Source organism: Mastigoproctus giganteus, chromosome 6 (genome assembly GCF_048544385.1).
Source record: "Mastigoproctus giganteus isolate SK-2022 chromosome 6, ASM4854438v1, whole genome shotgun sequence".
Classification (NCBI taxonomy): Eukaryota; Metazoa; Arthropoda; class Arachnida; order Uropygi; family Thelyphonidae; genus Mastigoproctus; species Mastigoproctus giganteus.
Window position 1 is genome coordinate 105,690,132 of NC_143580.1, and position 263,156 is coordinate 105,953,287.

At 37.8% G+C, this 263,156-nt stretch overlaps 1 protein-coding gene across 2 annotated transcripts; it reads right to left on the reverse strand.

Moving 5' to 3' along the window:
- Positions 1-92,238: 92,238 nt before the first annotated feature.
- LOC150084488 (RNA-binding protein 28) lies at positions 92,239-233,721 on the reverse strand. 2 transcript variants are annotated; one of them, XM_090375240.1, is made up of 14 exons: positions 233,475-233,721; positions 208,081-208,129; positions 200,331-200,437; positions 187,831-187,910; positions 179,259-179,334; positions 171,394-171,486; positions 165,027-165,305; positions 152,730-152,995; positions 142,329-142,529; positions 133,730-133,885; positions 126,813-126,962; positions 105,296-105,382; positions 99,193-99,282; positions 92,239-92,371 (listed from the first exon to the last, which is right to left on the reverse strand). In XM_090375240.1, exons 1-14 carry the CDS (start codon positions 233,593-233,595, stop codon positions 92,243-92,245), a joined length of 1,884 nt encoding a protein of 627 aa, XP_090231366.1. In that variant the 5' UTR covers positions 233,596-233,721; the 3' UTR covers positions 92,239-92,242. The 2 variants fall into 2 exon arrangements, with proteins under 2 accessions (XP_090231366.1, XP_090231367.1); XM_090375241.1 differs by lacking the exon at positions 208,081-208,129.
- Between the last annotated feature and the right edge of the window lie 29,435 nt (positions 233,722-263,156).

Here is a 263,156-nt window from a genome sequence, read left to right on the forward strand (position 1 = left end):
GAAAGAGGAAGAAAGCCGAGAGTGCAAGGTAGGGAGAATAAGCAGAATGCGTTCCTTTATAGCAGCACGTAGCTTTATGAGAAGGTTAAAATAATACTTCGCCGTCACAGTAAAGCCCTCTTGAAGATAATCTTATTAGAATTACACCAGGCTGATCCCAAAAAACTGACAGAATCACCTTGCCAGCATTTGGTTGCACCTTTGCCTTTTTGGAGGGTGGTGATTCTGAATGCTTCCATTGTTTTGACATTTGTTTAGTTTCAGGATCATAGTGATGGATCCAAGTTTCATCCATGATGACTAGCCGTGAAAAAAATTCCTCTTATTTTTCCTGGAACATCGACAACATTTCACGTGCACATTTTGTCCTTTCCTTCTTCTGGTAAGGGGTCAGAGGTCTAGGAACCCATCTAGCAGACACCTTACTCATATGCAACTGCTGACGAATGATGTTCTCCACAGGTGCCGCCCAAAATCCCGACAAACCGATTGTATTTAAAAAAAAAAACAAAAGTTAGTCTATATCTCAGAAACTATTTTTGCAATAAAAAATGTTTTTCATGTAATCAAAACATTAAATTAAAATTCTAATTTTAATTAAATCAGTTCACAAAACCCACATTACTGACAATAATCGCAGTTTAATGATATCAAAAACGCAGATTAAAATTTGCAAAAAATCATACAAATTATAATCAAACGTTTAAGTATTATAATAACCTTAATATACTTCAATAATACTTAAATAATCTTAAATACTATAATAATAAGAAGAAAATGGGATATTTTTTCCTGTTACCCCTTTAAAAATATCCTGCCGGCGCCCATGATCATGCCTTTTTTTTTTTTTCTTTTTTTTTTTTTATGTAAACCCCAAACACGAGAGGTATTATAACCTATAGTACTTAGTACCGTGCTTCGGTTGGAGGTTGAGAAGACGAAAGAAGATATTTGTTGACATTGGACTTGAACTTCTGTAGACTGTAATTTTCAGGATATACGTATGAAGGAAGGTTGTTACAGAAAACGGCAGTTGAATGAATAAACGAGGAAGATGAAAAGTTGGTTCTGTGAGTTTGAAATTGGACAGTAAATGGATGTTGGCTGGTGGCGGCACGTGTTCGGACTGTTTTGAAAGAGAGCGGGAATTATAGAAGCCAATTCAGAAGAACAGTGCCCATCTGTAGCAAAGGCATGCAGCAGAAACAGTACGTCTATGAGACAGACAGTGGAGGGACTCTGTTAGAGATGAGTCAATAATTAATCTAACTGTCCTCTTCTGAATAGAATCTAGAAGCCTTAGAGAGGTTTTGGGGGCACCACCCCAGATGTGGGAACAATATTCCATGGTAGGGCGGATTTGCGATTTGTACAGGGTGAGCAGCTGTTTGGAAGAAAAGTAATGCCGAGAACGAAAGAGAAAACCAAGTTTTTTAGATGCAGAGGAAGCAATATTTGTAATGTGCTTGTGCCAAGAGAGATTAGAAGTCAGGGTAATCGCCAAAAGAGATATATCATTTTGCCTAAAAATCGAAGTGTCACCATGATAAGCATAGGAGCAGAAGAATCCTTTTTGCGAGATATAAGACAAGACTGAGTTTTAGAAGGATTAAAATCAACTAAGTTGTCTTTGCCCCACTGGAGAATTACCTGAAGATCGGCATTTAAGGAATTGGTAGCAGATTTTCGAGAAGTTGAAGCTGATTGAGCAAGACAAGGTTTCTCAAAATGGAAAGTTGAATGCAATGTGCTATCATCGGCAAAACTATGGATAGGATTTCCAGTCAATGGAAGAAGGTCATTGATATACAAGAGGAAAAGAGTGGGGGAAAGAACAGAACCTTGGGGGCCATCGGCATTAGTGGAGAAGTTAGAAGACAGAGAGCTATCTACCATCACCCTCAGTGAGCGATCAGAGAGAAAATTGGATAAAAAATTACAAAAAACATTTGGCAAACCATAATATGGAAGCTTTTTTAGAAGACCTTTATGCCAAACACGATCGAAAGCATTTGAGATGTCAAGAACAACTACTTGTGTTTCACCGAACCTTTCCATTGAATTAGTCCATAAATGGGTAACATAAGCCAGAATATGGATCGACGCTGACGGAATCCATACTGGCGATCGTTGATCAGACGGAAGGTTTTTAGGTAGTTTAAGAGTTGGTGGTTAATTGATTTCTCCATTACTTTAGAAAGAGTAGAAGTAATTGCAATGGGACGATAATTGGATGGGAGGGATTTGTCAACCTTTTTAGGAACTGGCTAGATATGAGCAAATTTCCAAGCAAAAGGAAAAACACCTTTGGAATAAGAAAGTGAAAAAAGGCGGCAAAGAACAGGAGTAAGTTGAGGAGCACAGGTTTTGAGAACAATTGGAGAATTGTTCGCCTAATGTATTTGTCAAAGAAATTCGTGAAAGTATAGCTAATAACAAACAAATAAATAAATAAATACCTGTATAATTACAGTTGTAGTTATGCTAATGATATTTATGACAAATGTTATGTAGCTGACAAAACATATTACTCTAAATGTTCATATTCTGAAAGTATTCTTATTTCAAGTTTTTTATCGTTGGCATTTCAATGCTATACCTATAATTATTGCTCAAACGCCCTATAGAAATATCAAATTTCGACTTGGAAAAATTACCAGTTAAATGCAATATAATAAAGTGAAATTAAATAAGTCGTTTTTATTTGCTGATCGTATTTTAAAACTGTTTGTTTTTGTAACAGAAAACATGATCTTCAAATTGAATGAGGTATTTGTCGCTAACATTTTTATTTTTTTATATTCTTTCTATACAAAATTAATCTAATATGATAAATTTTTCCTTACTAAAAAACTAATAAATATACAGAATTATATTTAATATATTTTTACAATATAGTAGATACTGTCGGGATTTTGGGGCAGACCCGTTCTTCACAGACCTTACACTAATTTAGAGTTCAGAAGCTAGTTTTTTGACGCTGATACGGCGATCTTCCAGGACAAATGCCTCAAATTTTGCAACACTCTTCTATTACAGCAGCTGCTGGGCGTTCTGAGATTTCTTCATCATGCACTGAGATTCTTCCACATTTGAGTTGTTTATACCAATGTGCAACAACATTGTAACCTGGGCAGTCTTCTCCCTAAACTGCGACCATTTCTTCGTGTGTTTTTCCTTGCAGAAAGGGGAACGGAATCGCTGACCTGTATTCTACTTTATCCGTTGTGACACCTCACTCTATTCAGAGATGCAAAGAAAAAAAAGAAAAGTTAGCAGATCGAAACCAAAATTTCTGTGGTTGCTATAGAGCAGTGGTTTTCAACCGGGGTGCCGCAACAACATTCCAGGGATGCCACGTAATTTGGGTTTAAGTTACTTAAACTTATTACTATTTTTTAATTTATATGTTTATTTCATTATAACAAGGTGTACAATATCTTTTTAATTTTGTGGTGATCTATAATTGATGTTTACTTAGTACCTCTATATAAAGAATAAAATTATATACTGTATATATATATATATAATTTGTATTATGAAATGTAATTTTTGTAATTATATTATTGTAATAAATATCATATAACATATATATATATATTTAATATTATAGAGAGTGAGAGAGAGAATCGGATCTAACAGGCAGAAAATTGAGTAGGGGTGCCGCAAAATAAAATAAATTACTTAGGGGTGCCGTTATTTAAAAAAGGTTGAAAATCACTGCTATAGAGATTTCAAGGTATCAAACAAAAAAAAAATTATCATTCTATCACATCCACTTCTGGGCGAATACAATTTTTTTAAATCCTCTTCGTGCAAACGTTACGACGAAAATTAATACATTATAAATATATAATGTACATTTTTAATGTGTATATACAGGGTGTTTCAAAAGTGATGGTCAATAATTTAAAGGTGAACTGTTCAGACTACAATATACAAAAAAAGCTGACAAGGTGAACTGTACAGAGTTGGGATCCACCACTGACTTGTTTGTTTACGTTAGGTTATGCTCATTCTATCCATTTCCCCTCTCTCAATGCTCTGAGACGTAGCAGGCATACTAGTACTTGTCAAAGAATAGTCAACATGGAAAAATGTAACAGCAACGAAGAGTATGCGGACATGCGCTTCATGTATGGTAAAGCCAACTGCAGTGCACTCGAGGCTGCACGTTTATACCAAGAAGCATTTCCCCGCCGAAGGCAGCCCAACAGGCGCACATTCATCAAGGTACATCAACGCCTTAGAGAACATGGGCGCTCCTCACTGCAGACCGAACATAACCCTGTGGTGTCGAAACCAAAAATTAAAAATGTATTATCTTATGTTTAATAAAACCACCCTTAGCAACGGATTCACAGCTTTTTGCTAAACTAGTGCTCCCATAGTCAGTGGCGGATTTTTACAGAAAATGTGCATTATCTGGAAAACGGTTCATTTGCGGCCCGATGATCACTGGGACTTTTTCTGCTGGCTAACTTGGGTAAATTGCTAGAGCGACTAATGGCCATTAGATTGAATACCCTACTGGTAGAACAGGATCTGCTTTCAAGAAGTCAATATGGGTTCTGTCCCGGACGTTCCTGCGAGGATGCTCTTGTGGACTTTGTCTCTTCAGTTCAAAACTCGGTACATAAATATACCCTGGCCGTTTTCATCGACTTCGAGGGTGCCTTCGACTCCCTTTGGTGGGAGAGCGTCCTGGAGCGTCTGCGATCGGCTAGGTGCTCCAACCACCTTTACCTTTTAATCCGCAATTATTTTGCCAATAGAACCATAATAGTCAAGGCTAAACATAGCCAAGTATCAAGATCAGTATCTAGAGGGTGCCCACAAGGTTCTATATTGGGTCCTTTTACATGGAACATGGTGCTGCAGCAGTGGCTCTCCCGATCTTTCGGTAACGTAAAAATAATAGCGTATGCAGACGATCTCACCATCTTGGTAAATGGTAACTCTAGGGCCGATCTGGAAAATACCGCAAATTTTGTTCTCCGGGATCTCTACGATTGGACTGTGGCCAATAAGCTTAAAATCAGCTTGTCAAAAACAAAGATGATGATTCTTGGATCAAAGTTGGATATCACTCGTCCTCCGTTGGTCAAGATCAACAACATTCGTCTCCCCATAGTTAAAGAGTACAAGGTTCTAGGAGTGGTAATTGATTCCAGTCTCAATTTTATTCCTCATTTGACAAACTTATCATCTAAAATACGTAGATTTACTGGTGCAATTGTTAGGGTGTCCCGTGTAGAATGGGGGCACTCCAGAAAAACTTTAAGGATTTATTACAATGCAGTTTTCCTCCCTCTAATCACGTATGCTGCCGGTGCATGGTTTCACAGGGCACGGCTCAAACACTTCATTACAAAACTCGCCTCATTGCAGAGAACCATTTTGCGGTGTTTAGTTAAGGCATGCAGGACAGTCTCGACGCAAGCTCTGCAAGTACTAGCCGGAACATTACCTTTAGACTTGCAAGTTACTTATAGAGGCTTTTTATACAGACTGAAAAGGCAGATTGAGACCGAATTTCTTGGAATAACCATCAACCTTCAAGAAGATGCTAAAAGAGAAAGAAGGAGACTGTGGAACGAGTTAGTAAACATTTGGCAGTCTCGATGGGACACAGCTCCCGTTGGTGCAACAACGAGAAAATTTATACCGCAAGTTTCATTTCTCCTTGATAAACGTGTTCGATTGTGGTTCTGTATGGACATATTCACGTCATACCTGTTGACAGGACATGGATCGATGAACCAGAGTCTTCTTAGGTTCAATTTATCACAAACAGACCTCTGTTCGTGTGGATCACCAGAGAGTTGGGATCACATCTTGTTTCATTGCTCCCTGTATGACGATCTCAGACTTCCTCTTCAAGCACTTACTAATTTTCAATCAGGACAGGAGTCGTCTCTGCTTCAAAGCTCGGAGTCATTTCAGATTCTTCAAGCTTTCGCTCAAGGCGTATTTCTTCGAAGGCGTTCAGTGTCGACAGATCTCAACAGGATGCAGCACAACGGTCCTGCTGATGCATAGCTGGTTAGATCTCGTTTAATAATACATAAACTCAAATCCTCAAGAAATGAAATTTTCCTCGGCCTGCAGACAAAATTAAGTGCTTTCTTCCTTTTTTTTTAATTTTATTTATTTATTTATTTTTATTTTCTTTAATTTTATTTATTTTATTATTTAGTTACATAAATGTTTTATTTTAATAATTTTGGTTCCAAATCCAGCACCACGGGTGATCCTTTTTTTTTTTTTTTTTTTTTCTTCCCCTCTGGAATGGGCCCCCAGAGGATCCTGGCCTACCTTCTGACAACATTAGGTGGGTCAGAGTCTCTCTTGAGACAGTACGTGCTTTACATGGACTGGCCCACCTTCCCGTGGTGTGGACGAGTACCCAGAATCATCTGTCCAGGTGACTGATGCTTCTGGGTAGCCAAGCGGCCAGAACAGAACAACAAAACACACACATAATACACACAAACCGACGTCACACACATATCTGGCCCATTTGTAGTGCTACTGTTCTTCACAGAGATACGAGGCGGAGTTGAACAAACGTTCTAGGAGCCGCCCTTTACATATACACATGTCCACATGTACTTTTCACCTTTAAATTATTTACCATCATTTTTGAAACCCTGCATAATGTATATACACATATATAGAATATTATATAATTAAAACAAATGTTGAACCAAGAGTTCAAGATATAAAGTAAAGGCATATAAATGAAGAATGATAATATTTAAAGTAAATTTAACAGAACTGATTGATGTTTATCGAATAAACATCAATCAGTTCTGTTAATCAAACATTACATCACACTCTGATATTAGAGAATAAGAAAATAAAAACAACTATACTGATTAGAAAAAAAAGTGGAAACCGGGTAGTTAATAATGAAAGAAAAGATATGTGTAACCTAAGCTATAACAAAAAAGAAGCCCAAAAGCCCCTCTTGCTGTTTGTTTTTGTTCTTCTTTTTGAGGCTTCTTCCATAAACACTTACACAGTCCCAGTATTAACATACTCTCTTGGGGTTAAAGATTGTACCACCACTGAGCTGGTGGAGAATATGCGATCGACCAAGATAATGATGACAAAAGCCGCAAACGGTCATCCATAAAGCCCAAGTCGGTCATCCATAAACTGTCCATAGCCCGCAAAGAAGGAAGGAAGGAGGGAGGGGTTTGACAGACCTCACTGAATAACAGAAGAAAGCGATTAAGAACATGAGAGATACTTCCAAGAAGAAAACACAGCGCCAATCCACCAAGCCATAAGTAAGATACACAAACTGTTCACAACTTTAACAAAGAAATCCTACTCGCACAGACAGAAGAAACAAAATCAGAAAGATAGGCGACGAAGGCACTTCAATCAATAGTACATAGATAACATGGCTTCCGACGCATGGCCCACGAGCGGGAGGTTCTTCCCCAAGATCGAAGGATTCGCGTATATCTATTTTGAAAGGTGGTGCAAAAAAAAAAAAAAAAAGAAAAGAAACACTACAGTAGACCGTCGATTATCCGAACGTTGATTATCTGAACAACAGAAGCCCCCCCCCTCTCAAATTACAGTCTCTGCTTTTAGTGCACTGGTTGTTATGCTGAAATATTACTTCTACCGCTTGATGCATTCGTTTCCGGTTATCTTTTTCGAAGATATGTGCAGAATAGCATAGATATAGTCTTGATTTGTCATTACAAGAGTTAAAAATCAAATGTTGGCTTTAACTACAGTGTGAACCCAGGACAGTCTTCCGTGACCTTGTTGCGTCATTGCCTGTTGTCAGCGCGGAAGTATGGTGGGGATTTTCGCTTTCACTCAGTCTGCTGCGAGCCAATGCAGTGTGAGGTTATTTCATGCGTTTTCTTTCTAATTGCTCAATGTTCGAGTTTTTGTTCGTGGCTATTTCAAAGTGAAATATTATGTCATTTTGCTTTTTAATTTTAATACTGCCGCCCCGTTGTGTTAATAACGGAGTCTACAGGCAAAAGAAACCGTAATGTGTTGTCAACAGAAGACAAGATAACAATTATTGATAGCCTGCAAAAAGGGAAAAACCAGTATATCTCTTGCTAAGATTTTTAATGTTGGTACAGCAACCATATCTGACAAAGAGCAGAAAAAAATGAAATTTTGAAGTTTACTTAAAAGTTAGACAATGAACATGGCTCTAAAAACAGAAAAACTATCAAAAAAGCTAGTGATGAGAAATTGGACACTATTCATTTACGGTTTCTACAAAAGAGAAGTGAAGGCGAACCTAAATCTGGATCTCTATTATGCGAAAAAGCGTTACAATTGAATCAATTTTAAAAGCCCATCTGAATTTAAAGCTAGTACAGGATGGCTGAAAGTTTTCAAATCTCGCCACGATATAAGGGAGCTTTATCAGGTAATGTCCTGGAAGCAGAAGCTTTTCGGAAAAGGGCGAAAGAAGAAGGTTTTTCAAGGATGACGTTTACAATGCAGATAAAACTGGTCTTAATTGGAAGTCACTCCCCCGTAAATCACTTGCATCACGACGCAAAATGGCTGCTCCTCGTTTCAAAGCTAACAAACAGCGTGTTACAGTTAAGGCGTGTGCAAATGCAAGTGGACAGCATGTTTTACCATTGTTGATGATTGGGTAATCCAATATGCATTAAAGATGTAAAGTGCCTAGCAGTACGATATAAAGGATAGAAAACTGCTTGGATGAATTCCAACGTTTTTTTTTTTTTTTGGATTGATTTAGCCAAGATTTTATTCCAAGTGCGAAGAAGCATCGATAAAATGAGGGTAAAGCTTGTAAAGTTTTGTTTATTATCGATAATGCACCATCCCTCCCCCCTCTTGAAAATATGAATTCAATTGACGAGAACTTCATTGTCGGGTTTTTATCGCCAAATGTTACAGCCCTGTTGCAGCCAATGTGTTATAAAAAATCAAGGTGTTATAAAAAAAAAGTAAAAAAAGATGTTCAAAAAAACAAGTCTCGCGTCGCTTGCTGCTATCAGAGGGAGATGAAGAGAGCGTGGTTCAGTTTTCAAAGAAGCTCAACATTAAGGATTGTCGCTACATTTCTCTCCGACAACACGTTCCAGGCATCTGGAACGTGTTGTCGGAGAGAAATCTGAAAATGGCATGAAATAAACTTTGGGGTGCTGCAGAAGAGTCGGTCACACATGTGCAAGATTTGAATGAAGAAAGTGAGATTGTAATTTTATTTTAATGGATTCCCGGGTTTTCCGAGTGTGGGCAAGATGATGCAGGGACACGGTTAAACAACGATGCTGATGAACCTGGTTATCCATATTTTAACCGAAGAAAAAATTGTTGCATTAGTCCAGAATGAAGAACGTGCGGACTTTAATTGAAATATACTGCACTTCCCTCAGCCTAGGCACTCAGATGTAGGCATATGCTAAAGGTACTTGTGTATTATTTAGGACTGTGTCTTATTTACTATATTAAAGATGCATAATAAAAACAAGATTCATCATACAGATCTTAATATTTGTGCTCTAAACTTATAAAACAACTTGTGGCTTCAGTACCGTATTGGACTTCTCTAGATCATTGAGAATCCTTGGTATGAGCACATTTTTACCTCTAAATAATTTTATTCGTTATAAATATTATTGGCTAAAATGAAATGTAACACATCAGTTGATTCCCGGTGTCGACAGGTAATAATTCAATAGGTGGACATCTTTCCCATTCAGATGCTAAGTTTAGATAGTTTCTGGTATTGTTCTTATTAGATGGAAAGTTTCAGGAAAAAATCGTACAAGCATATCTAAGAAGAGTAATGGTTTGATTTAAACTGCATGTGTCAATTTCTTACATCCGAAATATTCCACGCTCAGTACCAGTTTGAGATAAACAACCCGTCGTTAAGTACTGCATTCCGCGACATATTCCAGACGGTGGAGCAAATTTAGTAACACAGCAGCCTTCTTAGGATATTAGCAACAAAGTGCCTACGAAAGAGACGAGATCTAAATCTCTTCCCTTTTCTCTCTTTTCATACGTTTCTGCGTATTTGATCTTTTCCACTCTAACTGCTACATTTCGTATAGTGAAATCGGCCCCATCTTTTCTCTTAAAGGTCAGATGGTTTATTCAACGCTGTTATCGCTAACAGCGCACAAAAAGCAAACTGCTATTCTGACTGTCTCCAGACTGTTGTCTTTTATCCAGCGCGCCGTTAGGTCCAGTGCTTGGCTTGTGGGTACCGTTAAGTACCCGAAAGTTGTGTAAGGCTCGTGATTCAGCACAAGCTAGCGAACTGTGTGTTATTTTGGGTGTGCAAAAGAAGAACCAGTGCGAGTCGTGCCTAAAGTGTACGTCACTGGTCCCCGAGAGAACATATCATACCCTCGAGCCTTCTACGCATTAGTTTGCCTTCCTAACAGTGGTGTAGAAGTTGATACCAAGTTGGAAATATTGTTTTTTTCGGTAATGGCCAATATCTTGAAAGGAATTTAGAAACACGTTATAATTTAGCATATTGTAAAGAATAATACGTAAGTATATTCAGTAAGTCACATGTCTTTCTTCTTGTATGTGTAGCCACCGCAGTTGCAGTAATCGAATATGATATAGTGATCTCATTATTGTATTTTATTGATAATTTCAGGTTTGCAGTCGATGCAACAATTGTGGATATACTTCGGTCATAATTCGCAGCATTATTTTATTTTAAAACTTTTCGTCATTATCCATTGTAATTGAAAAATCGAAATATTTAGCTGCCAAACTGGGCATTTACATTATAACAGGACATTTAATTCTTTCTACGGAGCATAATTTTAATTAATGAAGAACAATGAAGATACTTATTGCTACCATAAATGTCGTACTGATAATGCATTACAGAGAGCGAAGGTTTATAAATATTAATTGTGCCCATACTGGCAGTTTCGGAATTGCATAATTTTATATTGATGAACCTTGTAAAGGAAACAATTTAATTGATGTTAAACATATACCACGATTCAGAGATTTTTTACTGAGGATATTTTTTTCTGCTATTTTCTTTTCTACCTTTGTAGTAAATTGTGAAGTGCAATTAACTCATTTAAATGACAGATCTGCAAAAACGGACAGATAAAAACTATATATATATATATTGTAATGCGTTTATTTTTATTATTATTTTATTTTATTATTTATATAAATATATATATATATATATATATTTTTTTTTTTTTTTTTTGCCCCAGTGCACCTGAGGCAATAGTATATTCATGATCGGTTAGTCTATTATTCTGGAAGAAAAATCCGAGTGTTTTCATTTTTTGCAACCCTTGACCGGCATTATTGATTAACCTCGTCTGAGTGAAGAAAAAAAGAGAGAGAGAGAGCATGACAGACAGAAAGATCACAACTACTATTATATGAACAAGGGAGATAGTTTTATACGTGTACGTGTACCTTAACAAAATCTAAATTAACAAATTTAAAAATTTGTTAATTTAGATTTTGTTAAGGCTTTAACCAACTAGGACTTAATATTACTTTTTTCTTTCACAGTTAGCATAAATGTATCCCCTCGCCCTCCTTATATTAATTTTGAAAGAGCTCCTAAGGCTCGAAATGGATGGAACGCCGTTCTTGTTCCTCACACGCATCGGTAACGTCATATACGTACTTGATTAAAATAAAGTATTATTAGTATTATTTTAGATTAAAAATAAAGTATTTTTATTAACGACCGTTCCATTTCGAAAAGTTTTCCATTTCGACCCCAGTTACTTGCGTTTTTCATGTGACGTACTTAGACTTTCAATGAAACCATTGAAACAGTTTCTGATTTCTGTTTCTTGCGTTATGGCGTTGGCATAAAATCCAAACAACAACATAATTAATGAAATGTCTCAGATAATGCTAGTTCATATTAATAACTACATTTCTATTAATACCTTGTTGTGTCACTTCCATGGAATACGTACTTGAAACATTGACCACTGACAAAATATTATAAATAAATAAATAAACATTAAGTGAAATTAACAAAATTAAAATCAAATAAGTTGTCCTGAAGAAATTTCAATGCAAACACACATGCACACTTGTTCTTGTTTCATAAATTTGCCCGTAGCTGTCATGAGACAACACAAATTGCTTATTGCCGACGCAACTGCCATTGGCAATAACTAATTCAATATTTTTATTTGTATACTTCTCTAAACGTTTATAGAAAATACGTTTAAGATGCCATCTCAATAAAATGAGCGTATTGATGAGTCACCATGTCACAGATGTTTTCATTTCAATTAATTTAATAAATAAGCAGTTGTTAATTCACTTATTAGACAGTTTCCTCTGAAGCGTAAAGTCTCAGCTAATAGTATACAGTACATAATTGTAAACATTCATTACTAGGCACAAGATCCCCGCCAATGGCCTTGATACAAGTGACACTCCAGACAGCCATCTCGTGTGACGCTATAGTTACGATCACTGATTTCCCGTGTGGAAAAGGCCTAAATTTGAATAACCTCAAAACGAAACACCATGACTGAGTTAGTCGGGCTCGGGCGAGAATAGCACTCTTCCTAACCCCCTCCAAATAAAACATTGGGTTTTCATCCAGCAAAACAGGCAAATCTACCACACAACACAAATAACTTATAGAAAAATGCGCTAATTCATTCGTAGTCTTAGTTACGTTGACACAAAATCGAACAACAAAGACGATATCAACGTTAAATTTTAAATTAAAAATGTATAAAAAAGCTGCCGACGGCTTTTTTCACTCCGTGGCTGAGTTAGTCAGTCTCAGGCGTAGATATGTTTATCAAGGTTTGTTATCCCTGAAAGTCATCACGGTTCACAGGAGAAATGGTACAACGTTTTGTACCAGCACAGCGTACCGATAAACATATTGCAGCTTATATTTCCTATAAAATTATCAGCTTAATACACAACTTTTTAAAGAATATTTTTAAAATTATTAATATTGTTATTATTATGATTAATATGGAACATTGAGTTGTTTTCTCTTATTTATAATGGCATATGAAAATTAATAATGTCCCCTGCTATTGCGACAATATTAATATGCGCACGAAAAAGAATGAAATTCTGTGTTCAACACTGGTGTGTACAAAGCTGGCACATAAAATCACAGATAACGGAAGGCGAGTCGAAATATGACGGACTTTCAACGAGGAATGATTGCTAGCGTAAAGAGGGGAGATTGTCCGTCTTCAAAACTACTGGGCGCTCCTCGTAACCAAAACAAAAGCCACGATACAAAATCCTAAATTAAAAACGTTCTTATATATAATATACTAGCAGAGAATCTAATACTAATATCAATAACTGTAACAAGGTATTAATAAAAGTAAAAGTATAGCAACCGTTTAATCTTTTAAAAAATTTAAAGGTCAGAAAGAAGGCAAGGGCCGAAAATAATTTAGAACAAAAAGAGATAATTTTTAAGCTAATTAAACGTACGGTATGCAAACGTAGTTTCACAATGTATGATCACAAGTACCTTGGTAACAGATGAATAATGAACCCTTCCCTGGAGCTCCTTAGTCGCCAGCTATGGGGAAGACAGGTTATCTTTCCGATTTTCAGAAAAGTATTGAGAAAATGAAGGAAATCATCTCAAAAGTATACAATGAGTGGAAGATGGGAGCAGAATGCAGTTCTAAAAGGAAGAAATGAGGCACAAGTCGACATACCAAAAATGAGTCCGCAGGAATTTAAAACGAATATGCCTCAGAAAAGAAGGTCCAGTGTGCAGCACATGATTGAAAAATTTAATTTAAACAAAGAGAGAAAGACCCATTTTCAACCGAATTATGCGGTGGGAGTTGAAGAATCTGGTATTGGGTAGTCGTGTTAATACGAAATCCATTTCTTTCTGTAAAAAATCGAAATATTCGACTGGAGTGGTGCCACCAACGCTAAAACTGTGTAAAAACACCATGCGGTCTTGATTTGTACTTTTTCCCCCCACACCAATGGTAAGGTGAACGTGTGGCGTGAACTTCATGAAGTCATGCATCCAGACTATTTCATGACCACCACTGAAGCCTAGCTGTAGCGTTATGGTATGGGGTTCGAAGATCATAGCGTTCGAAGATTGTGTGTGTGTGTGTGTGTGTGTGGTATCGCTGGTGGCTCCTAGGCATTTACCCATCTCCACCTTGTTCATCTGTGTTGGTGCAGAACCACTGCAGAGCGGGCCCGAAAAAGTGGCGCTCGTGTGTCAGCCTACTAATGTGCTGGTTTTGGTCCATTATCACCTGTAGCGCTGAAACACACAAAATCTCGCACCCACCGGAGATAGTGCAATATCGGTGGACGCCAGCAATCCTGCTCCTAGGTCGCCCAAACCAGGGATCCAGCAAAAGGAAAAAAAAAAAACTGTGTAAATTAACCTATTAATTATTTTACTCAGAAATATTTTGATTTTTACCTTACTTAAATTTAACTTTAAGATATTGCAAGGAAATTTAAATGTTAAAACTTTAACTATATACAAAAGCATTTAAAAGGATAGCTGGTGGCAAGTAGTCATAATGAGACTACTGCCACAGGAAGCATGTTGATATTCGTCTCTTCTGCTCCAAGATACACAGCAATAAAATACACGAGTCTTCCACGAGAAGAGGCGTACTAGAAGTAGATGATAAAGCCAGTAGCATCAACAGGGAAACAACAGCCGCAATGAGACTGTTTTTCTATAAAGCACTGATTGCTATGCAGTCAAATTCAGGAAATTTTGATCAGAATTTAATGGTGATAATGTTTTTTATAAACAGGCATAATGAGACTGTCAAAGCCCATTAATATTAGCTGGTCCAAAGAGACGTTGCTCAACTTGAAATATCAACCTTACAAAAGACCACTGCCACGGAAGAGCATAAATGATGTCAATAAATCCTTGTCAAAGGTACTCAACAATTATAAATCTTGCTTTTCAATCTTCCACAGTAGATATATACTGGATAAAGATGACAAAAACCTCAAGCGTCAGGAATGAGATCAACAGCCACAATGAAACTGTGCCTCTATAATACATAGTTCTGCAATTCATCGTTTCCCACGCAGTCTAGGAAATCTTTTATTCAGAAAATTAGGAGTAATGAAAGTTGCTGTGAACTGTGAAACTTGCTGTCTCGCAATGAGGCTGTCACGGTACGATTTATATAATCTAATCCAAAAGTGCCGTTTTTGAGCATGTAATTTGAATTTTATATTGGGCTATGTGGTTTTGGATCAGTATGATATCTATTTCCAGAGTCCAGCAAGCAAGAGGTTACAAGATTTTTCCCCCAAGTAGTCCAAGAAGGTCTTCCCTCCTAGTTTGATATTTTTATTATTTACATTGTTTACTTGATATCTGCCTTATTTATAACAAGTGGTATTCCAACGAAACACAGTATGCTGTTTTGTTCATTAAAATGCAGCTCATGCAGTTTGTACACCAATTTGATTTCAATTTAATTAAACAAGCTGATTCCTAAGTTCAGTTCAGTTCTCTTCTGAAAAACTGACACTGAGAAGATTTGTTGGGCGGTAAAATTTTGTTCATTTTCTAGAAGGATATGAACATTACCCATCGATAGGTTAGGGACCCTATTTATAAGACGTCGTCTCTGTTCCGAGTACAGTGGACACATTAACAGGACATGTTCCCAATCCTCGTTCTGACCACAAGTGCAGAACGGATCTGGCTCAAGCCCCATCTCATGGAGCTTAGCCCTGAGAGAACCGTGACCTGCGATCCATGAACAGATTCCCGGAGAATTCACAAAAGCCACTTGTCGAATTAACTTTTTTGTTGCCAGTCCAGACACAGATTCGTCCCATCTAGACTGCCAAATAGCTGTTATCTCAGTCCAGATTATTTTCTTTTCTACTTTAATGTCATTTGCTGGGCCTGATGTTATGCCCAAAAATGTTGTAGATATCCCTTTCTTTAACTTGTAGATTGTGCCTCTGAATAAAATATATAAATCTACGGGCATTTCACCACCAAGAATTTGGAGTGCATTATTTGAAACCGTGTGAGGGATGTAGTGAACAGTGAAAAGAACAGATCTTTGAATTGATGTTAACTTTCTCTAAACCTTCTGATGCCAAACGCTTGCAGCGTACGAGACAATAGGTAAGAATATCGTCTTGTAATACAGTCTCAATGTTTTCTTATTCATACCCATTCTTTCTTAGAAATTCTTGTTACAGCAGCTGTAAAATTTCGGATTTTATGTACCAAATTAGTTGCATGTGGCAAAAAGGTCAGTTTGTCATCCAATAATAAGTCGAGATATTTGGTCTGAGACGTACGGTAGTTGTAAATCGTTCAGATGAATCTTAGGGGGTCTCGCATAATTGAAGTGATTTTTAAAAGTCATGAAGTTGGATTTACTCGTAGCTTGTTCATACTCCCCATGCTTCAAGATCGTCTGTCGTATCGGACCAACTTCCCCTGAAATTCTTCATTTTAACTAGGATTGCGGTGGATTCTTACAAGACAACGCAACTATCGTGCCAAAACTGTATCTGAATAACTCAATGAACATTCCCAAGATGTTCAATATTTACCCTTATCGCCTAATTCTCCATATCTGAATCCAACTGAGAATCACTGGGATATACTTGAAAGGACGTTTCGGCTTCACAATTTTCTACCGAACATACAGCAACTGACAAATATCCTAATGAAAGAACGGTGCAAAACTGGAGCTAGAATCTCTTGGACGGCTAGTAGAATCCATGCCACGAAGCATGCAAGCAAAAGGTGGCCCTAGTAAATAGTGAATAAAGGTTTCTAAATTTTTGGCCAGTGAGTATACACTCGGCCAAAGAATTAGAAACCTTTGTTCTATATCTAGCAAGATGTGTATGCATGTGCGCACACACACACACACACACACTAAAAGGATACTGAAATACGAACACCACTACCCTGATGGCAATAGCCCACTAGACACTGGAGGGCATGCCTAGTGGGACGTTCCCTACAGTTCTGCGGGTCTATGGGGAGTGGCATTCAGGAGGCAAAAAAAAAAAAAAAATATATATATATATATATATATATATATATATATATATATATCATATTAAGGCCATCATCAAGGCCGAATTTCGTGTATTAACTGGTACAGTTGCCTCTTTTGGTGGATTAAAAAAAAAAAAAAAAATCAATTTCCGGCGACAAAAACGTTGCTATCCACATCTCAGACCGACTCACTCAGCCACGGGGTGCAAAAAAGCCCATAAAAGTTCCCCGTGCCATTAACGAGATTCAAACCCGGCCGTTTTCCACGCATTGTGGGAAGGACGGTGATTTTAACCACTGTGCACTCGCGCGATAGTGCAAGAGTCAAAACAAACAGCACAGAATCTGTAGTGCGAAACTGGAGGAAGAACAGAATGAAACATGATGATTCCAAAGAATACACTATAACGGCGTCGTCAAAGATCATGAGCTCCAGGTTATGACACTTTTTTCACCTATTTGGCCGTATTCCGTATGCCTATAGATTTGATAAGACTTTACGACTTACTGCATACATGTCTACACATGTTTACGACTTACTGCAATACTCTAAAACAATTCAACACTGTCGTTGAAATCAAATAAAATTCGCATACTTTACTGTGTTAGTAAAAATCTCCATTAACGGGGATTATTCTGTTCCCACTACTCTACCAAAAGTTTGTGTAATCCCTCTCATTTTAGTGAACGACCGTAAACGAGGTGTATGAAAAGTTAGAACAACTTTAAAAGTGTGCAGGCAATATCAATGATATCAGAAGCAAGCAGAATGAGTGGCAGCAAGATCCACCAGTAATATCAAAGAGGATTAATTTCAGGTGCCATATTATTAGCAATTTGTTATAATGTGTAATAGCCAAACTATTCAACCTCGCAGTATGCGCGGATAGCACAGTGGTATCGTCACAGTCCTCCCTACAACGAGTGGAAAAGGCCCGGGTTCGAATCCCGTCGATGACGCGAGGAACTTTAATAGGCTATTTTCACTCCGTGGTTGAGTTGGTCTCAAGCGTAAACAGGAAGGTATTTTCCCCCCAGAAACTGGATATTTCCGTCCAGCAAAACAGGTAAATCGATCAGAGAACAAACGCAATTTACAGACACAAACACAGGTAGATGTATTAAATTACGGGTGACCCTAATATAATAATTTGGTTCAACCTCGCAGTCTGCGCGTGTAGTAGCACAGTGATATCGTCACCGTCCTCCCCACACCAGGTGGAAAAGGCCCGGGTTCGAATCCCGTCGATGACAAGAGGAACTTTAATAGGCTCATTTCACTCTGTGGCTGAGTTAGTCGGTCTCAGCTGTAGATAGCAAGGCTTTTCACCCCCAGAAACTGGGGTTTTTCTGTCCAGCAAAACAGGCATATCGACCAGAGAACACACACAATTTACAGGCATAATACATATTATTATTATTATCCATATGGCAAGGAAGCCTGAGGCTTATGCTGCACCGACCAAAAAAATTTGAGAGAGAGAGAGGAATCACCAAGAAAGAGAAGAATGATGATATCCAGCTCAGGACCCTGGATGTGCCAAGCCCATACTCACCCGATGTGAGCCCCTATATATGGGTATATGTGAGAAATTACAGATGGCCCTAAATTAATAGTCTGGTTCAACCTCGCAAAGTCAACCATAGTGAAATCATGGTAGAATGAGGACGATGTGTGCAAACAATCAGAAAAGCCGATCACTGAAGAATGCAGCGAAAGTGAACCGAGCGACATCCTTGGAAAACAATACGTTCGACTTCAGAGCTTCACAGACCGGACAACATGTCAACGAACGCCGGACTTCGTTCAGTGGCCCCTGCTCATCGTTCATGGCCCATGGGACATTGGAAAGTGGTCCTATGGAGCGACGAGTAACGTTACCCAGTCTTCAGATCAGACGGTAAAGTGTGATTGCGAAAATGTCCAAGTCATCTACCGCAATGTATTTTGCCTACAATGAAATTCAGAAGAAGAGGGGTAATGGCGTGGGCTACTTTTCGTGGTTCGGACTCTGACTATTGGTTGTTATGAAAAAACCATCAACGCCGAATCATACATCTTGGAAAATTCTGTGGTGGCATTCTGGCAGTTCTGTGGAAGTCGGCCCTTCATGTTCCAACGATAATGCTCCATCCCATACAACGGGAAGTATAAAAACCTGGTTTGAAGAACGAAAAAGTCTAACAGCTCGCCTGAGCGACCCAGAGACCAGACCTGGGCCTCATCGAACATATTTCAGATGAACTGTAACACTTAGCCCAAAGAGGAGACCGCTTGATCTAGAGCTGACAATAATCTGACCTTTTATATGAAAAGATGGGGACACACATAAATCCAAATGCAACTAACAATTTCATTTTCGATCGACTTTCGATGGGTCTGGAAAGAACGGAGAATACACTATGCCCATCATCGTCGAACGATTAGACTACCTATTGTCTATTGCTTCCCATGATGACCATTTCCTTAAGCCTCTTCCGCGGTTAGCGGAAGAGGCTTAAGGAAGCCTCTTCCGCTAACCTCGGTTACCTCGCGCCACCATAAGCAATATGATTTCCATTTCGAGTCCATATGGTACCACGAAAATTACACGGCCCATTGTCAACTGTTGCGGTAGAAATATTCTGACTTCCGTTAATTCAGTTCAATACAGTACAATTCAATATATTTACTGAATTTCAATGAGCTATTTTTAACTATTCAAACATTGTAACCACCTTGAGATATATCGAAAGTTTGCTAAATTTTAAATCGCCCCAGTTAAAGGCGTTTTACTTTCATAAGACTTATCGTATCAGAGAGGGGGGACAAAAACAATAAATAAAATAAAACAAGTAAAGAAATTCAGTTAGTTGATGCTGTAAGAAAACCATACGAAAGTTGGCTGGGAGGGGAGAATTGCTATCGTGCAGCAGGACAGTCAGAATTATAAATCCGCTCTTGGTAATATTGTTTAAACACATTCACCGAAAATATGAACAGATACAAACGTTTGTGCGTAAACAGAGATATTTTTAAACTATATCGTGTAATGTGACTTAATTAAAAGTCCTTATGCTGACAAAATATTTTTTAAGAAATTAACTTTTTCATTTATAACTGAAAAATGTATCCATTGAGATTTCTCCATTGGTATTACGTTTGAGTAAATTCAGTTGCAAAACGCATTTAGCGTAGTTCGTTCAAGCAAGGAATTATATCTGCAACAGATTGGGTCTAAAAATGACTGCCTCTCTTTCTATTCTAGACTTGCGGGTTTAACGACCTGGCTGATATTTTTCCCACCACTCTCTTTTCCATGTGTGTTTTCCTGTATGTGTTTGTAGACACTGGGTACCAGTTATGCAAGAGGTGATAAAAGCCAAAAAAATACGAACTGACATCGCTGTCGCAACCATTTTAGATTTGCATTATTTGTCTGTTCGATAATGAACCTCTCGTAATATTCCAGATAAATCTTACCAAAATTAATCGGTTTATATAACTCAACAAATCGTAAGGAGACATGTCGAAGGAACTGACAAGGTTTAGAAAAAAAAAGAAAAAAAGTTGCTTCATGCAGTACCTTTTTTTTTATTACTGCGCATGTCGTCTACAGAATGATGTTATTTATAGACTTTTTTTAAGCTACTGCCATTTGTGTGATAAAAGTACCGCTGTGTACATCCGTTTCATTCATTGCGAGTGATTGAATAGTATACAGTGGAGGACAAAAAAACTGCATCACTTATGAAATTTGTAAATAGTGTGTTTTGCGCTGCATTGTGATTGCAGAAATGTTCGAAACGCATTTGTTAGATGGAATATATATCTCTGTGAATGAAATCCAAGAAAAAGACTCCGCGTGATATACCTAATTGCCATAAATATCTTCCCAAAGGGTAAAATGCGTAATTAATGGAAATATGAGAAATCATGCAAATGGCAATCTGTATCGTGATCCCTAATAATGGCTTTCAGGCACTCCTCCAAGGTAGCAGTGTAGGTTGTTCATTCACCGTTCCGTTAATAAACTTCATTCGCCCCGCCCCGCCCCTTTGCTTGTTATGCATCCCCAGACCATCTGACCGGCGGAGAACTTTACAGCCGGTGTTATGCAGTCAGGATGGTATGCCTTCGATTTTCGTCTTCTAACATATCGCTTCCCATTCGAGCCATGCAGGTTGAATTTCGATTCGTCAGAAAAAATGACGGGTGTTCCATTGCTCTTTTGTCCATGAAACGTGTTTTAGCCCAAGCAAGTCGCTTCTTCCTCATTTGTTGGGTTAACAAAGGCATGCCTCGGCCCTCTTCGGCTGATAGGCATGCAGACCACATTCCGAAAGCCGTCTTTGGATAGTTCGCGTACTTCAAATATCGATCTTGGCAAGGCGTAGTCACTCTCTTACGGCCTGATCCAGGTCTTCCCTTCACATCACCGGGTTCACGCTTTAATTTCAGCACCCGGGATACCCTTGACTGGTGGCAGCCTATTTTATCAGCGATAGCACGCGTAGAAAGCCCTTCCTGGGGCAGAGCAACAGCTACGCTTTTTTTTCTTGGTGCCAAATGAACACCTCCGCAAAACAGTATACCTTTCCAACGCTGTATTTATAGAAAAGGTTGATGCAATACCTTGCAATTACTGTCTAATGCAATAGAAGCGTTATTTGATACGTTTGCTTTGCAACAAACAAAATAACTGTAATCAAACAATATCTTATACGTTTCACTACAAATGTTACTTTTTTTAATGTGATGCAGTTTTTTTGTCCGCCACTGTACATGTAACGTTTTAAGAAACAAATAGCATTTCACTTGCTCTCAAAATACCTTCAGAATAATCCTTTGTTCTCTATTTCTTTCAGCTCTTACATAGTTAATTATTCGTTAAAAATATCACCTTTTATACAGACCTACATTTTTTCTCATTTGGTAACTCTCCATTTTTGCATATCAAATATTTGCATTTGGGGAAAAAAATAATTCACCGCGAATTAATCGGGGCTGGTGGAGAATATCGAAGCCAGGACCATTTAGCCCTGCTGTACGTTTACGAGAATATCATAGGCACCAAAGCCACTGCAGAATACTTTTATACGTTTTATTAGTGCACATCCAGTGGCATTCACGTAACTTTTTAGGTACCTTCCTTCAATGAGTTTAGCAATGCATAAAAAAATACACATAGTGGTCTTTTAGGTTCGCAAAATCCCTCCATGAATAACGGGACGTTTACGCTTGTAAGCACAATGCAGACTAATTTTTTCCCGGTTAATTTGCAAAATGAAACAGAAGTTTCAAATTATAACGATTTAAGAAAATCGTAAGTACTTCAATATGTCTATCCTTACCGAATTATTTCCACATGGGCCTTCTTTCACTGGAACAGTTTGAAAACTGCTGCTCTAACCGAAAGCCAATTGAACTTCTTGCCATCATTCGAAACAAGGCCTTACTCCGCTAAACCAATTTAACTTGGCGTTATCTACCAGATGTTATGCAGCACAGACCATGTCCGCGAGGTTGCGACGGTACTTTGGTACAAAAAAACTAGATGTGCTTTAAAAATAAAAGAAAGAAAATATTTTGTAAATTTTATAAAATATTTTGTAAATTATACATAGCGGAGGGTTACTTACCAACGATCTTTAGAGCGTCAAAAATTTATTCTGAGGCAGTGAATGGTCCGCGCAAGTTTCCATCGTAGTCGTTTTTCTCTCTGAAGCCTATCGTAGTCGTGGGCTTTAGCGAGAAAAACCATCATTGTAGATTTTGCTGGGTTTGCCGTCATGCCGAACAACCTCCCAAAAAGTCTGCAAGAATTTGAAGCTAGTTATTATGTCGAAGGCATGCAGCAAAATAGTGTTTGATGCATTAAAGTAAAGGGAACCTCTCCAATTTTTTTCCCTATTTTTCAATAGGCATTGGTTTCTTATGTATCCATAAATGGTGCTGTTGTATGATATCAGTCAACTGAGGTAATAATGGTTGTGTATTCTTGTTCGATTAAACTCAAGTTAGTCATTAGTGATTCATTGATTGTACGAAGTGCAGTCAAGAAGGATCGGTCATCTCATCCTACTACTTGCTCGTAGCGTGAGAAGTTTAAAATGAAGATACTATATTTATACAAAGGAAGCAATCACTATGGACTGTCAATGAACAATGGAGGATGTTCGCGCGAGTTTCCATCGTAGTCGTGGGCTGCACCGAGAAAAACCATCATTGTTCGTTTTTCTGGGTTGACTGTCATGCAGAACAGTCTCAAAAAGCCTGCAAGAATTTGAAGCTTATTACTGATGATAACCTTGTTATTATATCTAAGGTTACTGTGTGGGGTTGTCACATGATAAAACTGATGTAAGAAGGTTTATTGTTGTCTGCATAGCATATATTTCTATCGATAGCTATAAGGATAATCACGGCTGTTGTTGTTGTTGGTTGCTGTTTTGCGGCCAGAGTTCTGTGCCTAATTTATTCTGTCTGTAAATTGCATGTTTACTATGGTTGGGTTTCCTGTTTGGCTATATGATAAACTCGAGTTTACTTTCCTGGTAAGAAAACCGCGCAAACCTTGTCCAAGACAGAGCGACTATGTCAGGGTGTGAAAAAAAAAAAATAATAAAGCCGGAAAAAGTCTATGAAATCTCAATAGTTAGTCACTGTAACTGAGTGATCAAACATGAGGGTGCAGTTGTAAATACATTTGAGTTGATTTTGGCTCAAGCCCACGTGGCTGACAAATTCGGTGCTGTTCTCGAATTCTCTCTCTCTCTCTTGTGAAATGACCCTATTGGGTCTTCCTGGAGTATAAACAGAACATTTATTTCATTTCATATTCTGTCTGTAAATTGCATTTATACTATGGTCATGTTTCCTGTTTGGGTAAACTCGAGATAGTTCCTGGTAAGAAAACCGCGAAAACCTCGTTCATGACAAAGCGACTATGTCAGGGTGTGAAAAAAAAAAAAAAAAGCAGCCGATAAAAATTCCTCCTACATTGACAGGATTCGAAACAAGTCCTTTTCTGCATGATGTGGAAGGACAGCAGCCACAGTTTAAACAAAAATCCAAAGAGGGGCCCAAAAGGAACACCAACTATTACATGAGGTGCCTCTGATTTTCTTAAGTTCCTGAGGAGAGTGAGGAACCAAAAAATATCGTCATTGATATGGGGGGATTCTCGCGCTGCCAAATACTATCTTAAGATCGATATAAGTAATAGTGAGTTCAGCCTTCGATTCTTGAACCGAGATCATCGCAATAATTGCAGGTTTATGACCAGTTGAAAAGTGGTAGAGAGCTGGTTACCTTAGCCAGGAGGGTCAGGGTGCCTTTTCTAACGATTTCAAGAGGCTGGACTGGCTATTAGTTCTTTTAGAATTAGTGCTAAAGTAAATATACCCATGACGCGTCAGTGTGTAATGTCCATGTAATCTAAAGCCAGTTTGCCTGTTTTTCTGTATGAAAAACCTAAGTTTCCGAGAGGGAGAATCATGCAGCGCTCGGTCGAGATGGTACAACTCGGCCATGACATTAAAAAAAAAAATTGTATAAATACAGCTGTGTACTTCAGTGCTAGCCAAGAGGACTAGGAGACTGGATGTACGGATGTACAGACGGTGGATCTGTAATGTTGCACATGAATAGTGATTCGGATCTTTGCGGGTGACTTGATTTATCGTCTAAAGAGGAGAAAAAATAATGTTCTATTAGAATGTTAAAAATAAAGTAAATTTGACTTTTCATCATAAATTGTACTACCCACAATTGTGGCAAATCTCAGAGAGAGATATTGATTGTGGCCATGAAATATTGTGTAATGATTTTAATATTTGATAGATTTGCGTTTGTTATACCATTGTTACCAGCATTTGTTACATCACGTGATTCAAATGGTTCAGAGAAATCCAGCCACTGATATGGCGGATCTCTTCAGTGATAAGCCTCAACTCAGATCGTAGAAGGCAATATAAAGTTTCCCTTGTCCAAGAGTTCATTTGAGATATTTCTGGACAGCTTAAGTCTTTAAGCGCAGACGAAGGATTAACAGGCCCCCAGTGGCAAACATCGATGACCCAGCAGTGAATTGAAACCGATCATGTATCTCCCTTCCCCCCTCGTCCTGCTACACGGGCTGTGGAGCTTGTTTCTGCGGCCTGTGTGCAGGACGGAAAACACCATCTCTCTCTCTCCTCTTTTTTTTTTTCTTTCTTTTTTTTTTTCTTCCCATCTCTTCGCATTCTACAATCAATCACATGTTTTTTTTGTTTTTTTTATTATTATTATTTTTTTTTCTTTGCACCACAGGAAAATCTAAACACGTACTGTCTCGTATTGAGACAGTACGTGTTTAGCTGGGACTGGCCCACCTTTCCATGGTGTGGACGAGTACCCAGAATCATCTGTCCAGGTGACTGATGCTTCTGGGTAGCCAAGTGGCCAGAACATAACAACAGAACACACACATAATACACACAAACCGACGTCACACACATCTGGCCCATTTGTAGTGATACTGTACTTCACAGAGATACGAGGCGGAGTTGAACTAACGTTCTAGGAGCCGCCCCTTACAAAAATACATGTCCATGGACAGCTTGACAATCTGTGCGGTAGCACAGTGGTATCGTCACCGTCCTACCCACACCGAGTGGAAAAGACCCGGGTTCGAATCCCGTCGATGACGCGAGGAACTTTAGTGGGCTTTTTTCACTCCGTGGCTGAGTTAGTTGGTCTCAGCAAGGTTATTTTTTCCCCAGAAACTGAGATTTTTCGTCCACAAAACAGGTAAATCAACCAGGGAACACATGCAATTTACAGACACAATACATATGAATGTATGTAATAACTTACCGGGTGAACCTAATATAATAGTTTGGTTTTTTTGGACAGCTTGACATTTCTGTCAGTGGATTAGACGATGCAATTTGATAACGTTAAGGTCGGGTCAACGAGAGAGAGAAGTTGATTATACTGATATTGATAAGTGACCTGCTAAATTTCACGTGGCAATGTTTGCATCTATATTTTCATCTTTGCATCTATATTTTCATCTTTGCATCTATTTGCATCTATTTCATCAATGTTTGCATCTATTTACATCTATTTTGACGTGGCAATGTTTACAATGTTTCTCAGTCAGTGAGAAAACGGCTGTCTTCAAGAAGACAGCTACGATTTAATTTTCAGGTCGGCACCATATTAAATCCGGCTATAGCAGCACATTTTAGTGAATTTTGGTAGTGCAGGAACCAGATTTCAGAGAGCGAGGTTTTCGCTATTGTCTCTACAAACTCCTGACGTTTTGATATTCCATTCTGAGAGTGATGAAATGGGTAAATTAATCAGAGCACATTATTGGCTTGGAGAGCTACGAATTACAATGAATCGCCCATGCATGGGACACGATATGCGATAATCATGGCCTCATTAAGGTTTGTGGTCCAAAATGACTGAGCCAGTGGACTATTGCAATTCTCAGGAGGGTGGGCAACCAGGAATCATGGGCCACCTGGGATCTCCCCTAGTTCGCATAGTATACTCTGTGTTGCAGTACGAACTCTATAAAGGCCAGAGAGTGTATGCTTTTGTGTAGTCTACGTAGTGTAGTATTTGTCTTTTGTTCCTCTGGGCACTTGCCACGGAATCCTTGGATTACCACGGTCCCTATGTAGGTTACCCCCACTTCAGTCAAATTTTGGTGGGGTGTGCCTGCTAGAAGCCTTCGTGGGTAGTACAGTTGGTGGGATCATCGTCCTCCCCACACTGGGTGGAAAAGACCTGAGTTCGAATCCCGTCGATGACGTGAGGAATTTTTATGGGTCTTTTTCACAACGTAGCTGAGTTAGTCGGTCTCAGGCGACGGTAGCATGGTTTTTTCTCCCTGAAACTCAGGTTTTTCGTCCAAAAAACGACCTCACAGCACACAATTTACCGACAATATACATGGAGCAACATGGCCTTAGTGGCCGACGCTCCTAAAACCCAACACCAACAAGCCTGCTAGAACCACACACATACACGCTTTACATGTATACCAACCACTTATCTGTCATGTTTACATGTACATAAATTTTTTTTTTTAATTATATACCTATATTTGAGAGGCGTAACAACTATTGCACGTTAGATGATGATTTTCAATCACACATTTTCCTTTTTTCATTCTTCGTCTTACACTCAGAGACAGTTTCCCTCAAATATGAACTACATAGGGAGACACACACGTTTCTTTTAATAAAAAATCACAATTCATTCGGTCACCGAATAGCTTATACGTATGACCTGCCATTTGTACTACTTATAGACATCTTAACGTGAAAGGAATATTTTTTTTATATAAACACACAATTAAAACACCTAATTGACATTCACACTCACTCGATCAGTTACACACATTTATTCCATCCACTTCAGCATTCTGAATAAAATAGGACACTGTTTTTTGCAGGATAAGTGAACACAGTTCCCACCCAAAGCACATCTGCTGACGCATCATATACTCACACACTTACAAAGAATACACTAACAATTCACATACACTTATGCCCATATATTTGCGTAGACTTTTAAACATACACATACACCTTATACTGTTACACACTCATAGTTACTTATACACATAGATATGAATATACTCCTACACATACATTCATGCACAGTTAGACACTCTCGTGCACTTACACATAGACGTACACTCAAGGACACTTACATCTTCCATGTTCACACTGGACAGGAATGCATTTTGGCAGTCGAGATGATTTCTTCGCCTGAACTAAAAGACTTTTTGGGCAAAGAAGCTTGAGAAGGCCATGTTGTTCTTGGTTTTGGGCTTAACGACACAAGATCTACTGAGCCCAAATTGTGTCTGCTCACAGTTGACTTATTGGCAACATATTGATAAAGATGTTAATTTATATATTCCTGTATACAGGCTAATAAGGCCATGTAGTAGATTTTTTTTGGCAATGAGCACCTCCTCAGAGATGATGAGGTGCTCATTGCCACGTGTGAGTGGTCCTATTTTAGCCATTAACACACTTCTGTGGCTATGGTATTGGGGCAGTCATAAAATACTTACACCCAATACTTATCGGATCCACAGGTACATTTAGAGTTTTGGTTTTGGCCAGGCTGGCATAGTTTCGCATTGGAAGATCCATGCCCTGTAAGTATGAAGGTTGTGTAGAGACTAGCTACATTACCGGGGTTTACTCTCTTTCCTTTTTGTTTTACGTCTGTCTCAAGATTGAGAGTAATTCCCCAGATGTTGGTTGGGATTTGCCTCTTTAGTCTATAATTGAGGCCTCTTCTTATTACTTCCAGATCAATGGGTAGTCTAACATAACGAAACAGGCCTACGCGCTCTGGATTCATTGAGGAATTTTATTGTAGCTTAAACACAGAGCGTACAGATAAAGCAGAAATATATGAGCTTTCGGCTATATGGTAGCCTTCGTCAGAATTAAAATACATGAATGGCAGTTGGAATGAAGATGTGCACTGCCAGGTGCGTGAGACGCGAGGTTTAATTGTTTGTTGACGTCTGTGGCTGTGACGCATGATGACGTGCCCAGCGCTTGTCCAATGACAGAACTACTGACTCTGTGATCGGGTTGACTTGGTAACCACTGTTCCTGTTTAAGGATTTATCCGAAGATTTTATATTTAATGATTCCAACCAGGTACGCTTTAGGTAATGGTGGGATCTGTCTACCACCACGACATCGCGGTGTGGGTCGATGTCGTGGTGGGTTGTCCAGACATGTTCGGCGATAGCTGAGTGTTCTATATCCGCTAAACGGATCGCTCTTTTGTGCTCCGAGAGACGTTTCTCGAGTCGACGTCCAGTCTCTCCGAAGTAGCAGCTAGTGCAGTCACGGCAAGAGATGCGGTAGACTAAACCGCTCTGCAGAAGGGTGGGGACAGGTGTTTTCACGTTGGAAATGAAAGAACGCAGTTTCCTGCCTGGGAGCTGGATGCACTTTATTCCGTGCGTTCTCAGGATTCTGCCGATCTGTTGTGACAGGTTGGGGTAGTATGGGATGAATGCCCTTGTGGATGGCTCGTCACTGTTGGTGTTGTAGCTGGTCGTCACGATGTCACGTGTCTGTAGATCACACCTGTCGAGGACGTCAATGGGGTAGCCACACCTCGTAAGGTCTACTTTGACCCTAGTGACCTCTTTGCGTCTTTCATCAGCGGAGCTGGAGTGTGTCCAGGCGCGAGTAAGCAAGGTTCGGGCCGTGGAGAGGAGGTGGCCACGCGCGTGTGCTGACCGGAAGTTGGTAAACTGGCCAGCACACATGGGCTTACGATAAACTGTAGTCCTCAGGTATGTGCCTTCACGTCGGACAAGTGTGTCTAAGTATGGTAAAGAGTTGTTCGACTCCAGCTCAATCGTGAATTTTATGAAGGGCGATAGTGAGTTGAGGTATGATAGAAGTCGCTGACCTGAGTCTCTAGGGATGACCACGAACACATCGTCAACATAGCGACACCAAAAGGCGATGTGATCAGGTGCGTGTGCAAACGCACGTCCCTCTAACTCCTCCATCACGATGTTTGCTGTGACTGAGCTGACCGGGGAACCCATGGCCGTGCCATGTATCTGCTGGTAGACTGAGTCATTAAATATGATCGCACCCCCTGTTAAGCACAGTCTGAGGGCGGTGGAAATGTCATCGGGTGTGAGACCAGTTCTTTCGTTGAGGGTTCTATCATTGTCCAAGAGTTGTTTTGCACAAGAAATGGCAAGTTCCACAGGGATGGAGGTAAAGAGCGATATGACGTCGAACGATGCCATAACTTGATTCTGCGAGATGGATACAGTGCGAATCCTCTTTATGAATTCAACACTGTTGGAAACGGTGTGGGTGGTCTTGCCAACCAGAGGAGAAAGAAGTCTCGAGACAAATTTAGACAGCTCGTAAGTCGGTGATCCACAGCAGGATACGATTGGTCTCAGTGGTGTGTCTTCTTTGTGCACTTTCGGTAGGCCGTAAAACCGTGGGATCTGACATCCGGAAGCACGGAGGTGATTACGGGTTGACTGTGTGATCTTCCCTTGTTTCAGCCAACTGTTGACGAGGATATTCACCTCTGATTCCCATCGTTCTAAAACTCTGTTGGGGTTGATGGTCAGGGGTTTGTATACAGTAGTATCCCGTAAAAGTAGTAGCGCTTTCGCCATGTAATCAGTGTGATCCATTACAACCGTACGGCGGCCTTTGTCTGCCGGTAGAATGACGATGGACGAATCCTGTTTCAATGCCTTGAGGGCAGAGAACTGTGTACGGTTGAGGTTAGAAGAGACGGGGCGAGCACGGTGTAGAACTGCTGCAGTCTTCAAGCGGATTGTGTTGGCTACATCTTCTGGGAGGCGTGATAAGCTGGCTTCCACACTTAAGGCGATGTCGGTGATCGGCGGGTGCTTAGGAAGAACGGCAAACGTCATGCCAAGAGTCAATAAGTTTACTTGGTCCGCAGATAACTGTTTGCTGCTTAGGTTCAATACGAAGTCCGTGGAATTAGTGAGAGGGGTATTACATTGGCTGCGCAATTGACGGGATTCATTAATCAAATTACAAAACTTACGTTTCTGTCGTGTCAGCACACGCGCGTGGCCACCTCCTCTCCACGGCCCGAACCTTGCTTACTCGCGCCTGGACACACTCCAGCTCCGCTGATGAAAGACGCAAAGAGGTCACTAGGGTCAAAGTAGACCTTACGAGGTGTGGCTACCCCATTGACGTCCTCGACAGGTGTGATCTACAGACACGTGACATCGTGACGACCAGCTACAACACCAACAGTGACGAGCCATCCACAAGGGCATTCATCCCATACTACCCCAACCTGTCACAACAGATCGGCAGAATCCTGAGAACGCACGGAATAAAGTGCATCCAGCTCCCAGGCAGGAAACTGCGTTCTTTCATTTCCAACGTGAAAACACCTGTCCCCACCCTTCTGCAGAGCGGTTTAGTCTACCGCATCTCTTGCCGTGACTGCACTAGCTGCTACTTCGGAGAGACTGGACGTCGACTCGAGAAACGTCTCTCGGAGCACAAAAGAGCGATCCGTTTAGCGGATATAGAACACTCAGCTATCGCCGAACATGTCTGGACAACCCACCACGACATCGACCCACACCGCGATGTCGTGGTGGTAGACAGATCCCACCATTACCTAAAGCGTACCTGGTTGGAATCATTAAATATAAAATCTTCGGATAAATCCTTAAACAGGAACAGTGGTTACCAAGTCAACCCGATCACAGAGTCAGTAGTTCTGTCATTGGACAAGCGCTGGGCACGTCATCATGCGTCACAGCCACAGACGTCAACAAACAATTAAACCTCGCGTCTCACGCACCTGGCAGTGCACATCTTCATTCCAACTGCCATTCATGTATTTTAATTCTGACGAAGGCTACCATATAGCCGAAAGCTCATATATTTCTGCTTTATCTGTACGCTCTGTGTTTAAGCTACAATAAAATTCCTCAATGGGTAGTCTGCCTGCCAGAACCTGAAGGGCAGGTGTGCTGACAATGCGGCACTCCATTCAGCATATTATACTGTTGACTGTAACAAGCCCTTGTTACAGTCAACAGTATAATATGCTGGATGGAGTATAGCTTTGCTTTGTGTCTAACTACGATTGCTCTAGAGAACCAAGTGTCGGCTCCATAGGTGATGATGAATGAGAGGAAAGTTGCCTTGTAGATAAGTGCAACATATTGATAAAGATGTTAATGCCCGGTCAGCACGATTGATTCTACCAATCATGCCAGTGTAATTCCTTACTTTTTTTAATACATATATAAGGTGTGGGAAAATAAAAGATGAGTTTGGTGCAAAATATTACACCTAAATACTTTAGTTCGGTGACCAGGGCTATTGTATTGCCTGTTATTTTGTTCTGTGGTGGTCTTCTGATGTTTAAATTTTGTTTTAGAAGCATTGGTTTAGTTTTGGTATTGGATATTACTAATATGTGAGTAGCCCAGTCCTGCAGGATGTTTTAAGGAATAATTTGCTGGTTCTTCTAGGATTGCTCTAGCGTTGGCTTTCACAAGTAAGACAAGGTCGTCTGCAAAGGCGACCCTATCAATTTTGCCAATATCCATCCCAAGGAACTCGTCCAGAACCAGGTTTCAGAAGCAGGCCCTAGAACTGAGCATTGGGAGCATCCGCGGGTACCTGTACATGAGATACTTTGATGACGAGGTTTCATTGTTAATTGGCTGTTGCTAAGGTAACTCTGATGCAGTTATATAGATTTTGTGGTATTCCAGCCTGGACCGTGAACAACATAGAAAGTTAGTCACTGACTGTGATCCAGATGGCATTTCTAGTCAACTCTGCAGAAGGCATATTTGTATCCATATTTGTCTGCGCGGGCAACAATGGTTATAACCACCTTCCTCCCAAAACTGGGTGGAAATAGCCTGGGTTCGAACCCTGCCAATGAAGCAAGGAACTTTCATAGGCTTTTTCACTCCGTGTTTGAGTAAGTCGATCTCAAGCGTGGACAGCAATGTTTTGCCCCAAAGAACTCAAGGTTTGGTGCAGAAAAATAAGCAAATTGACCGGAGAACACCCACAACTAATGGACAAAATATACATGAGCTTATATGTTCATCTTGAATGGTCCTAATGTGACATTTATAACAGTATCCAAAGTATATAAACGGAGCTTTTGAGTAGTCAAAGAAAGTATCGATAAAGGTTTAAATAGGTTAGGTGGAAATTTGACTAATAATGCTATAGTGGTAACTATAGCATTATTCAATTCTAAACATCTGTGTTTTCTGTTTTTTTTTTTTTTAATATGCATTCTTCCTGCAGAAGACTAATAACACGTTCTGGGTTGATTGGACATTGATCCTCATAAAAAAAAAAAAAAAAAAAAAAAACAGTGCCTCGCGTGCAGTTCATAAAATATGATTGAATCGAGAGGAGAGGGGCACACTTCTGAATAGCTTCCCCGGCTCTGCACTAGAAGAAAGTGATATCACTCTAATACACGCCAGTGTGTAATTATTTGTATCTTGTTCGTAGTTCGGTTACAAGTTTTGCGTGATAGGAAAAATCTCAGAAAATCCCATGGGAGGAAAAATACTACATCTCCACGGGCGAACTGCAACTTGCAGTGAAAACGCTGTTAGGAAATTTCTCGTTTTTTCTGCAGTGAAATTTGTACTGAGACCTTTCAAAAGGTGACCGGCGAAACACCGTACAGTTTAATTTCGAATGTTTGTTGTTTTCAAGACAAAAACTGGTTGTTGTTGTTGTTGTTATTGTTGTTATAGAGTTTTTAGGCTCATCAGCGACTCAGACCATATTGCGCCGTGTATACATATAGATAGATCTATCTATAGATAGATAGATAGATAGATAAATAAATAACACTGGTGGACAAAAAAAAAACATTTTTTTCGCTCCCTGTAGATGATAGGTTCATAAAATATGATTGATTGAAGAGGAGAGGGGCACACGTCTGAATAGCTTTCCCCGCACTGCACTAAAAGAAAGTGATATCATTGTAGATTTTACGTTGCTGAATTCAAATATGGCAACCATTTTGCTGTAACTGCCATGAATATTAAGGAAGAAGGGATTAAAGTCAAAAACTAAGTTTCTAGTAAAAAAAAACATTTCATATATTTTAAGAAAATGTTACATACAGTACTAAATATTGAACACTGGGTCAACTATTAACCTTATACTATTAACAAAAAGGTTTATTTGATAACAAAACACTTATTTTGTCTTTTTTTTTTTTTTTTTTTTGTCTTTTATAATCGTCCATTGGTGTCTCCCGTATGGCGCCGACCGGGCTAGCCGAGTGGGTAAAGTACCTGCCGGGCAACCCAAAGGTCGCGGGTTCGATTCCCGCCTCGGGCTTGGATCAAAGTACTGCAAAAACCTTGGGAGGTGCAATATGGCCACAGAAGCCGATGCGCCAACAACTATCAAATCAAAAAAAAATCTCCCGTATGGATTCCAACAGTGGCATAGCTACCATGTAGGCAAGCAAGGCAATTGCCTCCGGACCGTTTAGGTGCCCGGCGTCTTTGGCTGTCTCTTGTTTTTCCAATTTTCATTAAATTAAGTAGGGCCTCGAACATGTTATTTGCCTCCGGGCCCGAAAAAGGGTAGCTACGCAAGTGGATTCCAACAGTAGTCTGCCAACATATTTGGGCTCCATTTATCCTGGTATCTTTTTTCCATTTGAGAAATATCTTGGTGAAACCTTTCACTGTGTTCATCGAAGACTAGTCTCAAGTGTTCAAGAAAAAAGTCTAAATTGGAATGTAGGAAATGAAGCTTTAACGAAATGTTGAATCTTAACTCTCTGTACGCTTAAAATTAGCTTATCCACAATTTCACTCTAATTTTGTGATTTCTCTTTGCCTAAAAAGTTCCGGCAGACGTTTTCGAATGCCTTCCAGGCTCTTATTTCTGTAGCATTTAATTTTTTAATCAATTCCCCATCTTGGAACGGCAGTTTGATTTAAGAACCCAGAAAAATTCCCTCTTTTATCTTGGCATCACTAATTGGAGAAAACTTTTGCCTCAAACAGGGAAATGCATCTTTTTTTTTTTTTTGCCCATCGCTTTCTTAAATATTTTTATCAAACCTAGCTTGATGTGCAATGAAGGCAAATAGATTTTTGACTTATCCACCAAAGGAGGGTGTGCTAATTTTCTGGCCTGGTGTAGTTTATGGCAATTTTTTTACCCTGTAGTGGTAATCCTTCGATCGATTGTCCCACTCACATAAAAAAAACAGCAGTATTTAGTGTATCCACTTTGCAACCCAGTCAGAAAACCTACCACTTTCAGGTCTGCACAGATATTCCATTTGTACTCGTGGTAGCATATTTTTTGCAAAACAACCGGCAGGTACTCTTACGTTTCCTTCATGTGAACTGCATGGGCCAATGGTATAGACAGATACTTATATCCATTATGGAGTAAAACTGCTTTCAAACTGACCGTGGATTGATCAATGAAACGCCTCCACTGCTCGGAGACTTGCTCCGGATGTAACTCTTTCATTTTTTTTTTTTTTTTGTATGATGCGAGCAATACACGAAGGAACCAGTTTTTTTCTGCTTCCTTCGTGAATCTGACCGTGCGGTCCAACCGGAGAGTACGGCACCATCGTAATATCCAAGCCCGAGGTAGGATTCGAACCCGCGACCTTTCGGTTGCCAGGCAGGCACTTTACCCACCCGGCTAGCTCGGTCGGCAATCTTTCATTAATTTCTGGACATTGTTACAATTAACCAAAACACCACCCATGAAGTAATAGGTCATTATGTTAGATTTTCTCTTCTTGTAAAATACACTGTGACATCCTTTTCAAGAAGATTCCACTGCTGAAGACGTGATCCTTGGTTTTGGATGGGTCCAAATCTCTAAACAAATCGTTCAATTCTACGTGAGTGATTATATTCCGCTTTGTAGAATCAAGAGTACTTACAGAAAGAGTACTGGATCAGTAATCTTTCTGGGTTCTGCGTCTTCTGGAGACTTCTTTTCCGATCCTGTAGCAAAAGGCATCGATTCATGACTATCTCTAAGCCTGCCTGTTAATGTGTTGTGTCCATAAATGTAAGTTAGTTATGTCCATAAGTGTAAGTGTGTCCATATTCGAGGGAACGTGAGTTACACGAAATCTTTGAAGTCCATACTTTATGTTGACCTCCGACCTTACACCCAAAATAGAGTTCATAAGCTGTTCTCACAAATTGCGACAGTGGCTTACGCTGTGATTTTAATACCAATTCTCCGCAAAGGTAGCAAAAGCTATCAAGGCTTATTTCGGCAAGAAAGTGACATATTTCATTTTCGGTTGAAATACGCGCACTACACTGTTCTGTCACTTCATTAGGTACATGCCTGCTGTGCACACAAATGATTTGTCCCACATCGTTGCAAGTCACATGACCACAGTTGTGGATAGCACAACAACCTTATTAGTATCAGTGAAGCGTACAAACCGTAGCAAGAATGGGGAAAATTAGTGTTCTAACGGACTTCGAAAGTGGCATGGTAGTAGGTGCAAGACGTGCTGGACAAAGCATCTCTGAAACGGCAGTTCTCCTGAACTTTTCACGGGCCACAATTTCAAGGGTGTATCGAGAATGGTGCAACGAACAGAAAACATCCTCTAAACGGCACTCATGTGGAAGAAATTCGCTTGTTGATAACAGAGGTCAGAGGAGGATGGCTAGAATTGTGCAAGCAACCAGACGGGCCACAATGTCGAACATCACGTCAGTATAAAACCTTGGTGAGCAGAACAAAATATCGGAAAAGACCAGTAGTCGCACTTTGTCGCGAATGGGCTACAACAGCCGACGGCCACATCGCATACCTTTGTTATGAATGAAGAACAAGAGAGCACGCCTCCTGTGGGCAGAGCAACATCAGCACTGGACTATCGAGGATTGGAAAACAGTTGCATGGTCTGACGAGTCGAAGTTCCTGGCGCATCATGTTGATGGAAGGCTCAGAATTTGGCGAAAACAACATGAATCCATGGACCCATCATGTCTGACGACTACTCTGCAAGGTCGTGGGGGAAGTGTTATGGTGTGGGCAATGTTTTCTTGGTACACATTGGGTCCATTGATACCCACAGATTCACGTCTCAATGCCACATCTTAACTAAACATCGTTGCTGACCAAGTTCATCAGTTAACGTTGACAGTTTATCCTCAGTCAGATGTTTACTTCCAGCAAGATAATGCCCGCCGGTGCACAAAACCCGAATCACTATGGAATGGGTCCAGGAACATGACAATGACTTTTCTTTATTGCACTGGCCCGCTCAGTCCACAGATCTCAATCCTATTAAACATCTTTAGGATGAAATGGAAAGGGCTTTTCGCTGCAAGCCTACACCTCCGTCGAATCTCAAGGAACTGCGTGACACACTCATGTCTGCATGTTTTTTTTTTTTTATGTAAACCCCAAACTCAAGAGGTATTAGAACCTATAGTACTTAGTACCATCGTTGGGTTGGAGGTTGAGAAGACGAAATAAGATATTTGTTGAAATTTGGACTTGAACTTCTGTAGACTGTAATTTTCGGGAAATACGTATGAAGGAAGGTGGTTCCAGAAAACGGAAGTTGAATGAATAAACGAGGAAGATGAAAAGTTGATTCTGTGAGTTTGAAGTTGGACAGTAAATGGATGTTAGCTGGTGGCTGCACGTTTTATGACTGTTTTGACAGAAGAATAGTTCCCATGGAAATATCTGTAGAAGAGCCATGCAGCAGAAACAGTACGTCTATGAGACAGCGAGTGGAGAGACGCTGTTAGAGACGAATCATTAATTAACCTGACTGCCCTCTTCTGAACGGAATCAGAAGCTTAAGAGAGGTTTTGAGGGCACCATCCCAGTTGTGGGAACAATATTCCGTGGTAGGGCGGATTTGCGATTTCTAAAAAGTGAACAGCTGTTTGGAAGAAAAGTAACGCCGAGCTCGAAAAAGAAAACCAAGTTTTTTAGATGCAGAGAAAGCAATATTTGTAATGTGCTTGTGCCAAGAGAGATTACAAGTCAGGGTAATCCCCAAAAGAGATATATCATCTTGCCTAGAAATCGGAGTGTCACCAAAGATAAGCATAGGAACAGAACAATCCTTTTTGCGAGATATAAGACAAGACTGAGTTTTAGGATTGAAATCAACTAAGTTGTCTTTGCCCCACTGGAGATTTACCTGGATATCGGCACTTAAGGAATTGGTAGCAGATTTTCTAGACGTTGAATCTGATTGAGCAGGGCAAGGTTTTTCAAAATGGTAAGCGGAATGCAAGGTGCTATCATCGGCAAAACTATGGATAGGATTTCCAGTCAATGGAAGAAGGTCATTAATATACGAGAGGAAAATAGTGGAGGAAAGAACTGAACCTTGGGGGGAAACCAGCATTAGTGGAGAAGTTAGAAGGCAAAGCCCTCTACCGTCACCCTCAGAGAGCGATCAGAGAGAAAACTGGATAACCAATTACAAAAAAACAGTTGGCAAATCATAATGGAAGTTTGTTTAGAAGACCTTTATGCCAAACACGATCGAAAGCCTTTGAGATGTCAAGAGCAACTACTTGTGTTTCACCGAATCTTTCGATTGAGTTAGTCCATAAATGGGTAACATAAGCCGGAATATCACCAGTGGATCGACACTGACTGAATCCATACTGCCGATTGTTGATCAGACGGAAGGTTTCTAGGTAGTTTAAGAGTAGGGGGTTAATTGATTTCTCCATTACTATAGAAAGAGTAGAAGTAATTGCAATGGGACGATAATTGGATGGGAGGGATTTGTCACCATTTTTAGGAACTGTCTGGATATGAGCAAATTTCAAAGCAGAAGGAAAAACACCTTTGGAATAAGAAAGTGAAAAAAGGCGGCAAAGAATAGGAGTAAGCTCAGGAGCACAGGTTTTGAGAACAAGTGGAGAAATACTTGGGACCTGGAGCTTTCTTAGCTCCAAGATTCGTCAAAATCCTTCTGACATCCTTTTGACGGAAGACCACAGGAGGCATTGAATGGAGCGTGTTGGTAATGGTAGGAGGTGTTTTACCGAGATCATTAATACATGAGTTGGAAGAAAAATGGGATGCTAGCAGATCAGCTTTATCCTTGGCTGAAGTGACAACAGAACCACATGGTTTGGACAGAGGTGGGAGCAGAGATGAGCAAAAGTTGCGGTCAATAGCTTTGGCAAGAGACCAGAATGCTCGGCTACCATTAGGGCAAGAAACAAATTTTCTACTCTTAGCCTGTAAAACTCTAATTTGGACTGATAAAAAACTGCTTTACAATTGTTGCAAGATTTGGTGTAGGCAGAAAATGAAACTGAAGAATTAGAAACATTCCAATTACGATATGCAAAATTCTTCTCTTGAACAGCCTTAGCACATTTATGGAAAACCAAGGTTTACATAAAGGACGAGATTTTAGAGAGGAATGTGGGATAAAGGATTCCATTCCTGCAAGAATAATTTCACTGACACGATATGAGCAAACGCTGACATCAGAAGTTTTGAAACAGTAATCCCAACAAAGAAAAGAAGAAAAGAAATCTCGCAGGTCATCCCATTTTGCATTCTTGTAATGCCAAACAACACGTGGTTGGGAATAGCCATGAGTTAAAGGGTCCATTGGACAAGAGATAATCATCAAGTTATGATCTGAAGTGCCTAAAGGACCTCTCCCTTTGACCGTGCACTTAGGAGGGTTGTTTTTGAGAAAAAGATCAAGCGTGTTGGCTGTATGATTAGGATTGTCCGGTATTCTTGTAGGTAAATGAACAGTCTGTGCAAGGTCATTGGTAATTGAAAAAACCTCAGCATATCGACCAGCTGGGTCGGTGTGACAAGAAAACGGAAGCCAGCTGGAGTTGCGAACATTAAAATCAGCAAGGACAATTACTTAACTGTTAGGAAAGTTGGACTGGAGAAAGTCAAGTTGCAAAGAGAGGACGTCAAAGAGCTCCAAGTGATTAGTGGAGTTGGGAGAACTCTAGAGACAATAGATGAATTTGACACAATCAGGTAGAGAGATTTTAAGCCAGAGAAGATCGAAGAGAGACGATTCCAGATTACCAAGTCTCTGACAGGGAATATCAGAACGGACATATGCACAAGAGTTGATCGGAACGGACATATACCACCTTTGAGGCGAAAGAAATCATACAGCGAATAATTTGGGCATCTGAGATGAGCAGCAATTGAATCAACCGATAACTGAGATTCTGTCAGAAGAAGTACATGGGGTTTGGCAGACTGCAAGTGGAAATGGACATCGTTGAGATTAGAATTGAGACCACGTATATTTGTGAAATGAATTAGTAAGTGTTTGGGAGGTTTAGATCTTTTCGCAGATAAGCTTTCTGTATTAGTTTGACAATTTATGGTGTATTCAATATTAAGAAGGAGTGGAGGGGGACATGCTGTATGAAGTAGTGAAATTTTTGGATATGGCGTGCACATGGTAAGAATATACCCAGATCTTTGACATAACGTGGCCTCGACAATGCCCTCCGCACAAACACTACTCGAAATCCCTCCAGTCACTATCTGGCAGAGTAGAGGTAGCAAGATTATACACACTAGCTGATCCGGAAGCCGCATGGAGATTAACCAATAGGTTCGGTCCTGTGTACTAACCATCGGCCAGCCTGCGAAAACCGTTTTAGAGCTATACCCTCGAAATGTAAGGAATAATGGATCTTGCCACGATGTTCATCAAAACCTCAAAAGTCATCAATCATACTACATGATGGAAGAGATGTGGAAGGGTTGACCGGAACTTAGCTCTAGAGATTAAACATGGGTTCCACTACTTCAAGCCTCCAATAAGAAAAGTAGTGGTATTGCACTGGTTGACGAGAGTCATCTACCACCTAGTACTACCTGGTAACATAGAGTGAATGTTGTATGGGCGCCACACCTCGACCCCTGCTTACGTTGGTTCACACCTGGGTTGTCACCCACCACGTACTTGTGCATGGAAGTTATACCCAGGATTACTAACAGTCCCACCATCGTGAAGGTGCAAGCAGAGGATTTGGCTGTCACAGACCGTCCGGACTTCGCTGAAATTGGGTCCACTTGACTTGAGTGTCACCCGAATATCAGTTCCATCAGCGTTTTAGACTCTCAGGTAGCGAGTACAGCTTGTCTGGCATATCTGAGAGAATGTCTGTGACAACCTCAAGGACCATGAGGTACTCCACCATGGTACTCCATTCCTACACAACGTTTTCAGCATCTTGTTCAATCCATGCCTAGACGAATTCAGGCTGTTTTGATGGCTAAAGGAGGCTGAACACGCTACTAGATAGGTGTATCTAATAAAGTGCCAACAGGAGTATAAGAATACATTTAAGAAATTGTAGATTTTTATTTCTAATTCACACAGTTCACGATTTACACTTATGGACAACACTTGTTTACAAACCCTCAATCCACAAAAACACTATTTTACAAATCCCCAATCCACTAAAACACTAGTTTAAAAATACCAATTCACTAAAGCACTTGTTCACCACTGGCTCTCTGAAACATATACACTTTAAAACACGAAAATGTTTGTTTAGTGCTGAATCCACTCGTATACAGGATGATTCACTACTAGTGCGACAAACTTGCAGGAGGTGTAGGGGGCACAAAGACGAATCGGAATCACATAGCATTGCAGGGTCCGAAATGCCTTCGTCATGCGGTAGAAGACGTTGAACGGGAGGTCACGTGAACAGCGATCCCGCTGGAAGTCAGCATTTGCGAACCGGTTCCCGAGGCAGTAGGATGGACGAATATTCAAAAGTTGAACTGGCCGACATGCACCTCGCGTATGGAGCTGCGGACTGTAACGGGCGCGCCGCTCTGCGCTTGTACCAGGAACGTTTCCCGCACAGGCGCGCTCTTCATCATACGATTTTCGCACGTGTGCACAGAAGATTATGTGAGACTGGTTGTTTCACGAGAGGTACTATGAATCGAGAGCGAACGACGAGGGCGCCAGCCAATGAGAAGAATGTCCTACGTCTTGCAGAAGGTAATCCGAGTACGAGTACTCGAGCGATAGGCCAACGATTGAGTATTTCCCAATCCACTCTATGGAGGATACTGTCAACAAACGAAATGAGTTCATACCATCTGCAACGCGTCCAATCATTGCAGCCTGCGGATTATCCACCGCGGAGGACTTTTGCTACTTGGTTTCTTCAACAGAAACGGTTCGCAAATGCTGACTTCCAGCGGGATCGCTGTTCACGCGACCTCCCGTTCAACGTCCTCTACCGCATGACGAAGGCATTTCGGACCCTGCAATACTATGAGATTCCGATTCGTCTTTGTTCCCCCTACACCTCCTGCAAGTTTGTCGCACTGGTAGTGAATCACCCTGTATATACCGGTAAAAAAGTTTCTAGAAAGCTCACAATTTTTCTAGGAACTCTGTCGAAAATTCTACAACCTTCCAGAAACATACCGAGTTCTCGTCTGCGCTTAACAATATTCTAGAATCTTCCAGAACATTTTGGAATGTGAAAAAAAAAACTCCCAAATGCTTTAGAAATCTCCCGAAAGTTCTAGGAAAAAAATAATAAAATAAAGTAAATAGACAAAATACACTGTACTGCCACTTTATTAGGTACACCTACCTAGCAGCGTGTTGAGCCTCCTTTACCTTCAAAACAGCCTGAATTCGTCTAGGCATGGATCGAACAAAATGCTGAAACGTTGGGCAAGAATGGAGTACCATGCAGACATGAGTGTGTCACGCAGTTCCTTGAGATTCGATGGAGGTGTAGGCCTGCAGCAAACAGCCCTTTCCAGCTCAATCCTAAAGATTGTTCAATAGGATTGAGATCTGTGGACTGAGCGGGCCACAGCAGCAAAGAAAAGTCATTGTCATGTTCCTGGAACCGTTCCATAGTGATTCGGGCTTAATGACCAGCGCATTATCCTGCTGAAAGTAACCATCTGACTGAGGATATACTGTCAACATGAACGGATGCACTTGGTGAGCAACGATGTTTAGGTACGATGTGGCATTCAGTCGTGAATCTATGGGTATCAATGGACCCAACGTGTGCCAAGAAAACATTCCCCACACCATAAAACTGCCCCCAACCACCTTGCACAGTAGTCGTCAGACATGACGGGTCTATGGATTCATGTTGTTTTCGCCAAATTCTGAGCCTTCCATCAACATGATGCACCAGGAACTTCGACTCATAGACCAAGCAACTCCTTTCCAATCTTCGATAGTCTAGTGCTGGTGTTGCTGTGACCACAGGAAACGTGCACTCTTGTTCTTCATTCATAACAAAGGTACGCGATGTGGCCCATTCGCGACAAAATTGCGACTAGTGGTTCGTTGCGATATTTTGTTCTACGCACCAAGGTTGTATTTAGACGTGATGTGCGACATTGTGGCACGTCTGTTTGCTTGCACAATTCTAGCCATCCTCCTCTGACCTCTCTCATCAACAAGCGATTTTCTTCCACAGGAGTGCCGTTGAGAGAATGTTTTCTGTTCGTTGCGCCATTCTCGATACACCCTTGAAACTGTGGAGTGTGAAAAGTTCAGGAGAATTGCTATTTCAGAGATGCTTTGTCCAACACGTCTTGCAACTACTACCATGCCACGTTCAAAGTCCGTTAGATCACTCCTTTTTCCCATCCTTGCTACGGTTTGTACGCTTAACTGATATTAGAAAGGTTGTTCTGCTGCATTTATATCCACAACTGTGGTCATGTGACTTACAACGTTGTGGGCCAAACCATTTGTGTGCACAGCAGGGGTGGCTTTCGATCATTAACCTACGATATTTGAAAACTGAGGGTGATGAGAACTTTTTAAGCAAACATCCAAGTTTTTGAACATATTTCCTACTAGAATATGTTGGAATTTTTCAGAGGGGAAATTAATGCCGACTAGCGTAATAACTGATGAGATAAAAAAAAAAAAAAAAAGAAAAGGGGGAAGATAAAAAGGAAAGATGAAAGTACGTAGTATTAGGTATTAAAATTTTTCCCTATTTTCTGCCTCTTTCTTCCCTTTACTTTTCATATAATTTTTATAGTGATATATATATAGTCTGTGAATTGCATGTGTTCTGTGGTCGATTTGCTTGTTTGCTGGACGAAAATCTGAGTGTTTCCGGGAGGGAAAAAACCCTGATAGCCTCTCCTGAATCCAGCTAATCCCAGCCATTGTAAAAAAAGTCCCATAAAAAACTGGTATCCCTTTCTGAAACCTCCCTGTACCTATGATGAGGAAGCCAGCAGAAAACAAGTGCTAATGACGCCTTTTTTTTACATGTCACCACGAATCATAATTGTGCTTATCCTAGAGAAACAACAAAGGTGAAATTGGTCAAAAACCATCTGGCAATTATTTGTTTCTCTGCTCGGTTACGCAGAATTTACGAAGAAGCGTCTTAACATAATGGATGGAACTAGATGATAAATAATGGCTTGTTTGTTCATGAGCAAGAAGAGTCAGTCGTTTGCCAGATATTCTTACTTTAGGCAAGAATATCCCAAACGTCGTGGAGCATACCTCAGTACGATGATGTCACAGTCCTGCTGCTTAAGTTTCACATGTTAGGTGCATTTCCGTGCATTTCATGAATCACCATCACGTGAAGTAGCCAACATACGCAGCAACAGTCAACAGCCTTGTCATTATGTAGCGCTAGCAACACTCGATTTACTATCGCTACGCAGTAACGCTGTGAGATTTGGCTTTATTCCGTTCATTCACAGGAGCCGTTGACATAAGTACAGAATACTGTAATGAGAACGCCTTGAGTTGATTACGCGAACAGATTCCACACAGTCAGAACCAGGATTTGTTATTTTTCCGGGTTTTTTTTCTAAAATTTCGGTACACCAGGATTCGAGTAATCCTAAAATATGAAACAGGATCAAAATTAACATTTTTAAGGGAATGTAATTAAAATGTGCTTACAACAATTATTTTTAAATGTAGTTTGTACATGACCAGCACTTATACAATAAAATTATAAAACATGAGTTGATGAAATTCTGTATCAGGAGAAAGAAAGAAAAGTAGTTTAATGAAAAGGAAAACATCTGAGCTGAGCTAGTTGTTTTAGCTTATAAGATTAATTCACTGACTTCTTGTTTTAGAAGTTTTAGTGTATGGGCTAAGGAACTAAGTAATTTAATTTACAATAATATTCTTGTCGGGTTTTAATGTGCAGTATATACATAGTGCCCTACGGGATAGACTTAATTAGCTGCAATTACTTTAATTTTCTATTATACATTTTCGCGTTACCTTCTTGGTATGTAAGTTGTTGTTATGGGAGTTTCTCGCGCAAGGGTCACTTAGGCCATATTGTGCCCCTTCTTGGTAAGTAACTATCATTTTTAGTATACGTTTTGCCGTCAAACACAAACCTGCAGAAGGGGTAGAATGTGTGGTCTACTCTTTTTTTAAATAAATTAATTCATTATGACTTAAATGATTCAGAAAATTGTCTTTATCCGTAACATACAACTACATTATCTGCTCAGCTTAAACGAAATCATTGTAAAGGAATGAATTTAAAAAAATAATAAAATGGTAAGACATCGCCTATTGAGAATCGCACGGATTGTCGACTTTTTATTTGACAATTATTGCAAGGCTTCTTAAAAGGTTCGGATTCCAATCCAAAATAAAAAATGGGAGGAATTTTCACGCAGTAGCCGAGGACTTTTTCGCACAGTAGCTGAGCTAGTAGATAACGGACGAGAGTCGCATGGTTTCACCCCCTCCGAAAATATATGCAATTTTTCGGACACAACACACTGATGCTTCAATGACGAAGTTCTTTTGCTCAAAAAAGAACAAACAACACGTACTCAAAAGCTAAGGAACAAACATAACTCCGAGAATATATCTTTAAAAAAAAGTAAATCCAATTTTTTTTCGTTATTTATGAAATAAAATAACCTTCTCGTCTCTATTCCTATAAACAAAGTCGTGCATGACCTGTTACAACACACAAATCTGGAACCGGATAAAAACAGCTGTTTTCGGAAGCTCTATAATTCGCATTTATCCCTCGTGCAGTTTGACTGTGATAGCTAATTAGCTATCACTGTGAAATATCAAGAACACACTGTATAACAATTTGATTCAGCCCTAGCTGGATCTACAAGAGGGACCTACATTTCAGTCATACCTTCTATAGAAAGCCTCATGAGAGGGATCTGTGCGCGACTTCCCTTAACCCGTATATACGAATGAGCTTCTTTAAACTGGCAATAACAGTAATTCGATTGGACCTAGGCGTTCCTGTTGCCTTCATTGGCAAGTTGCGATAAACTTTTCAATCAGATTCTTGGTTCACTTTCATCTGAAAGGAAAATGAACGGAATTCTGAGCTGAATTCACTGTCAACGGCAGTACAGATCCCCACATTCTTTTAATGGGCAATAATGCATTTGCTCACGGAGATTTCGTAATGAATCAATACTTCAGAGAGAGAGTGTCACCAGTATAGCATGTCAGCCAAGTTCCCAGACCACGATCCAATAGAACATGCCTAGAATGTTCTAAGCAGGAGGTTTGCAATCACAGTTCACCCTCCCAGAAACCTCGCTCAGTTTGCATCAGCCTTTATGCAAGAATGCTTTCTTTTCAAGAATTATTTTCATTTCAGTTACATTTTAAGTTTATTTTATGCTCTTCATTACATTGATGCCACTAATGCTAATTAACAGCCGCATTCTCATGGTAAGAAATCGATGTCACACCGAATACGCCCTATTCGGGTATATTTCAATAGATTTCTTTCGCGGAGTTCCAATTTTGACAGATAATGAAGTCATTTGTAATTTCAAATCGAAACTTGTCCAGTCTTTTTTGCCTTATTAAAACAAATATCTTATTTATTGAAAGAAAGTTTCCACTTTCTTTTCAGGAATTATTTTCATTTCAGTTACAGTTTAAGTTTATTTTATACTCTTCATTACATTGGTTTAAACCAGCTTCATGGTTTAAGGAGCGAGTTACGTATAATTAAATAGCTCCTTTATTAACTTTTAATACATTTTTCCGTAACTTGAAACAATTATTAAAATTGTATTAGTTTTTAATTATTTTAACTGATCAATCTGTAGTAGAACCTGTAAATCCGCACATACACGGTTTTACAGTACAGCGATCTACCGCACACGGGGAAATAGGCTGGCCAGAAAAAAGGGGCCCAATATTGCATTGTGTTCAATTAATAATTTTCAAACTATAGTAGTAATATAATATAACAACAACTAGAAGCCACTGAGATAAAATTTTTCATATACAGGGTGTATCACAAAATGTGGGACCCCTTTAGGACCTAAAAATAATAAAAAAAAAAAGTTCAGGTAAACATAGGTCTGATTTCGCATTGTTTTCCAGTTACAACCAGTTTTGTGTTCTAACAACTATCTGCTTACGTTTAGAGGAATTGTTCAAAATGACCACCGTGCGCCTGCAAACGTCTCATCATAGAACTCCTCACCCACTCAAACGTTTAGGCGTCTTTCGGATTTGGTTTACTCGTTTTCTAAATGAACCAGTTTCCGCAAGGCATTTTCTGTATGTACAGTATTCTCTGAAATTTGACACATGACGATTAGGGAAGTTTTCTGCATACAGATATCTTACCTCGGCTGCATTGCATCTAGCCACATGAGATGCATATCTGCCATTCCTCGATTTGAATAAGCCTCCATTATCACAGCAAATGCACAGTATGAAAATGTTAATAACAAGATTCAAATGCAGTTCCTTTGTCAGAATAATTAACTGAAATCACTCAAAGAATAGAAGCCTGACAATAAGTGATCAGGCTTCTATTATATAGACTAGGAGATCTCATTTACATAACTATCAGCAAGGCCCTCTATGAGATATCGAGCAGTGTTTGTAAACAGTTGAATAGAGCCAACTATGCTAACTCAGTTTGTAGAAGGAATTGCTGGAACACAAAAATGTCTGTAACTAGGAAACAAGAAGAAATCAGACCTATGTTTACGTGAACAATTTTTTTTATTGTTTTTAGGTACTAAATCCATCCTTGAAGTGGGTCACGCATGTTATGGTACACCCTGTATATAATTTGCGATTGTAACCTTGCTGATACACTGTCAAAAAAACACCAAAAGACTAAACTGACAGCTGACTTTTTGTGACGGTGTAACAGTAAGATTACAATCACTGAAGAGGAAGAGAAAACATTTGAAAGTCATGTACGATTTTTAGACTTTATTACCAATAGATAAAGATTCTAATCTACATAGACGAAGTTCTTTCGTTTCCAGTATTTTTATCAAAGTCATCTGGACAGCGTGCAATCAAACATATCACAAGGTGTTGCAGGATGTCCTCTTGTAGAGCTAGACATGGGTTGCAGAATGTATCCAGTAATGCCCACTTATTGTCAGGCATTACTGACACATTCTGCAACGTCGATCGTAGCATCAAATGTCCTTTTCGAGTAGGTCCCAAACATGCTCAATTGGGTTGAAATCGGATGAGCCGGGAGGGCCATGGGAGAACGGAGAATTCATTTTCATGTTTCTGAAACCAGTTATCAACCTATTAGCTTTGTGGCATGACGCCTTGTCTTGTTTATGGACGCCGGAGTTGTCTGGATACACTATCATCATGAACGGATGTACTTTGGTCAGGGTATGATTAATGATCAGGAAACCAGGGCATGTCACAAAAACAGTCGTCAAAATCATAAATGTTCTTGTTTATACTCCGGCACGACCAGTAGCATTTACAATAAATCATCAATACAAACTTTAATCGTATTTAGCAGTCACGGGCTTGAACCTAGGTCCACACAAAGAGCGCGTGCTACTGCACCTTGCTATTGACCACTCGGTTATGTCAGGCCTAACATCACTCCTGACGAACACCAACAATTCATCCATGCCATGTCAGAGACCACCCGTCCGCATCAAAGTACCTAGAGTACCTGCCTGCACCATCTTTTATCAGAATGTGCGTAGTCTTAGGAACAAGCTTGACACCATGGCACAAATTCTGCTCCCGGAATATTTTGACCTGCTCGCCATCACCGAAACTTGGCTCATTGATGATCAAGATTTCCTAGCGGCAGCTGTCCCAGCTGATTATGGGGTCGTATTCACATCTCAGATTGCACGCAAGGGTGGAGGCATCGCAATATTTTATAAGGAATCTGCTTTCAAACTATTGGATAATAAATCCAGCAACTAGCCCAATTATGACGCAATCCTCGTTACGTTACGACACAACTTCATGAAGTTTAACGTCGTCTGTGTGGTGTGGATACCCCCAACGCCTTCCCAGCAAATCATCCTTGAAGTATCCAACTGGTTAATCAATCAGCTACATCCCACAGCTTCTCACTTAATTTGTGGTGACTTCAATTTGCCTCCTCAGTTATCTAATCTGTAAAAGGATCTTCTTGCACACTTGAGATGTGCTGACCTACAACTTATTAATGAAGCACCAACCAGGGGAAATAACCTCTTACATCTCGTTCTAGCCTCTATCTCTTTCACCCTTGATTACATTGTAGAAACGTCATTTGACTCTGATCATGTCCCAATACAGCCACTCCCCGATTAACATAAGGGTTGCGTTCCGCGGAACTCTGCGTAAGTCGGAATTTCCCCCATGCTTGTGCAGCACTCGAAACTGTGCTCGCTGAATTGATTGAATCAAAAAAGAAATGTTCGACGAACATGTGAATAGAATTATTTATTGTATTTATTCAATTTTTTATCTCATGCGCAGGAAAAATTACAAAAGCGTGAAATTTAAAAAATTTCAAAAGTATAAAATTACAAAAAAAAAGAGAGGAGACAGGCATAATTGTCAGTAAGTTTTACCTCTTGAGCATCCTTGCCAGAATCGACGTCTTCAGCTGATAAGCACGCCACTGCGGAGGTTGAGGGCTGTGGAGATTTAGAAGGTGTCGGCCGCTCAACCTTACGAAAGAACATATTAATGGATGACTGGACGGTGCTTTTTTTCTTTTCATCGTAGATTTCTTTGTAGCAAGCAAGCATATCATTCACCCATCTATTAACTTTTAAGAATCGTTCGCTGTCAGGGTCCATCATCTGAAACCTCGCCATTGCCAATGCAATTTCAAAAAATGCTATTGCCATCTTTCTGGTGATGAGCAGTCTCGGCTCCTCATTTGGTTCATCTTGAGCTTCGTCAGCATTTTCTTCTTTCGCTATCGCTGCCTGCAAGTCAATAAGTTCTTCGTTAGATAATTCCTTCTCTTCTTCCTCTATTAACTCCTCCACATCTTTGGTAACCACCTCCAACTGAAATAGCTCTGCAACCTTTACAATCTTATCTGTAACCTCTTCATATGATTCGTCTTTTTCAAACCAATCGAAGCCTTTTACGCCGTGGGCATATTTTCTTCCATGCGCCATTTAAACAACTTTTAGTAATTTCCGCCCAGGCCTTATTAATCTTTAATATGGCATGGTAATTATTCTAAGATTTCCAAAAGTCTCTTAACGTAAAATTTTTCTCACCGTCTACTGCAAACAATGCCTGAGCAAATGTTGTGCGTAAATAGTATGCTTTTAAATTCGAAATAAGACTCTGATCCATAGGTTGGATGAGTGAAGTCGTGTTTGGCTGTACAAATATGACTCTCACGTTCGAATTGAAATCATCTAGATGTGTAGGATGTTCAGGAGCTTTATATAATAGAAGTAAAATCTTGAAAGAAACGTCGTTGTCTTTACAATATTTTTCAACCTCGGGAATGAAGCAGTATTTAAACTAATCCTAAAAGAGAGATATTGTCATCCATGCAAGGGGAGGGTGGCTTTATTGATTCCCTTAAATGCACGAGGATTTCCAGAATGGTACACAAGCAGTAGTATTAATCTGTAATCTCCCGCTGCATTAGCCCCAAGCAAGGCGCGGCCCTATCTTTTGAAGCCTTAAAACCTGGCATTGTCTTTTCCTCTTTGGCAATGTATGTTCGATCCGGCATTTTTTTCCAATACAGAGCATTCTCGTCAACATTAAAAATTTGCTGCGTTTAATAGCCGGCTTCATCAATAATTTTTTCCAACACATCACAAAATTTCTCTGCAGCTGCAGAATCGGCACTGGCGACTTAACCGCATACTTTAATGTTTTGGAAACCAGCGCGATGCTTGAACCTATTAAACCACTCGTTGCTTTCCCCGTGGCTTGCGGTTCGCCGTACTTATCCTTAATATCTTCATAAATACTTTTTGCTTTTGCTTGAATGGCCATTGAACTCAGGGGCACTTGCTTCTGAATCTGATTTTCCATCAATATTATTAATAACGGTTCCATCTTCAATATAGCACCTGAACACTGTTTTGTGATCACTGTTGATCTTAAGTGCGTTGATCCTTTGAGATGTTCTTTTATACGCGCACTGTCCTTTAAAATAGTGTTCACTGTTGAAGCAGCGAGACCTAATTCCCTTGCAATTAGATGACAAACTTTGTCCTGCTTCGTACTTAATCATTTTCATCTTCATTTCTAAATCAATTTTGTTTCGTTTCCTAGCACTGCCAGCACTTTCACTTTCGTTTGGTCCCTTTCCCTTCATCATTGTAATTTGTAAATAGGAATGAAGAGAAGTTTCTGAAAATTTGTTTTTTATATGATTGAAGATTTCAGTGAAGGGGAACACATTTCACCATAATAGCGTAAAAACCCACACAAACGTGATCTTATTGCAAATGCAATAAGATGACGTTTACTATCCTTTTATAATTAGATGTACTAACAGAAAAGCCCAATAAACCGGAAAGTGCAAATTGTTTATATTGTTTTTTGGTCGTGACCTCCAGAAACGTGCTTTAGAAAAATATCACAAAGGCGTTCAAAATTGATTCTTATAATGGATCATATGATAACGATGAAAGTGTAATGCAATTTCCATTATAAAAATGACCTTTTAGAGAGATAAACAGCTTAGTTATATAACGAAAATTTCAACTTCCGAGATCTTGAACCGAATTACCAAAAAAACAATGTGCTATTGGGTTCACATTACGATATTTTCCCAATACCTCCATTTATCCCTACAGATGCAAAATACGTTTTCATATTTTTTTCAGTTTGCACTGGCCGGCAAAAACTTACGTAAAGTCGAAATTGCGTAAGCCGAGTATTATGTAAGACGGAGAGTTCCCGTACATGTGACTGCATATCTACCAGCCCCCAAGTTAGAAGCCAGAGGGGCAATAAAAAAGGTTCAGATCACTAGCCTCAACTAACTTGAGGTAGACAAGTGCATCAGAGCCAACTCTCTCATTCCCTGTGAGGCCTTAGAGACTTGTGACCCAGAACGAGCTGTGAACAGTCTCACAAACTGGATCAACATGGTTGCCAAATATCCTGCCTCTAAAAAAATTGCAATCATTCCATATTGTATTTATATATATTTTTTTTTTTATGTGAACTCCAAACACGAGAGGTATTAGAATCTATAGTACTTAGTACCGTGCTTCGGTTGGAGGTTGAGAAGACGAAAGAAGATATTTGTTGAAATTGGACTTGAACTTCTGTAGATTGTAATTTTCAGGAAATACGTATGAAGGAAGGTTGTTCCAGAAAACGGCAGTTGAATGAATAAATGAGGAAGATGAAAAGTTGGTTGTGTGAGTTTAACGTTGGACAGTAAATGGATGTTGGCTGGTGACGGCACGTGTTCGGACTGTTTTGAAAGAGAGAGCGGGAATTATAGAAGCCAATTCAGAAGAACAGTGCCCATGGAAGTATCTGTAGAAGAGGCATGCAGCAGAACAGTACGCGTATGAGACAGTGAGTGGAGAGACTCTGTTAGAGATGAATCATTAATTAACCTAACTGCCTTCTTCTGAATGGAATCAAGAAGCCTGAGAGAGGTTTTGGGGGCACCACCCCAGATGTGGGAACAGTACTCCATGGCAGGGCGGATTTGCAATTTATACAGAGTGAGCAGCTGTTTGGAAGAAAAGTAACGCCGAGAGCGAAAGAGAAAACCAAGTTTTTTAGATGCAGAGGAAGCAATATTTGCAAGGTGCTTGTGCCAAGAGCGATTAGAAGTCAGGGTAATCCCCAAAAGAGATATATCATTTTGCCTAGCAATCGGAGTGTCACTAAAGATAAGCATAGGAGCAGAAGAATCCTTTTTGCGAGATATAAGACAAGACTGAGTTTTAGAAGGATTGAAATCAACTAAGTTGTCTTTGCCCCACTGGAGAAATACCTGAAGATCGGCATTTAAGGAATTGGTAGCAGATTTTCGAGAAGTTGAAGCTGATTGAGCAGGACAAGGTTTCTCAAAATGGAAAGTGGAATGCAATGTGCTATCATCGGCAAAACTATGGATAGGATTTCCAGTCAATGGAAGAAGGTCATTAATATACAAGAGGAAAAGAGTGGGGGAAAGAACTGAACCTTGGGGGACATCGGCATTAGTGGAGAAGTTAGAAGACAGAGCGCCATCTACCATCACCCTCAGTGAGCGATCAGAGAGAAAACTGGATAACCAATTACTAAAAACAGTTGGCAAACCATAAGATGGAAGCTTGTTCAGAAGTCCTTTATGCCAAACACGATCGAAAGCCTTTGAGACGTCAAGAGGAACTACTTGTGTTTCATCGAACCTTTCCATTGAATTAGTCCATAAATGGGTAACGTAAGCCAGAATATCACCAGTGGATCGACACTGACGGAATCCATACTTGCGATCGTTGATCAGACGGAAGGTTTCTAGGTAGTTTAAGAGTTGGTGGTTAATTGATTTCTCCATTACTTTAGAAAGAGTAGAAGTAATTGTAATGGGACGATAATTGGATGGGAGGGATTTGTCACCCTTTTTAGGAACTGGCTGGATATGAGCAAATTTCCAAGCAGAAGGAAAAACACCTTTGCAATAAGAAAGTGAGAAAAGACGGCAAAGAATAGGAGTAAGGTCAGGAGCACAGGTTTTGAGAATAAGTGAAGAAATACCATCGGGACCTGGAGCTTTCTTAGCATCAAGATTCGTCAAAATCCTTTTGACGGTAGACCACAGGAGGCATTGAATGGAGCGTGTTGGGAATGGTGGCAGGTGTTTTACCAAGATCATTAATACATGAGCTGAAAGAAAAATGGGATGCTAGCAGATCAGCTTTATCCTTGGCTGAAGTGACAACAGAGCCATCTGGTTTGACAGAGGTGGGAGCAGAGATGGCCGAAAGTTGCGGCCAATAGCCTTGGCAAGAGACCAGAATGCTCGGTTACCATTAGGGCAAGAAGCAAGTTTTCTACTCTTAGCCTGTTCAAACTCTAGTTTGGACTGATTAATAACTGCTTTACAGTTGGTGCGAGCTTTGGTGTAGGCAGAAAATGAAACTGAAGAATTAGAAACAAGCCAATTACGATATGTAACATTCTTCTCTTGAACAGCCTTAGCACATTTATTGAAAAACCAAGGTTTAGATAAAGGACGAGATTTTAAAGTGGAGTGTGGGATAAAGGATTCCATTCCTACAAGAATAATTTCACTGACACAATCTGAGCAAACGTCGACATCAGAAGTTTTGAAACAGTAATCTGACCAAGGAAAAGAAGAAAAGAAGTCTCGCAGGTCGTCCCATTTAGCATTCTTGTAATGCCAAACAACACGAGGTTGGGAATAGCCATGAGATAAAGGTTCCATTGGAGAAGAGACTCACCAAGTTGTGATCTGAAGTGCCTAAAGGACCTCTCACTTCGACCGTGTACTTAGAAGGGTTCTTTGTGAGAAAAAGATCAAGCGTATTGGCTGTATGATTAGGATTGTCCGGTATTCTTGTAGGTAAATGAACAATCTGTGCTTGGTCATTAGTAATTGCAAAAGCCTCAGCATCTCGACCTGCTGGGTCGGTGTGACTAGAAAACGGAAGCCAGCTGGAGTTGTGGCCATTAAAATCACCAAGGAAAATTACCTCACTGTTAGGAAAGTTGGACTGGAGAAAGTCAATTTGCCAAGAAAGGAAGTCAAAGAGCTCCAAGTGATTAGTGGAGTTGGGAGAACGGTAGAGACAACAGATGAAATTGACACAATGAGGTAGAGAGATTTTAAGCCAGAGAAGATCAAAGAGAGGAGATTCCAAATTGCCAAGTCTCAGACAGGGAATATCAGAACGGACATATGCACAAGTACCACCTTTGAGGCGAAAGGAATCATACAGCCAATAATTTGGGCATCTGAGATGAGCAGTAGTTGAATGAACCGATAACTGAGATTCTGTCAGAAAAAGAACATGAGGTTTGGCAGACTACAAGTGGAAATGGACATCGTTGAGATTAGAATTGAGACTAGGTATATTTGTGAAATGAATTAGGAAGTACTTGGTAGGTGTAGATCTTTTCGCAGATAAGCTTGCTCTATTAGTTTGACAAGTCATGGTGTATTCAATAGTAAGAAAAAGTGAGTGGGACATGCTGTATGAAGTAATGAAATTTTTGGATATGGCGTACACGTGGTTAGAATAGACCCATATCCTTGACATAACGTGGCCTCGACAATACTCGGACTCCCTCCAGTCACTATCTGGCAGAGTAGAGGTAGCAAGATTATACACTAGCTGATCCGGAAGCCTCCTACAGAGTTACCAATAGGTTCGGTCCGGTGTACTAACTAGCAACCGGCCTGCGAACACCGTTTTAGAGCTGTACCCTCGAAATGTAAGGAATATTGGATTTCGCCACGACGTTCATCATAACCTCAAAAGTCATCAATCATACTGCATGATGGAAGAGATAGGGAAGGGTTGATCGGAACTTAGCTCTAGAGACTAAACATGGGGTCCACTACTTCGTAGCCTCCAATAAGCAAAGTGGTGGTATTTCACCGGTTGATGAGAGTCATCTACTGCCTGGTAGTAGATGACTCATAGTACTGCCTGGTAACATAGAGGGGCGGCGTTCCTCCATGTGGTATGGGCACCACACCTCGATCCCTGCTTACGTTGGTTCACACCTGGGTGGTCACCCACCATGTACTTGTGCATGGAAGTTATACCCAGGATTACTAAAAGTCCCACCATCGTGAAGGTGCAAGCTGAGGATTTGGCTGTCACAGACCGTCCGGACTTCGCCGAAATTGGGTCCACTTGACTTGAGTGTCACCCGAATATCAGTTCCATCAGCGTTTTAGACTCCCAGGTAGCGAGTACAGCTTGTCTGGCATATCTGAGAGAATGTCTGTGACAACCTCAAGGACCAAAGGCTTTGTTGGAATTCAGAACTCAAAATGAGTTTCCAGCTGAAGCAACGGTTCCATTGCACGTGGAATGTCAATGACCGCATCCTTTATTCAAGGGCACGGGCTCAATTCAACCGCTTGAAATCTCGGGCAATCAAATTGTACGTTAACCGTAATCTGGCTAAAGGAAAAATTCCATACAAGAAAGTAAACCTTCACTTTCCTCTGCAACTTGATCCTGAATTCGTCTCAAGGTTTCATCACAAGATTTAATTGTAATTCTGTGCCAAACTCAGATTTGGCTGTACTAACAGAGCTCACCCAGCACGAAGAGTTGAATATCATTAAGATCACAAAACAACAGCTGATCGTAGCCAATAATTCTCTACCTGTCTCTTTAACCACCGGTGATGATAGAGTTCCCCAATTCATGCATGCCTAAGTCCGTACATTATTCAGCCACTTTTAGTTATCTTCAACCAGTTACTTTCGAACCAGATTTTCCCACAGCAGTGGAAAAATTATCTCATCAAACCTTTAGCTAAAGTTCAGTCCCCATCGCAACCTAAATACTACCGATCCCTCTCCTACTTCTCCAGCCTGCTGAAGCTCCTGGATGTCTTACCCCTCATCCTCACTAAGCAGATCTTGCACAGTAATCCAGCCCAAATTCACTACTCCCTTCCATACAGATCAACGATCACCAATCTGCTAGCGACCACGAGTACTATCTTGTCAGCATTTGAGGAAAGACAAGAACTAACTGTTAGTTACTTAGACATTGAGGCCGCATTTGATGTCATCCAAGTAAACCAACTTCTCACTCTCCTGGAATGCCACTTTCAGATCACAGGGAACATACTATGCTTTCTCTCCTCTCTTCTGCATGACAGAGTTATAAAGCGTCATACAGGAGATCGCACCCTTACAAGATCTGTCACTGCAGTCCCACAAGGAAGGGTCCTTTCGGGCCATCTGTTTTCATCTATTATCTCCCACTGGTTGCACATTTTCGGTGTCTACTGAGAAATGCGGATGACATCGAGATACTCCCATCATCCACAGTCAAGACCTAGATCTAGTGAAAGCGGAAATTAACAACACTCTCACCACAGTCACATCGTATCTCTGCCAGTTTGTGTTCAAGATCAATCCTGCTAAGTCCGAATTCATGGTGCATTCACTAAAGCAAACTCCATCTCTCCAGCCTTCTGTCGGCAACACCCTCTTCCTAATTGTGTCCAGCCATCGTGAACTAGACATTGTGTTCGACTCCAAACTTCGATATAATGCCCACTTAGACATGCTCCTCACACGTGCTTCAAGACTCCGATAGATAGCAAAACAACATCTCCTACATAACACCGATAAAAAGACAACCGTGAAGTACATAAGAACAGTTATCTTTCCACCTTTACTCTATACTGTAGAAATTTGGGCCTCAGCCGCACCGTCAATAAAGAGACCACTCTTTGCAGCAGAATTCTGGCTCCTAAAGTGGGCCAATAGGAAGCAAAACAACCTTCCAGCTCTAATTCGCACCACGCAGCTTGCCGACTCTATCGGGATTCCACGGCTTCCCACCTTAATAACAGGCATTATTGCAACACCTTCATTCTGGGATACCTGTGGGTGGAGGATTCCCCCTGCTACCCTTGGGGCTAATCCCGAGTTCTACCTCTGTTCAGCACGACCTACGGGTTCCTCCCTCAGCAGCAGATGCTCAAGCAACCCCAGGCACTTGACGCCGACCTGAACAAATTCGCCATTGACCGGACATACCAGAAAAAAATTAAGACTAGCAGGACTAATCAGCAATGACTGATCTGTACCTTGCATCTGCTTCTGTCTGATTGAGCTTGTGCTCTTATTTCGAAGTTAAGCCAGCTAGATCAGATCTAACTCTTGGGAGGAGTTCTCTCCTTTGTATTGAAATATGTTTTCTTTTGTCTACTGAGCTATGCGGATGGTAGATATGCGGTGTTGCTATATATGCAGTCACATGTATTGAGACATGATCAGAGTCAAATGACGTTTCCACAATGTAATCAAGGGTGCAAGGGATAGAGGCTAGAGTGAGATCTAAGAGGTTATTCCCCCTGGTTGGTGCTTCATTAATAAATTGTAGGTCAGCACATCTCATTTTTTTCATTTTGTAAATAATTGTTCGATTATCCCAGAAATATCGGGAGGCTGTAAACCCCTGGCTTTACGGCCGTGAAAGGCAATAAAGATTATCTCCATCCAGGTGCCATGGCCCTATGTTGCTTTCTCCAAATGCGAATAAACCCATCCACATTATACAGTCGGAAACAGATTTCCACATGTCGGTGGTCCACTGTTGATGCTGACATGCTCATGCAAGGCGCAGTTTATTGTGTTTCCCAATGAGCACAGAGACCCATGACGGCCGTCCACTGCCATACGAGCTATGTCTGGCGCATAGTCTATGTGACGTGACACAATGCACAATTGTCCATGTGGAACGATGCACTTGGTGCTTAGCTATGCCACCGTGCTGCGTCGCCCGTGCTACGAGACGAAGCATACGAGGGTCACTAACGGCATCGACCACACGTGGCTGTCTCATGTGTGACCTTCGGCCGGTTGTTCGACGCTGTTCAGGCAGTCACTGTAGACTCGTGACACAGAACGGGAAAACTTGACCACGTTGGCTAATGTCGAGATACTGGCAGCTGCAGACAATTCCCCAAAATCATTCCACGTTCGAAGTCGAAAATATCTCGACGCTGACTTTTCTTCTCTGAAAAAATTATCGCTACGTGTGCGAACTACAATTTTACATCAGCTGTTTCCGACTTTGAACCTTCACCAGTGCCACGGACCAGTCCATTCTTACACAAGGGGACGTTGTCGATGCAATTCGAACTCAGTATATAAAGCTCAGAAAATAAAAGAGCTACAATGTGGTACGAATTAAAAATATATAATCGTTAAAATGAAAATTTTTTTTGCATTTTTTGGTGCTCAGAAATTCACGTTGTTTTTATGAATAAAGAAGCTGTGGAAGAAATTCATACTTAGAGTGATAGTGTATTTTGAAGAAAATATAATAATAATACCGATTCGATTTTTGCAAAAAAAAAGAAAAAGCAAATGAGCAAAATAATAACAACTAATGGCATATTTTACAAAAGGTTTTATTACTCACCTGGAATCAAATCAATAATATAGCAGACTTATTATCCGTGATTTATCCAACAGTTCATCCAGATGACATGGCACCTGGATGAATTGTTGGCGCCTTGCACCTCAAATTATCCGTGAATTTAAGGCGAGTACCGATAAATTAAGCCTTTGTTATATTGATTTGAGAATTAATACGGTACTTGAAGACTTACTATAAAGGTTTTTCATTGTCACCGTGGAATCATTATTAATATTTAGTCAGATATCCAAGAGAATGCATAACAGCATTGCAAAACTTGGTGACATTAAGCACATGAGATTCTTTTAATGTTACATAGTGTACTTCATGTCAACATACTTAACGGTTAGTGTACAGTAAGGATAAATTGATCTGCAATCAAGTCAATAAGGGGAGCAAGGCATATGCTAAGACAGATTACGAGGTCTTTGGCTACAGAAAAGTAGGAAAGAATTCTTTGCTTGTTTTAATCCTAGAAGTAATGAAAGAAGTAGAAGAAAGTGAAGAAGTAATGCTAGAAGTAGAAGAAATGGCATAACTATCGATGATTATTTACAAGTTTGAAGTCAAAATTAAGAAATATTCCTATATTCACATGTGAAGAAGTTTTCAAGGATGGAAATAGGAATATAACTAATTCTAATTGGGAGTTAAATGATTTCACGATGATCGAAAGGAAGCTAAAAGTGTAAATCAGCTAAGGTTGATCTACCTAATTATTTTAATATAATTGGATAGATGTAATTTATCCAATGATTTTAATTGTATGAAATAAGCTGCAAAAGAAGTAAGCAAGGCTTTAGACATAATTATGACAGCATGTTGGATTCAGGGGCCCCTAAAAACGTTCAAATATTCCACAAGGGGATCAAAGGATGAAGTGAATAATTACAGGCCTGTAAGCCTGACTTCTCAGCCAGAGAAAATAATGGAATCAGTAGTTAAAGAAGTAAAGTGTAAAGTGTGTTAGTTGTCTGACGGCACCGGGAGTTTCCCTCATCTCCGCGTTGTACTCTGTAAAACTCTGTGGAGACCAGAGATTTAAAAAATGCATCGGGAGTGGTTTGTTGTATAGTGTTATGTTCGGTTGTTTCTCTGACCATTTAGCCATTGGGCTCCTATTGGGACCCATCATTCCCCACACTTTGCCACGAGGAGGCAAGTCAGGCACCCAGTAGATTATTTAAGTACTCCGGCAGGCCCCGGCCACCTATTTTCCAAGGATTTCAGTGGCAAGACCTATATATAAAAAAAAAAAAAAAAAAAAAAAAAAGAGGTGAACACTAGAAAAGGCCGAAAGAGGTTTATGAGAAAGCAGATGAATTTTTAGATGTTGATTAGAATTTGGTAGCATTGTGAGGGGCGTACTCGGTCGGATTAGTTAGAGTGGATGGGAGACTGGGGGGGAAACAGGTAGAAGGATGAGGACGATAGAGTAGGCATCTCCAAAGAGATCAGTGGGGCCAAGCCCCACCAGGTGAAGTATGGGGGAGGCAGGGAGGAGACAGAGACCCATCTCTTCCCTTCCCTGCCTGGGGATGGGATTTTAAAGGGAACCGAGTTTGAGTACCCAGTTCATATCGCCAAATGGCGTGTTGGCAGAAAGCTGCTGTATGTCTTCGTTGGTGATGGCTGTCAAATCCATGTATGTCGAATCGTGTAGGAAGGTCAAATTGCCCATTCTGCTCAGGGGTGGGATATGTTAGTTGACAGGCGACGGGGAGTTAGAGAGACACACATTTACTTCATTCATAATCCGCATTCTTCACTCTACTTGCATTATATTTTTATATCTTTTTCTTATAGGCTACGACGGCATTTCCAGCATATGCTTAGATTTCAGAAAAGCTTCCAATATTGTTCCACATGGACGATTGCTGTACAAACTAGAGAAGTGTAACAGCAGGAGTAGAAATTACTACTGCCAAGAAAGAGATGGATTAATAGCTGGAGGTGGAGAATGGGTATTAATGGTCACTGTTTCTCATAGACTTAGGTTAGGTTTGAAGCAGTATTAAGTGCCAAAGCAACTAAGGCCGTGAAGTGTCAATATATTGTGTTCTGTAATAGGTGTATTTTCCAGTTGGGTTGCTTTTTGCTGGACGAAAAACACCAGTTTATGGAGAGGAGGAGAAACAGTGCAACTTTCGTGTGAGTCAAAGTTTTTGTAACTTAGCCGCATAGAAACATACATAAAACTTCCTCGTGTCATTCACGGGATTAGTACTGAGGACTTTTCCATCTGTATACATCTTGACTATTGCTGATCTGTTGAAATGCTTGTAGAAAAGAGCAAAAATATTATTCAGGGAAACAAAAGAGTACTCTTATCAAGAAACACTTGAGTTATTTAAATTCTTCAATGAGATTTAAATTTTAAATTCGATTGAAGAGCTTGAAGCTTTAAATTAAATGGGTTGAGTAGTCTAAATGCTGATAGCATCCTTATTCTTTTTTCGGACGACACACAAGAAAGGACGTACACCGATTAGGCAAAACATTATGACCAGCGAGTCGTTATGCAGATCAAAGCAACTGCAGGTGAACTACGGCGAGGACGCTGGACACGGTATAAAAACACCTGATACTAAGCTCTGTTAATCAGTGTTACTCTTGTTCTTCAGATGGGAAAGGCAGCGGACTTAAGCGAGTTTGACAAAGGCCAAATTGTAATGGCTAGACAACTGAGTCAGAGCATATCCGAAACGGCACAGCTGGTGGAATGCTCACGTAGTCGTGGTTATTATCTACCGAAAGTGGTCCGAGGAGGGTAAACCCACAAACTGCCGGCGAGGTGTTGGACGACCACGGCTCACTAATGCTCGAGGTGAGCGAAGGCTCTCCCGGATGGTACGTGACAACAGAAGGGGGACTGTGGTGCAACTCACCGGTAATTGGAAAGCTGGTGACGGGAGTAATGTGTCACAACACACAGTATATCGAACCCTGCTGAAAATGGGGCTGCGTAGCCGCAGGCCGCTCCAATTGCCCATGCTAACCACGGTTCACTGGCAACAGCGCCTACGATGGGCATACGAACATCAAAACTGGGCCTTGAGTGATTGGAACAAGGTCGTCTGGTCCAATGAATCACGTTTCCTGTTTCACCATCTGGACGGCCGGGTATGTGTGTGTCGTTTACCTAGGGAAGTGATGGTGCTTGAATGCACCGTGGGACGAAAACAAGCCGGTGGTGGCGGTGTCATGCTTTGGGCGATGTTTTGCTGGGATACCCTGTGTCCAATCATCCATGTGCCGGGCATTCTGACGTCTACCACCTAACTAAACATCCTGAGCAACTTCACTTCTGTGAAGAAAATGTCTCTTACAGCCCAGCGCATTGGGGAGATCCATTCACGCTGGAGGATCTCCATCTGGCATCCACAAAAAGAAGAAATAAGAGAACACCTGGCGAAGACTACCTGCAGCCAGAAATTATTAAAAAAGCCATGGAATATATCCCTGCCACCATCCTGAACCTGTACAACCATTGTCTATCTGCAGGATACTTCCCCTATGATTAGAGATCTGCACGGATCATGCTTATACTGAAGGATCCGACAAAAACACAGAAACTCCTGGAGTCATACAGACCCATAGCCCTACAAACGGTTCTAAGCAAATTGTAGGAACGCCTTCTGCACAATAGAACTCAAGCCCATTACTCACAAGCAGGCCTCCCATCTCCCAAAAAATTTGGTTTCCGACGAGGATGCTCTACTGTGGACACCTGGAGCATATAATAAATGCAGCCACTAGCAACAATAGCAAATACTTCCTGATTATTTCCATCGACTTCGCTGGGGCATTTGACACGCTCTGGTGGCCAAATGTCCTCGCCAGACTCCGGGTGGTAAACATTCCCAGAAACTTGTACCATTGCATCCAAACCTATCTCTCGGACCGAAGGATATCGGTATATACATCCTACAGCAGACTCACGCGATCAGTCTTCTAGGGATGCCCACAGGGATCAGTCCTAGGGCCTCTCCTCTGGAACTGGTGTTGGATGACTTTCTCAGCTAGGATCTAAATGGAGCCGTCACAGATAACCTGGTCCTGAGGGGGAAAAGCCATGCACAACTTGAAGCCACTGCTAACCGTGCCATTGGCACCGTGAAAGAGTGAGCAATGAATAACCACTTAAGGATATCACCAACTAAAACATCGTTAATACTTTTAAAAGATTTCCTTGATATCAAGCGGCCTCCTCAGATCAAAATAGAACGAACCACAATAAAATTAACCACGGAGCTAAAATACCTAGGGATCATCCTCGACAGAAATCTTTTACCCCACATCTGGCTTACCTACAAAAACAGATTAAGAACTACTCAGCCCTTACTGCAAGAGTCACGCGAAATTACTGGGGCCTAAGGAACCTTGTTCCTCTTCTATAAAGCGTTCTTCATCCCAGCCATCTCTTGCGCAGCAGGTATCTGGTATAAAAAAAAAGCAACCACCGCTGTCAATAAAAGAAAATTGGAAACAATACAGCGCAGTATTCTGCTCACCTTCTCCAGAGCATGCTGCATGGTCAGCTCCCACACATTGCAGGCCCTTTTGAGATTTTTGCTACCCTTGGATCCGGAAATATGTACGACAGTAGTTCTTAACATTCTTTGCTCAGTGAAAGGATGACGGACAGTGGTGTATATTATCATGAGTTTAGGCACTGGTGCAACGCAATTTCTAGTTTTTTTATATAACTTTTTCATTTTTGTTGGAGTTTCAGCTCAGAGCCCTGGAGCAGTTCCACAACCTACAACATACTGTAGATAACATGCGTCTGGCTCAGAGTCATTGTTGTTTTTCTTGTTCTTGGGTTTTAGGAGCATTAGCGACTAAGGCCATATTGCTCCGTGTACATTGTAAATTGCGTGTGTTCTGAGGTTGATTTTCTGTTTGCTGGACGATAAACTGAGTTGCCAGGAGGAAAAAACCATGCTACCCTCACCTGAGACTGACTACCTCAGCCATGTTGTGAAAAAGGCCTATAAAAATTCCTCTCGTCATCGACGGGATTCGAACTCAGGTGTTTTCCAACCGGTGTGGGGAAGGAAGGTGATCCTACCAACTGAGCTACCCACGAACACCTCAGAGTCGTTGTTGTTGTTGTTATTTGGTTTTTAGGAGCATTAGCAACTAAGGCCATATTGCTCCGGGATATACGGTGGTCATTCCCTGACCTTTCCGCATCCTCGTATTTGGTGGTGACGGGCTCGAACCCTGGTCTAATCAAGAAGCGTGTGCTACCCACTGCTGCTCCTTCCCACCTGGCTACGGAGGCGCCACCTCAGAGTCATCTTGAAAAAAAAACAAAGAACTGTCCGTTTCTGAACTGCTCTTGCAAAAGGGTATCATTTTAAAAGAAATAACGTCCCTATATATTATGCCATTCATACAGCTGTCAACGAACTTTCATCTTTCCATATCATTGGCTGAAAAACTTCCTCAGATCTTCATACTGCTGGGAAAGTTCACGATCTTCATCGTGCCACAGTAGCCCAGTGGGCAGGGGCGAGGGTACGTAAGTACATGTGCTTTGAGTGACCGGCATTGAAGCCTGTGACTGCTAAATACGGTGCTGTTTCTTATATTCTTTCGATCTTGTGAAACCCTCTAACCGTATGGCGTCCCGGAGTATAAAGAAAAATTTATTTTTATATGAAGCATGCAGCAAAGATTCGTCGTAACTGCGAAAAATTCTACAGGAGTATGTTTCACATACTCCTGTAGAATTTTTAGTTTGTGAAACAAAAACAAGTTTTTGTTTCACAACTAAACAAACTTTCTGCCATTGTTCAGACCAATATGGGTGGTGTTTAGCTCATTTAAAGCATGCTTGTCGCTGTTACTTATTGAGTGGAATGGAATTTTTCTTAAAAGCAAAATCAACTAACGCTACTTGACGTCAGTATACTGCGCCTGTAAATTGCATCTATTGTCTCGGGCGTAGATAGCAAGGTTTTTCCACAGAAACTGGGGGTTATTCGTTCAGCAAAACTGGCAAATCGACCAGAGAACACACGCAATTTACAGACAAAATACATATACGGGTATGTATAATCAATTATGGGTGACCCTAATATAATATATTTTTTTTTAATAGAACGACATAATTTCACATTCATTTCCTTCAGGCTTCTCCTTACATTTCTGCCATTTGTTATATTGAAGTTATTTCTTTTCAGTATTAGGCAAAAATTTCAGAACAAGCAAATTCACAAGCTGACACGCATTTTTCTACTTTTCCACTGAGAGCTTCTTCCAATTCTGCCATTTTCTTTAATTGTTGTCTTGTGTTGCCCAACTTTTGCTTTCGATTCACCAACAATTTAAAGGATGATTTCAGTGTTGGCTTTCCACATTCGTTAAGAGTCTTAATGTTAATAGTAATATCAATTTTTCAAGGAGTAATGTCAATTTTCTCCCCGTCTTCACCACTTCCCAAGAGGTTCACCATTAACCCACAATAGCAAAACTACAGGACCACTTTTGAAAATAAAACCGTGGTAGCGTAATGTGAATTACACACAGTTCATCGTGGGCTACCACGAGTGCAGAGAATTAAATTGTCAAATGTGACTAATATTAAATAACTATCCCTAGCCCTCCCCCAGAAATGTGTCTTAAGACACATTTCATGGGGAGGGCTAGGGATAGTTATTTACAAGTAGTCAATATCAAAGTTTACTATTACTTTATCCATTGAGGAATATATATATATATATATATTGTAGCAGCTGAAGTGCAACATTGACAAATGCAAAGTGCCGCATATGGGTAGCAATAACCCCAAAGAAACGTACCAACTAGGGCTTACAATAGCGGTCAAAATCTTAATACTGGTATTTCGGTATTTTTAATTTATGAAACCGGGATACCGGTATTAATATCAGTATTCCAAAAACAAACGTTTTTCTCAATAAATTTTGATGACAGTTAGGCGCAATAAAGTAAGGGAAAAACAAGTACTGTAATTACTTGAATTCAAGTTTTAAATAAACATTTATTGCAATAATAAATATGTGTATTCTGAAAAAAATCATTAAAAATACAGTTATTCTAAAAACAAAAAAAAAAAAATGCATATTGTTACTGGAAAGTTTAGTTATGTTTAAGAATCCACACTACCTGTCCGAATAAAGTGAGCTCTTAAGAAACATAAGCAATCAATAGCATGATCGTTTAAAATGGATCTAATTTTGGTACATATTTGATTAGCGGCAGAAAACGCCCTTTAGGATTCTATTCTGGTACTATTGTACTGAGATAATCGTAGACGATCTCAGTCCATATTTTCTAGGCTTTGAACTTTTTTAGCAAAAATAGTAAAAAGTATTTCATTAATTTCCGACTGAAGTTCATCTTTTAAAATCTCATTGTAGTCAGGCAATTTCTTAATTTGGAAAGAATTTGCGGAACGTTGATATTCTGTCTTATGTTGGTCTTCCATGGTTGAATTATGTTCATCATTTTCTGATGGAGAAAGACGTTTTATTCAGCGAAGTATAATTTTCACTATAGTATCTTTACTGAGTATGGGAGAGAGAGCAAAGAGTGGGGATAAGGAATAAAGAGAGCAAAGAGTGCAGTTAAGGAATTCTTTACATATATAAATGCAAAGAGGACAAATCAGATCGGACGCATATTTAATTGCGTGGGATAGTATTAGATACCCCAACTGATGTTGCAGATGAACTCGACAGTTACTTTGCATCGATATTTACAGAAGAAAAACCCTTCACGTCAATGAGAAATTATGGGAGCGAAGTTGAAAAAAATTTAATTAATGTTGAAATTTCACGTTGAATTAATGAGAAAACATTCGCGCCCACAGGCGAGTAAGGCTCCTGTGGTTGATGGCATATACCCTATAATCTTAAAGGCGGCGGCATTGAACCATTAAGGCTAGTTATGAGAGCATCACTGGACTCAGGAGAGATTCCGTTGGATTGGTGTAAATTGGAACATAGAAGCGGTTCTAGGAGTATAACGGGAAATTACCGACCGGCCAGTCTAAATAGTAGGGAAAATCATGGAGGCAATGATCAAGGGTGGAATCCAGGATCATTTAGATGGAAACGGAATTCTGGAGGATACACAGCATGGTTTTGTAAAGGGAAAATAATGTTTAACAAATCTGGTTAGCCATTCTGACAGGTCACTCGTGAGCTGGATTTAGAGAATAATTTTGACATTGTTTATTTAGATATCAGCAAAGCATTTGACTCAGTCCCATATGAGCGGTTACTTTATAAGTTGGAGCAGTTTGGAATCATAGGGAAAATCCTTCGATGGATAGCAGGATGGCACCAGGTAGGGGGTTGTGATAAATGATTATTCCTCAGATTTGGTTAATGTATGAAGCGCGGTTCCCCAAGGATCAGTATTGGGACCACTGTTGTTTTTGATTACCTTAAATGACATCTATGAAGGGATATAAGGTGTGATGTCTAAACTTGCAGATGATGTAAAGATCAGTAGAGTAGTTAATGATTGCCGCCAAGCAGAGCTTCTTCAGAGTGACCTAGATAGACTTCTGGAATGGTCAGAAAAGTGGCAACTATATGCTTTAATTCAGCAAAATGCAAGATCTTACACCTGGGGAAACAGCAACCCCAAAATAACTTATACACTTGGTGGAGTTGAACTAAAGTCAGTAGTGGAGGAACGGGACGTGGGAGTTACGATACGGTCAGACATGAAGTTGTCCGAGAATTGTGGACAGGTTGCAATGTTGCATATCGATGGGAGCGCCTCCGTAGCCAGGTGGGCAAGAGCAGCAGTGTGTAGCACACATTTCTTGATTAGACCAGGGTTCGAGCCCGTGACCACCAAATACGGAGGATGCGGAAAGGTCAGGGAATGGCCACCGCATATATATCCCTGGAGCAATATGGGCTTAGTTGCTAATGCTCCTAAAAAAAAAAAAAAAAAAACACCAAACCAAACATATCTATGATTTATCGAACATTTGCTAGTAGAGATAAGGACGTCATAATCACATAAAGGTGATTTTATAACCTTTATGTGATTAAATTATAAACATTTTTTTTTAAACTAGTACCGAAAAACCGGTATTTTGGTATCAATACCAGTATTTGAATACCGGAAAAAAATGACCGGGATCCCGGGATTGTAAGCCCTAGTACCAACTTTGTGGTACGACACTCAGGGTGGTAGAGAATGAAAGAGACCTGGGGGTATTTGTGCAGTCAGCTATGAAGTTTTCTGAGCAGTGCAGATAGGCTGCCCGAGCAGATCGTGGGGTCTTGTCAATGATATACAGGAATTTTGCTAATAGGGAAAAGGAGGTGATTATCCCTTTGTATAAGGCAATGGGCAAGCCATGCCTTGAACTGCATACAGGTCTGGATGCTTCATTTTAGGAAGGTTGTAGAGTTGCCAGGGTGAGTACAGAGATCGGCAACAAGACTGATTAGGGGAACAAAGGGGGTTCTCTTACCAAGATAGGCTTAAGTTCTGCAACTTGCAGTGCCTGGAGACTAGGCACCTGCACAGTGATCTGATTGAGGTGTATAACGCCTCGATTGGTTTGAGCAGGCTCAATACTGATGGGATTCTTTCGCTTGCTCAGATTATGAATCTGAGAGGGCATAAATTCAAATTGAAGAAAGACAATTGTAGAATGGATGTGTGGAAATTTGCCTTTAGCGAGTGGGTAGTTGATTGCTGGAACAAACTTGCATCTGTCGTTGTGGAAGTTGATAGCTTAAATAAATTCAAAGAAGAACTGGACAAACTTTTGGAGAGAATGGATGGGTGAAATAGGAAGTTCTTTTGATTTATTTATTTATTCTTTTTTTTTTTCTGCTGATGCTGTATAAACTTGCATTCTTGCATCATATGCCTCTACTAATGCTAATATTTATATGCCTGAATTATTATTATTTTTTTGGCTGAAATTGATATCTTCAATCAATATCACCCTAAGAACTAAATTCTTAGAGTGACGTGAATTTGTAGAGTCGGTAATTTTTTTGTTCACAAAAAATGAATTTATGAAGCCACTGGAATCAAAGAAATGGAAAGTTAACAGACAGCATCACAACTGGCATCATTAAATTTAAAATAAAAAAAGAAATATGTATGTACTACTAGAGATACGTAATACAGCGTTAAACCAAGAAACATTTCTGCACAGTACAGAGATTTAATTCCAATATAAAACAGAGAAAATAAAACTATAGAAGTAGTCCCTGATTTAAATGCCATTAAAATTTTAAAATATTATTAAATCATATATAACTATATAAAACTCCTCCTTTTCATATATAAAATTGGTTTCTTGAAAATCGAAGTACTGATGAAGAGAGTCATTGTACATGTAACAGACAAAAATTTCCCATAACTTTACTGATTTTTCAAAAGTTTTTGATTAACTAAATAGACAAAACTATTGGAAATATTAAAAAAAATACTTACTATTTTAAATTATACTTTTATATTAATTAAATATTTTAATTAGAAATATTTAAAACATACAATGCACTTATAAAAAATAATAAATGCAATAGCAGTAGAGATCTAGATTTTCAGGCAAAGGTTCTTATAATATGGCGAAAAAGATGAGTTTTTATTAATACCGGCATTCTTGAGATGTAGTTATCCAACTAATTCTGTCTTAACAGTTGGATATCACATTAAAGTTAATGAAAGTAAATTAAGTCCAATGTAACAGAATCACAATCTGGTCAGCCTGTATAAGGGGGTAAATAAATGCACAAAGTGACTTAATAACTTAAGCTTTCAAAAAACTATAAAGTGAACGTGATCTTTACAGGTACTACATACATCATCATAGTCAATAACAGATTGGCAGCAGGTACAAAAAAAAAAAAAAAAAAAAATGGGCAAGGTTGTTTCTATGGGGGTAGAAACTGGGGTAGTTGATTATTACCTACTGGAACATGAAAAATACTCTGACTCACTGGAGGCATTAGTAGAGCCCACAGCAGCATCTTGATTTTTTTGTGTTGTTTTTTTTCAACCTCCAAACACTAAAGATATCAGAACCTATTATACGACTCTACTTCCACGTACTACTTCGTTGAATGTTTGTGGACGGTTTACCCCAAAGACTCAAAGGAAAAATATCTATGACATTACAAAACTTTCGTATTCTTTTTATTTCAGATGTAAAATTGGTAACCAAGACAAACCTTGAGCGCCTCACAAGTGTTGTATTACCTGTACGACAAACCTTAGGAAGTGGTTACGTGGCAAACGCAAAGGGCTACCTTTTGCAGTCCCTATGGTTTGGTGAGAACCATCTACTCACATTAATGTTTGACAAATATATCTGATATGTCTAAAAAAAGCAATCACGCTTTAATATATCCAAATATCCCCTCAGCTATTTCCATTCCGCACAGTGACGATTTGCCAGTACCAGTGCCCACCAAAACTTGGGATAACAGTAGAGGGGAAGATAATAGTGATCAAGTTCAAGTTGAGGACAGGGCCAGACTGGCCATAAGACTTACTGGGGAAACCCCGGTGAACCGGAGGCTGGTGTGATTTTGGCCATAAACACAAGTATGAGGTCTAGAATTTTTGACCCATTCGGCCTTTGGTTGAGGATTCCCAGGAAGCCTCCACTTCTCAAGATGAAGCCTCTACTATCAGCCAGTAAATTCAGGTAGTACATTTAATCAAACAAGATGAGTTGGATGATTTAGTTCGAGAATTAAATTTGGAAAAATAACAAGTTGAACTGTTAGGTTACAGCAGTGGAATGTACTCGCAGCAGGAACAAAGATTTCAGTGTTTCGAAAAAGACACGACACGTTTTCGAAATATTTTGGTACGGAGGATAGTGTGTTTTTGCAAAGACATTGGACTTCTGAAAGAACTAGGTGTCATGCATAAGTCAGATGAATGGCGTTTATTTGCAGACACATCTTCATAATGGCAACGAATTTCCATCAGTTCGTGTGTTTTATTCAGTGGGACTTGAAGTGATGAAAGCATGCTAACGTTCTACATGCTATAAAATACCAGGATTATGGTAGGAACATATGCAGTGATCTTAAGGTTATTGGTTTGCAGGGGAGGGTTTCACAAAATGTTTTTTGTGTTTGTGGGACAGCCATGCGACAGAAGAACATTATGTTGTGCCACATTCGGACAAGCGGAACGAGTTCATATCAGAATAATGTAATGTAAAATATATTCTTTTGTGTAATCAGTCAAGGTTCTTCTTCCATCCCTGCACATCAAAATTGGATTGGTGAAAATTTTCGTAAAGGGACTAGATAAAGAAGGAACGAATTTGCATACTTGAGAAGTGTTTCCTAATTTAACATATGCCAAACTTAAGCAATTTTCGTAGGACCCCAAATCAGGAAACTCCTGAAAGACGATGTGTTTGAAACGAGTTAAAGGTAAAATTGGCAGCTTGGCGATCGTTTAAGGTGGCAGTACATGGATTTTTTGGGTAATAGGAAAGAACAAAACTATGAAATGTTGATGTCTAATTTACTGGAGTGCTACAAAAACATGGACTGTCGAATGTCGTTGAAAATTCATTTTCTTCATTCGCATCTCGAAATTTCTCCTTAAAATCTGGGAGATATAACTCTGGATATTTCCACGATGGAAAAGTGGTACCAAGATCCCTGGGATCCTGTAATGATGGGGGATTTCTACTGGTTCTTTATGAAGGAGAGTAAGCAGGAACAATATCTCTTTTTTAGAGATACTGAGTGTCTCAAAAAGTACACACATTTTCATCGTAAATATTTAATCACGTATTTATAGCGGTACTTCTTTCGTCTTTGATCCGTATGTTTTACTGATAAAAGATGGAGTTTTCTGTTTAAAAAAAACCGAAATGATCCCCATAATGCATCGTGGCGACTGGACGAGTAACGTTCGAAAAACGCAAGGCAATTTTAAAGTGGTACTGAAAATTCGAGAATGAGTGTGAAGTTCAAAAACAGTCCTGCATGAATTTTTCACAAAAGCTCCAACACAAAGAACAATTTCAAGAATTGGAGACCCAGTACTGTGCAAAATTTGTAAAAGCAAAGTTCTGGAAGTTTCCCCTCATCAAAGGGAGAGGAAAATTCTGATATATTGTTGAAGTGATTTGCACAATATTATCACGAAAATCTATAAGGCAACTATTTGTGAGATTGGAATCAGTAGAAAGAGTGCATTACAATCTCAAATGAGCTAAGTGCAAATTTATATACTAGGATTGCTACTTGCTATGAATGAAAATATTCAAGATCACCAACTTGAGTTTTGTGAATGGTTAAATGCAAATATGAACAAAGATAAATATTTTCTTTGAGGAAAAGATTTTTTGGTCGGGTAAGGAAATGTCTAAGATCAGCAGAACAGTGAAGCGATATAATTGTTTTGGTGCATTGATAATCCAACATTCATGCAGAGAAGGAAGGTTTACCAGGAGTTAGCCTTGTCTGATGTCTCATCTAGGGTAGTGCTCCACAACCTTTTTCTCTTCTCGGTTCACAAAAATGTTAATCCCCAAAAAGCATAGTTTATGGCAATGTTAATATAAATATGCTATACACTGATGAGCCAAAACATTATGACCAGCGAACAGTTATGCAAATCTAAGCAACTGCAGGTGAACTACAGCGCATGCCTGGGACACGGTATAAAAAACACCTCATATTGAGCTCCGTTAATCAGTGTTACTCTTGTTCTTCAGATGGGAAAGGATTGGGGCCTGCGGAGGAGAGCCCTCAAGCTATTCTATAAAACCGTGTTCCTACCTGCCATAATGTATGCCGCTGGTGTGGTACTGAAAGGCCACCACAGCCATCAACAGAAGAAAACTAGACACGACACAGCAGTATATATTACTTACAATAACAAGAGCTTGCAATACTGTAAGCGCGCGCGCGCGCGCACGCACGCACGCACGCACGCACGCACACACACACACACACACACACGCGCACACACACGCGCGCGCGCTCTCCAGGCCCTGACGGGGACTCTTACCCTAGACCTGGAAAGTCTTCCGCGGCCTAACATATCAATTCTCCAAGGGACTGGAGGCTAACCACCTGAACTTCTCCATGGACCCTGAAACCGCCCACAAAGTGGAACCCATCTCCTCGCACACCTCAACCAGGGCTGGCAAACATCAACCAAAGGTGAAATCACCAAAAAACTTACCCAACTGTACCCAAACTATCCACCTTGGCTTTTTCCTGGACTTCTTGCCACCTACCTGTTGACCGGCCATGGCGCCATAAGAGAAAAAAACTCCATGGATTCAGATTGACACCCCTCTATGCAAGACATGGGGGCACTTCATGTATGGCTGCCCACTGTATGAGGATTTCTGCTGCCGATTTAACCACCCAAACAATGCTGAGACCAGGAATTTCTGATATTACTGAGAGATACCTATAGTGCCTTCACTCAATATGCACAAGACCTCTTCACAAGAAGACGGACTCTCCTGCATCCACCACCATTAAATAACCTGACAGCAAACAATACAAACCAACAATTAACTGCCTCACAGAAAACAAAAAACCAACACTATAAGAGGATCACGCGAACCACACCTGACCCACGAAAAGTGCACACTCGATGTGGACCTCCCTTGGACGGGACGCAACCTCACGAGTGACTTTCTACTCAGCTGAATTCCAACCAACCCAATGAGAACGCAGAGCTTTCTGTACATGCTAGCAATAATGGCAATCGGTGCCAGCACTCTTGCTGGGCCCACCTTTCTTTTCCCCCTCCTCACATCTCCTCTATTGACCCCATTTTTTCTGTCTTTCTCCCCCCAATCTTCTCTCCCTATCTGCATGCCAATGTATATCCCACAGATCAAAATTTAATATCATCCAAATTAAGTTCGCCTACATTTCGGTCTTTCAATCTAGTGTTCAACCCACCCAAACGTTTTTTTTTTTTTTGTTATAGCCACTGAAATCTCCAGAAGGTAGGTGGCAGGACCTGCCAGAGTAAACTACAACTACTGGGTACCTGGTCTGCCTCCACAAGCTGAAGTGTAGGCAATTGGGCCCCAGCAGGGGCATGGCGGCTAAATGGCCAGAGGAATGATACACATCACACACCCCAAGATCCATATATTTTTAAATCTCTGGCCTTTACAGTGAACTGTATCACACCAAATTGTAAACTATGTGGATATGGGGGAGGGGGGAAACCCCTGGTGCCATTTGACCCTAAACACTTTATCTAAACATTGCTGACCAGGTACACCTGTTCATGGCAAGTCTTCCTCTCTGGCGGTGCAGTCTTTAATTGCCATCACATTAATCTCGGAGCTAGCCGAGTTTTTTCTATATATATCTTAAGGAAAATACCTGGCAGAGAACTTTTACCTTTACAATAGATAAAAGTTCTCAGTTTCAATTTCTAATCATACGTATAGTATTATTTACAGGTATCAGCTTCAGCAAAGTTTGCGACACTTGTCATCTTGTAGCGGCGCATTGGTTGCGGAACACTGATCTAGGGCAGATCAGTAATTTCCAGTGTCACATTTAGTGGGGCATCTCCAGCATTACCATTGTGATATCAGAATCTATCTCAATAATAAGTTTGCATTGCGGAGATGGGGAAAACCCCAGGTGCCATTTCACACAAAATACACATTTTGCAGACCGGTGGTCGACGAGTAACGTCGAAGTAGCCCCCTGCCCCACATTCATCTGATTTAATCCCACTGGACTGCTGCTTGTGGGGCTATCTGAAGGGTAGCCCCACAAGCAGTAGTGTGATGTATGGTGAAAGCCAGGCACAATGCAGCAATTAAAAGATGAAAACAAAAAAAAAAAAAAAAACATGCAATTATCTCACCAATTACATTGTTAACATTTGTTATTCAGCTGTTAGCTCTTGTGAAGTGTCTATAAGCAAATAGTGGAAAATTCGAACATCAGTGCTAACTACTCATGTGCCACAAATTATTGCTTCTGCCTATACCCAATAATATTGGTCTCTAAGGTTCACAATTAATTTTATTTTCCTAAATATGTATTTATCTTTTTTGACACACAAACTATAATTTTGTAGGTTCCATAAGCCACAGGTGTCTTTCCACCACTTTAGTCTTTATTATATTAATTAATCTCACTTTAATCCTTGACAAGTTATTATCACCCCCAGGGGCTCACATCTAGTGAGTATGGGCTTGGCACACCCAGGGTCCTGAGCTGGATATCATCATTCTTCTCTTTCTTGGTGATTCCCTTCTACTTCTCTCTCTCTCTCTCACTCAGGGTAACTCGGGAATTTTTTTTTTTTTTTTTTGGCTGGTGCAGCATAAGCCTCAGGCTTCCTTGCACTATATGGCTAGTAGTAATAATAATAATCCAGCATCAACGTACCATGAACACTGTTACTGGTGGTTTCTTTATTGATGATTCTTAATATGCATGTGAGTCACTGCTGACAATCAGATCAAGAACATTGCTCTTCTTATCTAACATCCCATAGTGGTCATGAATATGCAGAATGCCCTCATAAGGATGAGCCTGCCTGCTGCATAAATTGCAAGACATAAACGAGACTTCGGCATTCCATCCGTGATTCTAATTGCTATGAATATAACAGCTATAGAGATTGTACGATTAAGGACTGCTGATGGTAATATGTGACTCCAAATGCCCAAAGTTTTCGCGTGCCATGGAACTCACAAGGCAACGGACAAACTATGGATAAATTGTCTTTTACCTGTTCACCTGCAGAAGAATCAATCTCTGAACTTAGCTTTCTTCAACTGAACAGTTAGTGATCACGATTGGTATCCGATAAAGTCTGAAAGTTAACCAACGAAATCAGATGACATAATAGCTTTACAAGGACCCTACCATTTATGGCCTTCATCATAGTCAATCCTGAATTGTGCAGTCAAGATAATGTCTTACTAATCAACGCACTGTTTGCATAAGTGTCTACTCATTATGGCTCCTACTTGTTACTTTCACTGTACTGCCCTGCCCACCAACTTCCGATGTCACACTCCATCTTTGATATTTTGATGTTATTTCTCTTCCAAACTTATGTCAGATGTTAATGCCAAATCCAATCTGACACTCCAACCATACTGATCACAAGGGTTCTCAGATTTTCTCCTTTTACCTAAGCTAACTGTTCTAAATAAGCTGGACTTTTATTACTCAGTGGATCAGCGTTGATGAAAGTGAGACCACTGAAATTCTCAGCACGTTAAGTGCACAATATCAGGAAGAGACCCTATGATGTGCAAGATAATCATGCACTTACAAGAGATAAGATTTATTACATTCATGCAGAATAACTTTTCCGAATGTCTTGAAAAGGTTTCTTAACCTAGCGCATGCTCATATGTAGGACAGCTCTCAACAGTAGATCTGAACATTTCTAACACTGAGGAACTGATTATAATCAGTTAGTGATACCTCATCCAAAGTGCTGGAAATTATTCATGGGCACTTCTTCAAGAGCATCTGAATCAGTTTAAACTGGAAACGTCTTTCCGTAACAAATAGGGAATTGTGATGAGATCCATAACTTCACTCCAGTTCTGAACGGCGCCACAACGTATTGCCCAAAAAGATCATGGTGTCTTTTGCGATTCAGGATTGTTTCTTGTCGAACTTGCTTCTCTACGATGTGTATACAGCAGTTCTCAAGAAAAGGCCATTCTGTTGCATGACAATGCACATCCACACATGGTGAAATTGACTACTGCGCTACAAACCTTGGGCTGAAAATTATCCACCGTCCTTAGATGATTCAACCAGATTTAACCCTCAACGATTGTCACCCATTTGGGCCACCTGGCCCAATGACAAAAATGTGCCAGTATAGAAAAAATAGAGGCGTGACGTAGCTGAGTGGTCAGGAGTGCAGAGTGCATAGCATGCATTCCTTGAGTGGACTGGGGTTCAAGCCCACGACTTTTTTTTTTTTTTTTATGTAAACCCCAAACACGAGAGGTTTTAGAACCTATAGTACTTAGTACCGTGCTCGGGCTGGAGGTTGAGAAGACGAAAGAAGATATTTGTTGACATTGGACTTGAACTTCTGTAGACTGTAATTTTCAGGAAATAGGTATGAAGGAAGGTTGTTCAGAAAACGCCCGTTGAATGAATAAACGAGGAAGATGAAAAGTTGGTTCTGTGAGTTTGAAGTTGGACAGTAAATGGATGTTGGCTGGTGGCGGCACGTGTTCGGGCTGTTTTGAAAGAGAGCAGGAATTATAGAAGCTAATTCAGAACAGTGCCCATGGAAGTATCTGTAGAAGAGGCATGCAGCAGAAACAGTACGTCTATGAGAAAGCGAGTGCAGAGACTCTGTTAGAGATGAGTCATTAATTAACCTAACTGCCCTCTTCTGAATGGAATCAAGAAGCCTGAGAGAGGTTTTGGGGGCACCACCCCAGATGTGGGAACAATATTCCATGGCAGGGCGAATTTGCGATTTATACAGAGTGCTAAATACTAAATACCATAAATATTTGTATTGACGATTTATTGAAAACTCTATTGACTTGGTTGTTGTGCCGGAGTATAAACAGAAAATTCAATTTAAATTTAATATCATAAAAAAAAAAGGTAACAACTTTGGTGTTTCTGTCATGCACGTATTTTTTGTAAATAAACAAGTTAGTTAATGTATACAGTGGAACGTGCCTTTCAGGCACGTTCCATTTTTTTTTTTTTTTTCTGAATTGAAAAGTAAATATACATAGTTATCTCCTTATCGATTAATTACTAAGATTTTAATTTTATAGAACACTTAATACAACTGTATATTTATTATGTACTCTTCTCCTGCTTTTTTTTTTTTTTCGTCTCTTTACTCTCTGTCTCTTCACAAGTAACACCACGTTTAAGAGCTTACATACATGAAACGTGCAGACTCACTCTTAAAGCTACAATTCCTCATTAAAACTACATTTAATCTAAGAATTTTTTTTCTATAGAATTGTATGGAAAAAAAAAATAATTAACAGATTTTTATTTCTCCGATTTTTAATGAAATTTGGGACTGTTCAAAATATTTTTGTAAAAGAACTAAATATAAAATTTCATGAAAATCCGTCCACTGGGAGTCGAGTTGTTACACATGGATGGACATGGTGAAGACAATAGGCACTGATATTATGTGAACCCACCTAAAAACCAAGTCGACATTGGGCCATCCTACTATTACATGTTTTGTTCCTTATAGTGTTTTTTCTTCTTTAAGATCAGATATATATAAAAATGATATATAAAAATTTGAAATAAAAAAAAATTTGTCTGAATTCGAAGCATTTATGTGTTTTTTTTTAATATTTTGCTCTTTGAAAGATGATTATCATAACAGAGATTCCCAAAGTGTGTGGATGCCTTGGTTTTTTTTTTAGAAGGGGGGGGAGCACGTTTTTATGAATCACTATTTTAATGATATATGGACTAAACCATCCCAGTAATCCAGGTACTAAGCATATTTTATTTCAATCTTTGAGATTAAATGTATTGAAGTATATATTAATTTATAACAGTATGTATACTCATTGCTAAATTTTATGTCAAATCTGTTAATCTGAATTTTTTAGAGAGGGGATGTGAAATTTATGAAACATTTTAAGGTAGGAGAAATTATCCATGCAGCTTAAAAAAATTCCAGTGTATTTCGGCTAATACTACAGTTACAATTGAAGTTCTGATCAGTCTATTTCTATGTTTACAGTCTAGATCAGTGGTTTCCAAAGTGGGCTATACGATCCCCTGGGGCAGTGGGATTACCTAGGGAGTTGGCATTAAGAGGAAGAAGGGCAGCAGGGAGCTGGAGGTGGGCTTCTCCAAGTGCATTCATTGCTTGTTGAATAGTTTCACATAGGGTTCTTCATCTCCATTAAGAGCCCTGGGCGAAACATCACTTTTTTCTTCGTATTTAAAGTATATTTGGTCACGTTTGCATTTACAATAGAAATGAGAGCTCTTTGTTGCATTTCCAGCGTCATATTTGGTGGAACTTAATTTTATTGTGGTCATCCAACTTCTCTACGAGCAAAGAAATTGACTCCAGATCACTAAACATGGTGTATGCCTGCTAAGTGACTCTAAATCGCATATTGGGAAACTGGTATCACTTTATCAAGCCTGTCCATCATCAAGAATTCATTGAACAGTGAAGTACTTATTAAATGTGGTATCTAAGACTCTTACTAAATGATTATCAGACTTTGTAAAGCTGCTATTACTGGATAAAGTTTATCAATTTTTTTGAATTAATTAAACTAAAAAGTTTTAACTGGATTTTGAATAAATGTGCGATTGTTACTATTTTGAATTTTATTGTGTTATATTTTTTAGTTGTGCAAATTACTAGTCTCTTTTTGTAGGGTAGGGGCAATGGGAATGAGTATGAAACCAAGGGGGCTTGGCAAAAAAAAGTTTGGGAACTGCTACAATAGATGTTAAAAAAATCAAATTTAATTTTACTTGCAATATAATTCAACTTGTTAATGTTTTTTTTCTTTTTTTTTGTCATTTCAGAGAGAAGCTGGAAAAGGATTTGACAAACTGTACTATGGTGCCCATAGGAATAAACTATTATTAGTCATGCTCTTTTGGGATACATTTTTCAATTGAGTGGCAAATCCCTCTGATTGTTATAGTTATTAATCAATTTTTAATCTATCCTGGAAAGTAAAAAAATGTTTTGAGTCACTTATGTCCAGCTCAACTTCAGCCAGAGCAGAGATTAACTCTGTACGGTCAGATATGGATATCTCATATCCAGAAACTCTTTCCAAACAGCTCCATCGTCTACCTTATGCAGCTGAGTTCCCAAAACCTTTACATCGAACTCACAGGAAAAATGCTTCTAACAGAAGAGGGCATAGATATCGTACACAACCAGTAACTTTTGATGAAATTAAAGAAGTGGATGAGGAAAACTATGAGAATGAAAATGAAACCTGTGATGTTACCACGAGTGTATCACAAACAGAACTTTGCCATGGCTTCTTCCAGTTCTCTAAATCCATGGAAAAACCTGTTAATAACATATTTGATAAAAAAGAACAAAACCCAGTAGCACAAACAAGCAGCCAACTGCAGTCAGGTACTCAAAAGCCTTTTGTGCCTTGGATAAGTAAAGCAAGACAAGGATCAATCTAATAATTTCAAGCAACTAAACAGTATAGAAATGTTTCATCAGCTGCGTCGTGATAACTTTTCTTTATCCATACATTTTTCGATTTTTAACTGTCTGAATATGAACATGTAGTATTACAGAATAATGTGCATTGTTGATTACATAGCCCACTTTTAACATTCTTTGGATGTTCAAAAGAGAGATTCAGAATGTATCTGAATTAAATATTAATTACATAGCATTTCAATTAAATTTGTTTATAACAAAGTTACTTTCTGCTCTTGTAAAATTTTTCAAAAATTTTATAATTAAAGTTAAACACCCTTGTATGTATATATGCATTTCAAGTTCAGCCTCTAATTATTTCCAACTGTTGATTTGAACATTAATACTGATAGGATTGTTCACTAATAATTGCATTTGGCTATTTTATCAATCAAAATTGTAGTTAATATAACTGCTTAGAGAATTCAGACCTTATGTTCAACCTTACATTTAAAAGAAAGAACTAAATCACACCTTACTATTCGAATAATTGAAGCTAAATTAGTTGTAAGCTTATTTATTTGACAATAAAACTATTAATTAAATATGCGGATGCACTGCAAAGCAAAAACCTTTATTATACTATACCTGTCAGAATGTCATTGCAACAAATTTAAAACTAATTCATGTAAAGATTATAATTAAATTTCATTTATTTTATTTCAATCAAAATGCTGTTTTGTTTGCCAACTAAAACTTTTGATTAATTACCATCCTACTGGAAAATAAAACAGATGTATGTAACCATGTGGAATAGCATGAGTTCTTTATAATAAAATTCTTGGTACCACGTACCTCAACTGAATCTTGTCTTATAATGAAAACTTGAGAAAATCTAATGGTATATATTACTACTGGTCATGTTACTAACTTGTTAGTAACGTGAATAAATTCCAATGCACATTATCTCTTATATATTCATTTTTATACAAGGTTAAGCAAAAGCTGGATATGTAGTCAAGAGAAAACTAAATTTGCAACAAAATGCATCGATCCCATATTGCAAAGCAAGTCTCCATGAGTTGACTCAGTAAAGCACCTGCACTGCTCCTGAAGAAGTATGCTGCTGTTTATTTTAAATGATTATTATTTTTTAATTTTATTATTATTATTATTTTAATTTTAAATCCATAACAATGACTGTACCATCATATACCGTCCAGATATCCATCATGAATGTCTGGATGGTATTGCCGCCTTACATAAGATACTATACATGTCTATATGTATGGTGTCTCATGTAAGGCAGATCCCAAATGCTAGTTCAACTCCAGTGATGATACAAAAACTCTGAAGAAAGGTCAGAAATGTGTGTAGTGCTATGTTTGTGCTGTGCATATGTTGTTTCTGGCCACTTTGCTACCAGGAAGCAACAAGCACCAGGACAATGCTTCCTGATACCTGTCTACCTGTCAGGAGGTGGGCCACAACTGAGCATGAACTGCAGTAAGCCTTGAGTGTCACGTACTGAATGTCTAAACCAGTGGTTTTCAACCGGGTTGCCGCAACAACATTCCAGGGGTGCCATGTAAATTATTTGGGTTTAAATTATTTATACTTTTTTTTTTTTGAAATTTATATATTTATTTCATTATAAAAAGGTGTAGTATCCATCGTGCCGTATCCTTTTAATTTTGTGGTGATCTATAATTTATGTTTATTTAGTACCTCTACATAAAGAATAAAATTATATAAGTATATATAATTTGCATTGTGAATTGCAATTTTGTTTATAACTATATTATTATAATAACCATCGTATAACATATATTTTTTAATATTATATATATACACAGATATAATTGGATTATCAAAGGTCGAAAACCACTGTGTTATGTATTTCTTTTGGCCTAGGGGTGCCACGAAAAAATTACTGGGACACTGAGGGTGTCGTGAACTGAGAAAGTTTGGGAACCTCTGGTCTAAACCATTCAAAAAATGAGCAAATAAAATGAAATGAAATAATAAGATATTAAAAATAAAACAAATTAAACAATTAAAAATAAATAAATGAAAAAAATTAGACAAAAATAAATTAATTAAATAAAATTAAGAAAAATAAAATAAGGAATTCATGCCAAACTATAAAAAAAATCAGAAAAAAAAAGATAAAATAAATAAATAAAAAATCCTGCAGCAGTGCAAGGCTGTCAGCAATGAGAAACACAATAGATGAAAGAATAACATTAAAAGGAGGAAGTATAAAAAGTCAAAAATTACACTTAAACAGATGGACAAAAGGAAAAGAGGAGTTAAAAGGGGACACAGATAAAGATTCCACACAGGATAACCTGTGTCCGCAGATGATCCCACCTCAGGACCAGCCTGAGGCTACCAGGAGATTGAAGACATGAAAACAGTGATTGTTCAGCATTGTTTTTTTTTTTTTTTCCCGGTAGTTGTTGGCACTTCGGCTTCTGTGGCCATAATGCACCTCCCAAGGTTTTTTGTAGTACTTTGATCCAAGCCCGAGGCGGGATTCGAACCCGCGACCTTTGGGTTGCCAGGCAGGCACTTTACCCACCCGGCTAGCCCGGTCAGCATTGTACAAGTAACATTAGGAACTGTCAAAGTCAAAGGTGGTACTTGACCTAAAGATGGTGGTAGTGATGACATCACGAAATAGCAATGATGGAGGTCATGGCTTGGACTGGAGACAGAGCCAGAACAGTAGTTCCCAGAATTGAAGCACTACTAATGAGTTGTCCATGTTTGGTGAAGGCTTTATGTGCAAAGCCTTGTAGAAGATTAAATTTTTCTCTGGAGTCCAAGAGAGATGATTCATTTGCCTGGAGAAAATGGTTGACACACAGAAGACAGAGGCTGATGAAGATCCAAGTAGGGGCAACCTAACTGGAAATGCTGACCTATCAGCGCACTGTGATCATTGCCACTTAGTGGTTCTTTTATCTGCAGATACTTAATGCATGAAGTATCACTGCTGATAATCAGATCAAGAGTATTACTTCTTCTGGTTGCCTCTCGAACCTGCTTGCTGTAGAAAACAATCATCGAATAAATCCACAAAAGCCTCGCTAGTGTGCGTGTGATCAACCCACAAATTCCAGTTAATATCTGGGAAGTTAAAATCCCCCATTATAATACGATCTGATTTACTGGCCTATAACACACTTCTACTCTCAATTTTGCTTTCCTAGTGCTTATGTTACACCAAACTGGCCGAGCATTGCACTGTCCATCCATGTCAACTGAATGCACTTCCTTAGATTTTGTGTTTCTTAACTAGCATTAGTAGAGGCATTTGATGCAAGAAAGCAAGCTTATGCAGCATCAGCCAAAAAAAAAAAAAAAAAAAAAACCCACTTCCACTTCACCCCTCTGTTCGTTCCAAATACCTGTCCAGCTGAGCCTTAAACTTATTTAGGCTAACAACCTCCACCACAAGGGATGGAAGTCTGTTCCACCAACCAACCACCCGCTGGCTAAAGGCAAATTTCCTCACGTCTATCCTACATCTGTCTTTCCTCAATTTGAATTTATGCCCTCTCAGGTGATTTTTCTGAGCTAGAGGAAGAATCCCATCAGCATTGAGCATGCTTAAACCATTCAAGGCTTTATACACCTCTATCAGATCACCTCGCTGGTGCCTAGTCTCCAGACACTGTAATTTGCAAAACTTAAGCCTTTCTTCGTAAGAGCACCCCTTTGTTCCATTCACTAATCTTGTTGCCCTTCTCTGTACTCGTTCCAGCAGCTCTACATCCTTCTTGAAATGAGGCCTCCAGACCTGTATACAGTACTCTAGGTGTGGCCTGACCATTGCCTTATACAATGGAATAATCACCTCCTTATCCCTGCTGGAAAAATTCCTGTATATCATTGACAATACTCCATGAGCTACTCTTGCAGCCCGTCTGCACTGCTCAGAGAACTTCATATCTGCCTGCACAACCACCCCCAAGTCCTTTTCATTCTCTACCACTGACAGTGTAGTACCACAGAGTTGATACGTTGCTCTGGGGTTACTGTTTCCCATATGTAGTACTTTACATTTGTCAATGTTAAACTTCATTTGCCACCTCTCAGCCCATCTGCTCAACCTTTCCAGATCCTGTTGCAGCAGCATAGTGTCAGTAGTGTCCTTGACAACCCTGCCAACCTTTGTATCATCTGCAAACTTGGACATTAAGCTTGATATACCATCATCAATATCATTTATATATACAGAAAACAATAATGGACCCAACACTGAGCCCTGAGGGACTCCACTAATAACATTAGTCCAAGATGAACAGTGTCCATTGATTACCACTCTCTGTCTTCTCCCCCTCAACCACCCCTTTATCCATAGCAGCAATTTGCCTCCAATGTCACACTGCTCCAATTTGTGTAGCAGTCTTCCATGTGCAACAGTATCAAAAGCCTTTCTAAGATCCAAGTATATAATATCAAAGTTATTCCCTGCATCCAGTTCTTTTGTGACTGCATCATAATATCCAATCAAGTTGGTCAGGCAAGACTTCCCCTTAACAAAACCATGCTGTGTCTGAGCTATAACTGAAGTCTTGTCTAAATGATCCTGCAGTGCTTCTTTAACCAGTGCCTCCATTAATTTTCCTGGAACAGAAGTTAAGCTCACAGGTCTATAATTACTTGTGTCAGCCTTTGATCCTCCTTTGTGAATTGGGGTCACATTTGCACATTTCCAGTCTATGGGTACCTCCCCTGAGTCCAAGGAAGCTCTCATAATTATGGCTAAGGGTTTGCTTACTTCCTTTGCTGCCTCCTTTAATATAACTGGATAGATCCCATCCACCCCGGGTGCCTTTCTTGTGTTTATCTTCAACAGTTTCTCCTCCACTTTACTCCCAGTTATTTCAAGATTCTGTAGCTTACTGCTAGAGTTGAATACACCTCTGGCATTCCCCTTGCTGAATAACTCCTCATGTGTGAATGTCGATGCAAAATATTCATTTAGTTTGTTAGCTACCTGAGCAGGATCATCAACAGTTGACCCATCAATATCAAGTGGACCAATCTGATTCATCCCCTTCCTTCTAGAGTTAACATAAGTAAAGAACTCTTTGCTGTTTTTCTTTGCATCCCTTGCCACGGATTTCTCGTAATCTGCCTTTGCCTGCCTAACCTCCTTTGTAACTTGGTTGCATATCAACTTGTATCTATCATAGGCTTCTGTGTCATGTGTTAATTTGTAAGTATCCCATGCATTTTTCTTCCCTGCCATATGCCTCATTAGTTCATCTGACATCCATTTTGGCCTAAACCTTGAACAATATTTCTTAGTTGGTATGTAAAGCCTAGTAGCTTCCAAGATAAGTTCTTTGAATGCTTCCATTTTGAATTTGCTGTTGGTAACATCATCAGTTGGTCCCACTGTATAGAATTTAAATACTGTCTCAGTCCATCGTAGTCGCCTTTACGGAAGCAATAACCCTTCCCTTTACCCCTAATGGTAGTTACCTCTTTGAGTAAATCCCACTTCAGCACACTGTGATCACTGCCACCTAGTGGTTTGTTTATCTGCAGATTCTTAATGCATGAAGAATCACTGCTGATAATCAAATCAAGAGTATTACTCCCTCTAGTTGCCTCCCGAACATGCTGATGTAGAAAACAATCATCCAATAAATCCACAAAAGCCCTGCTAGTGTGTGAGTAACCAGCCCCCAAATTCCAGTCAATATCTGGGAAATTAAAATCTCCCATTATAAGACTCTCTGATTTACTGGCCCACTCTATTTCCCTGTACAGTTCCTTATTATACTCATCAGAGTCATTAGGCCTATAGCACACTCCTACTCTCAATTTTGATCTCCCAATGTTTATGTCACACCAAACTGACTCTACACTGCAGTGTCCAGCGATGTCGACTGGTTTCACTTCCTTGGTTTTTATGTGTTTCTTAACTAATAGCATAACCCCTCCCCCCTTCCTATCCTGTCTATCCTTTCTGTAGATGTTGTACTCCCCAAATTGCAGTTCTGCATCCCTTATATCTGTGTGACACCACGTCTCTGATATCCCAACAATATCTGCCTTTGATGTTTTGAGCAATACCTCAAATTCATCAAATTTATTTACTAAACTCCTAGCATTGGTGTACACGCAAGTATACCTGCACCTGTTTCTATTCTTAGCTACCCTAACACAACCCATGTGTTTACTTGTACCGCAATGGCTCCCAGCAGTCTCTGAAATACCATGCATCTTGTTTTCCAGGCTTCTGCTCATTCTAATAGAAGCAGTGCAAGAATCTCCTTCACCTCTGCCAGTGGCTACTGTCAATCTATTGGTCTTTGTCTCCCCCCAAGCTAGCAGTTTTCCGACCCACCTAACACTGCCTCGATAGCATCAGCAAATATTCTTGCACCCTTTCTATTTAAGTGTATCCCATCCCTGTAGAAGCAATCTCTCCTGTTAACAAGTACAGTCCAGGCTGAAAAAAAATTCTACCCCTTGAGCCTTGCACAATCTTTCCAGGGCCGAATTGATCGACAAGGCTCTCATCATATACTCCCTCCTATCGTGTCTGGGCAGAATTGCAGACACTTTCAAATTCAACCCTAATTCTCGGCTTTTGTTCAACATTGACCTGTACTTGTTAAGTAATTCTGCCGGTCTCCTACTCTTAATATTATTAGTGCCAACGTGTACAACTATATCACCTTTTGTGCCCTTAAAAGATGATATTCGCTCTACAACGTCATCAACCTTTGCCCCTGGCAGACATACCCTGGTCCTGTTCCACCTATCTTTTTTACAAAGCATGTTCCCCGTTTCCCTGACAATAGAGTCACCAACACTACTAGTTCCTTCGGGACCAGCGCATTCTGCCTTGGGGGTTGTCTCTGTATCACGCGATGCCCAAGTGCAAGCTCTGGCGTTGATGTGGGCAGCTGAGAGCTTGATGGGCCCCTCAATTTAGTTTCTTCGAGGGCATCCACCCTGTCCTTCAAGCTCTCATATAGGCCCACAAGAACGCCGAGTTGTTGCTTGATATCAATACACTCTTTGCATCGCGCACACACAAAGACATCCCCCTTGGCAGTATCATGTCCCGTACCCGATTGCTCTGCAAACATCAAGCAAACAGTGCATTTTATAAGGCTGTAAGTCAGAGGACAACTGCCCCCCTCAGTTCTGCTCTGAGCCACAGCACTTCCATTAGCTTGAGCCTTTTGCTTTGCCGCTCTGGTCTGAGTCATGATTCTATTAATTAATTAATTAATTATAATTAATTATGTTATGTTAAATATAATTAATTATATTACGTTTGTAATCTAAGTCGTTATATGTATTTATTTAAACGTACAATTTAACTGCTAACGAAGTTCAACTAACGCTATTCTAGTACGGTATATAACTATCGTATCGCAAAGGCGGGAAAATTACGAACGGTACCAGAGTTGAAATACGTGGAAACCTTTACCGATACTTTTATGCAATTACAAGGCCGAGTAAAGAATAAATACACCAAATTAATCAGAAAATCACAAAATAATGTTATGCTACTAAATTTAAATCCTAACAGCATAAACTCTCCTAACTTCCAACCTGTCTATCCTTTCTGTACACATTGTACTCCTCAAATTCCAATTCTGCATTTCTTATATCTGTGAGACACTGCATCTCTGATTTCCCAACAATATCCACCTTTGATGTCTTGACCAGCACTTAAAATTCATCAAATTTATATGGCCTCCGTAGCCGAGTGGTCAGGAGCGGGAGTGCAGTAGCACACGCTCTTTGAGTAGACCGGGGTTCAAAGCCCCTTACTGCTGAATATGGTCAATCTGCCAACCCGCACTGGACCAGCGTGGCAGATTATGGTCCATTTCCCTCAGCATGAATTGTTGAGGAGGCTTCCATCCTGCAGTGGGTTGATAATGGCTGCACTTTACTTTTACTTATTTCCTTTACCGTACTCCTAGCATTGATGTACATGCAAGTATACACGCACCTGTTCTTACTCTTAGTTACCCTAACAAAGCCCATGTATTTACTTATTCCATGATGACTCCCAGAAGTTCTTGAAAACCCTAGCAACTTGCTTTCCAGGCTGTTGCTCATTCCAATAGAAGTGGCGCAAGAATCACATCCACCTCTGCCTGCAGCTACTGTTAACCTATTAGTCTGAGTTCCCCCAAGCTAGCAGTTTTCCAATCCACCTAATATTGCCTCGATAGCATCTGCAAATATTCTTGCACCCTTTTTATTTAAGAAGCAACCTGTAGAAGCAATCTCTCATGTTTACAAGCAAGATGACACTGAGAAAAATTCTACCAATCTCTCTTTTGGACATTTACGTTTAACGTTATATTAAATCGATGGAACTAGTCTTTAATAGAAAAGGGTATTACGTAGAACACAATATGACTAATCTTAAAAGAGGGTGCTAATACAGTCAGTCCTTGTATAACATGGTAGTTGTGTTCCTAGAAGCGCTCGTGCAATGCAAAATCATGCAATATAAATACCAGGCATTATGGGAAAAATAGGGTTAAGTGCTGACCACTCAAGGCTGAACACACATTTATAACCAAAACATTATCAAACATAATTAATAATCATTATAAAATATTACTAATGCTATTATCATATGCAAACTATTCCCGATCTCTTCTTTGTTTGATCTTCTATCCAAACTTATAGACATCCCATCTCTTCCAATTCTTTATGTCTTGATCCAATGGATTTGTTACACTTTGAGTAGTTCCTGCTATAAAAGTTGCTTTTATTTTCTCTGCATTCTTTCTAATTGTTTTCGGCATTGCCTCATTTAGGCCTGTAGCACACACAATATCACATGTTTTTTCATTCCGCTCAAAGCGTTTCACAATTTTGTATTTTTTTAAAATACAAAATTGTGAAACGTTTCTTTTTCTCTCTGAACTTGCAGTATCTTCACCAGCAAAACTTCCTTTACACACTTTTTTCCAAGTATTTGCTAATTTTTAGGGAATAAACCACAATTACAGTATAAAAAGAACAAAAATGAGGACGCATGCTTCATACACACAAACAAAGCAGCAAGAATGTAGCAACTGAGTAAACAACACAGTAAGTGTTACATTCAGTTGGGATAATGTCACCACATTCAACTGCCATTCCTTGTAAACGCAAAGCCGAATCGTGCATAAGCGATTTTGGTTCGTGTTATTCATGACATCTTACCCCTATTTATAAATCGTGTATGATCAAATTCGTGTATGTAAACACATGTTATATGATGACTGACTGTACTTGACGATTTGGCTCCTTTATGATGATTTGACTGCTCCATTAATAAAAAAAAATACTGTAGCATTTCCATAACAATTCAAAAAAAAGCTTCAAATAAACCAATGTTACATTTAACTATAGTCTGGCTTAGAGGATTATGATTTGTGAAATTATTTCTCCACTTAAAAGGAACTATCCATCCTAAAAAATAAGAACTATAAAAAAGGACCTATCCATTTAACAACAAAAATTTTTCCCACATTTATTATACAATATAGCTTTGTGTTTTCAACTGAAACTGAAAAATTTAAAACTGTTTGGTTTTTTAAACCAAATCAAACCTTGTAACAAAGCAAAACTTTTGCTTTGTTACAAGAAATAAGACTGATGAGTGAACAAAAAGAAAAGCAAATTAATTCTAAACTTGAAGCCATAACCACATCACTGCCAAAGGGCACCAAAAGACTAGAACTAAAAGGTTCAGCAGTTCAACAAAAAATGTGTAAAATTATGTTATGAATATATTTCATTACATTATTTTTCTGCTTATATTTTTTTTTTTTCATTTTGTGTACAATAAAAATATTAATATTGTTGACTGACTGATTTATTCATCAATATATGTATAATATAATACATGTGTTATAATATGTTATACGATATGATATGCATAATATTTAAGACAAATTTTCTTAATATGTCAATTTGTTTAAATTTTTTTTTTTCGTGGGCTGGGGTATGAAGGATGTGGGATGAGTGCAGTTTTCAATAATTGTGGGTCTAATATAACAGATCCATGCAGGACTAGGAGTCAAAAATTTTTGTATTGAGTCCTCAAACTTTTAACTGACTAAAAATGCAAATTGAAACACATTCAATGAAATATATTTGGCATTTTGGCAGATCTAAAATGGAATTTTATGGTAAGATTAATAATGAAAATGAATAATATATGGATCCACTAAATGGTGGGGGGGGGGGTTAGGGAATGGAAGTATGCTTCATTTGCAGCGCAAAAGACAGCCAAGTCTGCACTTACATTTGGTAAATGTGATGGTATCACACTTTGGGATTCTTGAGTTTGATGCTAATGCACCAGTACAGGGGAATACTGCTGTCCACTTTTCCACAATGTAAGTCAAATATTAAGACAGAGTGGAAAACTCACACAGGTGTCATTTTTCACCAAAGAAATGCAGTGGCACACCAATAAGTAGTTGCAATGGAGAAAATTCATGATTTGTAGGTCTGACCTTATTGAAAATCAATCTTATTCATCTGATTTAGCACCAGTCTTAAACTTTTTCCCTAACTTTAAAAACCATTTGGCTGGAATTCACTTTTACAGATTCAGGTGTTATGGCTACTGCTGGTGACTGTTTGGAGGACTTGGATAAAACAACCTTCTTTGAGGATGGAATTAAAGCTTTGCAGAAGTGGGGTCACAGAAATATATCAATAAGGAGGAATATTATGGGAAAATAGGTATCTGTTTTTTTACTTGCTTAACTTTTCAATCACCCCTGGTAATTTTTCTTTGACTTTTCAATGAATGAACTCCCTTTTGGGACAAGATCCTAATGTTACATTACTTCAATCATCTTTTTATTGTGTATTATGTTTATAAGTACGCATTTGTTGACTGAAAACCTGGAGAATAACTAACAAAGAAAATTCCCAATCCATCTGTGATTGACTAACTACAGCCCTAAGTTATTTTATTTTTTTTTTTGTAGTTGTTGGCGCATCGGCTTCTGTGGCCATAGTGCACCTCCCAAGGTTTTTGCAGTACTTTGATCCAAGCCCAAGGTGGGATTCAAACCCGCGACCTTTGGGTTGCCAGACAGGCACTTTATCCACCTGGCTAGCCCGGTCAGCACAGCCCTAAATGAAGAGGACTTCAAAAATCCTTTCAATTTTAAATTGAAAGGATTTTTGAAGTCCCCAATCCGAATTGCAGTTGTTTAAATGTGAATTATAGCTGAAATGCATAAAGTTGTTGAATTTCAACAGTACTGATTTAAGAACTTCTTTAAAAACAACTCACCTCTTTATTCCCCATATTGAAATTTAAATTTTCATGTGACAAATGGCTAAATTAAAACAAACAAAATAGCATTTTAATGGCTTTTAGCCATTAAAATGCTATCTCCACACACTTCACTGATTGCATTAAAACTTGCCAACTGGCAACAAAACATTCGGTAAAATCATATTCTTAGCTTATTACAGTTCACTGGTTAAAAAAATTTTATAGATACAGTATATTTAAGCATATACGTGTAAAATTAGTCTTTTCATCATACAGAACAACTGGTTTCATGTTCTGTAACATAAACAAATTCTCTTATAAAATCAGTGATTTAAATCATATAGTATATTTAATTAGCTCTCAACAAGGTTAAGCCAAATATACTGGGTTAACTTCTGTGTCAGGTATAGATATTCCAATACATTAAACATGCATGCTTACTTCCACAAATACAGTGTTGCCAGTCAGCAAGTTTCAACACAATTAATGAAGTACAGTTCAAGGAGATAGCATTTTAATAGTTTTTGACTTAGTCTTCTTTTAATTTAACTATTTACCACATGAAATTTTAAATATGCAGAATAAAGAGGTAAGTTGTTTATATAGGTGGTAGATGACTTTCATCAACCAGTGAAATACCACCTTTGCTTATTGGAGGCTTGAAGTGGTGGAACCCATGTTTAGTCTCTAGAGCAAAGTTTCCGGCATCCCCCCCCCCCATACTTCTCCTTCAACCCATGCATGGTACTAAGTACTATAGGTTTTGATACCTTTCGTGTTTGGGGTTTTCATAAAAAAAAAATAATAAAAAATAAAAAAAAATGTTTAAATTAATTTTATATACCTTATTATGGGCACCGAATTTTTTATTATTTAAAACTTTCAAAAGAAAGCAAGTTTTTCTTATATTCGTTAACCAGTTTTGTAAACTTGTTATCATTTGTAGTAGCCATCTTGTCTTGCTTCTGCAATTTTGATTTTCTAAGTTTCTGATCTTCCTGCAAAAGAAATCAAAGAGAACTTTTATGATACGTTACAATTCTGAACTTGTCTGATAAATTCTCTTCTAATTAATCTAACATCAATGTACTATTAAGTAATTTATATATATATCCTTAATTAAGGAATATTTATTTTAAAAAAGAATTTAAAAAAAAAAAGCCCAGCTGAATAAGCAAATAATGAAGGTTCCCGCACAGTTTTCAAATAAATCCCCACCCCCCAAACATAGTGGAACATCTCTTTGGTAACAGACTGTTCCAAACTGTTCTAAATGGAAAGCAATCGTTTAGAAGTCAAAACAAACCAGAATAAGATATATACACAGGTCATACACATTTACTTTAAAAAGAAACTAGTAATGTGCATGCCACACAGCAACTGGCAAATTCCAAAAGTTACCAGTTAATGTTAACTTCGATAAATGATAAAACATTCTATTTAACAGAGGACTAAAGAAGGCTGCAAAAACATTATCATATTTGCTAACTGATTACACATGTAGATTCATGTTAGGTTGCAAGCTACCTAGTAGAGTTGCACAAACTGTCAAACATTTTCCAGGAATTTTTGGGACCTGCACCAGTTATCAAAAACATTTAAAATGACTTTTTTTTTTTTTGGATCCACACTGGCTGTCACAAGCATTTTTAAAATATTTTTGCACCTGCATTACTGTCTGAGACATTTCAAATAATTATTAATAATAATTATTAGACCTGAAAAATTTACCTGAAAAATTTTTGAATTATTTAGAATATACACCAAGTATAGTTTTAAATTAGAAACTTTTACAAAAAACTTAATTTTGCTTTAAAATTACCAGATGCCTGTGTCACTGTAAGGAATCACAGGCCAGTCACAATTTTTTTTTTTTTTTTTTTTTTTTTGCAAATTTCTCACCAAGTATATTCCCCAGAATTTCTTAAACTGGTACCGAAGAAGGGAATGCAATAACAATAAATTCAGTGTAGTACTGCCACAAGATAGTAGCAACTACAAGAGCATGTGTTCAAATGCTGCCTAGTTGTGCAATGTTCAATTCTTCTTTAGAATTAATCATATTCTCTTCTTGCTTGAAAACACTGCTTCTACAGTCCTACCTACAAATAAACTTACTTCTCCAAGCATTTGTATAAGGTACATTTCTATACAAATTTTAGGTACTTTTAATTTAAAGATATTGAGTTTTTCAACAGCTGTGGATATAAAGTTTGTCAGGTCCACTTCTGCATTTTATGCTGCTTATTTAGGCTTTGGTTTATTGCACTAAATGAGACAATGTCATCTTGAGGGGAGGTTGGCCCACATCCTCTCAAAATTTAAAAGGAGAAACAAATCAAACATCAAACTCACAAGTCTTGAAAATACTTAGTGAATTATCTTTCCCAATTTCAGGGAAAGATTCAGTTTCACAGAAAAACTTTTGATTCCATTTAATCTCATTACAGAAAACATTTAAACATTTTGCATTTTAATTTTTCCCCTATTTCTTTTTATATCCCCTAATGTGATTTTCAAAGACATCAGCTAGGCAGTAACTATTGTAACACTTTTTACAATCAGTGCCAAAATTTGATGAATAAGGTGTTGTGCAGTGCAGTGTGTCACTATTTTGCTATTTCTCAACATTTTGCATCTGGTGGCTCCTTTATAAATAAAACCAAATCAGCAATTATTCCATAACTCTCCATTCCATTAGTCAAAATCCAAATACTGGGAAGGGGGAGAGTGTCTTCAATGTCAACTTTTTTATAAAAATAAATACAAGGTTTGATCAAAAACATCAGTGAATAATCTTGAAAACATGGTGGAAACTAAAAGACTGTGAACAGAACTTATGATGACATCTTTTGACCATGTGTTCTAGCGGCAAGGTACTTTTTGAGTGAATGCTTTTCATTTGACACGTACTGAAAATGATGAAATCTGAATGATGTGTGAACATTAAATTTTGTTGTAAACTTAGAAAGTCAGCCATAGAAACACAAGACATATCTGTTAAGTTTGCAGATGCTATGATGGGAAGGGGGGGGGTTGTTTTCAAGTGACTTCAAAGGTTTCATGAGGGAAATTTTTGGCTTGGAAAATTAAGAGGTGGTCACCTGCCAACATCCGAAAACAATCAAAATATCAATGAAGTTCACACCGCTTTTCAACTGGACTGATGCCTGACCATTTGAAAAACTACTGAGGAGACATCTCTTGGTTTGTTATTTGGTTTTTAGGAGCATTAGCAACTAGGGCCATATTGCTCCGGGATATGCGGTGGTCATTCCCTGACCTTTCTGCATCCTCCGTATTTGGTGGCGACGGGCTTGAACCCCGGTCTAATCAAGAAGCGTGTGCTACGCACTGCTGCTCCTTCCCACCTGGCTACGGAGGCGCCTACAACATCTCTTGGTTCGGTTCATTATGATTTGGGTATGAGGTGAAGTGAACACCAAGTATATTCCACACATTCTCACTTGAGATCAAAGATAGCATTCAGTCCTCATTTCATCAGAGTTGTTTGAGCAAGCTGTGACAGATCCTTTTTAACTAAAGTTATAACACATCATGAATCTTGGGTGTGTGGATATAAACCAGACACAAGATTCAAAGCTCCCGATGGAAATCAATATCATCAGCAAGGTCAAACTAGGCATAGGACTAATGTTGTATGCATTTTTGACACGGAGGAGATGGTGTTATCAGTATTTTTTTCTGTCAGGTCTCACTATTAATATAGCCTATTACCAAAAGATTTTAAATAGCTAAAGGATGTAATCTGCTATAAGTGATCTGAAAAATGGAGAAATGGTTAGCTCCTTCACCACGACAATGCACCATGTCACATGCTGCTAGCCGCCCAGAAATTTTTTACTGAAACATTGTGCTGCAGCCACCTAATTTTGCTGATTTGGCACATGCATTTTTTTTGGCTATCCCTAAAATTAAAATTAGACATGAAAGGAAAACAATTTGAGCCAATTTAAGAAATCTAATCAAATACAGCAGACCACCTAAAAGAATTCCCTAAAGAAGAAAGCTTCCAAAAATGTTTTGTTCAGCAGCAAACATAATGGAACAAGAGTAGACAAGAACATAAACATGTAAACATTTATCATTGAATAAAATTATTTTTTTATAAAATTTGGAAAACTTTTTGATTAAACCTTATATGTAACTTCAGTATTTCATTACATTCATATTGAGAGAGGGTTAAGAGGATGTTACGTGGGAGAGAATGTTCAAGAAGTTAACAGCCTTATGTATTTTATGAATAGCCAATTCCCACTATGTTTTTGTTATTTTATTATGCCATATTGTGATTCCCTCCAGGACATTCTTTGAAACCTGCTAGGGGAGGACTAGAAGGCTGAGCAACATTGCTCTAAGAGAGTGCAAAAGAAGTTACTATCCATGGGATGCTGACACGAGTTTTTTTCAGTTGTAAGTATTTTTTGTTTCCTTTTAATAAAATTCCAGCGTGTGAGATCTGGTTACAATTATTTATAGTACAGTCGATTCCGTTTATTTAGGACACATCAGGACTAGTGCATTTTGGCCAGATTAAGTGGCTGCCCCAATTATCCGAAGTTTCACGTAAATAGTTAAAAATAGTTCACTGTACAATCAAATCACGTTATGATGGACTCACCATAGTAAAGTATCGTTCACTATATGATGTGTAGTAAGCACAGGTCATTGTGGTCATGTTTCTGAATTGAATTTTAATTCTATTACACAGCGATTCTAATTAGTAAAAATAGGAAGAATATTATCCACAGACTATAAAAGTAAAGATATATTAAGCACAAATTTACCCTTTATTACCTTACCAATTAAAAAATTAAATGATACGTGAAAATTGGAAGAATATACGTGATAATTGGAATAATTAATACGTACTATAATATGTATATACTAACTAGTTGACATTTCTGTTCAATGACATTTGTGGGTGGGGGTTAAAATTTAAAACAGTAAAAAGATAAGCAATCAATAACAAAGAACTCGGCACATACAAATTGCAAGTAACACGATACATGCAAGTGAGAACAGAGTAACAAGTCTCGAAGCTTTGAAAATAGGAATGAAGAGAAGATTCTGAAAATTAATTTTTATATGATTGAAGATTTCATGGAAGTGTAAACACATTTCACCATAATAACCCACAGAATTCCAGCTGTCGGTATTATCGCAAATTCAATAAGATCTAGTTTACTATCCATTTATGATAGATTCACTAACAGAAAAGCCCAATAAACAGGTGATTGCTAATTGTTTTTATTGTTTTATGGTTGTGACCACCAGAAATCCGACCGAATCACGTGCTACGAAGGCGCCTCCGTAGCCAGGTGGGAAGGAGCAGCAGTGCATAGCACACGCTTCTTGGTTAGACCGGGGTTTGAGCCTGTCAGCACCAAATACAGAAGATGCGGAAAGGTCAGAGAATGACCACCGCATAATCCTGGAGCAATATGGCCTTAATTGCTAATGCTCCTAAAAACCAAACAACAAACGTGGTACGATCGCAGAATCATATGGTAATCTCCAGTAATGTGGTCTCCTGCCCCGATTAAATGGCATGTTGTCCCAATTAAGCGAAGTAAACCCTGGCTATTTTTTTGATTGAGTTCTGTTTCTTAAGATTTGCCCCAAATAAACGGCAGCCCCGATTAACTGGTGGCCCAAATAACCGGAATCCACTGTATATACTGAAGCATAGCTCTTAATCATATTCAAAGGCTAAGTGATCATAGGAAAGGAAAGCACAGTGAAGAATGCCAAAGATGTGAAAATGATGATGAAAATTTAGTACAAAACTGGAATGAGGAACTCATTTCAAACCATACAAAGAGACTGAAGCAGCACGTCATACTTGATAAAGATTCTAATACATCTCAACTGCCAGTGAGCATATAAGAGATTAAGCAACTTGCAGCAAACACGGTTGGTGAATGAATTATTTACTTCTTTTTGAGAGAGGTCTAGGATTGTAAATAGGCCATATCTTTTTTTTTTTTTTTGGAAGAGGGGGGGGAAGAAAACAAGCCTTAGCCTATTTTATATCAGGTACACATCCACTGGATAGAAAAACAACTTGCTTGTTTACTCTCCAAGTGCCTGAGTGAGAGATGTCCAATTTGAATGCCAAGTTTCTTGGCCATACGGTTTGGATGAAAACAGACCTCTGCACTCCTTGGCCTTAAGTCTCAGGATACCAACAGTACTACTGTGAGGATCGTTATAGCTACAATGAGGAAATTACAAGAAGAACAACCAGTGCTGAAATTTAAGTGAGTATAATTATTATTATTTTTTTTTTTGACTGGGGTTGAGCAGCTAACCTACACTTTGATAACTGATAACATGGTCAAAGTGTAGCTCTCCAATGTTAACTAAAAACCTTATGTAAAGAATGTAAAACCTTATGTAACCTTATGTGAAAACCTTATGGTGACCTTATGTAAAAGAATATGGAAATAATGGAGGAGAATTTTGATGAGATGCATATGGCAAGGAATGAAGGACTTTTTGAGGACAACAACATTACTAAAAAATTCTGAATGAAGCACTTTCTGGTATTAACATCATAACAGCAGTTGACAATACAATTTTTTTTGGTGTGGCAATAGGTAGATAACTAATGTGTATTCTATGCTTTTACCCCAAGGCTTGTTTTCTGTTTGTGGGATGAATAAGAATGGAGAAAATCCTAGTGGGAAGGGTTTTCAACTGTCTGAAACTAGTGAATTCAGCTCCTTGCAAAGGCCTCAATTTCTTTACAATAGAGGTAGAATTCAGTATTAGCCAAGCCATTATCTGCATTATATGGTAGAAAGTGTAATAATCATGGGTCAATGCCAAATTTATTCAACAGATTTTGAAACAGGTATGATTACACAGTTGGACTGGATTACTTATATTAATTCCAAAGCAATTCAAGCAGTGAAGAGGCAGTGTACCATGTCTGTAAATTTCATCCTAAGGGTGGTCTGTCTATTGGTAGAATGATGATATCTGTGGAAAATCCTATAAAAGATCTGTGCAGCTCTATCTTCAACAAGCTAAAACACTCTCACATGAGAAGGTGTTGTGTCACCAACAGGATTCAAACTCTCTTGACCTTTTCAAAAGAGTGGCTGAGAAAACCACCATCCTGCAATGGGCTAGCTCAGGGGTAGGAAATCTGTGGCCTTCTCATATTGCCTCAATATACTGAAACTTTGATGATTTGATAATATATTTCATAAAGGCTTACAATTGAGTAGAATGGTTCTGACTTTCTGGGCTTTTATGTAACACTTGAATTTCTTTACCATGACTTCAGTCAAGAAATATATAAATAAAGGTAAAGAAATATATAGGTATTGCTGATCATTACAATTACAGTTTTAAAGATTTTGAAAAACATGATGTAACACTGCCATTGGCTTTTAGCCACATCTAAGTGATGTCTCAAATGCACCTGAAGATTTGTAGGTGGAGTTGCTTGAGCTCTCAAAAGGCAACATTCTGAAGTCTATTTGACAGCAATTCTCTATAATATGAGAGAATTGCTGTCAAATAGACTTCAGATATAATATGAGAGAATATTATTTTATTTGAGGATAAAATATTATTTTATCCTCAAATAAAATAATTATTATTTAAGAATAAAATATTATTTTATTCTTAATGTTACAAAATAAAATTCTGTAACATTAAGAAGTTTTGTGACATATTATCTGGACTCTAGGAAGTCCAACAAGTTATCATTTAGGCAATTGTATTCTGGTAACAGGCAAGCCAATAATTAAAAGGATGGATTGCAATTAACTTCCATACTTACTGTTTTTCTCATGGGAATGAACACTGAACTACCCTTTGCTTTATGGCTCTTACGACTGTCAACATATGCTGCTTCCTGTGATAAGTAGTTCTGAAAAGTTGCAATAGGTTATTTTACATTTATTATTAACACTTAAATTCCATCTAGTATGAATAAAATGTCAAGAGTAACAAAAAGTTATAGTCATGTTATTTATGAGCGAAAAGAACATTTAGAGAAAGAACTACTTCTATTTCCAACATCTGATAACTATATCAGTCGGATAAGACAATTTCATTTACAGATAACTGACTGTTACTCACCTATGTATTATAATTATTTTCTGTTTTTTTAATAAATAATTAACTTTTATTAACAGATTTGTCTTATAATCCATCCATTAAAATTAAAATGCACATATTTTTTGGATGAGGATTTGATGAGGGAAAAATGCATTTAAGGGGAGGAGCAGGTAAAAATGGCTGCATTAGAAGAACCACATAGTAAAGGTCTTGGTTAAGTTGGTAATAGTTACATGGGATTGTGGTTACACAGGACCAGGAGAAGGTTAAGGAAAGGTGGAATGACTATTTTAAGAAGTTATTAAACGAGGAAAACCCAAGAGCATTATGTGAGAATGGAGAGATGAATGAAAGAGTAGTGGAAGGCATAAGCAGGAAAGAAGTGGAAAGCACACTCAGAAAAATGAAGAGGGGGAAAGCAGTAGGTGTTGATCAGATACCAGTAGAGGTATGGAGAAGTCTGGGAGAAGAAGGGATCGATATCCTATGGGACTTTATGGAAAAACTGTGGCAGCAGGAGAGGATACCCTATGAGTGGAGGGAAAGTATACTTGTGCCAATCTATAAAGGAAAGGGTGATGTGCAAGAATGTGGGAACTACAGGGGAATAAAGTTAATGTCTCATTTGATGAAGATCTGAGAAAGAATTGTGGAAGGAAGGATAAGGCAGGAGACGGAAATAGGAGAGGAACAGTTTGGTTTCATGCTGGGAAGAGGAACAACAGATGCGGTCTTTGTTTTAAGGCAGGTGATGGAAAGATACAGGGAGATGCAAGTAGAGTTGCACATGGTGTTCATAGACCTGGAAAAAGCATATGATAGAGTGCCCAGACAAGAGGTATGGAGATGCACGAGGGAGAAGGGTGCATCAGAAAAGTACGTAAGGCTTGTGAAGGAAATGTACAAAGGAGCGGTGACTCAGGTTAAGAATAGTGTAGGTATGACTGAGGGGTTATCTGTAGAAGTTGGACTGCATCAGGGATCAGCTCTTAGCCCATATCTGTTTTATCTGGTAATGGATGTGTTGGTTAGAGAAGTGACGAGTAAAGCACCATGGAGTATGCTGTTCGCGGATGATGTCGTACTGTGCGAACCATCTGAAGGAAAGGTAATGGGAGGAAAGCTTTGGAAGAGAGAGGCATGAGGATAAGTAGAACAAAGACAGAATATATGGTATTGAATGGAGAAGATGAGAGTTCAATAAAACTGCTGGAGGAAAAGCTACCATCAGTTTCGAAATTTAAGTATCTGGGATCAAACGTTGAGAGGGATGGAGGATTGAGTGCAGTGTGGATGGTTGAACTGGAGAAAGATGAGTGGGGTGCTGTGTGATAAGAAAGTAAATTGCAGAATGAAGGGAAGAGTGTATAAAACTGTGGTTAGACCCGCATTGATGTACGGTGCTGAGACATGGGCAATTACAAGGGCCCAGGAGAAGAAGATGGAAGTGGCAGAGATGAGGATGCTAAGATGGATGTGTGGTGTGAGGAAGGACAGGATAAGAAAGGACTACATCAGAAGTACGGTTAAGGTGGGCCTCTGAGTAAAAAATGCAAGAATCTAGGTTGAGGTGGCTTGGACATGTGGAACGAAGTAGTGAGGAGTATGTGGGGAAGAGGTGTGAAAAGTTGGAGGTGATAATGAAGAGGAGGAGACCTAAGCTGAGATGTTGAAAAAGTGTAATACGTGATGTTCTTTTCTCACAACTACTTCTAGGTGAATACAAATCTTTTTTTGAACCCCTACTGATGTATATAATTAAGACCCTCTTAACAGACTTTCATTAATGTAAACAAAGAATTAAAAAACTTCTGCATCAATGTACTATAAAGACATTTTATAGAAGGTTCTGAAGCTTCTTAACAAACCATGTTCAAGGCTAATTTACCTTTCAGGAGGACTCTAAATTTTCACTAATTGGGCTTAGGTGCAGATCACTTAAGCACACCGCAGATATCAAAGAAGGAATATATGTTGAGAATCTTGTCAACAATTCGGCCATGGAGAGAATGTGTAAGGCTCATGAGGTAGAATTTTTCTCGGTATAGTCTGTGATCATTAACAGGAGAGAGTGTTTTTTTTACCAGAATGGGACAGACTTGAATAGATGGAGTGCAAGAATATTTGCTGATGCTAATGAGGCAGTAATAGGTGGGTCAGAAAACTGATAGTTTGGAAGGATATGCAGAATAATAGTTTAACTAGGGCCACAGGCAGAGGTGAAAGTGATTCTTGCATTGCTACTACTGGTATATGCAGCAGCCTGGAAAGCCAGGTGTCTAGGATTTCAGGCCCTGCTGTGGAACACTATGGAACAAATGAATATATGGGTTGTGTTAGGGTAACTAAGAGTAAGAATGTGAGCATGTATACTCACATGTACATTAATGCAAGGAGCATTGTTAATAAATTTGATGAATTTGAAGTATTGATTAAGGCATCAAATGCAGATATTGTAGGAACAGCGGAGAAGTGGTGTCACTCAGACATAAGTAATGCTGAATTTGAATATGGGGAGTACAATGTATACAGGAAGGACAGGAGAGGGGTTAAGTTCTTAGTTAAGAAGAATATTAAATCTAAGGCAGTGCATCCAGTTGACTTGGGTGAGGAGTGCAATGTTGAGTCAGTCAACATTTCACTGGAGTGATATAAGCACTGGGAAAACAAAATTGAGAGTAGGGGTGTGTTATAGGCCTAATGACTTGGACTGTATACCAAACAGGTATACAGGGAAAGAGAGTGGGCCAGCAAATCAGAATGTCTCATAGTGGGGGATTTTAATTATTTACCAGATGTTGACTGGAATTTGTGGATTGGTCATTCACACACTAACAAGACTTTCGTGGATTTCTTGGATGACTGTTTTCTAAAGCAGCATGTTAGAGAGGAATCAATACTCATGATCTGGTTATCAGAAGTTATTCTTCATGCATTAAGAATCTGCAGGTAAAAGGCCCCCTGGATGTTAGTGATCATAGTGTACTAATGTGGAATTTAATTAAAGACATAACTACTGTCAAGGGTAAAGGAAAGGCTTTTGCTTTCATAAAGGTGACTACAGAGGCCTCAGACAATTTTAAATTCTGTGCAGTGGGACAAACTGATGATGTTGCTAACAGGAAATTCTAAATGGGAAGTATTCATGGAAGTAATCAAAGAAGCTACTAGGCTTTTCATACCAACAAAGAAATACTGTTCAACGCTTAGACCTAAATGGATGCCAGATGAACTGAGAGATGAATTGAACTCTACTGAGACATGTGGCAGAGAAGAAAATTGTATATGACGCATATAAATTATCAGGTGATACAGAAGCCTATGGTAGATGTAAATTAGTCTGTAATCAAGTCATGCAGGAGGTTAGGCAAGCTAAGGCAGATTATGAGAAGTCTCTGGCAAAGAAAGGAAAGAAAAATACCAAGGACTTCTATGCTTATATTAACAGTAGAAGGAAGAGGTTGAATCACAATGGGCCACTTGATGTTTATGGTTAAACTGTTGATGACCCTGCTCAGGTTGCAGATAAATTGAATAGGTATTTTGCATCTAGATTCTCACATATTCTTTAGGATAGGGGATGCCAAAAGGTTATCAAACTCTAATGAGGAGCTAAATGACTTTGTAATAACCAAAAGTGAAGGAGAAATTGTTGAGGATGGACATAAAAAAGGCATCTGGGGCATATGGCATCTATCCATTATATTAAGGGAGGCAGCAAAGGAGGTAAGAAAACCCTTGATCATAATTATGAGAGCATTCCTGGATTAAGGGGAGGTCCCTGTGGACTGGAGAAGTGCGAATATATCCCCAATTCCTAATGATGATGACAAGGGCAATTACAGACCTGTTTAGCTTAACGTCTGTTCCAGGGAAAATAATGGAATCACTGCAGGACCATTTGGACAGGCATGCAGTTATACTGCAATCACAGCATGAATTGTATAACTTGACTAACCAATCTGATTGATTACTATGGTACTGGTGTTTAAGGCCACAAGGGCAGCTAAGGCCAAAATAGGTTACTATGCAGTCAGTGACCAAGGAACTGGATGCAAAAAATAATTTTGACATCATTATATTTCAGGAAGGCTTTTGATACTGCTACACATAAAATACTGCTGTACAAACTGGAGTAATGTGGCATTAAGGGCAAGTTACTGGTATGGATAAAGGGATGGCTAAGTGAAAAAAAACAGAGAGTGGTTATCAATGGAGTTCCCCAGGATTCAGTGCAGGGTGCATTGTTTTTTTTCAATATTTATCAATGATACTGATGAAGGTATATCAAGCTTAATGTCTAAGTTTGTAGATGATACAAAGGTTGGAAAGTGGGTTAACAACAGTTGCCAAGGTGAGCTACTGCAAACAAGATTTAAGAAAATTGGGTTAATGGGCTGAGAAATGGCAGTTGAAGTTTAAAATTAACAAATGCAAGGTACTGCACATGGGTAGGAGTAACCCCAGAGTAACGTACCAACTGCAAGGTACAATGCTCAGGGTAGTGGAGAATGAAAAAGACATGGGGCGATGGGAATTTGTGCATTCAGACATGAAGCTCTGAGCAGTGCAGACATGCTGCCAGGACAGCTCATGGGGTTTTGTCAATGATATACAGAAACTTTGCTAGAAGGGATAAGGAGGTGATTATCCCTTTGTATAAGACCATGATTAGGCCACATCTTGAGTACTGTATACAGATCTGGAGGTCTCACTTTAGCAAGGATGTAGAGCTGCTGGAATGGGTGTAGAGAAGAGCAACCAGATTGCTGAAGGGAACAAAAAGGTTCCAGTTCTACAAATTGCAGTGTTTTGAGACTGGGCACTGGGGGAAAGGGGAGATTTGATTGAGGTGTTTAGAGCTTTAACTGGATTGAGTAAGCTGAATGTTAATGGTATTCTTCCATTGCTGAGACTACACACAAGAGGGGGCATAAATTCAAGTTGAGGAAGGATGGGTGCAGGACAGATGTGCAGAAGTTTGCCTCCAGCCAGAAGGTGATTGATTGTTGGAACAGGCTTCCATCTGTTGTTGTAGAAGTGAATGGGTTGAATAAATTCAAGGGAGAACTAAATCAATAACTCCTGAAACAGTATTTAAAGATGATTTAAATGAATTTTTTAAATTTTCTAATTGGTTAATATGACTAAAACAGTATTAGTATTAATAAAAATAGTTTTCAATGCAGAATGCAATTATTCTATGTGCTGTATAAACAGATGAGATTGTTTCAGATTAATATAGGGATTATTATTATTAAAGCAAAAGAGTATAAGAAAAGCACATTATTAGCAATATTTTTAATGAAACATAGTAATCAGAAGGTGCACCCTCATTTAATAAATCAGTGTTAGGAGTTTTCAGTCTTTAAATCACATGGTTTGACTGAAAATTATATGTGATTATATTTAATTTAAATATAATCTAATTTAAATTTAATCGCTTATATTCTCCCACAGGTAAAATATTGGGAGAATATCTGATTTTTGCAACTAAATGAGAGGAATCTATATTAGTGGAAATATATATATCAACATTCATGGGCTTATGATGAACTTTGATGTTTATATTAAGAAATTTTTTAAAGTATTGATATGTGTACTTTGTACAAAGTAATACACATATAATTGCAAAGTACATATTACTTTGTAAAAAGTAGTATGCACTTTGCAATTATGTTCAGAGATAAATTTTTTTCTTTCCTTTATTCAATATTATTTGCTAGTTTCTACCAGTGCTTTTGTTATGGTCAACAAAATCTTAATATTGTGAAATAATTATTCAGTGATACTGTGAGAGGGAGGGATGGAGGAGCACAAACCTTGCTTTTTTCTTTACTCTTTTGAATCCGTCTTTCCCTTACTCTCAATGCAGATCTATTTTCTACAGAGAATTCCACAATTGGCCGCTAAAAAAAAGAAAATTTATATATAAATAAATTTATATATAAACACATAAATAAAATGCTACAAGGTAGCTATCTCACTTTTAAAAATTTACTCGGAAACTACAGGTCGTGTTAAAATTGTTTTTATAGTGTAAGCAATATAAATTGTATTTGTTTAAACAATAAAAAATCAGTTTGAAATCTGACCATCGGGAGCTAAATGATTTGAATAAAAAAATTTTAAAAAAAATCAACTTTTGTGTTCATTATAAAAAATAAATGACTATAGGATTAGAGAATGAGTATTTGCTTGTTATGGTTTTATTGTTCTTCCCGACAAAGAGCTCGAAGTTATAGCCCTGAGCTTCGAGCTTAGGGCTACAGCTAACCAATAACAGTTATGTTTTGTTTTAAAACACTGCCTAAAGATAATAAAGCACTTTTAATTAAACTATAGCACAAGAATATTGATATTGTTATTACAGCACTTAGAGCATATCAGAGATAGAAAAATGTCTTGAAGCCTCCTTATACTTGAAGTACCATATCATTAGGACTGTTCAATAAAGAATGATCATAATTTTTCATTAACAACTGTACTGCTTGCTATTTCTAGCTGAGATGAGGAACTTTAGACCAAACCAAGCTGCATCAAAGCAAAGCCAGCTGACTCATGTAAACAGTGTGTGTGTGCAATCTTGCCTGCAGATCAATTTTACACCTATTCAGTTTCGCCTACATAACAATGAACATGACATGCGAGTAACAGAATGCTGCTCTCAAATTTTGATTCCATCTCAAGAAAACATCAGTGCAGTGTATGAAATTTTCAAATTTGCTTATGGTGAATCTTCACTTTCATATAGCACAGCTTGAAGGTGGTTTAGAAGGTTTAAAGATGGATGTGATTCAATCACAAAAATTGGTGGTCCTAGAGCTCCAACCACTGCTGTCAACACAGAAACCATAAACGATGCTGTCACCAGAGGTGGCAGTCCTAAGCCATAAATGCATGCTTGTGCAGGCTGGGTTCCAAGACTACTCATACCTGAGCAACAGTAAGTTTGTAGATTTCTCAGGAGCTGCAACAGATGGTTACTGAAGATGGCAAATTTTTTCAAAAGGTGATAACATTGGATTAAACATGGTACCATCATTTCGCCCCAGAGAGTAAGCAAGAAAGCTATGTTTGGAAGTCTACGTCATTGGCAACACCAAAAAAAAGCAGGAGTTTTGGCTTTTGTAGGAAAGGTTATGGTCATTTTTTTTGACATTCAAGGAATGGTTCACCAGCACCAGCATGTTGTGCAATGTCATACAGCTACATCACAACAATCTGAGACCTCACATTGCTTATGCTGTCACTGAGTACTTTGCCAGCATTAATTTCAAATGTGTTCCTCGTCCGCCCTACAGCCCTGACCTTACACCCTGGGATTTATTTTTTATTTCTAAAGTTAAAGAAGGAGCTGCGAGGAAAATATTTCCAGTTGTCAGAAGTAGTAAAGACATTGGAGACAATTCTCAAATGCATGTCAAAAAATGGCTTCTCCCATGTTTTTTTAAGAATGGCAGAAATGTTGAAGTAAGTGCATCAAATGGGGACTACTTTGAAAAGGACCATCCATCAAAATATGGATGATTAATAAAGGTAGTGAAAAAAAAATTATGATCACTCTTTACTGAACAGCCCTCATAAATATGGATTTCCATTCTTCCTAACCTCTTCTTTAAACAGAATTTCCAAAAGTCGGCAATTTTCTATCAGACTAGCTACGCATTTAACCAAAGACAGCCAACACGCAAGACATCTTCAAAATCTGTTTTAATTCAGTGGAATGCATCAGTTGAAATTTTTTAAATTTATCTTTCTTTTAGCACTTCTTTTTATATAGGATGTATTTTAGTCAATTTCCACAAAGTAGTCACTACTAAAAGTCTCTTTTATAATCTTGCAGGGTATTAAAAGTTTCTTCTTTTAATACCCTGCTATTGTTTTCGGGACATAATAGGCACATTATCAGAGCTAAGTCCCAGACAGTTTTTCCTGAAGGTATTCCAAAGGTTTTCAGCTTGTTCAGGTGCCCAATGTTATACCCAGTAGAGTCACCTTCCAATGTTGGCACTGAGAGCAAGTTGCTTTCAATTTGGCAATTTTTTTTTTTTTTTTAAATTATAAAAAGCCACTAATTTGGGATGGAGCCTAGAATCACTGACTACTGCCATCTGTACACTCATAAACACAATTGCTACAGATAGCCCATTTTTCAGAGCCATCACCACCTATTCTTTTTTCATGTTTAGTCTACAGAGCTAAGTTCCGGTCAACCCTTCCCCATCTCTTCCATCATGCAGTATGAGTGATGATTTTTGAGGTTATGATGAACATCATGGCAAGATCCAATCTTCCTTACATTTTGAGGGTACAGCTCTAAAATGGTGCTCGCAGGCTGGCCGCTAGTTAGTACACTGGACAGAACCAATTGGTAACTCTTTAGGAGGCTTCCGGTTTAGCTAGTGTATAATCTTGCTACCTCTACTCTGCCAGATAGTGACTGTAGGGAGTCTGAGTAGTGTGTATGCTGTGGGCATTGTCGAGGCCACGTTATGTCAAGGATCTGGGCATATTCTTACTATGTGTACGCCATATCCAAAAATTTCATTACTTCATACAGCATGTTCCCCCCCCCCCACTTTTTCTTACTATTGAATACACCACGAATTGTCAAACTAATACAGTAAAGCTTATCTACGAAAAGATCTAAATCTCCCAAACACTTCCTAGTTCGTGTCACAAATATACGTGGTCTCAGTTCTAATCTCAACGATGTCCATTTCCACTTGCAGCCTGCCAAACCCCATGTACTTTTTCTGACAGAATCTCGGTTATCAGTTGATTCAACTACTGCGCATCTCAGTTGCCCAAATTATTTGCTGTATGATTCCTTTCGCCTCAAAGGTGGTACTTGTACATACGTCCGTTCTGATATTCCCTGTGAGAGACTTGGTAATTTGGAATCTCCTCTTTTCGATCTTCTGTGGCTTAAAATCTCTCTACCTCATTGTGTCAAATTCATCTGTTGTCTCTACCGTTCTCCCAACTCCACTAATCACTTGGAGCTCTTTGAATTTCTCTCTTTGCAACTTGACTTTCTCCAGTCCAACTTTCCTAACAGTGAGGTAATTTTCCTTGGTGATTTTAATGTTCACAACTTCAGCTGGCTTCCGTTTTCTTGTCACACTGACCGAGGTGGTTGAGATGCTGAGGCTTTTGCAGTTTCTAATGATATTGCACAGATTGTTCATTTACCTACAACAATACTGGATTGTTCATTTACCTACAAGAACAATCCCAACCATACAGCCAACATGATTGATCTTTTTCTCACAAAAAAACCCTTCTAAGTTCACAGACGAAGTGAGTGGTCCTTTAGGTACCTCAGATCACAACTTGGTGATTGTCTCTTCTCCAAAGGAGCCTTTATCTCATGGCTATTCCCAACCTCGTATTGTTTGGCATTACAAGAATGCAAAATGGGATGACTTGCGAGATTTCTTTTCTTCTTTTCCTTGGTTGGATTACTGTTTCAAAACTTCTGATGTCAATGTTTGCTCAGATCGTGTCAGTGAAATTATTCATGCAGGAATGGAATCCTTTATACCATACTCCACTTTAAAATCTCGTCCTTTATCTAAACCTTGGTTTTCCAATAAACGTGTTAAGACTGTTCAAGAGAAGAAGGTTGCATATCATAAGAGGCTTGTTTCCAATTCTTCAGTTTCATTTTCTGAATACACCAAAGCTCGCAACAATTGTAAAGCGGTCATTAATCAGTCCAAAATGGATTTTGAACAGGCTAAGTGTAGAAAACTTACTTCTTGCCCTAATGGTAGCTAAGCATTCTGAATTAGACCGGGGTTCGAGCCCGTCACGACAAAATACGGAGAATGCAGAAAGGTCAGGGAATGACCACCGCATATCCTGGAGCAATATGGCCTTAGTTGCTAAAAACCAAACAACAACAACAAGCATTCTGTGCTCTTACCAAAGCTATTGGCTGCAACTTTTGCCCATCTCTGCTCCCACCTCTGTCAAAACCAGATGGTTCTGTTGTCACTTCAGCCAAGAATAAAGCAGACCAGCTAGCATCCCATTTTTCTACCAACTCATGTATTAATGATCTTGGTAAAACACCTCCCACCATTCCCAACATGCTCCATTCAATGCATCCTGTGGTCTTCTGTCAAAAGGATGTCAGATGGATTTTGACGAATCTCGATGTAAAGAAAGCTCTAGGTCTTGATGGTATTTCTCCACTTGTTCTCAAAACCTGTACTCTTGAACTTACTCCTATTCTTTGCTGCCTTTTTTCACTTTCTTATTCCAAAGGTGTTTTTCCTTCTGCTTGGAAATTTCCTCATATCCAGCCAGTTCCTAAAAAGGGTGACAAGTCCCTCCGATCCAATTATCGTCCCATTGCAATTACTTCTACTCTTTCTAAAGTAATGGAGAAATCAATTAACCACCAACTCTTAAACAACCTTGAAACCTTCTGTCTGATCAACAATCGCCAGTATGGATTCTGTCAGTGTCAATCCACTGTGATATTCTGGCTTATGTTACCCATTTATGGGCAAATTCAATGGAAAAGTTCGGTGAAACAACCAGTTGCTCTTGACATCTCACTTTCCATTTGGTTTGTGTTTGGCATTAAGGTCTTCTAAACAAGCTTCCATCTTATGGTGTGGCACCAATTATTTTTTGTAATTATTTATCCAGTTTTCTCTCTGATTGCTCACTGAGGGTGATGGTAGATGGCTCTCTGTCTTCTAACTTCTCACTAATGCTGGCATCCCCCAAGGTTCAGTTCATTCGCCTACTCTTTTCCTCTTGTATATTAATGACCTTCTTCCATTGACTGGAAATCCTATCCATAGTTTTTCCGATGATAGCACACTACATTCCACTTTACATTTTGAGAAACTTGCCCTGCTCAATTAGCTTCAACTTCTCAAATGTCCGCTACCAATTCCTTAAATGCCGATCTCCAGGTAATTCTTCATTGAGGCAAAGACAACTTAGTTGATTTCAATCCTTCTAAAATTCGATATTGTCTTATATCTCGCAAAAAGGATTCTTCTGCTCCTATGCTTATCTTTGGTGACACTCCGATTTCTAGGCAAGATGATATATCTCTTTTGGGGATTACCCTGACTTCTAATCTCTCTTGGCAAAACATTACAAATATTGCTTCTCTGCATCTAACGCCAAGAGCGAAAATGTTTTCGCTCTCGACATTAGTAACTGAAAATGTAACTGAAGAATTGGAAACAAGCCAATTATGTTATGAAACATTTTTCTCTTGAACAGCCTTAGCACATTTATTGGAAAACCACAGTTTAGATAAATGTTGAGATTTTAAAGTGGAGTGTGGTATAAAGGATTCCATTCCTAGAAGAATAATTTCACTGACAAGATCTGAGCAAACATTGACATCAGAAGTTTTGAAACAGTAATCCGACCAAGGAAAAGAAATCTCACAGGTCATCCCATTTCATAGAAAAGTAATGCCGTACCACGGAATATTGTTCTTACATCTGGGGTGGTGCCCCTAAAACCTCTCTCAGGCTTCTAGATTCCATTCAGAAGAGGGCAGTTACGTTAATTAATGACTCATCTCTAACGTTGTCTCATAGACGCACTGCATGCCTTTTCTAAAGATACTTCCATGTTCTGCTGAATTGGCTTCTATAATTCCCGTTCTCTCTTTCAAAACAGTCTGAACACATGCCGCCACCAGTCAACATCCATTTACAGTCCAACTTCAAACTGACAGAACGAACTATTCGTCTTCCTCGTTTATTCATTCAACTGCCATTTTCTGGAACAGCCTTTCTTCATACTTATTTCCTGAAAATTACAGTCTACAGAAGTTCAAGTCTAATGTCAACAAATATTTTTTGTTTTCTCAATCTCCAACCTAAGCACGGCACTAAGTACTATAGGTTCTAATACCTATTGTGTTTGCAGTTTTCATAAAAAAAAAAGTAAGATTAATATGCCTCATAATTGTGTGAATAGTCCGGATGACTTCTGTTATGTACGTGGAGAATTCACGTTAGCTTCAAGAAAGCATCCCTTAACTTGAGCCATAAAAAAGGCCTACTTCTAGTACTTTGGCTGTAAAATAGGCGATCAGGACAAGAACTGGGCTCCACACATATGCTGCACTCCCTGTTCATCAAAACTCAACATATGTGTTAATCAAAAGGGATATTTCATGACTTGTTCAGTGCCCATGATATGGAGGCAGCCAACAAATCACGGCACAGACTGCTACTTCTGTATGGTGCCTCCTATTAGAAAAGGAATGACGATGAAAAAAAAAGTGGAGAGGGATGTACCCAAATATACCATCTTCAATTCACCCTGTGCCTCACGGCAAGTACTACCTATTCCTGAACCACTCGACCATTTTTCTGTACACTCTGATGAAGATAGTGATGAACATCAACTTTATATACAGAAAAACGTACAGCAGCAGTCTATGTCAAGGGATCCACCATTTTGTCCAAACCTTTATCCTTCTAAACCACATAAGATCACAGAAAGTGAGCCTAATGAATTCATCAGGGAGTTCATATCTCGAACTGCCAAAGCGAAGAATAAGGCAGAGCTTTTGGCCTCACGGCTACAATAGTGGAATCTTCTAGATAATTCTACAAAAGTGCCAACATTTCATACTCAAAATAAAGACTATGATAAATTCTATCAAACAGAAGGTTAACTCACTGTTTGTAAGGATGTTGATGGTCTAATGGCAGCAATGAACATGAGGTATGTTCCGGAAGAATGGCAATTATTTATAGAAGCTTCTAAGTTTTGCCTTAAGGATGCATTATTACACGATGGAAATATGCTGCCTTCAATACCTCTTGCATATGCCATCCACAAAAGAGAAACATACACGAACATGGAGAGCATCCTCTTGAGTGTGCACTATCAGAAGTATGAGTGCCAGATATGTGGCAATTTAAAGATAATCAGCATTTTATTAGGACTACAAAAGGGTTACACTAAGTTTTGTTGCTCTCTCTGTGAGTGGGATAGTATTGCCAAGGATATGCACTATGGGAAGACGAGTTGGCCTCAATTAGAATCATTTACACCTGGAATGAAGAACACAGCATTTGAACCTCTGGTAGATCCAAATAAAGTTTTGTTTCCACCACTTCACATCAAACTGGGACTCATGAAAAATTTCGTGAAGGCTTTGGAAGTGAACAGTCCTGCATTCACATACTTGCAAGAGAAATTCCCAACACTTAGCACAGAGAAGATTAAGGCAGGTGTTTACATTGGTCCACAAATAAGGCAACTTTTCAAAGATGAAGAGTTCAAATGAGCCCTTAGTGATAGTGAGAAATCAGCGTGGAAAGCCTTTCGAAATGTTTTGACTGCTTTTCTAGGAAATATTAAAGCTGGCAATTACAGGCAGCTTATGGAAGATCTTATTACTTCTTACAAAAAACTGGGCGGCAACTTGTCACTGAAGATGCATTTCTTGCACTCACACCTGGATTTCTTCCCATGCTGCCATCAGCAACAACCATGGTGAGTGCTTCCATCAAAGTATTATAGCAATGGAACAAAGATACAAAAGCAAATGGAGTGATGCCACGTTAGCCAATTATTGTTGGATGGTGAAAAGGGATGCTCCCGAAGCTGAATACAAGCGAAAGACGAAAAGGTCCTGTGTTTGATACAGGATGTTTGTAGCTGCATCTTGCTGTCATATAAATAATAAAATACCTTGTATAAATATAAAAAACTTATTTTTTTGAAAACAAGAGCCACTCTATCATTTTAAGCATAATTCCGTGTTTAGCACTCTAAAATCTATAAAGTAAACTTACTTTCATGCCCATAACAGGATAGGACACAAAATTTGTTGTTCGGTGCTATTAGTTGCTGGAATTTTGATCTCTGTGTGTGCTGTTTATTTCCCTCCACTGATTTCTGAGGATTGTGTCCTCAATCTGATGGCATGGCTGTCAGATTGAGGACACAATCCTCAATCTTGCAATCCTTGCGCATAGGCCCGATCATACCCACTATGCCATGCCAAATAGATCTCTTATTACCTATCTACAGTTCTTGTCACAGAAAATAATTCATACCACAATCAATCATCGTGAAAAGCTCATCATCCTCAGAGACTTTCCACTGCCAGCCACTAAGAAGCCTCTAGGTACATTGTCATTTAACATGTCAGAAATGGGCACTGGTCTTATTGATGTTCCTCCCTCACATGCCGATGCCACCCTACAGCACATCTTCTCAAACTGTTCCGTAAAAGAAACCCTGATCATAACCGATAACTTCCTTCTGTCTGATCACTGCAGGCACCGAAGCAGGAACATTCGTTATTACAAGTTACAAACACCATCAGGAGAGTGTACAATCCTAAATACATCACCATTGAAAAAGATACAACCCGTTTCCAATTTTACCCTTGGAACACACTGACTGAGCTTAAAATCAATGAGGCTGCCTACTGGTTCTCAACGTGGATGGAATTCATTATAAGGTTTGCAATGTCCAAAATGTGCATCCTTAGTCCCCACTCGAAGCCATGGTGGAATGACTTTCTGACTAAGGCCTTCAAGGAAAAACGGGCAGCCGATGCCTCTTACAAGAAGATTCATATGCCAAATTCTTCAAAGCAAGGATGGATTTTCGGAATAGTAAACAATCAGCTATTGACAATTTCATGAATGGCTGGCTGTCCAGAGGAAAATGTGTACGGTCCACATGTCATACTTGCACCCCATGACTTTTGATGTCCAGGAATGTTTTAAGAGATCACAGCATGTCTGAAGTATATTTCCTCAACTACCAGTAATATCAAAATTTCTGAAGAACAGCTAATAAAAATAAACTCACTATCTGACAAGTCCTCAATAGGAACTAACACAATACATCTTTTTAGATTTAAAATTGTTTCCTATTTCATCAGCAGAGAGCTCACCCACCTCCACAACAAAGTACTCAAACAGGCACAGGTGCCTGCCAGCTGGCTGACTGACTTAGAGCCGTGGCAGTTCCAAAAAAGCCTCATGCGAAAACACCAGCAGACTACAGGCCAATTTCAATCACCTCTCCCTTCCTGAAATGCCTTGAGAAGTGCATCTATAACGATGTTGCGCTTGCAATTTTTGTGCATAGGCCCGATCATATCCGTTATGCCATGCCAAATAAATCTACTATTACCCATCTACAGTCCTTATTGCAGAAAATAATTCGTGCCTGGAATAACAATGAAGATTTCCACACCATATTTCTCATATTTCTGGACATGAAATCTGCATTCGACTCAGTCCAAATCACACCCCTCCTTGCTTTACTTAATAGATTCTACAGGATATCGGGCAACATACTCTGATTCCTCAAAAGTCTGCTATCTAGGAGAATGCTTCACTTTACATGTAATAACAGTACAGTATGTAAAAGCACAGATGTAGGTATGCCACAAGGTGGTTCCCTCTCTGCCCTGCTATTCACTACAATATTCATGCCACTTATGGATCAAGTTCCAGCGTTCTTGTCATATGCTGATGATATTGTGCGTTCCTTGCCATGCCAATGCTAGATAAATATATTTATCTAGATAAATATATCTAGAGTTGGCATACTCTAGATATTTATCTAGAGTATGCCAACACTAGAGAAGATAAATATTTTCTCCAAGTCAGATGATTTCGCTGATACCTTACTTCTGGAATTAGAAGGAAAGGTTCTGGCTCCCACTCGAAGTGTCAAATTCCTAGGAATAATTCTTGATGTGAACCTAACCTATAAACAACAAATCCAAGCTCAGTATTCCAAAGCCTTGTAAGCCTTCTGGGGAATGAAAATAGATCTCCTATGCAGTGGAAATTTGGTCTGCCGCACCAGCCTCAAGAAACTATGGGGTCTAGAATTCGGGATGCTGAAGTGGGCCAACTTGTGGTCTCATTAGAACAAGTAGAGCATACAATATAATCTTGATATATAGAAATGCTGAGAGCAGTTTTATGAATCAGGATTAAAATTTTAATCCTAATTGAACTGACTTTTTTTTGGACTCAATGAACTGACTCTTTTTGGTCAAAATAATAATAATAATAAAAAAACACCTCCTCTATGAAGAAAATACGTGTAAATACTGGTTTGCAGCTATGACCTATGCATAACGAAGAATTTTTAGCTCCTGGGAACAATTCGTTTTTTTAAGAAAATTTGGATCTCCTTTTGACTTAAAAACATTAAATCGTCTTCAATAAATACAAAGGGTACTAGGAAAGTTTTGCAATACAGCTTTGTTTATTTAATTTTTTCAAAGTAATTTCCTCTACATTCAATACACCTCTCCATCCTCCGAAACCAATCTTTAAACCAGTTCTGCCAAGTTTCACTAGGGAGTAAAGCACACTCGTTGTCCCAAGCCCGTAGAAGGTCCTCATCACTAGAAAACCGCCTCCCTTTTAGCTTCATTTTCACATGCGGGAACAGTGCAAAGTCGCAGGGAGCAAGGTCTGGACTGTAGGGAGGGTGCTCGAGAAGTTTCAGTCCTGTCGTGGTCAAATATTCGGTGCAGGCTTTGGCGTGGTGAGCTGGAGCATTTTCGTGATGGAGGTACCAGGTGTCCATTCTTGACTTTGGCCGCAGGTTCTTCATAGATCCAATGACTTTAGGCAGGCATTGTTCAGTATACCACTTAGCTGTGACTGTCTTCTGCGTGTCCAAAACGACACGTTCCACAATTCCACTCGATTTGAAAAATACAGCTATCATTTTCTTCTTTACAGATCGGGATTTTCTGACAATTACGGGTGTGTCGTCATCATCAAAGACCCAAACTTTGTTTTGAGCCTTGGTCGGCAGATCGTAATAGTACAGCCAAGTCTCGTCACCTGTCACGACGTTGTTCACATACCGAGATTGTCCCTTATCAAACTTTTTTAACATCTCCCGGCACCAAGTCACACGTCGTGTCATCTGCTCTTCAGTCAGTTGATGCGGCACCCAGAGAGAACAAAGTTTCTTCACGTGCAAATGATCTTGCAGAATCGAACGAATTGCTGGTGCATTTAGGCCCAAAGTATCCTCTATCTGTTGGTAGGTCACTCGCCTGTTTTCGTCAAGCATTTTCCTCACAGCAGTAACGTTTTCCTCCGTAACTGACGTTCGTGGACTTCCCGGCCTCTCAGAATCCTCCAGAGTGAAATTTCCCCTTTGGAATTCTCTATACCACCTGAATATCGTTGTACGATGTGGACAATCATCATCTAGTGCAAGAGTCATTTCTTCTAAGCACTGGTCTATGGTTAAACTACGCACGAAATTATACCGCAAAACTGTCCTTATCTCATTTCGTGACCACGATGCCATCGCAAGCACTTTACACTCTCACTACTAATGAATAACTGAGCCCATCGACTTGGCGCGGCGGCTACTATGCACGTATGAACATGTCTCAACATGCAGCAACAAGCAGCTTCCTGTGATTCATTGTTGCGTCATATTGCAAAACTTTCCTAGTACCCTTTGTAGTTTAATAGTCTTAGTCACTTTTGTTAGCTTATTTTTAAATTTAACTAGAGATTTGTAAGTTGCAACTTAATATACGTGGAACCTATGTATCTGTGATTTGGCATGAATATCGTATGTCATAACTAATATCATAGTGAATGGTTGGAGAATTCTAGTCTTTTAATTATGGTAAACAGGTATCTCAACAGTCTGAATCACGTTGGCATTAGATAACGGAGCTAGATAATTAGTTAGATAAAAATGGATTTATTTAAAATGCAATAAATGCACTCAAGAGAAAAAATGTGCTTATATAAATTATATTGTGTTTGTTTTCTTACTTTTCAGTGATGCTTTAAAAAACATTCTGCAAAAAAATAAGTGAATAGAATCCCTTATTTTGAACAATGATGTTCAACAAAGAATGAAAAAAAAAACAAAAAGAAAAAAAAAGGGGGGGGTTACCAAATATATTCTACTATCTTTTCTTTGCTGTTTTGCCTTTCACTTTCCTTTAATTTAGATTACTCTATTTATTTATTAGATTTTTAATGTTGGGTTTATCCTCTTGGATTGTTGCTCAAATTTTGAGAATGCAGCCATATCAGAAACAGGAAAGTGAACTTGAGATTTTAGATGAAAATCTCCTCCAGCTAGAACGTCAGGCTCATGTACTACATAAAAATTTTTCCCAATGGGATATTCCACATAAAGGAATGAAAGTTAAAAGCTAGGTTTCCTCTTCTCTCATTAGTAGAAATTTGACATTGTTAACTGTAATCATTTTTCCATTGTTGACAAGTGCATTAGAAGATAAATTTTCTGTGAAACATAGTCATAATATGTGCAGAAGAACCAGCTCCAACGGCAGGAAATGAAGCACACCTACACGCTAACCCCTTCCCGGAACATTTTTTTTCCTGAAAATGTGCCATAACTGATTGACTTTTTTTATTTTATAGATTAAAAGTATGCATCATGCAAATAATCATTGTATAGTTTTTTGTTTTTTATCAATTTTTTAGTAGAAAATACATGGGAGTAATTAACCCATTTGGGCTATCCCGAGTTATCTCGTATATGCCAAAAAGTGTGCAAATTATGCAGATTTTTTTTTAATAAATTACCATTTGAGCTAAAAGAAGGAACAGAAAAACACAAAAAAATACAAACTTACTTTATTCCCTGAAAGACAAATTGAATTCCATAAAAAAAAAAAAAAACAGCATTTCATGAAAAACAAACAGTAATTTTACTTGGTGTGATAAGTCTTGAAGCAAAGGAGTGTGGTGCAAAGCCCAATTTTACGTTTTACAGATGTAGCGTGTCTCCTTTCAAATTTTCTTGTCATCTCTGTTCCACATACCCGACAAGTTCTAGTTGGAAAGTTCTTCTCAGTTGGTGGAACGTCAATGGGGTAATGGCCTGGTGAATAGCGAGTTGGGCGGGATGTTGAGGGCTAGGGCTTGCAAACCAGTTTTATAAAACCAGTTAAATTGGTCTTCATATTGAGTTGTTGAAACCGACCTTCTAAAACCGGATTCGAATATTTTCTTAGTTAGCCCTCCAATATAATTTTTTGTTACGCACATTTTCTTTAGTTTGTTCGTTTTGTCTGGACCGTTCAACTGCTTTATGTTTTAAACATGTTTTTTATTTTATTTTATTTTATGTTTAGGTACGAATCTCATGGGCAAGTGGCTCAAATCTAGGAGGGGTACCTTTTATCTTCCCACCTGTATCATGGCACGATGCAGGTCTACTCATTTACGACTGAGTGAGTCGGAGCGATAGCGTAAAAGAAAATGCTAAACATTTCTCCATTCCATCTATCCTATTCGCCAGGCAAATTATGGAACACGCCTTATTGATGGTTACCCACTAGAACAGATTCGCTGAATATTGCATCAAATTTCAATCGTAGAAAGTTTCTTGCTTCTTTATTCCTATTAAATTTGCGATCAAATGTTCTCCAAAAAGCAGCTTCACCAAATTTAGCTTTTACATAATTTTTGAAAATACAATAGATTTAATTGAGGAAAAAAAAATTTGCAAGTAAATAAATAAAAAATTTCTTTCGTGAAAATTTTGAAACTTGCCTCGTTTAAACTCTTCATTCAGTGCTTGCGGGAGTGACGCATAGTATTTGCCTTTGTTGTCTTCAATATATATTTTTTTAATTGTCGGTGATATAAATTCCTACTAATTAATATTTATTACTCTTAATATGTCTAAGATGAAATCAAATGTATGGAATTATTTTGCTTGAAAAAGCAAAGATGAAGCACAATGTTCGAAATTTCAGAGGATAATGAAGTCGTCTGGAGGATCTACATCATCTTTGATGTTGCATTTAAAGAAAATGCATCAGATTAACATTAAACAAGATAACAGTGAACTTCCCCGTAAAAATGGTAAGAACATTAGAAAACTTATCGTTAAAAAATCTATGGAAGAAGAGATTTCAAAATTAGCTGCTTTAGATGGATTTTCTTTTAATTCAATTGCCAAGAGTGAGTTTATACAATCAAGCCTTCACCTTCAGAGAAATAAATACGATAAATTACCACCAGCCTCAGTGAACGGAATTAAAAATATGGTTCTGAATTATTATAAAACTAAGAAAGAAGAACTCATTCAGCATTTCAAAAATTCATTGGTTTTGGGTGCACGGTATTCATTGACTCTAGACGAATATACGTCTATACAAAATAAAAGGTATATGAATATAAATGTGCATCATTCAAAAGACAATCATTGGTCGTTAGATCTTATTGAGATTAATGGTTCACTTGATGGCAGAAGAACTGAGCAAATTGTGAAGGGACACTTAAAGGAATTTGGTTTGAACTTGGATGAGGATATTGTTGCCTGCACCACCAATGGAGCAGCAATGATGATTAAGTTTGGCAAGCAAATTATGCCCAATCATCAACAATGTATAGCCCATTGTATACATCTGTCAGTTATAGATGTACTTTATGAAAAAGCAATCAATTATGGTGCCACAGTCTCTGAGTCTCCCAAAGACAATGAAGAAAGTAGTGATGATGAAGAAGTTGAAGAAAGACAGAAAGGCATGCTTTATCAAACTGACTTTACCGATGAACTCATTTATTTCTTCAATCCAATGGCCAATATTGCACAAACTATTAACAAAGTCAGAAAAATTTGCAAGCTTTTTCGAAAATTGCCTACAAAATATGACATATTACAAAATTTTGTTAAAGCAAAATTTAATGGAAAAGAATATAAACTTATATTAGATTTCAAGACTAGATGGGATAGCACATTCTATATGATTGAGAGATTTTTGAAATTGAAAAATTGCATTCCAAATGCTCTATGTGCAGTACTGTCAACTGTTGTTTGTTATTTTGTTATTTAGGAGCATTAGCAACTAAGGCCATATTGCTCCGGGAATATGCGGTGGTCATTCCCTGATCTTTACGCGTCCTCCGTATTTGATGGTGACGGGCTCGAACTCCGGTCTAATCAAGAAGCGTGTGCTATGCACTGCTGCTCCTTCCCACCTGGCTACGGAGGCACCCACTGTCAACTGAAGCTGTGTCTGACGATCACTGGAAAACACTTGAATTGCTATGTGAAACTTTGCGACCAGTTCAAATGATTCTGAAGGTTATAACCTCAGAAGATACAGACTTACTTAAACCAGTCTTCAATAGAATTTTTGCTTGCTAAGCTTGATACAGCAGAAAACCAATTTGCTTTAAAGTTTCACCAAAGCCTTTTGCAGCGTTACAAAGCAAGATGAAATTGCCAAACTATGGCTTTGCTGAGCTATCTACACAACCCCAAAAAGTTTAGGAAAGAAGATTCAGGTTCAAGAACTTTTGATTTTCCAAGTAAGCAAGTTTTGAAAAAGCATGCTGAAGAGATTTATCAGAGATTATTTGCAAAACATTCCGAAGGAGTCTTAGCATTGAATGAATAAACTGAAAATAAACGAACTGTTCTTTTAGAAGAAAACAAAGACTCATCTAGTTCCGATGTTGGAGATACACTCATGCGGGAGTATGATAGTGTAATAAAGATATTAACTGAAGAGCCTTCAAAATATCTGAGTGAATTGGAAATCAGCAAAGAATTTAAAATTTTGGAGGCAACTAGCAGTAGAAGTGAAAAGCTGGAGAAAGTTTATAGGGCACTGCTGACCATTAAACCAAGAAGTGTCCAATCTGAGAGAGTGTTTTCGATCACTAGTCTCTTTAACACAAAAATAAGGTCAAGTCTATCAGGAAAAATGCTTAATATACTGTGTTTTTTAAAGGATCATTTTCAGAAAAAAGCTGAGCAATAAACAGTAAAGTAATTTCCCCAAGCTGTTTTTTTTCACATTATTTTTATTTATTATTATAGGGCTTATTATTTTTTTTGTTTACTATACGAGAAGATAGTTTTTATTCAAAGGATTTGTAATTTTGTATAATCTCAAGCTGGTTAATTTTTTGGAGCACTTTAATTTTTTTTATTTTTTTTACTATAAGAGGTGATAGATTTTGTTTAAAACATTTGATTACGATTTGTACAATCTACCCAAGATAAATAAATACCTGTGTTATAAGCTTTTAATTATTTTCCCTAAGTCTGAGAAAATCGGTTTTAAAACCGGTTTTAAGAGTAAACTTTGGTTAAACTCTGTTTTGAAATTTCTCGGTTTTATGCAAGCCCTATTGAGGGCGGTCTTCCCTTTCTAACTGGTGGAATATGCGGGTGATATTTCTTGAAAAGTTCATCAATCAGGTCAATCTGAAATTCAAGGGTGAAAGAGCTTTTTGTCCATCTGAAATACAGTAGAAATGAATTCCACACAGCTAGGTCCATTAGGTGAAAGAAAACCTTCCTGTAGTATTTTTTTAATCCATTTCCTGGGCAGAGGATAGTTCGCCAAATGCTGGTCAACTTTATCTACACCTTCCATGGAAAAGTTATAGTCACAAACTACTTTGGGTCTCTTCACTACTCCTGTTCGAGTTTCTATTTCTTCCTGAAAAGGATTATGGACCGTAGATAACAGCACTACATCTTTTTTATCTTTCCAATGTAAGGCCATGACATTCCCTCTTTGAAAAGCAGCAACCTCTTGCCTTTTCAGCTTTTCCTTTCTGTTTAGTCTCACTGTACCATAAACACCAGTTTTCTTTGTGATGAGAATATCAGCTAAATGGGGACTAGTATAATAATTGTCGACTGTGAGGCAATATCCTTTTCCAAACAGGCTTCGTGAGAGTCAAAGCCACTTGCATAGACATTGGAAGACCAATAAAGTCAGGATCCATTTCTGTACCTTTTCCTACATCTATTATGAAAGTCCAAACATAGCCACTTTCGGATTCACACAGCATATAATACTTTATGCCAGTGGTCTCAAACTCAAATTGCATGCGGGCTAAATGCACGATCTGAAAGCAGCTGATGGAAATTTTACTTTTAAAATTTAATTTGCCTCGAACATGGTTTAATTGAAAATTTATTTCAATAATGTTCAATTGTATTTTCTACAATGTTTTTCTCTACACTTACTTTTTATTTCTAAAACTTATATTTTTATCCTTCTCTCCATATGTTTGTATGAAAAAATACATATGTTTTGTATGTAAATTATGAGACTCTTTTGGTTAAATTTTCTTTTCTATTTTCTTTAGATGCCCAATCACTTACTAAATATTTATCAAAACATACATAAACAATAATAATAATCATAATAATAATAATGCAAAGGAAAAAAATTCAAATTTATATTTATTTTCTATCTGAAATCTAAAGGTTGGTACCTGCAAGAAATTTCTGTTGGTTACACTTTGTAATTCAAACATATTGACAGCTAAATATTAAATTTTCAGACTGACATTTATTTCAAATAATTCTAATATGTTAAATTAACCACTAAATAACTTACTTCTAACTTAAACTAAAAATAAACAAATTATGAAAACTTTCCAAATAGGACAAAACTTGAGAATAAATAATGACAACCTATTCTCTTTCTTTTATTTATTAAATTTTTCTTCAACACATACAGAAAAAAATACATGTTTGTATGTAAATAATTATAAACTTCTTTATTTCTTACTACAACTTGACACTTGATGGCATTTCAATTCTGATAAAGTTTGTAGCCTTGGAGAAAAATTACTATAAACTATCTTTATCAAGGATTGTAGATGCTCATCAGTCAATCGGGTTCTTTTCTTAGGCTCATTAATTTTCAACTGCGAAAAAAACTGTTCACATATAAATGTACTCCCAAACAAAGCGATTATTCTTATTGCAAAAATTCGTAACTGAGGGTATTTATCTTTTGACAAGTATGAATAAAAATTAATCAAATCTGTATCTTCAAATCTCTGAATAAGATTTATATCACACTGTAAATTAATTAGCTCCATTTGTAGATTTTCTGGTGCGTTATTCACGTTCATTTTTAATGGTAATGAAAATAATGTAAAATCAGGACTCCAAATCATTGAAATCTTTAAATCTTTCTTCAAATTCTTGCCGTAATAATGCTATTTTTCTTGCGTATTCTTGAGATTTTTCATTTGAAATAATAGGGCAGGATTTAAGATGTAGGAAATGTACGAAATTTTTTGATTCCAGTTGTGTTTCCCATAATTGCAATTTAACTTTAAAAGCTTTAATACAGGCATACATGTCAGTGATAAGTTTATTCTTTCCTTACAGCTCTTTATTGAGAATATTTAAATGGCCGGTTAAGTCAACAAGAAATGCTAAATCTGTTATCCATGTATCATTATGTAGCTCGTCGATGGTTTTATTTTTTTGTGTCATGAAAATTTTGATTTCATTTATTAAATCAAAAAACCGTTTTAATACAGCTCCTCGACTTAACCACCTCACCTCATTATAATAAATAATTTCTCCGTACTCACTTTCAATTTCTTCAAGCAATGCAACAAATTCTCGATGATTCAGAGCTCGTCCACGGATAAAGTTTACTGTTTTAGTTACTGTTTCCATAACATTATCCATCTGCAAACTTTTGGCACAAAGTGCTTCTCGATGAATAATGCAACGTATAGTGCAAAAATTATTCTGAAATTTTTCTTCTTTCACTATATTTCTTAATTTTACCACTACTCCATTTGTTTTTTACCAACCATAGCAGCTGCACCATCACTTGCAAATCCAACCATTTTATCCCAACTTAATTTATATTTATCTATTACAGTTTTTATTTCAGAAAAAATATCCTGTGCACCAGTTTTTCCTTTCATAGGAATTATTTCCAATAATTCCTCAATTACTTCAAATTCATCAGTAACACCTCGTACGAAAACGGAAAGTTGTGCTATTTCTGTGATGTGAGTACTCTCATCAACTGCTATTGAGAATGCTGCAAAATCTATACTTTTTTCTTTTAACTGACATCGTAAATCACTAGCAATTTCGTTAATACGTTCCGCTACCATGTTGGCTGACAAACTAATATTTTAAATAATTGTTGTTTGTCAGGACAAAGTTCAGCAGACTTAATCAAACAATCATTAAGGAATTCGCCATCAGTAAATGGTTTTGATCATTTTGCAATTATGTGCGCGAGAGCAAAACTTGTGTGAACTGTTGCTTCACTGGATTTGCTTCAATAAAAAAAATTTTGTTGTCGTTGTAAGCCAGATTTCAGAAACTGTAACTTTTCTTCCCTCAATTTGCCTTCCAACATTTCAAATTTTTCTTTATGATTCGTTTTGTAATAGCAATGTAAATTGTATTCTTTTGGAACTGATATTTCCTTATTACAAATAAAACATACAATTTTATTGCGCACAACACAACAAAAGTACATAATTTCCCATTTATCTTGAAAAACACGTCCTTCTTCATCCACTTTTCTTTTACCCTTTGTTAAAGACATGGCTTGCAGTTTAATCTCTTAATTAAAATTACTATTATAATTTTATTTACAACTTTAATTTAACAAGATGAATTTTCGTATGAAAGCAACACTCAAAAGTTATGCAATTCTAAATGATACGTATTGATATAATGTAGAATCTACATTATATCAATACCTATCGTTTATCGTTAGATCTACATTGTAGATCTAACAACAAGCACAAATAAACAGGTTTTATAAGCCGTACGTTAGTTTGTCTCCATCTATATAGCAATATGAACTGTGCAGCTGTGCATCCAGCTAACCAACTAGTGACTGACTCAACGAAAATATATATCAGAAGTACCAACTCAATAGAAAAAAATCGGAAACACCACAATACTGAAGCGCCAATTCAGCTGGTGAACTAAATTTACTGATTGTACCGACGTGGGAAGTTCTCCCACCTTACCTCAGTCACATGGCCTGGCATACAAGCATACAGAAACAGAGACAAAGCCCCAACCTATTCATTCTATCTCTTTTTCCTTCAATAGCAGTCGTGCACATAAGCTCAGTCCATATCTCTGTCTCTAAAACTATAAGCACTGTATTTACAACAAAGACATAATTGAAATGTATTCGCGGGTCATGTAAAATTGCTTCGGGGACCGGATGCAGCCCGCAGGCCACCAGTTTGAGACTACTGCTTTATGCCATACCTTGAGTGCTTCAATGGCATGTACTGCACCCAACCGAGTCTTCCTTTGTACAGCATCAAGCTTTCATCTATGTCTCTTTTAGGAACATAGAGACTTCTAAATTTATTTTCTAAGAAGTAATAGACATAAACCTTGTTTAGTTTTGGATTTGGGTCCATATTTGCATTATATGACAGTATTGTTTTATCTTTTTATAATGCCTAAGAGCCATCGTAGTTCCAAATATTGGTGTCTCAAGTAATGGCTTTTTTGACCAGTGCATATATTCTTCAGGCTTTTTCACAATACCTTGCAGCATTTTCTGAGCACAAAATACTCTCAATTCAGCATGCATCACTTAAGTCCAACTAGAATCATGAGCACCACTTTGTTCTGCAAATTTATTAGTCCCAGAGCACACTAGATTGATAGTTCTTCATCAAAAAATAAGGCAAAAAAGTCTATGGGAGTCATTTCACTTGTATTGCTTTCAATGCGCAAACCTGGCTGTGCAGCAAATGGAAATCTTGGAGGTGGGGGGGGGGGAGGAGAGATCTTCAGTGCAGTCAATTTTGAACCACTGTCTAGCATCTAAAACACTGACATCACCATTTTCTTCATCTGAATCAAAACCTGAAATAGATTCATCAGAATTGGATTCACCAGAAGTTTCCAATTCACAATATGAATCGTCACTAATCTCTTCTTCACTACTCATTACGTAAATAAATTGAAAAATCAAGTGAAACACGCAAGCAGTAATCTCCTGCCGCAAGCAATAATCGTGAACTAACTACATTCTGACATTGCTGTACAATATAAGTAAAATGAAATCCAGTTGTCTGCTGCCAGGTGTAAGAAAATCCCGAGTAATCTCGGGATTTACCTGGCTAATGCAAAATTAGCCAGATAAATGCTTGAGAAAATACGTTTCGGTCCTAAATTTGGAGGTATTATTGTTTGCTTTTATCCCGAGATATCTCGTGTAATTCCAAATAACTTTTAAACTAAAAACGAGATATCTCAGGATGAATGGGTAAACAGCTTCAATCAAAAAAATTTTTTTAATCAATGGCCAAATCTGTCTATCAATGGTAGTGATAGATAAATTTCATTTTCATAACTATTAGGAAAAAATATGTATGATTTATCTAATCTTAACAGAGAAACAATTCTGATTGAACAAGTATTATATAAATACTACTACACTCTATAATGAAAATAATTTGTTCACCTGTTTCATATATTCAACGACACAGCAACTTTGAAGGGGAAAAAAAAAAAAAAAAAAAAAATTATCGATCATAAATATATTACCTTCTGTGGAGTGAATACATCAGGATTGTTATTGAGATGGCGAATGGCTTGAATCGCATGTTCATGGGTGGTGAAATTTACAAAGCCAAATCCTTTAGATTTTCCTCTTTTATTTACACCTATTTTTCTAAAGTCTCTCATCACTTTAGCCTGCATTGTGAATATAAAAGAATAGACCTAATCATCTATCCATTTGATATTTATATTTCATTATCATCTCTTCAAATCAAGAATATCTTAAGAATAAACGATAAAAATACTCCAGTTATACAAAATTTGAGTTATGGATATGCATTTTTCTTATTGCTCTTTTAGCTGAATTATGTCAGGTTTACGGATCACAGAAAAAAATTAATTTCTTCAAGTAGTATCTCTACAATATTAGCAAAATCAAGAACAATACCTTTATGAATAATTCTGTAATAATGTATGTTGAGTTAGTAATTACATTCATTTTACAAATCACTTTAAATTACACAAAGAATTAATTTTAATTTTTTCAAATTCAAAACACAAAATATATATTACTATGTAAACAAGTACAAGTACTTGTATAAGTACTTTTTATTTTAAATAAATTGGTTACTTTTACCTTTGTGTTATTTCTTTGATATTAAGAACACGTTTTGACAGCATGAATTACATAATTATCATCGCTGACATTTCTTCTAGGCACTCATTGCATCATGTACATCAACTGAGAGTAACTCAGTTTAAATACATGATGCAATCAGTGTATCGAAGTGGTGTAAGCACCAGTTGGATGTTCAGTTGCTATCACATCACAAGCTACATCCATACAATCATCGAAATGCGGCTTCAAAATTTAACTGCTCTTTAAATTTGCACCATTCAAATTCTGACAGGAGAATCTCACCTTCCTCTTAGCTTCCTTTCTCTTTCATCTTTATATACTTCTTCACCTTTATATATATTTATTATAATATATTATACATTAAACAGTTTGAAATTGTTCCAGGGGTCACTTCATACTATGTGGAAGTGTAATATCATATATTTTCCCACGTTCATATCTATCCAACATTTTCGAAATATTTTTACAGTAATTTAATTTAAATTTTTTTATAATACCTTGATCCAAAGGATATAGCTTATTTGTCATATTCAGTGGTATATAAATCTATCTGTTACTGCACACAATTGTTGCTACGTTATGGTAGAACGTGTTGGACAGTTGCCCACAAATACAAGAATTTTACTTTTCCCATAATGAAATTTCTATTTATTGTGAATAAACAGAAATTTCTATTTCTATTTATTCAATGTTTGAATATTTATTCCAATATTCAAATATTGAATTGATCAATGCTGTTTGAATTGCATTGCTGTTTTCGTAAATCACAGAGAGTGATCCAAAACATATCAGCTTCCTCAACTTCCCTATTACCGAAGGATTCAGTTTTTATGTGCGATTACTATTAAGTGTATGGCAGCACAGACATACGATCTTTGCTTCTTTTCCTACTATGGCACAGTTTTTTAATATGCATGTTTTATTAGGAAGGGCTATAAAAAAACCAAAAAAAAACCCAGCAATGTTTCATCTGTGCTGTAAATGTAACTTGGTCAGAATTTTGAATCAACTGCAGCAGAACCTCTTTCCTCCAATAATGACAATCAATTTCACAGTCATTGCAATACTCACTGCTCAAAACTTTATGTGAGAAACAATTACAACCTTTACACTTATCTAACTATCTCACCCTTTCTTTAATTCACTGTGTCCTAGCTCTTCAGCAAATTCTGTCTTTTCTCTCAAAATTGACCTGATATTTGTATATTTTATCTCATGCACTTTTAATCAACAACACCATACCTTCTTCAGTGCTTCGGAAATTTACAAAGATTGAATTATTTTCTCTGTTCAGAACCAATGGTTTTCTTATGCAGAGCTCAAGTGCCAAATGTTTGTTTTTAATAACTGTAGACAGAGTATCTGCATGGATCCCAAAATCCAGAGCAATTTTTGTTTATAAATACCCCTTCAACTTTCTAATTTTTTTTTTTTTTTATCACTTGGCAACAGTGTTGACCATTCTTATGTAATATTTAAGGGTAAAATTAAAGTCTTCCACTTAATAGCAATCATAGGAAAAACAGAGCACTACTTATTTGTGAATTTATTTGCCCATCTGGTCTCTTGTGCTATAGATCCAACTACAAGTTGGATCTATAGCACAGGTGACCAGACGGGCAAATAAATTTGATCAACAGCATGTGCATAAGAACTTACATAATTTAAATAGGACATATGGATTGTCCAATAAGGAGAAAGGTAATTTATAAGAATGAGTATGAAATACAAGTATATGAATATAATAATAAGAAAAGTATTAACACAAATTGTATACATTAGTGATTCCTTACACAGAAAGCCAGAGGAATCTTACAATATGCTGTTTATACAACTGAACAAACACAGAGATACAGAGTTAAGATAACTTGAGAATTTAGATACAATAATGAATAAAGATTAAAAATAAATAAATAAATAAATAAAAAATAATAATCAAAATGTAATAGTAATTAAAATGAAAACTACAAGTTCAGCAGAACATGAAATGCCATTGGCTAACTAGGCTAACTAGGACCGGCATTTACACAATTGTCCTTTACAAATAGAAAGATAGGCCAAGATGCCATCGCGATATGTCTTGTCAATAGAACACAGGTCGATGTTGAGCAAGTTGAGTATCCAGAGTGACATCTGGGAAATGTCTCTTGAAATTCTGTAACCTCTGGAGCGTTGAGCACAAGGAAGGGGTTACTACGGAGATGTCTTCCTGGCAAACACTAACCAACTGTGTTTCAGATGTTGATACGATCATGCTTAGATGAGCACAGATGAAGGAATACCATTATTTTTAGCACATAGGCTCTGTGGACTGTGGGCATGTACTGCATGTTGGAGCAGAGTGCAGATTTAGATGTAGATCTGATGAGACCAAAAGCTGGCCCACTTCAGCACCCAGAATTCGAGACTCCATAGTTTCCTGAGGCTGGTGGATGGCACGGCAGACCAAACTTCCACAGCATAGGAGAGCATACTACAGAAGTAAGTTGCAAGATATTTCCTGATTATGTTTATTGTGAGTTTTGCACAGATCTATTTTCATTCCCCAGAAGGCTCTCAAGGCTTTGGAATACCAAGCTTGGATTTGTTGTTTATAGGTGAGGTTGGCATCAAGAATTACTCCTAGGAATTTGACACTGTCTGTGGGAATCATAACATATCCTGCCATTTCCGGACATAGAGAAGATGCTGCATCAGCAGAAATCATCCGATTTGGAATAAAGATGAGCTAGCTTGACTTCTCTGGATTAACTGACAGGCCAAAAAATTTTGCATACTTACAGAATGTATTTAGGCAGCTGTTTACAGTTTCAGAGGAGATTTGATTGCTTGTGAATCACCAACACGGCATTTGCGTGGCAAGTAGCATACAATATCATCACCATAGGATAGGAATAATATGAAGCACATATATTTTTCATATTTTTAATATTTATATACATAATAAGTAGAAATACATGTACAGTCAGTCCTCGTATAGCACGATAGTCGTGTTCCTGGAAACCCTCGTGCAATACAAAATCGTGCAATATAAACAACAGGCCCTATGGGAAAAATAGGGTTAGGTGCTGACCACCCAAGATTGAACACACATTTGTAACCAAAACATTACCAAACACAATAAATTATCGTAATAAAATACTTATGTATTTTATTATGATAATTTATAATAAAATACTTATGTATTTTATTACAACTATTATGTAATAAAATATTGCTAATACTTTTGCTTCTATAGTAAACAAACTTGTTTTTTGTTTGATTTTCTATCCAAACAGATGACAGCCATTCCATCTCTTCCAATTCTTTGTGTCTTAATCTAATGGATTTTAATTACACTTTGAGTTGTTCCTGCTATGAAAGTTGTTTTTATTTTCTCCGCATTCTTTGTAATTCTCGACGTTACCTCATTTAGGTCTGTAGCACGTGCAATATCACATGGTATTTCATTTGGCTCAAAGCATTTCACAATTTCATATTTTTTCTCTATCGACAGAGGCGGACTGGCCATAAGCCTTACCGGGGAAACCCCGGTGGGCTTATGGCCATAAACCATAGTATGAGGCCACTATAAATTTTCCCGGGTGAGAATTTTTGACCCAGTCCGCCTCTGTTTATCGATATTGCTTTTCTTTTTCTCTCTGAATCTGCAGTGTCTTCCTTTTCCAGGACGCTTCCTTTTCACACCTTTTAAGTATTTTACTAATTTTTAGGGAATAAGGCACAATTACAAAACGAAGAGGCATGCTTGATACACATAAACAAAGCTGCGCGTGTAGCAACTGAATAAACAACACTGTAAAGGCAGAGGTACACTATTAACACCTCACATTTTACTAAAGCACATTTCTGGGAGTTAAAACAATAAAAACAATTTCCAGTTGCGTTTCTGCTAGTGGAATTTGTTATAAACTGGTAGTAAACTCTATCTAATTGCATTTGCGATTATACCGATAGCTGGAATTGTGTTGGTTTTTACGTTATTAGGGTGAAATGTGTTTCCCCTTCACTGATATAAAAAACATAAATACATCTTCAGAATCTTCTCTTCATTCCTATTGTGTTGCGTTCGGTTGGGGTGATTCTGCGTTCGACTGCCATTTCTTGTAAACACAAAGGCGAATCGTGCATAAGCGAATTCGGTTCGTGTTATATAAGATATCGTTCCCCTATTTATAAATCGTGTATGATCGAATTCGTGTAGTGTAAACATGTGTTATACGAGGACTGACTGTATATGTTTGAAATTTTGAACACATAACAGAATCATTATTTATTTATTTTTTTTTTTTAAATAAAAGGTGCAGAACACAGCATGTTTTAAAATTTTAAATTTTTTATTAAAACTTAAAAAAAATAAAAAAATACTGCAGTCCAATAAGAAGAGATGAAATACTAGCACTGTTTCAGCAGAATTCAAAAAAACTTAAAACATTTTCGAGACATTAAAAAGACAAGTTGGGCAGCTGTCAAGTGACCGACTACCAGGTGAAAAGCTTTTTGAAAGTTATTCCTGTAATTTTAGCACATCTGTCCTTATATAATGTTATGAATCTGAAACAAGTAGTGATTTTTTTTTTGTATAAAATTTAGGATAAAATATATTAGTTATAAAATTAAAAATTTTATGAAGTACTTTAAGCTTTTTTTTTTTATTCTATTAGGTAATGGAATTTTTTTATATGCAGTGGTTATTAATGTTTGGATGTAGAAGGATCCACAACTATTGTTCCTCACCAGTGAGATGGGGCTCAATGATTAATCTGTTTTTATTTATTTATGCTTCACATACTTGTCAAGTATCCTTTGGTAGATATCTTATTGGCTTTTAAAGAGATGGGGCTCAATGATTAATCTGTTTTTATTTATTTATGCTTCACATACTTGTCAAGTATCCTTTGGTAGATATCTTATTGGCTTTTAAATTTGGAGTGCTGGCCTTCCAAATTAACTTATTCTAAATTATTTTGAGGCACACACTGTCTTAATTTAGTTCCCTCCACTCTTCATATTTTTCTCTCTGCCAACTATATTTTTCTATATTCTTTATATTCATATCTTATCTGGTTTTGGCATTTGTTTGATCTGCATTATGCTGTAGCAACATGCAGTTGCAGATGCTTTGCACCCACCAACGTCTTTCTTTCTGTATATTCTTTTATAAATTAATCTTTTATAACTCATTCTTTACTGCTTGTTTTCAAAGTTAATTTTTTAATTTTTTTTGAGTAAACATAATATAAAAAGGTACAGTTTAGCAAAAGAAAGTTGGAAGTAATATGAAAGAACAGTGCAGAAAATTTTAAGTGAAGGAAATAATTATATAAAAAGGTATAAAACAGACAAAATTATTATAAAAAAAAACAAAAAAACCCTAAAAATAAAAAATTTAGAAGTTACTGAATTGATAATAATACCAAATAACATCAACATTTAGAAATGAGGGGGAATCCAAAGAGGTAACAGTGATGATTATAACATAAATATAAAACAGGGAAGGAAGGGAGGAGGGAGAGTGGGTGGGATATCACAAACAATAGACACTAAACATGGGTAACTGTATTTATGAATTCCCATATGAAAACTGCATAAGGGTTTGCATATTACAATAACCAAGATGGTATATCTTTGCATTCTGCTTGACTTGGACTTAGCTACAATGTACACTGTGCAATGCTAGCACACAATTTCCACCTATTATTTGAAAATTTTACTTCTTTTTTTTTTCTGCTTTAATTCTCTTCCTCATTATCTTTACTATTCATATACTAAATTTTATTGTTCTCCAAAAAACCAGCTACAGACCAGTTAGTATCGGTTGACTTAAATTATTCTTACCCTGTATATTTCATATGACTAGTGTGAGAGTTCAATTCTAAATAACTGCCCTGACTGGCTCATTCTGGCACTTGTGCTCACTGTTTTCTTAATGGAAAATGTTTATTCTTTTGGAGAGTATGGCTCATAAAAACCAGCTTTTTTTTTTTTTACGAAAATCTGACTGCCATCATTTGAACAGAGTCTAGAAGCCTGAAGTGAACTAATTCATGTTGTTTGTGAAATGGAGCAACATAAAAAAAGAACACCGAGGGAAACTCATATCAGAAAAAACCTTCAAAGAACCAAACCACTTACCTCGGAGATCCGATCTGGATCCATATGACTTCTAGTTATTTTGATATTTGAAGAAACTTGTGTGACTTTTTGGTCACACAAGTGTTTCTCCAAATATGAGAGCATATGATAGGAATTAGTTAAGAGGGAGATTGCAGATAACTTTATAAACTTTAGTGCATTACATTAAAACAGCATAATTACTCACCTCTATGATTTGAGCCTGTGGTCCAGCTGCATGAAGAAATATCCTATATAACATCTTATCATCAACATTTGAAGGCAGGTTGTGAACACATAATCTAGTTTTGGAAATAAAGTAATGGAAGTTCTTCTTCAAAAGATTGCGTTTTCGAGCTTCCAGCTAGAAAATCAATGTATAGATAAATGAATTCTTCATCTGTTAATTAAAATAATTAAATTTAAATGGTTAAATAAAATCTTATATTTTAAGAACCATGATCATGTCATTCCACATTCCTTTCACAAACTTATATCAACAATTATGAAGAGGGAAAAGATGACAAGCAGCATCTAGAAGCCTGTTGCTGCTTTTAATTAAAAGCAGCAGCAGTTAAAATCAAACACACATTTGTAAAAAAAAAAAAAAAAAAAGAGAGATTTATATGCATCTCTCTCTCATATAATCACACTCATTACAGAAAAAAATTCTCATTTTATGCATATTCCATTCAGTACTAGTGTAGAATTAATTTTTTTCCTATTAATACTATTAACATGCTTTACATTCTAGCAAGTCAAACTTTGAGTGCTAAACTGTCATCAAAAAATCAGTTATTATATACTGTATATACTTTTTCACAAACATACATTGTTACTTCATCTTAATCACATGAAAACAGTTCACGAACTTCAACAGGAGTTGTGTTTTCAGGTTTACTTACTGAGTTCTTGAAAAGAAAACTACGAGACTGTCCATTTCTTATTAGCAAACATGTTTCCATACTGAGGTATTCTTTATGAAGAAACCATAATTCTGCAATGAGTACCTGGACAGGCAAGGTATAGTACATAACCAAAACCTCCCATGTACACATATAGCATTGATAAGAGTGATGAAATGAGTCAGCAATGCCCATAAGTTATGGTTTTGTGACCTTCTTCATAAGGAGATACTGTATATGCTTACAGCTGTCTTCAGTTTATTTAATTATACTGTAGAGTATAATTAAATGTCAATGCAGGCTTTTAAAAGAAAGAGTAGAAATAAGTGGATTAAAAATTAAACAGTGGTGCTTAATGCAAATTTTACTGCAATAGACCATATTAGATGTAACAGATGACTGGAAAAAAGGAAGCAGACTTATACAGCAAAAATTCAGGTAAGCATAAATTTTAGTCTATTAATTAATCTATCTAAGGCGCATTTAGGGCTAGAGCCTCAAGCTGCGAACAAATTTAGACTATGTATATAAAGTGCTTAGCATCATAATACACAGCCATTTCTGAATAAACAGAAAATTTTTAAGGTGGCATCGTTTTAGGTTATATCTCATATTGTGAATACCTTCACAACGAGTTGCCATGATATTGCACTACTTCGAATAAGTAACGCTTCACCTAAGGAGAAGACTAGTGTTACTTATTCTCAGATAGGTACCACCACCCAGACAGCACTGTTTCAGGGCTATTTGGCCCTTCGTCAGTGAGTGGGTAGGTACCCAAGTGATGCAATGATGGCAAAAACAGTTATGAAGTATAACTCCACAATATGAGAGATGCCTGATGGTGTATGATGTATTTAGACTAAGGCGCATTTAGGGCTAGAGCCTCAAGCTGCGAACAAATTTAGACTATGTATATAAAGTGCTTAGCATCATAATACACAGCCATTTCTGAATAAACAGAAAAATTTTAAGGTGGCATCGTTTTAGGTTATATCTCATATTGTGAATACCTTCACAACGAGTTGCCATGATATTGCACTACTTCGAATAAGTAACGCTTCACCTACCCACTCACTGACGAAGGGCCAAATAGCCCTGAAACAGTGCTGTCTGGGTGGTGGTACCTATCTGAGAATAAGTAACACTAGTCTTCTCCTTAGGTGAAGCGTTACTTATTCGAAGTAGTGCAATATCATGGCAACTCGTTGTGAAGGTATTCACAATATGAGATATAACCTAAAACGATGCCACCTTAAAATTTTTCTGTTTATTCAGAAATGGCTGTGTATTATGATGCTAAGCACTTTATATACTTAATCTATCTATTAATTAATCTAAAATGAATCTATAATTTTTCATATGCCATGATTGGGTTGTAGCCTAATGTATAAATATATACATTAGGCTACAACCTATAATTTAAGAAATTTTTTTTAAACAACTTAAATTAAATCAAATATGTTACTGTCTTGGTAAAATTCATATAATCCACAATTATACCTGTCTACTTTATCTTTTCAAGAAGCTGGAATTCAAGCATTTGTCAGTAAGAGGCAAGGTATCAAGGATTACAAGGCCTGCTGGGGATCCCCACGAGAAAAGCTAATATGTGGGCTGTGTTAGGATTACTAAGAGCAAAAACAGATGCCCATACACTTGCTTCTATGAGGGGTGATCATTTAATTTGTGGACTGGTGCAAGATTTTATGTTTACCGTGTGAACTTTCCATAACTGTAGCTAGAGGTGCTCTCCCTGATCACTACTGAGCAGACTGTGTGTGCATTGCCAGTACTTGTTGAGCTAGTGTTGTGTGAAGAGTTCTTTTAGTAGCATGTCACTGACGATCATTTTGAAGCAAGTTTCATGTGAGACATACAGATTGAATAGCAATATGTGATTCGTTATTGTGTCAGACAGAGCTTAAATGCATCGGAAACAGTTAAAGAGATGAATGAGGTGTATGGTAATGAGTGTCTTGGTACAGGGGTGGGCAGAAGGAACATATGCACCTCCCTTAACCAAAAATTTGAAATTAAAGAAACAGAAAACACGAGGCATTCTAAAAAAAAGAAACTCAAAAGCCTGGTCACTATGCCCCCCTTACATTACCCGGACCTGGTTTCCATGCCTCCCCTTACAGTGATATCTGGATATGTCACTGTCTTGGTAGGATGGCCATATTTAAATGGCAGAAGTGATTCAGTGAAGGCAGTGACTCTGTTGCAGATGACCCAAGAGCTGGTCAGCCTTCCTCCTCAATAACTCATGAGCAAATCGCAAAAGCCCAGGAAATCTTAGGTGAAGACAGGCAAATTACATTTTCTGAATTAGTTGTTAGAATGTCCATTTCATATGGTAGTGCTCACAATATTGTGAAAGATAATTTGAAAATGTTGTGAATCTATGCCAGCTGGACATGCAATTTGACTCCAGAACAAAAACAGCAAAGAGTAGACGTGCGCAAATAAATGATTGTTTGTTTTGAGACACAAGGTCAAAACTTCTTAAATTGAATAGTGACTTGTAATGAAACTTGGATTGTTCACTATGATCCAGAGACAAAACAACAGTCGAGTGAATGGAAACATTCTGATTCACCAAGACCTAAGAAATTTCGAGCTCCTTGTTCGGCTTACAAACAAATGGTTCTTGTATTTTTTGAAAATAAAAGGCATTCTTGTTACACATTTTGTGCCTCGTGGAACAACTATGAATAGTGAAGCATACTCTGAGGGTTTCAGGGTCAAATTTTGCCAAGCCATTCATGAGAAATGCCAAGAACTTTCTGCTGTGAAGTGGTTTCTCCATCAAGACAATATCAGAACCTATACAGCAAATATTGTGCAGCCATTTACCACTGCCATAGGTGCCAAGGTTCTGCCACATCCTCCTTATTTATCAGATTTAGCCCTGTGTGATTTCTTCCTGTTTCCATGTCTGAAGAAAGCTCTGAAAGGCAAGTGTTTTGCATCCGACATAGTATTAGGGTCAGGCGCCACCTGTGGTTTCCCACATCTGCATCCAACAATGATGCTTGCAGAACCACAATGGAAGCACTTCCCATTCCAAAGGAGGATGGCTGCAGGACAGATGTAGAAAAATTTGCTTTCAGCCAGAGAATAATTGAGAGTAATCTGGTGTCATGGAAGTGGAAAAATTAAATAAATTTAAGGGAGAATTAGAAAAATTATTAGAGGCAATGGACAGATGAGTTGTTTTTTTCCCCCTACTCTTTTTGCAGATGGTACAAAGTAACTGATGTATAAGCTTGTTTCCTTGCACCATTTTAAATCTACTAATGTTATGCATTATTTATGTTAGCAGAACATCAATCTGCCTGTTTTTTCAAGGTAAAATTGTTATTTTGGCCAGTTTTAGTTTCCTTTAAAAAAAAAAAAAAAAAGATTACTGGTCTCTAATATTTCCTCTTGGTCGAGTTGGTTATCAATATTGACTAGATTGCAGTGGTGGCTGGACGGAATGAAATCAGTGTGTTGATTATACAGGGTGTCTCAAAAATATTGGTACAAACATTTAGAGGAGGTAGGTAACATCTAAAGGAATGTGAATCGCATAGGAACCCATAACTGGAAACGTCACTGTAAGTCGGTACACAGTGCTGTTCATCAGTTCGCAAGAGAGAAAATTTCTGGTTTACTCATTCAAGCAGTCTTCGCCGCACAAAGAGCATGCATCGATATACGAATTGTGAGCTGGCAGACATGCACCTAGTGTATGGATTAGCAGAGGGCAATTGACGAGCCGCTCAACGAATTTATGGAGAACGCTTCCCAGACAGACATGTACCGGACCACCATTTGTTTGCGTGTGTGCATCGAAATTTGTGCGATTATGGGTCATTTATGGGTAACAGGAGTAGTGCGAGCAGATCACGTGCGACACAAACTCCTGCCATGAAACAAAGTGTGTTGAATGCCGTCCAGAATAATCCTACTACCATCACACGTGCCGTTGCCTCTGCCTTAGGAGTGTCTCGTTGCAGTGTACAGCATGTCTGGCATGACGATTCCTTACACCTCTTTCATCTCCAAAGGGTTCAGTTACTGCTCCCCCCCAAGATCATCCTGCACCTGTGGCTTTTGTGCAGTGGTTTCTGCAAGAAAGTTTCAAGACTTGAATTTTCCAGCCTATGTTTTGTTCACCGATGAGGCTTATTTCACTCGGGAAGGCTTATTCAATCAGTACAATGCTCATGTGTGGGCTCATGACAACCCACACAGTATGCGCCCCCATGTGGCACAACATCGCTTCGCAATAAATGTATGGGCAGGTATGGTCGGTAACTGCTTAGTCGGCCCATACTTGTTACCATCCCGCATGAACTCCACTAAATATCGGATCTTTCTTGAACAAGTTCTACCAGGGTTACTTGACGATGTTCCAGCAAATGTGAGACGCAACATTTGGTTTCAACATGACAGGGCGCCTGCCCATTATGGAAGGTGTGTTCGTGATCATTTGAAAAGGCGTCAATGGATTGGACGGGGTGGACCCGTTGCCTGGCCCGCATGCTCACCTGATTTATCGAGACTTGATTTCTTTCTGTGGGGGGGGGGCCTGAAATCTACCGTGTATGAATTGCCCGTGGAGAGAGAAAAATGGATCTCGGGACGAGACTCGACTGCGCTGCTGCTACTGTCAAAGAAACTCCAGGTGTGTTCGATTGTGTCCGCCAATCCATGCTGCGTCGGTGTCACGCATGCATCGTGTCTCATAGTGGAACCTTCGAGCATCTGTTGTAACATCATTAAATGCATCCATCTCGTACTCCATTGTTAATATTATGTCAAATAAATGTTTGCCACTAATTACTGTCTTGTGTCATTTCTGCTTCTTGTGCCTCTGCTACTACTTTTCCGTGACGTTTATGGGTTCCTATGCGATTCACATTCCGTAAGATGTTACCTACCTCCCCTAAACGTTTGTACCAATATTTTCGAGACACCCTGTATAGAAGACTGCTGTGGAATTGTACATAATGATTAAATCCAATTCACAATAACTAGGCTGCTAGTTATTGTTAGCATTAGCATTAGTAGAAGCATATGCTGCAAGAAAGCAAGCTCAATTTAGATGCTTCGAGGGCTTCCACCCTGCCCTTCAAGCTCTCACAGAGGCCCATAACAATGCTGAGTTGTCGCCTGATTTCCTCACACTCTTTACATCATGCACACACACACAAAGACATTCCCCTTGGCAATATCATGTTCCATACCTGATTGCTCCACAAACATCAAGCAAGCAGTGCAATTTAAAATGCTGTGATTCAGAGGGCAACTCCACAAACATCAAGCAAGCAGTGCAATTTAAAATGCTGTGATTCAGAGGGCAACTACCCCCCCCATCAAGCAAGCAGTGCAATTTAAAACATCAAGCAAGCAGTGCAATTTAAAATGCTGTGATTCAGAGGGCAACTCCACAAACATCAAATAGCATTATCCACAAACAGCATTATCAAAGATGACCACAGGTGTAATACTCCTATGAGAAATAAAACAGGATTGAGTTTAGAAGAATTGAAGGAGGAAAAGAAGGACTAAGTTTTCTTTGCCACAATGGAGAATTACTTGGAGATTGGCATTTAAGGAATTTGTGGTGGATATTCAAGAAGCTGAAAACATTTGCGTAAGGAGTTTTTCACCCTCGTGGGTAGTACAGTTGGAAGGATCACCATCCTCCCTGCACCAGAAGGAAAAGACCTGAATTTTAGTCCCGTCGATGAGGGAAGGAATTTTTATGGGCCTTTTTCACAGTGTCTGAATCAGTCTGTCTGTCTGTCTCAGACAGGGGTAACATAATTTTTTTTCCGAAAACTCGGGTATTTCATCTAGCAAACAGAAAATTGACTTCAGAACACACAATTTACAGACAATATACACAGCAATATGGCCTCTGATGTTCCTAAAACGCTGATGCTACTACTCTGAAAGTCCTACTACAACGACAACAGCAAGGAGTTTACTCACTCTTCGAGATGGAATGCAACATGCTATAACCAGCAAAACCACGAATAGGATTTCGAGTCAGTAGGTCATTAATATATAAGCAAAAATGAGTGGGAGAAAGAACTTAATCTTGGGGAACACCAGCATTAGTTCAGAAGTTAAGAGAAAAAAAAATTAATTTTGAACAGCAAAAAAAAAAAAAAAAACAGTCAACATTAAAAAAAAAAAAACAGTCCACAAGATAGAATTTGCTTAAAAGGAGACACAATCAGAAGTTAGAAATGTCAAGATCAACTGATTGATTTTCACCATATTTTTCCATCTAATCATATAAAGGTGAGTAACATTGCACAATATACCACTATATGATTGACACAGATGGAATTCATATTGTTATTTGTTGTTCAGATGGAAGGTTCTGAGGTAGTATAAAAGCTGGTAGTTCAAGGATTACTCCATTACTTTGTAAATAAAAAAAGTAAATGCAATGGACTAAGAGAGGGATTTTTCACTCTTTAGGAAATAGTTTAATATAAGCAATTTTACGCCGAGATGACACAAAACAGGAGCAAGCTGAGGAGTACAGGGTTTGGGAATAAGTGGAGATGTGCAATCAGGACCTGGAATTTTCTTGGCATTAGCATAGGCATATGATGCAAGAAAGCAAGATTATACAGCATCAGCCAAAAAAAAAAAAAAAAAACACCTCCTTCCCATTTCACCCATCCATTCCCACCAAATGTTTGTCTAATTCTGCCTTGAATTTATTTAAGACATCAATTTCTACAACGATAGATGGAAGTTTGTTCCAGGAATCAACCACCCACTGGCTAAAGGCAAATTTCTGCACATCCATTCTACAACTGTCTTCCCTCAATTTGAATTTATGTCCCCTCAGGTGATTAATTTGGGCAAGAGGAAAAATTCCATCAGCATTGAGCTTGCTCAAACCATTCAAGGCCTTATACACCTCTATCAGATTACTTCACAGGTGTCTAGTCTCCAGACACTGTAATTTGCAAAACTTAAGCCTTTCTTCATAAGAGCAACCCTCTATTCCATTCACTAATATTGTTGCCCTTCTCTGTACTCGTTCTAGTGGCTTTAAATCCTTCCTAAAATGAGACCTCCAGACCTGTATACAGTACTCAAGGTATGGCCTGACCATTCCCTTAAACAAGGAGATAATCACCTCCTTATCCCTGCTAGAAAAATTCCAGTATATCATTGACAAGACACCATGAGCTACTCAGAAAACTTCATATTTCACTACACAATTACCCTCAGGTCCTTTTCATTCTCTACTACTACTACCCTGAGCGTAGTACCACACAGTTAATATGTTACTCTGGGGTTACTGCTACTCATATGCGGTACTTTACATTTGTCAATGTTAAACTTAAGTTGCCACCTCTCAGCCCATCTGCTCAACTTTTCTAGATCCTGTTGCAGTAGCGTACTGTCTTTAACAACCCTGCTGCTTCATATTGTCTGCAAACTTAGATATTATGCCTGATATACCTTCATCAATATCATTAATAAATACAGAAAACAACAATGGTCCCAACACTGAACCCTGGGGGAACTCCACTAATAACATTAGTCCATGAAGAGCAGTGTCAGGTAATAATCAATGAGCAGCATTGATTACCACTCTCCGTCTTCTCCTACTCGACCATCCCTTTATCCATAGCAACAATCTGCCCTTAATGCCATACTGCTCCAATTTGTACAGTACTCTTCCATGTGCAACAAGATCACTCAGAATCATTCTGTCAGAAGTCCAAGGAAGGCACTAAGTAATAAATTACTCGGTGTCATTCAGGTTTGTATTTAAAAGTTAAATGGAATTCAACTTTTCAGTGTTAAATAAAACAAAGAACATGAAAAAATATATAAACACTCAATAAAAAATTAAATTAAAAGGCATACCTTCAATCGTGTTGAAAGATCAGACTGAGATACACTTTTTGCTGCTTCTGAACCAGGCCGAACCAAGCCTTCTGTAAGGAGGTAGAGGTTCCTGTTATCTTTTCCTTTTACGTCCCTTTCTTTACTTTTCTTTTCCATTTCTTCTTTGCTTAATGCCAAGGTCAATATTAAGTTTCGGCCAGCTAGGACTATTCCACTGGACTAAAGAAATATATCATCATACCATTTCAAATAACTATAATGTAACAAAAAGGATTTGTATACATTCTTCCAAACACAAGTTTACTTATTTAAATTTAAGATTAAACTATTTCATATTTCTCCTGCAGAAGTTTAAGGGATCATCTTAAAAAGATCACTGCCCTTACTAGCAATTCTGGGGTGCCTCCATAGCCAGGTGGGCAGTGCGTAGCACACACTTCTTGATTAGACTGGGTTCGAGACCGTGACCACCAAATACGGAGGATGCAGAAAGGTCAGGGAATGACCACTGCATATCCCCAGAGCGATATGGCCATAGTTGCTAATGCTCCTAAAAACCAAATAACAACAACTAGCAATTCTGGATATTCAAGAAATAATAGTAAACATGGAATTTATTATGTCATGTTTACTATTCCTGTTTACAACTCTGTTATGTTTTTGTAAAAAAAACAAAAGCTGGGTAACAATATACCTGATGATGAGGCTAAATTGATTTAAATCCATCTGATCACAGGTGAGCTATTTTGTGTGTTTGTGTTTGCATGCATCTGTGTGTTTGTTCAAATGCTGCATCTTTTGTCTAAACAGGAGGATATTTACAATTCCATGCAAATCTAGAAGTCAAGAAAGCCCCAAGTCATGGTGCCATTTCTTCACGTGTTCTCAAAATCTGTATTACAGAGCTTGCTCCTGTTTCACTGTATTTTCAAGCTTTCTTATTCTGCCATGCATAAGGTGTTATTTCTTCCCCAAGTTTCAAGGGATAAGAATTTATTCCTTTCCTCTTCTGCTGACAATACATTTCACGTTCCTTTCACACAATTCATTTCACATTGATTTCTGGCGCACTATGGCCATAGTTGCCGATGCGCCCAATAAATTCCGAAACAAACAAACAAACAAACAACATTGATTTCACACATTTCGCACAATACATTTCACTGTCCAATTTGAGAAACGTTGCTTTGCACAAAGTTTTAGCTTTTCAAATATTCCACGACAAATTCCTCCACTGCCAATCTCCAGATAATTCTCCAGTGAGGCAAGAAAACTTAGTCCACTATAATCCTTCTAAATCTTAGTACTACATTATTTCTCACAACAAAAAAAGTATACTGCTCGCATGCTCACCTTCTATAATATTCAGATTTCTAGACAAGATGAGATACTTTTATTGTTGATTACCCTGACTTTTAGTCAGCCTTTGCATGAGAATATCACAAATACTTCTTCCTCTGCATCAAAACACACACACACACAGTGGTATGTACCCTGTATGCACAAAAGATGTTTTATTTTATGTGAAAACATCCTTAGGAAATGTACACTTGAGATTTTATTTTCAACACCTTTCACTATTCGATAGTACACAATAAAAGAAATCAAACCGTTTAAATTTTTAAAATCAAATAGCTAGAACCAAAAGTTATGAACGATGCTCATGCCTGCTACTTACTCTACCGAATCAATGTTAGTGACCAAGTTAGCGTTATCTAGGAAGTGGCGTCATTTGCATCATTTCAGTCTCACATTTTCGTTACCAAACATTTTTACTTCAGTCCGAAAAATTTAGTAGGTGCTGCCGAGATGTTTTCACATAAAAAACAAAAAAAAAAAAAAAAAAAACTGGGTAGACCACTGTTACTTTTATCAAGTATTGTCACTTTTTTATATTATTAATAATGATTGTTTACTAAGCCTTTTTTTGGTATAAGCCTTTACTGAGCCTTTTTTGATGTGACAAGTGGAAATTATTATATTTTTTGCTTCATTTTATTTTTGACATGCAGGCTAGAAAAGGTTTATCATCACTTCCCTAGATCAATGGTGACTGATGTAACTACCAAGTGGAAACATTGTGTTTTTACTACAACTGGGAAAAGGTTCAAGTAGATTGCAGAAACTGATAAAAAAAAGACTGGTATTAGGTATTAGTTAAAGTAACTAAAACAAGATTAGTCATTTTAAAGGTGGGAAGTGTAGTTTTTCCAAAAAGAGAATAAGTCCGACTGCTGCCATCATCCCTACAGTGACCAGTGTCTCCTGAGAGTTGGCTGCAAATGTTAACATAGAAAAATTTTACTAAGAGTTTTAAATATTGCAATAACTCGCATTTTAAACAGTTCTCCCTAATAGTTGATCTCTATGTGCTTTATAAATTTTTTCATAACATCTAAAAGAAATGCTAAGTATTTGAAATCAATTTTTTGTGAGAAAAAAAAAAAAAAAGCATTGTGTTACCAGCAAAACTCCTGGTAACAAAGTGTTTCTTTAGTGAAGTAATAAAATAAAACAATTTCATTTGTTAAAAAAACTTCATAATGCTTTCTACTTGCATTAAGATGGAGCTTCATGTATACGAAACTAAAGAAATTTTGCCATACAGCCTTTCAGGTTTGAAACTGCTCAATTAACAGAAAGCCAGATATTGTTATATTGCTAAGGTAAAGAAGCTGTTAGATACAAATACAGTATGCACAAATACAAAATAATATCCATATTTTGGGATATTATTTTCTGTTTAATACTTGTAATGTATGCAAAAAAGGGTGCTACTTCTCTCTTCCAGCACTGCTACTTGTTTCATAGGTAGAGTAGTGTAGGTAGTGTAGGTAGAGAGAGCTTTAAAAATATGTTTGATTATTGTGAAGTTTTACCTTAGTTGTGTGGAATTAATAAGAGTGACTATAAATTTCTCTCAAGTAATTAATATCAACATGTGCTGGACTTGTACATATACTGCAAACACATTTAAATCAAAACCAATGTATTTTGATCCCTTCAACTCTGAATTAACAAGGTTTTATTATACATATAGGCTAAGTTCATAGTTCCTAAACTTTTATACCTTGCACTCTGCTAAACCACTTCATAAATTTAACATAGCCCCTTCCAAATACGTTCAAATTAACAGATTTTATGTATTTAACTATGAGACGTGTGTGTGTGTGTACACATATGCACTTGTAATATGCAATTTAATAAATTTCATCTCAAAAACTGATTGACCACGTGGCCAAATAATTGGCTGCATGGTTCAAGGTTACAACCATTGCAGAAAAAGAATTTTGAGCTCTAGGAAACAAGTTTTTTTTTGGAGATTTTTGCTAATTTTTGATTTGATTAACATATTAAATTGTGTTCAAAAATACCTTTAATAGTCATAATCATGTTTCATTAGCTTATTTTTGGGTTTAGCTGGAGATTTTGTGGGTTTGAGAGTTTGAGACTTTGTGGATTTGAGATTTTGTGACTTGATATTCATAGAGCTTCTATATTGTTGATTTGGTTCAAATATCATATCAAATAACTAGTAGTATAATTGCACAATAATGGAATTGTTGGGTTTTAATTACTGTAAGTAAGTGGCTCAAAGGTCACTTACTTACCTAAGTTTGTGCAAATTTTCTAATCACATAGATGCATAAATTTTTTTGTTTTAGCTAAGAAATATTATTTCTAGTAAGGCTATAAGTAATTTAAAACTCTGTGAATGTAACTGTATAGCATAATACATATAACGTAAATTTGACAGCATAATACATATAACATAAATTTGATAGCACAATACGTATGCATTTAGGTATTTATCAATTTACTACAGTATTCTAAAATTAAATTCAATTTAAATGGAAATCATGCATCAGAATGCAGCAGAAGAGTAAAGGGCTCAAAGTAGCAGGAGTGCGCTGGTTTGGAGAAGAACTGAAAGGGTAATTCTCCTATGAATCACAGCCTTATTACTTGGGTGTTGTTTGCAGACCTATCTGGAACAGGACATGTTAGAGCCAAGGGGGATGTCTTTGTGTGTGTGTGTGTGTGTGTGTTTTGTGCAAAGAGTATGAGGAAATTAGAACTCATAGTTCTAATGAGCATTTATGAGAGCTTGAAGAACAGGGTGGATGCCCTAAAAGGAATTAAAATGGGATGGGGGGAATTGATGAAGTTAAACATAAGAAAGGCACCTGGAGTAGATGGGATCTAACCAGTTGTATTAAAGGAGGTGGCAAAAGAAGTAAGCAAACCGTTGGCCATAATTATGAGAGCATCATTGAATTCGGGGGAAGTCCCCACAGACCGAAGGTGTACAAATGTATCTCCAATTCACAAAGGGTGACACAAGTAAATACAGACTTGTTAGCTTGACTTCTGTTCCAGGAAAAATAATGGAGTCACTGAATAAAGAAGAATTGCAGGATCACCTAGACAAGACAGCAGTAATAATTCAGAACATCATGGGTTTGTCAAGGGGAAGTATTGTCTGACCAATATGACTGGATACTATGATGTGGTCACAAAGGAACTGGATGTAAGAAATAATTTTGATATCATATACTTGGATTTCAGGAAGGCTTTTGATACTGTTGCACATGGAAGACTACTGTACAAATTGGGCCAGTATGGCATTAAGGGCAAGTTGATACAATGAATAAAAGGATGGTTGAATGGGAGAAGACAGAGAGTGGTAATAAATGGACACTGCTCTACATAGACTGTTATTAGTGGTGTCCCTCAGGGTTCGGTGTTGGGCCCATTGTTGTTTTGTACATTTATCATATGATATTGATGAAGGTATATCAAGCTTAATGTCAAAGTTTGTAGATGATACAAAGGATGGGAGGGTTGTTAATAACAGTATTGGCAGTATGCTGCTGCAACAGGATTTGGAAAAGTTGGGTAGATGGGCTGAGAAGTGGCAACTGAAGTTTTAACTTTGACAAATGCAAAGTACTGCACAGATAGCAGTAACCCCAGAGAAATGTACCAACTATGTGGCGTTACACTCAGGGTAGTGGAGAATGAAAGAGACCTGGGGGTAACTGCGCAGTTTTCTGAGCAGTGCAGACAGGCTGCCAGAGTAGGTCTTGTCAATGATATATAGGAATTTTGCTAGCATGGACAGGGAGGTGATTATCCCCTTGTACAAGGCAATGGTAAGGCCACACCTAGAGTACTGTGTACAGGTCTGGAGGCCTCATTTTAGGAAGGATGTAGAGTTGCTAGAACGAGTACACAGAAGGGCAACAAGATTGGTGAGGGGAACAAAGGGGTAGTCTTACCAACAAAGGCTTAAATTCTGCAAATTGCAGTACCTGGAGAGTAGGCACCTGCAAGGTGATCTGATTGAGGTATATAAGGCCTTGAATGGATTGAGCAGGCTCAATGCTGATGGGATTCTTCCTCTTGCTCAGATTACAAACCTGAGGGGGCATAGGTTCAAACTGAGGAAAGACAGTTGTAGAATAGATTTGCGGAAGTCGGACTTTAGACAGCGGGTAGTTGATTGCTGGAATAAACTTCCATCTGTTGTTGTGGAAGCTGATAGCTTAAATAAATTCAAGGCAGAACTAGATATACATTTAGAATGAATGGATCAGTGAAATGGAAAGGCTTTTTCATTATTATTATTTATTTATTTATTATTATTTTTTTTTTGGTTGATGCTGTATAAGCTTGCTTTCTTGCATCATGTGCATAACGCTAATGCTATAGTGATATGCATACAACCTGTAGGTTTCAGATTCATCACCAGCTCAAAGAACAGTGGCTGCTACCTTCCAACCAAACATTTTTTCAAACTACTAAAAACTATTTTTAATAATCTCACATCTACTTGGGTAATAAATAATAACCTAGCTGTCATCAACACCTTCAAATCTAATATTACCATAACAAACAGAAACATTTGATTTCACCAACCTTTTTACCTCCATACCACATAATTTACTGATATTTGTGCAAAAACAACTTCGTCACGGATACAAAGATAAATTAAACATAAATGAAAATACATGGAACAACTATGTAAACCTCTGTTTACTCAAAAACTATATCTTCGATAGCAAACTTACCTACAAACAAACTATTGGTGTTCCTATTGGTTCCCAAATATCCAGCTTAGTATCCAACCTTTTCTTGTATTATTATGAAGAACTATACACCATAAATAATCCTAATTATAACCTGTTAGCTTTCAGATATGTAGATGACATCCTAGTCTTAAATACTAACTTTGAACCTATAGCCAAAGCTATTTACCCTAGTGAACTTAAATTAAATAAAGAAAACTCCACTAATCACACAGCCAACTTCCTTGACCTCAATAACACTCTTAGCAATACTTCACCTCCATATAATATTGACATATATGATAAAAGAAATAAATTTAACTTTGATGTCATCTACCTTACCAACCGGCATTCCAATATTTCCAACAAAATACATAAAAATATAATTTGTACCCAAACCACCAGATTAGTTTATTGTTATGTTATTTTTATTGTTATTTTCTATTGTTACGTTTTCACTTTTCTCATGTATCAATTGGATTTGTTTTATCATTCATGAAATTACTTATAATCTACTGCCTATGTTGAGCCTTTGCTGACTTCTAATAATTTGTTTTAAGATACGGTTTACATTATATGTAGAATTTGCATATTTTTTATGGGTCCTGGATTTTTCAAGCATGTGTTAACATACTACACCTTTGAAGATCCATCTCTAGATTTTTTACTAAAATTATATAACAATCTTCAGATTTTAGTGACTTTGGTCTTTACCACTAAACTTCTAAACTTTGTATAAATCACTTTATACATCAACTATTCAGCTACATCAACTATTAGGTATACAGACATCCAAAATTTTTGGTTCCTTAGAATTACTTCTTGTTCCTTCTTAAGATTGAACTGTTTCATGTCCATAGACTTGTTACCTGTTCTTTCATAATTGGATTCTTAACTACACTACCACTGGATATAGCAACTGGTTCTTTATCCTTGGACTCATTTACTATTCTTTCCGCAGTGAATTCACACCTGATACTACTTGTGGATTAATCTAGTTTTATATACGCGGAATTATTTCCTGCTCTTCCATATCACTGTTGTTTCCTTGGAATTCTTTCATATACATGGACTTATTTCCTGTTCTTCTATAATTGGATCCTTAACTACACCACCTTTGGATCTAAAGTTACCATGTTACTTATATCCCTGGAATTATATCACTTCATAATTGGATTCTTAACTACACTACCATTGGATATAATGTCAACTGATTCTTTGTCCTTGGATTCATTTACTATTCTTTCCACAGTGAATTCACACCTGATACTACCTGAGGATTCATCTAGTTTTATATACATGGAATTATTTCCTGCTGAACAAGCATGGATGCAGATGGTTGCCATTTTAAAAATATGTGGTACAGGATGGATTTTCAAATGTAATATGAAACAGCATTGGGTTGCATAATAGAGGCCTTTACATGGATGATCTTAACCACACAGAGGAGTGGGACTGGAACAGTGAGGGTTTGCTCGCATGCAAACCCACAGTTTTGAATGCAGGTCAGTTTGTAAGATTTGAAAATCTTACAAAAAATAAAATATATTTTTTAAGACTTTGAAAGTTAGTTTTCCCTTGATTCTTGCCATTAATAGGATAAATGGGTAATATCTGCAGTTTCAGAAATAAGAATTATTCTGGAAGGAGGTATAAAAATTAAAAGGTAGTAGGAACGAAAACAGAGCCATTAGCTTTACTTCCGTTAAGACAGGGAACTGACACTATGGCAAACCCACCAGGGGGTCCGGCGCTACAAAAACAACTTAAGGTTTATGAGGGGTCACACACCGGAAATGTATTCGGAAAAGCACACACTAGTTTCTAAAAATAGACGCGGTGGTCTCCAGTGTCACGATTTGTGGTTTTTTTTGAGTGCAATAGAGACAAGCTGTTATGAGACAGAAAGAGTTGTTTTGAAGTATTCGGCCGACATCAAAGAACACAACGGATGTCAACAGGTTGTAAAGAAAGGGATATAGAGAATCACGTGCTACGGGGCAGGCTAAACTAGGCTTTCCAACAAATGAAAGGAGAAAAATGGAAAAGAAAGAGTGATTGGAAGAAAACACTGTGGGGAGGCGTGGAAAACTCCGGGAGAAAATTGTGGATGGATATGGACACAAGAGGAGGAGAGAGTGAAAAAGGAAGAGAAGGAGAGGGGAGATCTTTTTGAGCGGTGCTAGTGAAAGGGTGAGTCGGGAAGAGTTGCTTGAAAGATGATGAAGAAATAGCCGACGAAAAAAGTCGAAGTGGGGTTATCAGTAATGTAGTGAGTGAGAAATTAGGAGATGAACTGGAAAGGGGTAGTAAAAGGAAGTTCTGCAAACAGTGAGAATGAGAGAAGAAGATTCCCTTAGAACACCCAGTCCACCGAGGAAGGCGATAATATCCTGATATAGTCTTGAAAGGCAAAGGTAGCCGTCCTGACAGGAAAAGTAGCAGATCCTGAAAGCGGAGTAGCAGTTGCGAATGCCGTATGATAATGCCCTGGAAGCTGTAAGATATAGCCCTGGATAGCAGAAGATAGCAGCTCTGGATAAGGATAGGATAGAAGGCCCTTATGAAGACACCTGACCATAGAAATTAAGTAAGTGAAAGTTAATTTGAGAATACTGTAAGTTAACTGCTAGAGAAAGGACTGTAGTGCGCTAATTGGGGAATTTAATGATAAAGATAAGATTAGATGGGTGAACCAAATAGGAGTAAAATCTACTCTAAGGCAATTATGGTTGGTTTAGGCAGTAATTTGGAATAAGGAGGATAGTAATGTAGATGAGAAAGTGAACGGAAGGAATTGTAGTAAAAATAGAAATATTAAATGTGTGGAGGTAAAATTTATGTATATTGCCAACCCTTAAAGGTGTGTTTGAATGTAACATTGTATTTTGGTGATCAAGTTCTGTAACTGACAATGGTTAAAGAAATATATAAGAAAGAGGAATAGGGAAATAAAGAATAAATTGGTAGTTATGATGGTACATAAAAGTAATATGATCAATGATATATTTATCTTTAATGATAAAAAATGTTATTGACACCTATGAGGTATGATTTGATTGTGTTGTAATAGGAGCAGAAATAAGGTGAGCATATAAAGAGTGTAACTATTTAACCTGTGTATGCGTAATGAGAAAGGTGAGATAAAAAAAAGGGTCAAGTCTGTAAAGGAGCCTGTTAGATAGGAAGAGACTGGATATGTTGTAAGTACCTTGGTGTTGAAACAGTGAAATTCTATTCTTAATGAGATTTGTTATAATTTAACTGTAAATAATATACATAATAAACTTGTTTTTATGTATAACATTTGTGTAATTATTTGTTGTACTGGACACAAGCCCATCCAAAGGGAATAATATACATCTAGAAGTTTCCCCCCCAAAACCTGAAGTCTTCTGTGAAGTTGAATAGTCAGATGCGCAAGTGGGGAGGTATTATAAAGGGGAGTTGTTTAAATAGGGGAATAAATTAAAATAATATAAATAATATATATATACACAACACATTTTAAACCCCCCCCACAAGTTAAAGAGCAGCTATACTCTTGTGCAACAACCTTTCCTGAGGTTTGAGTATGAGTTAAAACTGTGCCATTCAAGGGCATGGTGACCAAACTGCAGCAAATCCTTGCGCATGCTCGACAGAAGTGGAGACTCCCGCTTTCGTTCAAGAACGGGCATCTAAACGCAAAACCTGTAATTTCTACCATGCTCTTGAGTAGCACATCAAGCGATCAAGTTTCGAAAAGTCCTGATGACACTCCAGAGTTTTAAAGTGAACTAGCCGCCACTGTTTGCAATTGTACTCCTGTGTCCAACTTAATCTGGCTCATAATCGAGTATTTGTCTTCAAGTTAGCAGCTCCGTGTGTGTGCACTGAAACTGAAATTATGTCAAGAAGAACAAACTGCTGCTGAGCAACCACATGCATTGCTCTAAGTGTGCTATCAGACACAGAAAAAAAAAATAGATACCAAAGTGTGTAGTTAATATTAAGCAGTATAGAAAACATTTTGTGCATATGCCATTAATTAAGCTGTGGAAGAGTTATCCCATTGATTATAAAAACTACCTAAGAATGGACAGAGAAACTATTGATCACATATTAAATTTAACTTGAAATAAAATCACCAAAAACTGTGCATAAGATTGTTCATGTAAAGGCTGCTAATATCTTTCCATAGAAGCATGCTAAAGGCTTGGCAGCATTTTTCTGAGATTTTCAATTTTACTTTTGTTTACAAGCATCTTTGTTAAAAATTAAATGATGTTTTTTCTTTTATTTAAAACACAAAACAAAATATTGAATCTAATTCTAAATAATAATGCCAATATAATATTATCCTTACTGAAGAGTTTATGCTGCTTTTCTCTATACATGCTGCTGCATCTTGCTGCTTCGCAAACTGAACAAAAGCTGTGCCTTTTGGATATTCAGTAAGCTTATCAATACATAATACACAATATGTTATATGTCCAAATTCTGACAGAGCTTCTTTTAAGTCTTCAGAAGACGAATCAAAGGATAAATTTCTTATAAATACTGTCCTACCTTCACATACATCATCTGAATAAACTTTCTGGTGGTTACTACTATAGTTTTCCTTAGGTTTATCTGAAATATAATAAAACTAATTAAAAAAAAATCCATGCAATAACATTTTAGTATCCTCACAATTCTCAATAAAAGTAAACATTTAAATATATAAGATTTGTTCCAAAAGCATTGAGATGAACCACAATTGCCAACTTTCGAAAAGCTAGAGCTTGGGTATCTGTAAGCAGGAAAAAAGCAAGTTATTTTCTTGAGCTTTTGCAAAAAAATATATCTTGGCAAAATACAAGAGGAAAACAGATTTATCAAACAAAGCAAGGGGTTTTCCCAAGTCCACAATGCACAAAAAAATTAAATTTTAACGGCAACATACACATTTTATATTATGCTACAGGTTAGTTAACAGCACTGTTAGTTAACCAGAACAGTGTGCTTTCAAACGTGTTACTCTTCCGATGATTTCATCATCTGTAGATTTCTGACTGCATTATCAGTTAGACACTAAGTGACTATGATTGCTTCAAGAAATGTAATAGAAATCCTCAATGTTACAAACATAGCCCTCTTCTGAAATGTATTTTTGTTCATAACAATGGCCCAGCACCAGTGGACTTAGCTTCAACTGCATTTCCAAAGCTTCATCAGAAACACAGATCTGAACTCTTTTAGGCACTTTAGCAAATGTGCTTTAAGTGTGCCTATTATCTTCACAACGTCCATCCATCGGTCTGTCTGTCTGTCAACCATCCCAAATTTCATCAAAATCAGACTAACAGAAATCCGGCAATTCTTTTTTTTTTCGTACACACCACATAGCCTATTTATATACCATATACAATAAACAAAGCTTATCAATCATGGGTAATGTTATCACTTTTACGAAGCCCCGATCAGATGTATACTAATACATAGAAAAAAACCAATGATTACTGTATTCAGTTCTTTTGTTTACGTTATCAATTTTTTCCCACTGCACATGCCTAAACTCTTATCGTGGTTCGTGTGTGCAGTGGAAGTGATTATATAACATCCTAATTTGTTTTTGAACTCTGATACACTGCATACCCAGTTACTGCTGTTGCTTTCCATAGTTTATCAATGCTTCAGTACTGCATCTATACTTTTTTTTTTTTTTTTTAATGAAAACCCCAAACATGAAAGGTATCAAAACCTATAGTACTTAGTACCGTGCATGGGTTGAAGGAGAAGTATTGGGGGGGGGGGGGGGACTTTGCTCTAGAGACTAAACATGGGTTTCACCACTTCAAGCCTCCAATAAGCAAAGTGGTGGTATTTCACCGGTTGATGAAAGTCATCTACCACCTACCAACTACCAATCTGATTGTTTTACAAGAAGAGCATTAACCCTTTAATAATTCTTGGTTTTAAATTTTTCTTCCTTTGTTTTTTGTATGGATTTCTAGAAACATTATGATAGTTTGATTTTTCTCAATAACTTTTTCTTGAAGTGGGAAATCAAATATAAAGTACAGTAAACCCCTGCTTCTTCTGCATCTAAAAAACTTGGTTTTCTCTTTCGCTCTCAGCGTTACTTTTCTTCTAAACAGCTGCTCACTCTGTATAAATCGCAAATCCGCCCTGCCATGGAATATTGTTCCCACATCTGGGGTGGCGTCCCCAAAACTTCTCCAGGCTTCTTGATTCCATTCAGAAGAGGGCTGTCAGGTTAATTACTGACTCATCTCTAACAGAGTCTCTGCACTCGCTGTCTCATAGACGTACTGTTTCTGCTGCATGCCTCTTCTATAGATACTTTCATGGGCACTGTTCTTCTGAATTAGCTTCCATAATTCCTGCTCTCTCTTTTAAAACAGTCCGAACATGTGCCGCCACCAGCCAACATCCATTTACTGTCCAACTTCAAACTCACAGAACCAACTTTTCATCTTCCTCATTTATTCATTCAACTGCCGTTTTCTGAACAACCTTCCTTCATACGTATTTCCTGACAATTAGTCTACAGAAGTTTAAGTCCAATGTCAACAAATATCTTCTTTCATCTTCTCAACCTCCAACCCAAGCACGGTAGTAAGTACTATAGGTTCTAACACCTCTCGTGTTTGGGGTTTACATAAAAAAAAAAAAAAGAAAAAAAAAGAAAACCCTGCTATTAGCGGTCGCTGATTTAATATAAAATGAAACCTAAAAAAATGTGAATTTTTAAAGCGCCATGAACATTTTCCGTCATAAAAAAAACAGGCGTGGCTAAAATTATCTTTCCGGGTCAAAAAAAAAAAAAAAAAAATCAATGGGTGGGGGGAGAGGGGTGACAAAATCGCGAGCGTGGATGTTTCTCGCTAATCCTTGTTCAGTATGTGTTATGCGCTTGTCATGGAAGGTTTCGTCATTTGTTTTTAATTTATATGCTTATAACTTGAATAAATTTATCAATTTATAAATTGATATGCTTACAAAAGTGATAAATCTACTGTTTTGCAATGTAAAACAGACTTTTTCTAGTGTGTTAACGGAAGAAAGTGACTTTATTGTGGACAAGTTCTTTCTAACCTGTACAAAAATATGGCTACCAATAACAAGGGAAATGTGAAAAGATCAAAGAAGGTGATGATATTAGCAAATAAAATCGAGTTATTAGACAAAATTTCTAATGGTGAGTGTCTCCTCAGTGGCAAAACATTATAAAATCAATGAGTCAACTGTACGATCAATCAAAAAATTGGAAGAAAAAATCCGCCGTAGTGTCCGTGAAAACGCGCTAATTACCTCAAAAATTTGCTCTGTAACTCGTGATGTTAAATTAGAAAAAATGGAAGAAGCTTTAAATCTGTGGATCGAACTCAAAATAAAATTCCGTTAAGTTCACTCATTGAAAACGCAAAAAAAAAAAAAAAAAAAAAAAAATTATTATCGCTTTTTACCGACAATCTAGATGACTTGAACTGGGGCCAACCACCCAGAATGAAGGCAAAAAACGACAAGAGGTTCTCTGTTATTAGGTCCCTGATGGTATTATTATTGGATTGATTTGCTTATTCTAATGGTTCTTTATATTATCCTTAATATTATAGACATTATGGGTGTATTGCATGATTGCTTGCAACTGCATTGACTCAAATATTATTTACATATTAGTTACAGTTATTGTCGTTTTAACTTTCTTTCTTTACTTTTTTATCAATAATTATAAATATATATATATATATATATATATATCAATGCAAAGTATCTGTTCAATTCACCTTAAACATCAGCCGGGTTATCTAAGGCTTATAGCTCCAGATAAAAACTCGAGGCTGTTATGAGCTTCAATACTTTTCACAAAGAGGAGAGAATACTCTTCTCTCCTCTGTATCTTTCCCGTGATATCTTTTTCTGCTCTATCAGACTGGCCAGCTCTGTATTCATCCATCCATCTCATTATTCTCCTCATTCTACATTTTCTTAATGATTTATAGCTTCTAAGACCAAAAGCTTTTAAGGCATTAATGGCATTCAAAGCTTTTAAGGCATACCAGAATTCTAATGTAATCACACTGTGTGCTGATTGATAAATGCCAGGTAGCACCCAAGCTACCATAATCTCCTTCCTTGAAATTAAAGTCAATTGCTTTGGCTCTAACAACTACTACTACTCTCTGCTCACCATCCAACGTAGAACTCTGATCACTCCTTCTAATGATTCCTGCCCACTGTCAGTCATAGGGCAGTACAGGATGATGCCATACGATGTCGGTTTGTGTGTGATGATCAAGGTCTAGAATTTTCCTGCCTCTAATACTTACTGATAACTAACTTACTGATAAAAATAACAATCATCTAGAGGGTTTAAAAATTTTAATACTTGTGGTGGTTCCCCTCCCACTTGCTCCAATAAATCAGGAGCAAACATTCTTGTTGCCTATTCCATTTGACTGTAAACACCCTTGTCATAATTTTCATAATCTTTTGGTTTGTAGATTACCCCCACTCTCATTATAACTTTGCTTCCAACTAACTCAAAACACTAGTTCTAGAAGTGTGTAACTTTTAGAACTAGTGTTTTGCAACTGCATTGACTCATATAATCACTTCTGTGAAAGCTTTTATCACTCAGGCTGCTTTTTGATTAGAAGCATGACCCTACCATCCCATTTATCTTCCCTATCTTTCCTAAATGCATTGTACACACCACAGTGAAACTCATCATTCTCTATTTCTGGGCATACCGCATTTCCATTAGCCATATGATGTCAGTATTAGTTGTCCTAACCAAGAGTTCAACTTCACTCATTTTTTGTTTTGAATACAGTCAATCTTATCATGTAGTTGGACATGACAGAATAGTGTATTTTGTGGTCATATGGTTAATGACAAGATCCAACATTCATTTTTAAGGGTACAGCTCTAAACTGGCTTTTTCAAGCCGGCTGCTATGAAGTCTACTGGACTGAACCCAATGGTAACTCCCTAGGAGTCATCTGTATCCAAGATATACTCAGTCATCAGCTAGTGTACAACCCTACTACCTCTATTCAGCTAGTAAGTGGAGGGAGTCTGAGTAGTGTGTAGGCAGGAGGACATGATGAGACCACATTATGTCAAAGAGTCATTCCTTACATCATTCCTTGATGATAGACACAACAAGAGTATACTCAGGTATACTCTTGTTGTGTCTATCATCTCGGTCAACCTTTCAATTCTACAAACACTCTCAATCTTTTCCTCATCAATAACCCTTCAAATTCATATGACATGTTCCCCCACCTCTACTTTTTACTTTATGTACTCAATACTTCACAAACAAATAGAGCAAAAAACTTCCATATTCATTTCGCAAATATACATGGTCTCAGTTCTATTCACAATGGTATCCAGTTCTATCTACTCTGCCAAGTCTCACTTTTTTTTTTTTTGACAGAATTTCAATTATCAATTTCCTCTACCACCATTCAACTCAGCTGCCCTAATTATTTGCACTAAGATTCATTTCATTCCAAGGTGCATATGTACACTTTGATATTCCTTGTCAGGGACCTCCTAATCAGGAATCTCCTCTGGCTTAAAAATCTCATTACTTCCCCTTTTGCCAAGTTCATCTATCATCTCTATCAACCTTTCAATTCTATAAACACACTCAATCTTTTCCTAATTGATAACCCATCAAAGTACACAGTTAATATTAGTAGTTCTCTAGATACCTCAGATCACAACTTGGGATGGTCTCCTCTTCAATGATGCACCGCTTTTTTAATTCTCTTTTGTTTGGTTGGATTATTGTTCTAATTCTTCAGATCCAAATATTTTTGTGTTGTTATTTTATCCAATTAAAGTTTTTAAATATTAAAATAAAATTTTATTTCTTTAAAAATCCTTTATTTTGCATTCCACCCTGAAATCTTATCCTCTATTCAATTCTTTAATTTTTCAATAAATTCACTTTAGATAAAGTTAAAGATAAAAATGTAGCATATCAGAATTATCTTGTATCCAAATGCCCTGCTTCATTTCTGCTTATGCTAAAGATCAAATCAATTGTAAAACAATTATCAATCCATCCCAACTCAATTTTGAATAAAAAGAGTATAATATTTGCTTCTTGTTCAGGCCAAGCCTTCTGATCTCTTGCCAAAGCTACTGACCACAACTTCTGCCCATCTATACTTGCATCTTTGTTACAACCATATGGTTATGTTTGATCCTTAATAAAAATAAAGATATACTGATATATTTTTGATGGAAAACTTCAGCAACTACTTGCTTGCTCTTGATATTTTCAAAGTTTTTGACCATGTGTAGCATAAAGGCCTTCTGAATAAGCTCCATCTTATGGACTGCTATATCTTTTTTGGAACTGGTCAGCCAGTTTCTGACCGCTACTGGCTCTCTGTCTTCTAAATTCCTTAAAAAGTGTCTAAACACTTTTACTTAAGACACTTTTATGTTTTTAGATATTTTAATTCGATGTGCATTTATTAAGAATTAATTCAACAATTGTTTTCAGTTCTCATGTTGGCATACGTCACTGGTTGGGTTTTTGGGGTGTTGATGGCTGTCGGCTTCCCTGGCCTTTCTTGGTGGTTATGTTGGGGATGAGAATTGAATACATGACAATATTTTAACATGTATCTATTTATATAATTTTAATGTAGACTTTGTAACTGAGTTTATCTAATATTAAATATGGGACATTTATTCGTATAATCACATAATCCTTCGACTGTGAAGGTTGAAAGAATTCTGGTCCTACGTGAGGTTTCCTCAGTTTTTTTATAATAACTTTAATAGGACATATTGAGCTGATCGCTGTTACGATCTTAATTATATTTTTGCTGATAACAGCACATTAAGTTCTATCCTTCATTTTGAGAAATCTTACCCTGTGCAAACTGCTTCAACTTACTGAATATCCACCACAACCAATAGTTGCACATCAGCTTTCAAACACACATCACTAAATTCAGTAGGTACATAACTTTAAAAAATAAACATATTTGTGTATTTGAAAAATAAAACAAGTTTACATGACTAAAAACTTGAAGAAAACTGAACTTATTGGAAAACCAGAAGAAACACCCTATTATCAGAAATGTTCCAACCAAATTGATAGTTTGCAACTCTGCCTACTTGCCTTCAGCCTGCTGCAACTGGCAAATTCTATTTTGTGTTACAAAAATTGTGGACAGTAAGAAACACAAAAGAGAATTTTGAATTCTGAAGAGGGAGAAAAAGATTATAAATGAGAAGATATGACAGATAGCTTAAAACTTGGTTCTCTGGGAGTCATAAAAATTCTTAGTTTGAAAGAAAGTTTATCGATTTAGTTAAGTTTCACTACTGGGGAAGGAGGGGAAAAAAGCTGAGATCTTAGCTTTCATGGTTTACTTTTTTTTTCTTCCAAATTCACTGTTTGAGTAATTATCTTGAACTATACAAGTTAATTTAAGGTGGTAAATGACTCTCATCAACTGGTGCAATACCACCAGTTTCCTTATTGGAGGCTTGAAGTGGTGGAACCCATGTTTAGTCTCCAGAGCTAAGTTCTGGTCAACCCTTCCCCATCTCTTCCATCATGCAGTATGACCGATGACTTTTGAGGTTATGATGAACATCATGGTGAGATCCAATCCTCCTAACATTGAGGGTACAGCTCTAAAAAGGTGTTCTCAGGCCGGCCGCTAGTTAGTACACCGGACCGAACCTATTGGTACCCCTTTAGGAGGCTTCCGGATCAGCTAGTATATGATCTTGCTACCTCTACTCTGCCAGATAGTGACTGGAGGGAGTCGGAGCAGTGTGTAGGCGGGGACATTGTCGAGACCACATTATGTCAAGGATCTGGGTATATTCTTACCATGTGTATGCCATATTCAAAAATTTCCTTACTTCATACAGCATGCCCCCCCACTTTTTCTTACTATTGAATACACCATGAATTGTCAAACTAATACAGTAAGCTTATCTGCAAAAAGATCTAAACCTCACAAACACTTCTAGTTCATTTCACAAATATACACAGTCCTTGAGGTTGTCACAGACATTCTCTCAGATATGCCAGAAAAGCTGTACTTGCTACCTGGGAGTCACAAACGCTGATGGAACTGATATTCGGGTGACATTCAAGTCAAGTGGACCTAATTCCGGCAAAGTCCGGACGGTGTGTGACAGCCAAATCCTCTGCTTGCACCTTCACGATGGTGGGACTGTTAGTAATCCTGGGTATAATCTCCATGCACAACCACACTGTGGGTGACCACCCAGGTGTGAACCAATGTAAGCAGGGGTCGAGGCGTGGCGCCCACACCACATGGAGGAATGCTGCCCGTCTGTGTTACCAGGCAATACTAGATGGTAGATGACTCTCATCAACCGGTGCTATATCACCACTTTGCTCATTGGAGGCTTGAAGGGGTGGAACCTATGTTTAGTCTCCACAGCTAAGTTCCGGTCAAACCTTCTCCATCTCTTCCATCATGCAGTATGACTGATGACTTTTGAGGTTATGATAAACATCAAGGCGAGATCCAATCTTCCTTACATTTCGAGGTTACAACTTTAAAACGGTGTTCGCAGGCCAGCCAGTAATCAGTACACCAGACCGAACCTATTGGTAACTTTTTAGGAGGCTTCCAGATCAGCTAGTGTTTAATCTTGCTACCTCTACTCTGCCAGATAGCGATTGGAGAGAGTCCGAGTAGTGTGTATGCGGGGGACATTGTTGAGGCTACGTTATGTCATGGATCTGGGTATATTCTTACCAAATCCAAAAATTTCATTACTTCATACGGCAGTAAGAAAAAGTGTGTGGGGTACCCCCACTTTTTCTTACTATTGCATACACCATGAATTGTCAAACTAATAGAGTAAGCTTCTCTGCGAAAAGATCTACACCTCCCAAACACTTCCTAGCCCATTTCACAAATATACGTGGTCTCAATTCTATTCTCAACGATGTCCATTTCCACTTGCAGTCTGCCAAATCCCATTTACTTTTTTAGTCTGCCAAATCCCATTTACTTAGTTGATTTCAATCCTTCTAAAATTCAGTCTTGTGTTATATCTTGCAAAAAGGATTCTTCTGCTCCTGTGCTTCTCTTTGGTGACACTCCAATTGCTAGGCAAAATGATATATCTCTTTTGGGGATTACCCTGACTTCTAATCTCTCTTAGCACAAGCACATTACAAATATTGCTTCCTCTGCATCTAAAAAACTTGGGTTTCTCTTTCACTCTTGGCGTTACTTTTCTTCCAAACAGCTGTTCACTCTGTACAAAAAGCAAATCTGCACTACCATGGAAGATAGTTCCCACATCTGGGGCGGTGCTCCCAAAACCTCTCTCAGGCTTCTAGATTCCATTCAGAAGAGGGTAGTTAGGTTAATTAATGACTCCTCTCTAACAGAGTCTCTCCACCTGCTATCTTATAGACGTACTGTTTCTGCTGCATGCCTTTTCTACAGATACTTCCATGGGCACTGTTCTTCTGAATTGGCTTCTATAATTCCCACTCTCTCTTTCAAAACAGTCCGAACACGTGCTGCCACCAGTCAACATCCATTTACAGTCCAACTTCAAACTCACAGAATGAACTGTTAATCTTCCTCGTTTATTCATTCAACTGCCGTTTTCTGGAACGACCTTCCATCATACATATTTCCTGAAAATTACAGTCTACTGAAGTTCAAATCTAATGTCAACAAATATCTTCTCTCATCTTCTCAACCTCCAACCCAAGCATGGTACTGAGTACTATAGGTTCTAATTACCTCTTATGTTAGAGGTTTTCATAAAAAAAAAAAAAAAAAAAAAAAAACCTTAACTTGCATAGTTCAAAAACTAGCAGCAGAATTCTTAATTTAACCACTCAGAAAATAAAATCTCAGTGTAAATCGATATTTATTGCATAATAAGCTGATTACAGCATGAGAATAACAAAGCTGACAGAAATGTATATAACTTATAATTTCTCAATCTCAAATGTTGGCGGGGGGGGGATTTTTCAGTTTTGTTAAACCATTACTTCAAATATAGGATGAATACACAAAAATACAAAACATTTCAAGTTACAATTCAACAGTAATTCATATGGGTATGCACATCAGGTTTCTGTCAGCAGCATGGTCTGATGATCGATATTGGTAAGACACCCGAAACGTTACCTTAATACGGTCGATTCCGTTTATTTGGGACACATCGGGACAAGTGCATTTTGGCCCGATTAAGCGGCTGCCCCAATTATCCGAAGTTTCACGTAAATAGTTAAAAATACAATGTACCCCCCCCCTTTACAATTAGTTCACTGTACAATCAAATCACGTTACGACGAACTCACCATAGTAAAGTACCGTTCACTATACAATGTGTAGTAAGCGCCGGTCATTGTGATCACGTTTGTGAATTGAATTTTAATTCTATTAAACAGCGATTCTAATTAGCGAAAATAGGAGGAATATTATCCACAGGCTATAAAAGTAAAGAGATATTAAGCACAATTTACCCTTCATTAACTTACCAATTAAAAAATTAAATGATACGTGAAATTCAGAAGAATATACGTGATAATTGGAATAATTAATACGTACTGTAATATGTACATACTAACTAAACTAGTTGACATGGCGACATTTCTGTTCACTGACATTTGTGGGTGCGGCGGGGGAGGGGGTAAAATTTAAAATAGTAAAAAGATAAGCAATCAGTAACAAAGAACATGGCACACACAAATTGCAAGTAACACAATATGCACAAATGAGAATGGAGTAACGAGTTACAAAGCTTTAAAAATAGGATCTGAAAATTAATTTTTTTATATGATTGAGATTCCATGGAAGTGTAAACACATTTTACCATAATAACCCACAGAATTCCAGCTGTCGGTATTATCGCAAATTCAATAAGATCGAGTTTACTATCCGTTTATGATAGATTGCACTAACAGAAAAGCCCAATAAACAGGTGACTGCTAATTGTTTTGACCTCCAGAAATCCGACCGAACTATGTGGTACTGTTGGAGACAATCATAGGGTAATCTTCAGTGCCGCAGTCTCCTGCCCCGATTAAACGGCATTTTCTCCCAATTAGGCGAAGTAAACCCTGGCTATTTTCTTGATTGGGTTCTGTTTTTTAAGATTTGTCCCAAATAAACGGCTGCCCCGATTAACCGGTGGCCCAAATAACCGGAATCCACTGTATATAGTAATTTAGAAGAATAGCTTAATAAATTAGATTATTAATTTCACATGGTATAAGAGCGGTAATTAATATAATAATAATTTTAACAGTAAATCACAGTTTTTTAAAGTGCCGTTTTACACAATACAGGCGGGCCTCGATTAACGCGATTAATTCGTCCCGTGAGCGCATCGCGCAAAACGGAAACGTGTTAATCGAATATCATAACCAATAGGAAAAATTATAATTGGTCCTCGACCATCTGGAACGTCCATAAAGAATTTTAAAAATACCTTTTAAATAACTTTTTAACTGTATACAATGTAAAAGATAATGAAACTAATTATGGAATTAAATGTTTATTGCATAAAACAGCGGTTCTTAAACTGTGTGCTGCGGAATATTTTAAATTTTCGAGGGAAACACAGCAATACTCGAAATCTGTTGGACACCGCGCGAACTACTAGCTCGAGGTAGTTCACAGTTTCAGCATTTCTTATTAAGTTGTTTGGACCTAACTACTAAACAAAACTGTTAGGTATTTCTTTTGGTCTGGGTGCGCCTTGAAAAAATTACTGAGACATTAAAGGCGCCGTGAACCGAGAAACTTTGGGAACCTCTGACATAAAATACACAATGAAGAAATTACTGTTGCGGAAATATTTGAACAGTGTTGACTTTCTCTTTTCATCAATCAATTTCCGGTGATTGATGAAAAGAGTTGTCTTCTCCAGGGCCCAGAGAAAACAACAATCTTCTCTGGGCCCTGGCAAAATAAATATCGCAGAGAACATCAAACCTTTTGTTTCAGGTTATATGCGATACGAAAGATTTCATCTAATTCTTTTACCGTTATCTCCTTCGCGGTAACATTTTCATCTGGCTCATTTAAAAATTTGAATTTTTAAATGCAAGTCTGCATTGACTTTATTAGCAGGAGACAAACACGTCTTCTTCCGATGGTTGATGGAACACACCGAGGCAGGCAGCAGGCAAACGTCTGTTTATTGACCGTACGACTCGCGGTAAGCTTAATGCGCGATTAAAATCTTTTTCAACTATCGCATAAAAAAAAACAGATCGGTTTAACTGGAAATTTGCATCGTGTAAAGTGAAAAGTGGTATCATTTTTCAAATAGCGTTAACTGAATATCGTGTTAATCAAACTCGCGTTATGCGAGGCCTAGCTGTATTTCAATGTAAGTTCATAAACTTTTAACAAAATTAATTCAGTTAAAAGAATAAATAAGCTAGAATAAATTAATTAATATAGTAAGAACATTAAAAACAACATGAACACAAAAAAAATAATAATAACTAGGGAAAATGAGAAAAGAAGGTAAATATTTTGCAATAATATCTCAATGCTGGCAAGTATAATTATAATACAAAGTATATATAAATAAAATATATTAAGAATAATTAAATATGAAATAAAAGAATTAAATGAATGCTATTCACCTTGATTCTCATCAATTTTCAGTTCTCGTGTATTACAAGAATCACTTTTTAGTTCCAATTTTCTCTTCTGCTCAACTACTATATTATTATATTTTTCTTCATCTGATTCAGTATTATCTTTTTCTTTTTCTTCATCTGATTCAGTATTATCTTTTTCTTTTTCTTCATCTGATTCTGCCTTATTATTATTTTGATTTATTTCATTTTCCTGTTTGTTAGATATTGTTAAAGCTTCATATTTAGTTTTTGAAACTGCAAAGTCCACTGCTATTGTACGACCTAAAAATAAACATGTTTAACAAGAAATATTCCCAAAACAGATTAAAATATCCATTCCGCTGCAGAAACCATTAGTTATTTATTACTAAACAATATATTAACATTATACAGTAACATTCAAAAGTATTAAACTAAGGCTGCACATATGAGCAATATTTGAAAAGTCTGTAGCTTTGTAGAAGCTGTGCTTCTCCCTCAAGAATATTTTTATGAACTGAATCTTATTTCATGGAACTTTCTTTAAAAAGGAGGAATGTAAACAGACTAAATAGTATTTGTACTCCTATTAATGTATTATCTTCTCATATTTTGTCATGCTGTTGCTGTATAATGAATTCAATTGTGTTATAATTAGCAGTTGTAGGGAATAACTTATGTCAATTATAGTCATGGTTCCTAAAAGGAACTCGCAAATCCATAACTATTTGTAGGATCTGAGATTTAATAAATATTTCTCGACTAAAGGATGACTTTCAATGAAAAATTCATAAGTAAGAGGAATTTTCTATTTTCTACAAAGTTAAAGCAAAATGTAATAAGGATAGCAATCAATCACTGAATAACTGATACAAGAATCCCACAAAACAGCTGAAAATTCATCTGTTATAATATCAAGAAACTAGCACTTCATTTCTTCAGTGATTTCCTAACTTAGTCACATGGAGGACTATTGCCGTCTGATTTAAAAATTCATTTTTGCACTTGTGGATTGCTTTTTTCTTGTAATAGGTGGTTCTTGGCAATAAATTTAGAGACATGATATACAACTTTTGTTTCTAAGAGAAAAAGAACTGTGATAAATGTCATCTGATGCTCAACACTGACAGAAAATGTGCTAGTACAGTAGGCCCTCGTTATAACGCGGTTCGCTTTATGCTGATTTGCTATAACACTGCTCTTATATACATAAGGGTGGTCCTAAAACTGAAGTTGGAAATTATCGACCTGTCAGTCTGACTTCAGTAGTAGGGAAAATCATGGAGGCAATGATCAAGGGTGCAATTCAGGATCATTTGGATCAAACTGAAATTCTCAAGGATACTCAGCATGGTTTTGTAAAGGGAAAATCATGTTTAACAAATCTGGTTCGCTATTTTGAAAGGGTCACTCACGAGCTGGATTTAGGGAATAATTTCGATATTTAGATTTCAGCAAAGCTTTTGACTCAGTCCCACATGAGCGGTTGCTTTATAAGCTGGAACAGGTTGGAATCACTGGGAAAATCCTTAGATGGATAGAAGGATGGCTTCAGGGCAGGAGGCAGAGGGTTGTGATATATGGCTATTCCTCAGATTGGGTTGATGTAAGAAGTGGGGTTCCCCAAGGATCAGTATTAGGACCACTGTTGTTTTTAATTTTCATAAACGACATTGATGAAGGGATAGAGGGCGTGATGTCTAAATTTGCAGATAATGTTAAAATTGGTAGAGTAGTTAATGATCACTGTCAAGCTGAGCTTCTTCAGAGAGACCTAGATAGACTTCAGGAATGGTCAGAAAAATGGCAGCTATCCAACAAAGTGTAAGGTATTACACCTGGGAAACAGCAACCCCAAAATAACTTATTCACTTGGTGGAGTTCAACTAAACCCAGTACTGGAGGAAAGGGACTTGGGTGTTACGATACGGTCAGACATGAAATTCTCTGAGCATTGTAAACAGGTTGCAAGGAAGGCCTATGGCGTTCTATCGATGATCTATCGAACTTTTGCAAGTAGAGATAGGGACGTGATAATCACATTATATAAGGCTTACGTTAGACCACACTTGGAATACTGTGTTCAAGTATGGAGACCTGGATCTGACCACTGGCTTAAACTGGAGTCATCATCTGGACTTGACCACTCACACGGACGGGATATGTCCCAGGAATGGCATACGAAGACCTGACCAAGACATTATGCAGTTTGCTGCCGAAACATCATTAGGCGATCTGAACCAGGTACCCTCACTCGGTTCACTTTCTTTCCCTTCCCTTGGCAGGGGATGGTTACTCTGTACCCTCCCCCTGCCATCCCCTATCTTCACCTGGTGAGGCATGGGCCTGCCCGGCTGACTCTTGGGGGTTATCTTCACTATTGACTCCATATTTCTGTCTTTCACCCCCCAGTCTTCAGTCTCCCTTCCCTCTCTAGCTATCTTGCAACTAGCGTTTGACCCTTGCCAAAACTACACAAGCCCCACACAAAAATTTAAAAAAAAAAAAAAAAAAACTATAACCCGTATAACTTATATCTCTTTTGGCCTGACCCAATTTCTAGCGTTTCTCCTCCGCCCCCCCCCAAATTAGGTGGCAGGACCTGCCAGAGTAAATAGTAAATTTCTAAAATACTGGTGTACCTGGTCCGCCTCCACGAGGTATAGTGTGGGCAACGGTGGGTCTCATTTGAGACCCAACGGCTAAAAGACCAGATGAACAACGGTACAAAACATTACACACCACAATATCCATACACTTTTAAACCTCTGGCCTCTACAGTGTTCTGTATCACACCACAATGTATATTATGCGGAGATGGGGGAAACCCCTGGTGCCGTTAGACCCTAAACACACTATACACTGTACTGAGCACTTTGTACTTAAGACTGTACAGAATATAAAAATAACTTTATTTCTTATGTTCCTCTCAGCTATAAAAAGCAATTTATCTTCCAATTTTTTATTATAATGACTGTTATTCTCCCAAGCATTTTTCTGATTGAAGAATGCTTGTTATGCCACTTGTCATGCAAAAAAAGACACGTATTCTATTTCTATACTTCAGCTTACTGTATATAGTACTGCATCAGCATGACATTTTTTAGAGAGAACTCATGTACAGTTAGAAAAAAGAAAATTATTTCCCACTTCCAAAATAATACCGTGTACAGAACATTTTGGAAGGGGAAACAAAAGGGGAAAACTCTGAGAAATACTTCACTTATTATCAACGAACCACTAATCTTGTTCACAAACAGCAATTAGACAATTCAATGATCTAGCAATCTTCCTGCAGTCACTAATTCCTATGAGCCATGTAGTTAAAACTTCATCATAGGAAAAAATCTCCATGCACTATCAGTTCCAACAAGATGATTTGAAGAATAGCCAAACAAGAACCAAGTCCTCTACAATGCAGCATTTTCACCACTTGGAGAGGAGAGGTGAGTCCCTAAGTTTAAATTCTGGGAAGACTGGAAAAATTCTAAAGGCCTGCTCAACCAGGGCAGCAATTAGCCAGTCTCAGGTGGAGGAAGTAGGGTATATCATGGGACAATTTTCATGCAGTCGGTACTGCATGAAAATTGGCCCATGAATATATGTGACAGCTGGTCTAGATGATCCTGCATTGCTTTTTTTACCAGTGACACCATTATTTTCCCTGGAACAGAAGTTAAACTAACCAGTCTTATTCTTATCTGTAATTACTCGTGTCACCATTTGCTCTTCCTTTGTGAATTGTAGATAAATTCGCATATCTCCAGTCCATGGGGCCCTTCCATGAATCTAAGGATGCTCTCATAATTATTGCTAAGGATATGCTTACTTCCTTTGCTGCCTCCATTAATCTTATTTGCATTCGTTGAGGTACATACCTACCACAACTGGGTTCAACAAATAAATTCTATAATTTTTACTCCATCCAGAGAGCTGAAACTCGCTATAGCTTCAGCTAGAACTGTTTTCTTCGATTTTCCCGCTTCAATTTTCAGAACTTTCTATTCAATTTCACACAAACGACAAAAATGTGACATCAAATGTGCATTTTTTTAAGCCTTTTACAGTTATTTTTTTTACACCCGCCCTAACTAGCCTAGGGCTTATGAAACATGATACTTCATTCAATTGTTGTTTTAGAGAGAGTGCGTGCCTCTGTTTATAAAAGGGAGTTTCGTTTATATATGGTGTGAGAATGCTCCGCTCTGGCATTGCATCACATCTCCATACAGCTATACCGAGAAGGCAAAAAAAAAAAAAACAAGACAAAGGCAAGCTACTGTTTCTTGGCACAAAGAAACAAAGAAAGAATTGCAACAATAGTTTTAGAAATTCAAACAAATGCAGTGACGCATTATATAATCAAAGTGAATAGCTGCTGTTTTTTGCAGTCATAAATACATAAAATCATATGTGATCGTACATTTTTGCTGTTTTCGAGTGAATTAATAGTTTTTGCTGCAATTTTAGGTAGGAAATCAAAGAAAACACTTCTGTTCATGTACGCTGAGAGTTTCAATTTTGTAAATTGAGTAGAAATTATGGAAACGATTAGTTTTTTTTTCAGGGAGAAATTTTCAATTTAGGGTTAAAAATCTAGGCCTATGGGAGCAGACTAGGACCGGGTTAATATAATTGGATAGGTACCATCCACCCCATTCTTATGATTAACTTCAATAATTTCTCTTACATTTTCCTCTAAGTTATTTTATTAAAAAATCATTTAGCTCCCTGTCAGAGTTTGATACACTTCTAGCATCTGCTTCCCTAAAGAATTCCTCGTGTGTAAATGTAGATGCAAAATATTCATTCAGTTTGTCAGCAACTTGAGCAGGATCAACAGCCAATCCAATATTGATTTTGAGTGAATGAATTGATTCTTCCCCTTCCTTCTAGTGTTTACATAAGTAAAGAAGTTTTTGCTGTTTTTCTTTGCATCCTTTGCCAAAGATTTGTTGTAATCTAATTTCGGCTGCCTGTCTTCCTTTGTGACTTGAATAAAGAATAGCTTATATATACCATAAGCCTCTGTGTCACCTGATAATTTAGATGCATCTTATGCACTTTTCTTCTTTGCCATGAGTCTCATTAGTTCATCAGACATCCATTTGGTACAAAAGCCTAGTAGCTTCTATGATTAATTCCTTGAACACTTCCCATTTAGAATTTGTCGATGGTAACATCATCAATTGGTCCAATTGTATAGAACTTAAAAACGGTCTGAGACCACTATATTCACCTTTATGAAAGCAAAAACCCTCCCTTTACTCTTGATGGTAGATACATCTTTTAAGTAAATCCCAAATCAATACACTGTGATCACTGCCACCTAGTGATTCTCTTATCTGTAGATTCTTAATGTAAGAATAATTACTGCTGATAAACAGATCAAGAGTATTACTGTCTCTCTAATATGCTATAATAACAGTCATCAAATAATTCCACAAATGCCTTGCTAGTCTGTGAGTGACCAACCCAAAAGTTCCATTAAAAATCTGGAAAGTTAAAATTCCTCATTATAAGACGTTTTAATTTACTGGCCCACTCTTATTTCTCTGTACAGCTGTTCATTGTACTCATCAAGCCTATAACACTCTCCTACTCTAATTTTTGCTTTCAGAGTGCTTATGTCACACCAAACTGCACTGGGCACCCATGTCAACTGGATGCACTGCCTTATATTTTATGTGCTTCTTGGCTAAGAGCATATCCTTCCCCTCCCATCCTGTTTGTCCTTTCTATATATACATTCACTTCCCATATTCAAATTCTGCATCCCTTATATAAGCGATGCCACATCTCTGAAATCCCAACAATGTCTGCATTTGATGTCTTTACCAGCACTTCAAATTAATCAAATTTATTTACTATACTCCTAACATTGGTATACATGCAGATTACCCGATTACTCTTAGTTACCCGATATTTACTTGCTTCATGGTGACTCCCAGCAGTTCTTGGAATCCCCAGCACCTTGCTTTCAAGGCTGCTGCTCATCCCAATAGAAGCACTTTTATCTCTGCCCGCAGATATTGTTAATCTATTAATCTGTGTATTCCCTCAAGGTAGCAGTTTTCCGACCCACCTAACACTGCCTTAATAGCATCAGCAAATATTCTTGTACCATTTCTATTTAAGTTTATCCTATCCCTGTAGAAGCAGTCTCTCCTGTTAACATGCACAGACCACACTGAAAAAAATTCTACCCCATGAGTGTTGAAAAATGTTTCCAGGCCAAATTGTTAAGACTCTGAAAATATTTTGGTCAAAGAAAACTCGTTAAAAGTTGCTTTTTAATTGAAAGGCTGTGGACTTCTGGACTAGATATTTAAAACTGAAAATCAGAAAGGAATAACTTTTTTTTAAATTCAAAATTAAAACTAATAATTACCGAACAAATTTTTTCCATTCAATGCATTTATTGCCTTAATAGCATTAGATGTCTTTTCATACTGCACAAATGCAAATCCTCTCATTTTTCCATCTGAAAAACATAAACTTGTATAAGAATATCATATCTGACTTTGCACTTTTTAAACATCTCAAATAATATTTTATTGAAAAGGTTGAAAAATGATCAAACATATACATTCCATTTTGAGAATTAATTGAAGTAAAATATATATAATTTTTAAAAACTGATAGGAAAATGATAAATCAATAGCAGAATATATAGCAAAAAATGTAATAATAATATACATTACAATACATAACTTATTGAAGATTACATTCTGTAATTACTATTCAATAAAGAATTGAATAGTAATTATGACTATTCTTCATTGAATAAAGACTATTCAATAAAGAATAGTCATAATTTTTTAAAACATATCTTTATTAATCATCCATATTTTCATAATCCTTTTAAATGTAGTCTCCATTTGATGAAATGCACTTATCTAACATTCCTGCCATTCTTCCAAATCACGAGGGAAGCTTTTTTTGACATAAATTTTCGAATCACCGCCAATGTCTCTACAACATCTTCTGACAACTGGAAATGTTTTCCTTGCAGCTCCTTCTTTAACTTTGGAAATAAAGAAAAAACTGCAGGGTTGTAGAGCTGTTGTTGTTGTTTAAGGGTTTTAAGACACAAGGGCATCAACGGCCAAGATGTGTCTTTCCAAGTTTTTAATGTAAATCGAACATTTTTTTTTAGATTTGTTTATCAAATCTGATTTGCCGAATAAAATTAAATAGTTCATCTAGATTCGTAGAATTGTCTAAGATCTGTTGAAGGGTAAGTGGATTCTGGTTATTGCATGATCTCTGAAAACAAAGGAAGCTGGAATTTCTGAATCAAGGGCATACCAAAAGAATGGTATGGGGGAGACAAAGACCAATAGATTGACAGTAGCCACTGGCAGAGGTGAAAGAGATTCTTGCACTGCTTCTATTAGAATGAGCAGAAGCCTGAAAAACAAGATGCATGGTATTTCAGAGACTGCTGGGAGCCATTGCGGTACAAGTAAACACATGGGTTGTGTTAGGGTAGCTAAGAATAGAAACAGGTGCAGGTATACTTGCGTGTACACCAATGCTAGGAGTTTAGTAAATAAATTTGATGAATTTGAGGTATTGCTCAAAACATCGAAGGCAGATATTGTTGGGATATCAGAGACGTGGTGTCACACAGATATAAGGGATGCAGAACTGCAATTTGGGGAGTACAACGTCTACAGAAAGGATAGACAGGATAGGAAGGGAGGAGGGGTTATGTTATTAGTTAAGAAACACATAAAAACCAAGGAAGTGAAGCCAGTCGACATCGCTGGACAGTGCAGTGTAGAGTCAGTTTGGTGTGACATAAACATTGGGAGATCAAAATTGAGAGTAGGAGTGTGCTATAGGCCTAATGACTCTGATGAGTATAATAAGGAACTGTACAGGGAAATAGAGTGGGCCAGTAAATCAGAGTGTCTTATAATGGGAGATTTTAATTTCCCAGATATTGACTGGAATTTGGGGGCTGGTTACTCACACACTAGCAGGACTTTTGTGGATTTATTGGATGATTGTTTTCTACATCAGCATGTTCGGGAGGCAACTAGAGGGAGTAATACTCTTGATATGATTATCAGCAGTGATTCTTCATGCATTAAGAATCTGCAGATAAATGAACCACTAGGTGGCAGTGATCACAGTGTGCTGAAGTGGGATTTACTCAAAGAGGTAACTACCATTAGGGGTAAAGGGAAGGGTTATTGCTTCCGTAAAGGCGACTACGATGGACTGAGACAGTATTTAAATTCTATACAGTGGGACCAACTGATGATGTTACCAACAGCAAATTCAAAATGGGAAGCATTCAAAGAACTTATCTTGGAAGCTACTAGGCTTTACATACCAACTAAGAAATATTGTTCAAGGTTTAGGCCAAAATGGATGTCAGATGAACTAATGAGGCATATGGCAGAGAAGAAAAATGCATGGGATACATACAAATTAACACATGACACAGAAGCCTATGATAGATACAAGTTGATATGCAACCAAGTTACAAAGGAGGTTAGGCAGGCGAAGGCAGATTACGAGAAATCCTTGGCAAGGGATGCAAAGAAAAACAGCAAAGAGTTCTTTACTTATGTAAACTCTAGAAGGAAGGGGATGAACCAGATTGGTCCACTTGATATTGATGGGTCAACTGTTGATGATCCTGCTCAGGTAGCTAACAAACTAAATGAATATTTTGCATCGACATTCACACATGAGGAGTTATTCAGCGAGGGGAATGCCAGAGGTGTATTCAACTCTAGCAGTAAGCTACAGAATCTTGAAATAACTGGGAGTAAAGTGGAGGAGGAACTGTTGAAGATAAACACAAGAAAGGCACCCGGGGTGGATGGGATCTATCCAGTTATATTAAAGGAGGCAGCAAAGGAAGTAAGCAAACCCTTAGCCATAATTATGAGAGCTTCCTTGGACTCAGGGGAGGTACCCATAGACTGGAAATGTACAAATGTGACCCCAATTCACAAAGGAGGATCAAAGGCTGACACAAGTAATTATAGACCTGTGAGCTTAACTTCTGTTCCAGGAAAATTAATGGAGGCACTGGTTAAAGAAGCACTGCAGGATCATTTAGACAAGACTTCAGTTATAGCTCAGACACAGCATGGTTTTGTTAAGGGGAAGTCTTGCCTGACCAACTTGATTGGATACTATGATGAAGTCACAAAAGAACTGGATGCAGGGAATAACTTTGATATTATATACTTGGATCTTAGAAAGGCTTTTGATACTGTTGCACATGGAAGACTGCTACACAAATTGGAGCAGTGTGACATTGGAGGCAAATTGCTGCTATGGATAAAGGGGTGGTTGAGGGGGAGAAGACAGAGACTGGTAATCAATGGACACTGCTCATCGTGGACTGATGTTATTAGTGGAGTCCCTCAGGGCTCAGTGTTGGGTCCATTATTGTTTTCTGTATTTATAAATGATATTGATGATGGTATATCGGGCTTAATGTCCAAGTTTGCAGACGATACAAAGGTTGGCAGGGTTGTCAAGGACACTACTGACACTATGCTGCTGCAACAGGATCTGGAAAGGTTGAGCAGATGGGCTGAGAGGTGGGAAATGAAGTTTAACATTGATAAATGTAAAGTACTACACATGGGAAACAGCAACCCCAGAGCAACGTATCAACTCTGTGGTACTACACTGACAGTGGTAGAGAATGAAAGGGACTTGGGGGTGGTTGTGCAGGCAGATATGAAGTTCTCTGAGCAGTGCAGACGGGCTGCAAGAGTAGCTCATGGAGTATTGTCAATGATATACAGGAATTTTTCCAGCAGGGATAAGGAGGTGATTATTCCATTGTATAAGGCGATGGTCAGGCCACACCTAGAGTACTGTATACAGGTCTGGAGGCCTCATTTCAAGAAGGATATAGAGCTGCTGGAACGAGTACAGAGAAGGGCAACAAGATTAGTGAATGGAACAAAGGGGTGCTCTTACGAAGAAAGGCCTAAGTTTTACAAATTACAGTGTCTGGAGACTAGGCACCAGCGAGGTGATCTGATAGAGGTGTATAAAGCCTTGAATGGTTTAAGCATGCTCAATGCTGATGGGATTCTTCCTCTAGCTCAGAAAAATCACCTGAGAGGGCATAAATTCAAATTGAGGAAAGACAGATGTAGGATAGACATGCGGAAATTTGCCTTTAGCCAGCGGGTGGTTGGTTGGTGGAACAGACTTCCATCCCTTGTGGTGGAGGTTGATAGCCTAAATAAGTTTAAGGCTCAGCTGGACAGGTATTTTGAACGAACAGAGGGGTGAAGTGGAAGTGGTTTTTTTTTTTTTTTTTTTTGGCTGATGCTGCATAAGCTTGCTTTCTTGCATCAAATGCCTCTACTAATGCTAATGCTAATGTGTTTTACTGAAAGCTGAACTTGGCACTGAACACAGAGTGGGGGATTTTTAAATTTGTGATTGTGATTTTATAAATTTTTCTTTGTTTTTTATCTTTCTACTATCTATTTCTACCTTTCTTACCAAACATAAAATTATTAGTGTATACTAAAATGATACGAATATTCCTGCTATCCTCCTTCTATCATTATTTTAGTCTTTATTTACTTAACTACTCCTTTTTCCCTTCTTATACCCTCAATTTAATACCTCACCTTATACCAGGTGCTAGTTCCAAATTATTTAATTCTAAGTCCTACACAAAACTCTACATATTTTTATTAAGAACGCCTTTCCCCTTCTGAAAACACTCAACTATGTTTTAGCATTAGCATTAGCAAAGGCACATGATGCACAGGCACATATATAGCATCAGCCAAAAAAAAAAACCTTATTTCACTCATCCCCTCACTCCAAATGTTTGTCGCATTCTGCCTTGAATCTATTTAAGCTATCAACTTCTACAATGACAGATGTAAGTTTGTTCCAGCAATCAACCACCCACTGGCTAAAGGCAAACTTCCACACATCTATCCTACAACCATCTTTCCTCAATTTGAATTTATGCCCTCTCAGGTGATTATTCTGAGCAAGAGGAAAAATCCCATCAGCATTGAGCATGCTCACACCATTCAAGGCTTTATATACCTCAATCAGATTGCCTCGCAGGTACCTAGTCTTCAGACACTGTAATTTGCAAAACTTAAGCCATTCTTTGTAAGAGCAACCCTTCGTTCCATTCACTAATCTTGTTGCCCTTCTCTGTACCCGTTCCAGCAGCTCTACATCCTTCTTGAAATGAGGCCTCCAGACCTGTATACAGTATTCTAGGTGTGGCCTGACCATTGCCTTATACAATGGAATAATCACCTCCTTATCCCTGCTAGAAAAATTCCTGTATATCATTGACAAAACACCGTGAGCTACTCTTGCAGACCGTCTGCACTGCTCAGAAAACTTCATATCTGTCTGCACAATTACCCCCAGGTCCTTTTCATTCTCTACCACTGTCAGTGTGGTACCACAGAGTGATACGTTACTCTGGGATTACTGCTTCCCATACGTAGTACTTTACATTTGTCAGTGTTAAACTTAATTTGCCACCTCTCAGCCCATCTGCTCAACTTTTCTAGATCCTGTTGCAGTAGTGTACTTTCATTAGTGTCATTAGCAACCCTGCCAACCTTCGTATCGTCCGCAAACTTGGACATTAAGCCTGATATACCATCATCAATATCATTTATAAATACAGAAAACAACAATGGACCCAACACTGAATCCTGAGGGGACTCCACTAATAACATTAGTCCACGAGGAGCAGTGTCCATTGATTACCACTCTCTGTCTTCTCCCACTCAACCATCCCTTTATCCATAGCAGCAATTTGCTTCCAGTGCCACACTTCTCCAATTTGTGCAGCAGTCTTCCATGTGCAACAGTATCAAAGGCTTTTCTAAGATCCAAATATATGATATCAAAGTTATTCTTTGCATCCAGTTCCTTTGTGACTACATCATAGTATCCAATCAAATTAGTCAGACAAGACTTCCCCTTAACAAACCCATGCTGTGTCCAAGCTATAACTGAAGTCATGTCTAGATGATCCTGCAATGCTTCTTTAACCAGTGCCTCCATTAATTTCCCTGGAACAGAAGTTAAACTAACAGGTCTGTAATTACCTGTGATTCCCTTTGATCCTCCTTTGTGGATTTGGGTCACATTTGCACATCTCCAGTCCATGGGTACCTCCCCTGAGTCCAGGTAAGCTCTTATAATTATGGCTAAGGGTTTGCTTACTTCCTTTGCCGCCTCCTGTAATATAACTGGATAGATTCCATCCACCCGAGGTGCCTTTCTTGTGTTTATCTTCAACAATTTCTCCTCCACTTTACTCTCAGTTATTACAAGATTATCTAGCTTACTGCCAGAGTTGAATTCACCTCTGGCATTCCCCTCCCTGAATAACTCCTCATGTGTGAATGTCGATGGAAAATATTCATTTAGTTTGTTAACTACCTGAGCAGGATCATCAACAGTTGAACCACCGATATCAAGTGGACCAATCTGATTCATCCCCTTCCTTCTCGAGTTTACATAAGTAAAGAACTCTTTGCTTCTTTGCATCCTTTGCCAAAGATTTCTTGTAATTTGCCTTCGCCCGGCTAACCTCCTTTGTAACTTGGTTACATACCAGCTTATATCTATAATAGGCTTCTGTGTCACATGTTAATTTATATGTATCCTATGCATTTTTCTTCTCTGTCACATGTCTAATTAGTTCATCTGACATCCATTTGGGCCTAAATCTTGAACAATATTTCTTTGTTGGTGTTGAAATGAAAAGCCTAGTAGTTTCCAAGATTAATTTATTCTAACTTGATCTTTATTTTTACCTTAATAATTGACACTGCATTGGGACTACCTTTTCCATACTGTATAAGAATGTGCTAATTTCATTTCACCCCCCTTTTACCTAACACCTTTATTCTACTACTATGGACAAGTTTAGAAATGCAGTTTCTGATACATGGTCTGGTGTAGTCCCCTGATGATATACCTGACCATGTATCAATATTTAATTTAGCTGACATCAGATTCTGCATATCTGCCTTGCCTGTATTTGACTTTTATCTTAAGAAATATTATTTAAGAAATATTATTCAAGGTTTAGGCCTAAATGGTTGTCAGATGAACTAATGAGACATGTGGCAGAGAAGAAAAATGCGTGGGATACATACAAATTAATGGGTGACATGGAAGCCTATGATAGATATAAGTTGGTCTGTAACCAAGTCACAAAGGAGATTAGGCAGGCAAAGGCAGACTACGAAAAATCCTTGGCAAAGGATGCAAAGAAAAACAGAAAAGAGTTCTTTACCTATTTAAACTCAAGAAGGAAAGGGATGAATCATTAACAAAACCATGCTGCGTCTGAGCTATAACTGAATTCTTGTCTAGATGATCCTGCAGTGCTTCTTTAACCAGTGCCTCCATTAATTTACCTGGAACAGAAGTTAAACTAACAGGTCTATAATTACTTGTGTCAGCCTTTGATCCTCCTTTGTGAATTGGGGTCACATTTGCACATCTCCAGTCCATGGGTATCTCCCCTGAGTCCAAAGAAGCTCTCATAATTATGGCTAAGGGTTTGCTTACTTCCTTTGCTGCCTCCTTTAATATAACTGGATAGATCCCATCCACTCTGGATGCTTTTTTATGTTTATCTTCAACGATTTCTCCTCCACTTTCCTCTCGGTTACTACAAAATCATCTAGCTCAATCATCTAACAAAATCATACTTAAGCGATGGGCATAACCTTCAAAAAACTGGAATTTTCAAAAATCTGATGCTTGGTCAGGAGGATGCTGGGTTTATGAGGTTCTACAATATGTTGCTCACAGAAGGCTCAATAATAGCATTTAGTGTTGCTCGGCCATGAAGGTTTGGTGTTTGAGGCCAATTAATATAATGTTAACCAACTTCCCAATGTGATGCATGAATTTGAAACCTTTTGAATAAGTAATTGAGCACAACCAGGTCAACAATTTACCAACCCAAAATCATCTGTTTAAGTGCAATAACATTATTTAGATATAATTACTAATTAATTACCTTCGGTATTTATTTTTAACTTCAGTAATTATTTTATGTACTTTAGCCTCCCATGATCAGTTATTTACCTTTTCAGTTTTCTTTCAAGTTTTAATATGTTCAGTAATTAGAACCATTGCATATTAAGTTTACATTTCTTACTGTCTACTAGAAAACAACCAAAACAAATGATCATAACCATTTCAGGGTTAATGAAATAAGATTACAACATACACAATAAAATTTACCTTTCATTTTAGGTATTCTAACTTCGTTGACAATACCAAAAGCTTCAAATGTCTGCTTTAAATCAACTTCAGAAACCTAATAAGGGAGGTAAAAAAAATATTGATAGCATTTATTTAAATTAAATACAGTTACATTATATTAGATTTTGTAATATGAATTGAAAAGGAGTTTATTTTTTGAAAATCAAATTGATTAAAGCATATAAATATAAATAGAAATCATTTATAAATATTTCACTATTTTATAAGAATATAACAATATTATATAGTATGAATCAGAGCTGTAATGCTCAATGTGTTCTACGTTGATATTAATATTTCTAAAATAATAAGAGGAGTTTACCTCAATATAGTACGTAGAACACTTCCATATGATACACTCCAGAAATTAAACGAAAAAAGCGAAAAACTTACATTAGAGTAACCAATAATTAAAAACCAATTTAACACAATTAAGATCAATTTAACACAATTAAAAAGAATCTAACAAAAATATTCAAAACGATTTTCCTTCCTCTAGGTGTAACCTATAAACACAATTATGGGGGATTTTTTGAATGGCTTGGTGCAAAATTACATTAAATCAACACTAAGATACTTAGCCCAAAGTTACCATATTTCTTTTCTAAAATGTTGCCTTCAAAACAACATCGTTCCAAAGTTTGCCAGGGTTAATTTAAATCAAAAAATTTCGGGCATAAAATAACTAACACTGGCCATATCGTGTAATATCGTTAAGCTTGCCTTAAAATCTTGATATTCGAATAAACAAAAATATCTTTCCCAGGTTAGGAAGCTTCGCAATAAATTAAAAAATTATAAAAAAGGAAGAAAATCGTTTTTAATATTTTCGTTAGATTGTTTTTAATATTCTTAATTGTGTTAAATTGTTTTTAATATTCTTAATTGCGTTAAATTGATTTTTAATTGTGTTAAATTGGTTTTTAATTATTTATTACTCTAATGTAAGTTTTTCGATTTTTTCGTTTTAATTTCTGGAGAGTATCATATAGAAGTGTTCTACGTATTATATTGAGGTAAACTCCTCTTATTATTTTACAAATAACAATATTATATAATTCACATATATATACAATGTGCTGCCACTTTATTAGGTACACTTACCTAGTAGTGTGTTGAGCCTCCTTTAGCCTTCAAAACAGCCTGAATTCGTCTAGGTATGGATTGAACAAGATGCTGAAAACGTTGTGCATGAATGGTGCACCATGCAGACATGAGTGTATCACGCAGTTCCTTGGGATTCAACGGAAGTGTAGGCCTGCAGCGAACAGCCCTTTCCAGCTCATCCCAAAGATGCTCAATAGGATTGAGATCCGTGGACTGAGTGAACCACTGCAGCAAAGAGAAGTCACTGTCATGTTCCTGGAACCATTCCATAGTGAAGAACTGCCATTTCAGAGATGCTTTGTCCATCACGTCTTGCAACTACTACCATGCCATTCCGTTAGATCACTCCTATTCTTGCTACGGTTTGTATGCTTAACTGATACTAGAAAGGCTGTTTTGCTGCATTTATATCCACAACTGTTGTCATGTGACTTGCAACGTTGTGGGACAAGCCATTTATGTGCACAGCAGGGGTGTACCTAATAAAGTGGCAGCACAGTGTATACTGTATTTGATACTTTAATATAATACAACTGGTATTTCTTTAATATAGAACACCTGGTATTTCAATATTTCTTTTTAACTCTTATTTTAATTTTCCTATATTCAATATATTTTTTTTCCTACATTCAGTATTTGGACAACTTTTAACCATGTCAGGACTATTATTCACATTTTTACTACATACCATAATACAAGGATCCCTACTAAACAGACGAGCAGTTACGTTCCAAGTATATCCGAAGTACCTCTATTATTATATGCTATTTTCTTTGCTTTTTTCTTTCTACTTGCTAACTCTAAACTTTATACCTCAAAATCTATTAGAGCATTTTGAGGGAAATTGAGGTGCAATTACTATCCTTACTCTTAACTGCTTTTGCCTTAATTCAGCATAAGCCTTTTCTTTTTCACTACTTAATAAGTTAATTATTTTTCACAGGAAAATAGCTAAAATAATTTCCTTTTCACAAGTAAATAGCATAATAGAATTTTCACTTCTAATCCCTTCATGTGTGTTTTGAGCATAGCATTTATCATTAAATCTATTAATTACCCCACATGGACATAGTTATATAACTTTCCTTTTATCAGTATTTTCAAAAATTGCCAGAATAGATATATGTGCTTATTTAATAAACCCTTACATTCCATAGCACATGACCATAAGTTATGTTTTGCTATGCTATGTATACAGCTTATTCTTTTCATTTTATTTATTATTTTAATTTTTTATTTTGGCTTTCATTCTTTTCATGTCTACTAATTTATACATTACTAACTCCAGCATGTACACGTTTTCACTTCATGTAGGGGCACTTTAACATCGCTTAGCAGCAACTTCGAAAGTCAAGTCTGGCCATTTTATTTTTGCTGTTGTACAGTAAGGATGCGTGGCACTTATGATGACTAACTATTTCTCTTTCTCACTCTGTATTAATTGTGCGTGTGTGCGTGAGTGAGTGAGAGAGAGAGAGAGAGAGAGAGAGAGAGAGAGAGAGAGAGAGAGAGAGAGAGAGAGAGAGAGAGAGAGGGAGAGAGAGAGAGAGAGAGAAATCTTTATTGCAAAATAGAGATGATGATTACATAACAGTATAGTTGCAACTACCCATCATGGCACAGTGGCCAGGAGTTAACAAAGTAATATAGAGGCAAGTTTGCCTGAATAAACCCAAAGGATAAAAGAATAAATTAATAATGAATAAGCTAATACAGTATTAGAAAAAAGTAAAGAAATAATTAAGTACACTACACATTGGATTGCATAATTATGCACAATGGATTGAACTGATTAATAGAATGCATTGATCAGGGTCATGTTAAAATAATGGTAGCCTTGGCCATACACCACCGAATATTCTTTTCCTATATTGTTGATCTTGACTAAACTTGAAGTCGACATCTAGATCATGGATGCGTGCTAGCATCTGCTGAGGAAGGAATCAGTCCAAAAGGTGAAGGCGGGCTCAAAGAGGGCATAGCTGTGGAGTTCCTCGCAAATGTGCCACTGGGATCCTCCATGCACAGTTGTCCCAGAAGGAGGAGGAGGAGGAGGAGATAACACCAGTCATAAGCTTGATGGTAATGACTAGCCTCCTTTCATCAATGAGCCACATAAGCCTTGAGATGTCCAGTGCGATGGCCATAGCGGTGGTTCGGAGCTGGAGAGGTAGGCTGGGCTTGTGGCAAGCCCACCTGAGGACCAGTATTCACAAGAGAACACTGGTTTGGTGGTAGAGGTAGATGCCCAAATCTCTGCAGCATAGAGAAGCGGTGGATAAACTATTGTTGTGATGTATCTGACTGTGGTTACGCAAATACTGCTTGCATAACAATCTCAGTCTAGCAGCTTTCGTGAGAAGAATGTCTACATGTTCGCCGAACAGAAGCTCTGGGTCGAATCTGATCCCTAGGTCAATGTGATTTTGAACAAGTGAGATCGAAGATCCATTGAGAGCTGGATGGATTTTTGTTTGAGCGAGAAAAACCATAGTTTCTGACTTCTTAGGATTGATGCATGAAGAGGAAAAGACCAAACCCTCCAGCACATGAGAACACAACGAAACAAATGGTCCTCAGTCCCCAGCAGCTTTCACTCCCCCCTCTTATGGCAGTGAGAGGATCAGAGTGGAAGTAGAGGGTACTAATAATCTCTGGGCACGACCAGGCTGCCATGCACCGAAACTGAACTTGGGCTGTTACAATATAGGATAGCTCATTGGCGAAGTTAGGATATTAGAGCTGGAAAAGGAATTATAAATTGTGAATTGGAATATCGTCGGCTTGGCTGAAACAAGAAGAAGAAATTAATCACTTATAAGTTTATCAAGTGGAAATCTGCTGTACATCAATGGAAATAGTGAAAAGAGCAAAGGTGGAGTTGGCTTTCTGGTCCATAAAGATATAATGCAATGATGCATAAAGATACTATGATGCAGTCACAAAAGAACTGGATGCAGGGAATAACTGATATTATATACTTGGATCTTAGAAAGGCTTTTGATACTGTTGCACATGGAAGACTGCTACACAAATTGGAGCAGTGTGACATTGGAGGCAAATTGCTGCTATGGATAAAGGGGTGGTTGAGGGGGAGAAGACAGAGAGTGGTAATCAATGGACACTGCTCATCGTGGACTGATGTTATTAGTGGAGTCCCTCAGGGCTCAGTGTTGGGTCCATTATTGTTTTCTGTATTTATAAATGATATTGATGATGGTATATCGGGCTTAATGTACAAGTTTGCAAACGATACAAAGGTTGGCAGGGTTGTCAAGGACACTACTGACACTATGCTGCTGCAACAGGATCTGGAAAGGTTGAGCAGATGGGCTGAGAGGTGGCAAATGAAGTTTAACATTGACAAATGTAAAGTACTACACATGGGAAACAGCAACCCCAGATCAACGTATCAACTCTGTGGTACTACACTGACAGTGGTAGAGAATGAAAGGGACTTGGGGGTGGTTGTGCAGGCAGATATGAAGTTCTCTGAGCAGTGCAGACGGGTGCAAGAGTAGCTCATGGAGTATTGTCAATGATATACAGGAATTTTTCCAGCAGGGATAAGGAGGTGATTATTCCATTGTATAAGGCGATGGTCAGGCCACACCTAGAGTACTGTATACAGGTCTGGAGGCCTCATTTCAAGAAGGATGTAGAGCTGCTGGAACGAGTACAGAGAAGGGCAACAAGATTAGTGAATGGAACAAAGGGGTGCTCTTACGAAGAAAGGCTTAAGTTTTGCAAATTACAGTGTCTGGAGACTAGGCACCAGCGAGGTGATCTGATAGAGGTGTATAAAGCCTTGAATGGTTTAAGCATGCTCAATGCTGATGGGATTCTTCCTCTAGCTCAGAAAAATCATCTGAGAGGGCATAAATTCAAATTGAGGAAAGACAGATGTAGGATAGACGTGCGGAAATTTGCCTTTAGCCAGCAGGTGGTTGGTTGGTGGAACAGACTTCCATCCCTTGTGGTGGAGGTTGATAGCCTAAATAAGTTTAAGGCTCAGCTGGACAGGTATTTTGAACGAACAGAGGAGTGAAGTGGAAGTGGGTTTTTTTTTTTTTTTTTTTTTTTTGGCTGATGCTGCATAAGCTTGCTTTCTTGCATCAAATGCCTCTACTAATGCTAATGCTAATAAAAAAAAACATTTTGGAATTCAAAAGGGTGCCAAGACTCTGATTTCTAAGATGTACGTAATAAAGGGTTATAATGATATAAGCACCAAAATTGAGCCATAATGATGAAGAGGTTGAAGAAATGTACACCGAAATTAAGGGACTTCTAGATGAACAGAAAACTCACTAGACTATCATTATGAGGGACTTCAATTCTAAGGTTGGAAAGAGACAAAACAGCACAAAAAGGGAAACTATAGGATATTTTGGAGTTGGTGAAAGAAATAAAAGAGGTGAAAGACTTCTGGAATTTTTAGAATGAACACTTTTTTTTTTCAAGAAAAGGGTGAACAGAAAGTGGACATGGAAGAGCCCAAAGGGATTAACAACTAATGATTTTTTTTTTTTTTTTTTTTTGTTAGTTGTTGGTGCATTGGCTTCTGTGGCCATAATGCACCTCCCAAAGTTTTTGCACTACCCTGATCCAAGCCCGAGGCGGGATTCGAACCCGCGACCTTTGGGTAACAACTAATGAAATCGATTTCATTCTCACTAAGAAAAGATATATTGTGAACAATGTTACCATTCTGAACAAGGTAAATGTTGGAAGCGATCACAGAATGGTAAGATACACACTTGATATAGATGTAAAAAAAAAAAAAAAAAGAAAAAAAACTGACTCGAGTAAATAATATGAAGGTCTTTGAGATAACAGAAGAGGAGAAAAGGCAGTATGTACCAGAACTTACAAACAAGTTTGAGCTACTGCAGACCTTTCATGACCAAGATATCAATGAGGAATACAACAACTTTCTGAAAGTGATAAAGCACGAGAAACCTATATGTAAAAAGAAATCCAAAGAAGAAAAAATTAGTCAAGAAACACTAGTCATGATGAAATGAAGAGACGACAAATGAAGAGCAAGATAAACACTGACAAGAACAAAATTGAGTATACTGTGTTGTGCAAAGCCATTAGCAAGAGACTCAAGGAGGACACAAGAAGATTTAACACAAAAAAACTAGAACAAGCATTAAGAGAAAACAAAGGGCTTAAATCAGCAGTGATGAGCAGTAATACAGAAAGACAAATGATATTGAAACTGAAAAATAGTGATGGTGTACTATAAATAGCAGAGAAGGCATAATTCCTAAGTATTTATGCTGCCGAGTACTCCTAATCATTTCTCCATTCAACTTAATAACAGGTGGTCTAGTCACATCAAGAGAGCCCTTTAGCAACATTTGTTTTGTTTTATTAGTCGAGATTTGAATTTTATGTGTTTGACACCAGATATTCAAGTCCTCTAGAACTTCATTTGCTCTGCATTGTGGCTCCTGGCGGGAATTAACAAAAATTAGAATAGCAAGGTCGTCTGCGTAAGCTATCTGAAGGATGTTGTCTCGATCAACCAAGAGCCACCCATCAAGGACCATGTTCCAGCACACAGGGCCAAGAACAGAACCCTGAGGCAGCCCCTAGAAACAGAACTGGAGACAGAGCAGAATCCTGGGAAAATTGTGATGCTGTGAGAATCAAAGTAATTCGAAAGGAGACGGTAAATAGGAGCAGAGACCCCGGCCTCTCTGGACCTCGCCAGGACACTCGGCCACTAAACAGTGTCGAATGCCCCTTGGAAATCAACAAAGAGATAGAGGACATATTTAGAATTGGAATTTTGAACAGAACTCAAAACCTGACAAATAGCATCAACAGAAGACCTTCCATGTGTAAAGCCAAATTGAAGTGGGGAACTTAGGTTTCTGTCTAAATAGTAATTTAGAAGACAAGAAACAATTAATTTTTCCAAGACTTTGCCAAAGATGGGCAGCAGTGCAATGGGCCTGTAAGAGGCTGTATCATTTGAGGGTTTGTCAGAGGACTTAAGCAGAAGTTTAAGTCTAGCCTGTTTCCAAGCCAGTGGGAATAATCCTGAAGACAGACAAGCATTCAAAAGATTTAATATAATTAATGGGCAATATTTCCAAAATCTTTTAAGTACAGAAACCTCAAGGAGATCCTGTCCAGGACATTTACCATCCCTTAAGGTTGAGATAGCAGATTACAACTCAGTATCCGTAAAAGGAGCTTCGGTTCAGGGCCTTTGGTAAGATAAATGATCTAATCTCATTGTAGTTTGGATGGCGTTTTCACAGGAGGCAGTGTCCTCATGGAGCAAGCTGTCCAAGATAGCATTTATGGACAAACTCCAGTCCAGGGTTTCATTACCATTTACAATAATAGAAGAAAGAACATCGTCGGGATGAACCTTGTTAGTAACAAGTTTGTAGGATAATCCCCACGGATCTTCATTTATGTTATGCTGAACAAACCTTGCCCACGCAAGTTTCTTCTCTTGGAAAATGGTATTGAAATAACTCCTTCTATTGGATTTATACAACTCACCAAGCCTGTCAATCTCATCTCTGGCTCTGTTAGCTCTCTTTGCTCTCTGAAAATCACGACGAGCATTTCGTAAGTTTCTTCTGAGAATTGTGAGATTTGGGGTCCACTATGAAACACTATTCATTTTTCGTTTTTTCTTTTTTAGAGTGGACTCACAGACGGTGATTAGAATCTCTTGAACCCTAGAAACCTGCATATCAGCAGGAAGCGAGCCAAGTTGGACGATTATTTCTTCTGAAATAAGCTGATGAACCTTTACATCAAAGATATTCCAATCAATGTGTTTTGTCTTAAACCACGGGAAGTCAAAACAGCACCTGATAACCGTAGGATTGTTGCTTAGACTGATCATAAAAGTGATGACATTGTGGTCGCTCAAGCACCACAAAGTATGGCTAAGCCAGTTGGAAATGCCATAACTAAGAGTAGAGTTTGAAAGGGCAATGTCAATATGACACACACACATATGCACACAATGGGACAAATTTAAATTAAAAAAAAAAAAAATGATGGTTGTATATTATGGTTGTAGATTATGCAGAAATTTCTATTCAGCCAAAGTGATTTTTGGAATAAACTTCCAACTAATGTTTTGGAAGTAGGTAGTTTGAATACAAAGAAGGTTTAGACAAATTATTAGAACAAATCACAATTGAAGTGGCTAATTTTTTTATTTTTTGGCTGGTGCTGTATAAGCTTTGCTTTCTTGCATCCCTTTGCCAATACATACTGAAACTTTTTTTTTTTTTTTTCAATAAAGTAAATCTTTTTTTATTTAGACAATTATAAAAAAAGAAAAACAGTTCTATTATTTTAATCAAAACATATCAAATTAATTGTATTTTCAAAATTTAAAAATATTTCCTACAGGAACACAAAAAAAATAAATAAAAATCAGTGCATTTTTAATTACCTGAAATGAAAGATTTCTTATGATAAGCCGTGGCTTTTTCTGTTTCCTCTTTTTTTCTTTAATCTTCTTATTCTTTACTTCTTGAAAAAGAAAAGAATATTTACTTTTTCCCCTCTTTTCAGTGTTTTACTTTTAGTACATTTTAGAACACAGCAGTGAAATATGCAAAAAATATTAACATGAAAAGAAAACATTTCTGTATTTTCTGGACCATAAGAGACACTTTTCCTGTAGAAAATGTGCAAAATTCCTCTGTGTCCCACAGTCCAAAGGTATGCAGTAAGAATTTTTTTTTAAAGATCAGACCATATACTATTCATGCCTAGCACAAGACAGTGAGATTTATGCATGTCACACAAGAACTTTATTCCCAAGAAAAAAATCAATAAAACCACCCTACTTCCTTCTAAAATCCCAGTCTTTCATTAGCAATGCCCCTGATAGTACTAAATATGATGCTCTCCTTAAAGAAGGTAAAAGTTCAGGTCATAGCATCGATAATAAAGACAACTGGAGAAATGTACCAACTGGGTGGTGTTACACTCAGGGTAGTGGAGAATGAAAGAGACCTGGGAGTAATTGTGCAGTCAGATATGAAGTTTTCTGACCAGTGCAGACAGGCTACCAGAGTGGATAATGGGGGTCTTGTCAATGATATACAGGAATTTTGCGAGCAGGGATAAAGAGACGATTATCTCCTTGTATAAGGCAATGGTCAGGCCACACCTTGAGTACTGCATACAGGTCTGGAAGCCTAATTTTAGGGAGGATTGTAGAGAGTACAGACAAGGGCAACAAGACTAGTGAAGGGAACAAAGGGGTGCTCTTACGAAGAAAGGCTTAAATTTTGCAAATTAATGTCTGGAGACTAGGTACCTGCCAGGTGATCTGATTGAGGTGTATAAAGCCTTGAATGGTTTGAGCATGCTCAATGCTGATGGGATTCTTCCTCTTGCTCAGATTACAAACCTGAGGAAAGACAGTTGTAGAATAGATGTACGGAAGTTTGCCTTTACCCAGTGGGAAGTTTGTTCCAGATTGCTGGAACAACATTCCATCTGTTGTTGTGGAAGTTGACAGCTTAAATAAATTCAAGGCAGAACTAGACAAACGTTTGAAATGAATGGATCAGTGAAATGGGAAGGTTTTTTTTTTTTTTTTTGACTGATGCTGTTTAAGCTTGCTTTCTTGTATCATGTGCCTCTACTAATGCTAATGCATATACTAATATTATTTTTCTCTCTCTAATATTTGTTGTTTTTTGCACTATGTTCTAACTCGCAAATAATTTTGACCTTTTCACAAATCGAGAGAGACTTTCTTTTATTAGTAGACATGTTTCCGAAGGAAGGGTTCTTTCTAACTGATTTTACTTTAAAATGAAAGTAAAGTGATCTGCGTGCAAACAATTATCGTTTCTTAGAAGTCCTGAAATAAATTTATGGTTCAGTGAATAAAAGACAATCTGTAAACAGAGCAATGCGACCATGAGAAATTACAAGCAGGACGCCAAACTATTGTATAGCTCCTGTCCCTGAAAGGACAAGGCTAGGTCATAAACCAGCCCCTAATCTGATGCAGGTGGTCATAAAAACTAAGTCACCCCTTTCATTTTTGTCCATTCCAAGAATTTGGTTTTTTCAACTACCTGAGCAATTAAGAATGTTTGCTTAGTTACCAAAATTTGTATGGTATATCCATATAGTACGCTCATTATAACAGTGGGCGATTGTATGGGAATACGTGCAAATCAAAATCATTATGGCTTTTTACTCATTACAGCTGCAATCCCGTTATAACCAAGTTTGACTATATATAAAATGAAATGGAATTTTTTTTTTTAATAAATGTCAATATCTAACTTATACATTCTCACTGGGTGGGAAACAAATTCTAACAAGCCACACTGAAAAACAGCACATAACATTTATCAAAACATGTGTCACACATTTATCATCTTACTTTATCATATAGACAGAGAGGACATTGGTGCCACCTAAACATAACTACCAAGATAACATCACTTTTATTCTTTTTTTTAATACTAATCATAAAACTTCATTTGACCACTGCATGGTTTACACAGGTGACCTAATATTCACTCACATTTATATACTTTTTTTTTTTTTTGTTATATATACATATTCGGGATACAACAGTTAACACTTAAGATTTTCTCATTCATTCCCTATTTTCACATACTTTATCCCACTAAATACAGTACCCTGAATAGGATAGCACACACATTTTTTTTGTTTTTGTTCGCAGGTTAATTGGACTCATTTCCCATTCACTCACATTGGCATACAGTACATACATACATACCTACATTCACTCACATATACACACATTTAGTCCTACATGCTAACATGCATGCACACACACACACACACAGTGCAACAAGCCAGCATAAATGCCATTCAATGAAGTACAAAATGCACATGGAATCTAATTTTCTTTTATTCTTATATAAAGTGGCTCTATTATACCATAGGTAATAACTTGGAGGACGTTCGCCTCATAAATAAGAGTAAGTGTCTTACTTTTTAAATCCCAGTCAGCATAGCTGATCCTAGCAATCATTCCAGCATAATTCCTCACTTTTTTTGGCCAAATGCACAAGATGAGGATAGAAAGTTAACTTATTGTCAAATATTATACCTAGATATTTCATTTCTGTTACTACGGCTATTGTTTTACCTGCTATTTTAATTTGTGGACGTCTGTTCAAGTTACCTTTTAACAGAATTCATTTGGGTTTCACTGCTGGATATTGTTAGTTTGTGAATACTTGCCCATTGGTAGAAGGTACTGATTCCTAAATTGGCCTGCTGTTCTAAAACAGCCCAGATGTTGGCTTTGACAAGCAAGACAAGGTTGTCAGCGAAGGCAGCCCTGTCAGCTGGGCCAATAACCATTCCCAGGAATTCACCCAGAACCAGGTTCCCGAAACAGGGACCCAACACTGAATACCGGGGACATCTTTTTGTCACTCGGGTGGTGATGCACTGATATCTGATTTTAACTGAGACCTGTCTATCCGTGAGAAAATCTTGTAAAAGCTGGTATAGATTTTTTGATATTCCAGAACATCACAATAAGAAAAGTATACTGGGCCACCACAGTGAATCAAAAGCTCCTACAAAATCAATGAATATTGCCAGTACATATATTCCCTCTGCTATATGTGCTGTTTTGCCTAGATAGGACATGGCATCCCTGTTTAAATCCAAACTGTTTGTCTGATTGTAAATTGGCGCTGAGGTAGTAAGTCTGTAACCTGAATAGTATCAAACTCTCCATTATCTTGACCAAAACTGGCAACAAGACAATGGGCCTGTATGATTTTGGATTTGTTGGTGGTTTTTCTGGTGTCCTCAGTATTAATCTTATGTTAGCCTGTTTCCAAGAAGTGGAGAAGATACCTTTTGTAAACAGTTATTGTACAGTTGCAATAGGTGGTGCAGACAGCTTTTGGCAGTTATTTTACCATTTCAATTTCAACGAGATCATTACCTGGACATTTATTGTTTTTGGTTTTATCTAGTGCTATGGATAGTTCCTCCAGGGTGAAAGGGATCTCAGTGTCCAGATTCTGGTAGCTTTTGTTTTTGGCACATTTAATGTTCTTTCATTGAGATGGGGCAGTTTTGATTGCTTTTCCTTTTCACTCATTTTTTTTAGACTCACATTAGAGGTGGTGCAGCAGGAGGTATGGCAGCTGACTGGCTCTTTTCAGTTAGTTTTGGCAAAATCAGAAAACTACTCTGATGTTGGCATGGTCATCTCTGTTTGTGCCCCAATTGTACATTTCCAAGAAACCCCCTAAGCATATGAGGGCTTGCCACTATTTACTGATTGGATGCATTTTCTACCCTCTTGATAGGAAATGTTTAGTTCTGTTTCCGAGTTTCTTTCTCTTCCCTCACCAGTAGCATGCTCATGAGTATGCAGGGTACTGTCTGTGGCAATTTGAACAAATTGACTTTAAAGTTGAATATTCCTTGCTTTTAAGGTCATTGGCACTACATCGAGCACAAGCAAGGTTGCCATGAAAAGCTGTTTGCAAATGGACATACTTTTGGCACTTAAAACACTTCAGTGGAGATTTGGAATGTAACTTCTTACTGGACAGCTAAAGTAGCCTGTCTTGATGGAACTTGGAGGCTGTGAGGTATCAAATGTAAGGATGAGAACCCAAGTAGGAGCAAGATTTACATCCTTATGCATCAATATTCACTAGATAGCTGTCACACCTTAATCTTGCAGAGCAGATCGCTTCCTCAAAGATAAGAAGAGATCATTCTGAGATGACACCACATGAAGGGTACTGTATCTAAATTCAAATTAAACTAAAGTACTGGTAACAATACTTTAGTTTAATTTGAATTTAGATATAGATTTTGTAGGTTATTACATAGTATTGGTAAAGGTATCATATCCATGTGTTGAACAGGTTTTGCAGCTCCCGCGAACGTAATGTTTTTAATTATACTTAGCCACTTTGACTTAATTGTTAGATTAAATTATTTTCTATAAGTAGCTTATAGACCCTAGTCAAGCTCCGTGGTTTATTTTGAATTTAGATAGCGTGATTTGGAAAGTAAATAATACCTCATGTCCGTAGATTAACTGTTCGTAACTTGCCGCCAGTGTTATACGATACATGTGCACAGAACTAGATAGCATAAGGTCTAACGGAAAACTAGATAGCGAGTATAGTAGTATCAATTAATCAGTAAAATTTATTAATCTTATTAAATTTCATTGTCAATTGAATTGTACTTTAACTAAATAAGTATAGCGGCCTAGTTTTTACAAATGTAACATCATAAATTAATACATATAAGTTGACAGGGGATAAGAAAGTCATATAATGTAACTCGGAGATAACATTTGATACCGAAATACATATATATACAGTGTTATAACTGCATTGGGATATAAATTTAGTGTTATATTTTGTATTGGAATTTTATTGAACTTGAATAGAAATCATGACTCAGACCAGAGCAGCAAAGCAAAAGGCTCAAACCAGTGGAAGTTCTGTGGCTCAGGGGAGAACTGAGGGGGACCGTTGTCCTCTGAATCAGTCTATTGAAATGCACTGCTTGTTTGATGTTTGTGGAGCAATCAGGAACGGGACATGATATTGCCAAGGGGAATGTCTTTGTGTGTGCGCAATGTAAGGAGTGCGAGGAAATCAGGTGCCAACTCGGCATTGTTATGGGCTTATATGAGAGCTTGAAGGACACGGTGGATGCCCTCGAAGAATTTAAATTGAGGGACCCATCAAGCTCTCAGCTGCCAACATCAATGCCAGAGCTTGCATTTGAACATCAATCAACACAGTGGCAAACCCCAAGGCAGAATGCGCTATTCCGAAAGGAACTAGTTGTTGTAGGTGACTATTGTCAGGGAAACGGGGAACATATTGTGCAAAAAGGAGAGATGGAACAGAACCAGGATATGTCTGCCAGGGGCAAAGGTTGACGACGTTGTAGAGCAGATATCATCTTTTAAGGGCACAAAGGGTGATATGGTTGTACACATTGGCACTAATGATATTAAGAGTAGGAGACCTGCAGAATTACTTAACAAGTACAAGTCAATGCTGAAAAAAAGACGTGAGTTAGGGTTGAATTTGAAAGTGTCTGCAATTCTGCCCAGACACGATAGGAGGGAGTATATGATGAGTACCTTGTAGATCAATCCGGCCCTGGAGAGACTGTGCAAGGCTCAAGGGGTAGAATTTTTTTTAGCCAGGTCTGTGCTTGTTAACAGGAGAGACTGCTTCTACAGGGATGGGATACACTTAAATAGAAAGGGTGCAAGAATATTTGCTGATGCTATCAAGGCAGAGTTAGATGGGTTGGAAAACTGCTAGCTTGGGGGGATACACAGACTAATAGATTAACAGTAGTCGCTGGCAGAGGTAAAACTGGTTCTTGCACTACTTCTATTGAAATGCAATTGAGCAGCAGCCTGGAAAGCAAGGCAATCGGGTTTTCCAAGACTGCTGGGAGTCATAGTGGAAAAAGTAAATACATGGGATGTGTTAGGGTAACTAAGGGTAGAAACAGGTGCATGTACACCAATGCTAGGAGTATAGTTAATAAATTCGATGAGCTTAAACTGCTAGTCAAGACATCAAAGGCAGATATCGTTGGGATATCAGAGTCATGGTATCACACAGACAAAAGCAGTGCAGAACTGGAATTTGGGAGTACAATGTGTACAGAAAGGATAAACAGAACAGAAAGGGAGGAGGGGTTATGCTGTTAGTTAAGAAAGACAAAATCTAAGGAAGTGCATCCAATCGATGTTGGTGGACAGTGCAATGTTGAGTCTGTTTGGTGTGACATAAGCACTGGGAAAGGAAAAATGAGAGTAGGTGTGTGTTATAGGCCAAATGACTCTGATGACTATAATAATGAGCAATTGTGCAGATAAATAGAGTGGGCCAGTAAATTAGAGTGTCTTATTATGGGAATTTTAATTTCCCGGATATTGACTTGAATTTGTGGGTTGGTCACTCACACACTAGCAAGGCTTTTGTGGATTTATTGAATGATTGTTTTCTACAGCAGCATGTTTGGGAGGCAACTAGAGGGAGTAACACTCTTGATCTGATTATCAGTAGTGATTCTTCATGCATCAAGAATCTACAGATAAAGAAACAAATATGTGGCAGTGATCACAGTGTGCTGAAGTGGGATTTCCTCAAAAAGGTAACTACCATCAAGGGTAAAGGGAAGGGTTTTTGCTTTTGTAAAGGTGACTACGGTGGTCTAACACAGTATTTAAATTCTATACGTTAGACCAACTGATGATGTTACCAACAGCAAATTCAAAATGGGAAGCATTCAAAGAATTAATCTTGGAAGCTACTAGACTTTTCATACCAACAAAGAAATATTGTTCAAGATTTAGGCCTAAATGGAGGTCAGATGAACTAATTAGACATGTGACAGAGAAGAAAAATGCATGGGATACATATAAATTAACATGTGACACAGAATCCTATGATAGATATAAGATGGTCTGTTATCAAGTTACAAAGGAGGTTAAGCAGGCGAAGGCAGTTTACAAGAAATCTTTGGCAAAGGAAGTAAAGAAAAACAGCAAAGAGTTCTTTACTTATGTAAACTCTAGAAGGAAGGGGATGAATCAGATTGGTCCACTTGATATCGAAGGTTCAACTGTTGATAATCCTGCTCAGGTACCTAACAAACTAAATGAATATTTTGCATCTACATTCACACTGAGGAACTATTAAGGGAGTGCAATGTCAGAGGTGTATTACACTCTGGCAGTAAGCTAGTTAATCTTGTAATAACTGAGAGTAAAGTGGAGGAGAAATTTTTGAAGATAAACTAAGAAAGGCACCCTCAGGTGGATGGAATCTATCCAGTTATATTAAAGGTGGCAGCAAAGGAAGTAAGCAAACCCGTAGCCATAATTATGAGAGCTTCTTTGGACTCAGGGGAGGTACCCATGGACTGGAGATGTGCAAATGTGACCCCAATCTGCAAAGGAGGATCAAAGGGAGACACAGGTACTTACAGACCTGTTAGTTTAATTTCTGTTCCAGGGAAATTAATGGAGGCACTGGTTAAAAAAGCATTGCAGGATCATCTAGACAAGACTTCAGTTATAGCTCGGACACATCATGGGTTTGTTAAGGGAAAGTCTTGTCTGACAAATTTGATTAGATACTATGATGTAGTCACAAAGGAACTGGATGCAACGAATAACTTTGATATCATATATTTGGATCTTAGAAAGGCCTTTGATACTGTGCACATGGAAGACTGCTGCACAAACTGGAGCAGTGTGGCACTGGAGGCAAATTGCTGCTATGGATAAAGGGATGGTTGAGTGGGAGAAGACAGAGTGGTAATCAGTGGACACTGCTCTTCGTGGACTAATGTTATTAGTGGAGTCCCTCATGGTTCAGTGTTGGGTCCATTGTTGTTTTCTGTATTTATAAATGATACTGATGATGGTATATCAGGCTTAATGTCCAAGCTTGCAGATGATACGAAGGTCGGCAGGGTTGTTAATGACACTAATGGCAGTACACTGCTGCAACAGGAACTAGAAAAGTTAAGCAGATGGGCTGAGAGGTGGCAAATGAAGTTTAACATTGACAAACGTAAAGTACTACATATGGGAAGCAGTAATCCCAGAGTAACGTATCAACTCTGGGTAACCCACTGACAGTTGTTGTTATTTGGTTTTTAGGAGCATTAGCAACTAAGGCCATATTGCTCCGGGAATATGCGGTGGTCATTCCCTGACCTTTCCACATCCTCCGTATTTGGTGGTGACGGGCTCGAACCCTGGTCTAATCAAGAAGCATGTGCTATCCACTGCTGCTCCTTCCCACCTGGCTACAGAGGCGCCCCCATGGACAGTGGTAGAGAATGAAAAGGACCTTGGGGTAATTGTATAGGCAGATATGAAGTTTTCTGAGCAGTGCAGACGGTCTGCAACAGTAGCTCATGGTATTTTGTCAATGATATACAGGAATTTTTCTAGAAGGGATAAGGAGGTGATTATCCTCTTGTATAAGGCAATGGTCAGGCCACACCTTGAGTACTGTATACAGGTCTAGATGCCTCATTTTAAGAAGGATGTAGAGCTATTGGAAGTAGTACAGAGAAGGGCAACAAGATTAGTGAACAGAAGAAAGGGTTTCTCTTATAAAGAAAGGCTTAAGTTTAGCAAATTACTGTGTCTGGAGACTAGGCACCTGCCAGGTGATCTGATTGAGGTGTATAAAGCCTTGAATGGTTTGAGCATGCTCAATGCTGATGGGCTTCTTCCTCTTGCTCAGAATAATTATGAATTTATGCCCTGAGAGGGCATAAATTCAAATTGAGGAAAGACGGATGTAGGTTGTTGTTGTTGTTATTTGGTTTTTAGGAGCATTAGCAACTAAGGCCATATTGCTCCGGGATATGCGGTGGTCATTTCCTGACCTTTCCGCATCCTCCGTATTTGGTGGTGACGGGCTCGAACCCCGGTCTAATCAAGAAACATGTGCTACGCACTGCTGCTCCTTCCCACCTGGCTACGGAGGCGCCTACGGATGTAGGATAGATGTGCAGAAGTTTGCCTTTAGCCAACGGGTAGTTGGTTGGTGGAAACTTCCATCTGTCGTTGTAGAAGTTGATAGCCTATGTATAAGTTAAGTGCAATAGCATCATTAATACATAGCCAAATATGAATTAACAGAATATTTGCAAGGCGGTATCGTTTTAAGTTATATCTCATATTGTGAATACCTTTACAACGAGTTGCCATGATATTGCATTACTTCGAATAAGTAACGCTTCACCTGAGGAGAAGACTAATGTTACTTATTCTCAGATGGATACCACCACCCAGACGGCACCGTTTCAGGGCTGTTTGTCCTTAACTTATACGTAGTCTAGATTTTTTCATAGACTGAGGTTTTTGCCCTAAATGCTTTATAGAAGTTGATAGCTTAAATAGATTCAAGGCAGAACTTGAGAAACATTTGGAGCGAGGGGATGGGTGAACTAAGGGTTTTTTTTTTTTTTTGGCTGATGCTATATAAGCTTGCTAATGCTAACAGTAAGTTTTATGGGGGGGGGGGTTAAAATAATAGGTATTCTCCCTATCAATGTTGTTTTCTGAATTTGCTAGTCATGTTTGGGACACAAAACTACAATAAGATCTACAGAACGCAGCCTTTTCATATATTTTGGTGATTCTGCTAGTTAATTCGGTCCATTCTGGAGGAAGAAGAGTGGCATTTTCCTACTTACCTGCTCCTGATGGAATGAAGAACTTGGAAAAGTGGTGTCACCAAAGACATTTAAATTACCCATAAGATTAAAGGCAAGCGTCAGATGTACTAAGCACTTCACCCACCACGGAATCCTACAAAGGAACACCCACTCTGAAACTAGCAGGTATTGCATATGCAAATAGAATGGCAAGTTCAATTAGAGCATCATACCCACATTTACACTGCCTTGATCCTGTCCCAGGACCAAAGGAAGGAGATCTACTGAAATGCAGCTAACCCTAGTAGAAAAAATCACACGCCGCTTAATCCCAGTCAGGGCAGTATGGGATCTCCCATCCTGTTGAAGCAAGAGCTAAAGTGGTGTATTAAGGATGGGTCCTACATGATGCAACCCTGGAACCAAGGTATGGGCACTGTATCCCAGCAATGCTAATCTGGAAGGCCAGTAGTATCATTGATGAAATCCATTCTTCATTTCTAAGCACTCATCCTTTATCTAAACCTTCGTTTTCCAATCAAACTTTGTTAGCAAAAAAAAAAAAAGAGGAAAAGAAAAAGTTTGAGAGCCTCCGTGGGCTAGGATCATTAGAGAACTACATAAAAAATTGCTGCAAAACAGCCCCACACAAACACTACAAGAGTAATACTCAATATTATGCAAGACCAAACTGAAGAACAGGAAAAAGTCACATAATTTAGTAAAATTGATTGAGACACAAAAGTGAAGTTGGACCAATGCATTTTCCATGTACTTCTGCTTGCATTTTAGGGGAAAAAAAAAAAAAAAAAAAAGATGAATACTTAGACTTCGTTTCATTGCTATATAATAATCCACAAGAAATAAAATGCTTAAAGTTATAATGAACCATTGAATTAAAAATTAACAACAAAATTTCGTAGAAAAATTATTTATTCAATTTAAATTTGTATTCTGAATTTCTCTCTGCATCTCACAAAACTCTGGTTTTAACAGCACAGCATTTAGCTATGCAAAAAGTCACCTATCCAATGGGTAACTGAATTTCTCCAAACTGTTAAAAAAATGATTTCCTCCACTGAATAGTTAAAAAAATGATTTCCTCCACTGAATAGTTAAAAAAAAAAAATGGAAAACAATTTTTTAAACTATCCAGTGGGCGACTAAACTTCTCCAAACTGTTAGCCTCGACTACTCATGGAAATAAGTTATTCTAATGATTAACAACTCACTGGCTACAGAAGAAACTTTCTATAATCCAGCATATAATACCATCAGTTTGAATTTTTGCTAAATGGTTCTAGTGTCAGTTAACATACTATGAGGTCAGGAGCGCCAGAACTTTTTAAGTTGTGTATTATTTTTCAAGTTGTTCTTTGGGCTTTTAATTACATCGGAACTTCAAAAAGATAAAAATTTTAAACCTACTTAATTATTTTCAAGTTAATGAATTCAGTGTGCAATGCTTATCCAAAATTATCTGGTCATAGCCACTTACAGATAACCCCAATCCTCCCTGGAGAAATATCTTACATAATTAGTAGAGGGCAGTGGTTCTCTCAAACTGTTGTCCATCTCCCCCTCTCCTGTGAAGAATCCCTGCTGGGTAATTCTTTAATTTAGTGTTGTGGAATCACAGTGTGATAGCATCAGAGCACTTCAGTTCTGACATGTATCTGAATCAGTGATTCCTACCTGTTATTCTAATGAAGAATGTAGGTCACTTGTTCTACTTGCATTTCTATTGTGGAAATTTATGACACACTTTCAATAATTTAGAAAGGATTTTAAAAATATATATATATTTTTTTACTTTTAAAGTTTTCATTTTTAATTCATATTTGCCATCTCTGTGCTTAGAACTTAAACTTACTATTTGGAGTTTGCATGTTGGATTACATCCCACCACCCCCAATGCAGTGTAAAAGATTTCTCATATTTTCAGTAAGAAAGAAAGAAAGAATTTTTTTTTTTTTTTTTTTACTGAATGTTTAGCATTATTAATTTTAATTTCCTGCATATACAGCAGCGATATTTTTGTCACATGCCTTCATGTAACACTATTTTAGGGATTCATGATATGAATACACCAAAAAATTTAGCAGAAAGGGATATATGTGGATGTGTATATATATTCTCTTGTTACAATGGTATTGATGATACCTTCACCATAAGTCCTGATATTTTCTTAAAATTTTATTACTTTATTTGGGGCAGTGGCAAAATCATTGCTGCTATAAGTGCATGAAATTAATATTAACAATGTTAATTGCAGCAAAAAAAAAAAAGTCTCTTAATGAAAACATAATAAATGCCTTACACATGTTGGTGCAGGGGAGGTGGGGGGTTGAAATTTAACATGCAAGCTCTGGATAACAAACAGGCAATAAAGAATTTAAAGCAAGTTAAAACTTTCATCACTGAGATGCCCAAATAGAAATTAAAAATAAAAACATTATAAATATTAAAAGTTTAAAAAGCTATTTTTTAATTCTTTCTGAATTGCTGAAAGTATATCGTAAATTCCCAGCACAAAGATAGAGTGATACACATCTCTATGCTACAATCCAATGTGTTACACAGTAATGCTGCAATAATAAAGTAAGGGTTATCCCCTTTCTTCCTGTGACCGCTTCCTCCTAGTATGAGAATCACTAGCACAGATAAGAGTATCTGTCATGGGACAATAAATATCACTCAACTTTAGGAATTGAAATAAAATGGAAAAAGCTGACTTACTGTCTTTTAGTCGTGTTTCTTTTTTTGAGTAAGCAGTAGAAATTTTCATTTTCAAACTTTCTCCATCAACTTTCAGATTTTTATGAATAGCAGTTTCAGCATCTTCTCTAAATAAAAATGTTACTTTAGTTGCAAATTGTTTTAATGACAAATACAACAAAAATATAAACTAAAAAGTTAAAATTATATACTAAATCTGATGAGATATATATTAAAAGCTAAAAAAATGGATACAATTATAAACAACACTACATAAAACAAATATTTTTATGAATTCAAGAGTGATTCATAGTGACTTCATTTGGGCACACAACATTTGGGAAAAAAATTAAACAATTAAGGTGAGAATATAAATACTATTACAATAAGGCAAAATAAAAATATAAAAGGATAAAAACTAAAGAATGGGAGGAGCATTGCATCATACTAAATGTGACACTGATCTGGTGCTACATTGCAAATTCTGTACTAATTACACATTTGACAAACCAGATCAATATTAAGTTAAGTTTTTAAAAAGCAGTGAGGAAATTCTGAAGAAACAGAGAACATTTTCAGTTTAATGAATATGATCATAGCTTACAGTAGCTGAATATACAGGAACTCCCCGACTTACATAAAGGTTGCGTTCCGGGGAACACTACGCAAGTCGGGGAATTTCCCCCATGCTTCTGCGGCACTCGCAACTGTGCTCACTGAATTGATTGCATCAAAAGAAATGTTTGACAAACATGTAAATAAAATTATTTTATTTATTATTAGAAATAAAATAATATTTCTAATAATAAAATAAAATAAAATAATAGAATTATTTTATTTTTTATTTATTCAATTTTTTATCTCGTGTGCAGGAAAAATTACAAAAGCGTGCAATTTAAAAAAATTTCAAAATTATAAGATTATTAAAAAAAAAAAAAAAAGAGGAGACAGTCGTAATATCAGGAAGTTTTACCTCTCAAACATCAAGTTTTAAGCAGCTGCAGAGGTTGAGGGCTGTGCAGATTTAGAAGAGGTCGGCCGCTCAACCTTATGTATGAAAGAACATATTAATGGATGACTGGACAGTGGCTTTATTCTTTTCATCGTAGATTTCTTTGTAGCAAGCAAGCATATCATTCACCCCTCTGTTAACCTTTAAGAATCGTTCGCTGTCAGGATCCATCTTCTAAAACCTTGCCATTGCCATCTCTCTGGTTATGAAGCGTCTTAGCTCCTCGTTTGGTTCACCATGAGCTTTATCAGCATTTTCTTCTTTCACGATCGCTGTCTGTAAATCAATGTTCTTTGTTAGATAATTCCTTCTCTTCTTCCTCTATTAACTCCTCCACGTCTTTGGCATCAACCTCCAACTGAAGTAGCTCTACAACCTTTACAATCTTATCTGTAACCTCTTCATATGATTCGTCTTTTTCAATTCCTTCGAAGCCTTTTACATGCTGTGGGCATATTTTCTTCCATGCGCCATTTCAACAACTTTTAGTAATTTCCACCCAGGACTTAATGTTTAAGATGGTGTGATAAATATTGCAAGATTTCCAAAAGTCTCTTAACGTAAATTTTTTCTCATCGTCTACTGCAGACAATGCCTGAGCAAATGTTGTGCATAAATAGTATGCTTTTAAATTTTAAATAACACCCTGATCCATAGGTTGGATGAGTGAAGTAGTGTTTAGAGGTAGAAATATGACTCTCACGTTCAAATTGAAATCATCTAGATGCATAGGATGTCCAGGAGCATTATCTAATACAGGGGTGGCCAACGAGTCGATCACGGATTTAATTTCGGTCGATCACGACGAATTTTAAATATACAGTTATCCCTTGATTTGTGCACCTTGTGCAATGAAATTTTTGAGATCACGGCACATTTTGAAGGAAAAAAGTAGATTGCATCACATATTAAGTTGGCCATTCCTGATCTAATAGAAGCAAAAGTCTTGAAAGGAATGTGTTGTCTGTACAATATTTTTCAACTTCGAGAATGAAGCAGCATTTAAACCAATCTTCAAAGAGAGATATTGTTATCCGTGCTCTCTGGTTCAATCAGAAATGCACAGGTAAGGTGGCTTTATTGATGCCCTTAAATGCACAAGGATTTCCAAAATGGTACACAAGCAGTGGTTTTAATCTGTAATCTCCCACTGCATAAGCCCCAAACAAGAGCGTGGCTCTATCTTTTGAGGCCTTGAAACCTGGCATTGTATTTTCCTCTTTGGCAATGTATGTTCGATCCGGCATTTTTTTTCCAATACAGAGCAGTCTCGTCAATGTTAAAAATTTGCTGCATTGAATAGCCGCCCTCATCAATAATTTTTTCCAACATATCACAAAATTTCTCTGCAGCTTAAGAATTGGCACTGGCGACTTCACCGCATACTTTAACATTGTGGAAAACAGCATGATGCTTGAACCTATTAAACCACCCATTGCTTGCCACGAACTTGGGTTGAGGTTCACCGTACTTAACATCTTTATGAATACTTGTTGCTTTTGCTTGAATTGCCATTAGACTCAGGGGCACACGTTTCTGAATCTGATTTTCCATCCATATTATTAATAGCCATTCCATCTTCAATATAGCACCTGAACGCTGTTTTGTGATCATTGTGATCAGAAAAGCCCAATGAACCAGAAAATGCAAATTGTTTTTATTTTATGGTCATGACCTCCAGAAATGTGCTTTAGAAAAATATTACAAAGGCATTCAAAAATTGAGTGCGTTGATCCTTTGACATGTTCTTTTATATGCACACTGTCCTTTAAAATAGTATTCACTGTTGAACCAGCGAGACCTAATTCCCTTGCAATAGATGACAAACTTTGTCCTGCTTCGTACCTCTTAATCATTTATCTTCATTTCTAAATCAACTTTGTTTCGTTTCCTGGCACTACCACTACTTGCACTTTTCATTGGTCGCTTTCCCTTCATCATTGCAATATGTAAATAGGAATGAAGAGAAGTTTCTGAAAATTTGTTTTTTATATGATTGAAGATTTCAGTGAAGGGGAACACATTTCACCATAATAGCGTAAAAACCTACACAATTGCAGTTATCGGTATTATCGCAAATGCAATAAGATCGAGTTTACTACCCGTTTATAATTAGACGTACTAACAGAAAAGCCCAATGAACCAGAAAATGCAAATTGTTTTTATTTTATGGTCATGACCTCCAGAAATGTGCTTTAGAAAAATATTACAAAGGCATTCAAAAATTGAATCTTATAATGGGAACATATGATGACAACAAAAGGGTAGTGTAATTTCCATTATAAATATGACCTTTTAGAGAAATAAATGGCTTAGTTATACAGCAAAATTTTCAACTTCTAACGACTTGGAATGAATTACAAAAAAAAAAAAAAAAAAAAAATTATTAATGCGTTACGATATTTTCACGATACCTCCATTTATTCCTATGGATGCAAAATACATTTCCACGATTTTTTTAAGTTTGCACCAGCCGGCAAAAACTTACACAAAGTCGAATTTCCCTAAGTCGAGTATTACGTAAGTCAAGGAGTTCCTGTATATCCACTTCTCGTGCTAAAGTATTTCAAAAGATACTGAAATGCAGTGGCCTATATGAATTTTGAAGTTGTTATAAAAACAGTTCATTAGCAAACAGGATAATTTTTTTTAAATTTATTTAGATTCAGCATATTGTTCTTTAATCTTTCATTTCCAGGTATGTCCTATAGACCAGTGGTCTCCAAACATTTTTGGTTGTGCACCCCGGAAAAAAAATATTAAATATACAAGTTTAATATTTTTTTTATTTATAAATCATTTACATGGAAGGCAATCTAAAATTACATATAATTTTAAAAGATTACAAATAAAAAAATACAAAACAAAATTAAATAGAAGTTCAAGTACAAAATGATAAGAAATCGTTAATGTAACAATTGTAGTAAATGTAATGCAATACTATTTGTTTTATTTATAAATAATTTACATGGTATGTAATATGGTGCTGTTTCTTGTAGTCAATCTATCATGCGAACTCCTCTGACCGTCGTCCCGGAGTATAAACAGAAAATTTATTTATTTATTTATTATATCTAGATTATATATCATTGTAGAAAACAGCCCTTACGATTTTATTGAGGATTATCTCATGCGCCACTAGGGGTGCACGCACCACACTTTGGAGACCAGTGCTATAGACAACATGTAAAAGCAATATTATTTTTTCCATGGTTAGCAAATCTCGATTTAGCAAATAATACAAATTTTGTGCACAAAATTTATTATCTACCAGAAATCATACTGCGACTTAGTGTGATTGCAGTTCAAACAACAACAAATGATATTCACTGATTTTCTATACCAGAAATCATTCATATGCAGCCATAATCATTGCAAGTGATGCCTCATAATGAACACAAATCAAAGGCATGCTGCTTGAGACAATCACAGCTGCCTTGATTCTCAACAGAGATCAGGTTTTGTGGGTAAAAAAAAAAAAAAAAAAAAAAAAAAACATCTCAGCAATAGAGATGAAAATTTTACCTTGCACCACATAACCTTTATTGCTGAATAGTGAAAAACAATTGTTTTTTTTAAGTGCAGGGCTAAGAAATGGAGTTGGAATAAATAAGAGAATAACTATAAAAGCTTCTCTGCATAATGAACTGCAGAAAGTGTTTGAGTAGTTTGAAGAAATGAATTCTGCAAACCTACTAATCAATGAACAATAATCAGAGAGAAGGCTAACAGAGTAACATTAAAATTCATCTCAACTTTCTGTAATGCTTGCAGTATCTCTGTAGCACTTTTCCCAAGTTTAAAGAACTTGATGTTAGCACACTATTTAAACTGCAACATTCCAAAATCAATCAGCTGTGACACACACACACAAGTGAAGTGGTCAAGCCAGTTCCCACTTAGCATGCATGCATGTACACTAAGGTCAATGCCCCAGAAAACATTACAGCTGTAGCACAAACCATTTAAATACCAGCATACAATTCCGGGAACTTTTTGAATGTACTGCGTATATGGTAAGCAATGATTTATCCAATTCAGGAAAAGAAAAATGTATGATATTAGTAATAGAAGCAATGGACTTCCTATTTAGGAGAATGTTTGAGATGTTTGTTTCATTAGCCAAGAGTGAGGTAAACATGATTGGGACTTGCTTTGTGGCTGGAATGAGGAAAGCCTGATGTTCTCTTGCATATTTTGTGCATTGAATGAGGATGTGTCTGATACATCTGAGTAAGCACCATGTTACAACAATGACAGTGAGAAAATCCTCTGCTCTCAAAAGACGAGCTTGGGTAATATTTGTGTGTCCTGTTCACCGGCAAGCTAATATTACCACCTGCTAGAGATTTTATTTGAAGCTTGAACATTCCACATCAAGCAAAGAGACCGCTGATTTTGCACCATTATGGCTAATTTATTTCCTTGAATTCCTATATAATCAAAGACCCACTAAAACTACTTATGTGCTTCTCCTAAGTTCAACTAAAGTATTCAAGGTGGCAGCTATCTTTTTTTATTACTGAGTAATGATGCTCATGGCAGTGTTCAGGGCATGGAGTGCAGTTAAAGGATCTGAGAAAATTATATTCTTGTTGGAATATGGAGAATACAATATACTTCGGGTTATTGAATTGCTGTTAGTTTTGTGGACCATATACTGAACTACTGAAATGAACTTGTATAGGAATTCATTGGCAGTTTAATCTTAAGGAGAACTGCAGCCATTCTGACATGAGTATAGTTCTTTGACCCATTATGCACTACAGTGTAGTTGAGAAATTGATCCACTAGAGCACTGTTTAATTTCAAGAAACTTTCTTGGGATTTTTTTTTTATGTTTTCATTTCTGGAGATATAGATCATATGGAAGTGTGGCAAAGAAACAATTAAAAGTGGACAGGTATTTGCAACATTATCAAAAATCAGGTTAAAGTCTTAACATTTGTTTGATTCTTATGACTGAAGTGCAGTTACCAGCATAGCACTGTTGTTATAAGGTGTTTAACTGAGGATTGATTAATAATTTTTACATGCATATTAATTTTTATTAACTTTATATGCACAAATTAATATAAGTTGTCTTCTAATTAAGAGAGATGGTTCGGGCACTTCCGTATACAGTACTGGAGATGGTGCACTATGCTTCTAGGGCAATGCACATTATACTGTAATGAACAGGGGAAGGGAATTCGGTCTTGCTGTACTATACACTAGTGATCTACAGTCTAGTTTGGATGATGCTTAGTTTTTGATGCCAGGATGTCTCATCTGTTTTATATGTTCTGAAAAAGTATGTTTATGGTCTAACATGCATTAGAATTGTAAACTGGTGTGTACAATTTCAACTAGAACAGAGGTTCCCAAACTTACACTCCCTTAATATATTTCATAAATTCCACGACGCCCCCTCCCCAGAACTTATAAAATATGTGCAAATAAACAGATCTGACATAATATTTAGTTATGAGTATACATACTTTTCGAGAAACTGAATTTTAACTACAATGCTAATAATGAAAGAGTTTCACACCACAATAAGATCTTTATCGTGTTATTATTTTTAGTTTTCTACTTATTAACTTTAATTTCAAAAGTTTTCAAAACTAATCTGTAATACCAGAAAATGTTAGGCTGACAAAGACAGATTATGAGAAATAACTGGTTAAGAGAGAACAAAGAGTGGGACAAGGAGTTTTTCACATATGTGAATACAAAAATACAAAAAAGAAAAGATCAGACCCTTGTGTAGTGGGTGCAGTTAAGTCTTCAAAAAACACAGTGCTGATGCTGCAGATGAATTGAATAGGTACTCAGCATCGATATTTACAGAAGAAAAGACTCCTTGCAGTGAGAAGACACCATGCAAGTGAAGCTAGAAAGCACAAAATTAGCAATATTAAAATTTAATATTATTTGTTAGAAAAATTTTTTGAGCCTAAAGGTGAGTAAGGCTCCTAGAGTTGATGACATATACCCAGTAATTTTGAGGGAAGCAGCAAAAGATTACATTGAACCATTAATGTTAATTATGAGGGCATCACTGGAGTCTGGAGAGATTCCCTTGGACTGGAAAAGTGCCCATGTATCACCAATACATAAAGGCAGTTCTAAGAATGAAATGGATAACAACCAACTGGTCTTGTAATGAAACAGAAAATAATTTTATATATTTTCATGAAGCTTTTCACTTCATTACAGGTTCTGATTCATCAACTGAGCAATTTTCCTCATCTATACCTATGTTATAATCACTGCCATGTATATATATATATATATATATATATATATATCTGTTTCTATTTCATTCAATTCACTTTTCATGTTCTCCCTGATGTTGCAGTGGGTTTACCACTTGTTACTCAATTGGAGAAACCTAATTCAAACTCCATCAGAGACCAGAGGTATCAGCAAAGGAGTTCTTCAATCCAGGATAGCTAGGATCACAGATGGAAATTCCTGTATAGGCCATTACAAAAACATTGCTTCCATAATAGCTTTAGTGGGAAGTTCCAAATTTCTTTAAAAATCGTCAAATCTGTTGATTCCTGGTATAAGATCAGCTTTTTTCCCTAACATGGTTGTCACTTTGCATATAATAAAATATATGCAAAGTGAAGCAAAAATTCTAAAATTAAAATGTGTTACGATATGATTTTCTACCTGATTAAAATAAAGCATACTTTATATAAAATATGGCAGTAAAAGGCTGCCATTAAGACTGATATCATCGTCATTACATAGTCCAAAAAAACTTACCTCAAAGAATATGTTACATAACCAATGTTTTTCTCTAGGGAAGTGGTTTCTGAAAGATAGTAATGGTTAATAGTAAATAATAAAAAATAAAATAAAATAATTAAATAAATAAATATAATAAAATAAATAATTAAATAAACAGCTAAACACGATTTTCCAATTCCCCTTCACTGTCTCCAGAGGCATTTTGTAGGCAAATATGGAGTGGACACAGTGGATGTTTATTGTCATTTGGACAAATATTCATATCCTGGCCAAGCTACTGACAGGAAGATATGATGCACCAGTACTTACAAGCATCATCTTGCACCCATGAAGTCAGAGGCAATCGTGCAGCCTGCAAATTAGGCCCCTTCACTCTAATCTAAACTCCTTGAAAAGTTTAAATAGGATGTTCCCACTAAATACTATAGAAACCCTAAACCGATTTCAGGTTAACTATGAAAAACTATGCTCCAATAAGGCCAACAGAAAGACTATCTACCAACAAACAAATGAGTTGCAACACTACTAGCTTGAACCCATTGCCTTTTAGTTACTCTGAGTTATGCTGTCATCACAACATTCAGGTACGAAGTTAATAAATTTAGTGTTGCGAATGCTCCTCTACGAAGATATCCAGCAATGAAGAACAAAATTTTTATATTAATAAACATATTTCCTTTATTACTAAATTGTAAATGTATCCTCTGCATTGTAAATATACCCCTCTGGCTTGCACGCCATACATGGGGCAATTGTAACTTGCAATAAATTGAATAAATATATAAATATAATAAAATAAATAATTAATAATAAATTGGTTTCTGAAAGATGGTAAAGATTAATAATAAATAAAACTGAAGGTCCAATACACAGTGAAGTAGATAATCTTGAATATGAATAGACCTTTATTTATTTTTTTTTTTTTTAAATGTATTGCTTAAGGACAATACAGTGTAAACCCCTGCTATTCGCGGTATCTATATTCGCGGTCGCTGATTTAATATAAAATGAAACCTAAAAAAATGTGAATTTTAAAGCGCCGTGAACATTTTCTGCCATAAAAAAACATGGGCGTGGCTAAAATTATCTTTCCCAGTCAAAACAGTGCTCAGTGGGTGGGGGAAGAGGGGTGACAAAATTGCAAGCGTGGATGTTTCTCGCTAATCCTTGTTCAGTATGTGTTATGCACTTGTCACGGAAGGTTTCGTCGTTTGCTTTTAATTTATATGCTTATAAATTGAATAAATTTATCAATTTATAAATTGATATGCTTACAAAAGTGATAAATCTACCGTTTTGCAGTGTAAAACAGACTTTTTCGAGTGTGTTAATGGAAGAAAGTGTCTTTATTGTGGACAAGTTCTTTCTAACCCGTACAAAAATATGGCTACGAATAACAAGGGAAATGTGAAAAGATCAAAGAAGGTGACATTAGCGAATAAAATTGAGTTATTAGATAAAATTTCTAATGGTGAAAGTGTCTCTTCAGTGGCAAAATATTATAAAATCAATGAGTCAACGGTACGATCAATCAAGAAATCGGAAGAAAAAATCCACCGTAGTGTCCGTGAAAATGCGCTAATTGCTTCAAAAATTTGCTCTGTAACTCGCGCTGTTAAATTAGAAAAAATAGAAAAAGCTTTAAATCAAGTTAACTCATTATTTGTGAAAAGGCAAAACTCCTTTATCAACACTTTAGCAAAACTGGTGATAGCACTGGCGGGATAAGTTTTTTAGCTAGCAAAGACGCTGGTTTGAAAGAAGATTTGTTTGAAATTTCTAATAAATATTACATTTAATATTAAATTGTTTCTTATTTTCATTTCGTTGCCATATGCTTGCATTTCACTATGTACTGTCAATGTATATAGTCATATTGTGAAGGTACATATGATACATACATAGACAAAATTTTAGACTAGTTTTTCTTATATATTTCATACTTTGGAACGGAACCCCTTTATTACTATGGGAGCCATAACTCAGTATTCGTGTTTTCGGAATTCGCGGCAAAAGTGGGGGAAACTAACAAAATGGCATTCGTCTGCTATTCGCATGGGAATACGGAAATAACCAATCTCAAGCAAAATGCCAAGAAATAAGTCAAATAAAATAGCTTGCCCCTAAGCTGGATACAGCTTACCCGCTAAGATATTTCAATACCTTGTTTGATTTGCCATTTCATTTGAGACTGGTATCCTTTTGTTGGTTTGAGTGGGAGCACAAGTTACAATTTTCTGAACACTAAAATTCATGATTCATAAATAATTTTAATGTGTATATTATCCATAAGAAGTACCCTGAAAGAAAAAAAAAAAGGAAAAAAGAAGTGCCTATTCTTATCCAAAATACATAGTAAGGATTAAATAAAATTTCAATAGTACATACAGAATAATTAAATACTTAATAAAAATTTAAAACATGTAAACTTTATTTACATGTTTTAAATTTTTAAACTTAACTTTATAACTTTTTAACTTTATAACTATAAAGCTAAATACAGGGTTGTTAAAATTAAAGTATCCCTATGCAGAGGGCTCTGGAGCGAGTTCTAAGCCTCGTACTGAAGAGAAATTTGGACAACAGTTACAATAAAAAATGCGCTCGCCATTTATTTGAAAAAAAAAAAAAAAAAATCACAGTAGACTCTCGATTTTCTGGGATAGATGGTAAAATCCAAAAGTCCCCAACATACGTAAGAGATACGTTCCAGGACTTCTTATTTCGTCGAGTTTTACGTAACTTGGAAATGACTAGTAACATATTGCTACTATATTTGACTAGTAACATATTGCTACTACATTATTGACAAATCTGAATTCAGGCGATACTTGTTAATGTTTGACCATTTTCATACATTCTTATTAGTTTAATTTCCTGATCCAAATTGATTGCTTTCCTTTTCTTGATAGATTTACTAGTACCGCTGTCACTATTCTCTTAGTCGGCAGGCACCTTCGTAGCCAGGTGGGCAGGAGCAGTAGTGCGTAGCACACGTTTCTTGATTAGACCAGGATTCAAGCCTGTTACCACCAAATACGGAGGATGCGGAAAGGTCAGGAAATGATCACCGCATATCCCCGGAGCAATATGGCTTTAGTTGCTAATGCTAATAAAAACCAAATAACAAGCAAACAAACTTAGTTGGCACTATGATAACGGTCAAAATTAAAATTTATGAAAAGAACTTCACAGGACTAAGGCAAAAACTCACTATTAATCACCCCGCGCGAACTCACATTTTAGTAGAGCACATTTCTGGAGGTCAACAAAAAACAATATAAACAATTTGCACTTTCCGTTTTATTGGGCTTTTCTGTTAGCACAATCTATTATAAAAAAAAAAAAAAAAAAAAGGGTAAACTGCAGCCATTATCAACCCACTGCAGGATGGAAGCCTCCTCAACAATTCATGCTGAGGGAAATGGACCATAACCTGCCACGCTGGTCCAATGTGAGTTGGTAGATCGACCGTATTTAACAGTCAGGGGCTTGAACCCTGGTCTACTCAAAGAACGTGTGCTACTGCACTCCCACTACTGACCACTTGGCTACGGATAATGGGTAGTAAACTTGATCTTACTGCATTTGCGATAATACTGATAGCTGGAATTCTGTTGGTTTTTACGTTATTATGGTGAAGTGTGTGTCCCCTTCACTGAAATCTTCAGTCATATAAAAAAAAAAAAAAAAAACATAACTAAAAACATCTCTTTCCTATTTTTTTGCTTATTACTCCGATCTCATTTGTGCAATTTGTGCATGCCATGATCGTCGTTATTGATTGCTTATTATTTTTTTGTTGTTTTAAATTTTACAATCCTAAAAAAATATATATAAAAAAATTTTTAAAAAAAATTGAGTGAAAACAAATTTACGTAAATCCGTAGTTGCATAAGTTGGAGACTTACTGTATCAGAAAATGTTCAGCAATCTACGTAAAAAATATGGTGATAGATAAAAAACTTACCAGATACTCGTGTATCCAATATGATGCCTCCCTTTATTTTTTGCGATGTCGATTTTAAATCTAATAGTTTTCCTTTATTTTTTACGATGTCACGTATGGTTTGGTCACCAACGTTATAATGGTTCATTAAAGATTTAACGGATGCACCGTTTTCAAACTTTTGAATAATTTCAAGTCTTTGTTTAACTGAAAGGGCAACTCTTTTGCGTTTACCCATCATTTTCGCGATTTATAAACAAAAATATACATATATATTTACTAGATAGTATGAATCAGAGCTGTAATGCTCAATACGTTCTACAATGATATTAATATTTGTAAAATGATAAGAGGAGTTTACCTCAATATAGTACGTAGAACACTTCCGTATGATACTCTCCAGAAATTAAAATGAAAAAATTGAAAAACTTACATTAGAGTAAAAAATAATTAAAAACCAATTAAATACAATTAAAATCAATTTAACACAATTAAATCAATTCAACGCAATTAAAAATATTAAAAAGAATCTAACGAAAATATTCAAAACGATTTTCCTTCTTTCTAAGAAAGAGGAAGGAAAATCGTTTTGAATATTTTAAAATGCAAGAAAAGCTTGTTTTCTTGCATCTTTTGCCATTACTACTACTACTTCTCAGCTCATATGCCCAAATTTTCAAGATCTTGTTTGCCACAGCACTGGTAGGGTTCACCACCCTAGTAACCTTTGTATCATCAATATCATTAATAAATATACAAAATAACAATGAACCCAGCACTGAATCCTGAGGAACTCACTAATAACAATAGGTCAAAAAGAGCAATTCCCACTGATAACTACCCATTGTCTTCTCCCACTCAGTCATTCCTTCCTGACTAAATGATCCAGCATTACTTCTTTCCAGTGACCCCCATTATTTTCCCTGAAACAAAAAAGTCAAAGCAACAGATGTGTACTCACTTTACCTTTTGACCCCCCTCCTGTAAAGAGGAGAGGCATTTTCATATCTTCAAACTATAGGGATCTCCTTCGAATCCCAGATTCTCTAATAATTATGGCCAAAAGCTCCTGTGCTTCTCCTCTTAATATAATTGGTTAGATTCCATCAGCTCCGAGTGCCTTGATTTCTTTTAACTTCAACAGTTTCTTTTTCCACTTTCTTCTCGGCTATCAAAGAATTCTTTTCGCACTTTCATCTTATTAAAAAATCATTTCAGTTATTAAAAAATTGTTTCCATTTCCTTTCAGTTATCACAAAATCATTTCCATTTTCTTGTTAGTTATCACAAAATCATTTAGCTTTCTGTCAGTTTGGAAACACTTCTACCATCACTGAAAAATTCCCCAAGTCTAAACACAGCTGCAAAATATCCATTCAGTTCAGTCCACTATATCTATAGTGGAAGAACATTGTGCTGAAATTCCCATTTTTCTTATATTTTATTTTTTCCACTTGTTCATACACCGTAATTGTCATGACCTGCATGGACATGCTAGTATGAATATTATGCACTGTTGACATTTTATCACTGAGTCAAAACATACTTGGTTCTCTTTGAAAAACACTCAATAATTTAACTTAAGACTATAGGCAGTTCTTGCTTCATGAGTTTTTTTTTTTTTCAAGTATCAACAAATTCGAAAATATGAACATTAAATGCAAAAAAAATGAATGTTAAACATTCATAAATCCCGCATTTCAAACTATGATTGTAGCTATACAATACAGTGCACCCCGCTTTATGATATTAATCCGTGCCAGAGATACCATCATATAGGGAAAATATCATATGTGAACCCAATAACACATTGTTTTTTGGTTATTCGTTCCAAGACCTCGGAAGTTAAAATTTTCGCTATATAATTAAGCTATTTATCTCTCTAAAAGGTAATTTTTATAATGTAAATTGTACTAGTTACCAATTCAAATCATTTAAACACACTACAATTTCATCGTTATCATATGTTCTGTTATAAGAATCAATTTTGAATGCCTTTGTGATATTTTTCTAAAGCACATTTCTGGAGGTCGCGACCATAAAACAATAAAAACAATTTGCACTTTCTGGTTTATTGTGCTTTTCTGTTACTGCAGGCAATTATAAACAAGTAGTAAACTCGATATTACTGCATTTGCAAAAATACCGATAACTGCAATTGTGTGGGTTTTTAATGTTATTATGGAGAAATGTGCTTCATAAATAAATAAATAAAACAAATAAATTTTCAAAATCTTCTCTTCATTCCTTTTCTTTGTAAAATTGTTACTCCGCGTGTATTTACCTAGGGTAAATACACGCAGGGCTCACATCTGGTGAGTAGGGCCTTGGCACACCCAGGGTCCTCAGCTGGACATCATTCTTCTCTTTCTTGGTGATTCCTTTCTACTTCTGACTCTCGCTCACTCGCTCTTTCTCTCTCAGGGTAACTCAAGAATTTGTTTTGGCTGGTGGAGCATAAGCCTCAGGCTTCCTTGCACCATATGGCTAATACTACTACTACTATTAATAATAAAGTATTGTGTTAGTTGCAATCAATCTCACTTGCACATACCATGTTAGTTAGTTGCAATTTGTGTGTGTGCCATAAAAAAAATTCTTATGCATGCCATCGTGAAATTTATGAAGAAAAGAGAAGATCGTGGAAACAAACGCCTCTTGAAGCATTTCTGAAGAAGATGACTCCTTGTGAATGAACCAATAATGAGTGCCGACCCAACAATGAGTGATCAACGAGTGTGCATTTAGTCGATGATGAAGAATAAACATGCTTAAACATTTGTAAGTCATAAATAATTTCTTTAAATTATAATTTGCTTGATTTTACAGGCTGTTTTCATTTCTTTGGATAAATCAATCATTGTTTAAATATAAACTAATTTCATTGTTGAGAACGTAACTCCTGTTTTCAACATTATGTATATGGGAAATAAATTCCCGTTTTACGAGCGTGTGCTAAGAACAAATTAACTCAAAGTCAGGAACTACCTGTATTGACAATGCATATGCAATTATTTAAGATACGTATTTTATCTTTCTATAAATTTATAAAGATATTATAAACAAGTGTTATTTAGCAGAAATCAGATACAGTTAACTTTTTTCAAAAAAACTCTTGTTTCTCTCTAATATGAAAGAAAGTTCTTTGCATCAATACATGTGTTAAGTAAAATAAGGTGATAAGCATTTTCTAGTGTAGTTTTACCAGCATTATTATCGCATCACCTTGTGCCTACTGGCCGTAGATTATTAGTTACTGTGTATTTTTTAATAGCGTCTTTGGTCTTCCTGTGTGCTGCTTTTTTGCACATCAGTATAATCATTGTTCACTTTGTGTATGCTGATGGAGCCTGTGAGGTGTAATGATATATTTATATTACTCCACTGTGTCCAATACGTTGTGCAGTGAAGCATTGCTTTTCATCACAATGGCATGGTTTTGCCTATCCCAAGACTTTTCAAAGTTCACACTCAATTGTCTTGATGTTATCACAGAAAATAAGAGAAATTTCAGTTTAGTTTGTGGCCACAAACAATAAATCAGCAAACATTATGTGTGAGTGCATTTCAGGAAAGTGTCACAATAGTATTCTACATTGCCAAGAAAAAGGATATAACATATTCTGATATGTAGTGCACATCGTAGTACTTCAACAAAGGGAAGGGAGCCTAACAGAGTTGGACAAGATGTGCTCTACATACGATATCAGCCACTATACTACATGCTGGTCCTACTAATGAATTTAGTAGGCATCAATCTGCAAGTGACATTTAATAACAATACCGTGCAAAGAAAAACAAAAATGATAGGCACATGAAGTATTGCCATTATTTTTGAATTATAGAAATAAAAAAAAAAAATATATATATATATATATATATATATATATATATTTTTTTTTTTTTTTTTTTTTTGTTAGTTTTAAGGTGTTTTTCATAAATATTGGCTTTTTTTGTGTTGGAAAAATGCCAGAGTTTCTTGCAATTAATTCCTCAAAAACTTAAATTCGATGGAGATTGTTTCATATTAAACACATTTTTTTCTGAAAAATTTTAACGAGCATTTTAAAGGTTAAAAATACATTTGCAAAATTTTCAATTAACATTAAACAAAAGCAATAAAATTAATATGCATTGGGAATGTAGTGGTAAAGGGTCAAGCATCAGTATATCTCAGAGCACAATTCAAAAAACTGAATACTTTTTTAAATATCGGAATAATATTACAGTTAAAATCTGGGTCGGGTCAAAGTGTTATATGACTCGTGCTATAAACAGTGCAAAACTGCTGCCAGATTAGATATATAGTTTATGCCAATTTGCACATATACACATATATATATATATATATACACACACACATATATATATATATATATATAACTGTGGCGTGATTATGTGTAACCAATCGACAGCACATAATGACTGTTAAAACATTTTCACGAAAGACAGAAAATCATTTAATCACACATAATACAAATAAGCATAAAATCAGAGATGCAAAATTGATAAAAATGCAATTAACAGATCTATGCACATGATTGCAAATGCACAGTATATATACATGCCTCAAAGGTGGTAATTGTGCATATGTCCGTTCTGATATTCCCTGTCAGAGACTTGGCAATTTGGAACCTCCTCTCTTTGATCTTCTCTGGCTCTCTCTAAAATCTCTCTACCTCATTGTGTCAAATTCATCTGTTGTCTCTACCGTTCTCCCAACTCCACTAATCACTTGGAGCTCTTTGACCTCCTCTCTTTGCAACTTGACTTTCTCCAATCCAACTTTCCTAACAGTGAGGTAATTTTCCTTGGTGATTTTAATGTTCACAGCTCCAGCTAGCTTCCATTTTCTAGTCACACTGACCCAGCTGGTCGATATGCTGAGGCTTTTGCAATTACTAATGACCTTGCACAGATTGTTCATTTACCTACAAGAATACCGGACAATCCTAATAATACAGCCAACATGCTTGATCTTTTTCTCACAGACAACCCTTCTAAGTACATGGTCAAAGTGAGAGGTCCTTTAGGCACTTCAGTTCACAACTTGGTGATTGTCTCTTCTCCAATGGAGCCTTTATCTCATGGCTATTCCCAACCACGTGTTGTTTGGCATTACAAGAATGCAAAATGGGATGACCTGCGAGATTTCTTTTCTTCTTTTCCTTGGTCGGATTACTGTTTCAAAACTTCTGATGTCAACGTTTGCTCAGATCGTGTCGGTGAAATTATTCTTGCAGGAATCGAATCCTTTATCCCACACTCCACTTTAAAATCTTGTCCTTTATCTAAACCTTGGTTTTCCAATAAATGTGCTAAGGCTGTTCAAGAGAAGAATGCTGCATATCGTAATTCGCTTGTTTCTAATTCTTCAGTTTCATTTTCTGCCTACACCAAAGCTCGTAACAATTGTACGGCAGTTATTAATCAGTCCAAACTAGAGTTTGAACAGGCTAAGAGTAGAAAACTTGCTTCTTGCCCTAATGGCAGCCAAGCATTCTGGTCTCTTGCCAAAGCTATTGGCCCCAATTTTTGCCCATCTCTGCTCCCACCTCTGTCCAAACCAGATGGTTCTGTTGTCACTTCAGTCAAGGATAAAGCGGACATGCTAGCATCCCATTTTTCTTCCAACTCATGTATTAATGATCTTGGTAAAACACCTCCCACCATTCCCAACATGCTCCATTCAATGCCTCCTGTGGTCTTCCGTCAAAAAGATGTCAGAAGGATTTTGACGAATCTTGATGCTAAGAAAGCTCCAGGTCCCGATGGTATTTCTCCACTTGTTCTCAAAACCTGTGCTCCTGAACTTACTCCTATTCTTTGCCGCCTTTTTTCACTTTCTTATTCCAAAGGTGTTTTTCCTTCTGCGTGGAAATTTGCTCATATCCAGCCAGTTCCTAAAAAGGGTGACAAATCCCTCCCATCCAATTATCGTCCCATTGCAATTACTTCTACTCTTTCTAAAGTAATGGAGAAATCAATTAACCACCAACTCTTAAACTACCTAGAAACCTTCCGTCTGATCAACGATCGCCAGTATGGATTCCGTCAGTGTCGATCCACTGGTGATATTCTGGCTTATGTTACCCACTTATGGACTAATTCAATGGAAAGGTTCGGTGAAACACAAGTAGTTGCTCTTGACATCTCAAAGGCTTTTGATCGTGTTTGGCATAAAGGTCTTCTAAACAAGCTTCCATCTTATGGTTTGCCAACTGTTTTTAATAATTGGTTATCCAGTTTTCTCTCTGATTGCTCACTGAGGGTGATGGTAGATGGCTCTCTGTCTTCTAACTTCTCCACTAATGCTGGTGTGCCCCAAGGTTCAGTTCTTTCCCCCACTCTTTTCCATTTGTATATTAATGACCTTCTTCCATTGGCTGGAAATCCTATCCATAGTTTTGCCGATGGTAGCACATTGCATTCCACTTTCCATTTTGAGAAACCATGCCCTGCTCAATCAGCTTCAACATCTCGAAAATCTGCTACCAATTCTTTAAATGCCAATCTTCAGGTAATTCTGTTTGTTTGTTTGTTTGTTATTTGGTTTTTAGGAGCATTAGCAACTAAGGCCATATTGCTCCGGGATATGCGGTGGTCATTCCCTGACCTTTCCGCATCCTCCGTATTTGGTGGTGACGGGCTCGAACCCCGGTCTAATCAAGAAGCGTGTGCTACGCACTGCTGCTCCTTCCCACCTGGCTACGGAGGCGCCTTCAGGTAATTCTCCAGTGGGGCAAAGGCAACTTAGTTGATTTCAACCCTTCTAAAACTCAGTCTTGCCTAATATCTCACAAAAAAAAAGGATTCTTCTTCTATGCTTATCTTTAGTGACACTCCGATTTCTAGGCAAAATGATATCTCTCTTTTGGGGATTACCCTGACTTCTAATCTCTCTTGGCACAAGCACATTACAAATATTGCTTCCTCTGCATCTAAAAAACTTGGTTTTCTCTTTTGCTCTCGGCGTTACTTTTCTTCCAAACAGCTGCTCATTCTGTATAAATTGCAAATCCGCCCTGCCATGGAGTATTGTTCCCACATCTGGGGTGGTGCCCCCAAAACCTCTCTCAGGCTTCTTGATTCCATTCCGAAGAGGGCAGTTAGGTTAATTAATGATTCATCTCTAACAGACTCTCTCCACTCACTGTCTCATAGGCGTACTGTTTCTGCTGCATGCCGCTTCTACAGATACTTCCATGGGCACTGTTCTTCTGAATTGGCTTCTATAATTCTCGCTCTCTCTTTCAAAACAGTCCGAACACGTGCTGCCACCAGCCAACATCCATTTACTGTCCAACTTCAAACTCACAGAACCAACTTTTCATCTTCCTCGTTTATTCATTCAACTGCCGTTTTTTGGAACAACCTTCCTTCATACGTATTTCCTGAAAATTACAATCTACAGAAGTTCAAGTTCAATGTCAACAAATATCTTCTTTTGTCTTCTCAACCTCCAACCCAAGCACGGTACTAAGTACTACAGGTTCTAATACCTCTCTGTTTGGGGTTTACATAAAAAAAAAAATATATATATATATATATATATATATATAAGCTAAATTAAAATAGGATATTGCCAGTAGCATTGCAAACCAGTAGAGTGAAAATGAACTAAATCAAATAAAATAACAATAACAGAAAAATATAGGGGGTGTAAAGAAGAAAAGTATAGTGTTGAAGCAACATTCATAAAATAATTTAGAAATTAAGCCAATTAAAAGGAATTTAGCGGCACCCCCTAGTAAGCACCCGTTTCCCGAATTATGAGAAATCTCACTAAAGTGGAAACGTAAACTAACAACATTACATGACCAAATAAACCGAAAATTAATAAAATAAAATAAAAGACTGACCGTTATGCCCCATCTCGACAGAGGACCTCAAGGCCAATAATAGTTAGGGAATCACTGCATTTTGAATGCTAAACAAATCGATGCAAATGACGGAATGATACTAAGATCAAACTGCCGATGCAATAGATTTGCATAGCGGTAGTCCTTATGCACCGAAAAATAATAAAACAATGTCTAGCACTCGTATGGCCAAACCACACCACTGGCAAAACAATAATTGAACTGAATATATAGAGAAACAAATTAGGCTATAGATGGCAGTACAAACACAGCGTTAGAACATCGTCACACTACCCCCATTTAAATATGATCAAATTAATCCAAAAATTAAAGAGAAATAAAAATTACTGAAATATATATATATATTTCAGTAATTTTTATTTCTCTTTAATTTTTGGATTAATTTGATCATATATATATACAGTAAACCCCCGCTATTCGCGGTATCTGTATTCGCGGTCGCTGATTTAATATAAAATGAAACCTAAAAAAATGTGAATTTTAAATCGCCGTGAACATTTTCCGCCATAAAAAAACATGGGCATGGCTAAAATCATCTTTCCCGGTCAAAACAGCGCTCAGTGGGTGGAGGGAGAGGGGTGACAAAATCGCGAGTGTGGATGTTTCTCGCTAATCCTTGTTCAGTATGTGCTATGCGCTTGTCATGGGTTTCGTCGTTTGTTTTTAATTTATATGCTTATAAATTGAATAAATTTATCAATTTATAAATTGACATGCTTAAAAAGTGATAAATCTACCGTTTTGCAGTGTAAAACAGACTTTTTCAAGTGTGTTAATGTTTATTGTGGACAAGTTCTTTCTAACTCGTACAAAAATATGGCTACGAATAACAAGGGAAATGTGAAAAGATCAAAGAAGGCGATGACATTAGCGAATAAAATTGAGTTATTAGACAAAATTTCTAATGGTGAAAGTGTCTCCTCAGTGGCAAAACATTATAAAATCAATGAGTCAACGGTACGATCAATCAAGAAATCGGAAGAAAAAATCCGCCGTAGTGTCCGTGAAAAAGCGCTAATTGCTTCAAAAATTTGCTCTGTAACTCGTGATGTTAAATTAGAAAAAATAGAAAAAGCTTTAAATCTGTGGATAGAAGACCGAACTCAAAATAAAATTCCCCTTTTCATCATTCGTGAAAGGGCAAAACACCTTTATCAACACTTAATTGCTTAACACGTTCGCTGCCGGTCATCAGACAGCATGCTATCGTCAATAGCGTGGCACAGAAGGCGGAGACTGTCGCCAGAAGCCGACTGTGTTTCCATAACCAAAAAGCTTGAAAATTGGTAATAAGGGATTGTTCGGTATACCATATCAATATTTAAGTGTCGTATAAGCAGTTTCCAAAAGATTCTGAGATTCACGCGCCAGCGCGTGATAGGCACTGGAGGTCAAATTTGGCTTTAAATGCCGCATCACGCGCTGGCGCGTGACATAAAAACATAATAATATAGTTTGTAAATAATAAAACAAAAAACATGGTAACATTAAGAAATACGTTTTATTTCATACCGAACCAATACAGATTATAAATACTGTGTGTCAGAATGTTACTTATGTATAATTTTCGCACAATCTAAGCAATAGCCAGGTGATCCTTCACAAACACTGCAGATATAGATTGTATCCTTACGTTTCCCTTCGGAATAGCAACGTTTGCATTGCTTCCTCAATATCTTTCCACCTTTTCTTTCTTCCCGTGGTTTGAGCACATGTTCCAGTTCAGGTACATGATGCACAGTATGAGGGAGATCAGATGGCTGTTTTAATAAAGATCTGATCACTGATAAACGGAAGTCATAAAGTTGCACCTTGTTATGTGAATATTTATTATAGATATGGTGTGCATTTATCATTATTAGTTGCAAAATATGCATAAATATTTTTGTAGGCCACCTAATGGTTTTCCTTTCGCAAGGATAATAGGCAAGCATTTGATCTTGCTTGTCAATGCCTGACATAAACCTATTATACTCAATTATAGGCAATGGTTTTGATTTCAGTTCGCCTCGTTTGTTCTGCATTTCCACCATATCATTTTGGTATTCTGTAGATATGTAACTGACATCTCTTCTATCCTTCCACTTAGCAATCATTACACCACGGGCACACCTTGATAAAGTTTCTCCTTTCTTCAGTTTTTTTTCTCGAACGTCTTTCGGAAATGTTTTCCTATTACTTCTGATTGTCCCAGTACAATGTGTTCGTCTGTCAGCGAGACACTTAGTGAGTTCATAGCTATTGTAATAATTGTCCATAAATATGCTATGCCCGACATCTAACATCCCATCAAGTAAGTTCATGACGACTTTTTGTGCATGTCCTTTTCCACCAGAATCATCCAACATACCGGTATACACTTGAAATTTGATAACCATGCCAGTAGGCGTTGTGATCATATACAACTTGATGCCGTACTTATGGCGTTTGTTTTGAATGTACTGTCGAAAAACAAGCCTTCCACGCCACAATATCATAGACTCATCTAAGCTAATCTCACGTCCTGGATAATATATTTCCGACATTCGTTCATTGAACAGATTCACCATTTTCCGAATTTTATATAGGCGATCCCGTGGACATACCTCTTTCTTTTCTGGATTTTTTGCAAAATGCAAGGCCCGCAATAATAATAAGAAATGATTCCTGCTCATATTGTCTACGAATACATGTAATCCGAACAGCTTATCTGTTTTCCAATAATCTTGTATGCGGTTCAGTCGAATGGTTCCCATATGTAAAATTAATCCTAAAAATACCAGCATTTCATCTCTAGTGGTGTCCTTCCATGCATTTATTCGAGAATGTTCTTTATTTTCTCTGGGAAGAAGTATTTCATGTGCATAAACATTTGTTTGTATAATTATTTCATCCAAGATATTGTCGGTTAATAAATGACGAAAGTAATCTATTGGATTCTCACCTGGAACGGGTTGCAGCAAAGACTCGGATTTTGTGAAACGAAACTGTTTCATCGATGTTACGTCATTTTCCCACACGACGTTTTCCAACTTACAAGGATCCTGCAGTGAAAGTGTAGCCTCTTCCACAATACCTTCTTCATCTACACTTTCTGAATCCGAAGCGTCCTTTGGAGGGATAAAATCTTCATCATCATCGTAACCGACGTCACTGGAATATACGTCAGATAAATCCTCCAATATTTCTGCAATTTCTTCATCTGTAAGGGATTTTTTATAGTGCACTTTTCTTCTTTTCGGGCCCGACTGGCCTGCTAAACTGTCATCTGCACAACTCATATTACAAGGCTTTTCTTCACGTCACGTAACAAAATATTCAACACCACATACAACTACATATAGTTTAAACCCTTTACTTGACGCCAAAACAAATATAAACAGCAGAAACACAATGCCAATTGAAGTTGACAACTTCATACAAAAGTCTAGTGAATCCCGCGCCCGCGCGTGATTGGCTACTGGGTAATGATGCCACATCCCGCGCCAGAGCGTGATCGGCTCTTCAATACTGCTGCGACATCACGCGCTGGTGCGTGATCGGCAGCGAATGTGTTAAGTGGTTAATTGCTGGAACAAACTTCCATCTGTCGTTGTGGAAGTTGATAGGTTAAATAAATTTAAGGAGGAACTGGACAGGCATTTGGAGGGAATGGTGTGATTTTTTTTTTTTTTTTTTGGCTGATGCTGCATAAGCTCCTACACTTGCTTTCTTGCATCATGTGCCACTACTACTACTACTACTTTAGCGAAACTGTTGATAGAACTGGCGGGATAAGTTTTTAAGCTATAGCAAAGGTCCTGGATTGAAAGATGTGTTTGAAATTTCTAATAAATATTACATTTAATATTAAATTGTTTCTTATTTTCATTTCGATGCCTTATGCTTGCATTTCACTATGTACTGTCTATGTACATAGTCATATTATGAAGGTACATATAATACATACATAGACAAAATTTTAGACTAGTTTTTCTTATATATTTCATACTTTGGAACGGAACCCCTTTATTACTATGGGAGCCATTACTCAGCATTCGTGTTTTCGGTATTCGCAGCATATCTCAGGAACGTAACCCCCGCTATTCGCGGGGGTTTACTGTATATAAAAGTGTGTGTGTGTGTGTATATATATATATATTTTTTTTTTTTTTTTTAAACTTAATACCAACTGGATAAATTGTAGAATTTGCATACAACTGAAGAAATTTAATAAGAATTTAGAATATAAGTATTAGGGGTGAAAACTATATGAAATGAGGCCAAAGGGCCAAGTATTTAGGTAACCTACGCTGGACTTCATTGTTGTAGCCTAAACACAGATTATAATAAAATAGTAAAATTAAAATGATGATGTAGCTAATTATTGATAATTGGATACATTGAATTGAACATTAGCATTAGCATTAGTAGAGGCATATGATGCAAGAAAGCAAGCTTATTCAGCATCAGCCAAAAAAAAAAAAAAAAAAAAAAAACCCTCTCCCATTTCACCCCTCCGTTCGTTCGAAATACCTGTCCAGTTGAGCTTTAAATTTGTTTAGGCTATCAACTTCAACAACAAGTGATGGAAGTCGGTTCCACCAACCAACCACCCGCTGGCCAAAGGCAAATTTCCGCACATCTATCCGACATCCGTCCTTCCTCAATTTGAATTTATGCCCTCTGAGGTGATTATTCTGAGAAGGATGAAGAATCCCATTGGCATTGAGCATGCTCAAACCATTCAAAGCCTTATACACCTCTATCAGATCACCTCGCCGGTGCCTAGTCTCCAGACTCTGTAATTTGCAAAACTTAAGCCTTTCTTCGTAAGAGCAACCCTTTGTTCCATTTACTAATCTTGTTGCCCTTCTCTGTACCCGTTCCAGCAGCTCTACATCATTCTTGAAATGAGGCCTCCAGACCTGTATACAGTACTCAAGATGTGGCCTAACCATTGCCTTATACAAGGGAATAATCACCTCCTTATCCCTGCTAGAAACATTCCTGTATATCATTGACAAGACACCATGAGCTACTCTTGCAGCTCGTCTGCACTGCTCAGAGAACTTCATATCTGCCTGCACAATTACCCCCAGGTCCTTTTCATTTTCCACCACTGTCAGTGTAGTACCGCAGAGTTGATACATTGCTCTGGGGTTACTGTTACCCATATGTAGTACTTTACATTTGTCAATGTTAAACTTCATTTGCCACCTCTCAGCCCATCTGTTCAACCTTTCCAGATCCTGTTGCAGCAGCATAGCGTCAGTAGTGTCCTTAACGACCCTGCCAACCTTTGTATCATCTGCAAACTTAGACATTAAACTTGATATCCCATCATCAATATCATTCATAAACACCGAAAACAACAATGGACCCAACACTGAACCTTGAGGAACTCCACTAATAACATTAGTCCACGTTGAGCAGTGTCCATTGATTACCACTCTCTGTCTTCTGCCACTCAACCATCCCCTTTTCCATAGCAGCAATTTGCCTCCAATGCCACACTGCTCCAATTTGTGCAGCAGTCTTCCATGTGCAACAGTATCAAAAGCCTTTCTAAGATCCAAATATATAATATCAAAGTTATTCCCTGCATCCAGTTCTTTTATGACTACATCATAGTATCCAATCAAATTGGTCAGGCAAGACCTGCCCTTAACAAAACCATGCTGCGTCTGAGCTATAACTGAATTCTTGTCTAGATGATCCTGCAGTGCTTCTTTAACCAGTGCCTCCATTAATTTACCTGGAACAGAAGTTAAACTAACAGGTCTATAATTACTTGTGTCAGCCTTTGATCCTCCTTTGTGAATTGGGGTTACATTTGCACATCTCCAGTCTATGGGTACCTCCCCTGAGTCCAAAGAAGCTCTCATAATTATGGCTAGGGGTTTGCATACTTCCTTTGCTGCCTCCTTTAATATAACTGGATAGATCCCATCCACCCCAGGTGCCTTTTTTATGTTTATCCTCAACAATCTCTCCTCCACTTTCCTCTCAGTTATTACAAAATCATCCAGCTCACTGCCAATGTTTACTTTACCTACATCATTCTCCTTCCTGAATAACTCCTCATGCATGAATGCAGATGCAAAATACTCGTTTAGATTGTTAGCCACCTGAGCAGGATCCTCAACTGTTGAACCATCAATATCCAGTGGACCAATCTGATTCATCCCTTTCCTTCTCGAGTTCAAGTATGTAAAGAACTCCTTTCTGTTTTTCTTTGCATCCTTTGCCAAGGATTTTTCGTAGTCTGCCTTTGCCTGCCTAATCTCCTTTGTGACTTGGTTACAGACCAACTTATATCTATCATAGGCTTCCATGTCACCCATTAATTTGTATGTATCCCATGCATTTTTCTTCTCTGCCACATGTCTCATTAGTCCATCTGACAACCATTTAGGCCTAAACCTTGAACAATATTTCTTAGTTGGTATGTAAAGCCTGGTAGCCACCAAGATTAGTTCCTTGAATGCTTCCCATTTTGAGTTTGCTGTTGGTAACATCATCAGTTGGTCCCACTGTATAGAATTTAAATACTGTCTCAGACCATCATAGTCGCCTTTACGAAAACAAAAACCCTTCCCTTTACCTCTGATGGTAGTTACCTCCTTGAGTAAATCCCACTTCAACACACTGTGATCACTGCCACCTAGTGGTTCATTTATCTGCAGGTTCTTAATGCATGAAGAATCACTACTGATAATCAGATCAAGAGTATTGCTCCCTCTTGTTGCCTCACGAACATGCTGATGTAGAAAACAATCATCCAATAAATCCACAAAAGCCTTGCTAGTGTGCGAGTGACCAACCCACAAATTCCAGTCAATATCTGGGAAATTAAAATCCCCCATTATAAGACTCTCTGATTTACTGGCCCACTCTATTTCCCTGTACAATATATTATTATACTCATCAGAGTCGTTAGGCCTATAGCACACTCCTACTCTCAATTTTGATTTCCCTATGCTTATGTCACACCAAACTGACTCGACACTGCCCTGTCCATCGATGTCAACTGGCTTCACTTCCTTTGACTTTATGTGTTTCTTAATTAATAACATAACCCCTCCTCCCCTCCTGTCCTGTCTATCCTTTCTATATACATTGTATTCCCCAAATTCCAGTTCCGCATTACTTATATCTGTGTGACACCACGTCTCTGATATCCCAACAATATCTGCCTTTGATGTTTTGAGCAATACCTCAAATTCATCAAATTTATTTACCAAACTCCTAGCATTGGTGTACACGCAGGTATACATGCACCTGTTTCTATTCTTAGCTATCCTAACACAACCCATGTGTTTACTTGTAACGCAATGACTACCAGCAGTCTCTGAAATATCCTGCATCTTGTTTTTCAGACTTCTGCTCATTTGAATAGAAGCAGTGCAAGAATCACTTCCACCTCTGCCAGTGGCTACTGTTAATCTATTAGTCCTTGTATCCCCCCCAACTAGCAGTTTTCCGAACCACCTAACACTGCCTCGACAGCATCAGCAAAAATTCTTGCAACTATTTCAAAGCTATCTGTCGGGCTAGCAGTTATTCTGCCAGTTTTCTGCTATGATTGAACATTACATCAGTGGGTGAAATAAAGCCAAAAAGCAAAAAGAAAAAAAATTAGCACATTCTTTTACATTATGTACAAGGTAGTCCCAATGCAGTGTCAATGATATAAAAATTATTAAAGTAAAAATAAGGATACGGCTAAAAAATATAATTAAGTGTTTTCAGAGTGGGAAAAAGGTTTTGAATTATATGTAGATTTTTAAGTAAATAGGGAAAAATATTGTAGTGTTGGAATTTTGTGGAGATTAGAAGAATTAAAATAAATACTAAGAAGCATTTGGTAAAGGGAGAGGTATTATTAAATTGAGGATGCGCAAGGGATAAGGCGTAGTTAAATAAAGACAAAGTGTTGTTTGTTTTTTAGGAGCATTAGCAACTAAGGCCATATTACTCCGGGATGTGCGGTGGTCATTCCCTGACCTTTCCACATCCTCCATATTTGGTGGTGACGGGCTCGAACCCTGGTCTAATAAAGAAGCGTGTGCGATGCACTGCTGCTCCTTCCCACCTGGCTACGGAGTCGCCTAATAAAGACAAAAATAGAGATAAAATGATGATAGTTGGAACGTTCGTATCACCCTCATATTGCACTAATAACTCCATGAATGGGAAGAATAGTAGAAATAAAAAGTAGAAAGGTAAAATGTATAGAAAAAGGTTATTAAAACATACAGAGCTAGCGAAAAAGATTATACTTTTTTCAGTTTCGGTATTTTTTTTTTCCCTGCTTTTTTCCTGTAGTACAACTATTTGGTATTCATCTCCTTTTGGCGCCACCGTAGCAAGGAGCAGCAGTGCGTAGCACATGCTTCTTGATTAGACCGGGGTTCGAGCCCATGCCTACCAAATATGTAGGATGCAGAAAGGTCAGGGAATGACCACTGCATATCCACGGAGCAATAGGGCCTTAGTTGCTAATCCTCCTAAAAAAACCAATTAACATAACATCATCTCCTTTTTATACTAACTCTTACAAAGCCAGGGCTCTTACTAAAAGGTTGGGGTTCACAACCCCAGCTAGCTCAGTATGTTTTAATAACTTTTTCTATACTTTTTACCTTTCTACTTTCTATTACCTTTCTTCCTGTTCGTAGAGCTATTAGTGCAATACGAGTTGGGATATCAGAGACGTGTCACACAGATATCAGGAATGCAGAATTGGAATTTGGGAGAGTACAATGTGTACAGAAAGGATAGGAAGGGAGTTGTTACACTGTTAATTAAGAAAAACATAAAATCAAAAGAAGTGCATTCAGTTGATATAGATGAACAGTGCACTGTTGAGTCAGTTTGGTGTGACATAAGCACTTCGAAAGCAAAAATAAAGAGTAGGAGTGTTATAGGCCTAATGACTCAAATGAGTACAATGAATAATAGTGCAGAGAAATAGAGTGGGCTAGTAAATCAGAATGTCTTATAATGGGGGATTTTAACTTCCCAGATACTGACTGGAACTTGAGTTGGTCACTCGCACACTAGTAAGACTCTTGTGGATTTATTGGATGCATGTTCGAGAGGCAACCAGAGAGGGTAATACTCTTCATCTGGTTACCAGCAGTGATCACTCGTGGATTAAGAATTTGCAGATAAAGGAACCACTAGGTGGCAGTGATCACAGTATACTGATGTGGGATTTACTTAAAGATTTAATTACCATCAGGGGTAAAGGAAAGGGTTTTTGCTTCCGTAAAGGTGAGTACAGTGGTCTCTGACAGTTTTTAAATTCTGTACAGTGGGATCAACTGATGATGTTACCAACAGCAAATTCTAAATGAGAAGCTTTCAAGGAATTAATCGTGGAAACTACTAAAAGTTTCATACCTATTAAGAAATATCGTTCAAGGTTTAGGCCTAAATGGTTATCAAATGAACTAATGAGACTTGTAACAGAGAAGAAAAATGAATGGGATACATATAAATTATCAGGTGACACAGAAGCCTATGGCAGATATAAGCTATTCTGTAATCAAGTCACAAAGGATATTAGGCAGACGAAGAAAGATTACGAGAAATCTTTGGCAAAGGATGCTAAGAAAAACAACAAGGATTTCTTTACTTATATAAACTCAAAGGAAGGGGATGAATCTGATTGGTGCACTTGATATCCATGGTTCGACAACTGATGATCCCGCTCAGATAGCAAACTGAGTATTTTGCATCTACATTCACACGAGGAGTTATTAAGGTTTGAAAATGCCAGAAGGTTATCAAATTGTAGCAGGGTGCTTAATGATTTTGTAATAACTGAGAGCAAAGTGGAGGAGAAATTGTTGAAGTCAAACATAAGAAAGGCACCTGGGGTGGATGAGATCTATCCAGTAAAGGAAGTAAGCACACCCTTAGCCATAATTATGAGAGCATCCTTGAACTCAGGGGAGGTCCCCACAGACTGGAGAAGTGCAAATGTATCCCCAATTCACAAAGGGGGATTGAAGGGTAACACGAGCAATTACAGACCAGTTAGTTTAACTTCTGTTCCGGGTAAAATAATGGAGTCACTGGTTAAAGATGCACTGCACGATCATCTAGACAAGACTGCAGCAATAATTCAGACACAGCATGGGTTTGTTAAGGAAAGTCTTGTCTAACAAAGTTCATTGGTTATTATAAAAAAATTATGATGTGGTTACAAAGGAAATGGATGCAAAAAATAATTTTGATATCATATACTTGGATTTCAGGAAAGCTTTTGACACTGTTGCACATAGAAGACTACTGTACAAATTGGAGCAGAAGGGTATTAAGGGTAAATTGCTACAATGGATAAAAGGATGGTTGAGTGGGAGAAGACAGAGGGTGGTAATCAATGGGTGCTGCTCTTCGTGGACTAATGTTATTAGTGGAGTCCCACAGGGTTCGATGTTGGGTCCACTGTTGTTTTGTATATTTATCAATGATATTGATGAAGGTATATCAGGCTTAGTGTCGAAGTTTGCAGATGATATAAAGATTGGCAGGGTTGTTAATGACAGTAATGGCAGTGTGCTACTGCAACAGGATCCAGAAAATTTGGGCTATGGGCTGAGAAGTGGCAACTGAAGTTTAACCTTGACAAATGCAAAGTACTGCATATGGGCATTAGTAACCCCAGAGAAACGTACCAACTGTGTGGTACTACACTTAAGGTGGTAGAAAATAAAAAAGACCTGGTAGTAATTGTGCAGTCAGATATGAAGTTTTCTGAGCAATGCAGACAGGCTGCCAGGGCAGGTCATGGGGTTTTGTCAATGATACATAGGAATTTTGCTAGCAAGGAAAAGGAGGTGACTGTCCCTCTGTATAAGGCAATGCCTTGAGTACTGTGTACAGGTCTGGAGGCCTTATTTAAGGAAGAATGTAAATTTGCTTGAGCGTGTACAGAGAAGGGTGACAAGACTGGTGGGGGGAATGAAGGGATCCTCTTACCAAGAGAGGCTTAAGTTCTGCAAATTGCAATGGCTGGAGACTAGGCACCTGCGTGGTGATCTGATTGAAGTGTATAATGGGTTGAGCACACTGAATTCTGATTGGATTCTTCCACTTGTTCAGATTATGAACCTAAGGGGGCATAAATTCAAATTAAGGAAAGATGGATGTAGAATTGATGTGTGGAAATTTGCCTTCAGCTAGTGGGTGGTTAACTGATGGAACAAACTTCCATCTGTCATTGTGGAAGTTGATAGGTTATATAAATTTAAAGAGGACCAACATTTAGAGGGATTTGTTTTGTAAATTTTTTATTATTTTTTTTTTTCTGCTTATGCTGCATGAGCTCATACACTTGCTTTCTTGCATCACATGCCACTACTACTACAAGGGTGATATGAATGTTCCAACTATCCCCATTCTATCTCTATTTTCGTCTTTATTTAACTACACCTTTATCCCTTCCCCATCCTCAATTTAATACCTCTCCCTATACCATGTGCTTGTTACTATTTATTTTAATTTTTCTAATCTCCACAAGATTCCAACACTAAAATATTTTTCCATATTTACTCAAAAATCTACATATAATTCAAAACCTTTTTGCCACTCTGAAAACAATTATATTTTTTAGCCTTATCCTTATTTCTACCATAATTTTCATATCATTGACACTGCATTGGGAAATGCATTGATACATGGTCAGGTATTTCCCTAAAGAAATACCTGACCACGTATCAATATTTACTTCCGCTGATATCAGACTTTGCATTTTTGCCATCCCTGTATTCGACTTATAACTAAATCTGCCAACTCATATTTGATGACAGCTCTACCACCTTTATTTTATTTTATTTTGTTTAATCATTTGGTATCAATATTTTTACAGTTCCTTAACCTTCAAATTGGCTTTGCAATTCAGCCCATAATTTTCTTAATTCATCATAACTTTTAGGATATTAACGTTCATTCTCCTTTTTCAAATCTAAATTACTTCTTTTTTCTAGTATCCTTACCCTTCTAGTCCTTGACACTTTGTGTAATTTTCACCTCCATTTATGCAAACTTTATCAGACATCTATCATTTGTACATGCTTATATACTTTTGCATCCTTTACTGCTGCTTTGCCCGTTTCGGTGAATTTGTCATACCTTGCTTATTCATTTTGTATTTTTAATTTTCCGTCAACTGTAACTTTGACTTTAAATTACATTTAATATATACAGTTGGTCGTCGACTTACGACCGACTTCTGTTCTGACTGACAAGGTCGTAAGTCGATCTGGTCATATGTCGGCCATATATTTATTAACAGTATTTTTTAACCTTTCTAATCTTTTTATTATCTTTATAATTTATTTTTATAATCTTTTAAATTTTTATCATCTTTTATTTTTCATTTTAAATACAGTAATGTTTTTATCTTTTATTTAGCGATACTGTACATACCTTCATTTCTACGCCTAGGCTATCTCTCTCTCTGAGGTTAAATTCAAATGTTCTCTACATTTTAATTGGTTTATTGTTCATACTGTTTATAAAAAAACAAAACTACAATCTATAATTATATTGTGCATAATGTGAAAAATAATACTGTACATAATGTACTGTAAACACAAAAATACAATCTAAAATTAATGTAAAAATTAATACAAATGAAATTTATAATCTTTGCTTGTGCTGGGTTGTGCATTGTCAGGGTCATGTTCTTGGGTTGAGGCAGGAGTTGTTTATTTATAAGAGACATTATGCAAGGCGAATCTTTTTTTAAAACGCTTAAACCACCCAGTACTAGCCTGGAAATCTTCTGCGTAATCGTCTCCGACGCGTGATTTTAAACTCTGAAACAAACTTCTAGCCTTTGCTTGCACTGTGTGAAGACTCATGGGTGTATTTTTTTGTATTAAATCTTCCATCCACACAAACAACAATTTCTCCATTTCATGGATGGGTTCCTGTCGTTGTTTGGTTAAAATTGTAGACTTAATAGGTGCAGAACCTTTCACAGCTTCCCAAATTCTTTCTTTGTCCTTAAGTATCGTCGATACCGTGGAATGTGATAACTTCAAGTCAGGTGCTATCGTATTCACTTTCTTTCCGCCTTCATACTGCTGGATAATTTTCATTTTACACTCTAAATCAATAGTTTTCCTTGACTTCTTAGCTGGCGTATATGTAGATGAAGGCATTTTCCTTTTACTAAACATTTTATGCGTATTTCAGTAGAATTTTAATTAATACACCACCCGCAACAGATGCTTGAAAGCGACTGGGTGTATGTGTGAGAGAGAGCGACTGAGTGTATGTGCCTGGTGCTGTCCTCAGGCCTCCCGTCATCGATGTGCCTCCTCACCTGGGTTATGGGTGTCCTCAGTAGTGACTTCCTGATTTATTATTAATTTATTTATTATTATTTTTTTTTTTGTGGTCGTAAGTCGCATAGGTCGTAAGTCGACGACCAAGTGTATATATATATATATGTGTGTGTGTGTGACGCAGTATGGATGTGTGTATGTCTGTTTATGTATACGCACTCATATTTTGACTACTGTATTAGTTTCATTTAGATGGCGTTCGCAATAGCCACATCTTATTATAAATAATAACAAAAAAAAGGTACCTACTTCTGCTCTTTACTATTGTACATTCCTTTACCGGACCTATTTGACTAAATACATTTCCAAGTACGCTTTCTGTTGCTGAACTAGGTATATTGCTAATAAACACAGTACAAAGATCAGCCATTGACGATAACGAATTCAAATTTTATTATATCTCCATTCAAGCAAGAATAATAAACACGTTAAAAGTTCATACACAAACGCATCACAAGAAATCACACATTACAATCCTAAACTCCGTCCGAAAACAGCGTGTAGACCTACACTTTATATTCAGCATTACACCACCTCGTGGCAAAAATCATAAAATATCGATTTATGCAACGTTTGAGGCGGTTATTACGACATCAGGTGTACCTTGGACCACAAAAAAAAAAAAAAAAAAAAAAATAGGTAAAGTGCAGCCATTATCAACCCACTGCAGGATGGAAGCCTCCTCAACTTCTCTGTGATTTGGACATGCTGACATAGCAACGGAACTTAGAAGCTCACAGAGATTCCTCCAGTTTCTGACGGCCTTATAAGATCGTAGAATCGTCACCATCGACAGTCACTTCCGGTAATACCGGTTTTATATGTCACTTAGTTATTGTCAGCTAGTTATTATAGGTGCCACTATTGTCAAGGAGACGGGATATATACTGTATTAGGGAAAAAGAATAGGTGGAAGAAGACCAGGGTATGTCTGCCAGGGAAAAAAGTTGATGACGTTGAAGAGCAGATATTAACTTTCAGGAACACAAAAGGTAATATTGTTGTGCAAATCTGCACTAATGAGTAACAGATGCGTAATGAGTATCAGTAGCCTTAATAGTAGTAGAGGCATGTGATGCAAGAAAGTAAGTGTATGAGCTTATGTAGCATCAGCGAAAAAAATCAAATTCACACAACCATTCCCTTACATGTGTGTCCAGTTCTTCATTGAATTTATTTAACTTATAAGCTTCCACAACGATTGATGGAAGTTTCTTCCAGTAGTTAACCACCCACTTGCTAAAGGCCAATTTCTGCACATCTATTCTACAACTGCCTTTCCTTAATTTGAATTTAATCCCCCTTAGGTTCGTAACCTGAGCAAGTGGAAGAATCCCTTCAGAATTCAGTGTGCTCAACCCATTCAAGGCTTTATACACCTCAATCAGATCACCTCGCAGATGCCTAATTTCTAGCCGCTGCAATTTGCAGAAATCAAACCTCTCTTGGTAAGAGGATCCCTTCATTCCCCTCACCAATCTTGTTGCCCTTCTCTGTACACTCTCAAGCGAATCTGCATCCTTCCTAAAATGAGGCCTCCATACCTGTATGCAGTACTCAAGGCGTGGCCTGACCATTGCTTTATATAAAGGAATAATCACCTCCTTTTCCCTGCTAGCAAAATTCCTGTATATCATTTACAACACCCAATGACCTGCTCTTGCAGCCTGTCTGCATTGCTCAGAAAACTTCACATCTGATTGCACAATTACTCCCAGGTGTTTTTCATTTTCTACCACCCTAAGTGTAATACCACACAGTTGGTACGTTCCTCTGGGGTTACTTCTACCCATATGCAATACTTTGCATTTGTCTATGTTAAACTTCAGTTGCCACTTCTCAGCACATCTGCCCAAATTTTCTAGCTCCTGTTGCAGTAGCACACTGCCATTACTGTCATTAAGAACCCTGCCAATCTTATCATCTGCAAACTTCGACACTAAGCCTGATATACCCTCATCAATATCATTGATAAATATACAAAACAACAGTGGGCGCAACTCCGAACCCTGTGGAATTATTCGTGGACTAATAACATTAGTCCACGAATAGCAGCGTCCACTGATTACCCCTCTGTCTAAGAGTAACAGATTTGCAGATCTACTTAAGAAGGCAGGTAAAAGTCTAACAAAAGTCGGGAGTTGGGGTTAAATTTGAAAATGTCTGAAATTCTACCCAGACACAATAGGATGGAGTATATAATGAGAGCATTGTCAATCAGTTCAGCCCTGGACACACTGCACAAGGCTCATGAGGAAGATTTTTTTTCAGCATAGTCTATAGTTGCTAACAGAAGAGATTGCTTCTACAGGGATGGTACACACTTAAATAGAAGGGTGCAAGAATATTTGCTGATGATATGGAAGAAGTATTAGGTGGATCACAAAAATGCTAGCTTGGGGGGAGGGTTTCACAGACTAAAAGATTAACAGTGGCAGCAGGCAGAGGGGAAAGAGATTCATCCACTGTTTCTATCACAAACAGCAGCAGCCTGGAAAGGTGCTGAGTGATTTCAAAGATTCCGGGAAACCATCATTGAACAAGTAAATACATGGGCTGTGTTGGAGTAACTAAGGGTAAGAACAGGGGCATGTATACTTGCATGTACACCAATGCTAGAAGTATAGTAAACAAATTTGATGATTTGAAGTGCTGGTAAAGAAATCAAAGGCAGATATTGTTGGGATATTAGACATGGTGTCAGACAGATATAAGAAGTGCAGAATTAGAATTTGGGAAGTAAGGTGTACAAAAAGGATTGCAAGGGAGGAGGGGTTAGGCTTTTAGCTAAGAAACACATAAAATCTAAGGAAGTGCATCGGGTTGAAATTGACAGACAGTGTATTGTTGAGTCTGAATGGTGCGACATAACCACTGGAAAGGGAAAAGGAGAGTAGAAGTGTGTTATAACCCTACTGACGCCGATTAGAACAACGAACAATTGTGCACAGAAATAGAGTGGGCCAGGAAATCAGAATATCTCGTAATGGGAGATTTTAAATTTTCAGATATTCACTAGAACTTGTGGTTTGATCACTCGTACGGTAGTAAGACTTTTGTGGATTTATTGGATGATTGTTTTCCACAGCGCAACATTTTCGAGTTGCAACTAGAGGGAATAATACTCTTGATCTGATTATCAGCTGTAATTATTCGTGCATTAATAATTCGCAGATAAAGGAACCACGAGGTGACAGGGATCACAATGTACTGATGTGGAATTTACTTCAAGATGTAACTACCATCAAGGTAAAGAGAAGGGTTTTTGCTATCGTAAAAGTGACTAAAGTGGTCTCAGAAAGTTTCTAAATTCTATAGTGGCATCAACTGATGATGTTAACAACAGCAAATTCTAATTGGAAGCATTCAAGGAATTAACGTTGGAAGCTACTAGGCTTTTCATACCAACTAAGAAATACTATTTAAACCTAAATGGATGTCACATGAACTAATGAGGCTCATGGCAGAGAAAAAAAAAATGAAAGGGATGCATACGAATTATCAGGTGACACAGAAGTCTACGGTAGATATTAGCATGTCTATAAAGAAGTCACAAGGTCAGGCAAGCGAAGGCTGATTAGGAGAAATCTTTGGTAAAAGGATGCAAAAAAAAAAACGACTGCTTTAATTATGTAAATTCTAGAAGAAAGGGGATGAATCAGATTGGTCCACTTGATATCGATGATTCATCTCTTGAAGATCCTACTCGGATAGCTGAAACACTCAATGAGTATTTATTATTGTTGTTAATGTTAGTGAGTGTTAGGGGCATCGGTGACTAAGACCATGATACTCCATGCATATTGTGTGTAAACTCCGTGCGTTCTGAGGTCAATTTTCTGTTTGCTGGAAGAAACACCCGAGTTTCAGGAAGAAAATCATGCTACCTTCGCCAGAGATCGACTAACTCAGTCACATTTTGAAAAAGATCCATAAAATTACTCCCGTCGTCGATGGGATTAGAACTCCAGCCTTTTTCGCCAGGTGTGGGGAGGACAGCGATCCGACAAACTGTGCTACACAGAAAGGCACCAGTCTTACTATGATGCAGTAACTATGATGTAGTAACCAAGGAACTGGATAAAAAAAATATAATTTTGATATAATATACTTGGATTTCAGAAAGGCTTTTGATACTGTTGTACATAAAAGACTGCCGTACAAATTGGAGAAATTTGACATTAAGCACAAGTTGTATTGCTATGGATAAAGAAATAGTTATGTAGAACAACACGGAGAATGGTTATGAAATGACACAGCTGTGTGTGGACTAATGTTATTAGGGAGTCCCACACAGTTCAGTGCCAAACCCACTATTGCTTCAATATTTATTAATAATATTGATAAAGGTATATGAGGTTAATATCTAAGATTGCAGATGATACAAAGATTGGTAGGGTGATTAACGACAGCAATCATGGTGGGGTACTGGAACAATATATATGAAAATTGGGTCAATAGGCTATATAATGGATTTGAAGTTTAACGTTTGCAAAATCCAAGTTACGGCATATGGGCAGCAGTAACACCAGTGTAGCTTATCAACCGTGTGGCACTACACTCAGGGTATTGAAGAATGCAAAAGACTTGGAGTAATTATGCAGTCAGTCATAATATTCACTGAGCAATACAGACATTCTGCCAGGACAGCGCATGGTGTTTTGTCAATTATATTAGGCGATTATCTCCTTGTATAAGGGCATGGTTAGGCCGCATCTTAAGTATTGTTTACAGGTGTGGATGTCTCGCTTTAGGAAACATGTAGATCTGCTGGAACGATGGCAACAAGGGAAACCAGGTTGGAGAAGAAACAAAAGGGTGCTCTTGCCTAGAAAAGCATAACTTCTGCAATTTGCAGCTTCTGTATAGTAGGAACCTGCTGTGTGATCTGATTGAGATGTTTAAGACCTGGATTGGATTGAATAAGCTGAATATGAATAGCATTCTTCCCCTTGCTGAGACTACACATGTGGGAATGCATAATTTATGTTGAAGAAGAAGGGTTGCAGGATAGGTGCGCAGAATTTTTTGCCTTCAGGCAGCGGGAGTTTGACTGTTGCTGCAGGCTTCCTTCTGTTATTTTGGAAGTGAATGGTTTGAATAAATCCAAGGAAGAACTGGACAAATTCTTGTATGGTGTAAATGGGTAAAGTGTGCAGTTTTTATTTTTTTTTTTGGTTGAGGCTTTATAAACTTGATTTCTTGCATTATTTTCCACTACTAATGTTAAGTCTATTCAGGCCCCAGAATTATGGTATTACCCAAAACAACCAATAGTCATCAGCCAAACCATAAAAAACAGCTATGGCATATCTGAACCAAATCTCCTTGTCCAGACGATACTCCAGCAGGTACCAAACCCAGGCAAGACCATATATTCGGATCATACACACTTTTTTTTTTTTTTTTTTTTTTTATGTTCCTTAAAATCCCATGCGACTGCGTCCTAGGTTCGAAAGTAACCAGGGTGCACGCAGCGATATTTTTATCTATCGCTGTGACTAAAAAAAATATTACATATTTTAGTGTAAAGTGTAGTAGTAGTGGCATGTGATGCAAGAAACTAAGTCAATGAGCTTATGCAGCATCAGACAAAAAAAAAAAAATATATATATCATTCCCTCCAAATGCCTGTCCAGTTCCTCCTTAAATTTATTTAACCTATCAACTTCCACAACGACAGATGGACGTTTGTTCGAAAAATTAACCACCCGCTGGCTAAAGGCAAATTTCCGAACATCTATTCTACATCTATCTTTCCTTAATTTGAATCTATGCACCCTTAGGTTCGTAATCTAAACAAGTGGAAGGATCCCATCAGAATTCAGCGTGCTCAACCCCTTCAAGGCCTTATACACCTCAATCAAATCACCGCGCAGGTGCCTAGTCTCCAGCCATTGCAATTTGCAGAACTTAAGTCTCTCTTGGTAAGAGGATCCCTTCATTCCCCTCACTAATCTTGTTGCCCTTCTCTGTACACGCTCAAGCAAATCTACATCCTTCCTAAAATGAGGCCTCCAGACCTGGACGCAGTACTCAAGGCTTTCCCTTATACAGAGGGACAATCACCTCCTTTTCCCTGCTAGAAAAATTCCTATATATCATTGACAAAACCACATGACCTGCCCTGGCAGCCTGTCTGCATTGCTCAGAAAACTTCACATCTGACTACACAATTACTCCCAGGTGTTTTTCATTTTCTACCACCTTAAGCGTAGTACCACACAGTTGGTACGTTTCTCTGGGGTTACTTCTACCCATATGCAGTACTTTGCATTTGTCAATGTTAAACTTCAGTTGCCACTTCTTAGCCCATCTGCCCAAATTATCTAGATCCTGTTGCAGTAGCACACTGCCATTACTGTCATTAACAACCCTACCAACCTCTGTATCATCTGCAAACTTCGACATTAAGCCTCATATACCTTCATCAATATCATTGATAAATATATAAAACAACAGTGGACCTAGCACCGAACCCGCGGGACACCACTAATAACATTAGTCCACGAAGAGCAGCACCAATTGATTACCACCCCTGTCTTCTCCCACTCAACCATCATTTTATCCACTGTAGCAATTTACCCATAATACCATTCTGCTCCAATTTGTACGATAGTATTCGATGCGCAACAGTGTTAAAAGCTTTCCTGAAATCCAAATATATGTTATCAAAATTATTTTTTGCATCCAGTTCCTTTGCAACCACATCATAATATCCTATCAAATTTGTCAGACAAGACTTTCCCTTAACAAACCCATGCTGTCTGAATTATTGGTACGGTCTTGTCTAGATGATCCTGAAATGCATCTTTAACCAGTGACTCCATTATTTTACCCGCAACAGAAGTTAAACTAACCGGTCTGTAATTCCTCGTGTCACCTTTCGATCCCCCTTTGTGAGTTGGGGATACATTTGCAAATCTCCAGTCCGTGGGGACCTCCACTGAGTCCAAGGATGCTCTCATAATTATGGCTAAGGGTGTGCTTACTTCCTTTACTGGATAGATCTCATCCACCCCAGGCGCCGTTCTTATGTTTAACTTCAACAATTTCTCCTCCACTTTGCTCTCAGTTATTACGAAATCATTAAGCACCCTGCTACAATTTGATAACCTTCTGGCATTTTCAAACCTTAATAACTCCTCAAGTGTGAATGTAGATGCAAAATACTCATTGTTTGTTTGCTATCTGAGCAGGATCATCAGTCGTCGAACCATGGATATCAAGTGCACCAATCAGATTCATCCCCTTCCTTTTAGAGTTTATATAAGTAAAGAAATCCTTGTGTTTTTCTTAGCATCCTTTGCCAAAAATTTCTCGTAATCTTTCTTTGCCTGCTCAATATCCTTTGTGACTTGATTACAGACTAGCTTATATCTGCCATAGGCTTATGTGTCACCTGATAATTTATGTGCATCCCATTCATTTCTCTTCTCTGTCACGAGTCTCATTAGTTCATTTGATAACTATTTAGGCCTAAACCTTGAACAATATTTCTTAATAGGTATGAAACTTTTAGTAGCATCCACGATTAATTCCTTGAATGCTTCCCACTTAGAATTTACTGTTGGTAACATCGTCAGTTGATCCCACTGTACAGAATTTAAAAACTGTCTGAGGCCACTGTACTCACCTTTACGGAAGCAAAAACTCTTTCCTTAACCCCTGATGGTAATCATATCTTTAAGTAAAACTGGGATCACTGCCACCTAGTTGTTCCTTTATCAGCAAATTCTTAATACACGAATGATCACTGTTGATAACCAGATCAAGAGTATTACCCTTGATTGCCTCTCGAACATGCTGCTGCAGAAAACAATCATCCAATAAATCCACAAAAGTCTTACTAGTGCGTGAGTGACCAACCCACAAGTTCCAATCAATATCTGGGAAGTTAAAATCCCCCATTATAATACATTCTGATTTACTAGTCCACTCTATTTCTCTGTACAATTGTTCATTGTACTCATTCGAGTCATTAGGCCTATAACACACTCCTACTCTTATTTTTGCTTTCACAGTGCTTATTAGCATTAGCATTAGCATTAGCATTAGTAGAGGCATATGATGCAAGAAAGCAAGCTTATTCAGCATCAGCCAAAAAAAAAAAAAAAAAACCCTCTCCCATTTCATCCCTCCGTTCGTTCGAAATACCTGTCCAGTTGAGCTTTAAATTTGTTTAGGCTATCAACTTCAACAACAAGTGATGGAAGTCGGTTCCACCAACCAACCACCCGCTGGCCAAAGGCAAATTTCCGCTCATCTATCCGACATCCGTCCTTCCTCAATTTGAATTTATGCCCTCTGAGGTGATTATTCTGAGAAAGATGAAGAATCCCATTGGCATTGAGCATGCTCAAACCATTCAAAGCCTTATACACCTCTATCAGATCACCTCGCCGGTGCCTAGTCTCCAGACTCTGTAATTTGCAAAACTTAAGCCTTTCTTCGTAAGAGCAACCCTTTGTTCCATTTACTAATCTTGTTGCCCTTCTCTGTACCCGTTCCAGCAGCTCTACATCCTTCTTGAAATGAGGCCTCCAGACCTGTATACAGTACTCAAGATGTGGCCTAACCATTGCCTTATACAAGGGAATAATCACCTCCTTATCCCTGCTAGAAATATTCCTGTATATCATTGACAAGACACCATGAGCTACTCTTGCAGCTCGTCTGCACTGCTCAGAGAACTTCATATCTGCCTGCACAATTACCCCCAGGTCCTTTTCATTCTCCACCACTTTCAGTGTAGTACCGCAGAGTTGATACATTGCTCTGGGGTTACTGTTACCCATATGTAGTACTTTACATTTGTCAATGTTAAACTTCATTTGCCACCTCTCAGCCCATCTGTTCAACCTTTCCAGATCCTGTTGCAGCAGCATAGCGTCAGTAGTGTCCTTAACGACCCTGCCAACCTTTGTATCATCTGCAAACTTAGACATTAAACTTGATATCCCATCATCAATATCATTCATAAACACCGAAAACAACAACGGACCCAACACTGAACCCTGAGGAACTCCACTAATAACATTAGTCCACGTTGAGCAGTGTCCATTGATTACCACTCTCTGTCTTCTGCCACTCAACCATCCCCTTATCCATAGCAGCAATTTGCCTCCAATGCCACACTGCTCCAATTTTTGCAGCAGTCTTCCATGTGCAACAGTATCAAAAGCCTTTCTAAGATCCAAATATATAATATCAAAGTTATTCCCTGCATCCAGTTCTTTTGTGACTACATCATAGTATCCAATCAAATTGGTCAGGCAAGACCTGCCCTTAACAAAACCATGCTGCGTCTGAGCTATAACTGAATTCTTGTCTAGATGATCCTGCAGTGCTTCTTTAACCAGTGCCTCCATTAATTTACCTGGAACAGAAGTTAAACTAACAGGTCTATAATTACTTGTGTCAGCCTTTGATCCTCCTTTGTGAATTGGGGTTACATTTGCACATCTCCAGTCTATGGGTACCTCCCCTGAGTCCAAAGAAGCTCTCATAATTATGGCTAGGGGTTTGCATACTTCCTTTGCTGCCTCCTTTAATATAACTGGATAGATCCCATCCACCCCAGGTGCCTTTTTTATGTTTATCCTCAACAATCTCTCCTCCACTTTCCTCTCAGTTATTACAAAATCATCCAGCTCACTGCCAATGTTTACTTTACCTACATCATTCTCCTTCCTGAATAACTCCTCATGCGTGAATGTAGATGCAAAATACTCGTTTAGATTGTTAGCCACCTGAGCAGGATCCTCAACTGTTGAACCATCAATATCCAGTGGACCAATCTGATTCATCCCTTTCCTTGTCGAGTTCAAGTATGTAAAGAACTCCTTTCTGTTTTTCTTTGCATCCTTTGCCAAGGATTTTTCGTAGTCTGCCTTTGCCTGCCTAATCTCCTTTGTGACTTGGTTACAGACCAACTTATATCTATCATAGGCTTCCATGTCACCCATTAATTTGTATGTATCCCATGCATTTTTCTTCTCTGCCACATGTCTCATTAGTCCATCTGACAACCATTTAGGCCTAAACCTTGAACAATATTTCTTAGTTGGTATGTAAAGCCTGGTAGCCACCAAGATTAGTTCCTTGAATGCTTCCCATTTTGAGTTTGCTGTTGGTAACATCATCAGTTGGTCCCACTGTATAGAATTTAAATACTGTCTCAGACCATCATAGTCGCCTTTACGAAAACAAAAACCCTTCCCTTTACCTCTGATGGTAGTTACCTCCTTGAGTAAATCCCACTTCAACACACTGTGATCACTGCCACCTAGTGGTTCATTTATCTGCAGGTTCTTAATGCATGAAGAATCACTACTGATAATCAGATCAAGAGTATTGCTCCCTCTTGTTGCCTCACGAACATGCTGATGTAGAAAACAATCATCCAATAAATCCACAAAAGCCTTGCTAGTGTGCGAGTGACCAACCCACAAATTCCAGTCAATATCTGGGAAATTAAAATCCCCCATTATAAGACTCTCTGATTTACTGGCCCACTCTATTTCCCTGTACAATATATTATTATACTCATCAGAGTCGTTAGGCCTATAGCACACTCCTACTCTCAATTTTGATTTCCCTATGCTTATGTCACACCAAACTGACTCGACACTGCCCTGTCCATCGATGTCAACTGGCTTCACTTCCTTTGACTTTATGTGTTTCTTAATTAATAACATAACCCCTCCTCCCCTCCTGTCCTGTCTATCCTTTCTATATACATTGTATTCCCCAAATTCCAGTTCCACATTACTTATATCTGTGTGACACCACGTCTCTGATATCCCAACAATATCTGCCTTTGATGTTTTGAGCAATACCTCAAATTCATCAAATTTATTTACCAAACTCCTAGCATTGGTGTACACGCAGGTATACATGCACCTGTTTCTATTCTTAGCTATCCTAACACAACCCATGTGTTTACTTGTAACGCAATGACTACCAGCAGTCTCTGAAATATCCTGCATCTTGTTTTTCAGACTTCTGCTCATTTGAATAGAAGCAGTGCAAGAATCACTTCCACCTCTGCCAGTGGCTACTGTTAATCTATTAGTCCTTGTATCCCCCCCAACTAGCAGTTTTCCGACCCACCTAACACTGCCTCGACAGCATCAGCAAAAATTCTTGCACCCTTTCTATTTAAGTGTATCCCATCCCTGTAGAAGCAATCTCTCCTGTTAACAAGTACAGTCCAGGCTGAAAAAAATTCTACCCCTTGAGCCTTGCACAATCCCTCCAGGGCCGAATTGATCGACAAGGCTCTCATCATATACTCCCTCCTATCGTGTCTGGGCAGAATTGCAGACACTTTCAAGTTCAACCCTAATTCACGGCTTTTTTTCAACAGTGACCTGTACTTGCTAAGTAATTCCGCCGGTCTCCTACTCTTAATATCATTAGTGCCAACGTGTACAACTATATCACCTTTTGTGCCCTTAAAAGATGATATCCGCTCTACAACGTCATCAACCTTTGCCCCTGGCAGACATACCCTGGTCCTATTCCACCTATCCTTTTTACAAAGCATGTTCCCCGTTTCCCTGACAATAGAGTCACCAACAACTACTAGTTCCTGTGGGACCAGCGCATTCTGCCTAGGGGGCTGCCCCTGTGTTGCCTGATGACCAAGTGCAAGCTCTGGCGTTGATGTGGGCAGCTGAGAGCTTGATGGGCCCCTCAATTTATTTCCTTCGAGGGCATCCACCCTGTCCTTCAAGGTCTCATAAAGGCCCATAACAACGCTGAGTTGTCGCCTGATTTCCTTGCACTCCTTACATCGCGCACACACAAAGACATCCCCCTTGGCAGTATCATGTCCCGTACCCGACTGCTCCGCAAACATCAAGCAAACAGTGCATTTTAATAGACTGTGATTCAGAGGGCAACTGCCCCCCTCAGTTCTCCCCTGAACCACAGCACTCCCATTAGCTTGAGCCTTTTGCTTTGCTGCTCTGGTCAGAGTCATGATTCCAATTTAATTCAATAAAATTTAAAACAAAAATTAAATCCTTAAGTTATATCCCAAAACAGTTATGTTATATATATATATATATATATATATATATATTTTTTTTTTTTTTTTTTTTCGGTATCTAGTGTTCCCTTTATACAACTTCCGTATCACGTGTACCACTATAGTTATGTATTAATTATTTGTTACGATTAAGTCGTTATATATATTTATAGAGTTAAAAATACAATATAATTGACAATAAATTTTATCAAGATTAATAGATTTACTGATTAATTAGTAAATCTATTATATTATATTATATAAAAACATATTATATTATGCAGTATACTACACTAAGCTTATGCTATCGTGTAAAAATGGCGGGAAATCACGAACGGTATTTCTACGGACTCTACGGACTCCTAAGTATTGATTAGCTTCGAAATCTCGCTATCTCAATTTAGAATAAACTAAGGATCCTGACTAAGTCTATAATCTACTTATAGAAGATAATTTGATATAACAATTGGTTAATAAATCGACTAAATTTGGTTAAAAGACCTCTCGTTCAATTTGTGACACGTGGATTTGATACCGTTACCGATACTAAGTAATATCTACGAAATCTCTGTCTAAGTTAAACTTTAAACTAAGTATCGTAACTAGGAATATAAAGCTACTCTAGAAAATAAGTTAATATGACAATTTAAACTAATAAAGCAGAAAATAAATCAGGAAAAACTTCTCTGTTTGAAGAGCTTTAAGGAGCAATGTCTGCACAGGCTAAGTTTCTGCAATGGTCACACCAAACTGACTCAACAGTGCACTGTTCATCTATATCAACTGTGTGTTTGTTGTCTGACGGAACTGGGGTTTCCCCCATCTCCGCACCCAGGCAAGACCGTCAGATTGTTAGAACATGTATCACGAGTCGTCACCCTTAAAGAACTGCTTTTCGTTGCTCAACGGTGCATGAACGGCAGACCGCGGACCTTATATCAAGATAAGATGGCATCTAGCATTAGTTGGGTCTGTTAATGGTTTGTGGATCGCTGAACGACAATAGCAATCAATATCATGCGTTCTGCGCACAGTGCTGGTGATGCCAAGTATATCAATCGGCTCACTAATCCCTTCTGTGTGTTCTGCGACATCTGTGAAACGAACGATTCTTATCACACTTAACATTTCACATTCCGTTTACTTCTGAAATTGTTGGGGTAATTTAATGGGTTTCTGCGCCAGACCGCTTCCATTTGCAGTTCTCATAACCTCCCCTCGCCATACGGACCTCCAGTGCAGTTGAAATATCATGTTCGATTGTTTGTATGCCACCGTACCATCATTCCGCGCCGAAAGTCTGTTAATCTGACGATATCTCATCTTGTATTAGTATTAGTATTAGTAATGGCCGCATGGTGCAAGAAAGCCTATGGCTTATGCCGCACCAGCCAAAAAAAAAAAAAAAAATACTATTGTATTCACAATCGTAATACTGTTACCCAAGAATTGACTGCGGGCACATTTCATAGTTGTGTCTGACACGTCGTGCTGGAATAAGACGTCACCATAAACGGAGGGTCGTGCAGATATTACGGTAGGCTACCATATACAGTATAGTGGGAACAACTGTTGATGTTACCAACAGTAAGTCCTAAATGAGAAAACTTCAAGGTTCAGTGCTAAATTGATGTCAGATCAACTAATGAGATTCGTTGTAGAGAAGAAAGAATGAATGAATGCATGGGACACATATAAAATATCAGTTGACACAGAATCTTATTATTTTTAGTAGTAGTAGTAGTAGTAGTAGTATCATTAGCTATATGGTGCAAGGAAGTCAGAGGCTTATGCTGCACTAGCTAAAAAAAAAAAAAAAAAAAAAAAATTCCCCAGTTACCCTTAGAGAGAAGTAGAAAGGAATCACCAAGAAAGAGATGAATGACGATATCAAGCTCAGGAGCGTGGGTGTGCCAAGCGCATGAGCCCCTGGGTTTATGGTAGATATAGGCTAGTCTGCAATCAAGTTACAAAAGAAGTCAGACAAGCGAAGGCAGATTACCAGAAATCTTTGGCAAAGGTGCACAGAAAAACCGCAAAGACTTCTTTACTTATGCAACTAGAAGGAAGACGTTGAATCAAATTGGTCTTCTTAATATCGATAGTTCAACTGGTGAAGTTCCTGTTGACGTAACTGACAAACTGAATGAGTACTTTGATTAGGGAGAGAATGCCAAAATTATTATTGTTATTATTGGCTGTATGGTGCAACGAAGCCTGAGACTTATGTTGCACCAGCCAAAAAATAAAAATAAAATAAATATCTGAACTACCCTGAGAGAAAGAGAACAATGATGATATCCATCTCAGGACCCTGGATGTCCCAAGCCAATACTCACCAGATGTGAGCCCCTGGGGTTAATGTTTGTCAAACGCTAACATGGAACTAAAGTATTTTATAAAAATTGAGACAAAATTGGCGGAAAAACTGTTGAAGTTAAACATAAGAACGGTAGCTGGCTGGATGGGATCTATCCAGTTATATTCAAGTAGGCAGCAAAAGAAGTAAGAAAACCCTTAGCCATTATTATGACAGAATCCCTGGATTTAGAAGAGGTCCCCACAGACCGGAATTGTGCAAATATATCCACTATTCACATAGGGGGCATACGGGAAAGACAACATGAGTAATTACACACGTTACTTTAATTTTTGTTCCAGTTAAAATTATGGAGTCACTGGTTAAATAAGCATTTCAGGATTATCCGGAGAAGACTGCAGTTATAGTTCAAACACAGCATGGGTCTTGTCTGACCAGTTTGATTGGATACTACGATGTGGTCACAAAGGAACTGAATGCAAACAATAATTTTGATATCATATACTTAGATTTCGGGAAAGCCTTCCTTCGATACTGTTGCACATGGAAGACTGCTCTACAAGTTCGAGCAGTACGGCATTAATGGGAAGTTGCTGCTATGGATAAAGGAATGGTTGAGTGGGACAATACAGAGAGTGGTAATTAATAGGCACTGCTCTTCGGGACTAATGTTGTTAGTGAAGTCCTTAGGTGTTTGACCCATTGGTTTTCTATATATATCAATCATATATTGACTATGTTGCAATAGCGCACTATTGCAACAGGATCTAGAAACGTTGAGCAGATGGCAACAGAAGTTTAACAACTACAGATTCAAAGTACTGCATATGGGCAGCAACGACCCCAGAGTAACCTACAAACTGTGTGATACTATACTCAGGGTGGTGGAGAGTAAATAGAACCTGGTGGTAATTGTGCAGTCAGATATGAAGTTTTTTGAGCAGTGCAGACAGGTTGCCAGAGCAGTTCATGGTGTTTTATCAATGATATACAGAAATTTTCCTAGATTTGATAAGGAGGTAAATATCTCTTGCATAAGATAATGGTCAGGCAACACCTGGGATTATGCATACAGGTGTTTTAGGAACGATATGGAGCTGCTGGAACGAGTACAAAGGGCAATGAGACTAGTGAAGGGAACAAAGGGGTGCTCTTAGCAAGGAAGGCTAAGTTCTGCAGCATCTGGAGACTAGGCAGCTGCGCGGTGATCTGATTGAGGTGTATAAGTCCTTGAATGGTTTGAGCAAGATGAACGATGATGAGATTCTTCTTCCTGGTCAGATTTGCGTCTGAGGGGCATAAATTCAAGTTGAGGAAAGACAGATTTAGTACAGGTGTGTGTAAATTTGCCTTTAGCCATCGGCTGGTTGATTGCTGAAACAAACTTCCGTCTGTCATTGTGGAAGTTGAGAGCTGAAATAAATTCATGGCAGAACTAGACAAGGGTTTGGAGTGAACTGATGGGTGAAATTAAATTTTTTTTTTTTTTTGGCTGATGCCGTTACACTTGCTTCCTTGCATCATATGCCTCTTCTAATTCTAATATATGAAGAATGGCTCAGGTGGACATTGTAATGTCCACCTGAGCCATTCTAATGACTAATGATATTAAGAGTAGGAGACCGGCAGAATTACTTAACAAGTACAGGTCACTCTTGAAAAAAAGCCGTGGGTTGAATTTGAAAGTCTGCAATTCTGCCGAGACACGATAGGAGGAAGTATATGATGAGAGCCTGGTCGATCAATTCGGCCCTGGAAAGTTTGTGCAAGGCACAATGGGTAGAATTTTTTTCAGCCTGGTCTGTACTTATGTATCCCATCCCCGTAGAAGCAGCCTCTCCTCTACAGGAGACACTGCTTCTACAGGGATGGGATACACTTAAATAGCAAAGGTGCAAGAATATTTGCTGATTCTGTCGAGGCAGTGTTAGGTGGGCCGGAAAACTGCTAGTTTGGGGGGATACAAGGACTAATAGATTAACAGTAGCCACTGGCAGAGGTGAAAGTGATTCTTGCACTGCTTCTATTGAAATGAGCAGCAGCCTGGAAAACAAGATACAGGATATTTCAGAGACTGTTGAGAGTCATTGCGGAACAAGTAAACACATGGGTTGTGTTAGAGCAGCTAATAATAAGAACAGGTGCATGTATACTTGCATGTACACCAATGCTAGGAGTTTGGTAAATAAATTTGATGAATTTGAGGTATTGCTCAAAATATGAAAGGCAGATATTGTTGGGATATCAGAGACGTGGTGTCACACAGATATAAGGAATACAGAAATGGAATTTGGGGAATACAATGTGTATAGAAGGGATAGACAGGACAGGAGAGGAGGAGGGGTTATGCTATTAGGTAAGAAACACATAAAATCCAAGGAAGTGAAGTTGTTATTTGTTATTTGGTTTTTAGGAGCATTAGAAACTAAGGCCATATTGCTCCGGGATATGCGGTGGTCATTCCCTGAATGACCTTTCCGCATCCTCCGTATTTGGTGGTGACGGGCTCGAACCCCGGTCTAATCAAGAAGCGTGTGCTACGCACTGCTGCTCCTTCCCACCTGGCTACGGAGGGGCCAGGAAGTGAAGTCAGTCGACATTGATGGACAGGGCAGTGTCGAGTCAGTTTGGTGTGACATAAGCATAGGGAAATCAAAATTGAGAGTAGGAGTGTGGACCAGGCCTAATGACTCTAATGAGTATAATAAGATACTGTACAGGGAAATAGAGTGGGCCAGTAAATCAGAGAGTCTTATAATGGGGGATTTTAATTTCCAGGATATTGACTGGAATTTGTGGGTTGGTCACTCACACACTAGCAAGGCTTTTGTGGATTTATTGGATGATTGTTTTCTACATCAGCATGTTCGAGAGGCAACTAGAGGGAGCAATACGCTTGATCTGATTATTAGTAGTGATTCTTAATGCATTAAGAATCTGCAGATACAGGAACCACTAGGTAGCAGTGGTCACAGTGTGCTGAAGTGGGATTTACTCAAGGAGGTAACTACCATCAGAGGCAAAGGGAAGGGTTTTTGCTTTCGTAAAGGCGACTATGATGGTCTGGGACAGTATTTAAATTCTATACAGTGGGACCAACTGATGATGTTACCAACAGCAAATTCAAAATGAGAAGCATTTAAAGAACTAACCTTGGAAGCTACCAGGCTTTACATAGCAACTAAGAAATATTGTTCAAAGTTCAGGCCTAAATGGATGTCAGATGAACTAATCAGACATATGGCAGAGAAGAAAAATGCATGTGATACATACAAATTAATTATATAATATCGGTGTAAATACACTATAGTTAACCCCTAGATTTGAGCTACGATTGTAGCGTAGAAGGCATCGTTTTAATTGTATCTCATAATGTGGTTGCCTTCACAACAAGATAACTACTATTGAATTACTTCAAATAAATAACGCTTCTCTAGTAGAGAAGACTACTGTTATTTATTTTCAGCGTACCACCACCCAGACGATCGTTTCGAAGCTTTTTGGCTTCGTCATCAGTGGGCGGGTAGGTAATACAATAAGCCATCTCAGTTGCGAAGTTATATAAGCCATCTCAGTTGCGAAGAACTGAGATGGCTTATTGTATTACCTACCCGCCCACTGATGACGAAGCCAAAAAGCTTCGAAACGATCGTCTGGGTGGTGGTACGCTGAAAATAAATAACAGTAGTCTTCTCTACTAGAGAAGCGTTATTTATTTGAAGTAATTCAATAGTAGCTATCTTGTTGTGAAGGCAACCACATTATGAGATACAATTAAAACGATGCCTTCTACGCTACAATCGTAGCTCAAATCTATGGGTTAACTATGGTGTATTTACACCGATATTATATAGTTAATTATCAAAACCCATAAGGATTATGCCTAGTGCATTTAATTTTCCAAATACAAATTAATGGGTGACATGGAAGCCTATGATAGATATAAGTTGGTCTGGAACCAAGTCACAAAGGAGATTAGGCAGGCAAAGGCAGATTATGAGAAATCCTTGGCAAAGAAAGCACAGAAAAACAGAAAATAGTTCTTTACCTATTTAAACTCAAGAAGGAAAGGGATAAATCAGATTGGTCCACTGGATATTGATGGTTCAACAGTTGAGGATACTGCTCAGGTGGCTAACAAACTAAACGAGTATTTTACATCTACATTCACACATGAGGAGTTATTCAGGAAGGGGAATGTCGTAGGTGAAGTAAACATTGGCAGTGAGCTCGATGATTTTGTAATAACTGAGAGGAAAGTGGAGGAGAAATTGTTGAGGATAAACATAAAAAAGGCATCTGGAGTGGATGGGATCTATGCAGTTATATTAAAGGAGGTAGCAAAGGAAGTAAGCAAACCCCTAGCCATAATTATGAGAGCTTCTTTGGACTCAGGGGAGGAACCCATAGACTGGAGATGTGCAAATGTAACCCCAATTCACAAGGGAGGATCAAAGGCTGACACAAGTAATTATAGATCTGTTAGTTTAACTTCTGTTCCAGGAAAATTAATGGAGGCACTGGTTAAAGAAGCACAGCAGGATCATCTAGACAAGAATTCAGTTATATCTCAGACACAGCATGGTTTTGTTAAGGAAAGGTCTTGCCTGACCAATTTGATTGGATACTATGATACAGTCACAAAAGAACTGGATGCAAAGAATAACTTTGATATTATATATTTGGATTTTAGAAAGGCTTTTGATATTGTTGCACGTGGAATACTGCTGCACAAATTGGAGCAGTGTGGCACTAGAGGCAAATTGCTGCTATGGATAAAGGGATGGTTGAGTGGGAGAAGATAGGGAGTGGTAACAATGGACATGGCTCAACGTGGACTAATGTTATTAGTGGAGTTCCTCAGGGTTCAGTGTTGGGCCCGTTGTTGTTTTCTGTATTTATAAATGATACTGATGATGGTATATCAAGCTTAATGTCCAAGTTTGCAGACGATACAAAGGTTGGCAGGGTTTTAAGGACACTACTGATGCTATGCTGCTGCAACAGGATCTGGAAAGGTTGAGCAGATGGGCTGAGATGAGGCAAATGAAGTTTAACACTGATAAATGTAAAGTACTACATATGGGAAACAGTAACCACTGTCAGTACTACACTGACAGTGGTAACTGTCAGTACTACACTGACAGTGGTAGAGAATGAAAAGGACCTGGGGGTAATTGTGCAGGGAGAAATGAAGTTCTCTGAGCAGTGCAGACGAGTTGCAAGAGTAGCTCATTGTGTCTTGTCAATGATATACAGGAATTTTTCTAGCAGGGATAGGGAGGTGATTATTCCCTTGTATAAGGCAATGGTCAGGCCACACCTTGAGTATTGTATACAGGTCTGGAGGCCTCATTTCAAGAAGGATGTAGAGCTGCTGGAACGAGTACAGAGAAGGGCAACAAGATTAGTGAATGGAACGAAGGGTTGCTCTTATGAAGAAAGGCTTAAGTTTTGCAAATTACAGATTCTGAAGACTAGGCACCGGCGAGGTGATCTGATAGAGGTGTATAAGGCCTTGAATGGTTTGAGCATGCTCAATGCCGATGGGATTCTTCGTCTTGCTCAGAATAATCACCTGAGAGGGCATAAATTCAAATTGAGGAATGACAGATGTGCGGAAATTTGCGTTTAGCCAGCGGGTAGTTGGTTGGTGGAACAGACTTTCATCACTTGTTGTTGAAGTTGATAGCCTAAACAAATTTAAGGCTCAGCTGGACAGGTATTTCGAACGAATGGAGGTGTGAAATGGGAGTGGTGTTGTTTTTTTTTTTTTTTTTTTGGCTGATGCTGAATAAGCTTGCTTTCTTGTATCATGTCTCTGCTAATGCTAATGTACAACTAAACATCCAAGAAGGAAACTGGGTGAGGCGTATACAACGCTAATGAGAAAATTTTGGTCTCCTTAAGTGTGACAATAACCAAGACTCCAATGGAATAACAGAAAACTAGATATCAAGAATTTTGCCTACGAACAGCAGATGGACCAACACTAGAATGTTTCCACCCAAAGTGGCAGATGCAATGAGTCTAACCAACTAAAAAGTACAATTGGATTATTACCTTTTGGAAAAAGGAAGTAAATATTCATTTTATTTTATTCTATTTTTATAATTATTTTTAATTTAGTTTTATTTATTTGATAACTCAGAAAAAATCAGTTTCCTCAAGTAATATGGCTTTATGTAAGGGGGCATCAGTATGAAGGAGGTTAAAGCACACATCATTTATACTACCCAGATAGTTTTAATTGTAGGCATCAGTATGTTGTCTCCGATTGTGTGTTCTCCGTTGGGTTCGGAATTTCCTAATAGAAAAACCCAAGGTTTCGGTAGCATAAAAAAAAAAAAAAAAATCCATACAACTCCCTCCTGAGATTGATTAAATTAGACATGTAAAGCCCACATAAATTCCACGAGTAATTGAGGGAATTCAAACTTAGCCCTTTTGAACAAGTATTTGACATTGGCCGTGATGGCCATATTGAATTTCTGTCTCAGAGTTCATTGATAAAACATTTTCAAGTCACAAATAACTTGAACAGTACCTACTACACAGTCTGTGTGGGTAGCAAGTGGCATTGTGACCGAGCGAAACATGCTCGGGTTTAAATCCCGTCGATGACGCGAGGAACTTTTATAGGCGTTTTTTACTCCGTGGCTGAGTTAGTCGTTCTCTGGCAAGAATAGCAAGGTTCCCCTTCCCCCTGGAAAACTCGGATTTTTCGTCCAGCAAAACAGGCAAATTAACCCTAGAGCACATTCAAGTTAGTCACAATACATGGGTAGATGAACTTTCCAGGTATCCCCAATGAAATAGTTAAATGCCTACCATGCAGCCTGCACGGGTGCTCGCATTGGCCTCGCTGCCAAGGCAACGAACTTTTATGGGCTTTTTTTCACTCAGCATACCGTGTCAATCGATCTCAAGTGCAGACTTGTCGACCTGACACAAGTAGGATTTTTCGTCCAGCTAAATAGGCAAATAAACCAGAAAATTTACACATAATATACACGGATAGTGTGTTATGTTATGAAGTTCTCTGAGCAGTGCAGACGGGCTGCAAGAGTAGCTCATGGTGTATTGTCAATGATATATAGGAATTTTTCTAGCAGGGATAAGGAGGTGATTATTCCCTTATATAAGGCAATGGTCAGGCCACACCTAGAGTACTGTATACAGGTCTAGAGGCCTCATTTCAAGAAGGATGTAGAGCTGCTGGAACGAGTACAGAGAAGGGCAACAAGATTAGTGAATGGAACAAAGGGGTGCTCTTACGAAGAAAGGCTTAAGTTTTGCAAATTACAGTGTCTGGAGACTAGGCACCAGCAAGGTGATCTGATAGAGGTGTATAAAGCCTTGAATGGTTTAAGCATGCTCAATGCTGATGGGATTCTTCCTCTAGCTCAGAAAAATCACCTGAGAGGGCATAAATTCAAATTGAGGAAAGACAGATGTAGGATAGACGTGCGGAAATTTGCCTTTAGCCAGCGGGTGGTTGGTTGGTGGAACAGACTTCCATCCCTTGTCGTGGAAGTTGATAGCCTAAATAAGTTTAAGGCTCAGCTGGACAGGTATTTTGAACGAACAGAGGGGTGAAGTAGTGGTTCTTTTTTTTTTTTTTTTGGCTGATGCTGCATAAGCTTGCTTTCTTGCATAAAATGCCTCTACTAATGCTAATGTTGAGTGAATCGTGAATTGTACCTTGCAAGCTTCAACCTTCAAATCAACCCACAGAAGACTGCTCAGGTTGTTTTTCCTAAAATCAGTGCCAACACTATTCAACGTGCTCTCACACAGATATTGGCATTCAATCTGACCAAAATGTCCTTTTTCAACCAGATAGAGAAAATCAATACCAAATTTTCTTGCCTCAGGTGGGCGAGAAAAAGCTTTTTTTTTCTCACACAACGTAGATACTATACGTTCGACATCTCACTGTCAAAAGATTCATCTCCATGCTCTACCTCGCCATTGTGTGGTGCAGAAATATGGGCCTCAGCAATACCCACAAACCTCAAGTGAGTGTACACCACTGAATACTGGCTACTGAAATGGGCCAATAGCAAGCTTCATCTGCCTCCCACCACTACAACTAAGATGGCACAAGCACTGGAAATCCCAAGGGCGAAGTATCTGATCACAGAAAAGAGTTTAGTCTTCACAAACTCCTCACCGGCCACATATCTCCAAACATTTGGAATGTCTGCTCTTGGAGGATTCCACAGCCAAGCCCAAGATCACCTGCACTTGTGGCTCACCACAATAGGCTTGCACTCACAGACAGGTTTCTTCCCGAGCAGATGTTCACCACCCTGAACTGTGTAGATCCTGACTTTGATAGCCTGTTAAAGATTAAGATAGATTAAATTTTGTCATCACTCATGATCCGACCATCTAGATGCCCCCGTTTCCTATCCCTAGGATCCGAAAAAAAACTCAAACTGATATACAGGGTGATTCACTACCAGTGCGACAAACTTGCAGGTGTAGGGGCGCAAAGACGAATCGGAAACACATAGCATTGCAGGGTCCGAAATGCCTTCATCATGCGGTAGAGGACGTTGAACGGGAGGTCGCGTGAACAGCGATCCCGCTGGAAGCCAGCATTTGCGAACTGGTTCCCGAGGCAGTAGGATGGACGAGTATTCAAACGTTGAACTGGCTGACATGCACCTCGCGTATGGAGCTGCGGACTGTAACAGGCGCACCGCTCTGCGCTTGTACCAGGAACGTTTCCCGCACAGGCATGCTCATTGTACGATTTCCACACATGTGCACAGGTTACGTGAGACTGGTTGCTTCACGAGAGGTACCATGAATTGAGAGGAAATGAGGACGCCAGACAATGAGAATGTCCGTCTTGCAGAAGGCAATCCGAGTAAGAGTACTCAAGCGATAGGCCAACGATTGGGTATTTCCCAATCCCCTGTATGGAGGATACTGTCAACAAACAAATGAATTCATACCATCTGAAATGCGTCCAATCATTGGAGCCTGCAGATTATCCACTCCGGAAGACTTTTGCTACTTGGTTTCTTCAATAGAAACAGTTCGCAAATGCTGACTTCCAGCGGGATTGCTGTTCACGCGACCTTCCGTTCAATGTCCTGTACCGCATGACGAAAGCATTTCGGACCCTGCAATGCTATATGGTTCCGATTCATCTTTGTGCCCCCTACACCTCCTGCAAGTTTGTCGCACTGGTAGTGAATCACCCTGTATAGCACTTTTCTGTATTCATTATTTAGTTTTGTATTTGTATGTTGCTCTTGTATGCGGAACTTTTTGTATTTCCAGTGTTTATTCAATCTCCTGTATGTGAACCCCTGGTGATGGGTCTAGCATTTTTATTGTGTTGTGTACTTCACAATAAAAATGTATTTATTTAGGAGCATCAACAACTTAGCCCATATTGCATATAATTGATTATTGAAATAAGCGATTTTTGATGATTCAATGACACCCAGTACTGGTTGAAATGTCCATCATGAGCATGCATGAATGCAATATTTTTCTTGCTTGCTTTTCTTGAAGAAAAACCCAAGTTTCCAGTGGAGGGAAACCTAACGATAAACTAACTCAGCCATGGAGTGAAAAAAGCCATAAAAGTTGCTTACATCGTTGAGAGGATTTGAACCTGGGCTTTTTCCGTGGGCATAGTGATTATAACAACTGTGCTACTCCTGCAGACTAGTAAGTTCAGTTCGTTAGATGGATTATGGAACAGCTACACAATAGAATATAAAGAGTGATAAATTATTGGGCGTAGTTCACTACTATGAAGCAGCATTGACTGAGGATGACTTAGATAAGTTCCAGGAATGATCATATAAGTTGAAATTGCAAATCCCAAGTTTTAACCTTGGAAAAAAGTCCTCATAAAATTTTTTACTTAAAGAAATAAAATTAAAAAGTTGAAAGAAAATAAGTTTCAGAAACTCTCATTCCCTGTACATTGCAGAGTGTACAAACTTATTATCCTGTCAGTGGTTTAATGATTAATTGCATGCTTATGAAGACAGATAAGTTATAATTCCAATGCATGAAATGACCAAAAACCCCACTTAGAATAAATAAATAAATAAATATTTTTTCCCATCACGGCAGGTTGCCATGGATTTACAAAGTAAATGGACCCTACAAATTAAAAATGTTACACGTAGAAAAACAAAAACAGACACAACAAAACATTCCATTATGACAAAAAGGTACAATATAATAAATTTGTGCAAAGCGGAAGACTTCACGGTCCTATAGAGGCCAGTAGCATAGATAGTACAGCTCGAGATTATTAGCATTAGCACATGATGCAAGAAAGCAAGCTCATACAGCATCAGCCAATAAAAAAACCTTCCCATTTCACACATACATTCACTCCAAATGTTAGTCTAGTTCTGCCTTGAATTTACTTAATCTGTCAACTTCTACAACAGATTGCAATTTGTTCCAGCAATCAACCACCCACCGGCTAAGGTAAAATTGCCACAAATCTGTTCTACAAGTCTTTTTTCAATTTGAATTTATGTCCCTTCAGGTGATTAGTCTAGGCAAGAGGGAAAAATTCCATCAGCATTGAGCTTGCTGAAACCATTCAAGGCCTTATACACCTCAATCAGATCACCTCACAGGTGCCTAGTCTGCAGACAGTGCAATTTGCAGAATTTAAGCCTCTTCTTAGTAAGAGCAACCCTTTGTTCCTTCCACCAATCTTATTGCCCTTCTCTGTACTCATTCCACCAGCTCTACATTATTCCTAAAACAAGGACTCCTGTATAGAGTACTCAAGGTGTGGGGCTGACCATTGCCTTATACAAGGGATAATCACCTCCTTATCCCTGCTAGAAAAATTCCTGTAAATCATTGACAGGACACAATGAGCTACTCTTGCAGACTGTTCAGGAAACTTCATCTTACTGCACACTTGCACCCAGGTCGTTTTCATTCTCTACCACCATGAGTGTAGTACCACACATTTCATACATTAATCCGGAGTTGCTGCTATGCATTTGGAGTATATTCTACTTTACATTTGTCAATGTTAGACTTCAGTTGCCATCTCTCAGCTGATCTGCTCAACTTTTCTAGATCTTGTTTCAGTAGGGTACTATCATTAGCAACTCTGCCAACCTTCGCATCATCTGCAAAGCTGGACATTAAGCCTGATATATGTTCAATATCATTAATAAATACAGAAAACAACAGTGGAACCAACACAGAACCCTGCAGGACTCCACAAAGAGCACTGTCCAATGATTACCACTCTCTGTCTTCTCCCATTCAATCACAGCATTATCCATACCTGCTCTTAAGGCTATGCTGCTCCAATTTGTATAGTAGTCTTCCATGTGGAACAGTATCAAAAGCTTTCCTAATATCCAAGTATATGACATTGAAATTATTTTTTGCATCCAGTTCCATTGTGAACACATCGTAGAATCCAATCAAACTGGTCAGACAAGACTACCCCTAAACAAACCTATGCGGTGTCAACTATAACTGCAGTCTTCTCTAGATGATCCTGCAGTGCTTCTTTAACCAATGCCTTCATTAATTTCCCCCAGAACAGAAGTTAAACTAACAGGTCAGTAATTACTTGTCACCCTTTGATCGACCTTTGTGAATTGGGATCACATTTGCACATTTCCAGTCCAGTTGTCCGTCCACAGTTGCGGGTGCTGAAACCAAATGGATAACAGCAAGTGTCGACTGGCTCAGTCCACAATTACGACTAGTCAGCTAGGACACTGAGCAGCTGCTCAGAACTACCAGAGACAGAGAAACATTTGCCGTGATGGTTGCCAATCTCTGTTAGGAGATGGCACAAAGAGAAGTCAGCTAGGAAGATTGCAGTGAGATTCATATGGTGTCTATAACCTGTGTTGGTGGCAAATTGATGGAAGTCAGCATTGACTACTTGGATTTTGTCAAACATATTATTAGTAGAAAAATGATGCCAGGAAGAAAGCTTATACAGCAAAGGGGCAAGAGTAAGGCATAATTTGTTCAATTGCATTTAATCAACATAAAAATTATGACGAATTAGAGAAACTACTGAGGGGATTAACAGAATAGGTGATGTGGGATTTTTTTTTCTTTTTGGCTGATGTATAAGCATGCTTTCTTGCATCATGTGCCACTAATAATAATAATATCAGAGCATTTCAGCAAACTGACCATTTATAACTTCACATTTGTTAATTAAAAAAGGAAATATTAAAAAGTAAATATAAATTTGGGGGAGGGGACTTGTTTCGTACATTTAGTTCAAGACACTGACAATTTCATTAATGGCAATAAATATATTTATATATGTGGAATATCAATTACCTGTTTAAATTAAATTTAAGTTTGCATATACATATATATCACATTTATTTAATATGTTGAATGGAATGTTAATTTTGTATTCTTAGTATCAATAAGTCCGATACCTTGAACTGCATTATTTTCATGATGTTTCAGGTGTTTATTAGTTGAAAAATATCAATTAATAAGAAACATGGCTATTTTCAACTCAGTGGCCAGTTCTTGATCTGTATGATATTAAACTTTGACACAATTCATGAAAAAATTAATGCAGAAATTCTTCATTACACTTATTGTGATGAATTATATTTTATCAATAGTATTAGCAGTGGTAAATGATGCAAGTCAGCCTGCTTATACAGCATCAGCCAAAAAAAAAAAAAAAAAACACCTCACATTCCCTCCAACACTTTGTCCAGTTCTTCCATGAATTTATTTAAACTATTTAACTTTCACAATAGATGGAAGTTTGTTCCAGCAATCAACTACCTCACTAGTTAAAGGTAAATTTCCACACACAAATTCAAAAACCATCCTTCAATTTGAATTTGTGCTGCCTCCTGTGTGTGTGTGGTCTGAGCAAGAGGAAGAATCCCATCAGCAATGAGGTTGCCCAATCCATTCAAAGCCTTAAATACTCAATTAGATCACCTCACAGGTGCCAAGTTTCCAGATGCTGCAATCTGCAGAACTGAAGCTGTTGTTATTTGGTTTTTAGGAGCATTAGCAACTAAGGCCATATTGCTCTGGGGATATGAAGTGGTCATTTCCTTGACCTTTCCGCATCCTCCGTATTTGGTGGTGATGGGCTTGAACCCGGGTCTAATCAAGAAGTGTGTGCTACGCACTGCTGCTCCTTCCCACCTGGCTACGGAGGCGCCTTAATCAAGAAGCATGTACTACGCACTGCCGCTCCTGCCCACCAGGCTATGGAGGCGCCAGAACTGAAGCCTTTATTGGTACGAACACCCTTTTGTTCCTCTTCTCTATACTAGTTCCAGCAGCTCTCAAATCTTCCTAAAATGAGCCCTCCAGATCTGTATGCAATACTCGAGGTGTGGCTTGACCATTGCCTTATACTTTATGTCGGACTGCACAATTAGCATTAGCAGAGGCATATGATGCAAGAAAGCAAGCTTACGCAGCATCAGCCAAAAAAAAAAAAAAAAAAAAAAAACCACTCCCATTTCACCCCTCTCTTCGTTCAAAATACCTGTCCAGCTGAACTTTAAATTTATTTAGGCTATCAACTTCCACAACAAGGGATGAAAGTCTGTTCCATCAACCAACTACCGCTGGCTAAAGGCAAATTTCCGCACATCTATCCTACATCTGTCTTTCCTCAATTTGAATTTATGCCCTCTCAGGGCATAAATTCATAATTATTCTGAGCAAGAGGAAGAATCCCATCAGCACTGAGCATGTTCGAACCATTCAAGGCTTTATAAACCTCTATCAGATCACCTCGCTGGTGCCTAGTCTCGAGATACTGTAATTTGCAAAACTTAAGCCTTTCTTCGTAAGAGCAACCCTTTGTTCCATTCACTAATCTTGTTGCCCTTCTCTGTATTCATTCCAGCAGCTCTACATCCTTCTTGAAATGAGGCCTCCAGACCTGTATACAGTACTCTAGGTGTGGCCTGACCATTGCCTTATACAAGGGAATAATCACCTCCTTATCTCTGCTAGAAAAATTCCTGTATATCATTGACAAGACACCATGAGCTACTCTTGCAGCCCGTCTACACTGCTCAGAAAACTTCATATCTGCCTGCACAATTACCTCCCAGGCCCATTTCCTTCTCTACCACTGTCAGTGTAGTACCACAGAGTTGATACGTTACTCTAGGGTTACTGTTTCCCATATGTAGTACTTTACATTTGTTAATGTTAAACTTCATTTGCCACCTCTCAGCCCATCTGCTCAAACTTTCCAGATCCTGTTGCCGCAGCATACTGTCAGTAGTGTCCTTAACAACCCTGCCAACCTTTGTTACTGCAGGTCCTTTTTAATTTCCACTACTCTGATTACAGTACCACACAATTAGTACACTACTGTGGGGTTACTGCTACCCATATGCAGTACTCTACATTTTTCAATGTTAATCTTCAGTTGCCATTTCTCAGCCCATCCGACTAACTTTTCTAGATCCTGCTGCAGTAACATACTGTCATGAACCACCCTTCCATCTGCAAACTTGGACATTAAGCCTGATATGCCTTCATCAATATCATTGATAAATAAAGAAAACAACAATGGGTCCAACAATGAACCCAGAAACACTCCACTAATACCATTAGTCTATGAAGAGCAATATCCATTGATTGCCACTTCTCTAGTAACACCTAAAAATTAAGGGCTTTGTTCCATATTTAATGCTTTATAAAAAAAAAAAAAAAACGAGAAAAAGAAATTGGAAATTTTTCAGAAGTGTATATGACTTTTAGGGAGTTAAACACTAACTATATTAAATACTTAAATACTGTACTTCTTTTCAACTGATTGTTAGAATTTCTAATGAGTGATCAATAGGTTGTATAGACTAATAAATAATAAATACCTACACAGCTGAAGGTTTAATGGCCATTGTTTTTATCTTTATTAGTTCAAAAAATATCTTGTTCAGCATTACATTTCCCTCCCCCCTTCAAATTTATATCTCAGGAATAACATGCAATAGCATAAACGATAAACTTATCACATTTCTGTATTATATATTTAACACCTAACTGAAATGTTGGAGACATAGGAATGTTTATTTAGGTAACAAAAATATGAATGATCTGTTTATAATAATTGGTCCAACAGTGTGTTCAGTAATTATTAATAAATATCATTATATAGTGGGAAATGACAAAAAAATTAAGACAAAAATCATAAACAGTAAACTGAAAGACATATCAAAGGATGGATTTTAAAATGATTGAAGTCTATTAATTTTGTGTATTCAATGTAAAAAAAATAAATTACAATGATCTCAGATTTCACATTAATGTGTTTTATAACTGAATCTGGAATAAAATTCTAATGCACACTGCTCAACAAAATAGGAACATTATAAATCCAAAACATAGCAGTTTTCCATACTTGTATTACCCAAATGCATTGTTGCAGTGTAGAGTTAAAAACAAATGATACTCTGGAATATAAATCACACTGTTGCATTTGTTTACTTGGTGAAAACAGAATAGCACAGTACAAATATCTGATGATTTTAAAACGAGTTTTTCTTTCTTTCTTTCTCTCTCTTCTGTTTAATTTTTT

Coding starts and splice junctions, on each gene's coding strand:
- LOC150084488 (XM_090375240.1), bottom strand. CDS start 233,595: ATGGCTGATCTTTGTACTGTGTTTATTAGCAATATACCTAGTTCAGCA. Junction 133,886..142,328: donor ATCTTTCAACACGATTGAAG/GTATGCCTTTTA, acceptor TTGATTTTCTAG/CTGGAAGCTCGAAAACGCAA. Junction 99,283..105,295: donor AGAGTAAAGAAAAAAGCAAG/GTTTGTGCTCCT, acceptor GCAACTTTTCAG/AACTACTTATCACAGGAAGC.